The sequence below is a fragment of the Pithys albifrons genome, chromosome 9, assembly GCF_047495875.1.
Source record: "Pithys albifrons albifrons isolate INPA30051 chromosome 9, PitAlb_v1, whole genome shotgun sequence".
NCBI lineage: Eukaryota > Metazoa > Chordata > Aves > Passeriformes > Thamnophilidae > Pithys > Pithys albifrons.
In genome coordinates, this window is record NC_092466.1 from 19,423,488 (window position 1) to 19,711,845 (window position 288,358).

At 39.9% G+C, this 288,358-nt stretch overlaps 3 protein-coding genes across 15 annotated transcripts; 2 read left to right on the forward strand and 1 right to left on the reverse strand.

Moving 5' to 3' along the window:
* Window positions 1-14,167: 14,167 nt before the first annotated feature.
* Window positions 14,168-140,851, forward strand: ARHGAP22 (Rho GTPase activating protein 22). 4 transcript variants are annotated; one of them, XM_071563198.1, is made up of 10 exons: window positions 14,168-14,766; window positions 31,179-31,378; window positions 33,291-33,378; window positions 102,232-102,408; window positions 122,038-122,245; window positions 125,970-126,102; window positions 130,673-130,746; window positions 131,733-131,854; window positions 134,571-135,468; window positions 140,157-140,851. In XM_071563198.1, exons 1-10 carry the CDS (start codon window positions 14,733-14,735, stop codon window positions 140,383-140,385), a joined length of 2,163 nt encoding a protein of 720 aa, XP_071419299.1. In that variant the 5' UTR covers window positions 14,168-14,732; the 3' UTR covers window positions 140,386-140,851. The 4 variants fall into 4 exon arrangements, with proteins under 4 accessions (XP_071419299.1, XP_071419301.1, XP_071419300.1 ...); XM_071563200.1 differs by having other exon boundaries at window positions 102,232-102,360; XM_071563199.1 differs by lacking the exon at window positions 14,168-14,766 and adding an exon at window positions 16,652-16,676.
* Window positions 140,852-144,507: 3,656 nt separating this feature from the next.
* On the reverse strand, window positions 144,508-192,954 carry MAPK8 (mitogen-activated protein kinase 8). 6 transcript variants are annotated; one of them, XM_071563202.1, is made up of 12 exons: window positions 192,870-192,954; window positions 169,396-169,562; window positions 166,627-166,756; window positions 165,449-165,507; window positions 165,187-165,325; window positions 160,341-160,506; window positions 155,708-155,779; window positions 153,859-154,041; window positions 153,365-153,489; window positions 152,442-152,505; window positions 150,773-150,850; window positions 144,508-149,789 (listed from the first exon to the last, which is right to left on the reverse strand). In XM_071563202.1, the coding sequence occupies exons 2-12, from the start codon at window positions 169,515-169,517 to the stop codon at window positions 149,644-149,646; spliced, it is 1,284 nt and encodes a 427-aa protein (XP_071419303.1). In that variant the 5' UTR covers window positions 169,518-169,562; window positions 192,870-192,954; the 3' UTR covers window positions 144,508-149,643. The 6 variants fall into 6 exon arrangements, with proteins under 6 accessions (XP_071419303.1, XP_071419307.1, XP_071419305.1 ...); XM_071563206.1 differs by lacking the exon at window positions 155,708-155,779 and adding an exon at window positions 156,125-156,196; XM_071563204.1 differs by lacking the exon at window positions 192,870-192,954 and adding an exon at window positions 192,613-192,630.
* Window positions 192,955-214,880: 21,926 nt separating this feature from the next.
* Window positions 214,881-272,599, forward strand: FRMPD2 (FERM and PDZ domain containing 2). 5 transcript variants are annotated; one of them, XM_071563274.1, is made up of 42 exons: window positions 214,881-215,006; window positions 215,860-215,986; window positions 217,718-217,849; window positions 219,460-219,544; window positions 223,094-223,244; window positions 224,832-224,903; window positions 225,573-225,747; window positions 226,470-226,620; window positions 226,717-226,855; window positions 227,724-227,876; window positions 229,961-230,146; window positions 231,054-231,210; window positions 233,752-233,962; window positions 234,893-234,990; window positions 235,984-236,082; window positions 237,160-237,267; window positions 237,385-237,501; window positions 237,962-238,197; window positions 238,751-238,855; window positions 240,063-240,156; window positions 240,599-240,684; window positions 240,897-241,038; window positions 242,073-242,287; window positions 243,149-243,247; window positions 244,174-244,538; window positions 247,672-247,966; window positions 248,878-249,036; window positions 249,688-249,862; window positions 250,956-250,994; window positions 254,322-254,408; window positions 254,844-254,908; window positions 256,511-256,672; window positions 257,531-257,699; window positions 258,265-258,341; window positions 260,341-260,426; window positions 262,170-262,285; window positions 264,180-264,328; window positions 266,445-266,535; window positions 267,580-267,914; window positions 269,250-269,465; window positions 269,717-269,779; window positions 270,579-272,599. In XM_071563274.1, the coding sequence occupies exons 1-42, from the start codon at window positions 214,974-214,976 to the stop codon at window positions 270,648-270,650; spliced, it is 5,892 nt and encodes a 1,963-aa protein (XP_071419375.1). In that variant the 5' UTR covers window positions 214,881-214,973; the 3' UTR covers window positions 270,651-272,599. The 5 variants fall into 5 exon arrangements, with proteins under 5 accessions (XP_071419375.1, XP_071419378.1, XP_071419376.1 ...); XM_071563277.1 differs by having other exon boundaries at window positions 247,771-247,966; XM_071563275.1 differs by having other exon boundaries at window positions 233,755-233,962.
* The last annotated feature ends 15,759 nt before the right edge of the window (window positions 272,600-288,358 follow it).

The window sequence follows — 288,358 nt, forward strand, 5'->3', positions numbered from 1 at the left end:
CCCATCCAGATGTATCTACATACTAGATGCTGTCAGGAGTCAAGCAGGTGCACAGTCATTAGATTTCTAATCCACACAACAGAGGAAGGACCATTTCTCTTTTTCATTCTGCTCTAACTGCCGATGGGGCTGAAAGTCCTGTTTCAACACAGCCACCCACTTAATCTCTGCTTCACTGGAGCAAAACAGATGTAACCAAATTATATGTAGTAAAAAGAAACTCAAGGGGTAAAGGCAAACATATAGCTAACATAGCAGGAGACAGTGCCACAACACCCTTTATCAGTTTGGGTTGTTTATAATAAAACTCCTTGCACTGTACTTCCACCTATAAAAATTGAGAGAAAAATCTTTCCTTTGTCCTTTTCCCCATAGTCTTATAGGAAAAGAGAAATTAAAAAAAAATACGTCTCCCACATTTGCATCTACGTACAGGGCACCTAGTTCAAAGGAAACCTCATCTTGGTTTAAGATATCTAGAAAGGGCACTAAACCTCCTGTTTCCAGTAGCTCACTCTACCAACCATGGATGGAAATTGCCATGTGGTAGTGCAGCACTTTGATGTAGATCATGCATGGCCCAGTGGAGAGTGTCCAGCCTGAGCCAGACACACAGTGAAGCACCTGAGGCAAGAATTTGGAGATAACAACAAGGTCCACCTGTTTCACAGCATTCATTAATTTCCCTTATGTTGATTCTTGCTAAACTTCTCTCTTCTTTGCCAGTCCAACCTCCACACACAAGTGGAAAAACCCTGATTCATGCCTTTACATTCAGGATACCACCTACATCAAGGTATCTTGGTTATCTTAGTGGTTCAGACTGACTAGAATCACAGAACTTCAGCTTGAGGCTGCAGGTCAGTGACTGCAGGTTCCTCCAAAACCACAACTTACAGTATGTTTCAGTTGCATTAGATTCACCAAGTGGCTGACTGGTTACAGCAAGACCAGACATGTCCTTTGGCTACTGCTGTGTGGTTGCCATTGCCCAAGGGGCTCATAGTTCAGCCCAACTGCAAAGCCAAATGGGATGGAGCTTTGCTGTATTTCTCTCTCTCTCCTTGTAGACAAAAAATAAAATTCAGCTGAATTTGCTGAGACAATACATTTTTCTGCTGCACATTCGTAACTTCAATCTAGGGGGAAAAAAAGCCAGTTAAACACGTGTCCCTTTCAACATTACAGTGTCCAAAGGTTGAATTAGCTGCATGTTTTTTTTTCACTCTCTGCCTTTCTTGCTAAAATCCATCTTTTTTTCTTGATAAAAAGAAAGTTGATTAAAAAGTGTTCAGAGAATAATTTTTCATTTCTTTAGGGAAGCGGCTGTGTTTCATTTTCTTCCCCTCTTTTCACTGGCAGAACAGAAGCTGACAGAGAGACCACAGAGAAAGTCAATGCAAAAATTTAAACCATCTGCTGAACCATCATTTCCACTCATCATTTTTCTCAGCAAATCTTGAAATCTGCAATAAAGGAGGCATTCAGCTTCTTTGGCACATCCTCCCAAAAAAGCAAAAGCCGTGGGCTATGAAGAAACTACAGGAGTATGAGCTTGAGTAGCTCAGATCCTCTCCCTCTTGCACACACACAGGGTCTGGTGTATGGAGGCCACACCATCTCTTGGGACGGGTTTTCGCTGGAGGACAAGGCCCTGGGGAGGTGGGAAGGAAATGCCAACTTCTGCCAGTGTTGCCAGGCAGCCCTGAACTGAGCCAGGTGCTTCCCACCAGACCTGCTGCCCTTGGACAGCATCACCACCTTGGAGGAAAAGAAGGCAGCACGTGTCTGTGTGTGTCCACACTGTGCAGACTGTCAGGTAACTCACGTGCTCGTGCACCTGCACAGATAAATAAACTCCAGCTTTAAATGGAGCTCATGCTAATGAAGCCCTAAGACTGGCAGCTGGTAAAGACATACAGTGTACCTATGAGGCAATGTTTCCTGCCCTGCTGCCTGCCAGCATCCTTTGCACCTGGGCACTCACTGGACTGGGAGGCCCAGGTACATCCCAGACTACTCTGGCGCCATGACTGGGGGTTGTAAAAGGACAGAGCAGTTTGCAGTCTTGATCCTGGAGTCAAGCTCCTAACTCGTCTAAGGAAAGGGATCCATTTCCTTCCCCAGTGTTCACACCTGAGCAAGGCCAGGTGTTCTGCAGCCTTTCTGCTGTGCCTCCCAGTACCCAGCCTGCACCTGGGCATGGATAAGGTTTCATTACCAGCAGCAATGTTATGGGGTAAGCATATGACATAAAATTCTGCTATTTCAAAATGTTTCATTGGAAATTGTAACAAATTCCCTTTGTCAACACAAATCTGTAAATCAAAATGGATTTTTACCAATGCTTTTGTTGTTTAAACAGGAACAGACTGAAGTGTATCCAACAGCCTGCATCTTACAGGTCAAGCTACAGCAGTGGTTTTCAGCCTTTTGAAATCTGTGCAATCCTGAAGTAGTTTTCTACAAACCCATATACAGCACATGTAAGTCTGCTTCTTGACAGCTTCCCTCTTTGCTCATCATTTTTGGCCCTCTTAAAAATAGTCAGGAGGCAAATCACTGGGTGATATAATCACAGAAGTACCCTAACTAATTTTAAACTACATTTTTAAAAAATTCTATGCATAACTAAATGTCACCAAAATTATTCCAGAGTTAGTAAAACAACACTAAATTTAAAAACACAAGAAAAAAGAAGGTTCATTTAAAAATGGGTTTGTAACAGAAGTGAAAACATTTTTGTTTGAAACTGTCAGACCCAAACGTTTTCACCAAATGAACAGAATATTTTTTGCCCACAAGAAAAAAATGTATCAAATATAAAAGTTTCTCTGCAAAGCTGCTATTTTGATTAAATGTAACCTATTGACTAGAAAAATGTTGTGCGGGAAAATTTTAAGGCATCTTGACTGAACACATGATCTCCAAACTGGAAGGCATATTAGTCTAATTAGATTAAGTTGAAAGGCTAATACAAAATATAATTGGCATACCAATGGCATGCCCCTTCCTTTACCTCGGATTAGCTCTCCATTACAGGATACACAGGAATTCATTGTTTTCATGATCAACTCAAAAGTTGTTAAGTGAAAGGATCATGACACAGGAGTTCTGTAGGAAAATTTTTCTATAAATATTTACAAAACAGAAAATTAGACTTTAACACATGGTGCTTATCATAAAATAGCACTCACAAACAGCCTCAGACAAAAGCAAAAGATATAATAAAACAAACATATATAGACCAAAAGCTATTTTCTTAGAGGACTTACTCTTCTAATTTTCTCTTAGGAAAATTACCAAAACCTCTGCAGACAACATAATTTTCTTAAGTTTCAGAAATTGGTCCTAGTTCCTGTATAACATCCGCTTTGCTTTTTTGCAAGGCTGTTGTGTAGTTTGCACAGTTTACAGCAGTACTCATCTTAGAGGAAATAGGGAGCCTGAAGTTCGGGCTAAACAAATAATTTTGCAACACAAGTGTGAGAACAGGCATTTTTCACCTCTGATGTGTCCCCTGCTAACCAGTATTGTTTTTCCTTTTGCAGTTCCCAAGTCTATCTATAAACTCCAGCTCCTGTGACCTTGCTCTCCAATAAGCTGTGCTCCCAGAGGGCCTCTGCATGTATCCAGGAAGGCTGCTTTCCCACAGTGATAACTGCTCAGGTACCTTCAAATACCTAATAACACAGGCTTAATGAGCTGTCACACCCTAGTTGTGCATGAGCCTGGGTTTTCTATAAATATTATTCTAGGTCTCCATTATCTTCGCTTCTTTTTAATTCCTTTTTACAGAACTAATACTCCAACTGCATTTGATTGCTATGCTTTGCTCTGTCACATAAAGTTAGGGACAGAAGGAATGGGGAGGAAAGCAGTAGTTTTGCTACAAGTATGCTCTGGATTAAAAAACAATCTTGAATCTGAGTAGCTTCTCTGGGGACTATAATTTTCTTCTTTTCATAGGAAAGGACTGCTTTTAGGGTCTGCAAATGACTGTTCTGGGCTGGTAAATAATATGAAAAAAAAAATCTCATTATTCTCATTATTATAGCCAGATTCTACATTAGTGTTTTCTTTTGTGCTAGGAACTAGACCTAGAAGGATACACAAAATTCCTGCTGCTGCTCAGAGAGAAGTAATTTTAGTCTAGAAATTGAAGTATGCCATTACACATGTAGAAATACTTTGTTAAAGAGGCAAATTAAGGCAACAAAGTCTTTGGCTGTGTGATCATTTGTGAACTCAGTGTATTCAGCTGAACTTGAAAGCACAGCTTTCACAATCACAGCAGAGGCTGCTACCACATGGAGTAAAGGAGGAACTGGTATAAGAATGCAGTCCTTGCCTTGCACAGAGCCTCACCACAAGAGGGAAGTGCAACAGCAGCAGCTTGTTGTCAGATTGGAGTCCTTTCTGCTTGTACTGGGTTGACCTTGGCTGGATGCCAGGTGCTCACCAAGCCTCTCTATCACTTTCCTTTCCAGGTGGACAAGGGAGAGAGAATAAGATAGAAAACGACCCATAGGTTTAGTTAAGACACTTTACTAAAGCAGAAACGAAAATTTGCACATGCAAAAGTGAAGCAGACAATAACAAGGTTTATTCTTTACTTCCCATTAGCAAGGAATGTCTGGCCACTTCTCAGGAAGCAGGGCTTCAGCACACATTATGGTTTCTCAGTAGACAACCACTGCAGACAACAAATGCTCCCTTTCCTGCTCCTTTCCTTAGCTTTCATAACTGACCAGACATCACTTGGTATGGAATATCCCTGTGGTTAGTTTGGGTCAGCTGGCCTGGTTGTGACCCCTCTTGGGATCTCGCCCCTCGTTTGGCAGAGGAATGTCATGGTGCTGATGCTGTGCTCAGCAGTAGCCAAAACACTGGTGTGTTACCAACACCTTTCTAGCTACCAATGCAAAGCACAGCACTGTGAGGGCTGCTATGAGGAAATGAACTCCATCTCACCCAGGCCCAATACATTAAGATATCTTAAATGGCAAGTGTATGACTAAACTTTTTGTGTAGACATGCCAGGCTCTAGTGGTATTTTTAATTCTATTTAATGTCTTATCCTTTTTAATTTCCATTAAACTTTTATTTTCTATTTTTATTTCATACTTTTTTCTCAAATGAGATGAGAATAAAGATGAAAAATTCAAGCAGCCTGCCTTTGCCCAATACAGACATTCCTGCCAGAGATATTCAGAGCTCTCCCTTCCCCACAGACCCTCTTTGTCCATACAGATCTTATAGAGAAAACTGCAACTGGCAGCCTTTTAGCCTCTGCACGAGCTCCAGAGAATGTTACTTGGTTTGTGGTTCTCAGCAGTAATGTGGGCAGTCCTAATTCTGAGCATCTTCTCTGTTGGCACCTTCCTCCCCGAGCGTCACGAGGTGGCAGTGCGACAGAAGGGCTTACAAGGGCTGCTGTGACATCAGACAGCCAGAATCTTACATAGCTGGAGGTACGCAGCTCATTTCCATCTCCTAATTGCAGCTTTCATTTCTGTTCCTCAGACCATCTTAAAAATTTAGAGTGTTACAGCACAAAAATATAAGCACTTACTTTCCTGCTTATTTGGTTTCAGCAGTTTGAGCTTTTATAGGATTACATTTTCCTACTCCCACCAGCCTCTGGAATTGGCAGGTATCAGCTGGGCACCCAGCAGAGAATCCACTTAGAAAACAGCAGTCCGCTTTGACCTTCTCACTCTAGGGACACAGATTATAAAGATTTCAGCATGTAGCAGAGCAGATAAAAGATTGTGAATGAAGAATGGAATTCTGGGGAGAAGCAAAGAACTTGCAAATTGTGTCGGCACTGGCAAAGGGAAAAATATAAGGAATATTTAGTAGGAAAGTGTTTTTCAATACTTTCAAAAGTAAACTAGTCGATATTTTGTTGTGGAAAGACATGTTTTCATATAAACCTTAAACAAAAATATTAGTAAGGCTAAAAAAAAGGATGACATAAACGAGTATCAAGACACAAATGTCATTTGCAGAGAGTTAATGATTTTTAGAGGGCTATTTTGTTGTTACTAAGCAAAAACATAATTCTATTCATACAACTTTAATGAGTAGTTCAGTTCTTTCTGTAAATCCAGTAATATAGAGCTTTTCAGTATATGAAAGGAAACTGGTGTCCATATAAACATGATTATGATTATCAAAATGAAGACCACCTTTATTAGGATTAGATCTGCTCTAAAATGAATGCTGCTTTAAAAGACTAAAATCCCTAAATTGTTTTCCCCATCGAAAAGCTGATATTATTAAAAAAAAAAGCTTTTCAGTAACATTTTGATCCAAAAATATTCACGTGAAGAGATTTTCAGATCACAATTTTGCTTCATAAGTAATATTACTTATATTAAACCCATTTTATTAGGAATTTTTCTTCCATACATCTTGAAAAGCTTATCAGAGGTCGGTGTTAAGAGTTTCCATTTCACAGGGTAGAAACAGTGACATTAAGAATTGAACTGACATACTAGTGGCCACAGTGCCAGCCAGTGGCAGAGCCACAAATATAACCTGAGCCTCCAAAACCCGAGTCTGGAAGCCATTAACAACTCTATTTTAATCTCATTTTCTTCCTCTCTGCTTAAAATTATTTGAAAGAGGAGAAAAATGGGCCAGTGTTAAAATAACAGCACATTTGAAATTTTTAGCTCCCTCCATTTTTCACCTAGCCTCCAGTTTTCACCCTAGTTTCATTTTGAATCAGATCTGCCTCAATGACTGTATTTTTCTCTGAGACAGCAGGATATACATTCCTGAAGATGCCAGTTTCAGTCCCCAGTGTCTAAAATATGCATGCACTGCTCTTTCATTCCTACCACTAAAAGAAAAAAAAAAGTAACATTAATTCTTCAGAGATAGCATTCAGGTTTTAAATAATGCATTTCTATATATCCTCTCTGAACCAAGGACCTCATTTCTTCTGAGTCCACAGCTGACAGATAGGATAAGTGATTGCCCAGGTTACTGCATTTTATGCAGCTGATTCATGAGGTCCTGCAGCTCCTGACTAAACATATATTGCTGTCACTGTTCTCAAAGGTGCAGGGAAGGTCTGTGGGTATAGAGGAACAGATGAATAAAGGAGAAATCAGTAGCCTCTCCAGGCTTTCATATCTACCTGTCCCAGGAACATCAGAGAAATTCAAACTGACAAATTTAGTTGGGTGATCAGAGCAGACTGATGTCAAGATACAATTGGAGGCATAACTGTGTAGGTAATAAAATTAGAATCAGAGGCCTGATCACAACAGCACAGTTAAGTGGAACTCGGTCACATAAAAAACTTGACTTTGAAGTTTGAGATGCTCTGCTTACATAATGCAAAACCCAAACAATGTGAACTACTCCAACAAATTCTGATCCAGCAGGTCAGTTAAGCATGCATTTTGATGTGAAGATTGTGTGTAGTCTCTCATGGTTTAAATTAAGCCTTTAAATGCTTTCTATATTGGAATGAGGTAATTAGGTTCAGGAAAAACAAGAACACATTTCACAGAGAATTTCTGTGAGAAGCATCACCCATTCGAAAGGGAAGACCTTCAGCTGCAACTTCCCTGATATGGCAGCAGTAGCAGCTCTGTTAGATGTGTGACGATCTGAAGGTGATAGTGAGGCAAGGGTTAGACAGAAGAGTAGTATTTTGCTAGACTAAGAGATAGAGCAGCAGACAGCAGGCTTTCACACAATGCTCACAAAAATGTTGACAGAAGAGATCTTTGGAGGTTACTTAAGCCAGCCTTCTGTTGCGAGCAAAGAAGCACCAAAACCAGACTAACCTAGTCATCTTTAAAATATTTGAAGGCTGAGATCACCCCTGCTCTGTAGGCATTGGCCCAGTGCTGCATCATCCTCCTAGTGAAGAGTTTTTCCTGGCCTCCAATCTGAGTTTCTAAGCTCCAAACTTGGAGACATGGCTTTTTTGTTTTAGCACCTGTACTACCCCCATAAACTTCTTCGCCAGATTAAACAAGTCTGTCTCCCTTAACCCTTCCTTGTAGAAGATATTTCCTAGTTCTCAACAGTCTGAGTAGCCATTATTCAGATGTGAAAAGATTTCAAGCCAAATACAATTTGGGAACAAGTTATTTCTATTTACCTTAATTGTATTAACTCTGTATTTTACGTAGCTGTAAGACAAGTTGCAATGTCATTGCCATTCTATTTCAGATTGGAAAATATTGACTAGATCTTGTATGGAGCAGAAACAAATAATTCAAAGTCTCTGATCTGCCCTGAGGTGTCTCCAGTAGATAATGCAAAGACTAAAAGACTTCTCTCTACCTCATTAATAAAGCTACCATCTAGGCACGAAATTAAGATAGGCACTGGTTATCCATAGAACTAGTATCCAGCTTATATTTAATTTGGCTCCTTACTCTGTAAAAAGCAAATGAGATGCAATACTTGGAGCCACTCTGTCTCAGTAATCTTATTTGCCTTCATTAGCAAAGGAAACTTTGCTTGCAGACATGTTTAAAAATATGGCAATAGCAAGAGAATTTCTGGCACTGAAGGGAACATATAATCTCTGATCCTGGTGTAACCCCTGTTGTAATAAGGATGATACCACAAAGACTGATACAGAACAGAAAACATACAAAAATAAGAACTAGGAACATACTTTGTCTTCCTGTTGATGAAGTCTAGAATACCTGGATTTATAAGACATTTATTGTTTTTAAGAAAGATTTTACATTTATAATCTGAGTCTTACCTGCCTGTAGAGTATGCAGATGCATCACAAAATGAAGTTGGAAATCTTGTCAGATCATTGACCATTGTCTATCCTTTCTTTTACCACCTCTTCAATTGCACTGCCTAATTGCTTGAAAGTTGAAAATTTCTGTTAGAGGTTTTGCTTCTCACTACTATAGTGCACCTTGACATGGTCAGAGATCACTGTTTATAACAAAATCAGGTAGGGCACATCATCTCTGATGTTTGTCAAGTATAAACAAAATAAGGGAAAGAAATTCCAGTTGAGCTTTCTCTATCTACTCTGAAGAATAGCATACAATTCTCAAAGTGCTTTTGCAGAGTCATTTAGTATCTATTTTTCCTACTCACAGGGCACTCTTCTGAATAAACTCAGGTTATGTTAAGGTATTTCCAACAGTAGTAGGTGAGATCTTATAGGGATATAGATACACTTGCTATGCGTTCATCACTAGAGAGGAGAAAAATACCAAAGCCATTTTTGGCTGCCAGAGGTATCTCTGCTAAGTAATTTTCTTGTTCCCCTGAAGTCTAAAGCAGCTGTGTTACAGGCTTCTCAAACTACAGTTGCTCTCTAGAGATTTACTCTTACATCCTGAAATGAAAGATTAATCACCTGACCTGTTTCAGGAACATGACTAGATGGGAAGAAACAGTGACTGTAAAAGAATGATAAAGACACCCAGAAATTTCCCAATTTTACTTTGAAAAAAAAATTCTTGTTTAATCTCCCCCTTACCTCTCATTCCTGAATGTAATTCTGTGAGATCATAGTTCTGTCCTCCCCTACCAGTTTTGGTGTGTATGGCATATTCACTGCCTCCTCCAGTAAGTGTTACTCCTGGAAAGGCGTATCATTAGAGTTATACATTTTCTTACTTTTCAAACAAACTTAAAGAAATTGCTGCATTCCTTATCTCTTGGTATTAGATAATTACAGAACTAAAATTTTTCCTGAATTACTGTTTTTAACTCAAAAATACCTTTGAACTTCCAGTTGTTTCCAGAGCCGCTCTAGAACATCTGCACAGCTTTCTCCATCCTGCACCATCAGCTTATATAGTACTAGAGAGGCCATCTCAAAAGAAGAACAGAGGAATTCTAATTTCGTGGTCTGAATATTTCTTGCTATATATCCTAAGACTGCCAGTAAAATCACTAGTTACTGGCAGCTGAAAAACCAGTGGCCTTTTTTTACCTGGAAAGCCAGCTGGCATCATCATCAAAAGGTTTCTGCTGGTGATCACTTAGCCTGTAAGCAAGGGTCATATCAAACTGAAATTTTCTGGTCATTAGATACTTGAAAAGTTGTCAATTTATGCCCAACCTTCATCAGCAGAATTCCAATATTTCCTGTATACATAACCATTCTAACTTGCCTTGCAAAAGAAATGCTACAGCAGTTATCGATCTCAAAAAGCACACTATGGTCTTTGTTTCTTTGGACCATTTTCCATCAGCTCCATTTTATACCATATGAGAACAGATTGTAACCAAAATTGCAATTTAAATTATCTGGATCTAGAGTTCAATGGTGCCAAAGTCCAGGGTGATTAGATTTTGGGCTTTGATCCAGATGCATCTTGCTGATGAGTAAAGAAAAATATCAATCAGCTAGTTACAACAAGTCCTTGGCCTGCATATGGAAGCAGAAGATGAGGAGGAGGAAAAAAGGATATACCGTATGATAATTGGTAGGTGACAGTACACTGTGTTTGCAGCCTGGGGAAACAGAGATCCATTCAATCCGCCTCACAACAGGCTCAGTAATTTCACTGGCCCACGCACTCTTCCGTCTCAAGCACCCAACACGTTTCATAGCCTCCAGTCATCAGCCTTGGCGCCAACAGATGAATCACATCTCCTGTGAGTGTCCCTGCTGCAGTAACTTATTACATCCTCTCTAGTTTGACAGCACTTGCCAATCCCAGATCTCAAAACACTGCATTAATGTGGATGGGATTAAATATCTTGCTTGTAGCCATTGGGAAATCAGCTGACTTTAAAACTAGAGACAACACCTCCTCACTGTCCTTAAATTTTCTAATCCCCAGGTCACATCACCTTCCTTCATTACCACAATCAGTGGTAAGCACTTGTGATAGACAGAACAGTTTTTCCACATTCCAAAAAGGCAATAGATAATTAATGGGCACATTTATTTTTAGATTCACATATGAGTCAGATAGTAGCACTTCTCTAGTACTTAGCCAACTGATTTCTGTTTTCTAGCCTAGTAGATGCTTAATGGTCTATGATGGACCATTCTGGATTTGACCAAGCAGAGGAATATAACCATGAGAGCAATTCTTTCCAAAAACTGGTACACACCTTGACATTAGTATCTCAAGCCATCAGAGATGCCTCTTTTTGATTGAGATCAGTCAAGCATAAAAGTCTTATTGCCCTCAGCCCAGAAGCTTCCTAAGTTGCTCTGAGAAGCCTGCTTAATTGGGACATCTTATCTTAGTTCTGGCATAAGATGACCAACAACACCCATTTCTTCCCTAAGGGAAAGGGAGGGACAGCATAGCAGGGCAGGGCATAGTACCCAAAGTACTTAAAGGAAGTAAAGATAAAAAACTTAGAAATTGTCAGATTCAGTCAGGAATCCAGATCATCAAACACAATCATGATAATGAAGAAGCAGGTCTAGGGTCAAGCCAGGAAAACAACCCATAGCTGAAAGTCAGAATTAGGTAGAATAAAGATTACGACTATCAGACCCAATTCTCCAATACTAGGTAAATCCACAACAACAAAGCAAATGTAAGCTCAAACTGAGAAAATGGTCTATAGATCACAATCCAAACTCATACATCACTACAGTTGCACTGAAAAAGAATACTCCGACAGGATAGCTGAGACTAGGTGGGCTTAACTAGAGATTCTGGGCCTATTGGCAGAGGATGTGGGTGGTGGCCATGTGAGGTGCATCAGGCCTTTTAAGGCTATCAATGTACTTCAGGGCCACAGCATAAGTTTCTGTAGTTTTTGTAGAGTGTGCTTAGGTGCAAGAACATTCCTGCCGCTTGTTATGACTCTGCTGTAACTCCTTCTGCACTTCTGCGCAAGAATTTTTCTGGTATCATAACTCTAGGCTTCAACAGCAAGGACACAGATGAGTTGTAGTCTGAACTAGCAGGTAGGCATTATTCAGAATTGCTGGACTAAGGACTTAATATGAGGTTAAGTATACTATCAAGCTGGAGAATGTGCCCAGATGCCTTTTCTGGCATTCATGACTAAATTCTCTAATCAGGGTATTTTCAAACTCTTCTTAAGGATATCTTTGCCAGGTGAGAGCAGAGAACTGGTGTCAGAGATTTGTAACTATTTTTCTCGGTTCTATCCCTCCTGTAGTCACTACAGACTACTCAGAGCTCTGTTACGTTTTACATAGGGGCTTTTTCTATAGAAGAGTATATGCTCAAAACACTTCTTAGCAGGATGGATTTTAATGGTTTGACTTGATGATCTTGGAGGTTGTATCCAACCTTAATAAGGACTCTATGATTTTATGTGTGTTGAAGAAGAAGATGGCAGTGTGGGACAGATGTGGGTGAAGAATTGACTTGGCCATTACCAGCCCTGCTCCACAGGCAGGGCCCCTGTGGGATGTGGTTCTGTGGTGTTGGTACAGCTGAGAAACCCAGCTTCCTAAGAAACTACCTGTGGGATGGAAAGGGGCTGTGAAACTCACGGGAGAATTAAGGTAAATACTAACTACTGAGGTATCTCGTCACAATTATCCTGCTCAGTTGAAGCAGTTCAGTATGTAAAATCTAGGAATTAAACAGTCCCATAGAGTCTGGCTCCTTCTAGACACTTTCTAGGCTACTTTTGTACTGGATCTACTGTCAGTGTTTCTTTAAGGAAGTATTTCTTTAAATTGTCACACCAAAGCATTGCAGCCAGTATGGAACCACTTGCTGGAGGTGATTGGTTTTTTCTCTCTCAGGTGGCTTGTTTGGTTTGGGTTTTTACCCCTGACAGCTTATGTTCCCCAAAAAGCATACCTGAGAAATTCAGACCTGAACTTCAGACCAGTGCTTAAATTGAGGGAAAAAATAAAAATTTTCCAAGTCTTAAAAAATCACTTATGTTTATCCTTTGAAAATTGCTTTAAGATGGCTGAAATTGTTTAAGTCAAAGCAAAACATTTTGAACAGGATCAAGTTGAATATTTCTGTTTACATTTAAAATTATTTAACAAAAACCCCCAGAAGTTAGAATTTAGTGTTGAACTTAGCTGTTAGTTGTTTGAATGTTTTCATTTTACCTATAAAGATGATAATTATTGATATGGATCACATTATATAATGTCTTTCCCCAAGGGGAAATTGAGTTTTCAGGGGAAGTGTCTCAGCAGGATGAAGAGTTTCATGTTTTCCATGAGGTTAAAAGTTCACTTACTGTACACATCTTTTGACTTTCAGCTCAAACTTCAAAATTATGTATATAAACAGCAACAATGAAATGCTAAAATATGGAGAGAGAAAGAGTTCTATTTGATGGTTGGTAGGAATTACTTTTTGATCCGGGCTCTGAGATTGACCAGAAAAGCACAAGTGTAACTTCCGTCTGCTGATGCTCTTAGTGGTTATCCACAGTATCAGGATACTTTGTAAATTTGATGGCCAAGGGACTATCAGTTAGCTATTCTTCACTGTGCTGAAACCCAGCTAATATAGATGATTAGTGGGGAGATAACTACGGGAGCCTGAGTATTCAGAACAGAGGCAGTAGTTCAGATCCCACTTCTGTCCTCACTGACAAGTGTACATCTAAATTCATGCCACCATGAACTCAAAAGATTTACACTTACAAGCAGCTGGTTTCACTGGCAGCTAAAGGTCCAAAACATCTTAGCCATTGCTGCAGTCTGCACATTGAGAAGTACAACCTCTGACAAGAGACAGAGAACCTGTTCCAGTATTGAAGGTGCCAACTTGATGGCCAGTATTCAGTATCCAAGATTTTATAGATCATGGTAGAAGAGAAAGCTGCCAATCTCAGATGCCTTTTGTCAGCATACCTCAGCAATACAAACCTGCAGGGCGGTACTGCAGGGCATGTACATTGCTAGGGAAATATTTACTCCCTTTTTGACATTTGTAGAAGGACCTGCTTGGCAGACGGGGTTGGTGAGGAAGGAGGTTGAGCAAAGAGCAGACCAGGGTCAGGCTGTGTCCATTACTCATATGCAATTATCATCCAATTACCTATCTATATTTATAGATACTATTGAATTGAATCTACCTATTTCAACAAATGTTTGTCCTTTCCTCCCTCCCATTGCTGACTTCAGACTTTGCTTCCTTCCTAGGGAGGGGTGAGGGCGAGCTTGGCAGGCAGTACCAATAAAAATGATGGGTGCTAAAAATGTAATCCTATCCTGCCAGGCTGTCAGTGCAAGCAAGAGGTATTTTCTCTTTCGCAAAGAGCCGTGGGTCTTTTCTCCCTCACCTCACCGGAATGCCTCCCCGGGAGGGATGCAGGGCGCACCAGGCGGCCCAGCACGCAGCTGCCCTCAGGACCAGCACACTTGGTATTACTTATAACGCAGAATTAATCACGATGAGTCAGGTTCAACTCCTGATCTGATCCTTGTCGAGTCAAACATCTGTTGAGCGCGACCGCAGGAAGATGCAGACCGGGAGCGGGGATCCGCGCCGCTCCCTGGAAGCGGCACATTGATCATACGGCCGCGTGTCCAATTAGCGGCAGGAGCCAGGTCCAGCCCTCATGTCTGCGCGCTAGTCATCTATCGGCAATAATTACCAAGACAATTAATGCCTACTTTGAACGGGAATTAATTCGAGGCCGGATAAATAATGCATTAGGGTTTATTCAGCCCCGTGTGAAGTGTCGCCCGCGAGCCAGCGCTGACAGCAGCAAGAAGCGACGTCTGAGTGGCGATGCGCGGGGCGGCGGCCGGGGCCGGGCGCTGAGGCTGCGGGCAGCGCCCAGCCGGGAGCATGCTGAGCCCCAAGATCAGGCAGGCCAGGAGAGGTGAGTGTGCCCACCCGTGCCCCTCGCGTTGTGGGGAGGGCGTCCGCCGGCGCGGGGAAACTTCGCGGCGGTGGTGGAGAGCCTCTAGCGCAGCCCGCGGAGTGCCCCCCACCCGGGCTCCAGCGTCTGCCCCGGCAGAGCAAGGCTGGTGCCCCGCTGGCCGCAGCCAGCCCAGGGGCTTGCTGCAGGAATGAAGTGGAGGAGGAAGAGACCTGTGCCTACGTTCACCAGTGTCGTCTGCAATGTCAGGGCTGAGCATCAGGGACAATTAAAGAAATTGTACTCTGTCCTGTGTCTCGATGGAGCTTTTCCACCCCTGTGCTGGTTGCTAGTGCTATTTCTAACGCCGAATTCACTATAATAGCTGAAGACAGTTGTGACAAGTTCACCTGCAACATCCTGGAGAAGCAGTTTGCTGTAGCACGTTATCCTTCCAGGGCTGGAAGTAGGAGGTGGAGATAGTCGTTCTGTGGGAGCTACGGGCAAGACAAAAGGAAGGAAAACATTCCCAGGGTTTGCAACAGCTGCTTTGAGCAGTTGTTCAGACCTGTGAGGTGTTTCGTGCAGTGTTTGTAAAGCAATTAGCTGGGGCTGAGCACAGCCGTTGTCTCCACGGTCAGGTCACCTGAAAGAGATGCTCTGGCAAGGTATGCATTGTATGATCTTCAGGGACAGCACCAGTTGCTGGTTTGACATGACATTTGTTGATCGTCGTCACCACTCACTAACTATTGACAGTCTCAGAGGGATATCTTCCTTTGCATTGGAAACAGATTAGATTAATGCCATTTAGGAGCTAAAGCAAACACAGCCTGAAGAGTATGTAAAGATAAGGGTATTCTTCAGCCATGTCAACATTTTAAAATATGAAAAGTGTCACTGCTTCTAGCTACTGTGATTCTGAGACATGTACTTTCAGCCAAATGTCCCTTGGCATCATATTTATGAAAGCAGTATTACATGATGAGTAGTCCTTAAAATACCAATAGCCCATTAAATAGCTGTTAGCATCTTGGAAGGAAGAAGCTTCCTGCCATCTGGAGGTGTCAGGATCAGATCTGTACTGCCGCACCCACAGTGAAGTCATAAGTACTTATTTCTTAGTTACACATTTTGTAGAAGTTCAGAAAGTCTTTTGTAGATGCTGCCTCCTTGCCATCCCCTTTCTAAGAGATGTCTAATCTCCTTTTAATATACATGTCATCCAGCATTCTTGTTGGCTATTCCAGCACTGATGAGGCAAACTAGATGTTCCTTCTAGAGTGGTACAGGAATTCTGTGTCAGAGGAAGGAACACAGGCTTTCAGAATGGCATGCCTGCCACTCTCTTCAAATCATCTGGAAGAGTCTAAATTGGGCATTAACATATATTGAAATCTAGTTATGGGATTCTAGATCCCTATGGTCTATTGATGCTTGGGGGACAAACTCTAGTGTAACTTGTGATTCAACTTATAGTGGTATATGTCATTGTCTCTGGGTTTGTTCTGTTTAGTTCATTAACTGTGCAGTAGTAGGTTTATTTCTGAATGAATTTAGAACTCATGAAAAGAGCTGGCATGATGGGGTTTGAAACTTTAGGAGTTTTCCTACTTTTGCAGTGCAGTTGCAAAGGTTACCAAGTAGGGCCTAATGCTGCAAGGTTCTTCTATAGCTCTTGTTCACAGCAACTGTAAACAGCCAGTGCTGAAGTTGCTGACTGCCTCTTGAAGGTAAGTGTCCTACCTTACAAGCCTGAGCTGAATGTGAAATGGTAGTTCATACTTCCTGGTGCCTCAGTTGGGTTTGCTAATGAAGGTTCAGGTGAGAAATGGTGGACAAGCAGACTATTCAGAAGGCTGCAGGAATGTGCTACATACAGTGAACATCAACAAGGACAGGTCTGCTGCAAGCTGCTGCCATGACCTTGGGTGAGTTCTCAGAGAAGTGACTGTTAGCTCTGCCACTGAGGACTTAGTCGGTTAAGGGAGGCAGTGCGACTTTTCTGAGTGTGCAGAATGAAGAGAAGGAGCAAGGAAGGATACTCTGGATATAAGCCCATGGTTTCACTTGAGCGTGACAGGAGGCAACAGTTAAGCTGAAGCTAGGGATGTTCATGTATTTGTAGAGTTCTTGGGGTTCAAACCCCTCTGTGTGTGGCTTGATAACTCTTTGCCTCAGGGTCTCTGCATTTGTGTAAATAGAAATGCTTCATTAAGTTTTATTTCCAAATCTCTGCTAAGAATGTACCTTTTAAACCTTTAATTGTGACATCTGATACTGTCATTTTTGTTTGACTTGTGGAATGTCCTTAAGAAAATGCCCGGGTTTAAAGACATTCAGGCTTTTGAAAATACTGAATCTGGACTTGAGCTTGACATCCAGGGTGCAGTTCTTAATATCTGTAAAAGAAGAATTTGCCTTTCAAGAAATAACTGTCAACTATAGCACAGTCCTTGCTGTTCCATCAGCAACCTCACATCTGCAACCCAGAAATATGCGCTTAGAGGTACATTATGTTTTCACAAGACCTAGGAAGGTGTAAAATCTCAGAGACTGAAAATCTTAATGTGTATAAATTGTCCTCTGGAAAATCATTCATCATGGCTAGGCTTCAATGGATTTTGCATTATTTTTTCATGATAGTGGTTCATGTACAGCAACTGGAGGAGTCCAGGAGCCTGAAATAAGTGACTGCAATGGAAAATACCTATTTTCATATTCTTACTAGATAATGGGGCATAGAAATACTGCCTTGGAAAGTGGAAAAAGAGAACTTTTAGTATAAAGAGGAGGGAAAGCAGTTTTCAGACTACATCATTCAGTCTTGAGGAAGACATTTTTGTTTCATTGTTTTTGAGATATTAAGAAAATCAAACAAAGCATTTGCTCTATGGTTTGAAAAATCTCAGGCAGGGTATACCTGTCCAGTTACATTTCAATATGCTAGGAAATGGAAGCTGGACTGAGTGAAAACTTGTGCATTTGTACTTTAATGAGTGAAGTGATGGAATTGCCCTTCTTGTCTTCAGCACAGTGTGTCTCAGCTGTAGAAGTAGTAAGGATAAACATCTCCATACTGGGACTTTGCATTACTGGGTGGTGGTAACCTACTGTTTGTGTCATGCTCATACATATGTTACAGTATGATGAAAATTTTCTTCACAGTCATAGTAATTAAACTTTGTTTTTCTGTTTTAATTAAAACTTAGAGCCTGGAAAAAGGAATAGGAGACATTTTGCCTAGTTAGCCTCCTGCAAATGAACTGGTGTCCTTCACATGCCTGTAGTGGAACAGAGTTATTTCTCTCTCTCTCTTTTCATTCTCTGAAACTTGCCATAATTCAATTTTAATGAAAAGTGGGCTTTAGCATACTTTATACATTTCTAAGGATGGTGCTGCCAGGAGGGACTTCAGGGGGTAAAGTACTATTATAGCCCCCTGGGAGTGTGCACATTTACAATGTAAGCTTCAAGTCCTTGCAGTGAGCACAGCTATATTTTAATATTCAATGCCTTTGCAATGGTGTCATTGTATTCTTAATGAAAGTGCTGTGTCTTTGATTACAGGAACATAAGTACTGTATATTTAAAGTGCTTTCTTATGGCAGTAAGGATACATGATTGCCTGATTTCTCTGTCCGAAACATTTTTGTGTTGCTTGGCTAAATTTAACCTTATTTAAAAGAAGGCATGTCAAAACAGATTTGACTCCTATAAACTCAAAGAAAATTGGTGGCAGGACAGAGAAAAGATAACCACACATACACCTAGGGAAAACTGTCTCATATCACTTAAGAATTTATGTTCTGGAAGTTAATGCTCAACTGACCACCCTAAAGACACATATTGATTGTCCTGTAAGAACAAACATATATTCAAGCCAGCTAAGGGATGTAGGAGTGTATTGGATTGTTGGGGATGTGGAAGGATCTGGGTATTTGAAGAAGATGGAGAGACAGCATTATGCAAGAGGAAGGACCATGCAGAAGAACTGAGGTTTGTATGTGTCATGGTTTAACCCCAGACAACAAACAAGTCCCATGCAATCCCTCACTCACTCCCTCACCAGCAGGACTGGGGAGAGAGTTGGAAGGGTAAAAGCTGGAAAACTCAGCTAGAACAGGGAGCAAACCTAGGAAAAGCATAGAATAAAAGCTAGAAAAAATTAGGGAAGGCAAAAGCTGTGCATGCAAGCAAAGCAAAACAAAGAATCAATTCCCTGTTTCCCATTGGCAGACAGGTGTTCAGCCATCTCCAGGACAGCAGGAACCCATCACATGTAATGGTTACTTGGAAAGACAAATGCCATCAGTCCAAGACTCCTTTCCTCCCCCTCAGCTTTATATACTGAGCATGATCTCATATGGTCTGGAATATCCCTTTGGTCTTTTTGGGTCACCTGTCCTGGTTTTGTGTCCTCCCAGCCTCCCATGCAGCCCTAAGCCTCTTTGCCAGTGGGGTAGTACAAAAAGCAGAAAAGGTCTTGTCTCTGTGTAAGCCCTGCTCAGCAGTAACAAAAACATCACTATATTATTAACCCCATGTTTAGCACAAATCCAAAACACAGCCATTGTGAAGAAAGTTAACTCTACCCCAGCCAAAACCACCACACAGTGGTAGAATACAAAAAGACAGTAATCAATGAAAATCCAGACTTCCTTAATTCTGCAAATTCTGCATGTTATCTAATACAAAACCAAATGACAGTCATGAGATTCACAGTAGTATATTTTGTGGTCTACATGGGCATAGGGTTAGGAGTGTGCTTTTGAAACCAATCTAATTCTATTCACTTACTGCACTTTGATTATATCATGAAACATCTCAGGCTAAACAAAATAGGATTCCTTTTGGATTAAATTAAGTGGCAAGATATTTTCAGGAGTGCACCTAATGCTCTCCAGCAACTAATGAGTATTTCAGTCAATAGGATCAGAATAGAACTAGTCCAAAACAGAGTCCCCTGAAATGCATATGTGGACATTAGTTCCCTGCCATTAATAAACAGATCCATTCCTAATGATCTGCACTATTTACTAATTCAGTCATCTTCCAAGTTGTCAGTCACAAGACATTTGTGTTCAGAACTGATAATTTTATCATTCTTAGGTGGCCAACAATTTGCTGTCATAATATCTCAGAATTTAATAATTGAAAGCATATTTACCGTTACATGTGCTACATTTCACAGGTAATATTTATATTCCATGGATTAGGGCAAAACCCTAGGCCACATATAAAGTCCAAGGCAGAGTCAGGACTTGAAACTTGTTTCCCAAACTGTACTGTATGTGAAAAAATACGATGTTATCCTTCCATCTTACTAAACAGCTTTTCACTGGCCATTTTCATTCGCATAACACATCTGACTCCAAAACACTCTACAGTTTAGAATAGCCTAGGCATATAAATTCAACCTTCAGCTTTATTTCTTGAGTACATGCAGGCCATCAGCATAATAGGATGAACATACTGGTGTGAAATTGTGGGGGATGCCTCAGGGAGCAATTTTTTTGTTCTGTACCAGAAATATAGGGTGATTTGGGTCATCCCTTTGGAGATTTCTTGTTTAAAGGAAATGACCTTATTAATCACTTCTTCAAGACAGTCTCAATCACAGCAGAAGGCTATCAACTAGTCATGGTTTTCAGGAATTCTCATCTCCTGAGTTTCCAGGCTCAGGAGTAAGCTTTGAAAATGATGATGAATGACATCTAAGGAAACATAAATTAGGCATTTTTAGACCAGTGAAGGTGATCCCTTATTGTATTAGAAGGTTCTGCTTGTTCAAATTTATATTTGGCCTGGCTAGTTAATAATTCTCCATCATCTTCAATGCACTTCAGGTTCCTGGAGTCTGGCCTTGTGTAAGAAGTAACCCCACAACCCCAGTAGCAGCACAGGTAGCAAGACAATTAGTACAACAGGCAGAACTGAGATGAGGCCCAGCCAGCAATAAAAAATAGTGGTTAAAGGTGATTTCAACAAGAGAGAAAGAGAAATAGTGTGCAACTCTGTTAAAAAGGACATATTGGACTGAAGAAACTAGGACCAGTGAAAGAAATACATTTCATAGAGGCCTAGAGTTAACCAAACAGTCCTAATTGCATTCAATCTTCTCTGTTTACCAAGGCTTCAGTCCTCCACCTTCTGGTTGCTCTCCAGGTCCTCCACAGAGAAGAGCCATCCCGCTGCCCCACACCCAACAGGAGCTGCTGTCATGTTTCTATATTCTGGTATTATGGGAAAACTGGTAGCACCTTTCCCCGTGACTCCTGCAGAGGACAGCACCTGGCTGCTAGAGCAAGTCCTGGACCTCAGGGACTGCACAGTGCAGGCAGCTCCTCAGGATGTACTCCCTTCCAAATCACACTCTGTGAAGAGCCTTCCTTTCACTGATGAGTGAAAGGAAGAAAAGGGGAACTCTCATGGGTCTAGTTCCCCTCACAAAATTACAGCTTAGCACCTGCAGCCTCTTAGCTCTTCGCAGAGCACCAGAGCCTCCACAGCCCCATGTTGCAGTGCTGGTTTTAGGGGCTGATGCTACACAGCTATCCCAGAACACGCGGGAGGCCAGCACCTTGGCACTGCCAGCTTACCAGGCAAGTAACACCCAGTTTCTTACTCCTGGACCCCAAGTAAACAGCCCTAAAGCTGTAAACTCCTCCAAACACTTCCTTCAGCCTTCACAGCCCAACATTGCTGGGAACACACCAGGCTCCAGGGCAGGGAGCAGTCAGTGTGACTAGCTGCAGCTGACATGGCAGAGCCACTCTTAAGGAGGATCCCACGTGTGAGGGGGAAGTTCACCACCCCACATCCCTAAGTGAGTGATTCTTCAAGGCAGGAGAGGCAATCTCAGGAGCACTTCTGTGGAAAGGTATGTGGGTAAAAGGCTAGGATGAGGTGCTGGTAAATATGTTTTGGTTTATGAGCTGATGGAGGGAGGAGTCTCTGAGAAATTGTGGAGAGGAGGTGGCAGTGTGGGTCTGGACTTTTACCTTTTTGATTTGGAATAACTTCAGATGAAGCTGCGGAGCTGAGTTTAAAATTCTGTGGGAATGGTACAAGGGCTGTGGAGGGAGGTGTTAGGGCTGGAACCTGGTGCACTTGTGGATTAACTGCCATGAAGGCAGCATGAAGAAATAGGGCCAGACTAAGGGGTAGAGTGTGGGGTACAAGTGAACAAGGAGGATCTCAATGTTCTTTCTCACTGTAGGGAGGTGAATGACACAGGGAGTTAGTTCTGTTCCTTGGTACCAGGTCAGGCTCCTAGCACTGTGCTACTGAGGTGCAGGGGTATATGGCAGTGAGCTGGATTAAGAGCTTTATGCTGTAAGTTCTTTATCTCTGTTGTCTTGATACAGAAGGGGTTAAGAAAATTATGTTTATAGGATTCTTCCAGAAACAGGTTTAGATTCCCTCTCTTACTTTTTGATATGTCCCATGAAGAAGGACATGAGTTGTTCAAAATTGCAATCCTCCCGTCGCTGTAGAGATGCCCCTCTCAAACTGGATTCGTGGTGTGTGCTGGAGTAAATGCCACTCTTGGCAACAGCAGCTTTCTGTCCTTGCCTGAAGGATCAAGCAGGCAATCACTCTCCTTAGAAAAAACCCTGAAAAGTTTGCAGGCGGGCACCAGCTTATTAAGCACAGGCAATCTGAATTTGAAATAATGAGCCATGGCCTTACCTCCTGGGGAGGGAAAAGGGCCTTGAGAAAGAGCAGTAATTCAGCTCTAATGATAGCTGGACTGCTGGGGGGAGCACTTGTGGGGACAGAATTTAATATTAAAAAATAAAAGGCCACAAGCTTTCTAATTACTTGCAGAACACCACTGAGTAAGTACAGGGTAAAACTGCCAGGGTTGTGAAGAGTGCAGTGGAAGCACTACAGATGCTAACACCTCTCTCCTGAGAGGACAGTCACCTGTTACTTTTACTACCTGTATAAATATATTACTCTTCATTGCAGGGTTACTACCAGAATGACTTTTTCTCCTTGCCAACTTTCTTTCTACGTTAATGATGGGTAATAGGCAAGCACAGCAGCATAAACAGCTTAATTTGTTTTCTCCGGCTCCTTGCAGTATGGACGGGAATAGTTTGAGGTAATGATAAGGGCTCCCTATGGTGGGAAGAGGAAACTCCTTGATGAGGCTGCAGTGTGAGCTGTCTGCTCAGCTGGAAAAGGAAAGGATCTGTGCCTAGACTCTGCCCAGGCTTACACATGTTCAAAGTATTTAAAGCTAACATATGGGAGGGAAGGTGCTGCTGAGTCTTACCAAAGTGCGTTCCTTACATTATGCTTTTCCTGTGAGTCCCTTATGCCCAAAAGTCAGTAAATTGGTCTTTATGGAGAGCTAAAGAGAGGAGATACCAGATTTTTGCTGTGGCTGAAAAAGTTTCTTGTAATATCCATCCTCTTAAGTTCAGGTGTTAAGAATTTTTATGCTTCAGGCAAGACAGTCATCTTGTAAACTGATATCAAAGTTATCAAAAAATCCCCAAAACTTGTGGTTTGGAACTAAATGACAAGGGAGCTGGATATGTGGTTTCTAAGGTGAGAACTGATTCTGTTGTAGGAGAAAGCATTAGGTTGATTACGATCTCTTTGGAAGAACTGTAGGGGCATGGTTAATATTTATTCCTTTGGAGACCACTAGTTAACCTTATTAGCCAGTGACATCTTGTCACAAGTACTTATGAGTAAATAATCTGAGTACTTAGATTCAGAATATGAATTAGTGTAAGAGTAAGGATTCCTGATTTTCTTTTGCCTTTGTCCACCAAATCAACCCTGACAGTGTGGCAAGTCACTAAGCCACCTGTTGTACAGAGAGGGAAGCAAAATTTGCTTGCACGTTGAAAACAGGTACAACAATGATGAAAACAGGCACGCTGGGCTGTTGGTTCCGTGCTATGCCCTGAAAAGTAGGGTAGGAATGAATACCTTCCTGATCTCTGGATGAGGGAAAGAAGAGAAACACAATGTTATAGCTGAATTTGGGGAAGTTTATTGCTTGAAGTGTCTGGGTCATGGCATCACTTCTTCTTATTGCACATTGCCGGCAAAAGTCCTTGAGAAAGTTTTCTGTACTCTAGGTTATTTTTTCAGTCCAAAATATTTTTGGGAAGTAATATTCTGTGCAGCATGGTGAAGAAATATTTTTAGTGCTCATAACATCAGTGTTAGGTACCAGTGATGCTGGCAGGAACTGCAGTGTCTGAATAATATGGACCATGTGCTTGGCATGGCCAAGACATCAGTATTTGTTAAAAACATGTGTGATTAGGGTACTTTTGACTAATTTGAGTTGTTACATTGCAGTGGACTTATGTTTGTTCTGCTACTGTAGTGCTGCAGAGTTGTGGTCTTGATCAAGACTCCACAGTATGTGATGCTGTATGTATGTACGTATGGCCAAACTTCGCGAACGAAGATTTGGGAAGGGCGCTCCCCAGGTGGGGGTGTGCCCTTCGAGCCTGTGCAGTGGATTTTTTAGGTGAGGCACAGCGTGCACAGAACTGGCCCCACCGTTTCAGTCCTGAGGATTTCACTGTCACTGTCCAAGCCCTCAGGACTGTCTACAGCACCCGGTACTAACCAGGGCTGACCCTACTGAGCATCTGAGATCTGATGGGATCAGATGGCAGAGAGGCATTGAACTGCCCGGTGTGGTCTCCACTGAGACTTGAACTCATGACCTTGTGATCCAGAGTCCAGAGTGCTCACCATTACACCACGGGACAGCCCTGTTGTTGCTGTACGACTTCAGGTGACAGTCCCAGCTCCAATCCGAATGTTGTGGTGGTCAGCCTATGTTTCGTTTGTTCCTTAAGCCGCTATGGCTGGAAAGGTTATTAAAAATTAATAGCTGGACATGTAGGGAGGATTTCAAGGGGCTGTTGCCAATAACAGAGGGAGTACAAAGTGTTTATTCAGTTTTCCTTCTGTGACCTGATTTGACTCATTAAAATAACAAGAAAAAACCTGAGATACTTACTGGAATGGTAGAAAGTTAACTTTCGTGTAAGAAAAGTCTCACTTTATCAGGTTAGTATAGGAATGTAAGGCTGAGTGTATTGGCAAAAGGGAAGAACAGAGTGCATGTGGCAAGAAAGGAATATTCAAGACTTCTGTCTTTGGCAGCAGTGAGCTCAGTGTGGTTGTCCATGGAACTACAAGAGCTTTACCAGCAGTTTGCCAGTAAAAGGCACTGACTGATCTGGCAATGCAAGAGATAGAGAGAACAACCCTTATAAAATAGCAAACCTCTTGAAATCAGAACTCAGCTTTTGGACTTAGAAGTTCAGAGAGGGGGTGCAATTGTGTTCTGGAAACAGGGTGCTCCTTAATGAACAATTTGGGCTCCTTTTTGGGCACGCATCATCTACTACAGTATACAGTTTATTTCTTGTCAGAGGCCTCAGGTTGGCTCAGATTCTTTTGCCATAGCTGAAACATGATTTTTGGTCAGTTTGTTGTAGTTCACATCTTCCTTCATCCCTGTCTTTGGTATCTTTCTGCTCAAATGCTTGTCTGTGTGTTTGTGTGGTTTTTGTTTGTTTGGTTTTGATTCTTGTTTTTAAACAGAATGTGCATATCCACAGGTAAATAATCTATACCAAAAGGTTGTGCTCTTCAATTATGGGCTGAAAGGTATTTTAGACAGTATATATATAGCCAATCGTACATATATATATATAAAACAACAGTCATCCCTAGTCTAAGAGTGAAATCATACTACTGTATAGTATAACAAATTGTACTAGTTTATGTTGGATTTTAGGCTTACAAATTGATCTTTGGGAATGTAGTTGTTCTTACAGGAGCTTAATATTAAGTAAATTGATGTACAAACAGATGCTTCCTTCAGACTTTGAATCTTTCTTTTAACCTGATTTGGTACTTTCAGTCTGGTTTCCCAACCATTGCAGAAAATACAGGGTTACTAGGCTAACATAGATAAAGCTAATGGTCTCCCTGCTTTTCCTTTGGTTGGACAGTAAGGTTACAAAACTGCTTCCAGTGTAATAAATGAATGGTTTCTTTTGGAAAAAAATATGGGTTTCCAAGTCTATTTATTTTTTCTTTCATGTTCTTATTTTGACTGACAGAAAAAACAAGGGAAGGAAATAGAACATAGTGCATTGCCTTGTTCTATAAAATGTTCTGAGTAGATAGGTACAGCTTTATTGAATAGAAGTGATGGAGCACAACCTGGTTTTAAGGTAGTGTTTCTGAATGTGGTAATTGTCCTCCAGATGACAAAATGTGAGCAGGTGTGTGGCTGGGTAGTACCCTTTTGTTTCAGTTCAAATTGCTGTTCTGTTTACCTTGAGGGAGCTAAAAGCCCTTGCCAGTTCCTTATAGCTGATATCCTTCTAGTTGCCTAAATACATCTTGTCACCAACCAATTAAAACATTCTGCTTTTAATTTCCTTGCTTTTTGTGTTTCAAGATGCTTAACTTTCAGATTGTGCTGAGGACAGGTCCTGGTTTAATTTCTGCTTTACTGACTCTGGTATCTTAGCAATCAAATTCAAACACAAATACAGTTGTGTGATGGACACAGAAAAATCTAAACCAAGTATTTGTTTTCATACAATTGGGTAAAAGAAAATTCAGTTTCTCTTTCTAAAGCATATTACTTGTGTTTCTAGTGAATCCTTTTATGAGGCCAAGTTTAAATTAAATAAAACAATTGAGAATATTATTTATAGTATGTGAAACCACTTCCCTTTGTGGCTACTACTTTAAAAAAAGACTTTATTAGAAATAATAGTGTGTCACCATGTCATTAGACTGAAGAAATACTAGAGTAAAGAGCCTTTACTGTAGGACAGTTTGTTGCCCAGAATCAATTATAATGACTATATTGATTTTTAGCTAACTGCCTATGAAATTTCAAAATATTACAAGTTTAATTGATATTGAATTGCATTGACTTGATTGATTTCCACATCTGGTTTAAGTAGGTACTTACTGAGCGCTCAGATCTCTAGTGGTGTTCAGAGCTGGGAGTGGGAGAAGGAGAGCAGAAGAGATTGTATAATGTTGCCCGGCAGGACTGGACTCGGGAAAGAGGGATGGTATGGACAGGGAAGGGAAGATGATGTCTCCATTATGTGCATGTTTAGGGTAGAAAATAGATGTGATGAGAGAACAGGAATGTGTATATTGCTTGGAGGCAGGTAGCTGCAGAGGAACTCTTAGAGTATGGTGCTCTGATAATGGGGAAAGGAAGAGAATGAAGAAAGAGTAGCTTTAGTCAGGGATGGGGATAGGGATTGCTACCTCTGTAAGGAATGACAGTGTGACTCCATCCGATTTGACCCAAGGACTCCTTAGGATCATCTTTGAGTTTACTATTATACGTATAGCTCAGCTTCGTGATCAAAGATTTGGGAAGGGCTCTCCCCACATGGGTGTGTCCTTCGAGCCTGCACAGTGGATTTTTTTAGGTGAGGCACAGCATGCACAGAACTGGCCCCACCCTTTAACTCCTGAGGTTCATCTGCCATGGCCGAGCGAGCTTGGATGGTGACAGTGAAGTCCTTGGGACTAGAACCTGCAGCACCCAATATTGCCAGAAGGTCTCCCATCCAAGTACTAGCTGGGGCTGGCCCTGCTTGGCTTCAGAGATCTAACGGGATCAGATGTCAGGGAGGCATTTAACTGCCTGAGTATACTATTAAAGACATGACAACTAAGTATGGGGTTTTGGAAAGGAGTTCATTTTTTGTTGGCTCAGGCATTTGCACACTGAGTGATGAGCATCACTTCACTGCCTTTGCTCTTATTCCTCCTCCCATATTCATCTGAATGTGAGAACTTCCGTATGCCAATGTCTAGTCAGAAGAGTGTTTTCAAGGTCTGTAATCCTGTCTCTTGCCTCTTATGACTTACCATTTCAAAATGGCTTGACTTGTCAGTGCCACCTGTGGGGCAGCAAGAATATGGGTCTGATTGGTTTATTAGCTTGCTGTGGTGCAATTGCCTTGTCTCCCAGCTTCTGAGTGGGTATGGAGTGGGTATATAGTTGGCATTTCAGTATTACCATGCTGTGCAAGTGAATGCTAAGCCTTTTCCAACGAGACTTCGTGTCCTTTCTACATTGATTTCTATTTAGAATTTATTTATAACTAAATCAATAATCAACTAATGATAACGTAAAGAGCAAAACCAAACTCTGTAGTGTTATTGAAAAGGCATTACTGTATCAGAACTCTAGGGCATGTAAAGTATTTGCTGAGTTGTTGTGAGTCTGATTTATTGATTTGTGTTCTTCCTCATGTTCTGCTGAGTCCAAAATTCTGTTGAATAGATGAGCATAGAGAATACATTTCTACCATTAAGAAACAGTGCCTGAATGTACTGCATCAGATCAGGTATTTTGATCTTATTAGTATGAGATACCTACTGCTTTAAAGGAAGGCTATGCTCATCTGTGAAAGTTTTCTTACAACCTCTGTGCAATTATTGTATTCTGTGAAGCATGCAGTATAAGCACCAATGCTGTTAATAGCCATAAATAATTCATCTTTCTAAAAATTTCTGTCTGTTCCGTGTAGCTGACTTGCAGATGAAATTGCTAAGTATCTCCCTAATGAAATTAACTATTACAGTCACGGCTGAAAACTAAGGAAATGAAAAGCTAAGACAGCATGAAGAATTAACATCCATAACAGTTGACTAAGACATGGTGCTGCATAAAAGAAAACAAACAAACAAACATAAAAAGATATACATTCTCTGGTGAGCAATTGCAAAAGCTTTAACTCTTGACTAAAAAACATAGTTACTGGGTGAACTGTAAAAATATCACCAGAGGGTGTGTGCAGAAATACAGAGTAACATATTTAGGATTTTCCAGAGCAAGATGTTTGATGTATTTTGTGAGGTCTTTGTCAATATAGATGGTAGTTTTCCAGTTAAATATAACTGCCTCTGCAATACAGATTCAAATGTGACCAGTGAGTTTTCTTACTGTATGCATATGAAACGGACTCCTCCTGGTCCTGGGGGTGATGGAAGTGCAGGGAGTGGTCCAGGTTCCTCTGGTACCTCTGTAACCACCTGAGAGAGCAAGCTGTGCTGCCAGAAGGGCTGGCACTAAACCCTGAGGATCTTGGCTGTGTGGTGGAAAGCTGTTCTTGATATGTTTACTGCAATGATAATGCATGTCTGTGAGAGCTCAGACTACAGTGAGCATACTTAGAGAATAAGCCTGAGTACATCAAAACCTAAGTGAATTAAGTCTATTCTGTATTACAATGTTTTAAAAATTCTTTTGGCTATGTAAAAACAATAAGAATTAAGCAGAGATTGCTGCTGAATTTTACTGATATAGGACTAGTGCTGTATTTGAGCTCAGGTAAATTCAGGAAAGTATTTTAGCCAAAAATAAGGGAAGTGTAATTGTGAAAAAGCTACGATGCTGCAGCAACACTTCTCAGAACCTTTCAACTTTTAAATTGAATTTTAAAGTGAAAGTAAAAACAAAAACTTTATTTCTTATAATAGGAAATAGTTGAAAGTTAATTTCTCTTGATTGAGTCATGAGAAAAAACTTATTATTCACAGTTCTTTTGGGAGTACCAGAACTGAATCTGAAATTTAAGACTAATCAAGTGATGCCATCATCTGCCTGTGAAACTGAGAAGTTGTCAGGGGTCAGACTGGGTGACTGGAATGGTTACAGGAGAAAAGAGTGGATCCTTAAGTCAGACTGAAAGGAGAAATTATATGAAACTATACAGTGAAGATGGTGTCACTGAGACATTTATAATGGGATGTGATACTATTCAGATCTGCCCTCTGCTGACAGAAGTGTTTACTGTGTAGATGTGCTGGTTTATATTTCTTTATAAAGCAGAACTTGATGGCCTGACTGCCAGGTCATGAGGAAGGTCAAAGTAGATTCTATCACAAACAATAATGTGATTTCCCTCACTGGATTACACTGAGGAGGCTCTCCAAAGATCTGACCTAAGTCCCTTGTCTGCCTTGCCTTATTTTGCAGTTTGCTTCATGGAAGAGAAATAGGATCAAGTTTAATGTTGCAATTATTATTTTTTTCTCATTGTTTTTTACAATCACCATGACCTCCACATTGTTTTTCTTTCTTTGGCATATGTTTTCAGTTTCATCACTGTGTAGTGAGGCACCAGGAGCAGAAACCAGAATGAGGTGGTAACATAAAGGCCACATTTTAGTTGTCTGAACCCAAAAGAGGCAAAGCTAGACAGTACTCTGAGAGGCAGAGAATTGCCTTTTGTTGTGGCAGTCTGGATTAGCTGTAGAGTATCTGGGATATCTGAGTTAGAAGCTTGCCTGACTTTAGCTGCAACAGTTTAGTGTTAATATAAGACATCAGTGATGTAGATTTACTGGTACTGGCCTCTAAACTAATACCGTGTTCCAAGTGGGTAATTATGAATTGTGATTTAAGTTAGCTGAATGTAGAAAATGGAAAGGAGTAGGATCATGTTAGCAGTAATGAAGGAGAATGGCATGAAATATTAACTATTATAAGATACTTAACAAATCCAAAGGAAGTAGAGGTGAAAAGACCCATGAAGCCACCTAACCAACCTATTCTGGAGAACTGGCTTGCTGCCTGCAATTATATAATCATTATCTGCTACTCCAGATTAGTTGTAAATGCCCCTAACTTTAGTAGTCTTTACTGCTGGCATATGGGAAGAGAGTAGCAAAAAAAGGGTGATGGACGTCTTTTCTATTTCTGAAACCTTTCCTACGATCTACATTTTTTCTTTTATTTTGATGGTTTTTTTCATTTTTATTTCTTCTTCAAGGTTAAAAAGCCTTGAAGAATGAGACAACTATAATCATTCTGGACAGCTGTGTTATCTGTCTTCTGTCTTTGTCATTGCTTTAATTGACAATTCTCTTTCCGAATCTTTCTCAGTTTTTAATTTTTTTCCCAATGGCAGCAGGTTTCCCTGGCCAATCACCCCACAGTGGTACTGTGTGGAATGAGAATATTTTCATATACTCTCTCCATTTTTTGCTCCTCTGTCCCTCCTCACCACTCTTTTTACACATCCTTAAAGTGTAAATATGCCTTTAGGAGAGAGCAATATCATTATTCCCATGTAGAGTTGGAAGGTGGTAGTGATTTGCCATGAAGAAAGATATTATGAGCAGTGGAGCCTTAGTGGAGATATTGTGTCATTTTAGAAGGTTACTGGAGTGAGCAGTGCCAGAAAGGTGGTTTGTCTTGCGTTTGACTATTGTGAACATTAATGTACACTCTGAAAAACAGGTACCTACTCTAAGAGGGAGCATACGTGTAATGGTCTGCCCATGTCTGAGAAGAAAGTGTGGAACAGTTATTTAGCCTCTCTGAGTGTTCTTATCCTTATTTCTTTGTTTCGTTTACTCTGTATTTGCATTTTCAGCCCGGTCAAGGAGTTTGGTGATGGGTGAACAGATTGGGCCTCCCTCCAGACCGTCTTCTCCAAACCCTCAAGAACGTGTGCTGAAGTGTGGCTGGCTAAAGAAACAAAGGAGCATTATGAAGAACTGGCAGCAGCGGTGGTTTGTGCTGCGTGGGGATCAGCTCTTCTATTATAAGGATGAAGAAGAAACTAAACCTCAGGTATGACTAGAGCTTATAGGACTTACTCGTTGTGGCTGCTGTGTAGATCACAGACATTATTTTGATTGACAGCTCATTTCAGTTCCTTTCTGTCCTTGCCAAAACTATACATGCTTAAGAAGCTTCAAAGGCAAGTGACATTGCAGGGAGACTTCTCTACTACCAAGCAAGTCATAGAGCTTGGGAAAACGTTAGAAAGTGTTTACTTACACACTAGGGCATGCTGGCCTCCAAATCTTAGCATGGTCATCTGTGAGACTGGAGTTTGACAGGAAGAGCTATGGAGTTCCAGATTACTGAGGCAGGAGTGATTAACCTTGCTTAGTCAGATGTGACCCATTATCTCCCCAGTTATCCATTGGTGAGAGGTGAACCAGCTGTGTAGGGCTGGCTTGTGTGTGTAGTGTGAGTAGGTTTTGTTATATGGCATGCTGGGCTTGGGAATGGGCTGTAATATGTGCTTTAGTGGTGGGGGGAAGGAGTGATTATTGTGCTGTGGGATAAATCTTACAGAGCAGATACAGAATTTCAAATTCATCATTTTCAAATGCCTGTAAAATATCTTTCTATCTTTTGAACTAGGGTCTTTCTGGTTGCTGCAGTGGATTATGCATCATAATTCATGTAGTCATTGTTTTGACTGTCATTGCACAGAGGGAACATAATTGAATAAGACAGAAAATGTCCCTTTACTGCTGCCTTCTGATGAGTCAGTACAGACATTACAGAGTGACAGTCAGCCTGTGTAACATCATCACCATCCACACACTTATTATAGATGATTATTAAACTGCTTGATGCAGCTGTGTGTTTGGCTGTCACACATAAATTTCATTGTAGAGTAAGAATGGAAATTAATATTTCCCTGTGGGCCTGACATAAGTATGGTAAATGAATGAGGATGTTGGCTGCATCTTATATCTTGAATTCTCCTGATCAGGGATTTGGTGAGAATGTAATTATGCATATTTACTGGAGAGATTGGGGGGGGGGGGGGAAGTTACCAAAACAAATCTCATCCCTTTCTGTTCAATGATAAAAGATGCTTTGGACTCAGTTTTCATTCCAGGGCAGTTCAGTGCAGGAGTAGGAACTGCTGATTACTCTATTAATGGCTTAACTCTTCAGAGTTCCTGTTCTTACTGCCTTTTGTCTGTCTTATTGTGCATATGTGCTGAAGAATGTTAGCTGCAAACTCTTTGAAATATTAAAAATTAAATGCTTGTTCCTCTCATGTTTCTGGACAAGAACTCCCCGTGTTCTCTTTTGCAGCTTTTACATAGATGAAGAGGACTTTTTCACTTTGAAGTTACATCACCAACTATGCAGAATTCCCAAACTAGAATATATAGTGTTAATTATGTTGGGCTCAAAGTGAAAATGAAGCTTAATACTGGCAGCCTTTGAACTTGGGAAGTAAAGGTGCTCAGATTTCCTTTTAGGGAAACTACTGCCTTTTGGAATAAGAGGTGGTCCACTGCCTTGCAAACCTGAATTAGCTGCTCTCCTATAGTATCTCTTTGGAAACTTCTCTGGAAAATGGTTTCTTTTATTCCAGAAAACTTGTTTGTGGTTGAAGTTTAATGCTTCAACCTGAAATTAAAGGGTGAAGGAAGAGTAAATGTGGGAGTAAGTTTTATCAAGGGATAATTAGTTATGGAAACCAAGGAAAATCACCTTGGCATGCTTAAAGTATTGTTATTCCAGAGGAAAGAACATTGAATCAGAAGTGTCCAGTGTGAAAGGGTAGCTGTAGCAGGTGCATGACCAGCTCAATCTATCCATGCTCGGAACAGTGGAAAGGAATTGGGCTTGGGAGAAGTGGGACTTAAATTTGCTATGTTATTGTGTCATCTTTTCCTTATTCTTTTGGTGGCCTTTCCCTTTTCACTCATGTTTGTGTCTCTCACAGGGGTTGATACTACTGCACGGCAATCAGGTGAATGAGCTGCCACCTAATCCTGATGAACCAGGGAAACATCTCTTTGAAATTACCTCAGGTATGCCAGGCTTTCTCTGTGCTTTCAACATCACATCATTTCCATCAATTGTCATTAATGAACTTGAATTGTACTGATCACTCCTAAGTGTCCTGATGCACTAGCTAGATTATTTAGTGAAGCTGGGAAATGGAACAGATTACATGGTGTTCTTTGTTTTGAACAAAAGCACTGCTTTGGTACCTCATTTTCATTTCATAGCAGTTGAGATGCATAATGCTCCTAGAATTTTCTGTTTGAAGGTGGCTCCTTGCTTGGAGCATTGTGTGGTCTCTCAAGCTGATGTATTTTTCCAGTTGTTATGGGAGAAACTAACACAGAACAGAACATAGAATTCATGGAAAAGGCGCATGCAGTATCTGAATCTCTTTCATATATACTAGCCCCTCGTTTTGGGGAGGGGGTAGAGGGAGAGAAAAAAGTTTCAAAATATTTCTATTTCAGATGGAAGGTTTAAGAGAGTAGATGACCGGTCATGGAAGAGAGGTTGAAATCTTGTTTGATAGAAAATCCAATGATCTGTTCAGTGTGGTCTTAATGTGAAACTTTTGCAATCATTTTAGCTGCCATGTAAATGCTTCCTCTGGACAGGGTTGGTACCTCCAGGGTGTACTTAAGCTCCCTGTTGCAAGATAGGAGCAATTGTATTCACTTCATTGGTTCTGATTGTAAAATGGGAGAGGGCAATCCATGTACATAGATTTCAAAGTACTTTTGAAGATAGTTTCACATGGCAGGATCTGCAGAGGGGAAAAAGCACCTGTCGCACCTCTAGCAGTGTTAGAGCAGACGAATGGGAAAGCTGTGGAAGGACTGAGCCAGTGCATCTATCTCCCAATACCTGAAGACTGAGTTTCTGGAAACAAGAAGGGAGACAAGTTGTGACAGTGTTAAAAATTGTGTGTGTGCACTAACTCAGTAATTCTTTCACCTCATGACCAGCTTCTCTTGTGTGGACTACCTCTCCAAGTTACTTAGCATTGTCTGCTCACCTGCAGTGGTGGTGTTGTTGATCAGGTACATAAAAGTAGCTACATTAAGGCTGCCTTTTTTTTTTAATGGAAGGGACAACGCAGGGAACACTCGTCCCTGTATTTGAATGTTACTGCTCTGGAGGCAGGTATGTTTTTACCCATGTCTTTGGGGTCTTTTTCCTAGTCTCCGGTTAGGTTGACTTAAAATGTGTGCATTGCACACCCTTCTTGACACATTATCAGGCAGAGTAAGGTCTTCAATTACATGAGCAGGCACAGTTTTGCAATGGCATACTTGGAGCATTATGTTTGACACACAGAAAGCTACTTGGGGAGAAGAGCTTTTTTTTTCTCCCCTCCTCCTGATCACTGCACACTCTGTTAATGCCTTTTCCTTCATAGGAAAGGGCTCCACAAACAGCAGGGCATTGGGCTCACAGTATTGCCTGAATGGAGGAACTCCAAGGAAAGCGTATTCATTGTCTGTCTGAATGTGACATATATGCACTGTTTTTCAAAGGCTGTACGGCATGCTTCTATAGAAGGACTGTGTATCTGCAATGTGACAGGACTTGGGTTGTGATTGTGAATGATCCCATGTGTTGTGGCAGTGATCCGGAATAATTAACTGAGCCACACACTGGCTTGGTCAAGTTTCCTGCAGGTTTGAATTTCATCTGTTTCTGGATGGGAAAACAGTCATTCCACATGTTCTACTCAACCTGTGAGGTTATGTTACTGTAAGATGCAAAAGAATTGTCCTAAACAGCAGGTAGCTGTTGCTTCAGTGGACTTGGTAAAGCAGTGGCATGTGGCTACTTGATAGAGGCTGTCCAGAAGGGTAGAAAAAAGTTACCCTCTTCGGCACAGTTGTAAATTCCAGGACATTTGTTTTAGCTTGTGGTTTTGACATTGCACTTTTCTATGTTCCTTGGAAACATGATTCCGTCTTAGTGAACCATTGACTTGTCTGGAAAATGAAGATGTTTTCCCTAACTTGTGGAGCTAAATCCATTCATGTTTGTAGCAAACTTAGTTGCTACATGGATAGCAAGTAGGGAAAAATACTATAAATAGCCAGTCAATACAGAATGTGATTGGCACAGACGTCACTGGAGAATGTGGCCCAAACAGTTCCCCATTTTGTTCACAGTACATTTATTCTGTGCTGGTTTTGGCATAAATGCCCTTTCTTTTTTGCACGTGTTCTGAAATGACCGTGTTCTGTGTGGTTGCCAGCCTGCAGAACACCCACATAGTGAACAGCTCTCAAAGGGATGCCAGATAGGAAGGGGAGCACAAATGATCTTGCAGGACCCAAATCTTTATTTTCCATCACTTCACATATCCCTGTGTTGGATGTATGGCCCTGATCATACCTCTGCCTAATTGTGCTTCAGTTCTCCCACTGTGAGCTAGGACTCTACAGTTGCTGTAGTGATAATGAGAATTTTTAAATTATCTTATCTGAGATGGAGATTTTGTGAATACAGGTACATTTGATATCTGTAAATATATAGATACGGAATTTTACTGTGCTAGCAAGCATCAGAGGTTTAACTAGCAAAATTAAGAAGAAATGCAGCATTCCTGAAATGATATCAGCCTTTCAGCCTATCTGGCAAAGAAGGGAGAGAAATGTCTGAAGAATTCTGAAGCCTGTGGTACTAGTTACCTCCAAAATGCTGTTCTGTGATCAATATGTAAGACTCTCAGCGTCCTTGTTGTGGAACTGTTGCTGGCATATTCCTACCTTTCCTCTGCTGCAGGCTTGACTGTGAAAGTTTGACTGTGGGAGCTATTCCCTTAGAGTGCAGGGAGTAGAATAGCAGCATGTCCTGTGCTGTAACAGAGCACGTATTGATTTTCTGCTGAGTAACAAGAACTAATGATGGGCATTGTGTATTACTCATGTTTCATCAAGTTCATTTTTAAGCTGTGTAGAGCAGCTGGGAGAAGGGTTAACTAGGGACATGGGACTGCAGAACAGTTTTACAGTCAAACCAGTGTTAGATCAAGTGACCTGACTTCCTGAAATATGTTCTCTATCCTTTTTGGGGGGGATACTCTAAATTTCTGGACTTTTTTTAATCCATGCATGCTTTCCTCTGTCATAGCTAGAAGTTCAAAGTGGAATGGCATGGTAAACTGCAGTCTCAAGTTGCTGTCATACTCCAGTGCACATTAGCAGGTAGTGGGATGTTTTAATAAAATTATCAGGGTATTATGAGGTCAGGTGCATAGTTTTAACTGTTTAGCATAATCATCCCACAGCAGTTGGTATTTATGGATAGAAATTGCCAGCTGTATGTTGCTTGGGAGAGGCATTTCAATCTGGCACAGAAACAGCATCTGACTGATTACTAGGGGCAACAAAGCAATCTAGCAATAGCCTGAGGTTACAGTGCACTTCGGAGTGGTGTCATGCAGTGTGTAAAAGCCACAGGGATTAATCTCTGAGAATGTCTTAAGAACTGTTGATGACTTAAAAGCTCCTGAAGTCTCACCTTTTAGGGAAATTATGTGTTTAATGTCCTATGGCAAATGGGTTGCCTAGTTTTATTCCCTAGTCTTTGTAGCACTATGAGATGCTTGAGTTTCTCTGCAGCCAGAGCTAATTCCCTGACATAATGAGGTTTTCAGAGTCAAGAAAGGAAGTGGTAAAAAGGTTCAGAAGTTAGGAGGTGAAAAGCATTGTCTTTTGATAAGTATAGCAAATGTTGCTACCAACTGATTGGAGAACAGTTTTATTTGTAGAAAATTTGGGGACTTTTGAGAAGATACTTCTACTTCAGAATGGATTTGATTATCTTTTTCTGGAGAGTAAGAGATGGGAGATAGCAACATGAACAAGAAATTTTCCATGGATTACCTCCTGGGCTAACATACTGACCTGTGGTGCAAGAAGCTCAAGTTTCTGTTTTACCGGATTTAGACCACAAATTTGAATTTGTCACTGATGTAGTGGCCAAGTGCCCTCAGTGACTACTTTTTTATTGGGGGGGTTGTTTTGTATTGGTTTTAGTTTAGTTTTCTTTTCTGGGGAATGTTTTTGTTTCATTTTTACTGTGAAATTATTTTAGAGTAATGCTCTTCTTCAAAGAAATGTGCCCCTTTCTGTTTCAACAAAATGGTATGTTATAATTGAAAGCAGCCTGAGAAATTCCTGATCAAAACTTGTGGTAGACATCTTGGTGTCTCCTTATCACTGATGATAACTAGTTCCTGTTTCTTACTACAGTGCTTTCTACCAAGGTAAACAATGACAGCTCTTAGCTGAGACTTTCTGTGAAAATAAGAGTGCAGTTTTGTAATAAGTTTATTTTACTGGAAACTGCCATTGAAGGGCTTGATCTTGCTTTTTCGCTTTCTTCTTGCCTTCTTCCAAATATCTAATCATATCTCTCACTTCAACTCTTATGACTGTAAAAAGTTTTCAGACCAACTGGACTTCACATTGATCCAAATAAGCCTGATGAAAACTGCTTGCTTTCTGTGTTCCATTTGAGTTACACCAGAAGCCCTCTCTTTAGTGAGGCAGTTCAGTCCTCTTCAAAATTGTTCTCTTGATCTTTTCGCAGACTCAGACAGAGCAAGGGTGATTGCCTACAATTGATTTACATGTAGAAGGCTATTTTAAAAACTTTACAAGTCAGATCTCTATGGCATGCTCTTCAGTTAGTTATAAAGGCTGAGCTCAGTGTTAGGCAACTTACCCTATAAAAAGGACCTGTATATAAGCTGACTGTTATAGATGGAACAGTGGTTGCATAATGTGAGAAGTTAGGCTGGCACCAAGTAAAATGCCTTATCCAGGAACTTTGTGCAGGGTTTAGTAGAAGCTACTTCACTGGCTTGATTGTGTTATATAACAAGAAGGAAATCAAGAAAGGCAGAATCAGAAGGTGGGAGTCTTAACTCTAACAGGGACAGTAATTGTTGTCTAATTGTTCTGTAGGGGTCTGTTAGTTTGTTGGCAGTGTCTTACAGAGAAGTTGGAGTGGCAGCTTGTTTGTCTTGTGCCAGTAGGTTGAATGATGCCTACAAAGCAGTCTGCGCTGTGGCACACTTCTGCATCTCAGGTGATTGACATCAATTAAGTTATTTTTGTGGCCTTTTAATCTCAGTTCCTGTAGAGATGTGTAATTAAAATACCTGGAGGGGAAATTAGAAATTCATACATTAACAATCATTTCATGTTCTTTATTATTCAATGTAAATTGTAATTCTAACTAACAGCAGGAAACTGAGTTTGCCACTGGTAATCAAGTTTTCTCCTTAAGTCTGCAGCTGAAAACTGAGTGTGTTATCTAAATATGTGATGATGTTGATACTTGAGTGTTTTATTTAGATTTCTGTGATTTGGCACTCAGTATATTGACTAGGGAAATGGCAGCAAAATAAAGTAGTTCTGCATCCTACTGGAAAGACTAAAACAATGTAGTTACAGCATGGCACTGTGCAAACACTTAACAAGTGAGAGCTGTGGACACTACAATGTCCATGACATTACATTGACCTGGACAAGCATTTGGCGGTATTTTTTTGCAGTGGAGGACCCTGTCTGATCTATGTTTAGTACTTGTAGGTATCTGGAGTGCAACTGAAGGCATGAAATTATTTGTATGTTACTAAAATATGTAACTGTCTTTGGGAACATGAGATAGGTGGTTTTTTCCCCATTTATTAAGGAGGGAGAAGCATTGAATGTTTTTTCTAAACTATCTTTCTAAAGCAGTGCCCAGAATGATAAAATTGTATGCCTTCTTTGCAGTCACAGTCTGTAAAATGTTCATTACTGCCTTATAGCTTGGGTTAAAGACCTTTAAGTTAATAACATCTTAGCACTAAGATAGTGACAGGCCCATCTGCTTGTCTTTTGCCAGCTGCAGTCTCCTTTTAGGTTAGAGTCTCCCTGAAAGTCTGTATCCTGCACTTCTCTGCCTGAAAATTGTTGGTGCTTTCCTCATTCTAAATATTCTGCTTGCTTCATTTCTCCTGAGCACTAGATGGTGCTGGTTCTTTCCAACTTCTGCTTGGACACTTGCTGCTGGTTATGCCGTGTCTTCATCATTGGAGTGTGAGCTGATCCTTTCAGAGGAACTATTTTGTTCATTGATGTCTCCTCAGAAGTACTCAGCAAGCAAGAGTTCCCTAACACTGTTTTTTCCCAGCCTGTAAAGCCAATACTGTGCTCTGTAGTCAGAATATACTATTGTATGCATTTCTGCACGTTTGCTCTGCAATGTATCCACAAGATACAGCTGCTTTCACACATGACAAAATCAACAGTCTTTGAAAACATTCAAGTTCAAATTGTTTGCCCAATTAAATCTTGTTATCATCTTAAAATTGTTATGGAAGAGCAAAACATGTTCTATATAGACACATACAGTAGTGACTGTGTGGGGAAGCTCTTTGAACCCAGGTCTCTGTTGTTTCAGGTTAACATACTGACCCAGGGATTACTGGCTATTTAGTGGCATCTATCTGACTGTTCTCCCCTTCCCCCATTCTGAGTTTGATAAACTTATTTTTCAAAAATCTATCTTCAGCTTTTTCCAATTTCAAAGAATTGGCTTTTGCCAAAAGATACTAATTGTTTTCCTCAGGGCTACTTCTTTCCTAATTCTACTAAAATTCTTTTATCCTACTTTAAAAATGCTTTTGTGGCCTGTCCAGACTTTGATAACTTCATCAGCAGAAGTATCAAACAGCTTCCATTATTTCTAGGCTTGTTTTACAAATCGATTCCAACTAAACAACAGTTATTCAAATAAGTTAATGGAGGCCCTAATTTCCCTCATGCAGACACTAGACGCTGACAACTGAAACCTTCTGCAAGGAAGGCATCTCTCCTTACTGATTTGCCTGAATGCTTGACTGTACCATGTCATTGAATTCTCCTGAAAAGAGAATGTGAAAAAAAGGATTGAACTCTGCTCTCAATTCATGTAATGTTACTGATTTCAACAGTGTTGGGTTCAGTCTAGTGGTTTATCCCGACAGCTTGACCAATACACTTCTGCCTACTTATGGTGATGACTCATTGCAGGTGAAGGTCTTCAGACTCCATCCAGACTTCTGTATAGAAAGGTTAGGCTCCTCTTTTCCCCTCAGGGCTGTGAGGCTCTGTGATAGTTAAGGATGTTTTGGCTCACCTTATCTTATCAATTTAAAGCATCTTGAAGGTCATCAAGAGGCACCTGCAGTCTCTAAATTGCTGTTTGCTTTGTTCCCCCTCCCCGGCCCAGCATATGCAATGCCCAAGGCTTATGTTTGGATTTGGCCAGCAATGATCCTGCGTCGTCAAACAAACAAGATCCTGCTTTTGTTTTGTTGTTAAGTGTTTGATTTACACCAAGTTATACTGTGCATGCCTCAGTCCCCTGGGGCCCTGGGCAGTTGAGAGTGAGACTGGAAATAGGCTGTGACAGCATACATGTGTTCTGCTGTCCTGCAATTTCCATTCCAGGAGAAGCTCTGCATCTGCTCCCTAATCGGTAGCATCTAGCTGTCTTTAATGCACATGCTGACTTTGAACAAGAATGATGATTTTTAACAACTTCAATTGCAATAGCATAAGACCACCTGGGAAAGAAGCATGAGGCTTAAGGGGTTTCATGAATAGGGTTTTCTGCTAGTGTAAATCATTAAAACAGAACCTCTGACTGTTCTTGAACAGTTTTCCTTAACCCACTGTATTCCTGAAAGACAAATACAGCATAGTATTTTGTGTAGGCTGTCTTTTGGGTATAAATATGGCTTTGTAGTATGATGGCACATTGCTGCTGGAATGTACAAGGCACCATTTGATCCCCTCAGGTTGGCTTTTTAGTGCAAATTAGGTAAGATTTGGAATACTTCCTGCTGAGACCTTCTAGAGTGAGCTCTGCTATTAAATATTCTGCCTTAAGGATAATATATTAAGTCCTAAGGCATGTGTAGTTAGTAGAAGCTTTTTAAGTATTTTGGTGCAAGAACATAATGTTGCATAAAGATTTGCTTATCAAACTGTCAGCATGATCAGTTATGTAGTACCATCTCTGTATTTCTTGCTAGTCAAATCAAATATTCAGTGCCTTCTTGTGGCCTCTGTGTTCTGCTGCTGCTGTTATGGGTTAAGCTTTGCTCTGCTCCAGAAACAGCTGTGTTCCTGTTTCAATAACAGTGGGTGAATTCTCCACAAGATTTATGCAATGTCTGGGATCCCTGGGGCTAATAAAGTACTCTAGTAGGTTAGTACAATGAAGTAAAATAAAATAACACACATGATATATGGCAACGTACAATTTCACAACACACACCAAATTCTAGCAGTAGTGAAGTAAGTATTAGAAATCGATATTTGCATGAAGAAAACAAAATATTAAGGTAAAAGTAAGTTTCCTTCTTAGGTTCCTGCCCCACAAATATTTTACCAGCTTAATAACCTTACTGAGGCGAGTTGACCTCCTAAATCTTATGAGATTGGGCCCTTTATTTGAAGTTCATATTCTTTATCTTGTGTATTCCTACAATACTCCTACAAACCAAGTGACCTGCCTAGTGGATGAGGGAAAGGCCATGGATACAGTCTACCTGAACTTCAGTAAAGCCTTTTTTGATACTGTCTCCCTCACCATTTTCCTGGAAAAACCTGGCAGTCCATGGATTGGACAGGTGCATTCTTTGCTGGGTTAAAAACTGGCTGGATGGCTGGGCCCAGAGAGCGGTGGGGAACGGTGCTACGGGCAGCTGGTGGCTGGTCACTAGTTGGGTTTCCCAGGGCTCAGTTTTGGAGGCCGGTCCTGTTTAATGTCTCTATCAATGATCTGGACAAGAGGATCCAGTGCACCCTCAGTATGTTTGCAGATGGCAGACACTAAATTGGGTGGCAGTGTTGATCAGCTGGAGCATAGTAAGGGTCTGCAGAAGACCTGGACAGACTGGATTGACAGGGCGAGGCCAACAGGATGAGATTCCACAAGGCCAAGTGCCAAGTCCTGCCCTTAGGTCACAACAACCCTCTGCAGCACTACAGTCTATAGGAAGAGTGGCTAGAAAGCTGATAATGTGCTGATCCAGCAGCTAAAAGAAAAAATAATTGGGAAACTATCTGGGGTGTTTATGCATGGTGTACTAATGCCAGTTGAAAGTGGCAGCTGGCCCACTGTCAAACACCTGTAAGGGAGGATTCACAGATTAAATCCCCTCTATGTTTGTCTAAAATGCTTTAGGGATAAGTATTGTGCTATCAGTGAGAACCAGCTTGCACTGGGCTTTCTGAACTTCTTAGGGAGGAGAAGGTAATATGACAAAGATGTATTGCCTATGACATAACTTAAGGCTTACCCTTTTTAAGTAAGTCATCATGCTGTAAAGTAACAAGAACCTAATGTTATTGTAAAAGCTTTCTTTGCTACTTTAAGTATTTCTGAAGTACTGATAAGGTATGACCAGTGGGATGTTGAAGTGATTTATATGCTGCTTTTTAATGACTTTCAGATTATCCACATGTCTCTACTTAACCTTACCCCTGGTTAGGGTCCTGTCTGCTTGGTTGCTCACAAAATATTTGCCTGACTGTGAAGTTGCCCATAAAGATTCTGCTGTGTTACAGAGGAACTTAGACTAGGTCATCTCACAGGTCCCTCTTGATCTTGATGTTTTTGAATAAAATTTTAAAAATACAAGTTACTGCAGGGGAAACAAATTGGTCTGACACCTAAATTGTTGAAAATTCAGGCTCTGAAGAACTAGTGCATCATGAAAAATGGTGTGACATAAAACAAGCAGAACAGTTTAATTTCCATGGTATAGTCAAGAGAAATATTGATACTAATCACATTAAAAATGAACCATATGTGATTTTATTACTTCAGTTTGTCTTCAAAGTATTACTTAAGATGAATTAATTTTGTGTTTGAAAATAAATAAATTATAACAGTATGGTATTTTTTCATCAATTACTGTTGTTCAAAGAAATTTGTTAATTAAGGGATGGAGGTGGAATCTTTGGCATGTCCAGATATGGTGGGTTTTGGTAATACAAGTATTTCTGAGAGTCAGGATCCTGTAGATGCTTGGATATTGGATTTACATGTATTTCAGGATATTGGGAGCAATTCCTCCTCCCTGATAGCTTTATGCTCTGTAGAGAAGTTATTTCCACTAAATTCTAGTAACTTGACTGCAGCCTGTTGATGTGGTTAAACCTTTTTGGCTCGATGAGACGTATCATGACAGTTTTAGTTAAGACCTAGTTACAAACCAGCATGTCTGTGTTTTACTTTTCTGTTGGGGATGGGGAGTGTTTGCTGTTGTTTTGTTTTTTTAGTTTGTCTGGGTTTGGTCTTGTTTCTTTTTCTGGGAATAGTTTTAACTCCCTGTGCTAGTTGTCCAGGTATAGTATCACTTTAGGGAATGCATAAGTGTTGAGTACACTGATGGCAGTGTGTTAATCTGTGTTGGATTTAATGGCATTGCAACTACTTTATTCTCTAAAGTTCATTGGAAGCTTCATAGTGTCTCTACAGGACCCATCACATGGGTTCTGCTCAGGGTACTGCTGTCTAAAGGCAGTGAGGCAGCTGGGATCAGGACTGTGATTTGTTTAGCATAGCACAATCTGATGAGCTTAATCTTCCTAGCTTTCTTCAAGCACTCTAACTGAAATGAATGTGAATTCTTCCATTAAGAAGCCAGAGTTCAGGTAATTCATAATTACAGAACTTTTTCTTTTAGCAGACTGTAAATGTTTACTTGCTCCAAGTTTGTGTATTCTGTCTCTGTTCGAGTGGGTGCACAGGCCAGTGCACACACATTCTTTCAAAGTCTGTTGTTGAATCTCAGCCAGAGACCATTGCTCTTCTACGTGAAGTCCACTTAAAAAGATGTTGATATTCGTGCTTCTATGTGGTGTCAAAGATGGTATGTGTAATCTGGGGCTCACAAAGCATTGTTATTAGTTTTGGGATTTGCTTTGAATCACTGTCAGACAGTCATGAAAATTTGGGGGAAGGAGAAATTTGAGGTAATAAAGAGATCTGTGAAAGTCAAAAGTATACAGTGTTGAAGGGGAGTGTCTGTAAGGCAATGAAGAAAGACTGTTATAACCAACCATATATTATTTGTATTGAAGAATAATTGTACAAACTGTGGTGCTTCCCTGGATCTGGGGTTGTGGATTTTAGTATGGGGATTTACCAGTACACTGGCAGCTGTGAACTTGAGACATGAAGAGCCTTGACTAGATTAGGAATGCTGTCCCAGTATAATTATGTCAAAAGAAAGCCTATACTGGCATACTAGTATAATGAGGAGAAGGAGTACTTTTATTAACATAAATAAGAGTGTCTATAAAGATCTGTATGGTCAGAGAATTCTTCTGCTCCATAGAGGCCCTCAAGGCTCTGCTTTTATAGTATGCAGTTTGTATACGAAATAGAGTCCAAATGATGCCTTCTGGAGTGGTCAGTGGAAGATAATTTCCAGACTACATTTCCTTTCACCTTGAATAGATAGGCCAGGGTTCAGCAACTTATTTCTGTCCCTGTGTCCTTAAGGTCTTGGTCAAGGATCCCAAGTGTCATATGTTGCAGATACTGCAGAATATGAAAGGAGATACCATATCTTGTTTAACTCTATGACCCAAACACATCACAGCAGAGAACAGAGAAAGTTAGTACAAATGGAGATACTACGCTTATGATTATGCTTGGTAAGAGAAATATTATCGCCTTAGCCCTTGTTCTGAAGCTGGTGGAGATCTGTGGATCTGTAGGGTGACTATCTTACTAAAGGGAATACATAGGGATTGGGAATTCAGAAAGAATTCAGTGTACTCCCTTAGCAGTGTTTTTTGGTCACAGCTATTTCCTCTTGGAAAGCACAGTTTTGCCTTCAGTTGTAATGCTATCATCATCACAGGGATCTGCTTTGGTCTTTGTAAGTAACTTTTATAAAAATATGATTAAGCTACCCTTAAGGAGTTATTTCTTAGCCACCTCCAGCAAGGCATCCCAGGCTGCAGGCTTGCTAATGCCTGCAAAGTGAAAACTTGGGGCTATACTCCCTAGTACAGTGTGGCTGAAGCGGTATTGGAATTTACAACCAAGGTTGCTTTATTTGTTGATGGTTGCACCTAAAATTCTGCTGTTCTGAATTTGTGTGGGAAGCTGTGAGTTTTTTGCATACAACAGATGGTCCACCAGAATTCATGGGATTCCTTTTTCACTTCACTAGTGCTTTAGTCTGCATAGTCATTACTTGAAAGAAAAGAACAAAGAAGGTGGGCACTTGGAAATCTCTTAAAATGTGCCCACTGCTATGGAAAAATGTCAAAACGCCAGTGCAAATTGTCATAGACATGTCAGATCAGACTGAACTTGTGTTGGAATTACAGTGATTGGAGGGAGTAGAGGAGGTAATCACAGGATGATAGAATATTCTTTAAGTGAATGGCATCCACAGGGATCAAACCCTAATGTCACACGATGTCCACATGATAAGGATGTCAGAGGTTCTGCCTTCCTCTTGCAATGAATGCACCTGAAGCTTGTTCTTTTAAATACATGATGATGGTTATTGCAGTAAATAAATCTCAGCTGTTTTCATTTGAGACCATTTAATTCCATCAGGTAATGTCACATAATCAAAGGGAAGACAATTTTTTGTCAGTTTTCCAAATACTTTTTGCAAATAGGAAGAATCTAGGATTGTAATGTTTCAGTAATAAGAACGCAAAAATTCTTCATATGCCTTTTGGAAGCTGTCAGCTTGTCTAAAACATGCATGTGTGTTTAACCCCACGTCAGCCTCTGTGTGTCCACGTGAGGTGGTGTACATGATAGTCCTAAAACTTCTTAAATATTCACATTTCAATAACTTCTAGATAGTCTGGGTATTTCTCTGAGGTCTGGTGTCTACTAATTTTCCCCCTGGAGCAGGGGGGAAAATTACTTCCCAGGTTGGAACAGCTGGGAAGCAGGGTGTTCTCTCCTGATGTTTTATCTACCATTGATCTGATAGTGCCATTAGTAAATGCTTGGTGTTTTGCAGAACTTGGAAAACTTACCCTTTCTGGGGGCTGCCTAGATTTTGCTTTAAAATGAGATGCGGGAGTGTTGCAGGAGTGTCCAGTCCCTCAAGCAGGTGGTTTACATGCCTCTTCTCTGAGATCAGATCGCCCTCCAACCAAGAAGGAGAAATAACTTCTGCTTTTACAAGGGGAAGGTAGTGGTTTGCACAGGAGATGGATTTCCAAACAGCTTTCAGCTATTGGCATTGTTTGACAAGTTTAGAGCCTGAACAAAAGAAGTGAGTTGATTTGTCACTTTCCAAGAGGAACAAGTTGGTACCAGCAAAGCCAGAATACTGGATTTCCTTCAGCTCTCCTGCAAGAATATCTTGAATTTCCTGTAGCATGTTTTGTGATGATGGGACAGTTTTCCTGCTCTGTCCATCTTCCATCCTGTGTGGGATTTGGGGTTGTTTTGGTTTTCTTGAGCTAACTAATGAATGATCATAATCTGGGATTGCTCAAGTGCACAGGTAATAGCTGAATACTTTGCAGGAGGACTTCTCTGTAGAATATTATCATAGGGAGTTTTGTTTGTTGTTTTTGTTTTTTTGTTTTTTTAATGATGGGAGACCTTGTAAACATCTGTCCCTTAGGTTATTCAGTTTTTCTCCTGGAAGTCCAGTTTGAAGAACTGTTCAATCTTGGGGCTGGGATATGTATTGGGACTAGGAGCTGCAGATTGTTATCGTCTCTTTGGTTCAGGCTGTTTCTGGTACTTTAATTGTATTGCAAACTTTTATTTGTACAGGTTTCTCCCTTCCAACCCACACTGTAACTTGTGTGTATTGCACACTGCAGTGTCCACCCTGGAGAAGACTCTTGCTTGTGACATCTAACTCTTAACGTTTGATCCAGGCTTTGCAAAGGCATCTGGTTTGCCTGTGAGTTGGTGGATAAAATAAACTATGCTACAGTGCTTAGGACATTGCTGTGCCTGGGCAGTGGGTCTTCAATATGCAGGGTCCCTGCTGGATTAAGTGCAGTGGGGTCTAGAAACCAAGCACTGAGTGATTAGGGAACAAGCGAACATCTGTTCTAGGGATGTTGTTTGTTCTTTATCCCAAAACAAAACTCTTATCTTGTCTTTGTGGCTGGTGATTTAGTTAGGTTAATGCAATTAAAAGTGTTTAAACAAGCCTTCTGAATATTGCTAGGGCAGTGCTGACCTTTGCAAGAATGCAAGGTCCCTGTAACTCTCAGTATCTCTGTGGAGACTCAGAGATACATGGTGAAGTGTTTACTCTTGCGGGGGAGTGTGGTGGAGGAGTATGATATGACCCTATCCCGTGCTGACATAATTTTGCAAGAGGTGAAATAGTCTTTCTACACGTTTGCTGTCTGCTGCCCTCCGGCCATCTGAGAGCAAGCATCTGCCGCTTGTATAAAACAGGCTCCGGCGGCTCTCACCCCTTCAAAAGGGCTAGTGTAATTAATAAGCCGGTGCAGTTTAACGGGCAGGGAGCCGTGAGGCGCTGAGTTCTGCCTCCAGGCCGGCTGGAAATACGGGCGACGCGGACGGGGAGCTCCAGGGCACCAAACTGCCGGTGCCTCTGCGTAGGCTGTTGGGAGCCCGGGCCCGGCTGACCGCCCCGCTGCCAGGGATGCTGGAGGCGGCCCCGCCTGGCAGGGAGTGGGCTGGCTGGGGCTGCGAGAGACGCTGTCACCTGCCATGGGGCTATGTTCCTGCAAAGGCTGCCGTGACGAGCCCAGAGGTAACTAACTGCCCCCCTCAGAGGTGACAGGGATGCTCTCCTTCCCCGTGTGTCCCGGCGGGGGGTGCGCGCAGTCCCGGGTGCGCGAGCGCGGCTCGGGAACCGCCGGGCGCGGCGGCGGATTCAGCTGCCTTCTGCGGGAACGGGACAGGGAGCAATGGGAAACGAGTCTGTTTGCCCTCTCTGTGCAATATTTAGTGTCTAGTTTTTAGGGAGGTGCCCTCCATTTTTTCGTGTTTCATTAAAAGCCCCCAAACGCAAACCAAACGACCCGCAACAAAGTACATTAAGCTCAAGTGAAATCTGGTGGGAGCGGAACTGGCTGGTTTTTTCTTCTTCGAAAGGCTGTTAATGTGGCAATAGCATTAGCTAGCAGTCTCTTCTCATCTATTCTTATGTTCCGATGGATTTGAATACTTTCTGAAGGGTCGAGCTCCCATTAATCTAGAAGAAGCTGCTTTAGGAGGCAGAGAGACAGTCTCCAATCCACTTAAAGCTACTGTAATTCTCCTGATTTAAGGATTTTTACTTACTTCTAACGTGGCTCCTGCGTGTGTTTGTGTTGGGAACAGCCTCTGACATCCTGTCTGCTTTGGGGAAAGTTCGTAGTTTGGATTCAGGAGCTCTAAAAATAGGTAATTTTGTGAGCCTAAAGAGGACCATAGCTTTACTCAGTAGAAATTGGTCTCCTTATAAGAATAGTGTTCAAAAGCATTAACATGCTTGGAGTTAATTTTAGAAACTTTTAACCGTTTTATCTTTTTGACTGCTGAAAATATTTCGCTTTTAGTAATCAAAATTCTATGGAGTTGTATTCTTGAGAAAATTGGAAAAAAATGACTTCTTGTGCAAAATTTGGAAAAAGCTCCCTTATAGTCACTATGCTGAAAGTACGATTGTAAAAATGGTAGCAATTTAGCACTCTAGTTTTGAGATAAAAGGAAAAATAAAGATGTTAGTGGAGATTTGGTGAATATGAGGAGGATGCTTTCTGCATCACAGCTGTGTCAGGGTAAAGTTTATAAATATACATAAGCTTCAGAAAGTTAAAGAATGCAGTACAAAAATAAAGGTAAAGGAAAAGTGTGCTGATCTGAAGTAATATCAATGTCAGTTATATTAGAAAGAAGGATAAACACTGATGTAAAATTTCCCTGTTAGGAGTAGAGAAGGCCAGGTAAAGGTATATCCAGTATTTCAGTTCTTATTGAGTTGACTATGCCCAGATTGTCTGTGTGAATGGATCTGAATTTCCATCTAAAGACAGGATCAGGAAAAAAAAGTTTAAGTAAAATACTTCTGAACTTTGGATTGGGAGTACTATGGGATTTTTAATTTGCTTGTGGTTTTAATCTCTTGAGGAAGAGGAGGCTTAAAGTGGGCATTATCAAAAAACTTTTGTCCGAGTTCCTGGCATAAATCCAGTCACCTTATTCACTTGAGTGAAGTTGTATTTATCTTCTTCGGGGAGAGCTTCTACAAACAACGGGTATTTCAGCGAGCATATTGCATTCAGGCGTGAAAGAACAAAGTATGTTTGCGTTAGCTTTGCACATTTGGGTAAACCTACAGATGACAGTGAAGCCACACCATTCTCTGAGAATTGGTATAGTTGAGATGGATATTCGTGTTAAGCTGTACTTTGCCTGTGAAGCCCTACTGAGCATGTAGGACTAACAGACTTTTTGAGGACTTCTTTCAAGGCTAGCCCATTAAAGGTCCTGCCATGATATTTTTGCCTTATTTGAAAAATGTATTCTTAAGTCAGCCCTGTGTGACAGAATAATTCTATCTCCTAGTTGACTCTCTTGACCCCATGTAGAAGGCTGAAGCTTGTTGCACAAAGGTTGAGTGCTTCTGTCTGCATGAAACTTAGTAAGTCTTAAGTTTGATAATACTTTGTTGGTACTAATATGATTAGTGAGGTAAAAAGTGTGTCCTGTCTTGCTGGTCAGTCACTTTAGGGGAAGAACTGAACTGTCTAGCTGTCATTTGTATTCTTAATTGGGATTGAATTTGGTTTTGTGTGATGTTGATGAAACTCGTTTGTTCCTTGGTGCTTGGTGTGGGCCCCTTTCAAGTTTATTTTCGAGCCCTTTTCAGATACCTCTTGATTTATAAGATATGCAGAGTAGCCACTAACTTGGATTGCTGCTTTGCTATTTTTGGCTTGAAGGAATGGTTTAGGCTACTGTTGCACTGGCCTTTTGACTATGATCTTCAACTAGTCCTGCTCTGCCATGAGAATACTTTTGGCTAATGTGGGAGGAGAGGTGTGGCTGGGGACCGTGGTGCTGATAACAATATGTTTTGTGTTATTGCATTTGCCCTATCAGCTTTTGCTCTTGATTGCCTTTTAGCACATCAGGCAGAGATAGGGCTGCTAACTGATGAGTAGATTTGGATTTCTTAGAAGTTGCAGGCTGAAGTGTCTCACTGAATGGAGCCATCTCTGCTATCTGCAGATAGCCAAGCTTAATAAGGGGGTGGGGAGTTTAGTCATATTTGCATTTGTTTAAGGCCAGAGTAGAGATAGAATGTTGCCGTCGTTTCCCCCTCACGACCTCCTGTCCCTGTAGTAGAATTACCCTATTGACTAGCAAGTAAAAGATTCCTGGGCAGGAATACCAAATTGTGCCTTTACTCTCTCCTTTAGATTCAGTCAGTTGTTGTGTGCTGAAATCACAGTATGGGAGAATGACATGATTGCTAATAGGAATTGGAAGGTAACCAGAAATAAAGACCTCCTTCTACCTCACCCTCTAGTACTGTTTGCTCCTACTAGACTGGACCAGAATGGAAGCTGAAGCTGATGGGAGAGGGTTTTCCATGTGCTGTGGTTGAATCTTTACTATTTCCTGAGCTTACTTGTTTCAGTGTGACTGCATTTCTTTTTTTTTTTTTGCATTTTTCACACTGATAGTTGTTCCAAATCAGATGATCAAAACAAATCTTGCACTCCAGTGTTATAAAGATTCCTGGTGACTTTTCAGTTATTCAATGTAATCAAGATTTTGAATTCTTCCTTGAACTTCTTTAATCTGATCATCAATTGAGCGTGCTCAATTTAACTCTCCTCAGAAGACCCACATTGTGTTCATTACAGTAACAATTTTGAATTGGTACAAGGAGGAAGGAGAGTACTTCCTTTCTCAGCCAAACAATATTTGCCCTTTTCATTTTGTCTGATGCCAGCTGTCAAGGTGTGCTTTCTATTATTACTTTGTGCTTAAGAAGGTGAGATGTGTATAGGGCTTGTAAGAATACTGGGAAAATGGGGCTTTACCCAAGATACCAAAGCTCATTAGGTTTTCTGACAATGCTTGTACTTCATGTAAAAGGAATAGAAAAGGAAGTCTTGAGAAAGCTGATTGCATCTGTTGGATGACCTTAAAGCCTTCTATTATAGAAGCAAAAAGGGTAAGGATTCACAAGGTCATACTTTAGAAGTCTGTAGTTCTTAATGCAAATAAAATATGTTCAGTATCTTCCAGTCTTGTCATATTGGCACACTTTGGAATTGTGGTCTTAAGTTTTGTGATATTATCTCAGTCAAGGAACTAATTTTGCTTTTTTTTCCCCTCTTTTTCATGTTTTTGGTTTGGTTTTTAAGGTTATATTGTTTCCTCTATCTTCTTATTTTTCTGGATTCTTATGGAACCTCCACAGTAACTAAAGGTACCTTCTAACAGGAGTCCAGAATGAGGTCTCACTAGAACTATTAAGTAGATATTGACCACAATCATCTTATACATTTGGCTCTCCCATGGACGGTTGGATTGTATGTTCAGTGATTTGAAGCACTTAGTGGCAGAGCTGCAGTAGTTTAGAGCTATTCAGTCCCCAGATGAGAAAGCATGTGTATGAGTAAACTTGTGTGCTTATTGTTTCATACAATTTCCTTCCTGTGAGAAACAGTTCTCTATGATGTGACCTAAGCAGTTGTAAGAACAGCCTGTGTTGGGTGGGAATGTATATGAAATTTGTATGTGAACTCATTCCTCATTTCAGCAAGGTGGTCAATTTGCATTATAACCATTGTAGCCAAAAGGACTTCAGGGTCTTCTGAACGTTCTATATCCTTTTCCAAAACCCAAGATATAACAAAGGAAGAATTCAGTCTCTTCCAAAATGTAAGAAAAAGTGAATGGATTCTCTTAGTGAGTACAGCAGAGTATGTCACCTGCATGGTTCTCCATTCTCTTCCTTGGTGTGCAACCAAATGTGCTTCTTCCTTCTTTTTCCATGTGCCTATAGCTATTGTGGGTGGAATTTGGAAAGTATGTCTCAGGGCACATGGGAGGCATTATTTATTTTTGCTGAAATTCAAAAATTAACTAGAAATTTGAAAAGTTGAGATATTTGTTTTAGGAAGACATATTATCCTGAAGTTATCTGGTCAGTTATTACTCATCTAGAAAACTTCTCTATGACTGGTTTTGTCAATGAAAGCAAAGAGTAACCTTTGGCCTAACACGGCAGAGCTGTTCCTGTGTTAGTTGATGGAAAAGTACTGTTCACCTTTATGGTCTCTACTACTTATGCTCTGAAGAGGAAAGGAATTAACTGATAGCATTTAAAAGGCTTGATGATACGTTCTGTCATTTGTCTGATTCACCACCTGTTTTTTATATTTGCTGGTTGCTAAGCAGTACCAGTTGCATTTCTTTTGTTGAGGCACTGCATTAAACAGACTTTTAAATAAAACGTTGTATTTCTACAGTTTTTGATTGATATAACTTGGAAACATCAGTTTCAGTTTTAAAAGAGGAGAGGTTTATTTCTTTCTTTAAAATTAATACTTTAGCAGAAGTGCTAAATATTTTTTGTTGTATTTTTATTCAAGGAAGAATTACTTTGTTTGGTGCTGGACCATATCCATCAAAAATGAGCACATGGCATATTAATTTGAGTGGGATATAACCTTGCAGGATAGGAAATGTGGTTCCAAAACCAGAAATGGAGTTACTGAGATTCAGCAAAGCAGTGGGATTCCCACCTGTATTTATAAACAGGGGAACTATGGAACACAGCTTCATGGAAGTTAGGTGCACAGAGGTTTTTAATGGGAGAAGCTTAAGCAAGTCTTTCCCTAGCAAATAGTGTCTGTGCCCCTTCAGTGAACTGTCTTTTATAGGTTGAACTGCCTGCTGCCTTTAATCTGTATGCAGTTGAACTAACACCTGAAGATACTATCTGCTGTATACACAGCCTCTGACTTGTATTTACTGTCAACAGAGTCGTGTTACTTGTTGATCCTAATTTCAGACTTCATAGTGAGAGAGCTCATAAATGCAGCATGAAACCTGTGCAGGGACATTGCTTCTGCTTTTTGTTACCACATCACTCACTTGTAACAGGAAAGTTTTCTAAACTGTGTGAAATGGGTTATGTGCACTCTTCTCCGACTTGTTATATTTTCCTATATGCACTGTTCATTTATAAAAGAGCTTTCAGCCTGATGTCCTACCACAGGTAGAACTTGCATTCTTTGTTCTTGGGGACATCTTCCAGGTATGGTGACTCCACCACTTCCCTAGGGAGCCTGTACAAAAGCTTAACTACTCTTTCAGTGAAGAATATACCTTGAGGCTTTTTCCTCTTATCCTGTCACTAGTTGCCTGGGAAAAGAGGCCAACCCCAACTTTGCCACAGCCTCCTTTCAGGAAGTTGCAGACAACAATATGGTTTCCAATGAGTCTCCTTTTCTCCAGGCTAAACACCCCCATCTCCTCTTCATAGAACCTAAGCTCCAGACCCTCACCAGCTTCATTGCCCTTCTCTAGACATGCTCCAGCACCTGAATGTCCTTTTTGTGCTGAGGTGCCCAGAACTGAACTCAGGACTTGAATTGCAGCCTCACAAGTGCCAAGTGCATAGGGACAGTCACTGCTCTAGTCCCGCTGGCCACACTATTTTTGACACAGAACAGGATGCCATTGGCCTTCTTGGCCACCTGGGCACACTGCTGGCTCATGTTCAGCTGGCTGTTGTCCAGACCCCCCAGGTTTTTTCCTGTGGGCCCTTTTTCAGCCACTCTTGCCTCAGCCTCTAGTGCTGCATGGGGTTGTGACCCAAGGGCAGAACTTGACACTTGGCCTTTTGGAATCTTTTGACAAAATCTTTTGGAATCTTTTGACAAATCTTTTGACCAAGGGAAAAATGACCCAGAACGCACTCTGAACCAGGTGGAAACAAAGGCAGAAAAGAAGCTTAATTGAGGGACAACATGGGTATTTACAGGGCTCTGAGGGAAGGTTCTGGAACTTGGATGGGATTGGGTAAGGATAGGGGCTGTGTGAGTAACTGGGCAACTGGATAGTCAATGGAGAACAACTTGTCAATGATGGAAAAACTAACAGGAAACGAGGATTTAGGGCAGAGGCAGAAAAGGGTGTGAGGGGAAGAGGACAATATGGTAATTAACTGTGAGGGGAAAAAACATGAGAGGGTAACAATAAACCTTCAAAAACTAAGAACCGTACAATAAAACACATAACTTTTAAACTTCAACTGTGAAAATCTCTAATCTGTTGGCTGGTCTGGTTTGGGTTGGCCCTTAGCAACAGCATCCTCATAAGCCCATTTTCTAAAATGCTCTTTCCAGTCCTCATATGTTGAGTATTCCCCCACAGAATCTCATCCTGTTGGCCTCACCCTCTCAGTCCAGTCTGTCCAGGTGTTCTGCAGACCCTTACTATGCTCCAGCTGATCAACACTGCCACCCAATTTAGTGTCTGCCATCTGCAAACATACTGAGGGTGCACTTGATGCCCTTGTCCAGATCACTGATAGAGACATTAAACAGGACTGGCCTCCAAAACTGAGTCCTGGAGAACCCAACTAGTGTCCGGCCACCAGCTGCCTGTAGCACTGTTCCCCACCACTTTCTGGGCCCAGCCATCCAGCCAGTTTTTAACCCAGCAAAGAATGCACCTGTCCAATCCATGGACTGCCAGGTTTTTCAGGAGAATGGTGTGGGAGACAGTATCAAAACAGGCTTTACTAAAGTCCAGGTAGGCTACATCCATGGCCTCTCCCTGAACCATTAGACCAACTACCTGATCATAAAAGGAGATGAGGTTTGTCAAGTAGAACCTGTATATCCTAAAGCCATGTTAGCTGGCTGCTGATCATAGAATCGATTGGGTTGGAAAAGACCTCCAAGATCATTGATTCCAACCCTTGGTCCAACTCTAGTCCATTTACTAGATCATGGCACTCAGCGCCACGTCCAATCTGTGTTGAAAAATCTCTAGGGATGGTGAATCCACCACCTCTCTGGGCAGCCCATTCCAATGCCTGATTACTCTCTCTGTAAAGAATTTTTTTCTGATATCCAACTTAAATTTCCCCTGGCAGAGCTTAAGCCCGTGCCCCCTTGTCCTATTGCTGAATGCCTGGGAGAAGAGACCAACCCCCACCTGGCTAGAACTTCCCTTCAGGTAGTTATAGACAGTGATGAGGTCACCTCTGAGGCTCCTCTTCTCCAGGCTAAACAACCCCAGCTCCCTCAGCCTCTCCCCATAGGACTTGTGCTCCAGTCCCTTCACCAGCCTTGTTGCTCTTCTCTGGACTCGCTCCAGCACCTCAATATCCTTTCCGAACTGAGGGGCCTAGAACTGAACACAGTACTCAAGGTGTGGCCTCACCAATGCAGAGTACAGGGGAAGGATCACTTCCCTCATCCTGCTGGTCACGCTATTTTTGATACAGGCCAGGATCCCATTGGCCTTCTTGGCCACCTGGGCACACTGTTGGCTCATGTTGAGCTTCCTGTCAATTAGTACTCCAAGGTCCCTTTCTGCCTGGCTGCTCTCCAGCCACTCTGTGCCCAGCCTGTAGCGCTGCAGGGGGTTGTTGTGGCCAAAGTGCAGGACCTGGCACTTGGCCTTGTTGAACTTCATCCCATTGGAATCAGCTCAACAAGATCCTCTAGTTGTCCTACACATGCTGTGTGATTTTTACTCAAATTAATCTGTTCCATAACCTTCCCTGGTATAGAGGTCAGACTGACAGACCTGTAGTTTCCAGGATCCTCCTTCCATCCCTTCTTGTAAATGGATATCACATTTGTCAGCCTTCAGTTATCTGGGATCTCCCCAGTTTACCAGCACTGCTGATAAATGATGGAGAGTGACCTGGAAAGCTACTCCTCCATCTCTGTGAGTACCCTTGGGTGAATCCCATCAGGCCCTGTAAGTTGTGTCAAGGTGGCACAGGAGCTTGCTAAGTATTTCCACCTGCATTACAGTGACTTTTTTCCTAATTGTGACATTTACCTAAGCATCCCCAAAAGTTCAGGCATCAATGGCATGTCATTCCTGTGCCCATCAGGCACCAGACACGTGCCATCAGGTGCCTGGGCATGCACTGAGGATGCACCCAAGACACAGTCGCGCTCAAGGCGTGTGCTTGACACAACAGTCATGCTAATGATGCACCTGATAATCATGTGGCTAGCACAGGACTATCAGAAACTCTCTCCCAAAGCTTATGTGAATCTTTTATTAAGGCTTCTTTCCCATTGGCAGAGACTATCAGAAATCTTTACTTAGTCAAAAGAGACTGAAGTGAACCCACTGTTTTCCATCTTTTCTATGAGATTTATTTTTAAATCTCATATTCTCACTGTTCTGTGATCATCTGTGGTATGTTTGTCCACTGCTCTGTCTGGTTCCTAACCCAGCTTGCTGTTCTAGGTGAGACCTCATCAGGGCAGAGAAGGCAGCAGAAAATATTCTGATATTATATTTCAGAATTACTTGCCTTTCTCCAAGAATTAAATTTTATTTCTTTTTGGTTTATATTTCACCCTACTGAAAAGCTAAACAAGGCAAGCCTTATGGTTTTTTCTCTATTTTCTTCTTTATGTGGTACAGGGAAGGAAAGTGAGTCAACAAAATCTACCTAGCAAATACTCAGGGGAATGAAAAAATGATCTCTTATTTCCTGATAAAAGTATCCAGAATAATTTTTTTGTTTACTGTTACATTCCTAATTTTTTTAAAAGCTGTTTTGAGTCACCATGATATGACAATATGGTAAAATTTTCAGTGACTTTAAATACACATTTCCATTGGCAATATGGAATCAAATATTTAATCTACATGGAAATATTTTACTTCATGCTAGATACAGAGAACTTTTTAAAGAAAAATTCAAAAGCATTACAAAATTCTAAAGCATTACCTAGTCTAATTTTTCTTTAAATTAAAAAAACCCTCATTTATTTAGTTTGGATTTGAAAATCAGTGTTTAAGGATCCTGTCCTACTCTCCTGTAACACAAAGCACTTAATTAAAAAAAAAAGCTAAAATTTGTTGTTTAGTTCTGTCACTTGTAGTTTTGTCCTGAATTTGGTAAAATCTGAAGCAGTAAAGAAAATATTTGTCATGCAGCGTCTCTCTCTCTCTCCCTTTTTTTTTTTTTTAATTGGAAGAGAGATATGCCAGACAGTACTTTTGAGCTCTAAAGTATTATTGGAAACAAAGGGTGGAGGTGTGGTGAGCACAGCAGTACTGTTATCTTTCCTGCTGCTTAAATGCTCAATACTCTGTGCACTCTCTTAAAAATGACTCTGTGATGGGATGTTAAAGCAGGTTAAATTTGATACCTGTTCTGTTTTCTAGCCCACATACCCAGTTTTGTCTGGAACATTTATGTTGCTATGTGGATAAGTAGTAGTGTTCTTGAAAGCAAATACAGGTAAATAATTAGCTATCGCTGATTGGGGTGATGCAGGACTCATTCAGCTCATATAAATGAAGCAAATGAGGCATCTTAATTTTTTAACCAGGGGATGATGTGTAGAAGAGCCTTCTACTTGGGTGAAAACTGAGCAGAGAGGTGGTATTTGGAGAAGCATGATGATATGAAGCTGGTGTGGAAGGCTTTCTTTTTCCTTTTTTTTTTTTTAATTTTTCCTAAATAACAATTGAATAACTGTATCACAAACTATAATCTCTATGCTAGGTACAGTACTCAGACTGAAATGATGGTAACGTAGCCTGTGTCTGGCTACCCCAATCCACTTATGGAGCAGTTGTGGGCTGTGCCTCATCAAGATTTAGCACCACTGTATGCCCTTCTGCCTTCTAGGGGAGCCTGAAAAACTTGTCAAATAAGAAAACCCTGAGCATTTCTGGACAGTGGAGATCTTACCTGTGCAACTCAAAACGTTGCTGAAAGTATGTTGCTGGTGTCTCTTCTGCTGCTTCCCCCAGAACATCCTAGGATAATAATGTCCAGGCTTGCTGTAGTCCATTGACTGTTGCGGGTATCAGTCATCAGAGGGGATTGCACAATGTAGCCTGTGAATGACCGTCTTGTTGAAACTTCTTGGGCATGCCTGCTGACTGGAAGGAGTTAATGCTTCCATTTTGTATGTTGGAAGCAGCTGTGCATGTTGTTATCAACTGGTTTTACTGTAATTCATATTTGATGCTTTGTTCAAATGTCAACACTGGGTGCCTTGCATCTGTTTTATGTGATCATACTGCTGTGAGCAGCTTCTATAAATGAAGGGGGTTTTCAGATGAGTTACTGACTCTGTTTGGGGATGTGACTAGGCATCATAACAAAAAAAACCAGCAGCCTAAAAAAACCCTGTTCAAACGTTTATTGGAATAATAAACAATGTTTTTTGTTGATTTTTATTTATTCTCAGGAAGTATAATGTTTGCATCATTGTGAAGCATAATGTTTGCATTATTAGCATGTATAAGTATAGCTACAAAAGCAGGTAGCAACATCATTAAGGAATGATGTTGTCTAAGGCTTTGAGTATCTTTTTTGACTTTCAGAAAGTTGTCTCATGGTATAGCGGGGCAATTCATTCCATGTAAGAAGACATGTTACCTTACCATGGGGCATTCCCCTCACTGCTCCCCGAACCATTTCCATGAAGCAGGCTTTTACAGAATAGGACATATGTCAGTGTTTTTCCATCATTAATATTTAGATTGTCAAAGAAGTTTGGACTAATTGCAATTAAAAATCATCTGTGAAACAGCCGCTTTTTGGGCCGGTGATATGGGAATTGTAACATTGAAATGAGATGGTAGTTTGTGTTCAAAAAGAAATCTGCATTTTTAAAGCATAAAGCAGACTATTAAAGAGCGCACGAGGGGAGCATGGAATAGCAACGGGTGGCGTTAGAGTATGATAAGTCTAATAATTGTCTTGCTTTTTAAAGTGTCATGGAAAAAAATTTGGAACTATTCTGAACTTTCTTTGGGATACTTTGTAGTGCCAAATAGGCTCAGCATTGTGCAACTGAACAGTTGACTCTTTTGCTGTTTTACTAGTGACTTTAATTATCAGCATTGCCTCAGTCTACACAGTGAAACAGCAGCTTAAAAGGTGAGTTTTGTAGCTGTGATGTAATCAGTGCATTTCTGAAAGGAATGAGTAATTAAATTTGGTTTTAACCAAGAAGAGGGCATGTCATATAAAACACTACAGCAGGTGAATGCTGTGTGGGTGATCCCATGGCTCCGTTTTCTATTCTATAGTTGATGGTTGCTACATGAAAATATGGAATGGAGTTTGCTATAGCTTGACCTCATTGACAGTCCTTTTGCACTTCGAGGAATTCCTGTCTTAAAAAGTTGGTAGTAAGGAAGGAGTTCGCAGTGTGCTCTCTCTGTCAGAATCTTTGACAATAACTGTAGACCAATTCCTGAAAGAGCAAAACTAATGAATTTCAGCACTGCTTTAGCAGCAGTTGACATTGCAGGACAGGCTCTCTCTCCTTCTACAGCCTGTGGATAAAGGCTAGTATGTAGAGGGTAAGAGAATCTAGGGAAATTCAGTAATTAGAGCACTAGTTTGGGAGACCTGAGTGTAGTACTTGGCTCTGCCTCACTCATTGTTGTGACCCCAAACCAGTTGCTTAGTCCTCTAAGGCCCCACTTATTATTTGTGAAAGGCATTTAATGACAGCTGGGATTAAGACTGAACACTAAAGATAGTGATATGCTCAGATATTGTCATAATGGGAGCTGCATTATTGTCACAAGTCTGTGAGATTTTATGTTGTGTGAATAAATGTATTCTGAGAGAGTCGGAAAGAAAAGGTAAAATTCATGGGTTGAGATAAGAACAATTTAAAATTCATTAAAAAATTATTATAGTAATACTAAATATGCCAAAAGTATTAAATGTAGTAGTAAGGGAGAGAGACTAACTGAACTCAAGAGAAACAAGTGATGCACAGTACAGTTTCTCACCACCCACTGATTCATACCTGGCTCAACCCTGAGCAGTAACTCACCTCTTCTGGGTAACTTCCCCAGTTTATATACTAAACAGGTTGTTCTGTGGTGTGGAATATCCCTTTGGCCAGTTTGAGTCACTTATCCTGGTTGTGTTCCCTCTCAGCTTTCTGTGCAGCTCCTCACTAGCAGAGCACAAGACATTGAAAAGCCCTTGACTTAGGGTAAACACTGCTTAGAAGAGCCAAAACATCAGATGTTATCAACACTGTTCTCACACTAAATCCAAAAAACACAGCACTGTAGTAGCTATTTAGAAAAAAAGATGAACCCCATCCTAGATGAAACCAGGACATGGCATGACAGTCAAGAAACACATGAAGAAATATAGTAGCATACCAGTAACTGATAATTTTAGCATTGGTAGGTAATCTAGAATTTATATTTTTTTACTCTTTGCTGCAAAGTGTTGTAGTTTTAAATGAAATGACATAATTTTGCTTCCCATCTTCAACTGTTTATGGTTCTCTGTAAGGTTCACTGGGGAGATGAAAGCTTTCTACATTTTGACTTTTCCAAGGGAAATTTGTACTAAGTATTAAAAGTTTTGAAAAAAAAATCAGGCTAAACACTGGAGAGCAAAAGAATGAAAGCTTTATTTTCCTTGTTACCAATAGTCTTGTGAACTTTTTTGAATAACTGGTAATGACAGGAATTTATTCTTTAATTTAAAGAAATTTCTTTCACTTTTCTGATTAGTAATCTGGAAAGATTTGATAGTAATGACTTGTGAAAATGGTTCATTAAGTTAGTTCTTCACTGCCTCCTGCCCCTCCTCTCCAGACTGCCAACATAATAAATGATTCTGTATAGTGACTTTTAGGAAGGCACCATCTATGTGTGCTTATATATAGCAAGAGCTGCGAACCTAAGTTAAACTCAAGTTCCGAGATCTGCCTGTATAAAATTTCTTGAAATTTTATTCTTAGATATGTTAAACATTTGAAAACACTGTTGGAGACATGATGAGTTGGTTATAGCCATCTCAGCACCAACTTCTTAAGGGGTTTTCAGGTATGTTTGAGACATTGGTTTTAATGTATATAGTTGGAAATGGGGGGAATCACAGACCTGCTTCTGAGTTATAGGCAAAGGATGTGAATGATAAGAAGTAAAATAATGCAAGGATGTTTTTACCAATTTAGGGGATTTACTTTTGTTTTAGAGTAATCTGCCAAAAGCCAAGACTTAATAAGGTGGTTTTGATTATGTAAATTGGATGTGTTAAGTCATCATGTTTGTGAGCTTTTAAAAAAGAAAAAAGAAAACAAAACCAAACCAAAGTCTTGAAGTAATCTCCTTAAGTATAGTGAAAATGGACATCAGCAGGGCTGTTTTCTGCCTTGAAGCATTTTACGCCTCTCACTCTAGGATATTACATGCTCAAGAAGCTGTCTCTGCTTACGCTCATAGTCCCCATTCCTTTAGCATCAAGTGTATGCAGCCTGCAGCCAACATAAAGCACTCCACCTGTATACTTGGTGAAAACCCTTCTGTCATGTGCTAAACTCAGGTCTGCCTATTTAGCTTTACATTATGTCTTTGCATTTTTTAGGGTGAGATTATTTAAATGTAACCATAGGACACTTATTGTTTGTCCCTGATTTTCAGGGAAGTGTTCCTTTTTTTTGAACCTTGAGCCCTTAGACTTGTCACCTGTACTGTCAGCACTAGGTGCACTTGCTTTTGGGATGAAGCTTTCCTTGTCCTACGGCAGCTGCTGACCCACATAGCCCAGACTTCCCCCAGTGTGCTCAGCAAGGTACTCCAGGGCACTGCCAAGAGCTAAGTAGGGAATGGGGTTTGTCCATTTTTTTCACACCACAATCTGCGGCCCAAGGTGCTTTTGCCTAGAGCTGCTCTGGGGATAAAGGGAGGTGCTAGGATGAGAAACACACAAGGTGGCAGTCTTCTAAGGAAAACCCTTGGATGAACATTCCACTTCAGCACTGCCTCCTCATACTCCATGAGGACTGGTTTCCTTTCCATATGAAGGGCAGCATCTTGCTGAAGTTAAACCACTTAAGCACCTCTAAAAAGGTGGAATCAGGGACTTCACTCCCATTGTGCAAAACATGTAGGCCTTTTGTGTCTAGCTCTTGAAGACATGCTTTGAAAAATCAATATTTTGGCTTTCCATGTGGGAAAATCTGTGTGTGCTAATGTGTGTGCCCTGCTGATTCTCCCACTGGGTCAGACACTCCTCCAGAGCAGAGTTGGACTGTGGGAGGGGGGACTTTGACTCCATCAGTCCTTTTCTGTCTGTAGCTCTTAGGAATGCTGAGAAACCATATGCAGTATTGTTCCCTCTGGCGTATTCTCATGTGCTTTGACTAGCTTGGCTGTAAGCAATTCAAGTGACAAGCATCCAGCTCCCCCTTGGGAGGCAAAATATAGTTCAGCCATCACTATAGGGAGGAAAATGAGATTGCAAGGAAATGAGGGGAATCTGCTTGAAAGAGCAGCAGTGTGAAGGTGCTCTTAGACTTCAGTGTCAGGGGTTTAACAATTTGAGCCAGAGACAGACTTGGGCAGTTTTGTATGTGCTGATGGTGGAAATGACTTAGAGCCTTACCGTATGCTTCTATTATATGTTATACTGCAAGAGAAACACACAAGGGAGTGTGGGGCTTGAATTAATCTTTTGAGGAAAAAGGGACTAGACTGGTTTACGGTATTCTTAGGCAACTGTTTAGAGGGCTGGAAAGGGTCCCTAAGCACACTGATCGTGAGATGCTCTGTGAATTACTGCTTTTAAGCATCCTGGTTTCATGCTTATTAATACACAACATGTATTGCTTGATCACCTGGCTGTATAAATGTGATCCTGATCCATGTGATCAATTAAACTGTTTATATTAGATTAGGTAGAACATATTAGTAGGGTTTCATGCTGGCACTTTGTCTGTGGAACTAGACTGTGTCTGATCTGACATAAAGAAGTTTATCCTTTCACACCATTTTAACATATCTGAATATGGCAGACAGGTTTTGCACCCTTGTTTTGTACTGTGCAGCTTGGAGTGTTTTCTGATATAATGGAAACTGCCCTAAAACTTGCTTTACTGCCTCACAGGACAGCACTCTGTTGGGATGACCCACTCCAGTCTTCCACAACTTTATATTTTCTTGACTATTCACTACTAAGCCTCCCACATGAATTCATGGTAGTCTTAACTAATGAAGTTGTTCCTCTCACTCGCAACATCCTGACAATTTATCCATACTGAGTTGTTCAACTTGTTAGAGACCCAAGCTGGTGGTGTTACTGGGAGATCGGGCTAGTTCAGGGAAGGGTGAGGAATCGTTATTTTTTCTTTCTGTTATGCTGTAGGTGAGTGGTTGATAGTGTATAATTGAGGGAGAAACATTTGAGTCAAAGAATACAAGTAGACCTTTGGAAGTTTGTGGTTTCTGTTGAGCAACAATAAAGTGTACTCTGATTTCATGATTTTTGAAGCTGTTTTATGTACCTCTCATCTGCTCTCAACATTCTTTCCTAAATTATATAAAACAGGAGTAATATACTTAAAGAAGTCTTGCTAGCAGCAGCCCTTCTCTTCTAATGGCTAAAACAAAGCATGATCAAGGTCTGTTTTCACTGACAGTTCAGTTTCCCTGAACAGAGCTCTTGCTGTGCTGTTATTATCAAATTATCAAGTCTATTGTTTTTTTCTTCTGAGAATGCAGCAGTTGCTAGACTGGATCTAACCCAAGGTCTGGTATTCTGTCTCTGACAGTGACTAGCACCAGATGTCTCTGAAGTGATTGGACTCTGAAGCAGTAGGTGGGAGTTAATCTTCTCCTACACTAGGTTTTAATATGTCTTAAATATCTAGAGATATATCAAGTTCTGGAAAAGATGTTTCAGTATTTCTGCTAAACGTCTGTTGTTATAGTGACCTGATCATTCAGGATAGTCTTGCTAGCACTAACAATATACAAGATTTTTGAATCTTAAATGATGTGGAGTTTTCCTTAGTATTTTTTCTTTTCTTTTTAGTTTTGGTGCCTCAAAAGATTTGTTGCTTTTGTGGTGGCACTGCTTCTGTTTACAGAACTGACTGTTCTTCTGCTTCCCCTTTCTAGATCCTCAGAGAAATCATTAACTTTTCTCAGATGAAGGAACAGTTTACTTCTGTATTGAAGCCAGCTCAGCTGCAGTAATAGTAAAAATGCTGTTTGCTATGTACTAATACTGGACGCTGCTTGGCTGAACAGAGTTAACCTGTTGCCTAGATGCCACCTGGTCATTTGTGGAAGCATAATCAACTTTACCTGCCCTGGTGTTTTCTTAGCTAGAGTTCAGTTCAGTAAAAGTAGCTGCACTTCTCTAGATATATTGTTTGTATTTTATAGAAAAGAAAACGGAGGCAGACCAAGAATGCAGTTTTATCATCTGGAATTTGAGCCTGGCAGTGTGATATCTCAGGTCCACTAATGGGCACTATTTCTTAAAAGTCTGGTTTTGAGACCTTGGTCTGTTAGTTCAGCTAAATAAAAAGTGTATGATCTGAGAAGTACCAGTTCTAAGAACTAAGTAGCCTCACTAACACTGAGCACCAACAAAATGTCATCACCTACTGTAGTTCAGATTCAGGTCCCAGCAGGACCTATTTCATTGCAAATTTTAACCGGGTGATTACCCTACAGCTGCTTGTGGATATCCTGGCACAGGCAGCTAGAACAATAGCTTGAATTTTCAGAGCTGTGTTGCTTGAAGAGACCTCCTGCAGCAGCTGTAAATCTGCACTTGTTGAGTGGTCCATTGATTCAGAGCACTACGAAGGCAGAAAATAAATGATGATGCACATTACTACAGTGTTCAGGAGTAATTTAGCTGCAATACAGATTTAATCTATTCCTGTTTTACAGCTGAGATTGCTAAAACACTGAGCAGTTAAGGGACCAACCTTCAGAAATGCAGTTGAGAGCACTCACTGAAGGCAGTGAGAGAGAAGAGGATGTGGCAGCTGCGAAAAGCAAGACCCAAGTGACACACTGCACATTGTGTGTCATGCCCTTGGCAGACTGCAGGACAAAACTTGGGATTCCTGTCTCCCAGGATAGATTAACATTCAGTAGTCTGTCCAGACAAATATGTACTTAAATGCAGTATTGATAGATGTCTTAGCCTTATGCTTTGCTGTGTGACAATGCAGTTTTGTTTCTGTCTGTTCAGTTGCAGAAGGAATGCAGAGCCCTCAGAGGAGGGAGGAATCAGTGAAGACTTATGTAGACTAATCTAAACAAGTCCCTTCACTGTCTTCAAGAATCGAAAGATGCACAAACTGTTCTTTCACAGGGTGAACGTGTGGGATAATTTTTGATTAAATGAAGTGTACTGAGACAACTCATCTTAAATAGCAGCAGTGCTTCAGAGGTCTTGGTGTCCTTTTTTTGCTGGACACTGTGAAACTTTTGTGTTGAAGTGAAAACCTTCTGAAATAATTTGCTTTTGTCTGTTTTTATAATTTCCTTCATACTGGGCACAGAACCCCTTTCTGGGTTAATATATAATATGGCTCTGAGGAGTGATGGTTTAATACCATTAGGACAGGTGGCAATCCCTGAAACTAATGCCACTGAGTGAGCTCCATAAGATATTGAAGTATACCTGAAGAACTGATCGAGCGATTTGTAACACTGTGTTTTACTCCACCTCTTTCCTTTTACATTCTTTCAATTTAATTGCATCATTCCAGGTCTGGAACTGAGTAGAACTTGTGTATAGGGCACAAAATGGTCTGTGCATGTAGTTTTTTGGCACTACCTCTGCTGCTGTTAGCAGTCCTAGGTAAGCTGTAGAGTACTAGGATGCCATATTCATCATCCCAGGAGGTAGAATTTGCTGGTCCAAACCTGTCATTTAGTAGATAATAGGTGAGATCTACCTTCTATCAGTCTTAAATGAAAGCCGTCTTTAAGGCAGAAGTAGCCAGCAATTAGTGCTTGAGTCCCAGTGAGACTATGAGGCTTGATGATGGACTGGGAGGGCATGCCAGTCTCAGCAACCAGTGCTGATATTTTAGTTGCAATTTCATGAAAGATATGCCCTTTAGTGTCCAATGCTGGTTCCATAGTGAATACTCTTCATGTAAATAAATGTCACAGTCACCAAAGTCAGGGGCATTGGGGCCTGATAATTTGGGTCAAAAGTAATCATAGAAAGGAGAATCTCCCTTAAGGTGTGATTGTGTGAGGATGAGGAAAGAAATTATTTCCTTGTATAGATTTCTCCTTGGGGTAATCGGTCAGTTCTAACATCCTCATCCAGTGTCAGGATGTCGTCTCTAGTCTGATCTGTAAAAGTAATAGTCCCAGTAGTTTTCTGTTGTGGCAGGTCTGTTGTGTTCTAAAATCTAAATGTCAATTAGAATCAATATGAATGAGCTAATAGCTTTCAGCTGAAGCATCCATCAAGGTCTGTTCCTCAGGGAGTTTCATAATTACTACCGCATGAGTGGACTTGTTTTGTGAGTTGTGTGCAGAACTAGCCCTGGTTTCTGTACAGAATACAAGAGCCATGAGAACTGTCAGAAATGGCTAAATAGAATCATAGAATCATAGAATTGATTGGGTTGGAAAAGACCTCCAAGATCATCGAGTCTAACCCTTGGTCCAACTCTAGTCCATTTACTAGATCATGGCACTCTGCGCCACGTCCAATCTGTGTTGAAAAATCTCTAGGGATGGTGAATCCACCACCTCTCTGGGCAGCCCATTCCAATGCCTGATTACTCTCTCTGTAAAGAATTTTTTTCTGATATCCAACCTAAATTTCCCCTGGCAGAGCTTAAGCCCGTGCCCCCTTGTCCTATTGCTGAGTGCCTGGGAGAAGAGACCAGCCCCCACCTGGCTATAACTTCCCTTCGGGTGGTTCTAGACAGTGATGAGGTCACCTCTGAGGCTCCTCTTCTCCAGGCTAAACAACCCCAGCTCCCTCAGCTTCTCCCCATAGGACTTGTGCTCCAGTCCCTTCACCAGCCTTGTTGCTCTTCTCTGGACTCGCTCCAGCACCTCAACATCCTTTCTGAACTGAGGGGCCCAGAACTGAACACAGCACTCAAGGTGTGGCCTCACCAATGCAGAGTACAGGGGAAGGATCACTTCCCTGGTCCTGCTGGCCACGCTATTTTTGATACAGGCCAGGATCCCATTGGCCTTCTTGGCCACCTGGGCACACTGTTGACTCATGTTGAGCTTCCTGTCAATTAGTACTCCAAGGTCCCTTTCTGCCTGGCTGCTCTCCAGCCACTCTGTGCCCAGCCTGTAGCGTTGCAGGGGGTTGTTGTGGCCAAAGTGCAGGACCTGGCACTTGGCCTTGTTGAACTTCATCCCATTGGAATCAGCCCATCTCTCAAGTCTATCCAGATCCCTCTGCAGAGCCCTCCCCCCTTCCAGCAGATCGACACTCACTCCCAGCTTGGTGTCATCAGCAAATTTGGTGATGATGGACTCAATCCCCTCATCTAAATCATCAATAAAAATGTTAAACACGACTGGACCCAATACAGACCCCTGGGGAACACCACTGGTGACCGGCCGCCAGCTGGATGCAGCTCTGTTCACCAGCACTCTCTGGGCCCGACCCTCCAGCCAGCTCTTAATCCAGGAGAGGGTACACTTGTCCAGGCCATGGGCTACCAGCTTTTCCAGGAGTATATTATGGGAGACAGTGTCAAAGGCCTTGCTGAAGTCCAGATAGACCACATCCACAGCCTTCCCCTCATCCAGCAGGTGGGTCACCTGATCATAAAAAGAGATCAGGTTGGTCAGACAGGACCTGCCCCTCCTAAACCCATGCTGGCTGGGTCTAATCCCTTGTCCACCCTGAAGATGCTGTGTGATTGCACTCAGGATGAACTGCTCCATAACTCTGCCAGGCACGGAGGTCAGGCTGACAGGCCTGTAGTTGCCAGGGTCCTGCTTGCAGCCCTTTTTGTGGATTGGGGTGACATTGGCCAACCTCCAATCATCTGGGACCTCCCCAGAGAGCCAGGACTGTTGGAAGATGATGGAGAGCGGTTTGACAAGCTCTTCTGCCAGCTCCTTCATCACCCTGGGATGGATCCCATCTGGTCCCATAGACTTGTTAGGATCCAGCTGGCTCAGTAAGTCAGTAAGTATTTCCTCCTGGAATAGAGGAGGGTTATTCAGCTCCCTCTCCCTGTCTACCAGCTCCAGAGGCCAGTTGTCTTGAGGGCCGCCTGTCTTACCGGTGAAAACTGAGGCAAAGTAGGTGTTAAGTACCTCAGCCTTCTCCTCATCTTCCTTAACTATATTTCCCTCCAAGTCCAACAGAGAATGGAGGTTTTTCTTGCCCCTCCTTTTGTTATTAATGTATTTATAAAAGGACATTTTGTTATCCCTAACTGAAATAGCCAAATTTACTTCCAATTCCACTTTTCTTTCCCTAATTTTTTTCCTGCATGACCTAGCTCTATCTGTAAATTCTTCGTAAGTAGCCAGCCCTTTTTTCCATAATCTGTAAACTTTCTTTTTATCCCTGATTTCTTGCAGAATCTCCCTATTTAACCAGGCTGGCCGTCTTCCCCTCCGGCTGGCCTTTCGGCACACTGGGACAGCCTGTTGCTGTGCATTCAAAATTTCCTTCTTAAAACATGTCCATCCCTCCTGGACCCCCTTGCCTTTAAGGGTTGTTTCCCAGGGTATGCTCTGAATCAGTTTTTTGAATAGGCCAAAATCTGCTCTCCGGAAGTCCAAAGTAGAGGTTTTAATGGTGGCTCTCCTTACATCCCTGAGGACTGAAAATTCTACTATTTCATGGTCACTATGCCCCAGGCATTAAAATAGTGCATTAAAATATGTTTTTGCCTTGTATGCTTCTCTGTGATTGCTGCATCACTAAAAGAGGATGAGCCTCAGAAAATGCAGAGGAGAACTTCTGCATGTGGGTCTAGAAAAGGTTATGTGGGTTTGAACATGAATTTGAATCCATGCAATACCACAGTATTTGAGGTCCAGCTTAGAGTATGTTACAGGAAGGAGAGGTAATTTTGTATAGTAACTTGGCCTATTGCAATCTTCAAATATATCCATACCTACAAAATTCCCCGGAGACACCCATAGTTATTTAATTCACACTGAATATTACAGACAGACATGGACACCAGATCATCATCAGTGTCAGATTTATATTTAATATTCTGGTTCATTTTGTGCAGCAAACGTTTGGCATAGAACTAGTTGATATCCTAAATAAGCCATGCAAATGTCTTTTCTTCCCACTAATACTGGAATTTCTCTACCTACTGCAATACATGTGTGTCAGCTTCAAAGCAGCCATTCTGTTTCTACAAGCGGATCTGTCTGCTTAATGTTAGAGAGCATCTCTATTTTTATCTATTGGTTTGTCCAAAATAAATGAAAAATCTTCCTCATGTAACCTCTGTGAGCACTAACAAGGGGGTATCAAAGCACATATAAAAATGTGCTCTGATGTTCTCCTCATGTGGAGGAGGTTCTTTTCTACAGGGCAGTGTAGTGAGGAAGATGGTATGCTTGTTGGGAGGATGGAATCCAAAACTTACTCAAGAGTCCTCGCTCTTGGACCCATGGGGGCATGTCTTCTGCAGCTTGATGACTTTCATTCTGCCCTTTGCATTCTTTTTCCAGTGAATCAGATGCAACTTCCTACTTCTTTATTTCTTATGCATAATTCAAGCTCTTTTGACAAAGCTTGCAGCACCTCTGCTTCTTTATTTTGCTATAATGAGCTCTCTGAAAAAGAAGAGGAAAGTGAAGTGGCTGACTCTAATCTCTTCTGTTACAATCATCACAAAATCTGTTATTCTGTTTTCAGGTAAACTTACTGTTCTGCTCTTAGGATGGAACTCTGTGATCACTGGCTAGCAAGTTAATGCATCTTAAACTTCCATTCTCCTCAGAGATGTGATAATTTGTGGGTGTGTCTCTGGTGCAACTGCTAAGTAAAATGCATTCACTGAAGTATATGCAGTGGTGTGTTTATGCATCTCCCTTGAAAATGAAGACTGCTAGTTATAAGGGCTGGTAAATCCTGAAGATATGCTCAGTGGATGGTCTACCCATAACTTTATTATTTTCACTTCTGTGTGCAATGCAAGAGCTGCTTCTGTTCTTGTCTGTTCTTTTGAGGCAGAGACCTTTGCTTTGGTTTTATAGTAATTGTTCAGTGATGTGAAGGAGCAGAGATATTACCCCAGGAGAGATGAAAATAATTATGTACGTTTTTCCAGACAAGTTAAACGCATAGAAGGTATTCCAAAAAAATAGACACTGCTTTTGAATAGGATTGCTATCCTTAGTGCTAATCTCTGTTATTCTCTTTTTCTCTAAAGTAATTTTCAAGTAAGGAGCTGGTTTGGATTGCTTTAACTAGGGTTAGCCTATTTGGTGTGGTGTTTTGGTTTTTTTGTTGTTTTTTTTTATCCTTTTAATGCCTTCTTTCCAGGGAAGCCACAGCCAGTAACTGCTGCTTATTGAAGTAAGGCACGGTTTATGGAGGGTACATAAATGGTGTAATCCAAAGTGTCACCCCAGGATGGGGATAGTTGAAGGGGCAGGACAAGTTATTTTGCATGCAAAGCATGTTCAGCCCTTGGCAATACTGACAATGTTGTAAAGGATATCCAGAGCAAAGTCAGACTGGTGCTGTGAGGTGGTGCTTGGTGTTATGTATCAGCCTGTTCAGTGTGCTAAAGTAGGTAGATTTTACACTGTCCCTTTATGGAAGAGGTGTGTTCCTTTCTACTGCACACTGCTAATCTACTCTGCCTTCATATTTGGCTTTGGGAGGGGCAGAACCAAAACAAGCAAATTCTCAGTTCCTACTATCTGGCCACCTAGAATGTATGGACTGCTCTCACTTTAAATTACTGATTAGAGAAACTATAAAGTGCCATGTGAGTGCCAACTAACAGTCATTTTAGTGATACTATTTTAATGGAGTGGCTGAACTGTGTACTTGCAAATAGCTGTTGTCATGATTAATTGGACAGGACTGGTAGTGCTTCATAATCAGAGGGAGGAGGATGATGATTTCTCACAGTGATTTTTCTATTTTCTTTATTTTAGCATCCATGGTGAGCAGGTGAAACCTTGGTGTTGAAACCCTAGTCCTTGTTATTGCCTAGAAAAAGTTCAAGCAATTGAAGTCTATCATAGTGTTACAAACATTCCATTCTCCGATACTTCACGGATACTAAAACTGTATTCGATTCATGGATCCTCATTTTCAATAGGCTGGCAACAGATTGAGGAGGACTGACTATTGTACTCTAATCTATTCTTTGTATCTGCATGCCGAGAATGGCCTTTGATCCTCTCTTTCCCACATTCCTAACATCTTTACTCATCTGCCTGTTTTTCCATATAAGTAAATCTCACTCCTGCTAAGGATGAAAGCTTGCAAGAGAATGAGCTTCACAGGGTAGTGAGTGCTGTTTACAATACAATCACAGTGGGGCAAATATGAGTATCAAAGGAGGTAGTTTAAAACTGCAGCTATAAAGAAAGGAGGTAGTGTGATAGGATCTCAGATTTCTAGTATCAGCACTTTGACTGATGCACATGCCACTATTAGAAATGAAAAGACGAGGTAGGAGAGTGCCTCTGTTTTGTTTCATAACAGCCTTTGTTTTTATTTCTGTGTTGACTCAGCAATGTATGCTGCCTCATGCATAAAGTTTATTGAATGTATTGAACGTTTTGCTTTTTAGAAGGAAAAAAAAGTGAGTCTCTTTTGCCACAAGAGGGAGAGCATGAGAAACGCCAGAGAGACGAAACTGCACCGTGACAGTTCTGCTCATGTCTTCATTTTAGGCAAAAGAATAGGAGGTTTTGGAGCTGAACTCCTCCATCATTATGCCCATATTTACTGGAAAGCAGAGATGCTAGAGATGGTCAAACTCTAGCAAAGTCTTGCCTAACCAGTACTGCCTAGTGGTTCTGCATGAATGATGATTAAATCTCGGCTTGAGATGTCTATCGGTAAGATTTTATGAATCAGACTTGCAAAATAATTTATTCAGCAAGTCAGCCATGGTGCTGGAGCTGGGGCCTGGAATCCAGGGAAGAAATAACGTCAATGGTTAGAATTCATCTTTGTTTGTGTCTGGTTGGTGCTCAAAACCCATTAGTGAACCCATTTAATTAAATGGATATTGATTTTTAGTTAATTCACTATCCAACCAAGTCATGCTGATATACTTTTAATGGACTCTGACTGTAGTTATGCTGAAGGGCTACATCTATTTAACTGTGTTGGGATTTGTGTCAATTTAGTTAAATATGTATAAAAGTGAGTATTGACAAGCTCTGTGTTTCATAATGGGATTTTGCATTGTAAGCCTGTTTTCTTAACGGGTCAGATTTTACCCTGTCCTCAGTTTTTCATTTGGTCTTTAGTGATAACATTCTCTATGTTTATCTTTTAATTTATAAAATCCAACTCAAAAGTGATTGAATATTAACACTCTACAAATCAACACTTCCAATTCAAGAAAACACCTAAATCTGCCTTTCGTTTTGCTTTCTTCTCCTTTCTGGAGATGTGCTATTATAATAGATATCTCACTCAGTTATTTTGTCTCATAGCATTCTTTTTTTCCTTCTCCTTTGATAAGAAGTTTAACAGAGATATTTTTTGATCCCATAGTATTGTGATTAACTTGCAGAGTCCATGAAAGGCATCTGGAAAAGTTAATTGCACACACTGCTCAGCTCTTCTGAGGTGAGTGGAATAAAAAGCAGAAAACAGATCTCCTGGGAATGTGTATATTTGTATGTGACAAGTTCACATTGTGGACAGTAGATTTGGCATGACACAGAATGGAGCAATAGGAGTTCCTTCTGCTGGCTCTACTGATGCCTGTTGTGAGGCTGTGAACACACACTGCTCCCTTTGTCTGCCTGCAATTCTCTGCCTGCCTGTTCTGTAGTCTGTTATGATGATAAACTCTGCAGGGCATGGATCAACTCTTGTGGTCTAAAAAAGCCACGCACATCCTTGTTAACTACTGCTCCCTCCTTTGACTATTTTTAGTCATTGTTTGTCTCATCGAGTTGTTACTTCTGTCTTGCAGACAGCAGAGACTGCCAGCTGCATGTTTAGACAGCACCTGGCTCTTGGCAGTCCAGACTTGGTGAGCATCTTTGGTCCCTACTGTCACTCTTTCCACCACAGCTCTGTATTTTAGAGTGCTGTGACACAATGGAGTTCTGATACCATTCAGATTTTAATGGTGGTATTGCATCAGCTGTTTCAGTGGTCATGTTACCAGCCGTATTTCAGTGCACCTCAGGCATCAAGTTCATAAACTAAGTTGAGAGAGGCTAAGTTTGAGGCATAAACTGAGGGGGCAAATTGCATAGTAGCAGTAGTATGTAAATGATCACATGGAATTCAATTTCATGAAAGCTGAGGGGAGAGGGAAAATCAACTTTCTTTAGCTAAAGTGAAGTCTGCACGGTTTAAGCATACATATTAATTTAAGACATTTCATCCTGTATTTACAGCTTTTTAAAACTGTCAGGACAGCCTGAGGTTTCAAAAATATTAATCTAAGGATGCCAAGCATACAACACACAGGCTAGAACATTCCCCTCCCCTCCTGTTTGTTGGTGGTTCTTCAGATGTGGGCAGGAAGTGGGTCGAGGACTGGAGGGACTATTCTGTTAGTCCTGTTCCTGCTGTACTCCTACCCAGAGGCTCCACAGATTTTTCCTAGCATGTGAGCAAAGTAAATCTTTTAGGTGAATGAATTTCTAATGGCTCCTGTGCATGTAACAAGGTTATATCTGTTAACATGTTGGAAGGTGCTGGGAGCACCTGCATTTGACTTTATATGTGCACATCTCATTACAAGATGTCACACGTCCCCAGTGTGTGACACTTGCCTGTCATGTGATAGATCTCTAATCACATGATGGGATGGGGTACAATTCTTAAGAGCCTCTGGAAGAGGTGATTTTCTCCATAATCTGGGGACATTATTGAACCTTGGGGGACACCACTGATGACAGGCCTCCAGCTAGACCCTGTACCACTGATGATGACTCTCTGGGATCTGCCATTTAGCCAGTTCTCAATCCACCTGACTTTCCATTCATCCAGTCCATACTTACCGACCTAACCCTAACCCAGGGTCCTCCTTCTGGCCTTTTTTTGAAGACTGGAATGATATTTACTTTCTTTCAGTTCCTCAGGCATCTCTTCTTATTGCCACAACCTTTCAAAGATGATTGTGAGAAGCCTAGCTTTGGTATCTGCCAGCACTCTGAGCATTCGTGGATGCACCTCATTAGGCCCAAGGACTTGGGGATGTCAGGATTGCCCAGGTGTTCTCTAGCCCAATCCTTCTTGACCAAGGGAAAGTCTGCCTTCCATCATTCCTTTACCCTGGCCTCTTGGGTCATAGGTTCCTGAGGGCTAGTCTAATCAGTGGAGACCAATGCAAGAAGGCATTAAGTAACTCTGCATCTTCTGTTTCAAGGTTCCCCCCTGTATTTAGGAATGTCAACCTTTGTTTTCCTTTTGTTGCTGATGTATGTGAAAAAACCCTTCTTGTTGTCTGTGATATCCTTGGACAGATTTAATTTCAGATGGGTCTTGGTCTTCCCAGCCTCATTTCTACTTAGTCTGATAGTGTCTCTATATTCATTCCAAGCAGTCTGACCTTGCTTCCATGTCCTGTGTATTTCCTGTTTACACTTGAGTAATGACAGACAGTAATGGCAGGAGACTCTGAACCTCAAGTAGCTCCCATGCTGAAGAGCTGGGGAAACAGGAGATCCTTATGACTTGTGCCTGTTGCCTTTTATCCAAGAGCTCACTACATACTCAGCAGCTCTAGTGCTGCAAACTGAACTTCACAGTGGAGTTAGTTTCACAAGGTAAGGGGCATGTGAACAAGGAAAAGGGTGTCATGTGCTTGAGGTGCTTAAGATGCAGCCTGTGCTTCATAAGCTGAAGTCTGTAAATATTCATCTGTTTGAATTACTAACCTCTACTCCAAACAGACTTGCTACTCTTACTTTTTTAACATGGTAATGGCTGTCGGTTTTTATATGACCTTATGGGAAAATCTAGTATTTCTCCATTTAGAAGTAATTCTAGATAGCTGCACCCCTTCAAAAGGCAGCCCAGCAGCCAAGGCAGTAGCAAGAGTTTGTGCCAAAGACCATGAAGAATTCCAGCTGTGAGCAAATGTAAGCGAGCAGCCTCTGAGTACCCAAGGACTGTTGCCTCCCAGCTATCATTTCTTTCACAGCTGTGGGAATGCTTAAAAATTATGGACAGAAAGGGGGGAGGGGAGAAAAGATCACAGCGACTTTCAAATCTTTGGCTGAAAGCCAGGAACATTGTGAGCAGAGATTCAGCATTGCAACTATAACCATGAGAGAGATTCAGAAATGATTGGGGTTTATTTTTAAAGTGCACTTATTCCGAATTTCTTTCTCAGAACATTAAGCCCTTGTTGGCATGCTGAAGTCCAGCTTGTCCTGTCTCACACTCCTGGGAGTTTCACTCTCCTAGTCTGTCTCATTGATTCCACTCAGATGTTATTAATAGAGATCACTTAATTTTTCATTTTCTTTCTTTCAGCTATTCTCACTCCATTGTCAGTGCTTGTGGAACTTCAGATAGCTGAGATGGAAGTGAGGAAGCTGAGGTGAACAGAGAAGTTGCTGTCTCCAAAAGGCATTTATCTGCCTGGTTATAATACCAGCTTTTAGAGACTTGCTTGCAACAACTGTGGTTAGTGAATGAGATGAGTGAAGCTGCCCTTCCTTAGGTATCACTTTGAAATGTTCAGCCTATATAACTGGTCTTCTTTTCAGGGCAGCTATCCATTTGAGTTTTGGAGTTGGGAGAAGGGGATATCCAAGGCATGTGAAATCTCATTTCTAGGATTTCCCTCTGTGCACGCAAATACTTTCTAGGTTTAGCTTGTCGAAATAACTTTATTGTCAGAGTTAGATTAAGTGATAAAATTATAACTGCTGCATATTCAAAGACTTATTTCTGTTAAAAAGAATTGAGCAGATCATTTAAACTTTGTTTAAAAGCGTTATTTTTCATCTCTTTGAATGGATGGGAACTGTATGGATGATTTTTCTCAGAATCAGAGTGAGCAAGGTGTTTTGTCAGCTCCTTTGAAAAGTATCTGAGCATAAAAGAGATATCAGGACAAAGGAATGTATTTACTTCCCAACAAATACTAACATCCATCCACCTATATTTTAAATGGTTTCTAAGAAGATCTACAGGTTCCCTGCTACTTGTAACCTCACGACAAATTTGGTTTTAGTGTGATTTGGTCAGAAATGATAACTGCCTTATTAGCTTCTGAGAAGGTATCTGCCTGTGAGCTGTCATCCATCCAGGCAATAGATAGCATGTATTTACCACTTACCTGTAAGTGTATTAATTATCATCTCTTAGAAGGGCCAGTCCTTCCTGGTTCAGTGGAGTACAGTGCTCCACACAGCTCTTAAAACCAAAATATATTTCTATGTAGAATTAAAAAGACGTATCTGTATTTTTATATAAACAAGTAAGTGAGAAGGATGAAAGGAATTGACTGTAACGGTATTTGACTGAAATTAGACATAATAGCAGCCAAGTAAGTTTGGGAGTAAACACTATTAAAGAAAATTTTGAGGGATAGAGAAGTTAAAAACCCCTTATTCATTGATACTATAGACGTCAAGAGTCTATTATTTTGTTTGCATTGTATTCCCTACCATAAAAGGATATTGGGAGAGAAGAATTCACTTACAAACAATGAGATGTAATAGATCAAGTAAGACTACTAGAGTATGAGATCAGAGTAGATTTAATCTTAAACCAGTGATGAGTAGGTGAGTCAGTCTCTTTAACTGTGACTCAAAAGACAGTCTTGCTTTACTAGGAAAACCAGTTTTGTTTGTTGCATCACATTGATTTGTTATATGTTGTAGTAGTTGAGCCTTTGAGGTTCATTTTTGTCATAAACGGACAAGTAGTGCATATAGACTGTAATGAAGAGTTTTGAATAAGTCAATAGAAAGTGTGTATGCCTCACTGCTTGTAACACCAATCCAGCTGGAGGGGATAGACAGATGAACAACCATTGCTGTGGCTTCTAGGAAGGGTTCCCTACAGACAGAGAGCAGGTGAGGGGTGGGGGAAAGCAGGGAATTGAGGGAAGGATGGATTCCACATCGAATCATTAGTGTTCTGTTGTTCTCTCATATAAACCCAAAAGGCAGCCCCAGTTGCTTATGATGGGAGAAATCTTGCAGGAACTGAAGGTGTTAGCGGACTCATGAAAGGTCCAGCTACCCCTCTCTCCCTACAGCTTTGGCCTTTGGTGCTCCAGGTTTTTGGCTTTCCAACCACTTTGTAATTTTTTTTCTGTCTTACTGTTAGTAGCATGGCCCTGTGATTTTTTTTCACATCCCTTTTATTAAGTTCTGCATCATCTTTTTTTTTTCTGCTCACTTTCTTGTCTTGAAGCCATGGAGTACTGTAGGGCAAATGCTTCAGGCAGACATGATTGCCTGTTCAGGATGAGGGTCAACTTGAATTATTCCTTATGCATATTCTTCATGGTTTGAGGTTCACATAATGTTCTCTGGCTTATTTCTGGGTAGTATTGTAGACATTAATGCTGAAGATCCCCTTTCAGAAGATACAGTCTTAAAATATGAATGGAGCTTTACAGAGAATCTCAGAAGTGTGAAACAGAATAAGAAATGTCTGTTGGTGCAGGACAGTAAGGTTTATACCTGCTGGTGACAACGACAGAACTGTCTGCCTGGTTTGCAACTCAGCACACTCAATAGCAGTAGTTTATTAAAGCACCCTGTACGGTATGTGTGCAGGGAGAAGGGGTAGAAGTAGTTCTGAATCATGTAAGTAGTTGTGAAAGCCTTGCCAAACTGTTTACCTTAGCCTGCATATAGGCTGTGTAGAAACAGAACAGCCAGTAACCATGTTACTTAACCTTGCTTTTTCATGAGTAGGTCACCTACTAATTTTTAAAAAAATTAAAACTTTCACATAAGTCTGATTTTTATGCAAATTAGGCTTTTTAAACTTTAGTAAAATCAATTCAGATGACAGTAACAGGGAAAGAATCCTGGCCATGAGGCTAGGAAAAGTGTTCAGCTGGGCAATACAGCAAGTAAGTATATCACATCATCTAAGCACACAGAGCCATGTAATATGTTGGAAGAGGATTGATGATGTGAGAACTCTGATTTTGCAGCCCAAACAATGCTTTCTTTGCTGCTTTTATCACATACAAATTCCTTTGTAATCAACCATTCCCTGTCAACTCTCGTGGTTGCCAGGATTCATTTTTCCATAACATATGCATTGGTTTCACAGAATACATTGTTTTTCATCTCCGGTGGTTATTTTTGTCTTTGTAACCTACCTAGGATTCTTTGTTCTGCTTCTGTCTCTGCACTTTGTAACAGTTGTACCTATCTTCAGATCCTCTCACACTTTTCTACTTACAGCTCTTTATGAAGATATTATCTGAATACTAAATAAAATATTAAAAGATGTGTTCTCTAGGGAGAGAGAAATCTTGGAAGCTTCTAAATGGAGATGCAAACAAAAATATAGATACAGGACCTGAATAACAGCTGGGACTAGAGCCTCATACTCTGTGTATTCGATGAGAGGTTTAACATGTACTGAAAAGTTGACAGTCTAAGGCTGTTTAAACATTTGACAGGTTTTTGGAGCTTTTGGTACCAAAGTTGTAGCCATGTAATGCAAAGTGCTGTTCTGATATAAATTCTTTACTGATAAATATGTTTTTTTATCTAAAAGCTGATCTACAGCAGAAGAAAAACTTAGGCAAAACTAATCAGTGTGAAAATAAGCTAGAAACATTTGAAAGACAACAAACTGTCTTGGGAAGACCCAAAATGGAACACTTTTTGGAGTCATCTCCTTAGATCTTTTCTCATATATTTTTTAGTGCAACAGCAAGCAGTACCTGAGCTGAGAATGCTTCAGACTTTTCCTTAGTTCATGTACATTAGAGAGGATACCTCATTGTACAGCAGCTGACAGCATGATGCCTATCTGCTATGCAAGGACAAGGAGCCTTTTTGAAGCTACTGCTCAGCTACAGCCACCTTTCTTGAAACTGCATCCACAGCATTGCCACAAAAAGAGCAGGCAGCAATACTGCTCTGGGTCAGACCAGCTAGACTAAGCAACCATATCACAATAATCCACTGGGCAAAACAAGTGGGGTTAAAAATTCACATTGCCCAACATTCCTGGCTCTTGCTTAAATGCAGCATTTTGCATTATTGCCCAGTGTTATCAGTAAAGATATTGAAATACTTTAGGCAAAATGTAGGTTTTTGATAGATTTTAATTTAGGCCAAACTCATTTGCACTGAATTAAAAATCTTCTTCTAATCTCCTTGAAATACAGCATTCCTTTTTTTCTGGCTCTGTCTGTTGTGAAGATGCTTCTGTGGATAACAGTGTAGTTAAACTACTCTAGTTGTACCAGTCTGAAGCTGAATGTACATTATTATTCTCTTTACTGCTCAAGGATGAAAGTAGTTGTTTTCTCTGATGAACACAGCTGCCTTAGCAAACACTGCCAATGCAGTTAAGTATCCATTACTTGTATCCACGTGATGGTTTTGTTCAGTGTGGACTACAGGATGCCTTATGGTAGCAGATCTGCAGCTCCCTTAGTCTAAGCTGAAGGTGTACTAAGAATGATGCTTCCGTCTGTGTACTTGATACGCCTCTAGCATTGCTGGAAAAGCTCCTAGTACAAATCTAGCCCTGGAGCTCTGTGAACAGCCCTAAAGGTCTCAACTGTGGCTTTGCTGGAAAGAAGTGTGGTCAGATTGTCACCTGAGGATAAATCAGGCTTTGCTGACATCATTATTGCTGATAGAGAGTTTGCCCCAGTGTCACAGCTGTCTTTATTTCCCCCTGCTGCACCTTGAAACACAAGCAGCTTTTGCTTGATTGAATAGGGCCCGTTTTCTAGCAATTACTGTTGTAATTACCGGTTCTGAAGAGGTGTTTTGCCTGCTGTCAGGTCTGGTAGAGGCAAAGGGAAAACAAAGTTAACTGTCAAGTTGCTTCCCTGAGGAGGCATCATCCAAAAAGAAGAGATCCTGGCCTGAGTGGAGGATAAAGGGTTACAGTTCCAGGCAAGCACTGGTGTAACCCTTAGAAGGCACATGCTTGGTTAGGAGTCTTACAGGAACCTGCACTGTCTGTTTCCTCACATTTGTGCATGAAAGAGAAGTTCTATCTCATTCTCTGCCCAGTGAAGGGATGTGAAAATAGAAATACTGAAGTATAGTACCTTGATTCTTCTGCCTGACTGTGGCCCAGAATTCAGATTCTATTTGTAGCCAGTGACTTGCCAAGGCAGATGTTCTATGCTTGAATGAGTTTAATGAGATGATCAGAATTCTGTTTACCAGTGTGGCTTGCTTGGAGCAGTGCTCCAAACACCCAGGGAAACAGGAAGAAATTGTAATTAAAGGCGGCTTTGAAATTCAGTATGTGACTGATTTGCATTTTACCATTTTATTCCTCTTTCCCCTTGCCCCTGTAAAAGCCTGGGGAGGTTTACATGGTGAGACTGGCATTGCTGCATTGCATTATGTATGCCTGAGGGACTGTGGAGTGGCAATTGTGTAATGAGGATGAAAATCAGAGCTTACTCTGGAGAGAAAAAATAAACTTTTTCCTTAGCTGGTGCCTGGAGGCTGGGACTTTCATCCTCTTGGTTGTGCACATGGGGCAAGGTTATGTCTCTTTTAACTGTGCTGGAGGATCCAGTGAGAGATTGTGTGATGTGGGGAGGGGCTCTTAGCTTGTGGCCCTGCGGCTGCAGGATAAGGACACCCCACAGAAAATATGCTGCTGCCTTATGCTGCACTTGTAGCCCTTCTGTTCAGCTCCCATCTCTCTATCCTTGTCTTCATTTTCATTATGATGTCTAGCATGGAGAGTACATGTATCTGTGCTAAACTCCTTGCTAGTAGGACTAGGAACAAAATTGCACCTATTTCCTCTGCTGAGGCTGTAAGCAAAGACATCTTCCTCATTCTCACAACACTTACAGGTTTAGCCATTTATTTTGTTCTGTTTTACCTACTGTGTCACTAAAAGCCATACTCTGTGCTCAGTTTCAGTAGTAAAAATGTGTTACAGAATCAGTTTGTTGTATCCATATCTCTAAACTAAGCACTACAGACTTATCACTTTGTCCTGTTCTGCTTTATGATTGTTATAGTTATATTTCTGCCTTCATTTGATTTAGGTACCTGCATAATTTATTTTATTTAATTTTCAAAGTGAATGAAGAAAAATGTAGCAAGGCTGTGGGATTTCCTCTTTAGAAATATATAGGCCTGAATTCATATGCTCTATCTCATTAGGTATGTGTTTTCCCTTGAAAACCCTAATTCTGAATACTGTGATTATAGAATTTGCAGCTTTCATTAATAAAGAACTAGTCTCCTACTGCTTGATTTTAAATTAAGATACCAAATATAAAGGCTCAGAAACCAGAAGATGGGTAATAATGAATAATTCTCATGGTTTGGAAGCCAGTCTCCTGATTTTGGTAGCCTGACCTGAAATTTACAAATGCCTGGAGTGGCAACGATTCAGAAGCCAGATTGTGTTCAGGCTGGTTGACCAACAAAAGGTCACAGTACCTTTAAAAACATGTCATTTAAAAACCAGTTGAGATAAAAATGCCTTCTGGAAGCTATCAGTGGACTTCCCACTACATTGTAATCTTCTGAACCAAGTAGGTTTTCATCACACATCCTGCCTTCTGCATCACATCTCCCTATCACATCTATCTACCTGCTATGTACTAGGGAACTAAGCAGCTCTTCCCCTGCCGTTGCCTGCCCTGTTAAACTAGAGGAGGAAAAAAAAAACCCAAAACAAACAAACAAAAAAAACCCTGAAAAGTAGGGCAAACTCTGTAGCCTTTATGCAGGGAAAGTCCCATCAACTTCTGTGGAAGACTTGGCTCAGTATGAAGTACAGGAGCCAGGCCAAAGTTTGCGTTCTGGTTTTCAGGATGTTAGTATCACATGTTTGTAGTCTAACACCACAGAGCTCTGAAAAAGTGGCCAGTGAAATGCCTCTATCTCAGTGGACTTCTGGCATTTAATTCCTTCAACCTCTACTCTTTGTGTTTTGAAAAAAATCTGTTCTTCACTAGAACATGTTTACTTGAATGCCATGTTAGGAACACAGCCAGCGCTGCTCAAATATACTCACAGCATAAGCATAAATTAAACCCCATTCTTGCTAGGGGACAGATAAGCATGAAGGGTCTCAGTGTTCTTGGATGAATCGTACTTAGCTTATCAGTGGGTGCCTTGATTTAATGAAGCTATAGTATGTTAATGTTAACTCTGCAAAAAAAGTCTGTAAAGTTACAGGCAGCCATGCTAACTAGCTACAAGCATTTAAAAGCCTGGGCATGAGCTCCTACTTGGCTATTCTGGCCATAATTAATGATGACAAGTATGTTGGAAAAATAATTATTTTGCTTGCTTTTAAAGACAATTACTTGCTTGAGGCAACTGAGGGGATGGGATTTATGTGGCTGTAATAAGCATATGTAGATGGCATCTTCCCAGGAGAATATTATAGCCACAGGATCTTTTTAATTGACCTGAGATTCCTTTGTTCTTCAGATACAATTTATGTATGTGGTCACAGACTAAAATGACACTACTTGTTCTAGGGCAAGTTGAGTTCTAAACTGCTGAAAGGGAGAAGAGACTGCTTTTATCAGCCCAATCAGTAACAGATAGAAATCTCTCCTGGTCACTTTGTAGGGAGGAGAAATCTTTTTAAATTGGTACCCTGAGTGCATGCTCTTTTCATCTGATAAAACAGAAGTTGGGGATGTGGAACCACTCTGAGGTGAGTTTTACTGCAGTCATCTGGTATCCCTCCTGTGTCCAGGCTTGCATAGCATAGCAGCTTTTGCCCAGCACGTGGCCATGCCATCCTCTGACACCCACCTGCCTGCTCCTTTACCATGCTGGACTGCAGAGCCTTGATCCCTTTCCAGCCCAGATGTGGTCGTGGAGTCAGGGAGGGAGCACCTGCTTTTTCATTGCCTGCTATTCTAGACCATCATGTTACTGCATGATGGAAGGCACCTCCACTCCTCCTCCCCCGCCAGTCACCGACATCCCTGGCATTCAAGGGCTATGAGAGACAAGTAGTCTTCTCACATAGTCTGTGATCAGATGCTTTAACAGTAAGGTAGAGTCTGTTTCTGAATTTCATGCTAACTGTACTCAGGTGGGAAATAACAGCAGAAAAATCCCCCAAGGCTATAATTCAGCGGAAAATCCCAACATGTGTCCACAACTAATGACCTTTAAGAGAAAACAGCTATTTAATTTTTTTTGTTGTTGTCAGTCACTCCATTGATCATCTAAGATAGTGGGCCACAGAAGAGAGAAGAGGAAGCAAAAAACTATGTGCTGCTCACTATGTATCAGAAAAATCTCCCTCTTATTCCCTTTTTTAATCTTGTGGTGATTGTGCAGAAGTCATAATCCCTTTCCCCAGTTCCCATCTGTAAGTTGGGAAAGATGGTGCTGTCTTTCTTAGTAAAGTGTTTTGAAACCTGACACTGAAATTTACTGCAGAAAGTGCAGTATGAAGAGTCATGGGTGCTTTTCTCCACACTCTAGTCAGACTGCTGCTAATAGTCAAGATTGTGCTCTGTGCACACCGCAGTCAATCTCTATGAACTGGGATCTGAAGCTGGGGAAGGAGAATGAATAAAAGGAGAAACCTGTTAACTGTATATTACTGTGGTTTTGGTGTGATGAAACAGAACAGAAAAATATTTAGATTTTTTGCAGTCCCAGTTGTATTAGACCTTTCTAAAAGCATTATTAAAGGAAGCAGACAAAGGTGGATGAATGATAACATTTAAGGGTTTGGATCCAACTCAGTCTCTTGGTGTCTTGCAGATTTTTGTCAGCATAGAAATTTTAACCTGATTTCAGTCTGTTAAAAAAGCTATGCCTGAACAACAGAAGACTTGTAGAGGATAAAGAATAAACAGTTCTCCAGTCATGATGATACAAAGTCTTTGGGTTCCTCAAAGTAGGCTGCGGCAGTAGGAGGTGAGGAATAGAAGAGAAAGAGCGTGGGTTTCATTGCCCTGGATACAAATGGGAGATACAAATGTTTGTTTATATAAAGTTCAAAGTTCTCCCTGGAAATTGCAAGTCTAACAGGAAGGCAACCTCTGTTTTTAGCTCCAAGGGTATAATGAGATGTAAATGAGGCAGAAAATAGGGTTACTGGAGTTAAAAGCAGTAGGGTTTTGTACAAAGTCATTAAAGGGTCAGATTCTTAGGCATCTGGGACAGATTACTGCATTAGTCTATATTTGACCCTCTGTTAAACTGGCAGAGAAGGGGAGTTCCCTTGTGGTTGTGCTGTGGTTTTATTGGGTATTTCTTTTTGTCTGTCTTTTCCTTTTGTCTGTCTTTTCCTTTTGTCTGTCTTTTCCTTTTGTCTGTCTTTTCCTTTTGTCTGTCTTTTCCTTTTGTCTGTCTTTTCCTTTTGTCTGTCTTTTCCTTTTGTCTGTCTTTTCCTTTTGTCTGTCTTTTCCTTTTGTCTGTCTTTTCCTTTTGTCTGTCTTTTCCTTTTGTCTGTCTTTTCCTTTTGTCTGTCTTTTCCTTTTGTCTGTCTTTTCCTTTTGTCTGTCTTTTCCTTTTGTCTGTCTTTTCCTTTTGTCTGTCTTTTCCTTTTGTCTGTCTTTTCCTTTTGTCTGTCTTTTCCTTTTGTCTGTCTTTTCCTTTTGTCTTTTTCTTTCTTTTTAATTTACTGAGTGCAGAAAGGCAGACTTACTTCATCAGAAACTCCAGCCTGGTGTGTCACTCAGTGTGAGGCATATCTGATGGCAAAGAGGAAGCTGGTGTTTTGAGGTCTGTTTGGACATGGCATCCTTTCCCATGTGCCACACAATGATAGCAGGAGGAAGTGTCCTGAGATTCAGGGATGAACTCTGAGTTTATCCTGGCTGCCAAATTTCTCCTTCAAAATAACAAGATTCTAGTGTAAATCTTCATTTAACATCTTCTGGAAGGAATTAGGAGTGGTGGAAAGGCACCATCTAGCCAAACATTTCCAGATATCTATAAATTGTTAAATCAAGGAAAAGGTCTGAGTTTCTTTGACATAAGATGCTGTTCAGGCACTGTTTCCAGATTAAATATGTTGTAGTTTGGTTTTACTAGACCAATTCCTTTCATACTCGCATGCTCTGGTGCCCCCTGGTCTTTGGGGGAGAGATGTGTGCCAGTCAGGTCATGGATGTACATGCACATTAATGTGTGCAAGCCTTCCAGCTTCTGAAGCACATGGTATTGGGCCATCTCCAGGGGAAAGCAGTAGCAAGCTTGGCCCTCCTATTCCAAGGTCATGTGAATTCCGCAATCCAACCCACAGCCTGCAGTCGTTCACAGGTGGTATTTGCCTGTGTCACTAATGTACAGGAAGCCTCTTCTCATCTCTTTCCTTACTACTGTTCCTTTCTGCTCTATACACACTTAAGTACCAAATAGGTTTTTATATAATCAAGTTAACCTATATTAGCTTGAAGTGTGTTTCAGAGGAATTGTTTGTGTCTGAAAGCTTGTTAGCTGATTTCCAAACTATTTAATGAAAGAGCAGACAGTTGGTGTGTTCTTTGTTTTGAAATTTTTTATGGTAGTACAGATACAAGAGCAGTGGCATCCTATTGAGTATCACAGGATTTATGAATATGAAACTGTGGTGAAGTTTTTCACATTGCACATGGAATGGATTTTCCTCAACCATGAAATGTAGCTTTCCTTAAAAAAGCATAGTATTTATTTCTGTGTTGATAACAAATGTTTAAAGAAAAGGCATCGCTATTGGCTTTCTAGGTTGTGGAGTGCATGCCTGGTTTTTACAGTCTTCATTATAGCACTTTTACTTTGAAGAATAGTACTACTTTCATTTGTATCAGTTGCTTTGCTAGTGTAGAAAGCTGGTTTCAAATGTAGTCAGTAGATGGTTACAGATTATAAATTAATAGATGGTTATGAATTGTAAAGTAAATATAAACTGATTAAAAGTTTTCCACTTACTTACAAGTAACTGTTTACTTGTATCTTAGTGCAGTGATGACTTGACAGTATCCCAAAGACTGGAATCAGTAAAAGCCAAGAGCTGAAGCACCTGTGGAAGTATAGATCTTTTGCTCTTATGCATTTTCCATAAATCCATGAACTTTTAAAAGAGTGAGTCCTATCTTCTATTCATTACACATTGAAAGACTTGAGGCATAGAAACTCTAATGTGCCCAAGGCTGTGTAGTCAAACTTCTGGCATTGTCCTCTATATTCCAAGAAATTATGTTGCCTGCCCAAGCAATATGATGTGGTTGAGTGAATTAGAGCTAGGTGATTAGGAGGAGGCAAACGTAGGTAAATGTCATTGTCATTAAATGTACTGTCCCAAGTCAGTACCAAACTACCTTAAATTCTTCAGAGAGGCAGCAGAAGCAACAGGAATAAGACTGAATTTCAAGATCAGGTCAGCTTGGCTGAATAAAAGCAAAAAATATTTAGGAAACCTAAAAGTAGCATGATGGAGTAAGGGGAAATAAATAGCTGCAATCATCTAGGGCAAAGCAGCCCTGATTCTTTTATTATCTACTTCCTAAGAGTGTCAAAGATTTCTTTAAAACCATAAGCATTGTTACTCTGGCCCAATTTGAAAAAGAGGGAAACTGAGGCATAGAGTAGTGGGATGACTGTAAATCAAAACCTCCCTCCTGAAGCAAGGCTCCTTTTTTTGCCAGAAGTGCCTAAAAGTAAATGAGAGATAGCCCAGTGACAGTGATACATTTTCCCCTCTACAGAAGAACTGGTTAATAATATCAGGTTTGGTGGGGTTTTGTGCTGTTATTTTGTTTTGTGTTGTTTTGGTTTTTTATGTTATCCAAACCTGTTGGGTTTTTTCCTTCCTTCTCAACGTATTGCTGGTTGCCGTAACAGCTGAGTAATGCAGAAGTTCTGCCTGAAAAAATGCTTCCTCCTTATATGATACTGTACATATTGTCATGGAAATTGTCCTCATTTCCCCCGAGCACACTTTAAATAACTGGAACAGCAGTGCTAATGAGCAGAAAGATATCTGCAATCCCCACCGTGCAACTTGACATACTTTATCCTACTCTGAATTCCCTTTGCTCATCTCTGAGCATTTTAAAGATCTGGTATAATAATTTCCTTTCTCTTTTTGGTCCGTTCATTTTGCTTTTAGCACTTGGTAATAAAAGGTCAGTTTTGGCTGAAACCTTAGTATTGCAGCCATGCCATTTTTTACTGCTAAATATCTTAAGAAAAGCAAGTGTCTCCGAAAGGGTAAGTCATGATGTTTTTGTGTGTTTAGTGTTTGTTTTACTTTAAATCACAACAAAGGATTTATTTAGAATTAACAAGCAGTGGAAATGGAACTATTCATACTGCCGCTTGTTTAGCACTGGTGATTTTATTATGTGTGTGCATTTTTGGTTCAAGATGCAGTGTATGTTATTATCTTGCATTTTACATTCAGAAAAGCCGAGTAAATGAGAGGATGTTTAACCCGTTAAACCTGGAGCATGTGTTTTGCTCAGAGATGGAATCCCCAATGTAGAACAAAACAGCAACAGAGAATATGCATGTTTGTTTTTACATAAGTGTAGGCAGGCAGCTGAGTATTGCTCTAGTATTTTTTTTTCCAAGAGGAACATATTTTAAAATCTAGACTGAACTAATAACTTAAAATAAGTAATGCTAAGTGAAGGAGAAGCATATTTCCTTTTAGCAGCTTTTGTAGGACTAACTGAGTGCATGAATCCACATAGATTTTCAGCTTGCTGTTGTGAGGTTCATGTTGTGAATTGCCATGTGGGCTTTTCCAGGAAATGTAATTGTTTTTTTCTCCAACTACATAGAAAACTCATCCTGAAAGCAGTCTGCCTCTAGCATTTTGAAAATTGACAATGTAGTAAACTCTTAATAGAAAAACACATTGGTTGTAAATTTTTTTTCTTCCTTTGCCTGTGTCTATTGTGGTGTTTGTTGTCTAACCAGCTGCTCAGATGTGGGGTTTGCATAAAGGCAAATAGCAGTGATTTCTTATAGCTGGAACATGCATTAGTTCCAGAGGATCTGAGGAATCTGATTTTCTTTCCCTGCTAATTGTATATATATTACCTGGAATTTATATGTATGTGTGTGCATGTGTTTATTAAATATGTGCATTTTCCTAATTCCTGGTTTGACTATAATTTGTTTCTAAGGCATACGTACAAGTGGGAATTGTATAAGTTTTCGTTACAGGTGTAAGGTAGAGGAAAATGTTTTGAAGAAATGCAAATTTGCTTTCTTTAACCTACCTTTGTGTTTACTGCTGGGTTCCTAGTGTAAAAGGGGAATGAACAACAAGAACTAGCAGTTGAGATGTGAGAATTGAGTCAAACTGACCTGTAGCTGCTGGTTCCAGCAATTTGGTGTTTCATTGAGTGAAATGTGTGCACTTGTACACAAATTTACACAATTCAGAAATTCTTAGGGATAGAATCATGTCAGCAAAGCTTTTATTAGAAAGAAGGATAAAATAATTGAATTATTAACATGATTATTCTAAGTTCTTTTTTAGAGTTCTGTTGAATGTGTGCACATACAAATGCTGCTTTACAAGGGGGCATAGGACAGTTTTTGCTTCCTCTTTTTTGCTCATCTGCCTGGGGCACTCAGCAGTCAGGTGCTTCTTTCCCATATGCCATGTGCCACAATGGGAATGTCTCTCCAGAGAGGGGCTAAGGAAAGCTGCCTGCCTTACCTGTGTCTGCAGAAGGCGTTGTAGGAAAGGGCTAATGGTGACCGGGAATGGTGAGGCTGGGCCTTTAAGAGATGACTGAGGAAGGTTCAGGGAACAGCAACCAGTTGTATTGTTAGTGAGTCATTGCCAGTGTGAGAATTGTCAGCTAACTGAACTGAGGGTGTTGCCTCTCTAAGTCTGTTTCTGCTCAAAACTATCTGATGTGTGAAATCCATCTAGCTGTCCTGTGCTGACCTTTTTCCTTTTGCTTCCAGGACAGTCTAGGAAGGGAAGGGCCAAAGCATGAAGGGAGAACCTGTATCTGAGTGGGAGGTGCTGAGGCAGCTGAGCTGTCTAGTATCAGTCTGTTGCTGATCTTGCTTTGAAGAAGCTGGGCTCCTGATGGCTTTTGAGCTACTTTCCATCTGGTTACTTAAGTCAATCCCCTTTAGCTCTTTTTCAGAAAACACTTCATTTGCAGAGAGCTTTACTGTCATCTGAGTAAGGACATCCTTCCCAGTAAGGGAATGTGGTCATTCAAAGGCATTAAATGATTAGAATGCCTGAGGCATTGCATCAAAAGTGTGACTCCATGAAAACTATAGTAGCCATGGGCTCCAAAGGATCTGACTGGTGTTCTCTGTGACTCTGAACAGGGAAGGAGCAGTGAGGTTTGTGCATGATCTATGATTTCTTTCTCACAGGATCAGGTGACCTGGGAACAAGAGCTGGGCTGTGGACAAGTTCATGGCCAGAAATATTGATTGCATGGGAAACGAAAATTTCCAGGGAAACACTCCTGGTTCAACTTTGAGAGAGAAAAGACCAGCCAAGATGGGAACTGCAACCTGATTCTCTAAAGTCTTATAGCCAGAAATCCCTGGCAGTTCATGCTTTTGTGTCTTAGCTCTTTTGTACCAGATTGTAGCTGAAGTGTGTTTCTCTCTAAGTGAGTTTTATTTTCATGATGCGCCATTTTATCTCCTCAATAATATTTCAGGCAAGGCCCCAGTGTGTTTTGGATTAATTATCTGTTTTTGTTGGGGTTGAAAGAGTTTCCAGACATGCCTGAAATGAAAAAGTGAAGCCGAAGCACAGCATTCTCTTGCTGTGCATCCCTTGCTTTGCAGACAGTTGTGCCTATGGAGATTTCCTGCAGGTCTTGTTTGGTGATATATCCTTAGCCCGCTCATACCTTCTGGTAAATGTACAGCAGTGACAGATTCTGGAAAGATACAAGTAAGTTATTTTTCCTCTTACCATTTCTAATTACCATCAGTCTCCTATCAGTTACAACTCCATACGCACCTTAAAATAAGGCATTGAAACAACAAAATTATTTATTAACCTCTGCAGCCTGTTGTCAAAACCTACTTATTTTCCCATATGACTTTCTCCAATAAATTTTCTTGTTTTCTTTGACCCTTTCCTGAGCATTGGCTCAATACTGCTCAAAACTGGGCTATAAAATGTCATATTGTCATAATTGTCTCTGATCTGGCAAGTCACCATTCATTTGTCACATACCTCTTCATTTCTAGAGGGTGAAAAAGAAAGTTTCAGCTTCAGCAAAGACTTTTCCACTTTAATTCAAAAGAAATTATTAATGAATATTTTATTGCCAAGCAGTCCTTATATTTCTGCAGCTGTAGATTTACAGGACTTCAAAGCTGGATGATTAAGGTGCAGTTTTAGTTTGTAGCCAGGCAAACCAAGCAATCTCAACTTCAAAGGAGGGGAGTGTTGTGGTCTCACTCTTTGTGTTCAGCAAATGGAGCTGCTGGGGAAAATGCCATGTGCAGCAGACAAGTGATGTGGCTGCCACTCCTTGGTGGGAGACTGTTGCTGCTGCCTACAAAGAGCAGCCCACACCCAGCAGCCTCAGGGTATTTGATGTCTGATGATTAGGTCATATTTGCATGATGTTGACCTATGAGACTTTCAGTGGGTTTTTTAAGTATACTTAGAGCTTCTGTCTTTGTGGACCTCTGGGGCTGGTCATGCTAAAGGCAAGACTTGGGCCTGAGCTCTATTGCCTCTACTGCTTTATTCTATCTCCAACTGATTGTTTTTCTCCTCTGATGCACTCACAGTGTGGATGGTTTTATATACATTAGGTAAGTTGAGAGAGAGGGTATCTTGGTTAAAGGAAGCATTCAATCCTTACTACACTGTAGTTCAAGGGGAGGAAGATCCAGGACAGTAGATGAGGATGCTCTTCATCTGTGGCAGTCATGTTGAGAAGGAGCCATTGTGATTTCGGTGTTATATTAATACTTTCTCAGTCAAACATATGTCTCCAGTTCAGTATAGCAGGGCTACTGGGGAGGAAAGAGGAGCTAGGTAGCTCCGTCATTGGGTGGGCCTGGAAATTCTGGTGGGATGTGATTTTACTTTCAGTGCTGAAACCCAGGCAATATGGCATAACTTTTTATGTTTTATTAAACTCCTTATCCCCTTATCTGGTGGATGCTCCAGTTCAGAAAGCGGGACAAAAGCCTAGTGATGAGGCAGAAAAGGGGCTGAATAGCTGTTACCTCTTGAACTGGTGAGTGTGTTGTTTACTAGGACTGTTTCCTTGACTAGAAATCAGTCTAAAAAATCCCTACAAATAACTTCACTGAGCATGCACCAAGGTCCAAACATGCGATGGGGTATCTGGGATCAAAGCAAGGCGCCTGGGTAGAAGTGTACAGACAGTCTGGATCCTGGCTGTACACTAGACCATTTCAAGTGGTCAGAGACTATGGGGAAACAGTGTGCTGGACTCTGGGGTCCTGGAGATATGAAAGGAGCTGGCAGAGCACCACAGAGACATGTCTGTTGTTCAGTAAATGACTGGCAAAGCCATGTGGCTCTGGTGCAAATCTCCCCTCATCAGTATTAAAATCTGAGTGAAACTATGGCTGTATCCAATCAGTATGTAGGCTTTTGTGGGATCTGGGCCACTCTCTCCTCAGGGCTCTGGGATTCAGCAGCCAGAGGCAAATGCTGCCAAGAACCGTAGTGCTCGAGAGGCAGAGTTGGCCCAACATACTGCTGTGCCTCTCAATGACCCATGTGCACACTGCTGAGAGAGTGGTGACTTCAGCTCACCAGTTAAAGCTCTCCAAACAGAGGAGGTGCCAGGCAACCTCTGGAGCTGCTGAGGAAAGGAGCAGCTTTTAGAAACATATTATGCTCCTAATTTCTGCTGTGATTTCCCATTTTGAGAGCACTTCTTTGAGAGTGGCCTGCTTTCTATCCAGTGCCAGAGGAACAATCTTTGTGCTGTTCACTTTGTTTTCTCTCATTCTTTGCTTTCTAGGCCTGGCACTGTCTTTGTAGTTGCATACAACTAACTTTCTAAACAGTATTTCTTGCTTTATGAGAATTGATGTTTGAATTAATCCAGGGTGCCTGAGTGTGGCAGTTGTTTTTCGTTCCTGACTCTGTTTGTTGTGAGCCAGTATCATATTGGAAATCATTTAGTGTCTCTGTATCTCCATTCTCCACTGGTATGTAAGAATTTCTCATTTTGGAATTCAATGGCTTTTTTTTTCTTTTCTTTTTTTTCTTTTTTTTCCCTTTTTTTTTAAACAGAGAAGACTTTCTCCCACTATTGCACAGTATAACCTTGGAAAGTAATTTCAGCTGCTCTGCCTGTATTCCCAAAACACTACAGTTTAATTCTGTGTGAAAAGCATATTCCTACAATGAGGCATATTTTTTTAATTTCTTTTAATTGATTTGGTACTAGCTAAAGCATACACTGAAATCACTTCCACTTTCATATACTTGTCGTAAGAGTACTTTGCAGTTACTGTTGTGTGACTATTCCTTATCTGAAAAAGGCAGGGCAGTCCAAGTGTTTTAGATGTTTTTAACTGGACAGAGAAGTAACAGAACTGGACTGGATGAAGCTGATCTTAGGAAAAGGTGTATGATACAAGGAATTCTTTTTACAGTCAGCCTCTTGAGCTGACAGTAAATTATGAGAATCAGCCTTACTCATGCTTAGACTCTACCATGGACAGGACCAGACTATCTGCAAACAAGAGCATTTAAGACTTATAGGTGTTTAACTGTGCATTTACATAAATGCTTACTTGTGATCATCTTACACGTGTAATGCTTTCATAATTGTGTACCTAGATCACCTAACTTAAATTAAACGAGGCAAAAGAATTAAAACTTCTCTCTGGAAGGCTGGAGGAGCTGTGTCTATTTGACAAGTGCTTGCAGATTTGCTTCAGAGACCATAGATTGAATTCTCTCTTAACTGGCAGAAACCAGACTTTGAAGGCAATAGTTTACTGCTGTCTGGGGTTTATGCTTTCACACTATGGAGGATTTAAATAAAAACATGATAAAATGTAACCTTCTGTGTCTTTAATGCTAGATCAGTGAAACTGGCTACAGTCATGAGCCATATAAACTTAAAGCCCTGTTATTTCCCCCATCATTTTAGATTTGTATCTCCTTTTAGGGACTTTCAAACTCACCTGATTGCTGTCAATCCAAAAATGGGGAAGGGAAGAGAAGGGGGCACTTGCCATACTCCCCTCTGTTACCTGACTGGGGCTCTGACAAATCATGAAGCCATCAGTAATTTTTTTTTCCCAGCCTTGCAGTCCATTAACCCAAATGGTTCTTCTATTTCTAAACCATGTCCTCCCACCCCCTGCATACCACAGCTTCACTATAGATACATAATTCATTATCTGGAAAGCTGCTGGTTTAATGTAATATTAAACAGGCAGTATCTCAGCAGGTGTCCCCAAGGTAAGGAAGGCAACATGCTGCTGGCAGCAACTGCTGCCTTCAGGCTTATCAAGATTTCTTTGTTTTGAAACAGAAGCTGGAAGGCTTTTTAATATACCCTGTCATTGGTTGAGTAGATCCTGGTTTCTGGCTGTTATTTTGCCTTTGACTACAAAGACAAAAATCCCTATAATACTTGCTGCTTGCAATGGCTGCATACAGTTCTGCATTCCCAAGGAAGAAGCAGGCTGATGAGAGAGAGAAGGCTCACAAGGCAGATACATGTGCCCTGTTTCCTGCTTGCATTTTTCTTAGTAGATCAACTGGTTGAGTATATCTTTGCAGCAAGCCCACTTATGTCAGTGTTGTTAGAATGGGCTTTCTGCTTTTGTAAGCATAAAAAACCCTAAATATATTGCCTATAGAGTGCATTCCAAACAGTGAGGGTGATATTCTGCTGGTCTCACCCAAGTGCTAGTTCTCAGTGGCCTAAATCTGGATATTTGGATTTAATGTATGTAGTTAATAACACTCTGGCAAAAGCAGCTCTACTGGTAATGCTGGCATTTCTGTTTAAGTAGTATATCACAAAATACATTGAGCAAGGTTTTTTTGTTTCTTGGAATAAAAACTTCATCTTCTGTATTTGGACATCATAAAACGTGTTGATGGCTACATTTCCCCAGAATGTGTGAGGATTCAAAGGGTCATGTGTAAATTTCATGGGTAAACCTCTTCTGCTCCTTCACCTGTTACTTGATTCTAAGCTTAGGGAAAGTGGAGATTTTTCATAAGGTAACATTTCTTGCTCTGGAGGTAACTGGAGTGTTATTGCGCAATGGCTGAGCAGTGTGACTATCTGTGCTGCAAACAGGCACTCACACCAGGAGAAACACTATCACGCTTGGTTGTTGTACATACCCGTATTAGTCTTCAGGACTTTTGGGGCATGTTCCTGTGAATGTTAATGTCTCCTGAGCATTTATCTCCTTTCTGTGCTTCGTGGAAATTCTTTCAGCTTCCCTTGTTACTAAAGAGACCCTGTCTTGTTAGGACTGTTAGCTTTGGTCAGCAGCCTTTGCTTGAAGCCTGATAGACCTGTAAACTCTCAAGTAACATAAGATGGGTTGAAGGACATCCTAGTAATGTAGCCCTCAGTAGCTGACAGTGTGCTTTACTAAGGGACTGTGCATGCTCTTATAGTGGAGAAGAGGCTGCTGATCCAGGTTTTCAAATACAGGGATTTCCTTTCTGACAGCTAAGCATTCTGGAGGAAGACTATCAGGACAGAACATGTAGGCCACAGTGAATTGCAGATCTAGGAAGACCAGCATAAGTGCAAGGATTTCTGCAGGAAGGATGTCACTTTACTGGAATTTTTCCCAGTCCACGAGTACTGAGATGTATAGACAGGACTGGGCGGTACCAGCTCAGAATCTGCTGTTTGGAGAAGCTGGACAGCAACAGCTCAGTGGCTGATTGGTTTGGTGTTGGTGAACTTTCTGCTCCAAGTGGAAACTTGCACCATAATGCTTGAGGCAGTTTTGCTGCATTTCATGAAAACTGTGAGTAGTCCCAAACCATAAACAGTCTTCTTCAAGCAGTCATCCTGAAACATGGTCTCTAATGTTATGCCCCTGAGCTTCACTCTCTGCCTCTAAAATGAAAAAGTGACTGTTAGCTTGTCAGATGAGACATTAGCTATGTGCAGGCCTTTGGCCTCTGATGGAGGAGACATACAAGCATCAAGATGGAAGGGTACATTTGTATGCAATAGTGGCAGAGAATGCTGCAAGACATGACTTCCATTGGGAAATCCAGAGGCTCAGAGAAAAGTGTTCTGTGCAACCGTCCCTTAAATTTCAGTGGGAACAAGTCCACCAGCTGAAGACACCTCTTAGGATGAGTTTTTTACCTCTTAAGCCTGATGTAAACCAGCATGTTTCTGAAAAGTGAGTTTTATCAGCTGATGATTAACTACTTCAAAGGAACTTTTATGGATGTTTTGATAATGCTGTTAACTGGGAGGAGTTTTTTCATTGCCAATGAGCATACAGAATTAGAATTGACTTTTCTAAGTGTTGTCCTGCTCAGAGTTCACTGACAGTTGACCTCAAGCACAAATGGAGGCTCCCACTTTTTGCATTAGCACAGCCTTGAGTTCTTTAGCCATCCACACTTGTGTTGTGAGTGGCTGCAGCGCTGAGCCCAAGTGACAAGTGTGTACTTCCCCTTTTTTTTTCCAAAGAGCACGTTTATGACTGTGAAGAATGCTGTGTGTAACATGTCAGGTTTAGAAGATTCATTGGCTACTCAGTTCATAGCCAGATATAGGAGGGGACTGCTCTAAAACTCTTAGTCCGTGTAGATTATAACAAAACTACACACTTGAATCAGAATATCCCCGAGCTCTTAAATTTGGATGTAGATCAGTAGTACTTATATTTACATTGTCTCATCATTAGTATTGGCAAAGGTTTTTTTCAAATTTGCCAACATTTTGCCAAATGCCTACAGTATATATGCCTTCGCATTTCAATTCTTTTTCTGCATTAATGTGACAAATAGCTTTGGTTTTTTGTAAAAACAAAGTCTGCAACTGTTGAGTCTGTAATGATAGTCCATTAATTTGCTTCTGCCAAAACTGCTTGTAAAGCTTCAGTTACTTTACCAAAGAAGATAATAATGTTTGTAATTGGTTGGCTTTAATTTCTACAGTACTCTGTATTTAGTCTACAGAGACTCAGAGTCTTTACAGACTCAGCTAAAAGCTCTGGCATCTGCAACCTAAGCTGTACCAACTGATGACTTCCTTTCCATTCTCCTTAGTTCAAGGTCCAGAGCATTAGCTAAGATGGGAAACACGCAGCCCTTAAAGATACAATGAAGATGTCTTTGGTTTCATAGTGGATTAGGTGCAGGAAAAATAAAAATAGGCTTTTGATGGGCGAGTAGGAGTAGGTGGTTGTAGAGAGACCTGTTTAAAAAGCTTGTGAACCACTTTGTTCCTGTCATTGAGCAGACCTGGCAAATGTGAACACAACAGTTTCAAAAGAATGCAGAATTTGGCTATTATCTCTCTAATATGGAATTATTAAAGAAAAAAGATCAGGCTTCAGCGTTCTAATGTTATAGTAAGTTCTTGTCAGGATTTAAAATTTTCTTCAACTTTTGTCTTCAGTGTTAAAGATTTGAAGAAATTAATGAGAATTAGAAAATTGCTTGTGGTTACATGGTAATGTATAAAAATTATCCAGTCATTTTCACTCAGATTTTTCAAAGCATGAAGTATTATCATCTTTGGTCAGGAAGGAATTTCCTCCCTTACAGTAACACGTTAACATAACCACAATTGGAATACGTAATTTGACACATTCTTCAGAAGCGTTGAGCACTTGCTGCTTTGAGGAACCACATGGAACTATGTGGCCTGTTATGCATACATGTGCTACTTTTTTCACAGTATTTTATACATATATTTGTAACATTTTTTGTACCCTCAAATTCACAGTTGCCTTAATGTAGATGTCTCCTGCAATGTGCCCTGTAGAGACAGACACACAGCTTCTGACAGCTAGCTGGCCTAAATTGCTTTCTTGCGAGTGTGTGGATTCTGCTGGCCTGAGATAAATTAATTTCCTTTCCATCCAAATTGGAGGTCAGTGAAATTATTGTAGCCACATAGTCCAGGCAGTTCCACACTTTATCACCATTAAGGACTGGGCTCATTGCAACTTTCTAGATCTGAAATACATTGAGGAAAAACTGCAAAGGTTGGTTTTCTGGAGCGGAAGAAAGGAGGGTAAGGAAAGCAGCATGCTCTTGATACAAGACACTATATGGAAGATTCTGGGGAAAAAGCTGTGCAACCTTTCCTGCTCCCTGTTGTCATCCCCACCTGCCATTATCAGGTCTTCTTCCATAAGGGGAAGAAAAGGCTTTTTTTTTCTTTGTGGGTTCTGGAGCTCAAGTTGGTGCAAATGGCAGAAGCTGAACTGGACCTATGCCTCGGCTTCCAATGCTTTCAGATTCTTTTCCAGTAGGAATTGTGGCAGGCAAAATAGTGAGAGTGTAAACAGAGGCAACAGTATACCCTACATTTGTCTGCTTTGTCAGTACATACTGATGTAACAGGCAGTGAACGTGCCATTGCACAGTGAGAGCTCCACCTAAGAAGATCCTGTCTCTGTTATGATCCAGGTTTGGAAGTCAACATACTCAGTGTCCACACTAACCTCCTATCAGGAAATATTATTTCACTTCAGTGAGCAGAATGATGTAAGAAATGGGTGAAAGGCAAACCAAAAGGGAGGTGAAAGAAGAATTATCTAAGCAAAAAAGAAGCTGCCAACTTCAGCGGAAACCAACAGCAGCTTTACTTGAGAATACAACAGTTCCTTCTTTTATATGCAGTGGGGCAGGAACATCTCCTGTGCTGAAATCCAGTCCTGCTCCCCCTGAACTTCTCCCTCAGACAAAATGGATTCTAAGGCTTGGGTTTCACAAATGATCTTAAGAAGGTTAAGCTTGAGTGAATGAAGTTCAAGGCAAGTAAAAAATTCCAAGTTTTCCTCATTGGAAACATCTGTATAAAAGGAGAGATGCAGCTGAATGTCTATTTCAGGTTCTTTGAACAGAAACACAGGGCAGGACAGGCAAATACAACATTATTGGCAGCCTTATGCTTTACACTTTCCAGTGAATGCATGCCAGACTAAGGATGGTCAAAAAAAGAAGATTTTTCAGTAAACAGAACTTTGAGGCCTAGATTGTGATTTCTGCTGCTGCATCTGATTTTCAGTGAGACACTTGGTCCCAGTCTTTCAGTATTTAACCTTCCCTGGTGTGGAGCATGAAGGAGAGCTGAAGGGGGGCTGTTTCTAAGGAGGTGGCATGTTACCCTGAGGTGAATGCTGTAGAGCTGATATTAGGAGGAGATGGCTCCCAGGCCATATGAAATGCAGTTGTAGAAACCATGTGAGCAGGCACAAAGGAGAGCAGTTGTGCCTGCTGTAGCTAGGCTGGGCCTGGAAAAGAGAGAATTTCAGCAGTGCAACTGGGGACCTGGAGCTGTACTGCTCCCTCCGGGCAAAGATACCTACCAGGGTACATAAAGTACCAGGTACCTCGAGACAGGGGCGGCAAAGCATTGAAGACAGCTGGGACCTTCAGCCTGTTTGATGGTGAGCAATTTCTAAAATCTAGTGTATTTGTATTGATACAGTGTTGTGTTGCCAACTCAAACCTGAAATTCATAACAAGGTCCCTTCCTGAGCCCAGAAAAGAAAGCATCTGCAAGTTTCAGGTAAAATTCTGGTCTTTTGAAGAAGTTGTGTGTGACATATTATTCATTGTTTCATTGGAGGATTTTGTTGTTTCAGTTTTGTTTGGGTTTCTTTAGGAAGATTTGGTGTTTGAATGTAGATATTTTGCTTTCTTATCACCGCTAAGAGTCAAAACATGTTGAACATTACAACAATGTAGAGAGATACCTCTGAACTCTGCCTTTTGGGGACCTCTAGTTCTGCTTATAGCCTCAAGGGTGTAGTGAAAGGAAAGAGCCATGTATGCAAAGGAATATGAGTAAATGTTATTAAAAAGGAAAAATGTTTACTGATGAGTCTACATGCTCTGCCACTACATAGTCACATCATGCTAACATACGATGCTTTCTTTAAGAAGTGGTTCTGAAGTGCATTCTTGTTTCTAAGCTGGCCTCCCTGTGTGGAGCTGCCTTCATTTGCCTGTAGTTACATGTCTAGTCGCTACTGACTCTCCCACAGGCAGATTGTAGGGTCATAACCTTGCTCCTATTTAAAGTTTCAGTGGGGAAAGCCAAACATGGAGGAGCTATATGTAGTTTTTGGCAGAATCTCAGGTCTAGCATGTACAGGAATCTCTTTTTCCCATCCAGTTTTTACTTTTTGTAGACCCAAATAGAAGTATAAATGGTTTTGGTTGTTTTTTCCCTAAACGCTTGCATGAAAAATGTCTATGCTTTAGAAAGCAGATGGCTTGTCCAAAGTAACATCTTGGGGAAGGGGAGTTGTAGTCAGGATCCTGTGGTACAGTGATTCTTTATGAAGATGCTGACTGACTTCGCTTCTGCAGAAGTACAGTAAGAAGTCATCTTTATCCTTCTCTGCATACTGTACTTCCTATGACAATCTTTGTGTGAATTAGTTGAGCTGTTCCAACTAAATTTGCTCTCTATGATTAATTCTAAACCAAGATCCTGGTCTCTTACTGTCCTTCATGGCTTGAGTGGGCAAGATCTCAGCTGGTCCCTTTAAACATAAGGACAAGATGTATGTTTCACCTTCACCAAGCTTAGTTCTTTGCTGGTGCTGTGACTCATGCAGTAAATGTTTTTTTGAGGCTGTTTCATTCCATTGAAGAGCTAGCTTGAGCTCAGGCCATCTATCTGCCAAATGCCACATCATGAACCCCATTTCTGATTGAGGGCTGTGGAAAGCCTCTTTGTTGCTATTATATCTCCTATTTGATTGTGAAAAAAAAGCATGGCAATAGGTCGATCTGTGGGGTAAGGTAACTCTGCTTTCACCATGAGGCTGAGGATGTTGGTAAAAGATTTAGGTGGTGTCAGGAGTTTCACAGACTGTAATTTCCTGCTCTGACAGTTCTGTATGCAAAGGATGAAGTATGTCACCCTTGCAGCTGAGTAAGGTGGAACATTGATCTGTTCAGATGCCTGCATCCTAGCCTTGAGCTAGAGAGCCATTCTGCTTCATATGTTTTAAGAATATGAATAATTCAGTAAATTCAAAATGGGAGACTGTCCAAGAGGATGCTATGAGGAAAAAACGCAGAATTTGGATACGCAGGGGAAAAAGCATCATGGCTTTTGTTTCTGAAACTGCGTGCTTAGTCCCACATGGCCATTGTTTCTCCTCTTTACTGAGACGCTGCCTTAATTTCCCAGTCAGTGAATTGCTTCTCCGAGAGCCATAAAATACTTCCCAACATATTTCATTTTACAGCTTTTGCTTTGCAAATCAACACGTGCTGCATGAGTGTTTCAAGGACAGAAAACAATTAATAGCAGCAAGTACTTCCTTGGCTTGCAAGCAGCTTCCAGCTTGCTCCTTTTCCCAGATTAGAGAGGATTTAAGAAGCACAAATTCTGTGTATGCTAAACCAGCTCTGTAGAAACCACAGCATACCATCATCCAGCTCTTATCTCTGAATTCCACGGACAGGCAATTTCAGCTGCTCAGTGCAGGCTGGCAGCTTTAGCTTGCCAGTAGGTGCTGAAAGTCATGTAAGTGTGGAAATGACAGTGACACAGGGGCTCAGATGTTATCTTCTTAGCAAAGCCAAATTCAGTTTCCATGGTGATGGAGAAACTCCAGGCCGCTAGTGATGCAGCTGCAGTGTTGGACAGGATCTGTATCCTTTTCATACAGAGGCTGCTCTCACAAAGCTTTTGTACTTTTATGTGGTACTCACTTATAGGTTGGATCTAGCTCTGGAACATAAAATAAGGAATCAGGGGAAGATTTAAACTGATTGAAGTGAGTGCTGACCTAAAAAGGAAACAGGAAAAGAAGGGTGAAAACGTGTCAAGTCTTGGAGTATACACAAGTGACAGATGTATATGACAGTTTGAGCGGATTTGATATTCTGGTCAGTACTTCTCTGAGATGGTGCACATCAATTTTAAACCTCTTATGTCAAATGGAAGAGTCAGATTCATATTTGCAGGTCTTAACTTTCTTCTGAATTGGATCCAAAATGAATAACTTGGGGAAAGTGGATGATCTTGTGACTTTGCATCTGAAGCATTAAAATGTTTTACAATTCACTCAGTCCCCCTTCTGGGTAATAATCTCTTAGTACCTCAGCTCGGGTATGTGGAATTAATTTCATACTTTTCCTGTAGGGTCTTATAGCCTGTGCTTTCACTTTGCTTATTGCTGAGACAGCAGATACAGCAGCTTCAGGTTCCCACACTGGAGATGCCCATTTTGCAGTTCTGCTTTGATTTTCTGTCAGCCTGTACTTTGTGGGTGCTGCAGCACATGTGTAGCAATTGTGTATAAAACTGCTCAATTAAAATAATATTTTGATCATTTTGACCCAGATTTTTGGTAATTTTAAACATTGGTTGCTCTCTTCTGAGCTAAATACTAAAAGAGATTTGTATTCTGTCTTTCAGGTGGTGCGGGGGACCGGGAAAAGATGCCTGTCAATCATGAGGCTTTCCTGCTCATGGCTAATTCCCAGAATGAAATGGAAGATTGGGTAAAAGCCATCCGACGGGTTATATGGGCTCCATTTGGTGGAGGTATTGCAAATAGCTCACATGCACATAAATTAAAACATTTGCCTCAAGGTAAAACATATTCTTGTGATACTAGGATATGGGTAACACTGTAAAATCACTGAGATGTCTAGATAAGCTCTTGATTGTCTGCAGTGTTTTGAAGCAAGGTGATTGGGTCAATTCCCCACCTTGCCAAGGGATGGACAGTAACAGAAGAGAAGGGCAGATCCAGACTATATAACTGACTCAGAAATGAGTGGTGGTAACAAACATATAGCTGTTGTCAATACTTAGCACTTTACAGAAAATTATTCTGTGGGCCTTTTGTGTGCTTATGGACATGGAGTCTATCCAGTTACCTCAAAGGCAGGTGCCCATCTTGAACATCTGTACCAGCCAGAGGAAGCAAATCTTGTAATTTAGTTAATGTAGGGCTCAGTTGAGAAGACAAGGCTTCCACTGGCTTCACTGGGTGAGGCAGGACAGGGTCAGGCTGAGTGAACACCTGTAAGGTAATACAGATGCTGACAATTCTTGTAGTGAAAATGAACAAAAAAATCCAGACTCTTGGTATTAGTAGTATACCACAATCTTCAAATTCTCAAATCAGTAGATTAGATAGGAGTTGGTTTTGAGGTTTGGCATAGAACAAGGTTTCATAGATGTTTTCTTCTGAGTTCACTGTTGGTGACAGCAGTTACTGGGTTGGTTCTGGACACTGCTTTGAAGTTACTTGAGTCCTACTGATGGAGTTCATGCAAACAGTGGTATCATGTGCAGATAGTGGTGTCAACCTCTTTTGAGAGGTACAGATAAAAAAGTGCCAGATAAGGGTTAGGTAATACAGTCACTTTTGCTGTAATGAAGTTACTAGTTTTCCTGGGTGTAAGGGGAGGAGAAAAGTGACCCTGATGCAATTGAGGAAGGTTCAAATATCACAAGGTGACTAAGAAGACCTGGTGTTCATTAGTCATTTTTATCTTGTAGCTTTTTCATTGTTGGTTTTTTTTTTCCTTTTAAGTGACCCCTGAAATTTGGAGCCTCCTTGTAGCAGCATTTGGTGTGTCTGGAAGAGATACAATTTGTACTGATGTAATTTTTTCTTAGATCATCCTTTCACTTAGTAGAAAGGGTGTATGTGCAAAAGTTAGCTTGTATCTCATCTGAGAGGCTGCATGTGATGCTGTTGTGCTGTGGGCAGAACAAGCCCTCTTCATTGGTAGAAATGTGTCTACTATGACTTCTCCTCAAACACAAGTATGTACTTGTTTGCTTTCCCTCTGAATTCCAGGCCACAGCGAAGGGTCTTCTAGACTCTGAGCTCAGTGCAAATCCTCTGTCAGAAGTCTCACAATCTGAGCTGATATTTTTGTGGCCTCTTGTAGTGGACCTTTATAGTGTGTATTTTACAGCTTTGCAATGTGCATCCAAGAAATACTGTGAGGAAAAAGGAGACAGTCATGACAAATGCTTAATGCTCTGACAACAGCCAGCTTTAGGGCATGGTATTGTCAGCCCTGCTGGTGTCAGTGCAAATTTGGTTTCTTGTTCTACTTGTGTTTTGGCAGTCTTGTGAAGTAGTCTCAGAATAAACATATTTAAATATTAAAATAATAATAATTAAAATTCCAATATTTTAAAAACAAAAACATCAGAATGATATAAAGGTAGGGATGGAGTTCTTTTTCTTGTTTGCTTGTGGGGTAATATGACCCTAATTAATATGTTATTTTTCTGTACCTTTAAACTTCTCTGCAAAACTATCAGAAAACATTTTGTTTCTTATTTAAATTAGGCAGATACTCTTACATTGATTCCAGGAACTTGGCCTTATGAGATACCACAGAATCATGAAACGAAATCATGAGGATGTGGAAGCAGGGCAGCATGGGGGAACTACAGCAGTCCAGTGGGGAATACTGCAGCTTCTGTTTATTACTTTTTTCCACATACTACAGATTTGATCTTGTTCCCTCAGCAGCAGCCTAAAGGCTGCTTCAGCTGTTAGTAAGAGCTGGCATAAGCCCTGTGGAAGGGAAGCACTGTTGTTTGCAGACTTGGAAAGAAATGCATTTATGTATTGATTTTTCTGTCTGTCTGTGGATTAAAACTAACCAAGAACATGGGTACATCCTGGGCAATCAGTCTGGCCTAAGGTCTGTGCCTTAATACTCTAGTGCAGCAGCCTAAAGCTAGCTTGGCAATGCCTGCTTTGTAGTCCAAGCTGCATGGGCAGATTCTTATGCTGTGGTCACTTCTCTGAGCTGACTGAAGTGTCAGGGATGATTTTTTTCTCATGTTGCAACCATGTGTTTCCACCAGGTTTCATTCTGCTCATAGTAGTGGTTACACAGCTGTGCAGTTAAGAATGACCTGGCAGGAAAAAAAGGGTAGAGGATTAGTTCGTTGGTAGATTGAGTCCTTGGCCCTGCTAACAATGCAGCTGCAGTACTAGTTGTTCTAACACAGTGAGGACAGGAGGAAGAGATGATGGTGTGGAAGGATGCATGCTTGTTCATTCTGAGTGCAACCCACACATAAATTGGCTTAGAGAACCATGGAGCTGCCTCCTCGGTTTCTTTGCACTTTGTAAAGAATTCATAGGAATGCCAGTAACTAGGAAACAGTGGAGATATTCAAACCATTGTTTCCAAATGGGTTTTAGCCAGTCTGGGAAAATGATCAAACTTACACCTTCTCCATCAGAATCAGAGAAGGGCAATTTCTCTGAGAGGGATTTCAGCTTAACTCAAATGTAGGAGGACAATAAACATAGCTGTTTCTGTTTTAATTGAATAATTTCATCTCTGCTTTGCTACCACCACTAATTTGAGAGCCAGGTCTTATCTATCAACACTATTTAATATATTAAGCTAAAGGGAGGAATTAAAAAGCAGGCTTCATTATTAATATGCAAATATCCAGCCCTGGAGAATGTTATGGTGTAAAAAAGAATTACACAAAGATAAAAGGGGAGGCTTAACCACACTGTAATCTTTGCTGATGTATTGAAGAAACATAAATAAAAAAGGTTGAGGGTACCTTTTTGTGTGTTGATGTGGGCACATGAACTGTGCTTAAAGGTGAACAGCAAAGGCTTCTTAAAATAAAAAACTCCCCAAAGCTGCCGAGGATCCCAAATTATTAATAGGAGACACATTCAGATTTAAAAGCCATATGGAATATGTTCTTTGAAATACACTTTAAATGTCGCCCTAAAATCCTAGAGTTCTTGAGTCTTTTCAAGATGAGATGTCTTGTTTATAGGGAAAATAATTTCTAATGTTTCCTTGAGTTTCAAGCTCCTTAATTCTTGAGTCTAGCCCATCTCAGAGCAGAAGATTTTGTAAACTGAGATTTGAGAGTACTCTGTTTTGTTTGTCCTTAAGAAAAGAGTTTGTGACAGTGACTTGATAAAAGTGAGCATTGGAGTACATTCTGACAGAGGGTGATTAAAACTGTTTTCTATGATCCTTCTTACCTCTGTGTGAAACAAATTTTTCTCTTAAGTTTACATCACTAAAAGCTTATCTGGAGAGTCCCTGTGTGTTCTACAGTCATGCTTGTGAGAAGCTGCCCTTTAAATGTCAAGTGCTGTAGCAGTGCCATAGTGCTACATGCAAAGTGTTTGTGGCCATAGAGTTGGGTGAGAATGATCTTGCCAGTAAACTCCAAAGATGGATGCATTGAAAGTGTTTGGTGTAGTTGAGTGAGAGAGGATGTCACTTCTGACTGTACATGTAGGGTGGGGCTGTACTTCTAGTCTGAAGAGGTACAACTACTATAAGGAAATTCCTTTTCAAGCCCTCGCCTCTCAGTTGGCATGCCTTCCTTGTTTTTGTCTTGCATCAGCTGTAAAACAGAATGTGTCTAGGACTGAATTTTTGGCCATGAGATACAAAACTTGGGCTTTTGGTACCTGAGTTGAAAGCCAAGTGGCATAACTCTCTCACAGATCAGCACTCAACCAACACTGCATGGGGACAGAATCATTCTGTGTTAATCTTGATTTATGTTTTGTTTATTTTCTTCTGTTTACATATTGTGTTTTGCCATGAGCAGTTCCTTGCTCCTCTGCCAGAAATACATGTCTCAGCCCCTTTCTCCATTACTTTATCCTAATTTCTCCTCCTCATCATCCCAGGCTTTCATCAGTTACTTGTAAAGGAGGGGAGGTGAAGTAGTTGGAAGGGGTGTGTTTCCCTTAGGCAAACATGGAGAGCTTTACCCTGTGACAAAGTAAAATTGTGTTGCAAGACCTTCATGAATAATTTTGCTACTCAGGAGGAATATTCATTGTTTAACTGGTAGGGTCTGAGGAAGTGTCCACTGAGGAAGCTGGCCTACTATCATTAATTCTAGATATCTTTCCCATACGCATAACCCATGATGTGCAGATTCTTTCTTCTTCTGCCTGCAAATAGTGCAGAAAATGTTTTGGAGGTTTTTTTGGCAGTCAGGGCCATGTGCAGACCCTGTCTTGTATTAGGGGAGAGCTGCAAACTAGGAGACAAGTCTCTGAGGTATAATTTAATTTCTGGGTCAATGTCCTTATGTGTAATGGAAAACTGGCCCTACATAAGCCTAATTAGTAATCCTGTTTTAGAGGGGTAAATGTCTTTCAGATAACACCTATATAAGAGCAAACATGACTGTTGTGAAGGGTCAGGTATTGGTATTAGGTGCATGTCCAGTGGGATGCCAGACTATTAAGGAGCTAGGATTAAGTTTTGGGCATCTTCAGTTGTAATTTTTCTATCTGCAAGATGGGAATTTTACAGTAAGAGCGTCATAAGCATAGAGCCATATCAGTGAATTTAAGATGCGAAGATACCACACTAATGACGAGCAGGGAGATGGCTTCTGTTACTTGCCCAGTGGGAAGGCAGTGAAGACATTTCTTTTTCCCTTCATAGAATCATAGAATCACTTGGGTTGGAAGAGACCTCCGAGATCATCAAGTCCAACCTCTAATCCAACCCCACTTTGATTACTAGATCATGGCACTCAGTGCCACGCCCAGCCTCACCTTAAAAACCTCCAGGGCCAGAGAATCCACCACCTTGCTGGGCAGGCCATTCCAATGCCTGATCACTCTCTGTGTAAAGAATTTCTTCCTGATATCCAACCTAAACCTCCCCTGGCAGAGCTTAAGCCCATACCCTCTTGTCCTACTGTTGTTTGCCTGAGAGAAGAGACCAATCCCCACCTGGCTACAACATCCTTTCAGGTAGTTGTAGAGAGTGATAAGGTCTCCCCTGAGCCTCCTCTTTTCCAGGCTAAACAACACCAAGTCTCTCAGCATTTCCTCATAGGACTTGTGCTCAAGTCCTTTCACCAGCGTTGTTGCTCTTCTCTGGACCCACTCCAGTACCTCAGTATCTTTCCTGAACTGAGGGGCCCAGAACTGAGCACAGTACTCAAGGTGTGGCCTCACCAACGCAGAGTACAGGGGAAGGATCACTTCCCTCGTCCTGTTGGGCACACTATTTTTGATACAGGCCAGGATCCCATTGGCCTTTTTAGCCACCTGGGCACAGTGCTGGCTCATATTCAGCCTCCTGTCAATCCAAACCCCCAGGTCCCTTTCTGCCTGGCTGCTTTCCAGCAACTCTGTGCCCAGCCTGTAGCGCTGCATGGGGTTATTGTGGCCAAAGTGCAGGACCTGGCATTTGGCCTTTTTACTGGGGTCCCCCAGAGTAACAGTCTCAAGTAAGATTCCTGACTGGGTCAAGAGGAGCCCCTTCACTAGGTGTGAGGGTGGGCTTCCCTTGCGTAGGCTCCCCCCCCCCCCCCCTCGGTGTGTTTGGTGTTTGTTGTGCCTGATATGTGCTGTTATCTCTGCAGAGATAGCTGGCGCCTGATGCAGCTTATCAGTGTTTGCTCTTTGCTGTTGTCTAACGCTGAGAGATGGGCCTAGTCAAGGGAAGAGGAAGAGAAAGGTGATGGGGATATGAGTTCAGATATCTGCCCAGGACTAGGGAATGCTTGAGTCGTCTGCAAGGAGGTGCTGGTTAGCCTTGCCCCAGGCAAAGGTATCACAAGCAGATGGTACACCTGTGGATATAGAAACTGAGATATAGCATGTAACTGAAGTTAGTTGGGAGTGGATCTTACTGCAGAAACTGTTTACTACAGAAAGGGTTTTCAGATTTGTTTCTAATATCTGATGGTGTTATGTTTTTCCTATTTTATCTCTGTCAAATATATCTGGGGCTTCTATTACTGCTTTATGACCAGCATATTTTATCATTATGTTGCAGCCTTGAGGCAGGGAAAGGCAATTGTCCGCATTTTTTGTAAAGGAAGAATCTGAAGTATTGAGCGATCAGATAACTTGCCTAAGGGACAATGACTGTCTGTAAAAGAGTCACTCTGAAGGCAAATAGAAAGATTGCAACCCTGGACCTTGACCTTCACAGGGATGTGTTTGGCAGAATCCCATGGAATATGATCCTGGAGAGAAGAAGGGGCCAAGAGATCTTGCTGATTTTCAAGGATTACTTCCTTCAAGCTGGAGCAGTACTCCTCCTTGTGCAGGAAACCAAGCAAAGCTGGCAGAGGTCTGCATGGACAAATCACAGAATCACAGACTATTCTGAGTTGGAAGGGACCCACAAGGATCATTGAGTCCAACTCTTAAGTCAATGGCCCACATAGGGGATTGAACCCATGACCTTGGCATTATTACAGCCAAGTTTTAACCAACTGAGCAAATCTCAGATGATGAGCAAGAAGCTCCTGACAAAGCTCATTACCTAAAAAGGAAGCATAGAAGAAGTAGAAGCAGGAACAGGTGACCTGAGAGAAGGGATACAGAGAAACTGAGTATGCAGGTATGGATTAAGGAAAGCTAAAGGACACCTGTAAATCTGGTAAGGGAGGTGAAAGGCAGCACTGGGGCCAGTACTGTTTAACAGCTTTGTTAATGAGCTGGATAGCGTGACAGAGTACACCCTCAGCAAGCTTCCAGATGGTATTGGAAGGAATGATTAGTGCATTAGATGACTGTGTCATCGTTTAGAGTGGTCTCAACAGATTGAAGAAAGGAGTGAACAGGAACTCAGTGAACTGCACTTGAAGAAGATGATGAATAAACTTATGCAACAGTACATGTTAGGAACTGACCAACTGGAAAGCGTCTTTGCAGAGAAGCACCTGTGATGCAGTTGGACAAGTTGAACGTGAGCCAGCAATGCACCCTTGTGGCCAACAAATTCCTGGGCTGCATTAGGAAGATCGTTGCCAGCAGGTTCAGGAAGCTGAGCCTTCCTCTCAACACTAGTAAGACCACATCTAGAGTTCTTTATCCAGTCCTGGACTCCCTGGGAAAAGAAGGACATGGGATTACTGGAGTGAGTCAAGTCAAAGGCCACTAAAATGACTAAAGGATTGTGGCAAATAAAATACTAAGAGTAGCTGATGAGGCTGGAATTGTTTTGCCTGTAGAAGAAAGAGAAGGTGTAGAGAGGTTCTTATCAGTGTGTATAAATATTTGGTGAAAGGATCTAAAAGCAAAAATAAAATCTGTCAAGGGCAAAAGGTGTTCGTGACTGACTTTTGAAGATCTTACCTTTAGAAGGCAGACCCTGCTTCTTGCATGTATTTCACCTTTAAAGCTGCTGGGTCAAGGCTTTCAGTGGCATTCAGTATTAGAGCCTAAGCTGGTCTGGGCTCTAAGTGGAGATTGTGATTTAGCCTGGTCATTGCAGAGCAGAAATGGGTATTCTTGGAGTGCTGTGTCAGGGCTTGTCAGGGGGAACGTCCCCTGCTACTGGTTTCAAAAGCCAAAGGCAGCAGCACAAGTTCTGCACTGCAGCACCATCTCCAGCTGTCATTAGCCAGCTTAGTTCCAGTGGCTTCTGAAGAATGATGCAGTTTGCCATCAGGTAAATGAATTTGCAGTGCTTTTATCTGTTACCGTGGGCAGTCTGGGGCACTGAAGAGCAGGCACCCAGAGCGGAGAATGACAGGCAGCTTCTCAGTGCCTCTTCTCAACCAGATAGCAGATAGAGAAAAACTACAAACAGAAATTACTTCTGTTGCATTTGCAACTAAACAAGGTAGAGCTTTCCATGAGATTCACATGATGGAAATTGAGAACTGGTTGGGAAATGCTGATTTGATAAAATGAAGTGTCACATGGGTATGTTTTCATTTGAATGAAACTTGTGCTAGGAAAGGTTTTTTGAGCTCAGGGTAGAATTTTTAATACAAGCTCTGTCCTGAATTTGTCTTGTACTCCAGAGGTTGTACAAGCAGTTAAGTTGTATAAATCTATCCATCTGAATCTTTTTCCTCAAAAAAAATTACTTTGGAAAGGTTTTTGGAAAAGAGAAAATTGCAGGAAGGTCTGATGCATAAAATGACAAATCTAAGGAGAATTTGAATAGTGCAGAGTCATGAGGTTTGAACCCAGAAAAAAATGGGTTTCATGCAGAGCACAATTGAGTTGTGAAACTTATTGTCACAAGATGCAGAAATGAAAATAATATATGGATTGAAAATAAAATTATTTGTGTTCATAAAAGGTAAGTCTGCCTGGGCAATTAAAGAAAGATTTCTAGAGGCAGACATTAGATTCATATGCCTTGTATTGTGAAGAGCAGTTCAGCTTTAGATGAAATACGATGAGGCTTGGTTTTGCTTCGATAAAAGATTGCTTTCCTCTTCTCTTCAGCTACTTAGCTCTGTGGAGAGGTGGACGTGGTTGTGCAATTGTTGCGTTGTTGGTACTACTGTGAGTAGCTCTTAGTCTGCCAATATTATCCCCTACACTGATGGTTTCTCAGTGAGACCATTCCCGTAATCCGTAGATTTGTGCTTGACATCCAAAAGCTGACAGTCTTTAAAACGCTGGTGCTTTCTCACTGAACATCCTGGCTGTGTATTAATGGGACGAACATGTTGTGGTGTGTCTCAGCTTACAGGTAAGTATTTTGATTTCTGTGTATTAGTCCTTTGAATGTAATGAGGATATGTAATTGCTGAACAAAAGGGAATGGTAGCCTGTTCCTTGCAAGTTGCAATTTTAACCACTTAGGAGTCGAGAACACATACACCTGTCTCTCTTTTCATATTTCCTTTTTGACATTACCTTTCTACCCTCTATCTCTTCTACAGTTGTTCCTTTTTTCTTCTCCTTCATCATCATGTAATTGGACTTGCAATTTCCCTTCATGCCTTCTGAGTTGCAGGTCAGAGACGGGAACGTTCAGCTCTTTATCTCTTCTAGAAGTGTTCTGGATAGGCTAGCAAATTTACTGAAATGTTTTATCCATTTTACAAATTGGAACTAAATGCCATCCCTGTCCCAAACACAGCCAGTCAGGTTCAACTGTTGCTGGAACTGAGATGATGACCTCCTTGCTTGGGCGGTGAAGCTGTAAGCTGTGCTTTGTATGGACTGAGGGTTTAAGTTGGTCAATGGAGAATAAAGATAAATCTTTGGGAATTAGGTAACAGATTTTCATCTTTGATTGAGTTTGAGTATTCAACAAAGTGAAACCATATACATTTTGCCTGATAGTGAGTTCTACAATTGCAGATTAGAGACTGACAGAGGTATTTCTGATGAAGTTTAATTTGAATAAACATCTATGTGTGCAGTGTTGATCCTTTCTGTATCTTGGTGACTGTTTTTGCTTATTAGGTTATCAACCTTGAGATATTGAGAAGCTGCAGGACATAAGCTTGTTTGGTTTTCTGAAGGGATAAAATGCCTGGTGTGCCAGATTTTGGTTCTGAGTCTAGATCACAAGCCCTGCCAGGTTCCTAGAAGGCCAGAAATCCAGGTGAATCATTTAATTCTGTACTAGACATGAGGATTAGCAAATAAGTCTTGCATGTGAATCCACAGCTGGAATTCTCATCCATGTGTAGTGATGAGACACTGGTGGCAACAATTATATTACGTCATAACTATTTTTTACTTACTAATACCCAGAATTTTTGTAAAAGTTTTCTGTGAACTAGGAGCGCATCAACATGCAGCACACTTGAAAGAGATGGTCTGCTGGTCAGATGCTTTCTACAGACACAGCTTCAGACAATTGTATGGAAGCTCTCTTTTAAATGTAGAGACTTATGCAAGAGTCAGTAAACAAAAAGGTACTTTAAAATATGATCTCAGGTTGTGGAGAGAAAGAAATTTTTCAGGACACTTTGTCCAGATCACTGCTTGCTAAAAGGCATTTTCTTTGCTGCTTTTGATGCTTTGTTCTCTAAATGCTCTTGCCTTTGTTTAGAGAGAAATAGAGCAATAAACTCAGGGAGTTGACCCTGGAATCAAAATGCCATGTTTAGGTGATGTTTAGGTCTGATTATCATCTTTTTTTCTGTGAACACACAGTTAAAATCTTAATTTACAGCATAAACTGGTCAGAGTCCATGACAGGGTAATTTACAGTGCTGCTTAGTCAGTTCCTTTCCTGGATATTTTAGAGAGATGGGAAGACACCTCACACAGGTTAGGCAGCATCTAGTGTCATAGAAGGGTGAGCATATCCATTTGCTAATCTTTAACTCAGAGTGAACTGTTTTATCAGTCAGTAAGCAGAAGCCTGTTTATTCTCAAAAGATTTAATTTCACCAGTAAAGGTTGAGAACCCAGACCAGAGCAGGTGAGGGGTGTGGGTATAATTTTTTTCTGGGAAGGTTGTGATTGAAGTGTCTGGGGAGGGAGGAAACTGGAAGGAAAACATTATGTACAGAAGACATACTGCTGAGGTCTTTCCTGCTGAGTTCAGCTCTGTGACTGATGACCTGTATCCAATTCACTGCTGTCTTTCAGTGGATTTAAGATGTTCAAGTGCCTATGTTTACCTGCGTTAAAAAATGAGCTTGTAGAGTGAACTGAACCTTCTTGAAAATTAGGGAACTTCAGCTCTGCTTCTAACTCTGGTAAGTAGGCCCTTTTTATACAAGTAGGCAGAGCAATTTCCTAGATCTGAGCTCCCTCAGATCTGCTTGAGTACATTAGCTAATACTCTAAGCCAGTATCTAAAAATACCCACACCCTATGGGCACTTGCTAGGGCTATGCAAGCCAACTAGTTTACTCACAATCAGAGATGAGGATGAATATTTCCTGAGTTCATGTGGGTTCGTCATTCCTGTCTGTTGCAACCAGATTCAAGACTGAATTTCACCTGAGTTAGATGCCAAGTCTAAAACACGCCTGGATTTTCAGAGGTTGTGTGAGCTGTAGTGAACTTCCCAGACAGTCTCAAGGCTTGTAGTGACATACACAGGCAGGATGTTTTATCCATGTTCTGGTACTTGTAACAGGATAACTGCAGTGGTGCTAGCTCATGAGAGCATTGCTGGGAATGTCTCCCTACAATGGCACTGGGAAAGAAAACACCTTCAGCTCCCCAGCAGCAAGTTCGTATGAGATTTATTCTCCAAACAATTTTATAAACCTAACTACTTCTTTAGAAAATAAGATCTGCCAAGTGGTAAACTTCTCTACAGTTAAGCAACTTCATACTAGTGGGGAAAGAGGGAGTTCAGTCTCCATTACTCCTTTTCTCCTTGGCATATGTATATTGGGAGATCTCTGGGTGAAAATTTTGATGGTAGTTTATATGCAATGTGGGCAACTCTTTAGATTTTATTGCTATTCTTGCAGTGTCACGTATACTTCTGGAGTCTGCAGCCCCTGCAATCCAGGGATTATGTGCGAATCTTGGATTTCATTGTTGAAAATGTGATTAGCAGAGAAAGCAGAATCCACATGTGACCTAAAAATTCAAAACACATGAAAAAAAATTACATATATTTATATATAGTGATTTTTCCTCCTGTGTCATCATAGTGTACAGTCTAAGCCATCAATTTTAGCAAGGAGGTAGGTAGTAACTGAAGTGTGTAGCACAGCGTTGCTGTCACAGGACACCTATAGCTGCCCAGTTACCTTGAGCAGGGAACAAACTGAAGCAGCTGCCATTTTCTGCTTTAGTTATGATGCTTATATGAGCAAGAATGTGCTCCAGCTTTTTTCTCTCACCAGAGAGCTGTGTTTGCTCTTTGGAGAAGAGTTTGCATCACTTTCATCGTCTTTCTTACAACTCATAGCATTATAAACTCTAGTGAAGTCTATTCATACTTTGAGTCATGGTGTGTCCTTGGCCACAGAGAGGCTGTGATTTTCACTGGTTAATTATACTTTTGAGTATAACAATACCCGTGTTAAACAGCATGACTTTCTATTTCACTGGATACCGCCTTGTTCCTGGGTTTTGAGAGACATAAACAAAGAAATGAATGGAAGGTTAAAAGTCTGCATTTGCTATCTCCTGGGCTCCCATCCTAAACACTGAGTCCTTTGCTCCATAATGCTAATAACAGATGTGACACATTTTGAGATATTAGTTCAGGGAATAGTGCCAAAAATTCTGGTGGTGTTTCAGCCATTTAGAAGAGAATTGGTTCTACACACCAGTTAGCACTGTAGGCAGGCTGTACCTAACCTGCAGCCAGCTGTGTTCACCACAATGGAAGAGGGTAATAAAAGGATGAAGAATACCCAGGATCCCATTTATACCTTCTATTTATGGATTTCCACTCCTTTGCAGATACCCTGTAGTGTGCTTTAAATACTGTCTTGTGTGTTGTCTGGGCTTCTGGTGTCTTGTTATGCAACACCATACTGCTCAGGGTATACCTTGAATAACTAAGGAATATCTTACTGCCTTGCCAATCATAGCATATTTTGAATTGGAAGGGATCCACTAGTATCATCAAAGTCCAACTCTTGGCCCTGCACAGGACAGCCTCAAGACTAGCACCGTGTTCAAGAATTGGAGCTTTTGATCCTGGCACTGCCTTCACCTGCAGTGAGAGGCACTCTTTTCTTCAGAAGCTTTTGGTCAACACAGAGAATGAAAAGAAGTTTGTTGTGAAACATCACTGTCTTACTGACTGGAATCTGAGAGCTTGACTACTGAGTCAGTGCCTTCTTTGACATGTGTTTTCAAGCTGGGCTACAGTGTAGTTAAGAAAGTCGTGGACCACTGAGTTCAGCTTAGTGTGCTGTATTCAGTAACCACAGACATATTTTAATAGCCAAAGCAGATGTGGACAGGGATAATGTTTAGTTGGTTTGTTGTTTTTTTAACTTCACAGAGGGAGAAGAAGCTAGCTAAACTTGATAAAATTACCCAGAAGCTTTGTGAAAAAGGTTTTGGGTGGTGACTGCTGTAGATCTGTAGTCATGTGAGTGCATTTTGTGAAGGGGATAGAGGGCTGACCTATATAACTGCACAGGACATTGTGTTGATAAGCATTTTTTCACTACAGGATTCTTACTGGGAGAGCAGGAGCTGAGTAGAGTGAATGTTTTCCTGCAAGTAAAGCGACTGGGTATTGGTTCACATGTCAGGATCTTTTAGGTCCTTCCCCTACCAATTATTCACTGAAGCTATTAATTATCAGGTAACTTCACTGTAAAAGGCTAAAACAGAGGCTATAAGCACCAAAAACCCTGCACAGATCAAGGACTGTAGCTTTTTCTAAGCTTTCTAAAACTGTCCAACATGTCCCAGAGCTGTGCAGGTACTCTCAAGGCATACTAGGGCTACTGTGGGGGAATGTTCCCCTCCAAAATGAGGTTTCTGCTTCTGATACTTTGCAAGCAGATCAAGGGCCAGACCAGGGCACCAGGTTGACTGCAGCACAGCTAATATTGCCTGTATCAGGAAGGGATCCAGAGTGTGGCATGCAGATGGCAACTGTTGCTCAGCTTTTCCAGCTATCTAGAATAGATCTGACAAGCAATTAGAGCATGAATATATTACAGAGCCGATGGGGGATGCCTTTGTTAAAACTTGTGACCCATACTTAGCTGCTGTTTACATTGGCGGCCGCTTCGAGGCTGGGCAAGACCCTACCTGCCTGTCTTTCTCCTCTCTCATTCCCTCTGCGGAACGAGCCGGGAAGCTCTGCATCTCATTGGATGTTTCAAATGCTTTCTGCACAAGTCATAATTAATGCCGAGTTGTGGAGCTAAGACCAGATGTGCTGCTGAGATTATCTCCCAGGGCAGATCGGCTGCTCTCCGCTCTAAAGACTCCGGAGTGCTGGGTGAATGGAAAGCTGCCAGTGCTGGGACTCAGAATGTGTCTGATGCCTGAAGTCAGGACTTTCTTTCTCTGCCGCTCCTGCTGTCTGACACTGCCTGGTTTCTGCTTGAAGCTCAGCGCCTGTCATGTAGCGGAGTGCTGCACAAGAACAAGAGGTATGAGATACGTTTCTAGAGTTTAGATTTGTATGGTTTTCCTTTCCTAGAGGAAAAGCAGATATTTGAGTTCAGCCTTAGACAGTAGCTAAGAATCTAAAACAGAAGCTGACTTTACAAAGGGGGAAAGAGTGGACAATGGGGGAAAGAATGGGAAGGACAGAGTCATTGTCCCATGGCCAAAAATGCAACTGAATACCAAGCTAGCATTTGAAGACTGTTTTGCTTTTACATCGATTATTTAAGTGGATGTGTGTGAATGTGAATGAGAGCAATCAGCTCATCAGCCTCATATGGAGGCTACTGTCTGTGAGGAATGGGGTCAGAAGACACACAGTTTTACCACAGACGCATTTGTGTGAACCATGAGCAAGTTATTGCATATTTTTTTCTTGCTTCCTAATTATGTGTTGCTTCCTTTCTTTTCCCCCATTCTTGCATTCTTTGGCTGACTGGAATGCTTAGCTGTTCAGGACTATCTTTTTTTAGGTACATATGGCTTGTACAGTTGAACACCTTTTTCTCTTGCTGCTGCAGTAGTTCACATAGTGCGTGCTTGGGTGGGCTAGGGGAAGGAAAACAAGTTATAGGTTTGTGTGTATTTTGTGCTGTAGAAGCATATGCATTTCTGAATGTCTGCCCGTGATTTTTTCTCTCAGTGCTTTCATGTGTGAGAGGGACAGATAAATGAGAGCCTAAGCATGAAGGTGGGAAGGTAAAAGCAGGCACTTACCTGTGCAGGTGAGCACGTACACAATCCTTATATCCGTAAACTGCCTGTCTGTGAGGCACCACATGCATGTGCGGGTGTATGTACTGTTGTACAGCAGCATCCAGGTGTAAGCCTGATTATCTTCCCACACATCTTTTAATGTGTGTGTAATAAGCTGTGCATACAGCTGGCGTGGGTGTATCTGGACTTTTCCCCCTTTAAGCAGAAACAGAGTCCTCAGTCCTCCCCATGAAGCAAATCGACTCTGAAACTCACTTTATCTCTGTCTTTAGTTTATTTTGGTTGAAATCAGAGCTCTGATGAGGAAAAATGTAGCAGGGAGCATATATTTTCCTGCCCACTGCATGTCTGGACAGCATAGCTGAATGTATAGGCTTTGTATGCCTGGAGCTGGTGGGTGAGCTATTCAGGCCAGGACAGAGAGCCTGTCTGTGTCTTAGTCAGTACATCATTCCTGGCTCGCTTTTTCCACAAAGAGTCACCTAAATCTTTAAAGAACAGAGGCAGCTTGTTGGAGTAGAGGAAAGAAATTCTGTAGCTCTGCTATCTCATTTTTTTTTAGTATCTCTTGAATCTTTCTGAGATTAAAGATGTGGTTCCAGGCATGCTGGAGGTTTTTTTCTACTTTGAAACCAAACAAAAGGGCCAAGCTACAGATAAGGGTATGACAAAGAAAGTTAACTCTTAAGTTACTAGCAAGCTTTTGGCTTTATTTCCAAGTTAATTCTGTCTGGAGTGTGACTGGATGGCATTGGCTCCCCTTCTTCTGAATGAAGAAAAAGACTTTAATGTCTTCCAGCAGGATCATCAAATGGAGTGAAGCACTGCCAAGTTCAGTCTGAGCTGCAGGCCCCAGTGATTAAAAACAGGCCGGTGCCTTGAGGAGCCGGCAGATGAGGCTGTGTGTGACTGGCTTCACATCAGCTTTTCCTTGCAAGGCAGGGCAGTCCCTGTCCAACCCAGAGATGCCATTGTAACCTGGTGGTTTCAGGGACATTTAGTACATAGTTTTACGAGCTCTTCTGAGATGTGACTGAAGCAAGATGAACAACTCAGAGTTAGCAGGACACTGTTTCCTCAGTTTGCCCTGTTTAGCCCTGGGAGACTGAAGTAGGCACATCTGCTACTGTCTGTTGCCAGTGTGGCTGTGACAACCCTGGTGGTAATTCTCCTGAGGGCAAGATTCATCAGGGTTCCTCAGCAGATGCCCACATGAAAGATTTCTGCACGCCTGAAACTGGCAGCATCTCCAACTTGCTTTTGACAGTCCCTTTCCAGCCCCACTCCAAAGATAGTTCTTAGCTTGCTCTTTTTGTGAACCTTAACACTACCTTCCTATTCTAAGCTGTGGACAAGTTCTGCAGCCATTGCCTAGATGAACAATTTCTCCAAGGCCAACTTTCTAGTCCCACTCTTGACAGTAGCTCTCTGCTTTCTCTCTCTAAACACCAACCATAATGCTCTTACTGCCAAAAGCCTTGGCCTGGGAGCAATCTTTCTTCTAAACAGTATCTGTGGTGGCTCTTGTTTATGGCTCAGCAAAAGAAAGTAGGATAGAAAGAAACAAAATACAGAGCTGCAGTGTAACTGGAAAAATGTAGCAGACAGAAAGTTGCAGTTAGCAAACTTGGCTTGGGTGAAATATTTTGTCTATGCAATGCTTGGTGATCTTTTCTAATGCTTCCCAGGAAAATTAGGGTTCTGGTTCAGTTGCAACGCAAAGAGAAAGGCATAGATGTGCAGTTGGAGTGGGGCTGCAGTAGGGCTACCAAAGCAAAGGTGGGAGGCATCTAACAGAGCTGGGCTGGGACAAGGCTTTCACCCTGGCAATGGTTTCAGGGACTTCTTCCCTGCCAAAAATGACCTGTGTGGATTGTATGATCTCACTTGCACAGCCCTCCCCCACACACTGTCACACAAGAAGAAACCCACACTTATGCCAATTCCTTTCATTCATCATGTGATAGATAGGTCAGCATCATCCTCAATCATGTCAGTTTTGTTCTCATGCCTTGTTTTTCTTGTTACCTAGTTGAAATTATCTGGAGGAAGCTGGAGCAGTATTGCAGTATAAGAGTATTTTACAGCCTTTGTTTCCTCCAAAGATCATTGTTTTCACCCAGTAGAAAAAGGTGTTGCTGACTGCAATGTGTGAGAAGGAGGAAAGACAGGATCCCCAACATCTGGCTGTGCAGCAGGCAATAATCCTGATACTGTGCCTGTGAAGGGTCCATCTGCTGCTCCACGTGAGTCTCAAAGCAGGTCACCCTTCTGCCTCTGTTATCTTAGTATCACATTCCTCAATCTCTGTGTCAGGGGTCTCTGTTTGACTGTAGTCTACTTGTTTTGCAGGAGTCACTCACAGGTTGATTGTACCTAGAAAAAGCTGCTACTGTTGTGATCCAAGCTAACTGTCAAGGCAAAGACTGATGTTACCTGAAATGTATGAGCATGCTGCTGACCACAGGCCAGCCAGGACCAGGGAAAAGCAGACAAAGCTTCAGTGGAGATCACGTGTGCAGTTGTTCTGTGTGCCTGCTTATGTGTGTGTCTGACACTGCCTTTGTCGTTGGTCTGAGTTAAGTCTAGAAGACCAGAACATGAACTTTTAGGAAAACATATACATGCTTTATGCCTGGGGAATGCAGAGCATTTGCCTCCTTCCCAGAGTCTTCTCTAGACAGACCATTAGGAAACAGGGCTGTGATTCAACAAGTAGAGATTTGAGAAAACAGGACTGCTATTGCCCTGACACCTACAACAGCCTGACCTCCCTGAACCTATGTGTCTTGCATCTAGAAGAGTGAACATTTATAATTTTTGAGAAATAGATAAGCCACCATCATGACAGCATGGATTACTTGATGAGATTACCAACCAAGATGTGCAAAAGCAGGAAGACATTCCCTGTCCTAGAACATGACTTCAGACACCCCCAACTCAGTGAAAATTCAAACGGATTAGAAATTAGACCTAGTAAAACCTTTACTCTGCAATAAATCCAGTATATACAGTGATAAAGATAAGTCACTCCCATGCTTCAGGGCATGCCCTCCTGCCAGGATGAGGGAATTTCCTTTGAGACTTTTCATGGCCCTCCAACTTTGATATGTAATGCAGTTATGTAGGCTGTGGTGTAAGGAAGGTTTCTGTTTTCTAATGTGTAATGAATAGGCAGGGAAAGAAATCTGGACTTTGGGATCCTTCTTTCAACTTTCATTCAGGGAGTTGAAACTGATAATGAAAGGTTTGTTTTACTGAGGATTCGGCAGGGTTGGAGTGAATATAGAAAGCAGATATGGTTTGACATGGTATCTCCTATGAAGAACGGTGAGCGGTCGTTAGGAAACTTCCTACCAGGAGTTATCAGTCTCCCATGAATATAGCTCTAAAATAAAAATGGAACACATGGTTACAAGCAGGAAGGGAAGTAGAGCCTTAAGAAACAATGAAATCCCCCGGCCTGGTTTAAGCACATAGGTGCAACCATTAAACACAGCTTCTGGCTATTGGTTCTGAAACAGTGTAATTCCAATATTGTGTGGTACTTTTTCTCAGACCTGCAGGTTTAACTGAGTGCTGAATGATCTACAGGTCCATGACATCTGTAGAAAGCTTCCTGTTGCTTTGAGAAGTCTTTGAATAGAATCTTCTATCCGCTACAGTCTGGTGTCGTCTGAAATTCAGTAAATTCTGAGATTCCTTGACTTACTGAATTTTTATTACCAAAGCACAATTAACTTGTATGCTACCCTCCCTGACTCCCACACATGCTGTAGGGTGCTAGAATTAGAGTTTCAGAACACAACTCTGGCTGTCCTTTTACATGGAGCAGTCTCCCAGTGGCAGGAATTGAACTAAGACCTCTGGCTCTTACAGCCTGAGCCTCTTCTGTGTTGGTGGAAGATCTGGTGCCAGTGGTGACATTCAGCAACTGGTATTGGCCAGGAACTTTCATGTTCCCCAAAGTAAGAGATAGTGCTTCATACTTGATGATATATGTCAACTGTAGATCTAACTTAAGAATTAACCTAGGCCAGTCTGATTTTAGAGTATCTGGTGCTTCTGATATTTTCAAGGTGCAAAATGTACAGCACACACTTCTTAGTAGAAAGAGCAGTGGATTTTGCATGCATTTTACTTGGTGGGTTTTTTTTAATATTCATTTAGCAAGTGTAATTCAAGGAAGAGAAAAAAATGGATCTCCAAGGAGGATGGGAGAGTCTCACGATGGCCAGTTCTAACATTGACAGCTGGTACTCTACTGTGTCAGCAATCCCCTCCTAGTGGGATTGCTGCCTCTTGAGAAGCTGTGTCAGCCTAGGAGGTGGGTACATGCAGAAAGGAAACATGTCCCATACACTCAGTGTAGTCTTTGTTTAGTCTTCTTGGGACAGAAGATGCAATGCAAGAATAATTACTTAATCCAAACTCAGCACAGCTGTAGATTACCATAAACATAACCTTAAACCCACCTCCGTTGGGTATGAGATATAAACTAGCTTAGGGAAGAGGATAGTATGAAGCAGTCTTAAGCAGAAGAAAAAAACAATTCATAATATAATTCTTGCTTTTAAAAATAATTGTCTTCTTCAGAGTCTGTTAGAAACTGGACCTTCACAGAGGGTCCCCTCTCCATGTGAAATTTTCCCCTTGTATGCCCGAAGCAATAGCTCAAGAAGAGTTTAAACTTACACCCAGATGTCTTTCTTGCTCTCTGCTATCAGGGATCTTTGGACAGCGGTTGGAGGACACAGTACAGTACGAGCGGAAGTATGGCCAGCGCTTGGCCCCACTGCTGGTGGAACAGTGTGTGGATTTTATTCGGGAACGAGGTCTTACAGAGGAGGGGCTCTTTCGGATGCCTGGACAAGCCAACCTTGTCAAAGATCTGCAGGATTCTTTTGATTGTGGAGAGAAACCCCTTTTTGACAGGTGAGTTGACATCACCAGACTCAGGCTGGTGTATCTCTGACATGTAAAGTCTGCCAGAATTTCCTTGCAGTGGCTATCCTAGCTTACATGTTCTTTCCACACCATCATTCTCTTTATTGAAAGTGCTTATAGAGTTTTCTCTTGGATGGTGTTGGGTGTAGAGGCCTTTACTTAGCTCAGTGCTTGAGCAGAGGGAAAAACAAGCTCATTAATTTATATGGGGCTACTCCAGTGCTTCAGCTTAAGCACACGTTGATTGAAAAGCATTGCTAGATTTGGGTGCAGTGTACAGAGCACTTGGTGGGATTCCTTCATAGGAAGGGGTGTGACAGAGGTGAAATAGGTGTTTCATTGCTTTCAGATGTTGCCTTCTCCCTTGCCACAAACACTGCATGTCTGTCTGGGGCAATATCTTGACTTACTTTTCTTTTGTCACCAGGTTTCAGAATAGTCACCACTATCTTCCCTGCCTGTTATGCCAGAGGCTGTTATGTAGATGCCTAGCTTAGTGTCAGTTCCCATGGAAAGAGTGTCAGCCCTGTCTCTAAGCATTCCATCCAAGGGCAGTGAGCGAAGGGGCAGCTCTTACCTGTCTCTACATTGGCCATGAGCTCAGGCAGTCAAATGATAAGACAGGTGAATGCTCTCAGGACCCTTTCAGTCAAATCCTGTCCATACGCTGTAACTAACATTTCCTGCACTCTGTCACATGTACCATGCTTCCCAGAGTGAAGGTCAGCATTGTGCTAACCTTAATAATGCTTTGTGAAATAGGGCTGAATCCTAACAGAGACCTTGAACTTCAGGGATATTTGGATCCAAGGGCCATTGTGTAGATCTAGCCTGATGCATATCACAGGTCCATAAGTGAGATCAGATCTGGGATGTTGTCTTGGAGACCTGGCATCATTTCTTGCTGAAATTCACTAGCGCTGTTTTTCCAGATGATGCTGGTGGCATCTCATATATTACCAGCACATTAACCTTAAGGGATCTCTTCCCTTGGACCTACAGCCAGTCTCAACATTGCCAAAAACTTCCCTATGTACTACTCCAGGAAGAGCTAGCCCACTCCTGTGTGGGCAGAAACAGTGTTTGGTCTCATCTAGGGAAGAATATCTTTAGAGTTTATTTGTAACATTCTTCTAATTCTTCCCTTCCCTCAGCTTCCCAGACCACCCATCCTCCTTTCTTTGATTCTTAACCACAGAGAATATTTGCTCCCTAAATGGAAGTGTCAAACATTTAGAAATATTTTAATAAAAAAATAAGTTTGAAATCATTAAATTGTCTCAATCTTTTCTTTAAAAAAACCCTTTGTATTTTTAAATGAATGTCTGGGTATTCTAGTTCAGAAGTAGAATTATCTTGATTGAATGCTTATACTATGGAACAGGAGTACCTGTGGAAGGAATTAACTAGGAATGACAGTTTAAATTTTGTGTTTTACTTTCATCTAATCTATACTGACTTCATTATTACAAAGATAAGCTAAGTCTCCACCAAAACAGAATAGAATTATAGAATGGTTTGGGTTGGAAAGAACCCTAAAGATCATCTTGTTTCAACCCCTTTCACTGGACAAGATTGCTCAGAGCCCATTCAACCTGGCCTTGAACACTTCCAGGGATCCACAATTTTTCTGGGCAACCTGTTCCAGTGCCTCACCACCCTCAGGTTCACAAAGCACCTTTATTTCTATAGGCACTTGAACTGGCTAAATAGATCAGTGCTGTCTCCCCTTCAACAGAAGCACTAGAAATCTCCATGAGAGAATGTCTGCCTTTCAGGTAGTCGATGTGTAATGTGCTAACTGAAGGTTCAGTACAGAATTAAAGGAAGCAAGCCTGGGGTACGTGACTGGGGTGACAGCTGAGGATCCCCCAGTTACTGTCTTTTGCTCTTTCTACCATGTCCACTGCAACTTGCAGGTCCAGCCCTCTGATCTTTTATATGTATAGTCACAGATAGCAACAAGGGAGAGGCAGTTCCACTCTGGCTGAGTGCAATGCTCTTCCTCCTACCAAGCATACTTTTCTGTGCATGTAACCAAAACTATCTATGTATGACCTGGGATCCCTAGGCAGCAGAAGTGTGAAATTCTTATGCTTTCCAAATCAGATGTAGTGAAAGGAATATCCTTTCTTATTTCCTAGCTGTAGTCAGTGCTTTTAGATGTCTTTTGTAACTACAGTGATTTTCCAGGCGCTTAGAGCCTGTCTGTCCCATGGTAGATCAGATCTCTGTGATGAATGATAATTAAAATATTTACTTTTAATGCATATGCATGTACTTATGAGAGGCCAGGTGTTGCTGTTTTGGAAGCACCTACAGCAGTCTGCTTCTATTGCACTTTTCATGCCACTGAAAGCTTGGCTGGATTTCACATGGGATAGTGGATGAAACACTGCAGACAGCAGCCCTGAAGCTGTAGTCTGGGCTCTGCTTCTCAGTGGTAGTCATCTCAACCATTCATACCTGAAAGACTACACACACACAAAAAAATAAAAAAATGGTACTGATCTCTTTTATAAAAATAATAAGAGTACTGATCTCATTTATAAAACATTTATAATCTACTGAAGAAAACCACTGTGTGAAACTCTGGTATTCTCAGATACGATTGAGCTGTTTACTAGGAATAGCATTAGCAGGATTAGTATTAAGTGGTATCTGCTGACAGCTTTCTGTGGTAATTTTTCCAGTTTCTTTTAGCTGTGTGATCCAAAAATGCTTAAAAACATACTAAGTAGAAGAGATTCAGATTTTGGATAGAAGAGAGATTTGAAACTCTCTTGCCCAGTGTTTATGATGTGTTTTTCTTTTCTCTAAAGACTACAAGAGTTATGGTGGGTAGGGAGAAACTGGTGACAAAATCTCTTTAGACTTCTAACAGTCAAAACCTTTGAGGAGGTCATCTGCAATGATTAACAAAGTTGTGAAACAGGAAACTGGGAATGAGGGAGAGATATTGCCATACAGCAGAAGCTGGATAGCTGGAAAGGGAAGAATAGATGCATCTTCATTGTGGGATCTAACACCTCAACCCCAATTTAAAGCAAAGGAGAGAGAAGAGATAAAACAAGTTCCTGGATAGGGAGATAAAATAAAAGCTTGATATCCTATCATATTAGATGGGCTAGGAAATGCCAAATACCACAGTCTGGGGGAGGAGATGTGACCCACAAGCTGGGCAGCCCTGCCAAATGGCAGTAGAGGACCTGGAGGAAATACAGCTTCCTCCGCTTTATCTTCATCATTGACCAGGACACTTGAGACCCTAGCACATCAGATGTATGTGTGTGCTGGCTGAGGAGAGGGTCAGGAAGGATCAGTGGGAGCCTCAGAGGTTATGTTTCATGGAATCAGGAGCAGAGCTCTATTGTCAATGCTGTGCAATCACCGTGCACTTGCCTGGACTGTATTGCTCACATTCCTGATCCACATTGGCTGAGGAGCCACAGTGCCAGCCTACCTTAAGCAGTAGCATGGGCATCCTGTGCCTGTGTTGCCTGAGGTGCATTTATTTCTTGGCAAAGTGGGAGTTTTCCCTTGTTTCCAGGTAGACCCTCCTGTCCAGTACAAACATGTGGCAGAAGAGCTTCCTTGCCTATGCCTGCTTTGTCCCTGTCCCTAAGAGGGACCTTGATGCACCTCCAGTGAAAGGCATCAAGCTTTGAAGTAGTGTGGGTTTCTAAATTTCCTTCCCTCTTCTCTGTTGCAGCAACACAGATGTTCACACTGTGGCGTCCCTCCTGAAGCTTTACCTTCGAGAGCTGCCAGAGCCTGTCATTCCCTTTGCCAAATACGAAGACTTTCTTTCTTGTGGACAGCTACTCTCAAAAGATGAGGGGGAGGTCAGTGATCCTTCTAATCTTCCTCCTTCTACCTCAAAGGTCGTTCCCAAGACTCAATGTAGTGCAGGGTTTTTTTCCTCATCATTACTCAATCTTGACTTACATCAGGAAAGTCCCTGGGAACCTTCCTCTGAACTTTCCTGAAGCTGTGAATTGGATGCTATTATCACAGGCTGCTGCTTGAAGCAGGAGCTTTTCTTAAGTCAGTCTTGTAGCCTCTGCTTCTTTCTTCTAAACAAAGCTGTTCTGTAACATGGTCAGAGATGCAAGGTAGGAGATCTGGGTTCCTTTCCCAGCCTTGAGGTAGACTCATTAGCAATCTGTATGAAGTCACTCCCTTTTCCTGCATTTTCCATTTTATCTATCAGAACAGCATATTCTGCTTCCCCAAGTTTTTGGTGGATGAGACAATGATCAGTGCAATGGTCTTCATATTTCTTAGTGAAAAGGCATTACAAAAGAGCAGGTTATTCTATTATGTGAAATGGGGGAAAATAAGGCTATGAATACTTTGCCAGAGCCTTCTTATGATGTTCTTCTCTTTGCTTTCCAGGCAAGGGAAAGGCCTGACAAAAACCACCAAGTCTGTGGCAGTCATGGAAATTTTGATTCATTGCTTAAGAGGAGCAGGATAATTTACAATATGATTGATTGATCTGTCTCATCCATATTATTCTTGTCGTAATACCTTAGTTCTTTGCTGGCTGCAGAGGCACGTTGGATCTGGTCTGATGTGGGTGGGACTGTGCCACCTTCTGAAACAGAAGTTTAAAGAAGCTGTAAGGGCTGTTACTAGTGTCTTGTCTTTGCTAAAGAGGCAAAGGCCTGAGGGCTTGTAAGTTGCAGTCCACAGTTCTGTTTTCTGTGTGTGGTCTCAAGAGCATGCTCATCTTTGTATCTGATGGGATTTGTAAAAACTGTTCCTCACTGTGAGTCTGGAGTTCAGGTCAAGTGGCAGAAGGCTCTGGGGAGATTGTTCTTCATGATGCCTATATGAAGATGCTTGTTTGCATGCTTCAAATGTACCAAATGTGGCAATATAAGGTTTTCATGGTTAAACACTCAAATGATGTAACCTCTAGTCAACTCTAAGAAAGCAAATTTCTGTGCATGACACAGCATTTTACCACACATGAATATGCATTTGCATCCTGAACTAAGCCATATCAGTGTGTAAATGCGCTAGTCTTGCCTTTTAAAAGGTAGGGGTATGTGTCTGCTAGCCCCAAATCTTGCTCCTTTTCTGCTTTACTCTCAGTGAACTTGGGCATCTCTGTAGGGTGCTGTGTTAGACCACACAGAGGTTATTTCACAAGAAACAGCAGTGTTTCTAAGGCAGTGGCATGGGTTTCATTTTGGTCATAAGATGTGCAGACTTGGAAGTTTTGGATCCATTAAGCACTATTGCACAAGAGTAGAGACACTGCCAAATTGGGCAAACATAATTGTATATCACTGCTCAGCTTATTAACTACGTTGTTTGCCTGATTTTGCCTGCACAAGCTGCAGCAGATTGGGAAGCAACATCTGTGTTGCTTCTGTGGGAGCAAGCTCAGATTCAACAACTTGTAGTGCAGAATTCTCTTTGGATTAGAAAGGTGAGAGGAGCACCAGATAGCCAAAAAGAAAGCTTACTAAGTACAGCATTGCTCATAGCACAGAGTTGTTTTGTTATGCTGCTGTTGTAAGCGTAAGCAATTTTTTTTTTCCAAGAAAATCTGGAACCTCAAAAAGGGCTGTTTACTTTTTCAGAAAGGAAGGTGGAGTGCCCACACCAAGGGTGGAGATGCTGTACGTGCACAGTGGCACATGGAGCAGAATGTAGCACAAAGTCATACCTAGCCTGTGGGGCCTGACTCGCTGCCTCCCACATGGCAAATCTCCCTGCTTAGAAATGTGGTTTTGCTGAAACAATAATTTTTAACACATAATGATAAGCAGAGAATTTAAAAATCAAACATTTTATTTTGTAAAAGTATTTTGAAACAAAATGTAATCTTATTAGTTTCATTTGAAGTACTATTTTGGTTTAATTTTTTACTTGGAAGTTTTGATTGAGACTTTTGGACTTGAAATATTTTCTTTAGTTTTGCATACCCACCCTTCCCCCCTCACCAGAATTGCTCAAGGCAAATTACCCATTTGAATAAAACTGTTGGCATCTCATCCTGCTACACTGTGACAATGGATAGAAGTTATTATTTTAGCTTGGCTTAATTCCAGCACTGTGCTAAGCTTTCAGTTTTTCATTCAAATTGCTTTTCATCTTCATTCTGCACCCAACTCATCTTTGCTGTTCGATTGCAAACAGGAACATAACAGAGACCTTAGGTTTTGCTGAGGTCTCTGGGTATCTCAGCAGGTCTGCAGCATTAAAAGGGATTTGATTCCTATCCTGACTGATTTGAAGGAGGGATCAAAAATTGAAAACAATTTTAGAGAATGAGAGATCTTCAAATGTCTAAAACCTCATTTGAGTCTGAGCTGACTTGACATGGTAATGTTTTAGCCTTTGCTGATGCCTGTATTCTAGAGATGCACACAGCAGTTCAGTGGATTGAGGTGGCTTTGAAGTTTTAAAGAGGGGTCTGAATCTGAGTGAACATCTAAAGTGTTGCTAGTTTTCCAGCCAAACTAGACGCTCCAAACTGATGCTTATCTGCTACACACATTTCAAAACCCTTGGGTTTGAGATAATTCATCAGGAAGCAGCATTTTCAAGGAGGGTAAGAGTCGTTACTGAAAAATCCCATGGTGAATAACAGTGCAGTGCTTCTATTGCTTGCTGGGCTGCAGCCCTAGGCATAGTCAGTGCTATTTGTTAATTCAGCAGTTTCAAGCTTGTGTTTCCCTTTACACTTTTGCTGTGGTGTTACCAGGCTCAGCCTTCTGCCTTCTGCAGTTCAGGTGGTTGGTGCATACAAATCCATGGCAGAGCTGATAAATGCTGCAGCAGAAGAAAAAGCTTTTTTTTAACATGGCAGGTGTTTGTGCCTTGATGAATATGAAGATACTTCCTGTAATACCATGTTTGAGATTCCTTATGACAGAGCATGGATGATAAATTTTTAGAATCTTTTTTCTTTCAGGTAGCATCTTGTCCCTTTAAGTCATGTTCCCTGCTGTTCACAGCTGCCTGCAGTTTTCTGTTCTAAAGCCTCCTCTTGAATCCAGTGGATCTATGGTATTTTAATTCAGAGCACTTGAAATATAGTGCCAAATACTATCTTGATTTCCTTATTTGAAATATATTGGGTTACAGAGCAAAATTCAAGAGGGAATTAGGTCTCTTAGCTCCCCTATTTCTAGTTCAAACTTGCCACTTGAAAGCTGGTTGACCTGAACAACTGACCTTAACCTTCACATCAGTAATTGCTGTCCTTGATTGAAAAATTTTGAGAAGTTAGAAAGAGAGGGTTGTGATTTTCAAAAGTGACTATTGGTGTCTCCATTGTTGTCACTGTTAAAACAGCATGGTGTTTAAGCTAAGGAATTACAAAGGGCCTACTCCTTTTAAGAATTCTGGTTTAAGTTTCAGGGTTTTATTAGAGAACTTTTTTCTTTTTTTTTTTCTGGGATGTACAGAATGAAGAAGTACCTATAAATTTAGGACTTTAAGGAGAAAGGCAGAAATAGAGACTGCTCTCTGACTTGTCTGGACCAGAGAAATCAGGAAGATCTTGCAAGAGTCTGGCCAACAGAATTCCCTCCATAACAGTCCTTAATAAATTGAGGAGAGTTTAAAATGAGTGTCCAACTGCCCTTCTTTGGCTTAGACCCAGTTGTTTCTGGGATTTCTCCATCATTTGCTGGTAGCCCTCCATCATTCAATAGCAGCTATCACTCTTCATAAATGTGCGTCAGGATCTATTTTTCCACAGAAAGTTGTCTTCAAAAATAAGCAAATCTCCAGAGCCACTGCAGCATTGACAGTAACAAGCAAGTGATGCTTGGGACTGTAGCAGGACAATAGCCTTCTAAGTCAGAGGTGTTCATTATACGATTTAAATAGCTCTGAGTTTTTAAGTCATTTCTTTGGCTGATGTCTCATCTTACATTTTAAAGTAAAGACAGAAATTTTGTGAGGAAGTATGTCACAGGTCAGCATGACTGCAAATGAAAGTATGTAATTAAAAAGGAGGTAGTTGAATTGAAGTGTCATTTAGGTTTTTTAAGAAAAACTCCCCTCTGTTGAGCATTCTTCCCATGTATTTATATTGCACTTGATTCCTCGAAGTTCCAAATAGGCCAGGTACTGCAAAGGCACACCTGCTGGTACAGTGCTGCTCATGCCAGTGGGCAGACTTTGAAGCCTGGCAGGCGTCACTAATTGAAGACTTGTACATTAAAGCTGACTGGAGGATTTTCACTGAGAACTGAATCAAGCTCCAGATGTCATTTTTTTGGTAGGGCACAAAACATAGGATGACACATCTTTTAAAGCAAAGTGTCCTTGTGTTATCTGTTGTTCAGCATTTGGCTATGGAAGGAGTACTTTGTACTATTGAAGGAAAGTCTGCTTTGCAGCATTTACATTAATAGCTCTCTCCTTGTTTTTCCTGTCCCTCAGGGTACCCAAGAACTGGTTAAACAGGTGAAGAATTTGCCCCAAGCCAACTACAACCTCCTCAAATACATATGCAAGTAAGTGAAATTAATTAACACTTGGAAAAGTCTCTAAGGTTTGGGGGGCTGTCTTACATGCAAATAATATACTCTGAATGTATGAATATTCAGACATCACTTACGTGTAGGTTACTGCTCCTGTAAAACATATGGAGGTGAACAAACAGCCTGCCTGAAGGAAACTCTTGGTTTATCCAAGAGCATCAGCCAACCAAATTGCTGTCACCCACAGCCTTGGCAGCAGGCATGAATGGTACTAATATATTGTTTATTTCAGAATCACAGACCACTAAAGAAAGACAGTTTTTCCAGGTACTGCACACCTGGAAGATTTACGACACAATTGAGTAGCAGGTGTAGTCAGAATAGCCAGGCTGGCATCTGCTCTGGTTTGGAAGTAGGGTTAGGAGTGGCTTCCTCTTGGATTACCAGGGACCCACAGCCTTGTCTCCCCTCATCTCTGTGCTGATTCTGACAGTTTTTGGGCTGCCGCTTTATCTGGAAGCTGGAATAAGACTGTTTTTAAAGGTCCCTTCAAACCCAAACCATTCTATGATTCTGTGATCTGTATTTTGTTAGATTCAAGCCCAGCTACAAAGCTCTTTCCACTGACTGCTAGTTCTAGGACAAGGAAACGATCCTATGTGCTTTTACTTCTATCACTTACGGATATTATAAGTGAAAACTAACTGAAGTCAATCTTTGTAATTGGAGAATTCCTGTAACAGTGCAAAAATCTGTCCTTTCAGACCCAGTAGAAGGCTGGATGCCTGCTAGATGGGCGCTTCTAGCAGAAACCATCCTGTGTTCTCTGGTTCATAGGCTAGAAGGGATCTGGGGTTATTACTGAGTATCTAACTGCATTAGTCCCTAGAACTGTTTCAGGTATCAGGGTTGTATTACAGCAAGACTAAACTAACCCTGCCTCAGAATGCCTACAGTCTGAGAAGTGACTGACTTACTATTCCCCTCCTCCTTTGATTTTTCTGGGGGAACTTTTCAAGGTTCCTTGATGAAGTTCAGGCTCACTCCAGCATTAACAAGATGAGTGTCCAGAACCTGGCTACAGTATTTGGACCAAATATATTACGGCCCAAAATGGAAGATCCGGTGACCATGATGGAAGGTAGGTACTGCTCTTGTGAGACAGCACAGAAGCTGTGTTTTGGAGCTATAAGTGAAAGGTCATACAGTTGTTGGTAGCTGATCAGTAGCTGCAGAGTCAGAACAAGTCAAGCCATCCAACAGTGCCTGTGGCAGGGTATACCAGTTGGCCTCTTATCCCATTCATCACTGGTCTGGGAGTATCTCTCCTCCACCACGTGGAGATGCCTCTGCCACCTGGAAACTCTTTTTGAACCTACTGCTAAAATGAAAGATCAAGTGTTTTTCAGAAGGATAATTTTTTAAGTATGAAACTGCTATAATTTAGTATTGGTGCATTTCAGTGGTCATACAGCTCCCTGTAGAGAACATCCAGGTCACAATGAGAGGACTGTAGTTTTTGTTGTGCCACAGTGGCTATAACTAGGTGTCTTAGAAGTGTTGTTTTCTAAGCAAGACTGTAACTGCATCAGAACTTCACAGAATTCAAGAAATGAGTTGAAAATAATTGTTAATTTTGGATGTAAAAATCTGAAGCTTTAAAATTACCTGCCTCTGATAACAGGCAGGCTGACACTAGGGCTGGGATACAGCTTCTCTCCCAGGTGGCACTGGAACACAACTACTGTGGCACAAGTTTTAGCAGGGTTTTTGCATCGAGTTTTGTGGGATCTTGGCAAGCCTGAAAAAAGAATTGATGGATTAATCCAGCATTAGGTACAGATGGAGATACTGTGCCCAGGATGCTTGAACTCAACTCTGGCACTGCTCCCTAGCTGTAGGGGGCAGCTGATGGTGGTGGTGTTCTGTGTGATGGAAATCCTCCACAGAACACCAGTCTTGTCATGCCCCGACAGCAGCAGTGCCTTTAGCTCTGCACAGGTGATGTGCAGATGTTGCCCACAATGGCAGCTCACTGTAAGGACAGCATCAGAGCATGACCTGACATATTACAGTTGTTCAGGAACTCAAAGCCTACTACAGAGATGTGGGCCATATTATTAAGGGTAGATTTGAGACCCTCTCAAGGTGTGGAAGGTGCAAAAGTCTGGGGAGGAAGAGGAGTGTGGGAGTAGATGCTGGTTGCTCAGTGTTACAGAGGTGGGGACAGATGAAATCAGTCTGTATGCAATGCTGTGACTTCCCCTAGTTGCCAGGGGGGCAGCGCTGTTATGGCTTTCACAACCTTGTCCAACAGCTCTTTGTTCAGCTGGCATAAGTGAAAGGTTTGGGTTCAGTTCTTCTCATGCATTTCATTATGCAGTTCATCTGATGGCAGAGGTGCCTGTACTGTGTAGATGCCACAGATGCTCTAGTCTCATAGTCTTTCCTAATAATCATATAAAACACCACAGTGATCTGACCTGGAATTCTGTATTGCCACAGATCTGAACTGTAGAAAAATTGAGATATGCGGACTAGATTTTTAGACTTATTATTATACTAATAATAACAGCAATAGCAATGTTTTGTTTTATTTTTAATTGAGGATAGAAGGTTGGTTAGATAGAAGTAACAGAAGTGGAAAGACTCAATAAATTTATTTTAGCTTCAGGGTAATTTGAATCTGCTAAATAAACTGATAAAGTACAATACTGCACCCAGATCTTAAAAAAAGGCACCCTAGTTGTGCCCCTTTTCAAATTTGAACTATGAATTAGAAATAGAAAAACCTGAACTTTAACAGCTAAATTGTAAAGAATGCCCTTATCTCCAAATTAAATATTTCTCTTCTTGCTTTCACAAACATAAAATAGATGTGGTAGGTGAGCTCAGTACCTCTTGCTGTCAGGCCAAAACCTCATCATTAAAATCAGGCTCTTGTCTTGAACTCCTGAGTATGTTGGTCTTATTCTCTATTTTAAGTAATACTTAAAGATAGAATTGCATATTCACCCTTTTAAAGTTTTTTCTCTTTTGTAGGAAGTGCTTTGTATTAGGTTTGGTAAGTGGTGTTCTCAATTAGAGTTCATAATGGTTGGCTCTACTGGAAAACAATGACAGCTCGTTTCTGTGGATTTAAATAATTGCAAGTACTTTCTGCACTTGCTCTACACCTTCTGCAAGTGTCTTATGCACACGTCCTGCTTTCTGCAAGTTTCTCTATGCACTGTGTGCAGCAGAAGGCCTAAGCTGCAATTTCTGGTTCTTCAATAAGCAGTAGTTCTGGGCCAGTTCAGGCTATAAAACTGGATGCAATCTAATTGTGGAAACCTGCTGGATTTTGAAGCTGGACAGAGTTCCTTCATCCCAGCAAATGGTGGTTAGTGTGCTCAGGATTTAGCATGCATCCCTGCACAGGGCTGTGCTGTCCTCCATGGATGCAAACATAGATGGGTGCTGGCTCTGAAGCCCCTGCCTTGGTGTGGTACAAACCTGCCCTGTTTTCCAGGTGGCCTCCACATCTGTCATCCTCCAAAGTCAGTTAAGCTTTCAGGCTCCTTAAGCAGGTCAGTTTATTAGTCATTACTAGTGATCATTTGTACTCTGCTAGTCTGCTGCATTCGGGAGCTGAACTGAGACTTGCATCCATCACAGTCCCCCTTTCCAGCAAAGGCAGTGATTCCTGTTCCTTGCAGTCCTTTATAGAAAAGCATGGAGCAGCTGTTTGTGCAGACCCATTGAACTGCACAGCAGCCACAGACCTCTCAAGATGCTCATGGGACATCTCACAGGCTGGGGGTGACTCTCAGACTGCCACATTTCCTCAACTGCTTGCCTTTGTTTTCCACCCACAGGCACCTCGCTAGTCCAACACCTGATGACAGTGCTGATAAGTGAACAGGGGCGAATCTTTGCTGTTCCTCAGGCGGATATGCCAGGGAGCCAGCTGGAAATCAGGCCTGTGCGCCAGCGCAGTACCGTAGAGTGGATCTCCGAGGAGGATGGAGAGGACAGCAGGTCAGAGAACAGCGCTCCCAGTCCTGCTGATTTGCCTTCTGGCAATGCTGTGGCTCTAGAGGTCACCCCAGGACCTGCAGTGAAAAACATTCCTCCAGAGCACAGTGGTAAATTGACTCAGCCTGCCACCAGCCCCAGTAAAAGAGTGCAGACACTGCCTCCATGGAAATATTCCTTCCGCCAGCAGGGAGCACGGTCTGTGAGTCCAAAACTGGGTAGCTCATCCTTAGATATCCCCAACCTCTCCTCCAGTGGGAACTGGTTGATGAATGGACTGTACTCACTCCGAGGCCATCGCCGGACAGCCTCTGGGGAGCGCGTTAAAGACTCATGTTCCTCCCAGAGACTCTCTACTTATGACAATGTCCCTTCGTCCAGCCTGTCCCTCAGCACACACAGCATGGCCAGCACCAAATGGTCAACATCATCATGTGAGATCTCAGTGATGGACTCAGTCAGTAGCTGCCCAGCCTGCCGGGCCAGTGACTCTTCTGCTTTAAGCTCTCTCAAAACCGAGTGGATAACTCAGGGCTCGCTGTCTCAGAGTGAGGTCAAGACTGCAGACCTGGAAAACAGCATGGACAGGTTTGAAGCATGCAGCAGCAGCGAACAGAGCGACCTGATTGCAGCTTCCCGAGACACTGTCCAGTGCTCCAGGGCCTTACAGAGCTTGGTGGTGGAGCTAAAGACAGAACTGAGCAAACAGAGGACTGAGTATGAGACTAGTATCAAAAGGTAATGTCATCTGCAGGGGGGATGAGGAAGTTGTCTGTCAACATCAATCCTGTCTGAACATGGGCTATGAAGGTGTAACAGGGTGGGTACTGCAGTTGCTGGAAAAGTGAGGCTGGAGCACCATAGAGAGTTCAGAAAAACAGTATCTTTATTAACAGGAGTGACCAAATAGCAGGAACCCAGAGAGAAGGAGGGAGACTAAAGCACTAAGCCCAAACATGTAAGCACCCCAGTCACTAGAGTTACTCTTACCAACTCAGAACACTCCCCTGAAGGCAGAGGCTACATCTTCTAAGCATTGGCAGACAGCAGGCATCCCTGCTGTCTTTTTGGGGAAAGAACCACCAACACCAAGAGCACAAGCCCTCTCACCTTTTTTATTGAGCCTGTTGGAGAGATCTACCTAAGGAGGTGAGGCCACCACCCCCCAGGAAGAGGTCGCAGACCCTGCTGCTCTCTCTCTCTTCCTCCTTTCTCTCCCCCGCCATCAGCTCTTCTCCCAAGGCTGTCCAACCAATAGGAGAGACTCAAGTAACTTTAGTTTATGCAAAGTCTGTCTTCAAGGACGAAGCTTTCACTGTATCAGCTTTTGTTCCCTAGAACTTGGCAGGAAAAAGGATAAATCTTTCTACAGGTGACAATGGCAAACACACAGACCAAAATGTCAAGTTTTAATTCCTAACACAGAAGGGTATCAGGATCTCGGACCTGAAGTTCACACAGGGAAATCCAGTACTTCACATTCTGTGGTTTTAGTGAAAATGAGTACTGCACAGGTAATGTCAAAGTCTGCTCTTAGTGTCCTCAGAGATACAGCAAAGCAAACATCTTGGAGGGAGCAATTGGGACCCAGGGTGGTCAGGCCTCAACAGGGGACTCTGTTGGTCTGTGCAGGTAGTGATATTTGTGCTGTATCAGCCTGAAATTGAGGTGGTCTTGTTGATTTTCCCAGCAGAAACATTATTGAGGAAGCTGATCTTGACTATTTCCCAGTGTTGTTTTTTTGTGCTGTTGGTTTTGAGATGGTATCTCAGCTACGACTTTTTCAGCAGACCTTTTGTGTTGAACTTCTAGAAACCTCAATTTTGGTTTCAGGTGTAAAAAGTGGTCCTTGGCTCCTGCTTGTGCAGCAGACACATGAAGTGTTATTTGCCAACTGGTGTTTCCTTGCACAACTGCAACTGCTGGTGCTATACTTAAGGTTTCACAGATATTTCACAGATCTGAGCTCAGAAAAATTCCTTCCAATTTTCAGGAGAGCTGTGTGTGAGGGCAGAAGCTGCAGGAAGTAGAAAGTATTAAGAACTAGGAAGTCAGATTTATTAATTTGTGTTAGTATATTAGGTTGTATGAGAGTATGTGCTTAATAGAGTAACTTTCAGGCAAGCAGTCAGAGAAATTTGCACATAAAATTGAATTCCTTTAAGCAACAATACATGTTTTAATATACAGCCAAATGCAAAATTGCACATCATGTTATAATACAGAAGAATTTTCATTGGCCTGGGCTCTATAGCACCAGTACTTAGCACTGAAGAAGGGCTGCAGTCCCATTTCTTACAACTAGTTCAGTTCTTGGGATGGGGGTTTGTGTCAAGGTGTTAATGTTATACTTCTTCAATTATTAAAATTCTGGTAGCATTTCTATACCTCAATTTCCAACCAGTCTCCCAAACGTGGTACCAAAAGCACATGACTGTTGGGATTGTATAGCACAGCTTTAGGCTGCATTTGTTGTCACTTGTTTCTTGTTGACTAATTTCTCAGAAATATATCTCAACTGTGATGTCTTCCTGTGGGCCATCTGTTAAGGTAGGAATTCCACTTGCTACCTTCCTGCTTATGTTATCGTTTCCTATGGTGGTGGTGTGCCAGCCTCAGCAGCGTTTCTGCCTCTTTCATTGTAGTGCCTTAGTGTGTGGAGCTGGAAGGAGGATCAGGCTGTGTAGCAGTTTCAGTTCCATCACAGAGTAGGAGAAAAGCCTACCCACATATTGTTGTGTTCCAGGTACAGGAGCTGATGAGAACACCACCAGTTGCTTGCACAAGGTGTAGGAAAAGGTCTCTGAATGAGGATGGTAGTTCATGACTTATTTGTTGGGTTTTTTTAGATGCCCTACTGATGCAGAAGGGGAGGCAGATGGGTGTATGTGCCTTGCATTTAATTCTGCAGAGCTGCCCTCACAAGCCTTGATGAAGGGATAGAGAGTAATAAACAGAAACATGAGGCTGTCGGACTGGGAAATGTGTAGCTACACATTCTTACCTGCTGCCAGTGGGATGGCTTTCCACCTCTTATCAGCAGGGCCTTAAGCTGTGGACACCAGGGACATCCATCCAGGAAGACCTGTTCTTCATTCCAGCTGTTGAGCAGTTTCAGCTCTAACACCTGCCTTTCCCCTTCGGCTGGACAGGGCAGAGAGCACTGTGGCTGGAGGGGAGGACTTGGGGAGTAAATTGGCCAGGTCTCACAGGGCAAAGTAGCTGAGAAGAAAATGCATAATGAACTAATAGTTTCATAAAACCAGGCAAGATGCAATCACTGCTTTTATGCATTAAACAGGATGATTCCAGCTGTTCAGGATTACAGCCTGAAGGATTGTGCTGTCAAGTCTAACAATTTCAAGCCAAGTTTTTCAGCTCTCAAAAATTTTGCAATGTTTTTACTACATCTGCAGCAATTTACATGTGCAAAAATGTGTTCTTTTGGGGTCTGCATGAAAGTCCATTCCTGTGGAAAGACAGGACCTAACTAGCAAAGAAGGGAGGCTGCTTAAAAGGAAAAATTTAGGCTGCTTCGCTGTCTTTATTGAAGATAATTTAGTCCCTAAAAATAATAATTAGTTGCTTTACAGTTGTACATGTGCTTGTGTGGTTTGCAGAACTCTGTGTGTAGCAGGACAAGTTTTAATGAAAGAGTATGAGCTTTTTTTTGGCATGTACATAAGTGGAGGGAAAGCAGAGTCAGTATCTGCCTGCGGCAGAGGTAAGGAACACTTGCTGATGGAAAAGCTGTTACTTTTCATCATCAGCTGCCCATTTTCTCTCTCTTAGTCAGAGGGAGGCAAGTTTTATGGCCTTCCCTTAACCAGTCTATTCCAGAGCATTTTGCCCTCAAGGTTAATATAATTATCAGACATTCTTTGTTGAGCTTCACTAATTCATGTTTACCACCTGGGACTCCTTAAGAAAATGGAAGTATCTTGGAGAGGACTGTTGTGTGTGTAGAAATGCAGTATGTACTGTGACCCTGTGTAATTCAGAACATGGACAGCTAATCTAGGCTGCTGCAGATGACCCCTACACTCCATGGCAGAAAAATGTAATCAGCAGCTCAGAGCTGTAGGATGTAGCAAAAATGTTTTAAAGTGTATGTGTGGAGAAGCATCCCAGCTTCAGAAGAGACATATTAGGGAAGACAGAGCTGGTTGGTGATAAAGGTCTGCCTTCATCAAGATGGGCCATGTTTTTGCTAGACTTGGTGCCGGTCACTGCATCTGTGTGTGACTTCCCAATTTGTTATGGAAATTGAGACAAAGATCACATTGCCATCTTTAAGCATACAGAAAGGAGCAGATTCAGCGGATGGACTGCACTGCCTGCATAATTGCCTCTGGGTTGGTCACAAAATGGAATTCAGACCTTTCTTAGACTGCCAAAGGCCCCTCTTTCTTGTTCTTGGGTTTTGTTTTGTTATGGAGTCAATAGCATGCCCTTTTTGAGTATGGTTTTTATCCTGTCTAAAAATAACCTATTCACAGTTTCCCAGGGAAGTCAGCACCCCAGCTTCACAGTAGGGTATAGTACTGATCAGTGAGAGGTGGGAGTGGTTTGATAGGTGGTAGGGGTTTTTTGTTTGTGTGTGTGGTTGTTTGGTTTTAAATTATTTTTTTTTATTTTAAAGGGAGGATACTTCTCCTAGGAAAAGCCTAATTTTTTAAAATCTTATCTTAGTGATCAGAAATTTCTATCTGAAAATACTCCTTCCTCTTTCTTAATGACAAGACAGAGTTATGGTGTTAATAAACATGATGGGGTGGATAGTGAGTGCTATGCTGCCTTCCTTTGAAGTCAAAACCATGAACCTTGTTCTTTGACCCTCTTAGTGAAAAGTTCTGAGTCCTGCACCAGAGCTTTGTGCCCAGATAAATTTAAGGACTGTTCTTCAGATTCTTCCTCACATGAAATGTTGGGTTTTGTAAAATCTTGCACTCCACCCCAATGTTAATGACAAAAAAAGACCATTAAATGGATGGTGAGGAAGGACTGTGACCTGTTCTCCAAGGATGTTCCTCTGCACTGGATATCCCTATAGGGAAACACAGTATCAGAATGAAAACAGAGGTTAAAAGATTATTTAGGAATTATATATTTGAACTCAGCCTAACTGAGGAGTTAATACATCTCCTCAGACATTCAGTCTGGTGCCTGAAGTAAGTGTAATTTTCTAAGATTTGAGCGTATTTTCTCAAGATAAAAATAGAGGAGGCTCCAGCTTTCAAGTAGTCTCTGCCCTTAAATTCAACATCAATGAAATGCCCATTAGTTCTCTTCTTTAAATCTTCTTCTCAGAGCTAAAATTGTCTAAGTGGACCAACTTAAATTTATTATAGTTATCAGCTGTATTTATCCACTCACTTAAAAAGTCTCTTTTTTTTTTTTTTCTCCCTCTCTCTATTGCTTTTAAGAATTGAAGAAACAAGTGCAGACCTGAGGAAACAAGTGGTGAGGTTAGAAGAAGAACTGGACCAAGAACGAAAGAAATACACGATGCTGGAGATCAAGCTGAGGAATTCTGAACGTGCTCGTGAAGATGCTGAGAAGAGAAATTTCCTCCTGCAGAAGGAAATGGAAGAGTTTTTTTCAACACTAGGATGTTTAACTGTTGGGAGTCAAAGTACTAAAGTCCTCAAGTAGAACAAGCATAAAAAATTCTATTGCTGGCAAAATGAGTGAAAATGGACACTTTGATCTAGTATTCTCATGTATCATGAGTAATTCTACAGTGATTGTGCTCTTGGTGACACTTGCTCTGTTGTCTTTACATGTGCTATAGTATCTGGGTCAGCTGGGGAAGACTGCTGACCATAATCTCAGAAAGAGTGGGGCCCCTTTGTATCCACAGATCAAAAGTTACTCTTCTGCGTAGTTGTCCTGTGGGCATCTTTGGACTCAAAGGCACCATCCTTTTGCTGGGTCAAGGATAGTGCAAAGTCCTGCAAGGTGGGTAGATGGACAGACTGAGCCTGGAGCTGAGGGCCTCTTGTAATTGTGCTTGGCAAGATGGCAGTTTCAGGCTGGCACCACAGCCAGTGGGGTTTACCAGATGGATTTAATGCGATGTTTTTTCTCCCCACTCTTTACATAAAGTTTCTTCAAATTTCTCAGTCTTAAAGTGGCATTATTTTATGAAGATACTGTGAAAACAAAATCTGCAAAAAAGCTGAAGATACCAAAATCCTGACAGTTCACTAAAATGGTCCCTTACCTGCCAGTTTCAGTTTCATAAAAATGCAACTTACTAAATGGTATGTGAATAATAATCAGATTGGCTACACAATCTCCACGGAACTTTAAATATGCACATTTTGCCCTAGGTATCTGGGGTTTATTAGTATTAGCTGAAAGAAAAAATAAATCTCATGAGTTGATGTATATACTGCTCAGTCATCAAAGTAGAATATGGAAGATTTTTATCATCAAAAGGCATCCACCTGATCCAACTGTTGAGGGGTTTTAATCCATAAAACCTTAACAGCAAAACTTGTGGTAAGAGAAATTACTGCAATTGGGGTAGGGGGCATTGAGGTGGTAAAGGGGGAAGGGTGGGCATCTATGTTTAATCATCCCTGAACAATTTACACTTAAATGCCTTGTGTCACTTCTCATTACATCAAGGTGATTTTTTTTCTTGTTAGTTCTCTGAGGGAGATGAGACAGGAGGAATATTGCAAACAACCCATCAGCCCAAGTTCATTATTTCTACTAAGGAAAAATCGTAAGAATGAAGCTGTAATTTCTTAGCTGCCAGGGCTGACTTCCCCTCCAAGGGACTTCAAGAAGTTCTGTATAGCATTTGTAGCACCTTGAGCCATGTCGAGCCTGCACACAGAAAATTGTCTCTCCAGATACAGCTTGAACTGTCACCTGCCAGCCCAGCACTCACCCCACTGTTCACTCATCCTTTGTACTTGATCTTTGACAGCTGAGGCAGGTTGGGAGTCTCTAAGAAAGATTTTTTTTTACAGAAAAGTGCCATGGGAACATGAACTGACTAAATGGAAAGTACAGAAGGAAAAATAAAGGAGCTTGCTTTATTCTAAATATTTTCAAAAAATGTCCTGAATCTCCTTTCTTACTAGAGAAGACTGTAATTCACTGGAAATAACCTTAGAATGGCCTTTTTTACATACCCACAGATAGTACACCTTTCAGTACTTCTCACAGATATCCAGGTATTTCAGTATTTAAACCTCTAACTTGTTTCTATAGCACTGTAACACTCCTTCCTATAAAAATGTAAACTATTTAAAGAGAGCCAAACCCAGCATTTTAACCTAATCTTTCCTGGATAAGTCAAGTAAGGTGGTACAGTGGATTCTGTTAATTCAGTTATTCCAAAGCTTTTTTCCTCCTTCTCAGGCAACAGCCCTGGATTCCTTCCTGCCCCTGGCATGAGGCAGCAAGTACCTGCACATTCAGCAGCACCTGCCTGCCACCTGCAGGCACAAGCGTCACCCTCATCTTTTTCTCCGTCTCCGCCTCAGGTTACTAATGGTCACAAGTGATCTTGCAAGGAATAGGATGACCATTTAAAACAGTATAAAGTGAGAGAAGCAGTTGTTGTAACAATGACTCTGACCTGGGAGAGCACAGTGTGTCAGGCAGCTATGGTACCAGGCAAAATAAACGGTAATATTGCAGTGTCCACAATCAGGGTGTAAGTAGAACATCAGGACTGATAAAAAGGAAGTTCCTACTGATGCACTGAATACAAGTAGCAGTAGAAACCAGGGTATTTTAATGCTCTTTTATTCCTACCCTAAATGTGGAAACCTTTCACTGCATCTATCCTGACAGCCCATACATCCCTTAGACTATACTGCCTTATCTCCTGCATGTATCAAGTGCAGACTGCTCCCTTTAGTTCAGGCACACTCCAAACTTAAGAACTGAGACATGTTGACTGGGAGACTAAACACCAAATATACAAGAGAAGCAGTAAACAGGACTGCTGGCTAACTCTCTTAAGTATTTAACATTAGGTAACTGCTACATTCAGCAGAAGTGGGGAACAAAGCCACCTATCCTAAACCTTCAGTTCCAGGACAGATCAGCTTTCAGATCTCTAGCAGTAAGATTAATCTTAAATTGGCATCCAGGATAGAATTAATTCATTATCACAAATGAAACTGTATTCACTCAAAGTGACCAGAGAAACTAACCACTTCCAGGTTGACTGTTGTGCTCCAGCACCATCTATGCCTCTTGTTCCTGTAAATTTCAGCTCCTTTTGAAGATGAGCCACTGCAGTAAATAAAGCCTGCAAGAAGATGCAAACTACCCAGTTCACGCTAAAATGCACAATGGCAGGATGCTGACTCTAAGTGGAGCAGCAGGACCATGATACCCATTTCCTGACATGGGCAGCTATGCAAGAAATGGGAATCCGCCAGTGCTATTGTACACAACCTCTTGGAACGCTATGCCCTTATTGGAGGAAGAAAATACACTCTTTCCTAGCTTTAACTCCTGTTTCTGTACATTTTTTCCACTACTTCACTTCCCCACATCAAGCATCTGAGGGTGTGCTCCTTGTTTTGTAGACCTTTTGCTCATTAAAGCCCTGGATTTAAACAACAGCTTTCTTAGCAAGTGTTTACAAGATACAGGTTGGTTAGTGTTAACATGAGAAAAGGTTCCTCGAATTAGGTAGATACCGTCTTACCCCAGCTTCACCTTTGCAATCTTCCCAGCCTGGAACATCCCTTCCAGTATTATGTAGGCAAAAAGTGTATAAAAACTTTTCAGTGGAAAAAACCCCAACAAAAGCATATGCTTTACAAAAAAAAAAATTCAAAACAGCAATACTTAAGAATAAAAAACAACAACACCCAAACCTTTTGTAGGTCTCTGTGGCATTTCTAACACAAAAAGGAAAATGAATAGAGGCAAGCTCATTGAATCATCTACATTCAGTAGCAGGTTCCACTGATGCCAGCACCATTATGGAGTGTTTCAGTCCTGAGTCACCCAGAGACAAATCCTGAGCAAAGCTAAGACTGTCTCTCCAGCCTTGTTCTGTATTAACACATCATTTGAAACTGGCTGCACTTTATGCTGACATATGCAATAAGAGCATTTATGAGTCCCACCACATTCCTAGAAGAACATCTCACAAAGAGCTGGCCCAGAGAAACAAAGCTGGCTACACTGTAGTGCTGTGGTCACAGCCCCCTTCTCTTGACAGCACATCTCAAGGGCATCTGCAGTCTTTTTCAAGGAAACACCGAGACCCTGCTGAAAGTGAAGGCAATCAAACACATTATGCTGGGATTTGCCCACAGCAGAAGCTCCAGTGCAGGCAGTGAGTGTTCTGGCCATGCAAGTTAGCTCTCCAGGAGTCAGATCCTTCAGGCTTCTCCGAGACTCAGTTTTGGGACATTTTCCCATACACTAGACAACCTGTGGCTTACCTCTTTCTGCAGCACAGGGCCTTGGCAGCTGTATTTCCAGGAAATAAGGTGGCTAGAGCTGGCAGCGAGGAAGCAAGAACACATTCCCGGTGGTCACAAAGACACTGGCTATTAACAGTCTGTGGCACATACAAAGTCCATGGGAATGGAGAAATGAAAAAAGCATGTCACTTTGCCCATGAGGGAGCTCACACACAAGACAAGACTTGAAGTACCTTTAAAAACCAGATGAATTCTCAGGAAGGACTCACAATAATAAGATTTCAAGTGCAGCCTTATTATGCAATCCATATGAAATTCGTTCCAGCCTAGAACACATGAAGAAACACTAAATGCCTAGTGGTCAAACTTTTTTTTTCTTTTTTATTTAAAATATCATTATAACCAATTGACATACTAGGTAACAAGGTATACATTCCAGTGGTGCACATGTAATGACCTATAGCATGAATGAGTAAAAAAACCCACAATGTTCTCAGTAATGCCCCACCAACAGCTTATTTGGAGGGAATAAAGTAAAAGCAGGAAAAGACATCAAATGTGGGGGAGAAAAAAAAATTAGTTTTCCCCAATATTTTTAATGGTGCATCTTCGTATTTATTGGGACATTATAAAATTAAGAATATACTTCAAAAGGAGCAGAAGCAATGATCACAAAAATTGGGGTGGAATTTTTTTCTCAACTTTAGTAATAAAAGTTAAAGAACTCTCAAAAATAGACTACATATTGGGCCTACAAAAGTAATTCATCTGTATGCAAATCTTACCAAGAATTATTCCTTTTGTAAAATGTAAAGGATGAGCTGACATTAATAGTAAGCTATTTTTACCCTACAAAACCAGACTACAATAATAAAATCACCAATTTACAGCTAACACAATATTCTAGATGTACATTACTGTACACAAGCTATTATTACACATGAACGTCTTACGTGAAATATATAAGAAACATACTTACTGATACTGTCTCAACATTGGCCAATAGGTTTGTTTTTCTAAAGGAGGGGTATTTTTCTATTCACATTCAATGTAGTTCCAATAGCAAGGGTTAGCTTTGCTTACTTAAGAAACATAGAAAGTTTGTGTGAGGTAGTTCAAGAAAACCTAGCTTAAATTTTTAACTGCAGAAGTAGAAACACAATATGACCTGATCCCTAATATGTTCTGTAATGCAGACATATCTAAAGAGGAGAAAGGAGTGAAAGAGACCACTTAAAATACCACTTTTATCCAGTGCCCTTAACTAAGAATAAATAAAGTTAATTGAACATTTGGGTAGGCAGTACAGTCTCATTTCTTCATTTAAACCCTCTTTCTAATCCTACTGAAAAATGCAGACAAGTTCTCCTTCAACTCTAGTCCTCAGTCTAAATATGTAAGAACCAAACCCACTGATAGGAAAATAAAACATAACAGCACAGAGAAGCTTCTGCCAACAGCAAATAAAACTGTATCTAGAAACCGCAATTCACTCTCTCTAGCAACTTGAAAGAGTAAGAACAAGTGTAAACTGAACCACCATCTCCCCTTTCTCCCATAATCTTCATGGAGAAACATTGTCACACACTTTGGATTATTGTCTGGGTAGAACCATCCTCCCCTAGGAGCTTTTTCACCGGTCTCCTGATGCACTGTTGAGCTGAATGTCACATCCATCCCTCCCTCCCAGCAGGGCCCCTGCCCAAGGCTCAGTGTTTGCTCCACGATCCACGTGGGAGATCGCACGGACCGGCCCCGCGGGGGGCGCTCCTGCCGCGGGACAGCGTCCCCTGCTGGTGGGGACACCGCGACTGCACACACGGACAGAGACACACAGACACAAACACAGACACAGACAGACACACACACACACACACACGAACACAGATACAGAGCCGGACACGGACACAGAGACACACGAACACAGCCAGAGACACACAGAGAAGACACACAGACCAAGACACACACACCAACACACGGGGACACACAGACATACAGACATACAGACACGGACAGAGACACACACGGACACACTCACCCCCCCTTACCAAACAATTCGTGATACTCTCAGTATCCAGTTGGAATTCCTATCCAAAAACATGTGGCTGCAGCCAGCACCTCAAGGTTCTTCAGAGCTAAAAGCCTGAGCTGTGCAGGGAGAAGTGCCATGTCTGTTCACAGAGCAGAAGGAATGAGGGCTGCCCCAGACAGTCAGGCTGGGCTGAGGGTTTTTTGCTCTGCCAACCCAGCTGCTCACACAGACACATCCATTCTGACGCCACTATCTTGCATCAACAGAAGACCTTTCAGCACAGCACTGCAGCACAACCCTCATGGTGCTAATTCTGCCCCGTTCTTCCCCCTCAACTTCTATTTCAAATTCTTGAAGAAACTACTTCTAATAAAAGGAGAGGCCTGTTTTATCCTTGATGCATACCACAGCTCTGACTAGAGAGGATGGAAATCAATCTTGCTGTTACTGTCCAACTTTCAGCCTCACCTGACTAGGACATCAGACAGCTCATTGTAATTCAATCCCCACCAACTCCCAATGGATTAGAACGGCCCTAGGAAGTTGCACGCAATTTAGTGAAGCCCACTGTGATGAGAAGATTAAATCACAGCCTAAAATAAAGCTTAAAAATACTTTAAGAATAAAATTGTATAGTGTATTGGATAGCATATAATTAACAACAAAAGACAAAGACAGCTGAACTCCAATTACCCATTTGTTTGCTCTCTGTGATGGTGTACAACTATCGCTTAAATAATTTTATATTTCAACACATAAAAAGGTTAAGTTAAGACTAGGATGTTGTGATAATTTGGTGACTGAATTTGATTTTCTTGTCTTTGGAATTTGCTATCACTTTAATTTGCCTAAAATGCAAGCAACTGAAAAAAAAGACATAAAAACAACACTCCTATGAACACAATGCCAGAGGTGAATTCTAGGTCTCCACAGGCAAAGCTCTGACTTTACTGAAACAATCCCTTTGAACATTGCTCATGCAAACTGCAGTGGGCTGCAGTCGACAGTCCCACCCATTCATTAAATCTACCTTGAAAGAATAAAACCTCAATTCTCCTTAGAGCTTATGAACTCAGTTCAGTGACTATTTTATTTAGGACACTGGAAAGTGTTTGCAAAAAATATTTTTACGTTTCAAAATATTTCAATCATCACTGCAATGCAGAGGGTTCTAAAATAAATTTAAATACGAATTACATTTACCAAATTCAGTTTGTAACAGCACTTTGAGGCATCAGAAGTTGCTTTTGTCAGTCTTAACTTCATTACTCTGTGTTGACCACACTATCATTCAACCCTATATAACATGGAGTACTGTCGTACGACCAAAAATTTTGGCTTAATTCACAGCTTAAACTTTGATTTAAAAAATTACAAAATAGACTGTTCTGTTGGTCTCTGTTCAACATGAGCAGATTTTCTACATTCCAGTGCTAGATGAATCCAAACATGTCCTGCCTATTCTGAGGTAATATATAATTTGGCAGGATGCTGCAAATAATTGCCTTCCCAAATGTGGTTTAGGAAGGCAATACTGAAATATTAGATATAAGTGAGGAAAGCAAAATTACATGCACAAAGCACTTACCAGCAGTCTAGCCAGGCCAGCAAAACAATTGTGCAGTTTATCAATTTAGTCATCTTTGAGACATTACCATTCCTTGTAACCCTGCATTGTTTTTTAAGAAGACATGTTAGATAACAAAAGCATTCCTAACACTTCTATTTTTCCAAAACTGACTGTAAAGACAAACATTCCTCTTTCAGTTAGAACTTCAAAAAGATACTTATTTAACCCAACAAGCAGAAGGAACCACACTGAAGACCATCAGTCATTCCTGGATAACCTCTGTAGCCAGTTACATTACTTGATTATGCTCAGCATCTGGCAAGACTTCTGTATGTATACCTATTTTTGTGAGCACTACTAATTTAAGTTGCTCTTCACATTCTAATTCACTACACAAAATATGCATCTACACAAGGCAATCAATTATACAACCTAGCTTCACTAAAAATCTGCATTTTCCAAAGGAATAAATTCTGAATGATTGTTTAACTCATACATAAACTTAAGTCAGTTATACATAAATCATTCTGTAAATATAAAATGTAAACAGTTAAAATACTTCTGTGATGAGCAGCACCATCTTACATGACTACTAAGTAAATGTTCTATATATCTCAATATATCTTTTGTTTAAAAAGTGTACTGAAGCCTGGAGCTTCGGTGATGAAAACTACTGAATATTTATGACTTAAAATGAACCATTGTTAAGATTTCTGCTACACTGATCTCATGGTGAAATGAAAGAGATAAATATTAATTTATACAGCACTATTTCTCCCCCCTATGGATGGCGTATATTGCTCATTAATGCATTAGCTACAGAAATTCTGAGGTTCTCCTACCAGTTAATGGTTTTTAGCAATCAGTACTTTTGGTGGAGAACAGTAGCTGAAGTTTTGCCCCTATCGCATTCATGTCATTCCCTCTTTGACCCAAAAAGCACTCAAAAAGCATTCACCCTAGTAGGCAAAACCAGTAAGAACCAAAACTCCCAAGAATCACATCTTACATGAAAGCATAGCTACAGCATATTCATTCTCCTTTTTACCAGTTTAGACATCCTGGATATTCTTCATTTTGTGTGTACAAAAACAGGCTTACAAGCTAAAAGTAAACAGTTTATTGGCATTGCAATGTATTATTCATGAAGTATCCTTGTGTTTTATGGTGATCACAAGATTTGGCATGCCACAGCTCTGCAGAAAACATCACATTACTTTGCTAGGCTGGGTATTTCTGCTGCTTTGAAGATACGCTTTGCTTTCCTATGTTCATAAACCCATTCAGAAGATGTTACTTTGCAAAGGATTTTTTTGTTTCTCTAAAAAACCTCACAAATTGTTGCTTTTGCTGAAGTATTATAGGCAAGTGGCCAAAATAAAAGAGGATTTTTTTCACTGCCAGCATCACAGCAGTATGCCCAAAGCTACAGCTGGCTTCACTGAATTCTCTCCCCCTCCACCTGGACACAGATGTATGACCAAGCATAAAACTTGGAAGGATATCATGAACAAAACATCTGGAATAAATTCTAATTAAAAAACTGAAAACCTATAAAATCTTAAATAATTCATTATATGGTAATGATCACAACATTAATATGTGCTTTGATAAAACAAATCTTAGATATTCAGTAAAAAAAGGTCAGCAGCATAATAGTAAAGCAAATATGCAGATTTTAAAACCACAATAAAAATTATCAGGTTTAATATTTTACAATTAATTACAGCAAAAAAGTGGCTGCTTTTAACACAACTTACAGTTCGAAATTACAGCACTTTATGATGAATTCCATGATTATTTTTGAAAAAACACTCAAAAATACCACCAAAATTTAAAAGTGCCCTATTAATGACTAAAAGGACCCCCCTCCCACCCCCCAAAAGACCAAGTAGTCATCTACAGCAACCCAGAGGTCCAGCTGAGGTTTCTAGACTGCTGTCTGTATCCGAGGCCAATGTTGGATCTGTTGACATTGAAGACACATCATTGACAGATGAGGATGATGATGGATGTTGAGAGCCATTGATCACTGCTGCACCTGTGCTATGAGAAACAAAAGAGCAAATCAGTTGCAGATACAGTTGCACAGTTCAGTACTTGCATTAGTCTGTCTCTTCCTAATGGCCATTACTTTTCTCTGTTTTGGCAACTTTCAAGAGATGTGTATCTCAATCCATCGTCACAATAAATAAAACCCTTAAGACTTTAAGGGACGGTTTAATGGATGGTATATCAAGAACCACAGAACTCACATGGCACAGACAGCTGCAAAATCACAGTAAATGCTAATGGCTCAAGGTTAAAATATTACAAACAGTAATGCAGAGCTACGATACCCTACAAAATGTTAAGACCCTAAGCTAGAATATATCTACATATTTTGATAAAGAAAAAAAGGGCTTGGGTTTTTTTCCCCTCTCCTCTTGAGGCTGGGAAATAGCTGGTGCCCAGCCACATCACATCCATTCAATCTCACATACCCTGTGAATTTTCAGAGTCTGAACTTCAGTGAACCCTGAGCAGAGTCAGCAAGGGCAGTCCAACTTTTGTCATGGAGCTTTATCAAAAGTCAGTTAATGGGCACATTTTGCTCCAAAACTCAGCAAAAGGAAACCAAAGTACTCCATCAGTTTTCAACCTAGGAATCTGTTTCATTATTTAAAATATATAAGTAGTGGTTACATCTCATTTGAAACTGTCCTGGCTACTCTCATTACTCATCTAACCAAACTACAGCAACTGAGCACCAAGTACCATAATGTTTCTTGAGGACTGAAATGAATGAAGCATAAATCACACAGGGACAATAACAGAGGGATTTAACAGATTAAGAAAGAGAGATATCAGCCTCATATATTTCACTCAACTATACAATATCTAAAAGAGAATTCAAGAGGTTTGGTGATTTAAGAGCCATATTTTTGAGTTACAGTACTTTTCGATGCCTTGAACAGCTTTACTCCCTCCTGACCTACAACTCAATGGAGCTTTCGTTGTACTGTGCTTTTTATTGTAACCAACCTAAAGGGGCTGGTTGGCCGCGTATAACCCCATTCTTGGTTCTCTCCTCCAGGTCCATGACTTCCTTGTATATCAACTCTGAAAATGCAGAGAAGGGAAGGCAAAAAATGAATGTGCAACCCCAAGACTAGAATACATCTCCCATTAAAATGTACATTTAAATTTTACAGGTTTATTACTGTTCAGAATTAGTTTTGAAGAATAGGTTGTAGGCAACACAGCAACTGGAAAGTGATATAAAAATGTATCATTCTTTTCTGGTGGAGATACAATAGACTAGCACTCTTGAGAACACACTGACATTGCTCTAAGGCTCTTTCATCCAGGCTGCTTTGGGACTTGAGGTTAAACTGAGTCTTAAGGCCCACTCAGTTTGCATCAATGGCCTCTTTGGTACAGATAAATTCAATCATCTGTCTTCAAAGGAAGAGCTAAGAACCAGCCCAGATAGCACTGCCATACTCCCAATGCACATTGGCCAATAAATTTCCTCAGCAACAATGTGTAAAGGTCCTGATTACCATGAAATGGAACACAATGTTAGCATATAAGAAGTATGATTTCAAGGGCTCTAGGAATCTCAGAAGTAAACTCCATATTGCTTGATATACCCTCAGCACATCTGCTTCAAAAGGGAAATAACTTTGCTTCAAACAAGGATGGTAAGAGAATTTCCATAATTTTCCTTATCTCTGCCTTTACAATTAAAGCTTCATTTCTAATAAAAAGCAACGTAGAAGTGTGATAGTACTAGATTTTACAGACTTGTGCACATTACTAGCCAACACAATGAAAGTGTCAAAAGCGATTAATCAAATATTTTCCCTTTTTCATTTTCTTCTGGGGATAAAAAGATTATACCAGTCTAATATCCCTTCCTCAACTTTTTCAGTACAAAGTATTAGATTGCTCAATGCACTAAATTCTTGCTTAAATGTAACTTTCATTGCCTGCACAGCAATCTGGACTTTTTCTTGGCACTAGAATCTCTGTAATACCACATCTTTTAGAAGCTATTTCAAAGTGAAGCACAACCTTTACAAGTTACAAAGATGTTCCCCTTATACTTACTATTTTGCACCTCACATGACCAGGAAATGCAGATACTAAACCAGTACTGAATACTAAAGATCATGCTCTTGGAGGTGAGTCTTACATCATATTACAATCCATTCCAAACCTCAATTCCAGCTACTTTCTTAGGATCCCACAACTGATAAAAACCAGCATCTCCCACACCACCTGTAACCTATCTTGCCCATTACTAACACTCCTCATGGCTTCTTCTTACATGTCCTCTACTTCATTTTTAAAAGAGCACAGTTACTGCTACAATGCTCTTCACTTGAAGACTAGTCCTAATTCACACTTATATTGCTCAAATTCCTGCATCTTTTTCAATTGTAGCTGTTGTCCAGAAGAGTTATCCTCCCTAAAAATGCTGTCCTATGGTTTGCAAAAGGTGAGGGAAATAAGCAGGTTTTTAGTTCACTACAAAGGTTCAGCATCTTCAAAGGAAACTTTTTAGTGTCCCAACAATCACGAGGTTTCTATTTCCTTGCCATTCCAAGCAGTTAAAGTAAATACTGTTAGGTAGCCCAGAAGAACTTTAATAACAGTAATCACTGGGGCCCAGCCTACTGCTCAAAAGCCTTGTTACACTTCTTACCTTTCCATTCCTCTATCGTGTGCTCCCTCTCATCTAACTGCTTATCTGGTATCTTTGGTGGAGGCTGAAAAACAAAACTAACTCATCATAGAGCAATCAAAAGCAATACAAAACCAGTATAAATGAGAAATGAAATAAACTATTCAGAACATGAACCTGTTTTTAAAATACCGTATTTACATGGTCATATATCGGCTCACACTTGGACCTGGCCTATTTTCTAGATGCTACTGCTTTAAAGTTCCTCTGATTAACAAATTTGCTTACATTACTGTAATAATTAAAAAAGATATTGAGTCTGGTAGTAGAATAGAAAAATGGTCTGGTAAAAGCTTCTGAGTGCAGCAGTCTCCAGCACAAGGAGCTCTTTTTAGCTATTTACTGTTAATTATTAAATTTTCCATCTAACTGTTACAGATCAGTAGAATTCAAATTGCTCCACTTACATCAAGCACATTTTTCTATTCTTAGTGACAATCACCAACCACTTTTTAAAAAAATTACACTTTTCTCATAAGCTGAAATTGTCCCTAAACTAATATTTTAAGAAAAAAATATCAATTAATTGTTTTGTTCATTAGTGTTAACAACTGAAAGTTCAAGATCTTGTAATCTGATTTTGCTGAAACATTACTTTCTAGTTTAAGAGTACTATCAGTTGCTACAATTAATGAAAATATTTCTCTTCCCCAGGAGTAAATACTTCAGAACCTCATCAAGGGCAATCAAACCACACAAACAACTAAAGCTCAATAAATTAGAACTCTACATAAAAGATTTTAGAGGCATTACTACATGTTCAGGAGATTATATGCAATTGTTCACAAACATACAGAGACAAGTACTTCAGTCTAAGCATTCCTAATGCTGTTTCTAATAAACACATCTATTGCTGTCAGTAGAGACCTAAAACAAGAACTTACAGCTTCTGCTTCTGATGGATCATACCAAACATTGATGTACGGGTGCTGCAGAGCTTCATCCACAGAGATTCTTTTAGAAGCATCTATAACCAGCATTTTTGATAACAAATCTCTTGCTTGACTTGCTGCAAAAATAAAATTTTCTATTTAGACTGGTGCCATATATAGAGGACATAACACAGTATTTCAAACCTTGCAAAGGCTCCCCCCAACTTTTCTCTAAATCATCATGTTGGCATCTGTCATTGAGAAGAATATAGGTATTTACTTGTCTTTATAAAGACAGCTCCAAGAATAGGAGCTGTTTTATGAAGATATGCAAGTGGTGGCAAGCATCTACCAGGACATTCATCCACTCTCACGCTATAAATATTGTAATATTTAAATCCTTTGCGGGATGATTTTATAGTGAACGACACCAAGATACATTTCTGTTCAGTATATCACAGTTTTAAAACTTTTAAAATATACATCACACAGAAGACAGACCTTACCTTTAAGTTTATTGTGTTCAGAATCAGCTGGGAAAAGGACATCTGGAAAGAGTTTTTCAAAACTATATCCAGCATATTTAGGTCTGTTCTCCACGTAAGTTCGGACTGTAGGCTGTAATTTCTTCATAAATTCGGGGCATGGTGTTCCTAGCTGCTCTATAACTTTATTCCATTGATCAATATCTAAGGTTATGCAGCTAAGAAAAACACTGTCTAATTTTCAGCTATAAAGTTACATTAAAATCACATGAAGCAATCAACAGGGAAAACAGAAAATTATAATAAAATACCAAGTTCATCATCATGAATTAGGATTATTCTCTTAGAGAAAACAGTGAAACAAAGCGAGACTATGATAGCGTAGTCAAGGCAATGTGTATTTTACTCAAAATCATAACTAACTAGAAAAGGATATACTTCTGAGAAACAGAAGGTTAGAAGATTCACACAATACATTAAATGAATTGAAATTAAAGCCTTGTTTGGGTTGTGTAGAAGAACTCACTTCCTGGTCTGAACACGCATTCAAGTAGTGGAGGCACTCGTGAGAACCACCCCATGTAGGTGCTTTGTCCTTTGTTCTCATCTCAGTACCTCAGCCCAGTCCTGGGCAACCTATCACGCAGGATGTGCAACACTGAGCACCAGTGGGCACACAGAGGATGAAGTCTTGGCCCAAATTGACAATTGCAATATTGTCAGAGACTAGAATGAAGATGTTAAAGATTTCAAAGGATGCATAAGGAACATCTTAACTGAAAAGTTTACACACTGTAAAGGGAAATAGACCAGTACATGGAAGAAGAATATAATACGCATTATTGAGCAAAAAAAAGTAATGTTTGGCTCAGAAATTCCTAGGGGCAGATGGTTAGATACTGGGAGAGAGCTCAGATAAATTTTATATACCCATATCTCATTCATGTATTCTCCCCAGCTTTTTCTTTTTAGCTGCTACCACAGACTAGATAATGGGCCACCTAGATCTTCAGTGGGCTGTAGTTGGCTCTCTCTTCTGTTCTTAAAACTTAACAACAGATCTTTATAGAAGGATTTTCAAGCTCTACAGAGCTTTAGAGTACAGGCCTTGACAAAAAAACTGTTTACACTGTATGGCTCTGAATCTCAACCGAAAAGCCACACTAAGAAAACAGATGCATAAAGCAAAGCATTGTGCAGCTCATGCAAGGACAAGGCTGTGTGAAAGCAAAGATGCCCTTGATCTCCTTACTGTGCCTCAAAATCTCCACCTCATCTTCACCCCTAAATGGTACTATTCAATTTTTAAATAGGAAATATTGCTGATAGCATCTAAAAAACTTGTCTGTAAGTACTAGTAAAACATATAGGTGTCAAACTCCAATAATTTCCATTAATTTTAGTGATGATCCAGAGGTTTCAAGTTGTCTGTTTGGAGTAGACCCTTTCTTTGTCTGAAATACTGTGTGTTTACAGGACAACCCATATAGACACCACCAAGTCATTCATGGAATAGAAAGACAGAAATGCCAGGTATTTCTGAAAGCTGTTTGCAGGACCATTTTTACATAGAATAAAATAAAAAACTCAAGAGTATAACTAATGAAGATGGTTAGGAATTTTTCATTCAAAACATTCAAAAGCAATGGATAGGCACTGTATTAAACCAGAAAAAGAAAAGAGAGGAAAAAAAGAAAAAAACAAAAGAAAAAATAAGTCTGTTTGCCCAAGTGGTATATAGTGAACTTGCAATTTGAAAAGGCAGTTTAAAACCAGTATTTTAAAAATTAGAACTACCTTAATTTAGAACTATATAGCTGCATTATCTTTTGACCTTTTATAACTATATCCAGGCCAAAGGTAAGGATACGATCTGTACCAGGAAATAAAACACCACCTTTGATCATTTCTCCCATGATGCACCCAACTGACCAAATGTCAACTGAAAACAAAATGCAATGATATTAACATAAAAGAGTTATTAAAATAAAATAAATAAAAATATCTAGACACACACATACACATGAAGTGACTATAAAAAGCATGTGTAATGTAATGAGTGAAGGTGAATGTATGCTAACTACAGGACCAGCAGAGACTATGTCCTACTGCTAGGTGCAGCCTGAATATAAATGAAGTTCTTTTTTTTTTTTAGTGTAGCACAAAAAAAATCCATGTTCATTTAATAAAAAAACAATTGTACAATATGCATCTTCAGGACACAACATCAATAGAAAGGTTAATCACTTCCTAACTAATTCAACCTGCTGCAGCAGCACAAGGATACAGTCCCTTCCTGGAAAGAGGATTTTGTGGCAAACCATTTCGCCCATAATGCACCCCACAGACCATAAATCCACTATGTTTGTAGCACAAAAAGAAGGAAAAGCAAAGCAAACGGTCATTTAAAATTAAAAGAAGCATAACATGACTGCATCCTATAAACTGCAGAGACAGCACAGGAAGAAGAGCAAATCTTTGTATTGATCAATGAAAACATTTTAAAATACACCATGTGTAAGGATTAGCTTTTAACTGTCTCAAACACAAGGCAGAAAAACATCCTTTTGTTTAAAATAGTGCTAGCGCAAGAGCGTGAGCAGAGAGAGAGAGAGACACGAATCAAGCAGAGTAAAGCCCTTCTCCAAGCTCTGAGGCTTGCAAAGCTACCTCTGCCCAGAGATTAAATTCAAGCACCAAATACAGCTTGATTTTTATAAAGTAATTCCACTGCAGTTGTACAAATAATTCTAAAAGTAGCAAAGTAAACTGACCTGTAAAAATATCGCCTATTGAACAGCTCATGCATTTTAGGAGAATTAATTAGGTATTACATAGAGATTAAAATTTTACATCATTTCCTAAAATGAGATTACCATGCATCTCTCTCTTGCTTTAAGTAAAAAGCAAACAGAATCAGTAAAAGATCACTTAGAATTTTAGAGGATCAGTTAATGACAAGTTAGTATGCTCCAAGAAGATTTTCAATTGAAATCATTTGTTTCAAGATATTTCTCCAGTTATGCTGAAATAACATCTTATACAAAAGGAAAACTCAAAAGCAATTTTTTAAAATGAAATATGTGGTTTTTATATTACCTTAAAGTAAATCACTCAAAAGACACACTTAAAGATGCACAAATGTACTTTGTACAGGTAAGCCAATTTCTTTTGCAGTTGCTTTCAGAGGTATTGTTAACTCTGTAGGCAAAAGTTTTCTTGAAGTCATAATAATGATATTATGAATATTTTATATCAAACAGGACACTGGAATTTCAATTAAGCAGATAAGAAGGGGATTTAAATAAGAACAATTGTATATTAAGAATCACAAGTAAATGTTCTGAAGGAGCTCAACAATGTCAAGCAAACACCATTGCTTCTTACTGAAAATATTCCTTCCCTCTTATTTAAAAGTTCCTCTAAAATAGTATCTAATCGTATGATAGGAGATCTTAGTTGTGCATATTAATAGGTCAAAATTAAGAGCCTGGTTCATTTAAAAAATGATTGTCAACACTTTATGATTAGTGCTGTTTTTCCTTTAAAAAAAGCTCTTTTCAAATATTTAAGTACATGTTATTCAGCTTAGAGACCAAAGGACTTGAGGCCAAGTTTTGTATTTGACTTTTAAATAAAATTCTGAATATTGACTTCTTGACCTGCAAAAATAGCTCCTGCCACCCCAACCCAAAATATACCAGACCTGTTGTAATTAGTTTGTGTCCAACATGATAAAGTTACCATCCTTCTGGTTTCCTTACAAAATCAAAGTTGAGATGTTTAGGGGTGTTTTGATTTGCTACTTTCATTAAATCAAACAAAACCTGTCTACTTACAAGTCTCAAATGAAGCTAAACTAATTTGTACACCGAGGTCTGCTCATGTGAATACTTCCATAGAAGACTGAGTAAAATGAGTAAATCTCATTACAGATTTGAGAAATATTTAAAAAAAATATTGCTGTCATAAGGAATCCATTTTACTCTTAACAAACCTGTTTGAAGTGAACTTACTGTTTTCTTAGCTCTAGGAGAAAAAAATGCCATGTGAAAATGAAGTTCAAACCCAAGGTACATACTACGAAACTTACAAGTAGTTATTGCAGAGGGTTTAGGCCTTTCCTTGCTTTTCAGTGCTTCCTTTCTGATAATTGTGAACATAACTGTCCATAAATCTAAATACATTAAGCCACGTGTGCATGAATACTCCTGCTGTCCTTCAGTTCTGAATTAAGTCTTGAGTTTGCAAGGATTGGTTTTCTCAAATGTCCTTCAGTAATAAACTCTAACCTCAACTCTATATGATCAGTTTGGAATCTTTGCTTGTTTTAAACCAAAGATTCCATATGTGTATAAGCACAGTACCAAAAGAACACTACTCTGCAGTAAGTCTGTCATCAAAATGTAAACTGCAACCCTCCCACAAGTTCAGCAGAGCACTAACACTGCATGAAATTGCCAGATGATCCTGCAACCATTTGTTCACCATCAATTTTCAATATTTAAAATAGCTAAATTAACAGTTAATTTAACTATTGGTTTACGGGGCTATAATAGGCATCAATACTAACAAGTGAGGCTCCCGATTCTTACTGTAAGTGCATCCTTGATACCTGTCTCCCTGTCATGAGAGCTCCACAAACTCCTCAGGCAGTAACTGAGACGAGTAATAGCCTATGTTAGTAGCCTTTTAATGAGAACAGTACATGTGGAAATACAGATTGTCTCCAGACTCAGTCCACAGATTTACATTCTCCAAAAGTGCCCATCTCATTTCAATGGCCATGTATTTGGCTTTGGGAAGACGTGATACTTTTCAAATGAAAGTAAATTATTATTTATATTCTGCTGCACAACACAAGCCACATTTCTTTAAGGAACAGTATTGTCACTAGAATGACAGGATACTCTAGAACATCATCTATTTAGTGCCAATAATAACCTAAGGAATCTTTTAGTGAAAAGAGTGTTTCACACATTTGTGATTCAAAATTACTTCCTATTTCAGAGAAAAATTAAAAGTGGGCAAGCTGAGTCAGAAAACTTGTGACTTTCATTGTGTCAATTCCTTCTATAAGGCAGCAGCAGGCCTCAAGACTACAGCTTTAGGCACTTTTATCTAGTGTCCCTAAATGGCCTTAAAAGACATATTTACAAATCTACTGAACTTTAGGAGCTAAAATTTAACTTGCTCTACTCAACCTGTACCTTCTAAATTACAGGAAAAATAGCCAGCCATGGAGGCCATTCGAAGATCTGTACATCCTCTAGCATGCTAACGATCCAAACAGAAATAAAAACCACAGCCTTACAAAAAAAGATCTATTCTCATTCCTCTGAGCTGCCTTCTTTCATTGCCAACACGGTTCACACACAACCTGAAGTCACTTGCCGTAATGGTACGCAGTTGCCAGGCAGGTTTGCAGACTATATTAGGAATCCTGAAAGGCAGACCAAGCCCCAGTTGTGTCAGTAACATGAGGAGCCACACCCCACATCCCCAGGAGACAGCTCACCAAGCCTAAAGCAGCAGTGCATCTCAGCGCCTTACCGAGGATCAACAGAGCGTTTAAAATACCTCCAGTGACCTCTGGGCACTGTGCCTGCCTGAGCTGGGAACAAGGGAGCTCTCTGGCCACAGTGACAGCGGATCAGTGAAACGGCAGCAGAATCAGGGCTGCTACAACAGGAATTCAGGAATGACATGCCCCTCTGCTTTCCTAACGGATCCTGGCTGTTTCACTGAGAAGGTGCAGTTGTGTGTTTCCCTCAGATGACAGAGCCTTTTCTTATTTTCTTGTAGAAGACACAGACACACTGGCCACAGAGTAAATATAAAGAGGAGGAAAACGTACCCAGGCAGAGGGACAAAGTAAAATTTCCTTGGAATTTGTCACAGACCTCAAGGAAACTGATCCTTCATGACAGTACTCTGCATTCTTGTCTCAAGTATACTATTGAATTTTTCTTCAGCAACATTAAGAACTTAGTGCAACAGGTTTAAAGAAGGCCGATTTTAATAAAACCAATGCCACAGTAGGTAATCTTAGCTAGTTTGTTCCTCAGTAGCCTTTATGCTCCCTGTATCCTGAAAAGAATATCCTGAATATAGTTCTTTAACATTTGATTTAGTACACACAGTTACTGATGAATCACAATTTACATCTTCACCAGGAATAGTGTCAGATGAAGGTATATCATGGTACATACCACTTATTAAGAAAATATATTTCCAGTTCCTATGGATGTCCCTTTAACCTATCAAGCAGGTTATTTAAATTTTTAAACAAACAAGGCCCTTAATTTCTTCTCCTATTAAATGCAAACATTTTCTAATGGGTTGAGTTGAATAAACGAATTGGTGTATCCAGAATCTGCATTTTGGTCACAAGACTAATTTGTAAAACTTCTACAGCTTGAAAAAAAACATTAACATGTAAAATGTGGTGTGCCAAACAAAAAAAAATAAAGCTATGCCAAAGAAAGACTATATTTGCTGACCGTTTTCTTTGTATCCCATCCCTAGGATGACCTCTGGTGCTCTGTAGTAACGAGTCACTACATAAGGCGTCATCATAAAACTAGTTCCTGCAGTTCTGGCCAGTCCAAAGTCAAGAATCTTCAAAGTGCAGTCTGACTTTACTACTATATTACTGGGCTTTAAATCCTTTAAAAAGAAACATCAATATGACTGCTAAGACAAGGACAAGTACTTTGTGGTTCACATTTTAAAAAGGTAATACTGCTAACATTGAACCCCCCACACACAACTAGGTTATTGCTATAACTGCAATTTTTTTCCCCTTGCATTAATTCATGTGCATTCAGCAGACTACAGAACTAATTCTTTTATTGTTCTTGTAGATTTATATAGCAATTAAAGAAGGAAAATACAACCAGCATTACAAGATATGTTAGCAATGTCTGAAATAAATTGAGGTTAGTAAGAAGTGTTAGCTCTGAGGACAGGTCTAGAAACTGCTCACTAGAACAATGATTATTAATATGATGCAGAACGTAAGTAACATGACAATTGCTGAAATCATTTGATGCAATAATCTTCTTGATACAAGAATTATTAGAATTATTACATGAATGTATAAAGTAAAAGGTTTATTTGCTAGTTGAGGTTACATTACCTCTTCTGAATCAGTATGTTTCTCTGAACAGGAAGGAAATCCCCATGCCAACAGTTTTAGTTTCACATTTAGGATTTGGGATGACACTAATTTTGGCAACCAAACCCAAAAAGGCACCATTGAAAAACCGACAAAAACTAACATAATCATTATACTGGAGTGGAAAATATAGAGTGGAGCTCTGACATAACTTCGGATCATCTTAGAAACACAGTAACTATTCTTTTCACTTGAACCCTATTGACAATAGTGGCTTTACAAACATCTGTTTATACAGATACTACACAGGCATACTCTGTCATCATCTTAGGAGGATCTTATACAGATCTGAATGTCACAAAATAAATATTACAAACAGGGCAACTTCAGAATACCTTTGCAATCATAAAATGATTCACAGCACACAGGCCAACACAGATAAGAATTAGAACCTTCCTGCCTATACTCTACTAAGATTAATGAGAGAAAGACCTGAGATACAGCAGAGGACTCTGGCATTTGAGCTGCAGGCATTTGATAAGTAGCCCTATCTGCCACTGCTTCATAAAGGCTTAAGAGTGGCTATCTGCAAGATTTATGTAGTTTTCATTTGTACTTGCATGGCTTTCAGCAATCTCCTTGTAAAGCTAAGAGAACTGCATTAAAGACAGAGAGGAAATCACAAAAAAGGAGTCCCAGAACAACAGAATTTTAATGGCTAATTAAAACTCTCGTATACATACATATTCATACATGCACTTTCAAAGCACTTTCGCAAGGACTCAGCAGACAACTTTGGCTTAAAACATTCTCAAACACCACAAATTAATTCAAGTTCTATAAGGCATTCCAGCCACTTAATATGTATGTTTCATATTCTGCTACAATCCTGTTCATTATCAGCTTTATTTTTGTACAATTGTATTATTTTCAGGATGTTCAGTGCAAAATCCCAGGTGCATGCTCATGGGTATTAACTGCATTCATCCTCCCCAAAGCTGCAGGATTAACACTAAAAACGTTAAGAGATTTTCCCTTTGCAAGAGAAAAATCACTAAGAGGACAAAATGCAAAAGCTTACAGAATCCTGTCCATCCTTAATTTCTGAACACCATGGAACTGTCATGAAGGCTAGGATCAAAATGATGAAGGCCAGACTAGACTTACACTGCATCCAAATTCATGCAGAACACGTATCTCTTATGTTTTAAATAAATACAAACTCAAAAATTCCTTTAAGAGTGAACAAGTTAATTAGGACATATAAATATATCCAGAACCTACAGCAGAAGACATGTCACTGAACGTTAAAAATGTAAAATGTCAGTGCTTAGAAACAGATTTTTCACAGCTGTCTCCCCATTAACCAGAGAGGGAGAGAGGGACATCTCTGGAGGGTAATTCATGGCTTCTATGGGCTTTTCCCTTTCTAACAAAAAAATTGTGAAGGGCTTCCATAATTAGGCCCCTCTGTTAAGTACTCAAAATCAGGCAGAATTCAATGTTTCAGAGCTTCCATGCAAGACTAATGAGACTTCTGTGTCACTCAGCAGATCAGTGAGGCACAACTCTGCAATGCTGATCATTCATCTCCCTCAGATTATGAAATAAAAATGAATGTGTACTTCTACCCTGGCTGGAAAGTGCACCTCTACAAAATGTTTGGAACACAGCTATGTTCATTTGCCAGCATCTGTAAAAGTCTTTGTAAGTTTACAGTCAGTCAAATCTTTACAGAGATCAAATTTTACCCATTGATGTGGCAACTAAATAACTCCCTACGACTCTTCCAGGTGAAATTGTCTGAAACTCTTTGTGCTTGATCTCTGCTTTGTTCCATTCCTTTAGTTCAAGCAGTATTCAGTGCTATAAGGCACACACACAGCTTGTTGTAATTTCAGTCATTTGGCAAGGTTTGAAAAAGTTACTGAAATGCTGAGATTTTTCACAGCTGAGTTAGAAGCCTAAGAATCCAGTTAAAAAACATGTGAAACTACCAACACCAAAAAAGTCTAAAGCTTTAGAGAACACTGAAGTAGTACATTAGATTTGTAGCCAGAATGCTCCACAGGCAGTCACAGTAGTGTAGGCTACATTTAAGGAGTTTCCACCAAGTAATTAGCTCTGGACCTTAAGGACAGTGGTGCTGAGAGCCCAGAAGATGGATATAAAGGGTTACTGCTCCAACCACATGATCTATGGGATGTAAGACCCTTTACAAATATGCCTTCTTGACTTTCAAGCTTTTGTTTAACTTTTTCCACCTAGAAACAAAATTTTGATACCTTACACCCAAAGTATAAAGGCTTACAGTACACAGCAGGTAACATTCTGCCTGAACATACTTAATCTTCTAGCAAAGTCCAAGAAGAAGCTGTCAGTTGAAAACCTATTGTGAAGACATGCAAGTGAAACCTATCTGCTCATGTCCTTCAAAAGCATTCATGCATACATGTGGTCCTATTTACATAGCAATTGTATCTACAGTCTCTTTTGCATAGTTTATCCCTGTAAGAATATGAAGCATTTCAAAGATTTAACCCATGTTTACAGAGGCAGGAATTCTATCCTCTAAACAGTCTTTACTCCTACCCAATAACTACCTGCATAGTGACTCCTTTTCTATAAATGTACAAATGTCCATGATTTCCACAGGATCAGTGTCCACTTTACAAGAGAACAAACAAACCATCCTGAAAGCAAGCACCGTTTTACAAGCTCCCTCATGCCTGTGCTAAGATCCACAGAGATGTATTTTTACATTACCTACTCCAGCATGTCCACACAATATGCCATTTTACAAGTTTAAAAAAGTCCTAGGAAAAGCCACAGCAATTAAGTTGCATACCCAAGTATTGAAGAGTCAAGGAAAAATGAAGCTGCACACAAACCCATTATTTCAAACAGGCACATGCATTAAAGACACAAAGGGCTGCATAATCTCAGTCATATGCAATATAATGCCACAACAGTGGTAACTTAAGCAACCTAGTTTTCCCCAGAATAACGCAAGAAGCCCGGTGAGCCATCGCAATGCCCAGATGCAGATCAAGCAGCAGCAGGTTGCAGGCAATGGTTCTCCCTACTTTTCTTTGCCCATCTCTTTCAACACAGCAGTTCAGGGAAATTGCATGCAAGAACAAAGGCTTCACCTGAGCTCCTCACTGGAATGAAGTAGCTGCTGAGTACCAGAACTATCTGAGCAAAAGGAAGCAGTGTTTGGCCACTCAAACTGCATTTTCTATTCAAATGATCACCCCCATTCCCTTGGGGCAGGCCATTCAACACCTCAGTCACAATGCAGTGGACCACTGACCCTGCCAAGCATCCTAACACAGCAATTCCTGTGGTAGCACACAGAACTGCCATTCCATGATTTCCTTTGCTGTGTACATCATCCATGAGGAAGACTATGTAGCACTGACTGAAACTATCCCACACAACTAAGTTTAATGAAATCTCCTGCATCCCTTCAGAAATGAAAACTTCTCAAACTCTCTAAAAAAGGTCCAGTGAAAAATGTACCGCAGAAATACCAGCTTATCATTTCCCAAACTAACATATTAGTATTTGAGAAGTTGTAACTAGACAATCTCAAGCAATCTTTACACTACATAAAATTACCTATGAGATATTTAACTTGAACAGGTAACCTTAAATTCAAAATTTCTTGACTGGATTGCAACACAGATATCATTTAAAAAGTAGTAGTCAGTGTTGCCCGTGGGCAGTCTGAGTGAATGCTTTGTGACAAACAGGTGTAATGCAAACTCCACTTATAAGTCTTTATCATTATCTGTTTATCTGGAGATTTCAGATATATATTCATTACTCTGTCAGCTGAAGAGCAGAAATAAAATGGGCAGTTCCTTCAAAAGATGGGATTTCAGGTTTGGTTACCAAAACAATAAAAACAGAGACACTTTCAGATATTCTTTCCTGCCAAGACTACTAAAATAAAAAATTACATAGAATTAGAGGAGGTAATGTAACTCACTGCAAAAATCTTTTGTTTGCTCTGTGCAGATTATTATCAAATCATTCAAACATTCAAAAGGTTCATTACAGAATCAGCCTTAAGTGTGACGATTTCCTTTCAGCTTTTGCTTTCTGCCTATGGGACAAGCTGTGAATCACCCTTTATGATCCCATTTCTGACTTTTTTTTCTTTTAAATACTCAAAGCAAAACCAGGTACAATGTATATAATACACAGTTTAGTTCACTTACCCTATGAATAATTCCAGCGGAATGAAGATGTTTGATACCACACAGCATTTGATAAAGAAGATAGGACATTCGTTCATGGTCTAGCTCCATTTGAATCACTTGGCAGAGATTTGCATCCATGAGCTCCATCACAATATAGCTTATGAAGAAAAACAAAATAAATCAGATAATACCGCCACTTTGTTGCACTTTTTCTCTTGCTCATCCTTTGGCATGAATATTTTGAAAATAAATTCTCAGCTTTAGTTCAAATCAGACTTACACATCTTGAAATTCTTCCAGGGATTTTTGTGGTGTGAACACATTCAGTAGGCCGATTATCTGTCAGAAGGGGGAGAGGAAGTGTAATTGCACCACAGAAATAGCAAAGTTGCAGAGTCAACAATTCAAAACTGGTAACTATTACTCTGATATGAACCTTCTAGTATGCACTGAAGCTCAAGATGCTCAGTGGCTCAACCACGCCTAACAAGCTGTAATAGATACTAATGATTAGTCTTCCCTTCCTCCTACTTTCAATTTGAGAAGACCTGGCAAGATTTTTACTGCATAAGAGGAATAATAAAACCTGATGATGACTCCCTAAGAGATACCACTTTGCCACTGCCACAGGTGAATTAAAAAACCCAAAAGAACATCTCCCAATTGCTAAGAATGGGTGGGATGTGTAGAAACAGGCCAAGATACTAGTCATCAAGAGTCAGGCAGGCTTACAATAGTTTATCATCACACAACTTACACTATTAGGTGAAACTTCCTTCAAAGAATCTGTATAAGCCACTCCTGTCTGAGAAAAGTTGTAAAATTTTTCCAAGAAGCTAAAAGACAGACTAAGTCTTCCAGGACTCCCTCCCTCCCTCCCTAACAGCCATCTTCCTGATGGGGGATTAAGAGGGAAAGTTACAAAGACTGAACACAGCTGCCTTTGAAGGAAGAAAATGGCCACAGAAAATACTAGCCTTCTGTAGTTCAATTCTGATAAATTTATCACTTATTCTTTTCCCAATTCTGTGATCTGGTCTACTGCTCAGCTTCAAAAGCATCACAGTTACGGCTGTCACAACACAAGATTCCAAACTCATTCATGCACCAGGACAAAAAAAATAAAGTATTACAGCCTTTTTCTTTTTCCTCCTATGCGTCTAGCAGCAGCAACAGAGGCAAGGATGCACTTACCAATCATCATCCTCTTATTTTGACGGCAGCATGTAAAATGTGGCAATGTAACACTGGCTCCCTTACTGAGATTGAAGGGGGTAGTTAAAGAGTGGGCAGGTATTAAAACTAGTAAATAACAGCTCTTCTGAAGGATCCTTCTGTACTTATCATGGAGACAAAACCATGCAATTAAAAGCTCCCCTCAAGTCATTTCCTTTTACAAAGAATAACCTTCTAGTTAATCCTTTAACATTTGGAGCAAGACAAGGACACCGCACTCACATTTTTGTGATTAACGCACTTCATAAGAACGAGCTCCCTGTAGGCTCTTTTAGCGTGGGTTTGGTTCTGAAACGGTCGGCTTAACTTCTTGATTGCAACATTCCTTTCAAGGATGGCATCGTAAGCTGCACTGTAATTAAAAATAACATTATTACATCTCTAGTGCCAAGGTCCTTTAAGCTGTGGCAGTTGCAACCTTTTTCAGATACCTTGTACCATGTCTGCAGAAACCTCAAATTTTCAGTGTTACTCAGCTTTAGGGAGTGTAACATAGCAAAGCGTCTCATATGCTGAGTGATTCAAAATTTTAAACTATTTCCAGCTTCAGAGTATTAACACATAACCACCTCTACAAAATGATAATGCAGGATTTCTGCTTCCTCAAGATACTGATTTCTTGCCACGCATTGGCCCCCAAGAACAGACTGCCTAAAAAAGATCCCAAACACTTCAAACACAAAAAGCACATCCATATTACATAAAATCTTCACACTGAAAGAAGGAAAAAGAGAAGAAAAGTAGGTTATACAAAGGCCCCATGCTTTCACTTACGCAGTTGCTTACTATCCTGATCACAGTGAGAGCACCAATGTCAAGACAAAGAAATGTTAAGAAAGCTTTAACATCCAGATATCACTGGCTATAACTTGGCAAAAAGAAAGAGTAACATTTTGATTGCAGACTAATGACAAGATTGTCATATGATTCAGTGACACAGGATGTTTAACTGCTGTAGACTGTAACTTGAGGACAACTCCCTTACATACCACATTTCCATGACAGGAAGGCTCAGCTTGCTTTTCCTGTCAGAGCTAATACAACAGCTCACTACCCTGCAGAGTCAGGAAATATTTATCCGTTACTAAAAAAGTCTCAGCAGGGAAAATATTGTTTTCTTGTCTCTTACCAAAATGGTACTCAAACTGAAGAACATCTGCCAGCAACCAGCAGCATCTACTAAACCCTAAACTCACCACTTCAAAAAGTAGATTGTTTATACAATGTATAGTATGTAGGCTTTAATGATTTTTATTTTTTACCATCAAACCCCTAGGCATTATTGAAGAGCGTCAATATCGAAAAAAAATGGGAACAACAGGTACTGGGGTAACTTTCTTTGGTTTACATTTTCTAGTGTATCTGGAATTCCTCTACCTACTCTCAAGACAAGGAGTATTTTATGAAAGAGCATCCAAGAAGTGGCTAGGAAAGATCACCAACATGGCATTTCTGTACTTGTATTTAAACCTCTGCATCCCCAGTACACATTAGAACATCTACTTAATATTCTTCCAAATCAAGTTGGATCTGGGGGGTTTTTATGTTTTGGTTTTTTTTAACCCCCAAATACAGACCAACAACAAAAACTAAAAAAATTCCCAACCCAAATCACAAGAATTGCAAAATATCTCCTCCAGCACGGGCAAGCTTTAACCACGTGAGCAATCCAGTCCTTCTCAGGGTAAGCAGAGAGATTTAATTACAAAGGCTTCCATTACCACTAGCAGCTACTACAGAATGGCACTACAGTAATTACACAGTCAGTCTTTGGATCTTAGCTCTAGGAAGGGCAATAAATTTGGAAAACGGGCAGTAACATATGACTGGCAATCAGAAGGACAGTGGTAACATCTAAAGCTTTTGCTGACATTTCTGTAGCAACTAAACAAATCAGTCAAATGACTGCCTACATCCTCAGCATATTAAACACATGTGCAAAAAAAATTCAGATCAGTTTTTCTGATGCTGCTACTTAGAGACCAAATAATCTTAACACCAGAAGTTACTCATTTAAAAATAACTCTTTCTACAGTATTGGCCTTCAAGTTTACATTTGCATTAAGCGCACTGTTTTATTATTAGCCCTGCTAAGACACAAACATGAAAGAAAAACCCACCCATACCACACATTCTCTTAGCACTGATCAAGACAAGATCAAGGTAGTACACAGGTTACAGAGAAAAGTGTTTGAGACTATGCTTTTCCCTACCTTTCTTTTCCTTGATGTTTCTGTTGCATTTTTACATACCTGGTTAGCATCTTAATAGTTACAACAAATCAGAAAATCTGTAAGTTCCTGTGCTATTCACATCCTTCTCTCAAACACTCAAAAAAACTTGCAAAGCTCAAACCAACATTTCTCTTTGGGGCAATGTCACTGCACAAGAAACAGTGCCTAAAAGCAGCTAGCTGTCACCAGCTTAAATCCACTGGACACTTTTCAGTCCACAAATAAGAACTCTTATTCAAAGAATTATACTGTCAAGTCACAATTTTCCTAAACTGCATCAGGCATTTACACATTACAATGACAGACATCATCACAAATACTCACTAACTGGGTATTAGGGACTACATAGAATCTGAAACTAAGTGAAACAGACTCCTAACAAAACATTTCAAGCAGTACAATCATATCCAAGCAGCAAATACTATATAGGGTATTTCTCACTTTTGTTTCACTGTAAGCGGTGTGGATTAGGATTAGTTCCTTTACCCAGTTTTTTTTCCTCCGTTAGTATATGAAACTCAGCACAGCTGGCTGAATTTGCAAAGCAGGGCATTGATTCAGAAGCTGGAAAGGACACAGATCAAAAAGCAACAGCAATAGCCCTTGTTAAGGAAAACCAGCCCACAGTTACCACTGCTGTTTTGCCTGTAGGAGGTAGTTCTCCACACCCCTGCTCAGGAATGTACAACACCTAAAGGACTCAAAAAATTTGGTTAAGGAAACTTGAAGGTACCTTTAAATTTTAAAGAAACCTTACCATACTATCCCTTGTGCTCCTGATCCTATTGGTTTCAAATTTTGATAACGTTTCAATACAGTGAAAGTGGAGTCTCCAATTTCAACACTGTAGAAATTGTTGTCACGCTTGCTCCTACTCATGACGGCGACTTAGTTAGTTCACTTCATCCAAATTTTGCTTCTGGCCTATGAAGACATAAAATTTAAAAAACTAAGATTTTACAACTGTATGTAATCTGGCAAAAAGGCAAAATTCCTTTTAAGACACAAAAGCTACTTCCCAAATAAGTCCCACATGCAAATGTAAGTTATTTTTAATGTCTGCAGGAATGCTTTATTTTTAGGACTGTTCCTAAGATTCTAGAAGGACAAAGATGAATTCACCAAAGGTGAACAGAGGTTAGAAAAGAACTTAGGTGAGAATGACAGAAGATCAAAAGGCAGGAAGCTACACGTCATCCAGAGAGCTCCAAGAGTCCTACCACCCCTTCACACATACACATGCACCAAGGGAGCAGGGTTTGGGCCACTCTACAGAGGTCCCATTCAACCTGAATTGTTGCCTGACTCCATAAGTAAAAGAGTGACATAACATGAACAAGTCTTCCAGATACTGCAATCATTAAAATACTCTTGGTCACAACCTCCAGGAATACCAGACACTGATGTGAAAACATAGTCAGTCTAGGCCACTGAAGGAAAACTGGCCTTGTCAGAGATCTCACATACTAGCTCCTATGAATGAAAGTAATAATCACAGAAAGAGAGAACAAGAGTATGAAAAAAGGATGTATAATCCAGCAGTTCCCTCACATTAAAAAAAGACAGGCTTACTGGAGTGAGCCAAAAGGCCTAACTTCTTAGCAATACATGACACTGTCCCCAGGTCTTTCTTCTCTATATCTTTTATCACTACATCTTTGAACTCTGTTGCTTTCTTGACACTCTGTTCACAGATGTATTTGCATGTAGTTTTGGAATAAAAATTACAACAAATAAATAATGGAAAAAAAATCCTAAATTAGGATAAAAGAAAATTTGTTGTGGACAACATGAAATCAGCCCAACAAATTTGTAAAAATCAGAAAACAAAGAGTGACGGCAATAATTCATGTAATCTTACATTTGTTCATCATCAGATGAGAAGAAAAAGGATCTTGAGTTTATCCACTAAAACCACATTAAGATCTAGTGACATTGAACAATGCAGGATTAGCTGGAATAGCTCAGTAATAGAGCTCTGCTGGTTGGTATCAGCATCAAGATAATGAAAGTTTAATACTTCACTGGATAATTCCCCAGGAACAAAAGCAGGAAGGCATGCTCCTCTCCCTCCAGGGTTTCCAGATGAATTTTGAGACCTTTTCATTTAAAGGTCAATATTTCAAATAGCTAAAGCCAAGTGTTTAATTGAATTTGCTTTCAATTTGGTAAACTTCACAGGATCGAAGAGTGAAACAAAGCAAGTATGGTTTAAGAAAAGGATATTGAGAGACAGTATTCTCTTAGAAACAATTCCTTTATATTAACAGATTTTACCTATACACCATACACAGCATTATAATCAAGCAAGTTTTATTGCCTTAATGTTTTGTCAGTTGCTACACATGCAAAACTGTATTATGTGCTTGCCAATACAGACAGAAATGTGCATTTACTAACCATTTTATAATTCCAAAGAGTATTTTAGTAAATAGCATTTAAAGAAACCCTTTTTTATTTTTACTAAGGCAAAAAAAAAAGCTTAATAAAGCTTTAACTCCCTGTATTGGGTTTCCGTGGCCAGGTTTTGGTAGCAAGGGGGCCACAGTGGTGGCTTCTGTTGGAAGCTGCCAGAAGCTTCTCACCCTGTGTCTGGTGGGGCCAATGCCAGGCAGCTCCAGGATGGGCTTCCCACCGCTGGCCAAGGCCAAGCCAACTAGAAACAACAGTAATGCCTCAGTGGTAACAGATTTAAGAAGGGAAAGAAAGTTATTGCACAGATGAATCTTGCAGCAAGGAAGAGCAGAGTTAGAACACATGAACAATGTAGACACCAAGGTCAGTGCAGAAGGATGGGGAGAAGGTGCTCCAGATGCTGGAGCTGAGGTTCCCCTGCAGCTCCAGGTGTAGCCCATGGTGAGGCAGCTGTGCCCCTGCAGCCCATGGAGGACCATCAGGGTGCAGAGACCCACCTGCAGCCTGGGGAGGAGCCAACACTGGAGCAGGTGGATGTGATGAAGGAGGCTGTGACACCACGGGAGGCCCGTGATGGAGCAGAGCCCTGCCAGGGACAAGCAGCCTGCGGGGAGAGAAGCCCATGGTACAGCAGGTTTTCCCTGGTAGGACTTGTCGCCCTGTGGGGGACCCACGCTGGAGCAGCTTGTTTGTGAAGGACTGCACCCTGTGGAGAAGTGACCCATCGGACAGCAGTTTTGTGAAGAACTGTTGCCCATGGGATGGACTCACAGAGTCTCCGAGGTTTGTAGAGGACTGTCTTCCCCTGGGAGGGGCCCCACAGGAATCAGGGGAAAGACTCCACTCCCTGACAGTGGCAGAAACAACCTGTGCTGGACTGACCCTCATTCTCCATCTCTCTGTGCTGCTGGAGCAGAAAAGGTAGAACTTGGAAGGAAGGAGGGGTAGGAGAAAGGTTATTTTACTTCTCACTCTTTTGCTCTGATCCGGTCAGTAATAAACCCAATATCCCCACTATGAGTCTGTTTTGTCCCTGATGGTGATCAGTAAGTGTCCTCTCCCAGCTCTTAACTCATGAATCCTTCATTGTATTTCCTCTCCTCTGTCCAGTTGCAGAGAGGAAGGAGAGAGAGACGTTAGTGGATAGCTGGCATCCAGACAGGGTCAACACAGTACTCTCCCTTCTGAATATATAAGCTTTGCAGTCACCTAGGTACTGCCTAGAACCGTTTTGTTTTTCTGCTACAAAGATATATGAAAAAAAAACCCAAATCCACTTGTACACCAAGTCTAAGCTTCATAACTGAAAGGCCCACACTCTGGGCTATTAGAGTACCTCTGGTGATACAAAAAAAAAATTAAGTTTGTAACAACATTTGGTATCTAAAATACATCTTTCACTTTAGAGTCAGGCCTCTTAGAACTTACAAAACAAAACCAAAATCAAACAAAAAACCCAGTTAGTAAAGAATAAAGAAAACAATGGAAAAAACGTAACCTACTACAAAAGCACTATCAGATTACGGTTTAAAAGGCTTTCCCTGCTACTGGACTCTTTAAAACACTGTTAAAAACATGCCATACATTGCATCTGCATACTGAAGAGCCAACAATGCACTGTATCTTTCTACTGACAGCTGAAAACCCTGTTTTCTAGTTGCTGATGTAGCTATTAAACTCTTTCCAAAATAAATCACTAGAAAGTTTCAGAGTGCTTCCCCCTTTACTCACAAAATTTGTTAGGTAACTCTTCCTTATAAAAGGTGTTCTTAAAATATCTGTGGGTACTCTGTAAGAGACATCATCTACCTGGACCCTTTCTCAGGCAACTGAGTCCTCCCACTACCATGACCCAACACCACCCGTGCAAGACTGTGAACATTTAAGGTTTCACAGACCTCTGTCTACCAATACTTTCAAGTCCTAGAGAATGAGTGAAGAGCAAGACCAGGGAGATAAGTTTTGCAGTGCAAAGATTGCTTTTGCAGGAACTGTTTAGAGGAGGAAGCAAGTAAAAACACACAGCAAAACCAAACATCCTCTGCACTATTTCAGGGAAGGGACTGCTTTCTGAAACAAAACAGGTGTTTAGAGAACTCCTGAGAAACTTCAAGTCAGGGTGTAATGCACTAGTAATAGCAATCAAAACAAAGAAAACCCGATACTAGATAAAAGTGGAAAGTTTTTGTACTTCGATACACGTTTGTGTGCAGTAGTCCTGGAGCACCCCTCCAAGTATGAAAACTCTACATCAAGTTACAGCAGTGCAACCAGAATTGTAGTAATTGGTTCCTTTACCATTATCCATGAAGATTGTTCCCATAAGCTTCACATGAGATTGAAAAGTACACTTGTAATAATGGCTAAAGCAGAGAAAGAATCCAAAGAACGCCAGACCAACAGACTGAATAGAAAAATGGCATCAGTTAAACAGTGATCACAAGAGAATAGCAAAAAATTAAGGAAGGAGAGGTATCCCAAACTAAGGAAGGAGGAGTATCTCCACTTGCATCTAAATTACCATTCTTCAATGTGGTGTTCATCAAAAATCATCACTCTGTACTGTGACAGCAAGAGATACAGTCCCTCTCTTCATTTTAAATGCATGGTCTCCAAGCATAAAATGGACTTACTCAGCTTCGGAAGAAGTGGAGTAAACTCTCAAAAAAGCCATTTCTTGCACATTTTGTGTGGTGAGAGATTGTGGGATGTAAATAAGCTACTTGGACATAACGCGCTCAGATCAGCATAGACAGAGGTCTTACAAAATATGTCCATTACAGCTTCCTCAGACTGACCCAGCCCTGACACCCATCTCCTCTGCATCCCTCCACTCAATGTCTCATAACTTCACAGTTTTGTCAATCAGCCTTTACAATGTAAGCCTCTCATTTTATAACCAGGTTTACTTCCACTCACTGCTTTGCTCCCAATCAGCTGTTGTGCTCCCTGTCTCTTCATCTCACATGAAAGCATCAAAAATGTCTCCTATTGCCCAGCTCTGCAAACACAGCTCACAGAAAAAAGCCAGAGACTTAATTTTTTCCTGTTAATTTACTGTTGACTAGACTCATGAAGATCCATGACACCAAAAATCTTAGTCTTTAAATATTAAAGCAAGTCTAAATTCAGAAAATGTCAGACTTTTAAGATGCTTAAACAATGCAGGCTTGCAATGTCTTTCATTAAAACGTGATTAAGCTGTATCAGATAAAGTCGTCTGCCTGAAATTTGACATTTTATTCCATTTTCTAGCACTTTTGCAGAAGCACATATGGAAAAAGAGGCAGGATGCAGACTCCAGATTTCTATTATTAACAAGGAAACTAATAATACATTTGTCCCATTAACTGTCAACTTGCTGGAATGCTGTCAACTGTCAGCAGGGGAATAATCCCACTGAAAACTTTCATTTCCTCTCACACACCAACCATTGTGCCTTTCCTTGTACTGTGCCTGAGCAAATTTCGATACATGGCAACCTTTCACTGGCAGCCTACAATTAGTCAAGATGAGGGTATTTCAAAAGTGAACTCTAAGATAGTACTTTGTGTTTTGTCATATTAATTTACTAATTCTTCCGATTGCCATAAGTACTATTTACCCAAGGAAGCATAACAAAAACATAGGAATTGAAAGTAACACTATATCCATACAGTGAAATCCCCTAGGGGATCTGCAAGCTGCACGTAAGTTTTATTCTAAATTTGCTATCAGCAATAGAATTCAATAGTCCTGAAGGAGACTTCAGATGGTCAACAATTTGCACTCATCACTTCTCCACGTTCTGATACTGTTGTAAAAGGATAAACAGGGATACCTTGAACATGTAGCTCCATGAAAATGCAAGCAGCATGTACCTATGACAGTATCATGGCTAACCTTAAGAGGTATGGACATTTATAAAAATATTTCATTGTCACCTCCACCTCCTCCACAAGTGAATAATATTAACAATGAAGACTGACCAAAATTCTTTCCATAGCTTTAAATAAAGCATATTTAAAACAGTAATAAACCATGTACAGCAATGTTCATACTCATATGCAAACATCTGCCATTTACATCTGCTTAAAGAAAGGCATGTCTCAACAAGACTGTTCTAAATAAACTTGCTGACTTCAAAATATCTGGAAAATAACACTGCTGTATTTCAATACTAAATTTTGTCTCTAATAAAAAATGCATTCAACTTATTAATGAAGATACAGGACAATGAATGGACAGTATACATTAAAGTGGTTTTCCAGTTCAGCTTAAATACATTGGAGGGACAGACAGTTTGGGAACGGAAACATGGAGTGGGAAAGAGAGGAACTAATTCTCTGTTCATTCTGCTTTCAGTTTAAAAGCCCTACTGCATATGCATTAAAAACCTTAGAAATGGCTGAGCCTTAGGCATACATAAAAAAGCCCAAAACTCACAATGCAAAACTATATAAGCAATAAGAATATATTTGGTAATCTTGTCTCAGCAGAGTGTATAAATTCATTTCTTCAGAAGGCAGAGATGGCTTGATGGTCATTCCAGACCCTGATTCATTTAATGCTTTCTACACCTAGGATACCACTGGTCAGTGCTCTAAAGGGCCCTCCACAGTACCAGACCTTCAACTCTAAACTGCACATGACCTTAGCAGGTTGGAACCAGAGCTGGCACCAGCGTGGCTCAGTCAAGGTTTACTCTGTGTGGAACTTGTGGTACAGAGCAGTTATCATCCCTGTCCAAAATGTGTCACTATGGCTGGATTTGAGCAATCTCATGTTTAGCAATTAAAATCAATCCAGGCTCATCTGCATCAGGACCCCAAGAAGTTTAACTGAAACAGCAGGCAATTAAAAACTTGCTCAGCTCATGGGCCCAAAGTGTTATGCACCTGAGTTAACCACAGTTAAGTTTATGTATCCACAATTAGAATTTAATTAGAAAAACCATGTGCTTTCCACTAGATACCTGAGTATTCACCTTCTGTGCAGTGCATGCTTTTTTGGCTATCACAGCCACCAGCCTTCACATCAACCAGATTCCAAGGCTATGCTTTTTAAACTAGAGATCACTTTAAAAACAACACACAGTTACATACAAGGTCACTTTGCTTCTGCAGTAACCTGAACGGGTGCACTCCAGGCACACAGAGAACAGCAATGGAACAGGTTTTGTGAAAGAAGGGATCTCTGTTTAAATAAGAGCACAAAATATTTTACTAGCTCTTCTTCATCTTCCCCTCACTAGACAGTAACAATGAACAGGAAAGCTTCAAAGGCGGCACTAAAAGCCAACAAAAAGGACACATTTGAGAGACATCTCTTCTGTTCAGACAAAGCAATGGAACCAAAGAGAAAATTTTCCCACTAGGGACGTGAAAATAGAATAGGCCAGAATATTGTCAATTTAAAAGGGTGGAGAAACATTGGCTCTGTACAACTAAGCCTCTTGACTGTTTTTAATTGTTGGTTTATATCTTCACTAGACAACATGATATGAAAATCCAGGATTCATTTCATGCTGCAGTGCAGAACACCTTGCTCTAAATATCCTTTTATATAACAAATTACACGTATTCAGGTTATTCCTACTGCAATGAAGAAGTACAGCAGAGAAGATATTTTAATAACTCAGTGCTTTGCTATGCAAAATATAAGAAATGAGAAAAACCATAGGTGGAAACAACCACCATTAACTACAAGTAGTGCATGAAATCACCTGGGTTTCAATTCATGGTTTCTAAAGCAATGCTTTTCTAAGAGCAAGCATAAGTGGGCTTAGTCTTAGAAGAAACTTAGGATGCTACGCCAGAAAACAGCCTCTTGGGAAAGACACATCTTGGGTACAACACAAACACCAAAACAGAAATCCGTCTACACATGCTGAAGACTGTGGCCTCCTGGGGAAAACTGTTCTACAATAAAAGGAGATTACTACAGTAGACGCTCAGAAGTAGGACTGACAAAAGATGAAGATCGTAACAGTTAAAAGAGATACAGAAATGGAAAAAGGCAATTTTAAAATAAAACAGTTGCATATATTAACACATTAATTAGTAATATAATCAATATAGCATAATGACATAAGTTACATATCAAAGATAATTCAGTAACACCATTTAGAAAGCATCTAACAGAAAACGAATATACCACAGGAATCTGTGGCTGACCCAGAAAGAGACAACAGTACTTCAAGTACATGCTAGATTGCTACTGAATGCAAACCAAGTGCACAGTGTATATAAAGTTCTTGTATTAATGAATCTTATTTCTTTGTGAAAACACAGTTCACATATAGCTGATTTGTATGTATCATGTGTTTGTGAATGCTTGTCTAATTTTCAACTGTCATGTTTAAAGGCTCCTGGATATCTGCTAAATGGATAGTGCAAACACAGCCTCGTTTTCAGATAGGCATTAAAAACAACGTTTCAAAGGTTCAAATGTAGGAAATGAAAGAATTCCATTTCTTAAAGCTAACTTGGTAACTCATTCAGTTAAACACAGTTTTTATAACATTTTCTTTCTTCATACTGCCCTTGAAACTGAACGTATATTTTGCAGTACTTTCAGCTCTGTTAAAGCTAATGCAGATACAGAATTTGGGAAAAGGAGTTAACATTAGCTGGCTGAAAACTGCAGCAAGATATTATTAAACCACTACAAATGCCAAAGATGTCTGAAAAACCTAAAGCTTATTCTCACTGTTGACTACAAGATTTGCATGGCTTTCAAATTACACTTTCACAGATCAGATGGTTTTAAGCTGAACGATTTCCATACAATTGCCTGAACTTCTACTGACACTGATACGTGTTTAACGAGGCTTCTGGCTCACGTGTAACAGGCATGGAAGTGCCTTGCACCTCATCAAATGTGTGCCTGCATTATAGGAGTCCTCTGCCTGGCTTACACCACTCCCTGGAGATATGGCAGAGCAGAAATTGTAAGTCTGTAGCCTGATCTCAGGAGCTATTTTCTACTTGCAAGTACTAAACAAAACCACAAATACAATGGGATGATTCTTGCATAGCTCAGGTCTCAAGCACAGTGCAGGTACATTTCTTAAAACATCAATACATTTTAACTTCTCTTCTGCTTACCAAAGAAGTCAAACTTCACTAGTTACAGATTCAGTAAAGAAAGTAAAGGTGGACACCAGACCTCAGTGTTCATCCTAGAAAAGAAGTACTGAGACAGGGGAAACCTGCAAACCCACAACAAGGGCACATTTACATTTCTATGTTATGACTGTTTTCAAGTTCAAACAGAAAATGGTAAGTCACCTCAATTTGTTTGAAGACAGAAAATTTAATACCATTTAATTTTTTTAAACTTTAGGACTGTTACATTTTCTTTTTTAATAGCTGTTTTTATATGGAGTATTCAAAGCCAATTACTTGATTTCCTAGAGTCTGCTGAATGTTTATGAATAAACAGATGGCTTTCTCCACCAAGGATAATTTCAGAAAAGACGACAGGTATAGAAAAATAAATTTGGTTTTAAAACAAAAAACTTTTGAGTACGCAATAGCAAATCAAGCTTAAGAAAATGTAATATAGGCTGTTTGAATCACGTAACTACTTCATGGGTTCAAACAACATAATTGCAGACTGATAATCTCTTGGAAAGATGTAGAGCCCTCTCTGTTAAACTAACTGTTCTCAGTATAAAGGAAACAACTATGCAGAGTCCTAAATTAATAAAAAATTAACAAAACCCATTAATACTAATGCAACCTTTCCAGTGATTTAATGTTGTATTTTACAGGTTCATACAGTGACTAACTACATGTCCCAGCTGGATCACATGATGACTTTTTCTAGTCATCTAGGAAACTAGACAGAGTTTTCTTCATACATATATATTTATTTACCTGCCACCTCATCTTATTAAAACAGCTACTGTAATTTGAGAAGTCTCCTAAAAAGGGGAGGATATACAGGGAAATAAACTACCCCATTCTCCACTCTAGCTGTCCTTTCTTGGCCAGTATTCACCTTATTACAGTTTACATAAAAGATCAATTCCAATGAACTGAACTTAATTATGTGTTCCAAAAATCACCTGGAGACCCATCAGTAACAAGGAGGTGCCTACCACTTAAACAGCACAGGTTCACAGAGGAGCACTGGCATTTCACACTGAATTCCAGCCCAAGCCTACCCAGTGATCCCTCCCCCATCTATGAAAAAGTACAATAAATTAAAAAAATTAAAATGAACATTAGCTTCACTATTAAATACAAAATAATCCCTATATAGGATGATTAGGAGCACAAGAGACTCTAAGCAAAGGATGAAGCACATTTTCCCTTTGAGAAGGAAGATCAACAAGTTACATTGCTTGGAAAAGAATATTTACGTAAAAATGGTTTTGTAATCCACTTGTAAAACATCCAAAAATCAGCTTCTTTTTCTAAGTTATTAACTTGGCAAATAAAAAGTCTATACTTCTTTCTTCATCAGTTATCAATACGAGTTCCTTCAGAAAAATCTAAAATTCTGCTGAATTCAAGACTTCATCTTGCCTACAGAAGACCATTCCAATGACCCACCAGCATTTCCTGAAAAGAGGCACTCACAAAACAAGCCTGATAACCTGATTTTAATCTTCACAACTGATGCCCTTCCCCAAATACCAGCTCTGGGTGGAACAAACAAGTAATCCTATTACCTTACATACAGGGAGCTTTCTTGCAACCATCATCTCCAGATATAAGAAGCATAAAGTGCCTCAAGAATCATAAGGTATCTAAGAGTTTTTATCCAGATTAGTAGTGACTGAAGAGATTTTCCAGAACCTAAGTCAAAGCAGAAATAAATATTTAAACTTTACCAAGGATATCATGAAGACAAAAACAACCACAAAGCAGAGCCTGAATCAGTGGAGGAAGATTTGGGTGGTTTTTTTACCCCATCTGTAAAATGCAGAGTGAGAATGATGTAGGAGACCAGTATCCAAGTGCACTGAGCATGAACTCATGCTCTAGGCAGACACCAGGACTGTCTCCAGAGCTGCTGACAAATGCTAGCCAACATCTCAAAAATTATTCAGCCGACATCCAGGCTCAGTCCTCTATTTTTCCCTCTTGCACACAGTAGAATTTGAAGGGTAGGAAAGGGGAAAAATTCTTCATAGAAAAACAACACACGATTTTTTAAATTAAATTACATTTAGCAAACTCCCTGCATTTTAAATCTCTTCCAGCCTAATATTTACTTATTTTATAAACTGGAATGGAAGGGGGCAGAATGTGGCCATGCAGTTTCACACCTACGGAAAGCTTACAGAGACAGATTAGAAGTCACTAAAAGAAAAAAAATTTATAAAAAATAAATAAGGACAGTAAATGCATAATTAATTTTTCATCTTAATTAAACTGACCTGCTCCTTCTTCCAGTTACTTCAACCAGTGAATGACCCCACACAAGGGCCATGACAGCAGCTGCAGCTCCTGAGCCTGATCTACAAGCACCACTGGCACTGGGAGCTTCCTTGTTTGCTTTGAAGGGAGGGGATGGTGAGGAGAATTAATACTGGTAGCCAGGCAAGAATCTCTCCAGGGAAGAGGAACATACCTATTTCCTAAGCTGAGCTTTCAGTAGCAGCTGCCGGCAAATGCAGCCCCTTGAATTTTCCCTTTTTGTATTGCTACTCATCCCCTCTTGAAAAATGCAATTTCATCAAGGCTGAGGACAGACACAATCTGTGGTGTCACTGAACCCAGGACATGGTAGGGATTATATTTGCAGGGTGAGTCATACAGGCAGGAATCTGAAGCTGGCATGCTCTCTGGCACTGCTCCTGTCAGACCTACCTGATCAATACCATAGCACCTGAGCCAAAAGCAGATGTTTCCACTAAACAGTGGAAACCTCCCACTAACTGGTGTTGAAACCACAGTGAAAGGTTAATAACAAAACCAGGTATGAGCCCAAACAGCTCATTTTCAATACTGTTTTATGTACCAGTGCTGGAATTCCCTACATGAAATTATGTTCAAATACTAGGCAGCCTGAAACAGCAGTCACAGGTTGCAGTCACCAGTGCCAAAACATTTACAGCTGAATCTGGAACCAGGGAAACTTGGAGAAAGTAGTTTTGTATTAGACAACCAGAACTTGAGCTTTTCTGCTTCCATGTGTCAAGTAACTTCACCAGTCTGATATAATGCCAGATCAAAGTAACTAATGATTCAGAGGCTGTTTAACAGTGAGGAAAGACCTAGGGCTGGCAGCAGTAAAATTAACACTGTAACTAGCAGAATGCTGATACTGGCATTTGTCTATAAACAGGTAGTGTGAGATTACATGTAAACACAAACACAATTCCTGTTGCTGAGCATTGCTCCAGCCAAACCATTTCCCAGCTCTGCTGGGTCAACTGGCACGGACAAAACCGCCACAGCACCAACAGCAAATTCACACACTGCTCCCCCCATGGAGTACAACACATGCACTTCACATCACACAGAAGCTCAAAACATGAATTTATGCAAACCAAGTACCAAATACCAGTATTTTCTAGTCCTGAGTCCTGAACCGGGGTCAGCAGCACCAACTCCAAATGCTGAAACTTTTGAGTATCCTCTATATTAAAATCAGTATTAATCTGCTATTTACATTTTTAAAGAGAATTCTCATACTGTGAAACAGCTCTTGCAAAAGATCCAAAATAAGACTATCAATGTAATTTCTGGTACTATTAAAACATTTTTTGTTGTTTAATAGAAAATTCAATTCAGCTGGGAACTGAATTGCTTAGTCAGATAAACACATCACACACCTTGCACAGGCAGGAAAAAGCAGTACACGGTAACAAATGCACACACAGTAAATTACTCACAACTGGCCTAAGTTTTGCCCTGATTCTCTTTTCAAAACAGACAATCTTCTGCTTTTTATCAATAAAGCTGTCATTGAGAGGATTACATTTAATCCACCTTCCTCCTCTTGCACCTCAGTTTCTCTACACTCTAAGACATTGTCACATAATGCCATTATCATGCACAGCCCACCACTACAAATAACACTAAAAAATGCATATAGTAGTCATGGATGAAGATTTAAGGTGCTGTTTGTTAACAGCAGAGAGACAATAAAAAGAGATCACCATAAAGCAGGGGGAAAAAAACACATGGGCTGCATATTTCTGTTTATCTTCCACATATTCATATTACCTAAACTGTCAGATAACTGACCTCACCTTGGGCACTTTCAGTGCCACTCAGTTTTATCTCCCCTTTACAACCATGAATAAAGCAGTTGGTCACAGAAGAAAATTATCCAGACTGATGATTTAGGATCTGTCTGCCAGTTAGGCAAAACATACATTACAGATGACAGCAATTCTAACTTTGTAACTTGGGAAGTTGAAGTAAACAGAATTAAGACTCAGAAAACAGAAGAATGAGAAGGTAAGTCAAAATGCCTGAGGGCAAGGAAAGAAAGACCAGTAAGTGAACGCATGCTATCAGTTCCATGAAAAGATGTGAAAATTTGTGCTTGTTTATCTACTATTCTTTTAGCCATCTCCCTCTTCTCTAAGCAAGCAGGGGACATTTCTTCATCATCTGCAAATATTACACACCTGGTGCTACAGAAATTCCCAGGTTTCTGGAATAATTTTTTTTAAAGATACATAATCTAAACACCAAGCACTCTCCAGCAAAAGCCATAAAACATCCTGAAAACTGCACTAAGAGTTATGAAGTTTAAGATTTACCCAAATTTTACCCAAAGCTCATGAGCTGATTTCGGTGACAGACAATCAGTCCCGGATATCCAAATCAGCAGCAAATAAGACAGCAGCACATGCCACTCTCCTGGATTTCTCACAGCCAAGTCAGCTACTCTGGAGTACCAGCGCACCGTCTCTGGAAAACCCTCACCTGTGGCCAACTTACTTAACAGATTACTTCTGATTTAGTTTCTTACAATGACACTCTGCTCTGCTGCTACATGGTACTCTGCACTACATGTTTTCCAGAATTTCTTATTTTGCGGTAAGGGTATATATGACATGAAGATTAACACTGGAGGTTGCACAGTGAAATTATGTATTTGTAGCAGAATACACTGCAGAGTTCCTCTATTCTTCAAATAGCTTTTTTTTTTTTACTAAGTGATTAGACATCAGTAGAGATCCTTTTAGGTAAGTATCTTCCTTCCCCTTTAAAACAGGTTTTCCATTCACATGCCAGGAGGATGTAAATGAGGCAGATAGGCTGCAGCATGCAATATTAAACAGACTGTAAACTGGCTTTTCTAATGATGAAGATTCCCACCCTACTTTTCTTTTCTTTTTTTTTTTTATGGACTGCTGAACTTAAGACTTTAATTAACCACAAAAGCATTTTTCTAGACCAAGCATTACCAGAATGAGTAGTGCTATTTCAAGGAAAATTTACAAAAATAAAATAATAAAAACACACACACACACACACAACTGTGTAAACACTCTGCCATGCTACATTTCAGAGGAGAGAACCTCTAGAGCTTCTTCAGTGTAATATTACACGAAGCCTCACCACAGACAGATCCATGAAGAATCCTATTATCACAATGTAAGAAGGAATATTTTGTGTCTTGCAGGTCAGTTTTGCATTAGAAATCATAAACTAGAATGGCTCCATCAAAAGAAAACTTGTACAATTCCACAGTTTGGTAAAGAAGCTGTTGTGACAGCAGATTAAAAGACTATTCTTAGCAAAACTGTCCTTTTCAGAAATGATAGGCTAAGACAAGGATCTTTCAATTCCTTAATCCTTTTTCAAATAAAAGATTATACAAAAGGATGGTATATGGGGGAAAAAACCCAAGATAAACATTTTTAAAAGGCTTAAAATATTCAGGGTTATCGCAGGGCACTATTTGTCATTTCAATTGGTATATTTTTTTTAAAACAATTCTCTTAAAATCTGAAATCAGAGAAATTTCAGTAAAGCAACAGTTCACCAAGCTGTTCCATTTTTAAGGACACAATCTAATTGTCAGAAGACCAATCTGAATGCATTCTGCTGGACCCAGAAAACAAGTTAGATCATACTCCTGCCTAGATTATGGCTGGGACTACTGCACTCAAGGGAACACCATTCCATATTGCTTTATGTATCTCCCTTTTACCAGAGGCATATACATCATGGCCCATTCACCTTGTTCATATAATTCAAAAAGCTTAACCATAACATAACTTGAAATTCACAAGATAATAATAAATTACTAATCTTGGCACAACGTTGTTTCAGCTGACTATCCCAGGGAGTGCTAATTCCAACCATTCCACCAGACTCTGCCTGCCTATGTCAGCTCTCTGCCCAATCAATGACCACTGGCAAAGGAATATAGAACAAACAGGCAAACCATAAGCAAAGTAAACCAATAACCATGACTCAGAGTGCTTCAATGAGATCTGCACAAGTTTAGAAGCAAAATCCCATTCCAGGATTACTCCGAAGGTACGAGGAAACGCTTGCTCTTTAACCTCTTCTTGCAGATGATGAAGCATGTGAAAGCTAAATGTTTAAACAAAAGACACTGGTCAAATGGTTCTCTAATTCTTTTAAAGGACAACATCAAACAAAAGATATAAAGTGATCTAAAATAGTAATGAAATATCAGTGATCAAGAGGACAATAGCCACAGACCATTAGAGCATGCAAGGATTTGCATAACAGCTGGGGAAAAAGTTTTCAGAATGTTTAAAACTACATTTTAACTTTAAATCCCAACTACAAAAACTTAGAATCCAATTATGAATGTGCTACTTTCATGAATTCATGCATTTATCTGTGAAATACAAGCAGATTAATGTGCTATGAAATCCTGTCTAAAGTATTTGGCATAAAATATCTCTGTAATAAGAGGTTTAGAATGGAATAAAAATCTGCAAAACATATGACAACCTGAACACTAACAATTCCTTCAGAAATACCTCTGATAATACAATACATTACTTTGCACAATAATTTCCTGGGAAACGGCTGGGAAGGAAGGCAGAACATTTCAAAATAAAGATTTTACTTTCTAGGCAGTTTCTAGGAAACTTCACCAACCTTTAATAATAACATTACAGTCTGTTCTGTTGTCCCATTTCTCTTACACCTTAGTAGTGCCTGATGCTCTGCCCTAGCGAAAAAAGACCAAAGTTTCCAAAATAGGAAGAGTTTGAGAATTCCTATTTTTTACAAAAGAAGAAAGCCACCCTTCAGAAGCACTGCTGTGCACCATACACTAGTACTGCTGGCTATGCACAGTGTTGTGATAAGAAATTTTCTGAAGATAACTAAGAAAGACTTCCAAAAAACTAAAATAAGAGGGAAATAGAATAGCTCTAGTCACATCAAGCTTTTCTGATTTCCCTACAATGCCATGCTAATATTAATGAAACCCTTTAATAATAAGGGTTATAAAGCTTGTTACAATATAAGCTTATTACAAACTGCACTGACTTTCCCCCTCCCCCCATCCTGACATAAAACTGGCACAGGAAACTTGTAATGCTTTTCTAAAAAGCAGCAAAAGAAACCCAGTCTATTGTTCAACAACAATGAGTTTTGCATTGCAGCAACTGTGCAAATACAAGGGACCTTCCTGTTACTGTGTGTCTCCTGAATATTCACTTTTTGGCATTAAATGAAACAAGTGAACCTAGCCCACACCTTTCTAATAAAACCTTTTAGGACCTCATGTTACTACTCTTCCTGCTCTGTAGGTGCCAGTGATGTTGGTCACCATGCAAGTCACAATGCACAATCAAGAATTGATCAAGATTTACACTGGCTGGCATGTCAACTATGGCATTAATTTTTACTTTTTACATTCAGTTTTTATGGTAAAACTTAAAATTAGGATTACATGGTCAAAGCTATGTACTTTTACACCCAAGACATTGCCAGTAGGCATCATGACTTGTATTTACTCCAACATCATCTTAATCTTAAAGCTGCTAAAGAACACATCTAGGGTTTTCAAGGATAGCCATCCCCAACATCAAATTTCCTACACAATTCTTTCTTAGAGTCACACGTGAGCTGCTGTATTCACATACTTAGAGATTCATACCAAGACAGCTACTTTGTTAGGATACAAAACGCTCACTCTAGGTTGCAACTTTCTGTTCTGTTCATCTCCCTTTCCCTAAAACTCCTGGTTGACTTTACTAAATAGACAAATACATAAGAACTCACAGAAACAAATGAGGTGCAAGATGATGTCTTGTCAAGGCAGCACAGTATTAAAAGCCAACAACACAGATTTATGGTTCTGACATGGCCCTTTTTCTTTCTCACAGCTGCTATTAGTCCTGCCACCTCTCTGCATGAACTGCTATTGTGATCACCTGGAACTCAAAGCTGGTTTGCTCCTCGAAGGCCCTTGCTGGGGTACCACACTCCTGCTGAGAGTAAGGAACCATCACCCACCCTTGCAGAAGCAGCTGCCAACACGTTACCTCCCTGCAGAAAGCAAGACCTGAGCTAACTTCAGCTGGCTACCAGGCTGCTCACTGCTGACTGTTCCTTTGGCAATGGAGTTTTATGTTCATCACAGTGATCACAGGCACGATAGGTACCACAACCAAGTTTTTTTTGTCCTTTATGCTAGCCTGCAAGCAATTCTCACATAGTCAGCTGGAAAGTTCAATGCAGGGCAGAAAACTCAGTATGACTACCAGCAGACTTGAACTAAGATGTTTATCACATCTCATCATTTTTCCCTTCACAACTTCTAACAGAGTTCTGAGAAGCCTTGTTTATCTACATCACCATGCCTTTGTTTTGCCAAATTCCCCAAGCTACTTGGAAAATAAAAGTTTTAGAATCTCTAAACAGGAATTGTAATATGGTGTCTCGAAAGCAATACCTCTGAAGATCATCTGACTGCCCAAAACAAGTAGAACTTCAAATCTGTATTTCTCTCAGGCTGCTCTGAACCTTGTCCTGTCTCAAGTCTCCATGGATAAAGATTCCATGGGCCCTCTGGGCTCTTGATCCATGATCAGGGGCAACTGCTGAACCAAGACATTCATTTCCTTCATGTCTTATTGAAATTTCCATTTGCAACCATTGAGTCATCTCTTCACTGTACATCGGAGGGGAAAGGGGCTCCACCACCCCTCTAACCCCTTGCTTAAAGCTGGTTAAATACAGCAATTATGTTCTGCCTGAGCCTGCTCTCCCCGATGTTGCACACCCCGGCCCTTGTGCACTCCCAGGGGCTCCAGCTCCCACCAAGTGCTGGACTCCCGTGTTTGTCTCTCACACAGTGCAGGTGTTTGTGATCTACTGAGCAGCTCTGCACTGGAGCTTCACAGCGGCTCCAGAGATGGGAACAGCTTCCTCCCAGCACCTGCTGGTCAGGCACTTTCTAAAGCAGCTCGGTAACCAGCCTTGAGGGCTGCAGGGGCACCGTGCTGACTCCTGGTCAGCTCCTCACCCAGTAGGACCCCAACTCCTCTTCTACCAGCAGCTGAAGAATCATTTTCATTTTATAAACTCGGGCAATTCCATGACTTTGAGAAATATGATACCTACTACTTATCCTTCTTATGTCACAACAATTAAAAGACCAGACTGGAGACATTTCAGCTTTTCCTCAGCATATGGGGGAGGGGGGGGGGGGGGCAAGGTAAATGTTTGAATGGACACAGATTACAATGATGGGAACACACACTCTAGCCACTGTTTGTAGTTAAAAGAATAAACATTGTGCTAAGACACTTTCCTGCAAGCTCTAAGATGTATAATATCAAAAAATGCTCGGTATAATGTCAATAAAACTAAGTAATAGAAGGTTGTCAGAGTTTTATGTTTGTCTTTTTTTTAATACTCAAAATCAATAATTACAGCAAACAAGCTGTCCAGTAGCACTGTAAAATTAAAGTTTGCCCTTTCTGTTTATTTCAAGAGTACACACACAAGAGCACATATACAGTATTTGCTTTGTTTGCAACACAAATTACCATTAAGCTGAAGTATATTTTCTGCCAGTCACCATTTTACCATTAGTCTACAATATTGAACTAAGAAAGATTAATAAACACCCTGTCTTGTTCAGATAAAATGCAGCATTTATCCAACAATAAAAATGACCATATGGGCAATAATGAGGTTTATTTTAGTATCAACCTTACGGGCAACCAGTTTGGACAGAAAAAGAATCAAGAATTAGTTTTCAAATCAGTTAACTTTAAACACTTTTTTTTCTAAGATGAAATGTGTCATTATTAATTATATGCTTGGTACACCAAGATCACTATCTCTTCACCCATAAATCAAAGAAAACCTTACAAAAATATTTTACAAAACAAGTAACAGTCAACAGAACTATATGAACAGCTGGTTGGGAAGTTATCCATGCTAATCTGATTCATCATCAGTAATGGATCTCTCTCTCACAGTTTGATGCAGCCAGCTCCAGTCTGTTGGAGGAGTTCTCACCCACAGGCTTGGTAGAATCTACAGCAGGAGTAAGCTGGCACAATCCTCGTGCTTCACAGAAAGGGTCTTCCAGCTCACAAAAGAAAGTTCACTGCTCTGTGCTTAGTGGGTTCCCCCAGTTAACATAAAGTTTACATCAGAAAACCTTAAGTTGCATTTTAAACGCATCTAACAATTCTGGTTGGTTTTGATCTTGTTTTCTACAACTTATTCTTCAAGTACTAATTCTCATTAAAGGTTTTGTCATGCACAGCTACAGCTATTGCTGTTTACTTCTCATAAATTTCAACTCAACATACTGGCAGAGTATTCTACCCATCGGCAAGTCATCATGAATTTCCCAGCATCATGTTCAAATTCTTTTAAGACAGCAGATTACTTAAAAATATCAGCATTCACTAAGAAGGCTACAGTCCTGCCACAGGACAAGCTTGTACAGATGACTAGTACTAATATAATTCCACTAATTATTCAGTAAATCCAAACAACTTCAGAAACTACTCAGTGACCTACATCTACAATCCTGCATTTTGAATAAGAGTTGGGACAGAGAAAGAGTAGGTTATTTCCAGCTTTCTTCCTGAAGACTTCATGTATTACTGTGATATAATAAGCTGTGAAAAGCCATTAGAAGGGAAGCTTAAAACACTGAATTAAAAGCTGCCCCTTCCAAGCAAAATAACCTAAAAGATAAATGCTACATATTTTTGAAGTGCCACAAATGTTAAATGAGCATTTGCATTCCTGCATATAAAATACAGTCCTAAAATAGTTAATATTTTTTCCTTCACATAGTATTTAAAGTGAAAAGCACAAACAGTTTTCAGCACTGGGAGGATGAATCTTCTACCCCACTGCCCTGTCTCAGTCCAAAAATTTCCAGATCATTTTATTTAAGGGCCCCTATTGATGCTACCCATTTTTTTAAATGGTATGGAAAAATATGTCCCTCCACACTAAGTTACTGGCACATAACTTCTAGATCAACATTCGTTCCCAAATGGATACTTAACCCCAATTAATTATGGGCTTTACAGTGCATTTAAGAAACCAAAATAAACATTTTTTTCAGAATGCCCCTCAGCAACAGAAGACCAAGTATGCAAACAGATCTTTAAACTAGCACTTCTCACCATAAGAGGTTTTCACATTCCCATCACTTCAGTATTCCAGCAATCCCTACCTGATCTGTGAATAGCTTTGGGAATATGCCTTACCAACAGCAATCCTTCCCCCCACTGCAAGCAACCTCCCGGTCTTCCAACTGCACAGTCGTTTGGTTCAGACACATCAGGGAATTAATCACGCTGAAAAACAGTCCAAAAGGACGATTCGTTTCAGCTGGATCAGTTGGCTCCTTGATCTATTTTGCTACACAGCAGCTGGCAAGGAGGAACAGCAGGTAAGAGAAACTGCTCCAGCAAGGCAGCCACTGAACACAGAACTATAGTGTGGCGTTACAGAAATATATACAATTAAAATCCTTGAGTTTTCAGAGCAATTATATCAAGCAAGTATCTTTCACCAAGAGTACAATTACTGTTAAAAAGAAGGTACACAAATAAAAGAGACAATGGCTGTACTTTCATACAAATACACCTTGCCATGGATCACTAAATGCCTCTTTGAATGCAGCTCATCTTTTCATGAGGACAGCCAGAAAGGACCTTCATCAAACTGAAAGATGGATTTCCAGCTCCATATAAACAAGCAGATTCTTGAAAGATTTGAAAACCAGATGTTTAGATCATTAAATCATAGTAAAAACTGCTTTTCAGAATCCATGGCAAACTATTTCATAGCAGGCAAGCAACACAAGTAGCCTCAACTGGATTTTTAAAGAGCTTTCAAATGCAAAGAGATCTTCCTGTAACATAAACAGAAGCCTGTTTCTGCAAGTTTTGAATTAAGGAGTAAGGCTTTTTTTGTTTAAAAAAGGAAACATTTACAGCAATAAAATACATTTAGCCTTTATTAAAAAGACTAGGAGCAAAACAAGATTGGTTTGATTTCCAAAGTGATAAATTAAATGTAACAAATACAGTAAAACTATATACATACAAAGCAGTTTTTTCTCCAAGGGAGGAAGGTGTGGGAAATTTAAGTTTAAGAAATAGCACATCATACTTTTCAGTAAACTATTAAGAAGGACATTTGTATTTGTCCAGAGCACTGGAACAATCTTCAGATATGAGGAGCTGAACATGTACTTTCCACATATCTTTTAAACGATAAGCATCCAAACAAGTTAGGCAGTTGAGGAAGGATAAAAAAGAAATCAAAACACATGTACAGTAAATAAATAGCCAGATAGCATTATGATCTCAAATACTAATGCATTAGCTCATAGTTGAAAAAATAAACAAACAATACATGAAATAAACACATCAATTCTTTTCAGGCAAGTAGCAGGCAGAAAATAAATTCAGTTGTTATCTCCAAACACTTATTCCCAACTGTTTGCATAACAATTCAGTAAGGTAACAATTTTACCTAAAGCACTTGCAAAGGAGCTTACACCTGCACACCTACAAAGCCAGCAAAAGCCTTGGACCCTAAAAAGCAGGGTTAAAACACAAAAAACACACACAAAAGGCAACTCTACTTCTGCTTAGGACAAGCAGTCCAAAAACTGTAGGACTTGGAAGCCCATTAGATCACCTTACTAATACTTCTTACCTAGAAGACTCCATAAAATATATGACAGCCCATAAGATTACTTTGAATCCTTACACAAGCCAATGATCTAAAAACCTTGGGAACTTTTGCAGTGGAAGATGTCATTAAAATTCTTTGTTTCATAATACAACTGTGTACACTCCCTGCAACCCCGAATTAGTTTCAGTTCAGCAGATGCTTCTCTTTCTCTTCTTCTATCACACTTTTGCCCAGCTGGCCCTGAAAACCATCAGGATCTGGCAGGCAGCCTGCAACGTGTCTGTTCCCTGCCCTGTCACCACATGTCCGGCAGAACTCTAGAACAGCATCCTACTGTCAAACTGCCTGTGTTACATGTCAGATCAAATAGGGCAAAAAGGCATGATGGCTGCTCCCAGAGATCAAAGCAGTGGACTATTTGAAATTCAACTTTTTTATTAACTACCATTAGAAGAATAAATAGTTTCCTTCATTATATACAAGGAATGTTCAGGTAAGTCAGTGAACTCACTTTGACAGTATTCTTTAACAGGTTTGGCCCAGCTTCATTTCATGTTGCAGTTTGTACCCTTTCCAAGTTATCTAATACACTGATTTACCTGCAGGCACATATAGAGGCATGCCATGTACTATTCTGGCCTAGAACTGCATTTGTTGGCACCTCTAGAACTGAGACCAGGTCTCGTGTGACCTGCAAGACCATCACCGGTTAAGTCTCCACACCTGTAAGTAAAACCCAGCTGCAGTGAGTAAGCTTAGTCAATTCCGCATGCACATGCCCTAGGGCAAGTAATACTTTCCATCCCTTAACAAGCACAACACCCTTTGTGTTTATATTATCAGATAGGCCAAAGCGCCTAGAATTTTTCTATTGCTTGAAAGCCTTCAGCAAGCCTGTTATGTACAACACCACGATTCAAAACCATCACTGTAGCTGAGGAGCTGGAATAAATAATCGAGTGGGATTTGGTTTTGTAGGTTATTAGAGGTGGTCAGGTCAAACTTCACTGATGGAACTTCTCCAAGAAGAAGGGCATAAAGAAAGGCACTTTGGGAAAAAAACTGAATGTAACGACACGAAGAAAGCAAACAGCAAAAGAAATTCTGTGAAGAGACAGCTCATTGCTTTTGCAAGAAATGTAAGAATGAAAAGGCAAAGCAATCAAAGACACTGCCGGTCACCCAGGCAGCCCCTGTACGTGGAGCACTTGCATTACCCAGAGGAGTATTTTTTGCTTTCAGAGGCATTTTTAGGAGCAAGGTCGTGGAAGTTGACCACGGAGGGCTGCCTTCCCCCGCCTCGCCCGCAGCACCTTCGCTCCCCGCCGCCGGCGCGGCCTGTCCGGGTGTCCCCGCTCCCGGCGGAGGAGGAGGAGCCCCGCGCCGAGCCCACTGCCCCTCCTGCCACACCAACAAAGAGGCCCCCGCCATTATCCACCCGCACATCGCCAGACACCCCTGCCCCGAGCACACACGGAAAGTCACCAGGCCGGAGAGTCCCGCACCGCCGCCCGCCCCGGGCCAAGGGCAGGGGCCTCCCCCGCTCCCCGCCCGCCCGAAACGTAAACAAAACGCCCGGGCCGGCCCCGGCCATCGCGGCACCGCCGTCCGTCCTTTCTTTCTCTCTGCCTGCCTTTCTTTCTTTCTGTCTCCCTTCCCACCCGCGCCGCTCCGCTGCCCCTCCGCCGCGCCCACCCCGCTCCGCTGCCCCTCTGCCCACGGCCCCGCTCACCGCCCGCCGCCGGCTCCTCCGGCCTCGGCCGCTGAGTAATGAATCGAGCCCGGGCCGCGCACACGCCCCGCCCCGCCCCGCCCGCCGCGGCTGCGGCTGCGGCTGCACCGCCCCCCGCGCTCGCCCCGCCCGGCCCCGCCGCGTCCTTGTGGAGCACCGGCGCGGCATCCAGTTCAGGCACCGCTCACCGCCCCGCCCCGCCCCACCCCACCCGCGCTGCTTCCCCGCGCCCGCCCCGCTCGGCCTACCCGGCCCCGCCGCGGCCCTGCGGAGACCCGCACGGCATCCGGCTCCGCACCGCACCGACCGCGCTGCCTCACCGCGCCCGCCCCCGGGAGCAGCCCCTTTCCTGAATTACTCCCGGTGCCCAGGCCTCTCTGCCTGCTGGGGCTTTCGTAAAAGCTTTGCGTGTTTTCGGGCCTTTGCCCCCGCGCTCTCCGCCAGGGCTGGCACCCAGCGGCCGCGCTGCCATCGGCGCTCCAAGGCGTCCCTGACGGCCTGGGCAGCGCAGGCTCCCCGCTGCATGCCTGGCACGGCGCTGGAGCGGTGTAGTGTTTTATTGTTCTGTCTCTTCGGGCGGTGTTTTTCCTCTAAATCCTCAGTACTGCTTCGTGGGATTTTGCATTTTTCATTGCCATTGCCTTTGGCTCCTGGCACCTGACATGAGTACCCTCTCCCTGGATTTTCAGTATTTTCGTTGGTACATCATTGTCTTTGGTCTTTTTTTTCTCCCCAGGAATGTCTGTGCTTAGACACAAAAGGAGGCTGCTCGGCCCCCTGAAGCAAGCCTCTGTATATTTTTAATACATAGTACAAAAGGAGGCCTTAATGAGCAGTATTTAAAAATACATAAAATCTCCCAGTTAGACACAAGGTACTATAAAAATGGACATTTAACATTTAATTCATTGTCAAACATGTGACCTGTCTCACATTTTTGAAGATGCCAAAGACTCTACCAAAATTGCATTTGATAATAAGCAGCAACTTTTACATGGTAAATGCAGTGCTTCAGAATACTCCAGTTTTGCCCACTATCTTAGGGTTAAAACCTTCACCTCCATAAGCTGTCTATATACTACTCATATGCCCATTTTAGTGAGATCTCTGCATGCTGCCCTTAAAATTCTCATTTAATTTAAGCAAGCCCACTTTCATTCCATATGTTAAAGTGGTTCTTTTACAGATCCCTACAGAAAGATATATGATGCCTCCCTTACATCTATACAAAAAGATACTCAAAGACTATTGCTCAGACTCCACCACCAGATGCCTCTGGGCTTTAAGACTGTTGGTAAGACACACTTCCCACTTCACCTCTGATCATTTCCGAGGGACAGCCCCCAAACAGAATTAGCCAGTTTTTAGCTTCAAGGCTTTTTCTTGTTGCAGTATCTTAGATCAGAGACAGGCATTGCATTCCCTTCCATGTTTCCATATGCCATAGGCAAAGCTCAGCTGGCAGAAGGGGCAATATGAATCACCAAAATACACTGCAGGCAAATTTAATCTGGATAGGTCTCGTTCATCTTGGCCAGCAGATTAAACCAGCCTGCTGGTTTGGGCTGATGAAGGTCATGGCATCTTCAGATGTTTATTTCTATTAGCAAATAGATCTCCAGTGTTAACCTCTGGTTTCCCCTGCACAGCAAGAAACAGGCAGGGTGACATCAAGTTTGGCCAGTTCAGTTATTTGCAACAAGTCCCATGGCCTTAGAGAACTGATGTTACTCCTAGAGTTTTTGAGAGTCATTGTTGGTTATCATTCCATCTGAAGTAAGACTGCATGGAGATTTGCAAGTGAAAAAGGACAACAGTTCCTTTAAAGTCTAAAATAGTGTTTTGCTTAGGATCCAGATTTGTTGTATTTCTATTTTTAGGGCATAATAAAAATATCATTAAGATTTTGTAGTTGCCAAAGTTGATGCTTTTAGAAAGAGATGTATTTCTGTGTGAATTTTTTTAAAAAAGCTAGTCCTTACAACCTTGTATACCATCAGACTCTTGAATGTAGAGCAAGAAGCAACAAAAATAATGATGGAGGAATTATACAAATTTGTTGCAAAGCACCTGATGGATTTTTTATTTTAATAGAGGATCCAAAATATATGAAGATTTAATGAAGGAAAAATGTGAAAAGAAATATTTCATAATGTAAATTTGCTACTTACCAGTATAATGGTTTTAAAGATAATATGACAGATTGGCTGTAAAGTTCCTCTAAATTATTCAAAATTTATAAGACCTTGAAATAATACATTTTTAAGTAAGGACAAAAGTTTCTTTGATTGGGTGTATAATCGATTTTTCAAAAACAAGTCCATATGTAAGAAAAGGAAACTTTGAGAATGTCACTGAGCATCACCATAGTATTGCTTTTGAAGCTGCTTTGCAGAAGTATTTTCTTACAAGGATTATGGTTGCATTTCTATATTGCTTATGTCTAGGTTAAAATTGTTTTCTGGATTGCCCTGGCTGATATCCAAGGAAATAGAAAACTAAATTCCTGATACCCATGAAAGTAAACAAGGCATTTTGCAACAGGCTTCAACAAAGCCAGCATTTTTTTCCGGACCTCTCAACAGATTACAAGGATACAGTAAGAGAGCAGGAGTATGGATCCATAATGACAGAACATACAGGCAACCAGACAGAAGATTCATATTTGTTCATAGAGGATCAGTAGCAGAAGGGGAAAAGAGTTTTGCAAAACAATATGAAGAGAGAAGACTGCAGAAGGAAGTCTGGCCACCTGCAGGGACCATGGTCTTCACAGCAAGGACTGTCAGACGTGGTCCTGCTGAGGCCACAGAATGACATAAACTTGACACGATTTTGGGTGAGAGGTTTGACAGTAAAGGTGCACAGTGGCCAGTGAGAAAATCTGAACACTGGTGAGGGTTTCTTTCACAAAATAATGGGAATCAGCAACCTCAGAACTTGAATCTTCCTTTCTAAAATAAATGTGAAATCTTATATATAAGAACAATGTTATGAGCAGGTTTATTTAGTAATAGAAACTCCAAAATTAAGTTAATGAAAAACTTAGAGCATGAAGATCATCCTCTGCCTACATATAATTGTTGACCATTCTCTTATGTCCTCAGTTGCAGTGTTCGTGTAGCAGTAGTCTTGGATTTGGACTCCTGCTTTAAAATAAGCAGTTGTTGAGTGTTTAATAAATATTTGAATTTTAAAAATGCCAGTAATATCTGAATTATGTCAAAATACTGCAAGCTTTCTCACTCCCATGCACTGGTATACAAGTATGTTTATGAAATCACACAAAAATATTTGGATTCAACAGTCATGACATTACACTAAAAATGTAGTTTTGTAATTTTTTAATATTTTCATTAAGTTCTTGTCAATTACCACACTGTCAGTAGTAAACGATGTTTAAGTATATTGATGTTTCTAAGCTGCAAAACAATCAATTCAGGCTGAATTCTCTGGAGTCAAGGTAATGGATCTGAATGGCTGACCCAAATTTTGATGTACAAAAATCAAAATGTCAAGAATTGGATTCTATAGCATAAAATAACAAGTCACAAGATAGAAGGAGTAGTAATTTTTGTCCACCAAACATCCATAGTAAAGAATACTGATTTATTTTTGCACCAAAATGGATTAGCACAATACACATAGTAACTAAGCTGAGCAGGACTATAGTGAACAAACACAAGGGGGTAATTGCTTAAACCACAGTAGTTGTTTTTCAAGTATCTGATTATGCCTACAGTCACTTTTAGACAAGCTGAAAATAGAAACAAGATATTCTAGGCATGTGCCCTTGCAGAACCACTTCACCATTCTGCAGACTGATGAGGAAAGACCTGTCACATCACGAGAGATGCTGGAGCTGAGTAAGGCAGCCCCAGCTGCTCGCTGAACAACACCCTGTGTTCCTAAGAAAAGGTGACAGATTATAGTAGTGGGTGACTCTGCGAGGTACAGAGGCACTCGTTTGCTGAGCTGTGCTCTCCAGAGAGGTGTGCTGCTTCCCAGGGGTGTCATTGAGACGCTACCAGGCCTTGTACAGTCCACTGGCTATTGTTCACTGCTGTTTGTTCATGTGGGCACACATGACACAGCTAGGAACAGTCTGGGGAGTACCAAGAAGTATTACAGAGCCCTGGGACTGGCATTAAGGGACTCTCGAGCACAAGCAGGTTTTTCATCAGCCCTCCTGGTCAAAGGAGAGGTGTTTGAAAGGGCCAGTCAAACCTGGCAAATGAACTAATGGTTACAGGACTGGTGCCCCAGACAGAGGTTCAGCTTCTTTGACCATGGGACTCGCTTTGAGAAACCTGGTCTTCTGGGGCCTGATGGGATCCATCTGTCAGAGAAGGGGAAGAGCAACTTCAGTCATAGGCTTGACAAGGTGGCAAAGAGGGCTGTAAACTAAAGTTGACAGGCGAGTGGAACCTCAATCCATCCCACTCCAACTGGTTTGATGCCAGTGCCAGCAAGATATGCCTTGAGCCTGGGATTGCAGGTCAGCCAGAGAGCACCTGAAGAGCAGCACAAAGGAATTTCAGTCACTGCAGACAGTAAGTCAGCTTCACTGGGAGTCCAACATAAATCCCTCTATGCAAACACTTGTAACACGGGTAATAAACAAGAGGAGTTAGAGACATGGGCATGTCTGCAGGGCTGTGATCCTATTGGAACCATAGAGATCTGTTTCCTATGACTGTGTGCTGGTTTAAAGGTAAACCAGCAGGAGAAATGAACGCAACTCAAAAAATAGAGATTACAAGTCAGAGTTGGAAGTTAATAAAATACAGTGATACATAGAAAACATTGGTTTTAACCCACAAAACTCAGATGTATAGCCCAAATTGTTCTGTGATTCTATGATTCTGTGTTGTAACTCCACAGATACCAACATATACAAAGAACTGTGTACTGACTTTTTAAAAAATCTTTGTAGTTATATATTTTAAAATATTTCTTTGCAAGAATGGACCATCTAGCCTTTCTTTTTTTTAGACAGTCTTCAATAGATTGCACTGCCAAAAATTAAATTTTATGTGACTTCTCAGGCTGAGCCACCTGTGACTTCTCAGGCTGAGCCACCTGTGCAAACACACAGCCGCTGCAATTCTATCACTTATTTATTTTAGTAATTTATACATATCATTGTATAGCCACCTGGGTACCTTGCAGCACTGACAACCACCTTCCAGAAATTAAGCCTATTAACAAACCCTCTCCTCACCTCACTAATTACTTCATTAAGAAGAGATCAATAGGAATTGTGGGTACTCAGGGGGGAGTTTTCCCAAGGTAAGGCTTGAAATCTCAGAGTCAGGATCAATATTCATGTCCTCTTGTGAAAACTAAATATTGTTTGTTAATGGAGATAGATATACATGGAAAGAAAATTCAGATCATGAAACATTTTAGAGTTACAGAGATAGGGTACCAATGTTTATGTGAAAGCAGTTTGGTAATAATATCTTTTCTGAAACATTTTTTTGACCATTGGTTGTGGCAAAGAAGCTGTATTTCACATAAGAAAGTGAAATGGAAATTTGCTAGAAAATAATTACAACCAAACTTCAAAGTAATAGACATAGTACAGCCTACAAAGATGTACAAAGAAAAATCACACATGCTAATTGTTGATAAATATAGCTGATGTAAAAATGTTTCATTTAAATAAAGAAAAAATTTAAGCAACCTAATAAAAGAAACATTGCAACAACTAGATTTTTTTATTGAATTATATGTTGGAAAACAATATGAAATCAACTCCAAGTAGCCAGCCAGAGGGACCTGTATTCCCTCTTTGAATGGAACTAGAAACAGTCAGCAGCTGCAAAATGTTGTTACACACTTGAATTCTTACTATGAGCAAATAATGATGAACTGAGGCAAATATTTTTTTGAGTAATAACCAAAATGAATGGAACACCTCCTGGCTTGAGCAAATGTCACAGAAGGCAACCAGCCACCATGGGGCACCATGCGACAGGTTATGGACGTCACCATGAAGGTGGGTTTGTGTTCATGGCTATCAGATACTGAAGTGCAGACATTTCTGAATGTCTAGTCAAGAAACTGTGTTCTCCCACATAATATTAATACTATTAACCCCTTCTTTGCTGTTCCTGAAATGTTCTTTCTGAGCTGCCATATTCCGTGTGCAGCCAGTTTGTATTAATTGGTACATTGAGTAAATAGGCAGCAAAGTTTGCACAATCATTAGACATTTTCAGCAAACTAAAAGTTGTTTGTAGAGGTAAGTGTAGTTTAACTATTAGAAAGCAGTGTTTATGATATCACATACCTCATATTTCTATACAGTGATATTTACACAGGACAGGTTGTTCTTTATGGATAGAATTATTCAGTGGAGATTTTTCATAGGTAAATTCAAGAGAAGTTTTTGGGATTTGGCATTACCTGAGGGTAACCTTAGGCATTGGGTTCACTGGGTTGCATTGTGGAAATATGTTCTACCTGTGTCACAACCAAGTTGTTGTGGTTCCTTTAGTTGGGAAAGATCGATAGCATTGTGTGCAGCTTTCCAGCTGTGGGTTTTAGTTCAGCAATCTGCCAAACATAATTTGTATCTGTACCCCATGCCTGAGTTTCTAAATTACAAACTGACGTCCCTTCCTGCACCCCTAAGACTTAGTATTTGGCTTTCTATGAATAATTCCAGAGCTAAAGGCATTTCCAGGATTCAGAACAAGGCCCAAAGGACTTCTATATCAGCTCTTAGTCCCTTGTCATTGGAGAGTGATCATAGTTGGAAAAGCTCATTTACCCTCCTCTTTTCATAGTTTCTGCTAAATGAGATCATCCAAAGTTGACCAAAATTTAGTGACCTTATATGGAACAAAATTATTGATGACTCTGGTACTGACCTTGGGGAATACTGAAGGCAAACTTTCAGTTACAATATCTCCAACCAGCATTCTGTGGTTTTCACCCCGAAACTTGCCCTTCTGTTTAAAAAAATTACCTCCCAGGAGTGCATGGATTCCTGTCAAAGTTTTTTACTTTCATCCCCTAAATGCAAACACCTCTCCCTTATTAGATAATACCTGAAAAGAACTAGAAAATGCAATTAGCCAGCACTGTGTAAATGCTAACTTTCCATATAGTGATTCCAACACAAAACCTGCTAACTTCTGAAAGCAGTTTTGAAAAACAATTGAATGTGGAGGCTCTGAGCTAAATGACAGGTAGACGAATACACACAACTTTGTTTTATCTCTTTTGACTTGGCTCATCTTATGATTTTACCAAAGCATTTTGAAGATAAATACTGTGTGTTAAGTCTATACTGCACAATACAATACTTAGCATTCAGTGAACCACATCAGGCAGAATAAGGAGGATAACTTCAATTGCAAATGATTCCCCCTGGGTGAAACTGTATCTCTTTGTGCTGGTTTGGTGTCTGCAAACATCTCTGCCTTATGGAATAGGACCCTGTAACCATGTATGTACATTCATTCTAAGATTTTGAAATAAAGCTATATTTTGATCACTTCAGCTATTGTACAGAAAAATTATTTTCACTCTATAAGTTAAGTGTTAATCTAATATACACAAGTATACATGAATATATACAAGTTTCATTATGGTGACAAAGAGCATAACAAATATAAACTCTCTATTCCAATATAGAAAAGTGATGGGTTTTTTTTTTCCTTATAACCAGCATATTATTGCTGGGTAAACTGGCTATTTTTCTTGAAATTATACATTGAGTGTATACATGGAATTCCATCACCATATTCCAGAAACTTTCAAAGAAGTTTCAGCCTTTCTTTCCTCAGATTAATGTCCTCAACTTACTGTTCTTCTTTAGAGAATTACTCCATTACAGTCTGAGAACATTTGGCATTAAATACCCTCTCTTCTTGTATCTTAGATATATGCACTGGAGAATGTATCATAGAAACACTGACGTCTCATTGAATTATTTCTGAAATCAGCTGAGTTCTAATCAGGTATCACAAACATGAGCTACTTGTCCAATAATATTTTATTGCCTCAGATAACATTTCAAAAGCAGTATAAAAGCAAAAGCAAACTGAAAAGATTGTATTAAAGTGGTATTTTAATTTGGTCTCACCAATTTATAGAGCTTTCCAAAGATTTAGGAACTCCCAGGGGTTTCAACCAGATTGGCCAGCTATTGTTCTTAAGGAAAACTAGTTACTGTCACAACGGATAGTAAATGTTATACTGCCTTCCTGCCCTCTTCAAACACAAACTTAGAAACAAACACCAAAATTCCTCCACTCTCAGTTTAAAGTTGTTTTTAATTATCTTAGGAATTATTTCTTAAAGGGAAACAGGCTGTTCAGATACTGGCCTCTTCTCGTTTTTTGTTTTTGCTTTAAACTGAGCTCAAGGTTACACAAATCAGATCTGATTCCGATGAAGATACTGCTGTGAAACACCCCTGGCAGCAAAGACCAGAAGAAGAGCATAGACTCACATCCCTGTATTTATTTGCTAAGCTAAATATAGATGACTGGACAAATTCCAATCTGCTTAGAAACCATGATGGGAATAAAAGTTTAATTTGTATGTCTGATGGGCATAGGAATGATGTATGGAAGTTCACTATCAGAAGTGGTTAGGTCCTGTTACATGACTTGAGCAGATTTAAAACAAAAAGGGAGATTCCCAGATTTTTCTGAAAGCTCCAGTGATCTTCATTTAGCTCTGTCAACTCAAGCAGTTTATGATCCACTCCGTGGGACTCTGAACTAAAGCCAGTTAAAACTTAACAGACGCACTGTAGGTCTTCTCTGTTTAACAAAAACCCCAGGGCTGAGCTGTGGCGGTAGTTTTGACAGCTTACCTGTACCACCATCAGCTGAGAAGTAAATAGCAATCTTCACCTTTATGTAAACTTTAAGAGCTTCCCACACTTCAGCTTCTGTGGGATAAAAAGGCATTAATGTCAGAGAATAATTGGATTCTAACCATTGCCGGTTCTCAGAAAGCTGGAAGGAACATAAGGGAGATCCTAAGCCTCCATCCAGCAGTTTCTTCCCTGGGATAAACAGTCTTTCATCTTGTTAACCTTCTTTCATAGTGATCTAGTTACATAAACTTTGCTGCAATTCCATACATGTCACCTGTACACAGTAAGGATTTATTATGTGAACAGAATGAATTCAACTGAAGCTCTCATGCTGTCTATTTTGAGTTCATGAGTCTAAAATACTACTTTGGTTTAAACCAGTAGGTTGTGAATAATTTTCTAAAATGGCTGTTTTCAATGACTATTTAGAATAATGAAGGAACCACAGGTGAGAATTTGATCTCACAAATCTGGAACTGTTGGCTTACACCAACACAAGAGGTTTTCATTTGCATGTTTTCATGAGAAGAATGATCAAGTGTTTTCTTAAAGCAATAGAGCATAAAGTATTTAGGAACTTTAGTTATTCAAAACAACATTTCTACCTGATTTAACAGGAGCATGTTCACACAACACACTCTTCATAGGAAAATTATTCAACACACCCCTCCTAGCTCCATAAACAGCATTATACACACATCTACTTAAATTAAATCTGGTTACTACAAATGCAGCACTATAAATAACTTCCTATCCCCTCCCCACTCATCACCTGGAGAAGGAGCAGCCACAAACTTCTGTGTTGCTTTTTTCCTGCTAGTATGAATGTATCAGATAATCAGGCAGAATACTTCCTGAGGTTCATCCATGCTCAGAGTTTCTTTTCATCATTAATAGCCATTTTGCTGATCTGTTGGTATTTGGATCCATGAACTGAAAAAATGAAGAGCAGCACCAGTATCAGTGATCACAGGAAAACAGTCAACAAATAGTTTTTGTTGCACAGTTGATAAGGTTTATCAGTAGATATTGGTTCGCCAGTTCCAAAATGTTCTGTTTGGGACATCTTAGATATGAGACTTTACTATCTAGTTTTAATCCTGCCAGCAGTTCTGTCTGACTGCACATCAGATCAGATTTCTGACCTCTGGACCAAAACCATATTTTAAAAAAATAGTAAAGGGACCAGAGAAGGGATACGAAAGGATGGGTGATATGCCCAGTGTGAGAATTCAGCAAAATAGATGTTTTCTCTGACAACTTGGATAAGGCAATATTGCATTTCTCAGTGTCAAAAGAGAGGAATTTACAGCAACTGAGATGATGAGAAACTGAATAAATTTCCTTGAAAGATATATTTAGAAGACCATAGCTTGTATTTTTTCTTGAAAAGCACATGTCAATACCCAGATACAGTGGGAGGGTTGCCCAAATTGAATGTGAAACCCAGGACGTGGGCTATGGATAACAGTGGCAGTATTCACAATGACTAAGAAAGGAAAAAGTAGTGGGAAATATGGAACAAGGGGCGGGGGTTTTTTCTTTTTCCTTGCCACCTTGAACTTAAATGACTGGTTGCATGAAGGTACACAATGAGAGACAATCCAAAGTCTTAATTTTGACATGAAGAGAGAAATCTACACTAGAGACATCTGTGAGGTATTGCTATAAAGATTGTAGCTGAAAATGCATTTGCAAATCCCATTGCTCAGGGACAAAATATAGGGAATAAGAGTAAATAAATGCACCTCTGTGGACTTTGTATACAAATAACACAAAAATAGAATGCAAGAGGCACAGAGCTGGAAAAATGGAGGAACCATTAAGGTGAAGAGCTTATTGAATAATTCCAATAGAACTTTCTTCTGTTTTGTTACCTTCACTTTCTTATGCCATGCTCACAGTTGCCCTGCAGCAACCCAGGAGCTCCCTTTGCCCTGCTCTGAGCACAGCTGCACCCTGCCATAACTAGCTAAAACTTTTCAGACTAGGCTTTATTAAAAAAACAATCAAATTTCATTCCTTCTTTTTTTTTTTCTGCTAGATAGACCCATTAAAACCTTATCCTCATTGTTTGTTGAGTCTGAAGGATTTTGTTGCTCATAAAAGGCACACTCACCCCCTTAGATGATCAATCTGTGCTTTGGTGTACTGTTATTCCCTGAGTTGGCAGGGGGCTGAAAGTGGCATCAGTCTGAGTGGGGTTAGACCTAATACTCCCGTGTGCGTCAGGTAATCCAATTGAGTTCTTGTAAGTCCACGGACCCAGAGATTTATATTGAGCCATTTCCTAAGAGCTGACTCTTATTACCTGGCGGGTGAAGTGGCAGAGGGGAAAAAAAATTAAAAAAAGAAAGAAAAAAAAAGGGGAAGGAGTATAAACAGCCTTAGCAGACATGACGCCCTCAGCTTCAAACCAGGAGCTGCTAGGATTGGCTTGCAAACAAGAAAAGGAACCTCACTGTTTACTTGCTTAGCCACTTGCTGGACCACACAGTGCTTGGTTACGAGATGCAAACAAAGCAGTAGAAAGAGAAAAGAAGAAGGAGGTAAAGAAACAGGAAAGAGAGAAGGAAAAAAAGAGAGAAAAAATAAGAAAAAAAGTCCTGAATATGTTTAATGTTGTCTTTACAACAATTATGATCTAAACAATCATTATTGGGCAAAAATATAGAAGATTTGAGACTATTCTGGATGCAGCATCTGTCCAACTTGTACAGGTAGGTTCTTACATATTTCTCCTAATCTCATTGTCAATTAAATAATTATTAAATCTCTCATCTTCTTGGCTTTGCATAGCAGTATCTAATATTTACCCTGTTGGGGGTTTTTTTTGCATTAAAGCTCCCTTCATACAACAGAATTGCACTGATTAAAAATCAGAGTATCTCAGCATATTTTTATTTTCTATTGAAGGCAACGGAATAGAAGGCGATAAATGGTTACTGCTCTTACAGCAGGGATAGGTCTTCGTTTGCATAGCACAGTTCATATGATTCTGAAAAACATATTTAAGTACATTATTTATTCATGAATTTGTGCTAAGTACTATTATTTGGGAAACAGCACTGAACTCCACACAGCAGAAAGATTACCAGTGATTATAACCTGTGACCAAAGACTCTCAGTTAAGAAACTGTTTTCCTAATTTCTTCTCTACTGCTTTCTAATGTGGTTTTAGGCAAGTCTACATTACAGTTTGCTGTTTCTAAAATAAAAGCAGCCTTATCTTATGAAAGTTTTGGTATAAGCTCCATAAGCATTACTGATTAGATATTTTTAGATGGAGATTCCAGAGGACTACAAATAATGATAATTTACTTTTTATATCTAATGTGTATCACTAATAATTGGAAACTGCATCATTCTCAATGATGTAGTGAAAGAAGATATTGAGTCTTTCACAGGTAATAGAGCCACTCAGCATCAGAATCAGGATCAGAAGCTTTGAATATCTCTCTTCTGCAAGTGAAGATATAATTGTGGCCCTTTCATAACTCAAGAACTAGTTTCAACATATTAACAATAAGCAAGCCACAGCAGCATTGACTACAATAGGATTAGCTGCTTGAGAAGCTATGGAGAGACTTTGAGAAGACTGAATAGTATAAGCTAAAATCTTAGGTCTTCATCTTTCATTCAGGACTACAGGAAGTGTAAAAACTCTGCTCAGGTTCTTTTACCTGTGTTGTGGTGCTGCCTATTAAACTCAGAAACAGCATATCAATTGACCCTTCATTCCAAGTCCCTATGTCTGGAACGAGGCTGCTTTATTGCAGAGAATTAAATAATGCCTTAAACGGGCATAAATCAACAAACATAAAAGAAATACTACTATGGTGCTTGAGTTCTGGTATTTCTGGCACTGCAGCAGCAGACAGCATGGCTTTGGAGCTTCAGTCTCATAAGTGATTATATTAGTTATATATATAAGTTATTATTTAGATGTATTAGATTCAGTTCTAGGCCACCAGTCTGGTCTACTCTCATGCAGAATGAGCTTTTATGAAAGGTGCATGAGAAAAAGAAAAAAAGAATGGCCATGGCTCTCTGTCATAAATATTCTACAAGGTCCTTGCTATTTGGCATCAGCTAGGGCAGAGGAGAAAGGGCATATAAACTTAGCAAGAACAAGAACAGTAACACTTTCAATTACAGCTAACTACTGTCATGTTTTATGCATTTCTACTGAAAGAATATCTGTCTGCAAACTGGCTGCAGAGAGCAGATAGATGTTCTCCCCTGAAATTCCCAGGTAGATGAAGTGGAGCGGAAATAAGAATTTGGCCCTGTAGGTCTGATTTTGTAGGATTCTGGGGTTTTCTATATTTTTTTTATATCAATAATGTTTTGTGTCTTTAAGGAACAATGTCCATATCTTGTAATATGTAATATCTTGTAATAAAGTCACATCTTTTAGAATCTTTACCACTCCACTCATAAAAGTCACTACAGAGAGGCACATAACCACACTATTCAGGAACCAGATTTCAACTCTCTCCTTCAAAGATTACTTTTTTAAAGACTGGCCCAATCCATGACAAGTTTATGACTTCGTAGCAAAGAAATTTGTCTCTCTGTGATAATGAAATTTTATCCCTCTTGAGTGCTGAATACTTTGCAATAGTCTGGTTAATTCTCCTATTGATTAAAGTACATGTTTCTAGAAAGGAAATAAAATAAAGAAATTTGCATTAGAGAGTGAAAAAATACTGTGTAATGAAAGCTCTGTCATTGCAGCTATAATTTCTGGGACATAATCTTTCCAAGGAAAGTCATTCTTTAGCAACAGGACAACTCCCTTATTGACTTGTCGATGTTTACAGATTTGGCTCCACCTGTCTACTGTATTTGGACAGAAGTTTTTAACAGCATTTTAAGAGTTTATTCCAGTTATAAACCCATATGTTTCTTCCCCATACTTCAGAGAGTTGCATTTCATACTTAATGAGATTCCTCTCTCTGGTATGAGGAATAAGGTGTATTCTCTTCAAAATTGTAACTAGTGTACAGTGAATCAGAGTATAACATTTGTATATGGAATGGAATAAATATTAATAAATCATGGTATGATTTAAATTAATTTTAAACTTGAACTTCCAGAAAATGTGCTCTTTTCAGTCTCTTCCAACTTTCCAGATAGCTAAAATTTATTGGTATTTTACAGGCAAGCAGCATTGAAATATAGGAGGTTGTACTTAAGCAAAGTAACACAGCTTTTTATCTAGTTACTAGACTTGTGCATCCAGATAAAAACCATGTTGTCATGAATGATAGCATATCTCAAGAACCATTTCAATGTATCGAAGGGTTACTATATTGGGCCTAAAATTCATTATATACAGAAGAAGCTCAGAGTTTAATGTATACATTTAAGAATGTCTAAAGTACATGGTGAGGGCACCTATGCTACCCAAATTCTTTCCCTTTCCGTTTCTCTAAAATTTGCATACATTTATGACAAAGATACTATATTACATTTATTTTCAATACAGGTTTTTTTTCTGTATTTCCCCTAAGTCATTAATTCAGTGATAGCAACAACATTCCCTTAATTCAATCTGAACTACACCTTAATATAATTTGAGAATTTAGTTGGGTTTTCAATTTTAAATTGAAATACAGAAATGATTCTTCCTCTGTCATGTCACATCAATGTACTGCTAGGGTGAGGACAGACTGTTCACAGATTCTGTAAATTTACTTTGGAATTATCATCAATGATAATGAGGTCCTCTGGCTAATTCCCTTCTTCCAGAAAGTTTTTTTATCCCACTGCCTCTTGCTGCCACTGATACAAGAAATTTTGCTTTGGCTATATTGAAGGAGGATTGGGTCCCCTTGGATTTGGTAATTTATTTACAGAAGGCACTTTTAGGCTATCAGGTACCACCCAAGTCCTAAAAGGGACTGCTAACATAGCTAAGAAATTGGAGTACAATAGCTGAAAGGGATAAGAGGCTACGAAAGATGCTGTATCTAGGAAAAGTTGGCTAAAGACCATCTTTTTATACACTTGTGTGAGTTTCATCAGTTTGTCCATCAATGCCACGCTTGAAGAAACAATTCCTCATCTCCAAAGTTCTCCTTGAAAGTTACCGATGGATATTCAGGTGTTGCAGTTAAATTAATCAAAATCAGTATTAGCCAACTTCATGTGTCTTCAAGTGCACTGGGTTTACACCAGCTTACACAGACTGTTAGGAGTGGAGAACTTTTTCTGGATATAGTGGTGCAAATGGATGAAATTACACTCTCTGCCTCTTCTCACTTAACTGTCAGTACAAGCCTACACTCAGACTCTCTTAGTGAGGTTAGTGGTTGACACCAGCAACCTCTCAGATCTGTGTGAGGACCTACTTAAGTGGCCTCTCTCTGGCTCACTCATGTCAAAATCAATTAGTCACCTCTAGTAGAGGGGCTGTGATGGGCATTTATGGCCAAACCATAACTAGGCAATACCTCCTTCAGAGACAGAACTGTTTACAAAATCTACTTTGTTTATACCTTCCAGCATATTAAAAGCTGGTTCAGTTTCCAGCTAGATATTTTGTAATATACAGATAGAGTAATGAAGCAGAACAGAAAGTTCAGTTAGATGAAAGACAAGACTTCTGCAAGAACAGCTTCCAGGCAGGAAAAATGGAAAGGCATTTCTGATTTGACAGAAGACTTTTCAGTTCACAGAATGCTTTGTTCCTACCACTGTTAATCCTTTGTTGTTATTGTTGTTGTTGTGTTCACACAGAAACCTTTTTGCCAAAGCTCTAATTGCCAGTTGTTCTTCAGGGTGCCCAAATGGCGCAAATCTGTTCTTGTTTCATACCTTTAAAAGTAGAGCAGAAACAAACTTGACTCCATATTTTCAAAACCTAAATGTGATTTCTCTTTCCTTATCATCTTCTTCATTGGTTTGTCCTGTGATCTCCCTTTTCTTTTCACCATCATCCAGATAATGGATTAAGACTTTGATGCCATAAAACTGATTCTACAGTTGGATCAAGTCCCCAGTAAATTGCCTCTAAGTGTGCATGAAAAGGGCTGTCATTTAGGCAGGAATCCAGATGACCCATTCTTGAGGATATTTAATGCACATGACTGCATTTGATAAGGGAAGGTCAGTTTTCCTACAAAAGGAATAGTTTTTAGCTCTTTTGTTGTCTTCGTACAGTAAACAAAATAGCAAAAGTAGATATGAAGATTGACAAAAGCCAAGTTGCTTCTTTACTTTTTACTAAATAAGACTGCCATATCTAATAAAGCCAAATTGCACATAAAGTGGCCCTGGCATATGAAATTACTAATACACAATTATGATTAGGTGTCAAATTAAGTTGCAAAGCTGTAGTTCATTAACTTTTATGGTAAATTAAATTTCTTTAATTGACTCTAGCTTCCTAGAGATGAAAATTTTCACAAATGAGAAAACAGAATGTACCAAAATGGAATAACATAAATTAGAAAGAAATGTGATAAATAGGTGAATGTTGGTGGCAAAATTATGGGTTAACTGCACCTCAATGTACCTTAAATACCTATGCAAGAAGAGTGGGGGGAAATCTATTGACTTGAGAGAGCCCAAGCAATGAATATATGTGTTGCAAAGATTAGAATGGGGAAGTTAAACATCTCTGGTGTAACTGCTGATCTCACTTTGGTTCTGTAAAGTTGTAACACCTGCACTTTGGATAGTTGCTTATTGAGTAACTTAAGGTAATTAGAAATACCAGCACGGAAATAAAACTGGTATAAGCTCTTTCTATCTGAAATGGCGGATGCAGTGCTCCTTCCCCCAGCACAGTCTCAAATAAAAGAGCACTGAGTACAAGTGGAGAAGCCACACAGATTCTAGCTCTGGGGATATGAATTGATTGCTTAGTCCCCATAGCACAGGGTTAAGTGAAATGTTATCACAGTAATTTATTATTAAGAGAAATGGTGATGGCTTAGATTAAGAAGATTTGTCTGTCTCTTCTAATTAAGGTTAGGTTTGTAAGAAGCTTTACTGCCCTTTGAAGCTGCAGAGACTAAAATTAGTACTCTGGTTCTGTTTAAAATGTCACTAGGTTGGTCTATAATCCTGTAGTGATTGCAACAAGGGATCATTCTTCCCATGTTGTGAGTCCTTGTTTGGAAGCTAGTGAGTCAGGACAAGACCCCATGAAGTAAAATCAGAGTAGTCTATTAATCAGCAACAAGTTGGCCCTGCAGAACACTGTAGTGCTCTTGCAGTGACCCCTTGAAGACACCATAATGAATGGGAAGCTGGCAAAGCAATCATCGGTAAGACACAGTGAACTGCATTGCAGGCAAAGAGCAAATGGTAGTAGTAAGTGGACTGTGTACAGAGAGAGAAGAAGTGGTTAGGAGGGAAGATGAGTTTTCAGGCTGTCAGCAAACTCATTTTACAATGATGTTTATAATCCTATATGAGAAAAGAGCATCCCAGACTACAGTGTCCTCACTGGCTGGTCTATGGACAATGTCAAAACCTCAAAGCTCAATTCTGACTTTTCTCATTATGCCCCTATTTACATAGCACAAAAGGAACCTGTGGAGTTCATTGTTACAGGAGAGGAACAACAAAAGCTCTTCAAAAATTCTAGGAAATTCGAAGCTTGGATTCAGTTTTCCTTACCAATGTGTAGACCTAGAGCAGCTCTGCCTAAATTAATAATTTACAGAAATGTAAAACTAGTTAAATGGAAAGATCAGACCCATTTATGAAGAACAAAACCTTCTTTGACAATATTTAGCAAGACAAAATATTTGAAGTAAAACAGCCTTGATGCTTCAAGTCACAAGTCAATTTCTAGTTGACTAGGATTAAGAAAATACTTTTCCAGTAGGTAAGATATGAAATTACTATTCACCACAGAATGCCTTTGTGTAAATGATCTGATGCTGCACTGCAACTGAGACAAAACAGGACGAGTGTTTGAACCCACATTCTTTTTCCGTACACCACGTCTTATGTACCTGTCAGATAGGACAGTGTGCTGGGAGCCACTAAATTGTTATTCACCAGCTCAAAGGGAGAACCATCTTTTGATTTGGTTTAGTGAAACAAAGCAAGTTTATGTATATATTGGAATGGATGAACTGCAAGCACTGTGTCTCATATATCTCAGTAAGAAAATCTCTCATGAATTAATTCAGTAAGAATCTACAAGCTTTTACTGATAAATCTCCTGAGTGATGAATTAAACTCAATTGCTCGTTGGATTGTTCATAAACCTCTCATGTTACAGTGCATCTTTTACTTTGCCGTTTTTTTTTCCTAGATTAACTCTGTCATGTTTCTATAGAGAAGAGCATCCAATTAAGCAGCAAAATCAATCACCTGCCATTCAAATAACCACTAATAAAGAATGAACAGCACATATTCATGAAGGATCTCCAGAGTAAAAACTATTGCTTCACAGAATCTTGTGACTGGTTTCAAATGAGTAAAAGGGCTCAAAAAGATTACAGGAAGTCACTTAGTTCAGTCTCTTTTACTTGCTGTTACTCAGATTAAGACAGGGATAAACAATGCCTACCTTTTCTAAACAAAAAAGCAGGGTGTTTCACAATACTTCTTCCTGTGAGAGAAAGGTGCAGTTATAATCAGTATGGCTTGTCTTGAGCAATTCAGTCTACTTTAGCGTGTCCAAAACCTGACATCTACTGCAGCAGGCATGAGCAGTTCCTGTGTGACATTGGCTGAGGTCCTGTGGGCAAAAGGAAGCCCTTTGAAGGAAGAAGAAATATGGGCACTCCTCTACCTGTCTACAATGCAGCTTCTGGAGGAGCTTAACAAAGGTGAGGTGAAAAGTGTCTTTTTATAGTTCTTACTGTTGGAAGTTAATTCTTGAGTTATTTTATTTCTTTTGAATTTGTTTGATTGGTTGGTTGGGGGTTTTTTTCTTTCTTTAGACAAAAAGCACTAACAGCAATGACAGCATATTGCTAATAAAAATGAGCAATTTTAAAGTGCTGCTGGGATTAGATGCAGACTGCTCCACTTACATAAGAAGTCTTCACACAGTTTTGGGGGTTTTTTCCAAATTGAACATTAAATAGTAATTAATCTAAGTACAATTATAAGCAGACAGAAGAGTCCTCCTAGAGTCTGTATAATATGCACTCAGAGAAGGTGCAGTGCCAGCTAGGATCATGTCTTTCATGTACTGATAGAGGAGGAGAGGCAAATCCTCATGGCTCTCCATTCAGTTAGTAAGAGACTTTTATCCTTGGTGTGACTTCCCATCAGGATCATTGCTTGCCACACAGTCCAGCTGTACAAGCACTGCTGAGCAACCTGTCACAAGGGCAAGATGTTTCTTAGGAAGGAGCCCAGACCCAGGCACCCACAAGAGTGTTAGAACAGGGCAGTGCCAGCCAGGACTCTATCCCACAGAATGCAGAAAAGATGATCGAGGTAGGTCTGGGGTTGATAACTGAGAATCCAATCACCACACAAGTTTGTGGTAACAAGGCAGGTCAGAGATCAAGCTGGGAAACTGAGTACGGATCCGGTGTGGTGTGGACAACCAGGCCAGACAGTCCAGCAATCACCAGACAAGGCCACAGGGACAAGGCAAGTCTGAGATCAGGCTGGGAAGTCAGTCTGTGGGTCAGGATCCGTGAGGTCCACAGGCAGGCAAGGCATTCTGGGAAATGTCAGTGATGAGTTTGGCTACACAGGTGAGATGCCAGAAACACAATTTTCTGAGAGTAGAGAATTCAACACTAAGATCTCCATTGTCTACTTCAACACTTTTTAGAGCCTGCCATCTGTGTGGTTTGCCCATGGTCAGTACTACTCTCTGCTGAAGGAAATTTGTCCTTCCAGAACAATGCATCTCAGATGGAAGCTCTGCCTTTCAGTCCACCAGAACTGCTCCACAGACAAAGTAAAAACCAGCACTTTGAGCTAACAAAGGTGAGGTATATACAAAGTAAATCCTGACAGCAACTCATGAAGACAAGCTTGTGTGTTTTAATGCAGCATACTAAGTACCTACTGTCACACTCCATTTCTAATAACACTAAACAAATTAGGCTACAGTTAGAAAGAGTTACATGTGTCTTGTGGCTTGCCATTGGATTGGTTTGCATGTCAACATCAAAATCAATTTTGAACATCAGTCCCCAAGGTCTACAGAAATGTATTATTTCTGAAGACCCATAGAAAGGAAGAATATTTTTATGAACACTGTTTGACCAGATATGGTAATTGTAATCCCAGAAGCAGCAGGACTGCAGTGTCTATGGAATCAGAGAGTGGGAGCACTCCCAGGAAGTCAGAAATACATTCAGCTTTGTTAACAAATGAGTTTTCTGGCAAGACAGTAAGATAAAACATTCAAGTACCTAAAAATTTTAAATACCACTCAGACCATATGAATGCATACTTCCCTCAGGCAGAACACAGTATTTTCAGATTCCCATATAACTCATCATTTAGACACCAGAAAAAACATGACCCAATGGAATCAGCAGTCCTTAGTCTAGTAATTTTTTTCCTGGATATGACTGCTACAGGTAGGAGTGAGCTTTAATTGTGAAGGGGAGAGCTTCAAAATTAAGAAAGGAGTTTAAATTTCTTTTCCTACTCATGACATCATTGAATAGAGGGCAGCCTGGCTCAGTTTCTCAAGCTGGACATTACTAATTGCATGCTACCTAGTTCACAAGGCAAGAGTCACTATTGTACTTTAAGTTCTGTTTCATCTAGTTTTAAAAAATTGTTTGCTTCTGCCATTTTGTGACCCAAGACACAAAAATATCTTGTCTCTGAGGCTTTTCTGTATTTAATATTGACTTAACACAGGGTTTCTTTTCTGTTTTGACAGATGTTGGTGTATTCCTTAGGGATGACCCTCTATTGGTCAGCAGATTACCAGGTTCCTCCAAACCAGGCCAGTAAAACAAACTGTTGTTTTCTTTTATTCTGGTAGGTCCAAAGATTGAGAGGCATAATCTGAAGTCTCAGTAAGAGGGGCTTTATGTTTTGGGCCACTAGAAAGAATCTGAAAGCTTGTGTTAAGATTCAAGCTTCACCAAAATACCATATATACCATATCGGGAACATTAGTTAGACATCATCTTTCCTTTTTCTTTTTTTTTCCTTCAAAAATTTTTTTCCCATTAAGATGAATTGTACCTTGATTTTAAGAGTGAAAATTATTGTCCAACACAATGAGGAACAAACTGCCCAGGGAAGTGGTTGAGTCACCATCACTGGACATATTTAAATGATGTGCAGATGTGACTCTTAGGGACATGGTTTAGTGGTGGACTTGCCAGCGCTGAGTTTACGATTGGACATGATATTAAAGATCACTTCCAACCTGAATTATTCTATGATTCTATTCGTCTAAGACAGGAAGGGCTAAAATTAAAACATTATATTGGCATGACTGTGGTGCTGTGCACATTTATGTGCTTTTGCAAAAATAGGATGCAGGAATAAAACTAAATATCTGTCCTTATTTCTGAGTAAATTCTATCAGGATCTCTTCTAGCTGAAATATTATGAGTTTCTTGCATACTGGGAATCCTTTCGAAGACTTGTAGCACACATTTTTCTTCAATTTTATATTGATGCTTTTGGTTGTTTGTTCTTGATTTGGAGAGCACAAGTTTATAGTAGATTTAACCTCCTTTTTATGGGTATATGTTCTCTAAGGGAAAAGGCTTTATAAACTAAATGGCCCTAAACTTTCAGTATCTGATCTCTATGGCAACATTTTTAGCTGGTATAACTCCTCTCCTCTTTTAATCTAATGTTACAACATATCTTACTTGCAAGAATCTGATTCACAGTCTAATTAGCAAAGCTTTAGAGCAAACTGAACTGTTGTGTCACCACGAAGCTCCTAATTGGGCCGATGACCCTACCTGGAGATGCCAGTTCCCTCTAAGGCTATCCTGGATCCCATTAGAGGCTCCATTTTGTGCTGTTTGACTGCTTGTCTGGAATGTTCCCAAAGTCTAAAGGAATTCAGTGCCCATTTCTCACTCAGGGTGAAAGACTTACAGAAATTCCTGGTCCCAGTTTACACAGGATTTCAGTCCCCTGGGAGATGTTATTTAACACTACCTCCATTTTGGCTCAGTCTCTCCAGCTGAGTGACCAACTACATAGACTCTTGCTGACACTTTGTGAAGATCTGCCACATAAAAGACTTTCTCCTGAATCAATCCTGGAAGCATGTGAGGCACATCAGAAGGAATCTGCTTCCTTACCAGCCAGTGTCTACATAAAGAAAATGGTCCTGTTTGCAGTGGGAAGTGTCAGTGAGGTAGGTACTATTCTCACTCTAATAATCTCTTTTTCTTTGGTGAGAGAGGTGAGCAGCAACATGGGATACAGGAAAACAACTGTCTGAAATTAATGTTTGGATGGATTAAGGAAGTAAGATTTGGTTCTAAACTTCTAAGCAGGAAATTAAGTTGACATGTGCACAAGCAAATGAAACAATGAAGCCGTCTCACACATCACTTCTACACTTCTGGGAAGGGATACAAATTTAGGTTTTGCACTTACAGTATCTTAATTTCTTTGGTTAATACTGAAGCAATCATAACTTTTACAGAGACATCATATTGGCCAAAGGGGTGGAGTTTACCCAAGAGAAAAATTTCTCCATTGCCACTCTGCTTTCAGACTTTGTGAAATTCTAAGAAGTCACATTTACATCATGTCGAGAAATTAATTTATTGTCCTTGAGTGGAACTGAACATTTGCCATGCAATCAAGCCTGACCATGTGAGGTCTTTAATAAGTGAGCTCCTGAGACTTTTTCAAAATTTGAAATATCAAAAAACATTTTTGTTGACAACCTGAAAGACAATGGAAAAAACGTACCACAATTTTTTTTCTGTTTTCTGTGAGAATTCATTAATATTCTGAGGTGACTTTTCCCCTTGCACTATTACTCTATTTACCACTGTAACAGAGGTTGTCCTCTCTTAAACTCAGCTAGTATGAGAGCATGAAGCCAACAACATTCAGTCCTGCTTTGTGTTAATCTGAGAAGATGAAGTTGTTTATGCAAAGCAAATCAGCAGCCAGAGGGCAAGGATCACTTCAGTATGAGAGTCTGAAGTCCACATATCAAATGACATTGAGTTTGCAATATTACTGTCTTCTAGATAGAGCAGGTGGTCACCGAAGACAGCACGGCCTCTCAGCTGAACAGAAGTCACGTGATAAGGAAAAGGCTGCATGACAAAATATTGGACACCTCCCCTCTGTCCTCCCAGATGAATTTTCACCAAGGTAAGGAAAGATTTGTAATCTGAACTGTCTAGTGAGGATAAAGCCAGTCTTTTCTGAGTCTTTCCCAAGCTAGTTGAGTTGTTTAATTTCATGCTGTAGTGATTACATGTACTGTTGGATAGGATATGTATTGCTTTACATATAAATTACTTCGTAATGGAAAGACTCCGAGGCAAGTCAGAGAGGTTTCTTTCCTTATTTCCACAAAGAACAGTACTCTCAGGGCTGTGAAGCAATGATAACAAATCAGCTTGCACAGATTGAACTCTTAAAGCACTTTGCATAAAACCTGTGCATATAAAGTACTTCTACTTTCAAAACTGCTTTTGTGCTTTGTATACTCCAGTGTACTTTTGAAGGTGGGATTCTGTGAGGTTATCTTGTTGCCACTAAGGAAGAGAGATTCATTCTTCCTATTTGATTACTCAAACAAAAAGCCTGTCATTTCTTTTTGATTTAATTTTTCTATTCAAAAGATGTTTTATAAATTCAGACATGAATCACTGGAGTGATTTCAAGACATAAGGCCAAATCCTGGTCAGTATATAAATAAAGCAGTATATACCAATTTTGTATTTCACTTGACTAAGATCAAGGTTTTATTATCCCTCAGGGTAATTCTCTAACTGCATCTTTTTTCTAGTCTCTATATTGTACTATTCACTTCAATAGAGATCTCTGATTTTGGGGCAAGGGAAATGTTGGCCCAAGCTATACAGGCTTCTTTTGGATACACTCAACATTAGGTATATGAGTAATGCAATTCCTATTCAGCAAATCACACATATGTTCCATTGAATCAGCTAGAATCAAACACATTTCTACTAGGTATTAATGATTAAAAGAAAAGAAAAGGAGATTCTTTTGAAAACATATAGACAAATCACTCTTTAAATCATATTGGTTCACTTACTTCAGAAACTGAGCTTACGGATTCACACTTGCATAAACTGGTAGAAATTCTGCTGCTCCCAAAAGGAATGGTATCATCTTCAACCTTCTAGCCACAAATTCCTAACATTTTCCTTACACTGGTTCCAGTGATTATCTATCATGTGTGATCTCTGTGCTTTCCAGGGATTCAGGTCACTTGGCTTACACTTGCTGAAGGACTGCAATGAATTAGGATGTTGATTACATTGAGAATGTGTGAGCCACACTTCACAAGGCAGCATTCCACTTCTTTTTTTTTAATAATTAAAATTTATCACCTTCAGAGATTCTGTTAAAGGGCAAGAGACAATGCAAGCAAAGTCAAGTCAGTGTGCAAGAGAAATATGTACTTTCTACTGACTTAAAATGACCCCTTAATGGAATTCCTGCACCTAACTCTGGTAGGAGATTGTATCTAGGCATCGTCCATCCTGCACACAGAAAGAATACTTTATAGCTGAAGGTTTTGAGCCTCAGAGTTTAAGGAATGAGAACTTTGCAGGTTATCTGCACTTTGTAACCTTTCAGTTAAACATGTAACATAGAATTAATGTATTAGATGTGTTTTATTTGGAATGGTTGAGAACTAGGAAAAATATTTTTGGTCGGAATAAGATTATGGAAGTAATAGAACAAAGTAACCAAGCTTTCCTCTGTCCTTAAGGATTCAGGGTTAGAAGACAGACATATGTAGACTATATAAAAATTAGTCAAGCCAAACATTACTTACATTATCATACAAATAAAATTATTTATAATTGAAGTATGTAACTCACTGTATTTCCTTTCTATTTCCAGACAAAGGGTCCAGATTAATGAATTATAGTCAGTCAACAGAAGATTACAGACAGCTGTCTGTGGACTATAGTGACTCTAATAGTATTTCTGAAAGTACATCTTTGATACTGTCTAACCAAGGACAGAGGAGAGGTAAGATTTTTTGGAAAGATTTTGTTTACGAATTATGTATTCGCCTCTTTTGTCCCTTGTTTGTATACATGGGACTACCCCATTATTCTCTGAGTAGAAATACTACCATCAAGTAGCGCACCATTATCAAGGGAGATCAGTATTCTATCAAGACTGTACTTTAGAAAATATATATAATAAAATAATAATCTACACAATCAACTTCTTTGGGGGCCACATATTAATTTAACATCAAAAACATGTTAAATTTTTTATCAAAGCATGGTATTCTGGCCATTTAAACTAGCCAAGTTGTCTCACTGCCTTATCAGCTGATACAGAATTTTATGTGCTTGTCAAACTATTTTTACACAATTATGTGATAACTATAGTGTAAGCAGAGACTTTTGCAAGGTTTTCTCATTAAAAAACATATAGTTTTAGAATACAGGACTGAATCTTAACTTTGGTAACTAGCTTATCTCAAATCTCACATTTTGTCACTACCATCTGCAGCTTGGAAAAAACCAACACATGTTCATGCTTATTTTAGCAACGTGACTGTAGATTTTCTAGTTTGTAAAATTGCAATTGGTTGTTTGATATACTAGAATTCAATGTCACGTTTTCTTGTTGGAATTCAAAGTGAGGTCTCAGGGTATAGTGCATGGATTTTTTATCTAGAGAGAAAGCTGACCTAAATAATTGCTTCCACATAGCTCATCTTATCACTGCCATCATTCTGCCTATGTAATAGTTTGATTTGCAATTCTTCAAATAAGGCCAATGAAATGATCCAAGTGAAGAAAAATTTAACCTTCCCACCCTTCCCTAAATCACAGAATCACAGAATCACAGAATATGCTGAGTTGGAAGGGACCCATAAGGATCATCGAGCCAAACCCTTGGCCCTGCACAGGACCATCCGCAATCGCCACAATCTGTGCCTGAGATTGTGATTTAAAAAATCTTTGCTGCTACAAGAAACATTTATAGAGCTACCACTTGTACAGCCCTTTCTGGTTCTGCCTCTAAATTTCAGTCTTCATGTATTTGGACAAAGCAACAGCTATCCTTTCTGTAGCAGCAGAGATCACTGAAGGTGAAAAACAGTACAAATCTTATTTGCAAAGGACTCACAAAGCATCCTATACTCCCATCAAATTTTTATGATGTAAAAACATTCACAATATGCTTAATGTAGCAAATAATCAGTGGAATATTTACAAACATTTCCACTTCAGTGATTTTATATTCTACTCTGATTAAGCTAGAGAAGTTTCATGACTTTTTCCACCCAATTTAATGCAAAAAGTGGACATAGTTTCTGAAGAGAAAAAGCTGTTTCACAAATTACCTCCATATAGATGGAAATGACAGCCATTGTACCTATGCAGCTATTTTCCAAATTAAATTCATATGAAGGGTCATGAAGAAGAAGTAACAAAAACTGGAAACACTGCTGGTAGTACTCACTTAACCTTATTAAACAGCCATTTATCATGTCCAATAGAGGGCATAAGAGAGGAAGTAGCCAGTCTAAATTTCTTCCCTGTTATAATTGTCTCAACATCTGAGGCTGAGCACTGGTACAACTGCTTCAATTGTGAAACTTCCTTTATTTATTTCAGGGAGAGTTCCAGAGACACAAAGGCCATGTGACCCCACACTTAGTGGGTCAAGGACACAAAGTAGCTACAAGCTCTTCATAAACAGGTAATCTCAATTCATATTTCTACAAGATGGAAGTTGTTTTATAACCAAGTGAAGCAGGCAACTAGTGTGGCAATTTCATTATCAGAAAATGCCTGGATTGTCATCTGGGCCTGTTTTAATAATAGATACTATTTATGTAAAATAGTAAATACCTTAGTAAATACATCATATTCTACTATGTAGAATAAATAAATAATGTGCACCTAGATTTGATTTGGCTTCAAGTGGAATGGTCCAAATGCTCTAGTGAAATGGAACTTGGGCCCTGAACAATCCATACAAAACAAGCACATTCAAGACCTCCACCTTTACTCTTTACCACTGTGTCCTACCAGATGCCATGGGTCTCCCAGAACAGCTGCCCCTGGCTGTGTCTCCATCAGAATCAGGCAAGCAGCAATAGCCCTCTGTGACTGAAACAACTGGGAATCAGCTCCACAGAGGTTGTGGAAGGTTGGACTTGATGATCATGGAGGTCTTTTCTAACCTTAAAGATTACATGATTCTATGAAGGGAAAAACCTGTTGAAAAGGTATGAACAGTCATCACTTTCCCTGTCAGGTCATTCTGGCAGGGTCCTTATTTGTTTGCATTCAGAATTTGGATGTGGTCTTGCCTTGCTGTCACATTAGCAGAGCCCTTATTTGTTCTGGAGTGGTTATGGCAGACCATGGATATGATCCATAATTTTCAGTGCACTATTTGCATTTCCATCTTAATTCTTAGATTGATTTTTCTCATTTGTGTCAGCCATATCCAGCCCTGCACTGCCACTTTACTGAAGAGTTATAGGTAACCCAGGGTCACAAGCAGTAAATATCTCTGCTCTGCTATGAGGATTAGCCTCATTTCAGCCCTGGCATGTGCAGCAGCCCTGTAGGCACCGACAAAGGAATTTGAGAATCGTAAAATTGATACTAACTGCTTTTCAAAAGCCAGGGAAACACCACTTCTGTTGAACAAGAGTTTTCTAGACTGAGTGTTAAAATAGTGCAGCTATAATCATGGCTGTTTCCAAACAAGAAGAAATGTCAGTACTGTTAGCCTCCAGGCACCACAACGACCAGAATCCCACAGTTAAGTACCATGTAATCCCTACAGACATCCCGTTTAAATTGAGTTCTTGACCCAGTTAAACAGGAATTTCTTTTAACCAGGACATGAGTAATTCAAGTGAACAGGGAATGCTCCATTTAGATCAATCCCAAGTAAACAGTTTGAAATTCCTGGTAAATCAGCCATGATAATCTGAGTGATATGAGATACCCCAGTACACCTCTAAAACTGCAACAAGAAAGAACTACAAGCAGGTTGCAGGATAGTGACTGCTTTTGTGAAAAAAGAAGTCTCTGTCTACCCAACTACACACACATCCATATGTATGTGTGCATACAGAGGTCCATATATGCATCATATACCTGGTAGTTATATCAATAACAGAGGATTTATTTACTGAGTATTTTGGAGCAATTGCCTCCAAGTAACAACCTGGGTTTGATCTTGACATCCTTGACCTAAAATCATGCTGCCAAGAATAAGTTCCCCTCCTCTGGTGAAAGATGAACTCTCTTCAAGTTTCCAGCAACCTGTTTCCCATAGAACTTCAAGGACTGTAAACCCCACTTTTGGTTGTAAGCATCTCCAACTGCATTTCTACCAAGGTCACCATCCTATTGCAAACACCCTGACAGCAGTGGAGATGAAAGCACTGCTTTGGAAATCACCAGTTTCCCATGGAGGAGGACAACCAACACAAAACTTAGTGATGGATTTACTATCTATAAACCTTACTGATATCATCATATTCAGTTCTGTAGGCAGTCCAGCTGACATAGTTTACATCTCATAAAGTTAAGCTTGTAAGTGTATGCAGGACTCTGGCCTATATGTAAAGAAGAAACAGACGCCAAATGTGGCATCTCTCACCTCACAGGACTAATAACAGAAAGTGTTTTCCATAGGAAAAGAAAACCTTCTTAATAAAGAATCTTGTTTTTTGAGCTAATAGTATTTTTATGCTCACATAAGTCACTTCAGGTAATTTTAAGGCATATTTCATGGTAAATGTTGATCTTTATGACATCGCACTGATAAAAAAAAAGATATCTAAATATCTTTATAGACAGAGGAATGTAAACTAAGGATAGGATAGGATAGGATAGGATAGGATAGGATAGGATAGGATAGGATAGGATAGGATAGGATAGGATAGGATAGGATAGGATAGGATAGGATAGGATAGGATAGGGTAAGGTAGGATAGCATAGGATGGGATGGGATGGGATGGGATGGGATGGGATGGGATGGGATGGGATGGGATGGGATGGGATGGAATGGGATGGGATGGGATGGGATAGGGTAGGGTACGGTAGGGTAGGGTAGGACAGGGTAGGACAGGGTAGGACAGGGTAGGATAGTTCAGTTGGAAGAGACCGGCAAATAATCATCTAGTCCAACTGCCTGGCCACTTCAGAGCTGACCAAAAGTTAAAGCACATTATTAAGGGCATGTCCAAATGCCTCTTAATTGGGCCAATGACCACCTCTCTGGAAAGCCTGTGCCAGTGCTTGGTCACCATCTAAATAAAGGAATGCTTCCTAATTTCATATGTGAACCCTGCAGAATACAGCTTTGAACCATTCTCACAATCCCTATCGCTGGATACTAGGCACAAGAGATGAGCAACTACTCCAGCAAATTTGTTAAATATTTTTTGAGACTTCTTGAATATTTTTCTGAAGCAACTTTGCAGCATGGAAAAATAAGGATAAAACTTTAGAATAATGAAAATCTTCCATGTGACTGGCATTTGTTAAAAAAATGTAATTAACAAAAATACACCTCAACAAAATCTTTCCTTCTTAGTCTTGTAATCATTCTTTCCTCATTGTAAAGAGCATGTAGTATAATTTAAGTTTATTCTAAGAATACATGTGTCTGTTCAGGTGGATGACACCATTATTTTCTGCATTAAAACAGTACAAAGACAGCTTTCTGATCTGAGGTTTCACACATCTTTCTGTTAATTAAAGTGAAAATTCCCTCAGTTCCCTAAGACATTAATTTATTCTAATGAATTAGTATTCAAATAGTTTAATTCCCATTCCTGGAAAATTCTGAATAATGTAACAACAAACGATAAAAATTTCCTGAAGTTTTTTCTTGAAAAAATAAGAAATGAGGAATTTGCTTCATCCTGTAGAATTCCCAGAAAGATATGGGGCTAAATTCTTTGCCTGTTGGCTTCACCAAACTTAAACCAGCTAGATTTGGCTCACCAAATGGAAAAACAAAACAAAACAAACAAACAAAAAAGGCTGTTATTGAATTAAAGCAGCATTTAAACTTACTTAAAAAGGCCATCAGTAATACTATTCCTGTTACAATATTTGTCTTTTTTCTGTAAAGAAACTTTTAAGAACTTATAACTGACGTTGCCCTGGACTTCATAATATTCCACTAGTTAGTGTACCTTAAGCTCATTGTCCTCAAATCAGTGCTGTTTTATTGCATGCTGTATGTACTGCTCACTACGACATTTCTGTGAAGGTCGGTCAGTGCGGTAGAAGAAATCCCTGGTGGAACTCAGAAGAACAGCCGACAGAACCTGCTAAGCTTAGGCTCCACCTTCTCCGTGTCTACGAAGGACTACGCAGCAGCTGCTTCATCGCAGAAATCTTTATTCCACAGGAAGGAAAAGGTGAATGATAAAAAACACATAGGCTGATTCAAAAATGTACATATCACTGAAGAGCAATCCCTTATGTAATTATTCAACAGTGGCATGCACATTAGCTACCGTGTTGTCTCATTAGATGAGTATTTTAAATCGACAGACTTCAAATTAGGCATGATCTAGTTGTGATATTTCAGAACTGACAACAGTGAAAGCTCTTATCCATAAAGACTATGCAAAAGCTGATAACTGAACCTTCTCTAACTGCATGTGTTATTTCTGCAAGCATCAAACACCATATGGACTGTTTTCACCAACTACTTTAACAGCAGCTTCAGATTAGCAAAAAAAAACTTTATAAAGATGCTGAACCCAAATATTTGCTGTTCAACAGTGCTCCAAGGATTTAAAATTCTTGTTACAGTGCATGCCTGGACAGGAAGCAAAGGTTAGCAGTGAGTGTGCCAAATCAATAGTTTTCCTAAGTGTCTATTTCTAATTGCTAATTTGTTGTAGGACTTTGTTAAATGGGAAGGATGTTTCTTTGGTAACTGAATCACAAAAATCCAGAAATAAGTGAATCATAAAAATCACCACAGTGATCTTTCCTATGGAGCTTTCTGTTGTGGAAGAAGAGACAGGTTTCAGGCTGATGAGCCCTTTTACCTCTTCTGCATTCAGAAGCTCAAGACTGACCAGTGGCAGATATTTGGTCATGAGCATCAGTTAGATAGTTTGGAAAATTATCCTTTTACATACAAATTTAGTTAAAATTTTATTAATATGATTTTTGTTGGGATAATAATTAAGTTTCTCAGGAGTTCAGCAACTGTTGCAACAAAGTGCTATCCCCTCTTTAAAGTGATAAAAACCTGCACTTAAAAAACCTTTTTTAAAAAGGATGTAAACGAGTCAAGTTGCTAAGTCATGGAGAATGGCTGGAAGGATTCACATCTTATCACTTGCAGACATGTAGCTATTTCTGTCTGCTAAAAGGGATCTAAAAACATAGATGAATCTGACAAAAACCCAATAAGCAAAATCACTTGAGGTGGATGCTTAGCAAGAGAAAAACATCTTGCACTGTTAAAGTTTGTAGAATTTACAGCAAAATAATAAAATGTCTACTAATAAGAAGTATCAGACAATCATAATTTCTTCCTTATTATGAGGAAGAAAGCAGCTGTTTTTTTCAGTCTGGTTCCCATGGAAGCCAGGCTTATGAAATCACAGTGGTGTGTATGTATGTGTTTACATGTCTGACTGTCCTCAGAGTAACTTGGGAATCAAATGGGAAAAGGTCTCAGAATAAATTAAGTTTCTCTAAGTGTCATGAAAATAGTTGTCTTGCAAAGGAAATACATCTTGGTTAAGTGTCTTTATAGAAGAAAAGGCTTCAGTATGAGTTTACTTCTAGTTAGACCCCAGAGAGTCCACAAAGGAGACCTCAAACAGAGAGAAGTCTTCAATCAGCATTTGCACCTTATTAGACACTGAAGTCAATTAACTCCAGCATATAGATCAACAGGAATGGGTTTCATTGATCCTTGTGTTTGGGACCTTCATTACATTAAGGAGATACTTACTAAATTTATAAATTGCTCCCTACAGTTTTCAGGTCCAGAATTCATTATTTTGTCTAGTGAACCACCAGTGACCTTGCAGCTGCCTGGATCAATTGTGGTAAGTGTGAACATCAAGAATTTAGAACTTATCTAGTGACCTTTTAGTTGCGGCTCTTTGTAAGTTGCATCTGAGTCCCAAGCCAGTATTCTCATCATGTACTCCTCTCAAAAAAAGTTAGGGTTACTGCAGAGGTATTGAGACTTGAAAGGAGGTGATTTAATTCTCAGTGCTATTTAGTTATTTCCTTTGGTGTACAAATAGCATAATTTATCCCTCTCAGTTAAGAACGCTCACTTTAGCCCAAGACTTTTGAGACAAAGATTATCCAAAAAATATGCGATGTGACAACTAGTGCCAATGTATGGGACTTCTCCAGCTTGCAGGCACATTCTTTACATTTTGTCAAGATAAAGTAAAAAGCTGACAGCACACAGCAATAAAAATGAGGACAAAGAGAATCTGGAATTACCCCTAAGTCTAGAATAACCCTGGTGACTACAGAGTCTGAGTATGGTCAGCCATTTTGTTGAGATTCTCTCTTTTTAAAAAAAATTAGAAGTGTTTGTGATATTAATTTATGAGAAGGCAGGGAACAGCATAATTGTGACCAATTCCATCAGGTTATGTAGAGACGGGAGAGTAGGGGGCCTCAGTAACAAAATGCTGCGGAACCTGAATTTGTTTGTACTTGGCACTCATTCTTCATTCTTTGTTGCATGTTCTTAGACTAAAAAAGGGAAATCCTATTTGTCTCAAAGAGATCTCAATGTGATTCTACTCAATGGACAGTGCCTTGAGGTGCAATGTGACATCAAGACCAAGGCAAGAGATGTTTTCAACACCGTGGTGGCGTATGCAAACTTGGTGGAACATTTCTACTTTGGCTTGGCTTACCTGAAAGGTAATGAGATACAGCTAAGTACAGTAACAGCTCTCTCCTTCAGGGCCTCTGTAGTTCCAGTAAGAGCTTTTGAGATTTTGAGATGAAAGCAGATACAAAGCTTAAGCAAAAGTAAGGTACACTGACTAAAATTGTGCTGCACTGATATAAAGCATGTCTATCCTAGAACTGTGCATGTTACTGGCTGATATTCCCTGTCAGAAAAGGCTGTGTCCCAGCTTTGCCCTGGAATAATACTGAGCCATATAGCTCCAGCAGAAATTCCAGGAAACAGTGTACTGAGGAAGGCTTTATTCCTAGATAACAACATAGGTTCAGCTATGTTATCTACTAGACCCACATCTTCCTACCTAGTCCTTTTCTGGTGGCAATCATGGCTGAGATATCAGGAAGAAGCATACCTTGTGTGTAGGGAATGAGGATTACAATGGGCTACAAAACCTGAATAGTGAGCAGAATGCAAGCTCCAACAAATCTTGAGTGATTCCACAGAGAGCACACTATTTCAGCATCTAACAGTTGTAATCCTATTACATGCCATTAACCTAAGTTCTCCATCAAGGGAGCAGTAAGTTAACCCATGACACAGAGAAGTAAATCTCACTGACATCCACAATCCATTTTATTTTTCATTGCTAGTGATGCACTATATGAAGACAGCAGAACTTTGAGCTGCTGTAGTATATCCAGATTTATCACAGAACCCAACATTGTCATTTCAGGGAAAGAGTTCTTCTTTTTGGATGAGGAGACCAAACTCTACAAAGTGGCCCCAGATGGCTGGAATGATCAGCCCAAGAAGAAAACCTCCATCATTAATTTCACACTCTTTCTAAGGATAAAATTCTTTGCCAACCACTTTAATATTATCCAGTAAGTGCACAGTTCTGCTGGCTGCAGGAAAAACAGTCGTATTTAGGGATACCGTTCAAAGCTCCTCCTGTGTTTCTAAACCCTTTTGTATTCCAGGCATGGCTTGACAAGGCATCAGTTTTACCTGCAGCTTCGTAAAGATATTTTGGAGGAACGATTATATTGCAATGATGAGACTGCCCTGAAACTCGGCGCTTTGGCTTTACAGGCAGAGCTTGGCAATTATGCTTCTGAGGTGTGGATAAATAATACAATATTTCTCTCTCAAAAACTTTTGCATCTTTTGTTTGTCACATAGAGTTTAAAGAAGAAATGTGAATAGCACAGAATTTCAGTTAAGTCCTTCAGTTAAATCCTCCAGATTTAATTAAAAAAATTACATTTTCCCAATTAAGGAGCAGTAATGAGCCCGGTGGATTTGGCAGGAAATATGGCAGAATGATGAGAGAGTCTTTGCCCTTCATAATTGATAACATATTCTAGAAACTTCAGAAAATCTGTAGAAAATTTCCAACATAGGCACAGCTTGGATGTAAGAGAGTAGTAAACATGGAGGAGAAAAATGAATGAACACTCCAGAATTCACAGCTATTCTATGAGTAGGCTCAGTTACAGAAGCCACAAAGACAGGAAGGTCATAGATGGTATATCTGAACTATCTGGCCTAGTTTTGAAGTGTATAGAAAATACTAATTTATGTTCTCTTCCATATCCAAAGTTATAGAAATCTGTGTAGCTCTACTAATTGAACTCTGAGTGGTCTGGTCAATCTGGTCGGATCCATCATGGTAACAGGTCCTCCACTGCAGGTTGAAAGATGCAGCTGTAACCGTCAGCTCTAAGTGCAGGACATACATGTAGGACATACCTTTGTCCCCTCTGCACAAAGAAGTGAATGCTTTGAGCACCTGGCTGAGCACCAGCACAAGAGCTGTCAGGACACTACCTGCTGTTCCCCATCTCCCTCTAGGAAATGGCAACGGGGTGTCTTCTGCATATGGGCCACCCTGCAAATCAAATGCAAAGAATAAGAAGAGTCAAGAACAAAAGGCTCGTCTCTCTGTTTTTTTCATTCCCCGCTCCCCCCCCCCCCCCCCCCCCAGATGCACGGAAAGAACTATTTTCGTGTTGAAGACTATGTTCCAGCAAGTCGAATAGAGAAAATGACCCTGGTATATGTACAGCGAGAGCTTGCTAAATTACATCGTATGAATCGTTCCCTATTTGAGGATGAAGCTGAACTAGAATTTTTAAAGGTAACTTGCCACACCCCAAACATTATTTATTTTGAGGTAGAAAACCCCTCTCTATTTACAATTCTCTATTATTTCCTTCTTGCCTGATAGAGTGGATTTTAGATTGGTGAACAAATTTGAATAGGTACTGTCATTTTCACTGAGAGTTTATATAAAGCGTTAAAACACATTTGGGTGTATTTTCAGCATCCTAACGCTTCATACAAAATTTTGGCATGTTACCAATGTGTCTGGTTTCCAGATGATTATAAAACATGGGAATAAGCATCTTTTTTACTTCTTAAATTACAGCAGCTGTTCAGTCCCTTTCTAAACATGTAGTGATTGTTTGTTTAAAAATATTTGTGAACCCTGGAAGTGAGGGACTTATCTGAAGTATTTTCTCATGACTGTTTCTCTACGGCTCTAAAGTGTCATGATAATATGGGATTTAATTTTTTTCCTGCTAATTTATCCTTCTCCCCAAAATCCTTTGCTTTCCATCAAATGAAAAATATCTGAGGTTAAGTAATGGATAAATATCAGGAGTCCTTTTGCTGCAGTGCAACATGCTTTTATTTATAGCATCATTTTAGTTTAGTTGCTGTTTAATTATGTTAGTTCCTCATCGAACACTGTCAATGGAATTGAAGAAATAGATTGAAGCTTAGTCTTAATGACAGTCCCATCATGTGTGTCAAATGCAATGAAGAAAAGCAGCTTTGTTAGTATCTGTTTCAATAAATAAGTCTATAGAAGAAGCCAACACATCATACAAAGTGAGAAAGATAGCCCCCATGGCAAGAACATGTAAATTCTAAATATGAAAGGGATTAAACTTAAAACCCAGATTCAGCTAGTGATTATAGATGCCCCAGTTTTCAGGACCTGAACATTTGCACTATGGATACTTTCTGAAAACAGATCTTCTTAAACTGTTTTATTTTGGTCACTGAAAATCTCTATTCATGGTTGAAAAGTCATTTGGGGATTCTACAGTAGCTTCCCAGAAATAAAAAATAGTTTTAGAATAAACTCATGTGGATCTGCAGATCACAAAAGAGGACAGTACACCCTCCTCATATTCTATAATTCTGTAAAGAGTCACATTTTAACATTTATGTGGCCAAATACAGGAGGTAGAAAGACAAGCATCAACACCCAGAACCTCTTTGTGAGTTCCTCAGAGTATTCTCAGGGCTGAGGCAGAAGCTGACTCCTCAGACCCTTCAAGTATAACCCTATTTAGCTTTTTGCCCAGCAATGTGCAAGAAGAAGTGATGCTGAAGATCTGTTACTATAAAGTCTATCACTGAAGGGAATTCTGGACCAGTGAAATTCCCTCCAAAGTCACCATTATATTTAGATGCGATACTTTGAGGTACAATTTAGCCAAACTTATAACTAATATGTTGGCAATGGAAATTTATAATGTCTAATTGTCAAAGATGATAGCCATGAAGGAATGAGCATATATACCTGAGTGAGTTTGTTGCAAGCTGGGAGCTGTGGTATCATTGCAGTTAAGATTTCTAGTTGATCATCTATCTCTGTTGTAGAAAGAAAGCCCCTCATGCCCATAATAATGTCAAAGTTGCCCTGGCACCAAATTATGAGCAGTTTTACTAGGATCATCATACTTTCTGTACCTCATGGTTTCTGGGTTTGCTCAGGGAAAGAGAAAAAAAACAAGGTTTCACAGTAGGCAGCGTCAGTAATCCTTGGTGGATTTCTACTCAGAAATACACACAAGTGCCAAGTAGCAGTAATGCTCAGTACCTCAGTGCCACTGTAATGTTTAGATGATTGTGCAGGAAGCTACATAATGCCCCTACATCTTCAAAGGAAGTATGTAGGAAAGTGTTATTTCAATTTTACACATGGAAAAGTAATGTATGTAATGACTCTATGACACCCCACAGTAAGGTGGTCATTCTGTGAGGTGGTGGGTATGAAAATTTAGTAAGGGTTTTCAAAGGGTTCTTGACAGAGTAAAAAAATGCTCAGGAAAGATACTCAAAATCATTTCCTCTCCCATATACCTGCCTTTTTTTCCCATGAATCTTTTTCAGTAATGCATGATAAAAGGCCTTTTTCTCTACAAGGTGACTCAGCAACTTCCTGAATATGGAGTGTTATTTTATCGTGTGTCCCAAGAGAAGAAAGGAACAGAAGGGGACATAATCCTGGGAATCTGTGCCAAAGGCATAATTGTCTATGAGATAAAAAATCACACAAGAATTGCCAGTTTAAGATTCCAGTGGCGGGAAACAGAAAGAATTTCAGCTCATGTGAGTTGGAACTTACTGAATCTTTTCTCCACTCCACTACTTTACTCCCCTTCTTCCTGTCACTTTGGTAAATTTATTCCATTCAGAGCCAGAATTAGACTCATTCCATACAGGCAAGTCCTCTTTGAAAACAGGTTAAAATCAAAGCTGGATCTGGATGTGGATATGAAGAAACACAATTCTTTGTGAGGTATAGTTCTGGAGGTTTTTTTGCCAAACATGGAGTCAAATTACTATGAAACTGAACAATCTGGTGTTGACTATTACAGAGATTATATCGAACCTCTATATGACATATTCTATTTTAATTCCTCTCTTGTCTTTGCTCTCTCTTTTTTCTTCTATTTTCCTGCCTACACCAGCTTATGGGATCACGTCTCCCACTTCTAGATCTCATTATTCCTATCCACATCTTTTAGTATGTTCATGTCTGATAACAAACTAGTACTGGTGACAAGATCGTGACCCTTTCTAAGTTGGATTTTGATATGAGAGGCCTATCAATCTACTACCATACAATCTTAAGTGTCAAACTGCACCACACATTTTCCAGCTTCTGTGCTCTCCCAAAATGGTTCTGCTGCCCCTTGAAGATATGTTCATTTCCACATTAAATTTGTTTAATAATTTTAATGTCTGTAGGGCCAAATTTTGCAGTTTTAGCAACCTGCTCTCAATGCATTCTATGTCCAAAGGCTCGAATTTTTACATAGAAGGGTTTTGATCCCAGTGATAGACATCTTGCTAATAGCTATTGAATTTACAACAGGCATTTGCTCCACCCAAAAGGCATGCAGTCAGGCAAAAATACAACTGGACCAAGCAACAAGATTATATTAATGAACTTTCAATGCATCAGTGTAGTGACTGATATATGAGGCAAGCTGTGCTTTTTCTTTTCCTTCAGAGAAAAAAATTCATGATTGAAAGCAGCTTCAGTGGCAAGAAACACACCTTCATTACTGATACTACAAAGACATGTAAATATCTACTGGACCTCTGCTCTGCCCAGCACAAATTCAATGCGCAGATGAATTCTCGGCAACTTCGGCAAACTTCATCAGGTGAAGTATAAATGCACTTTCATTACTGGGGCCATAGGACAGGGTTAGGTTTTAGGAAAGGTGCATTCACCAAAGCTGAGAACTAGAACCTGCCACATCAGTTTCAGTCTGTTGCAGATAGAAAGGAATATCTCCTACTACACTGGAAGTTGGAGAAGTGTAAGTCTAACTTGGCATGTGCATGTGAATGGGCATGTGTAGTGGGTGAAGAGGGTTTCTCTGACGATAAAAATTTAAAATTAAAAAACCCGAAATTTAAAAAAAAACAAAACAAAAGAAAACAAAACAAACAAAGAAAAAAAAAAGCAAAAAGAAAAATAAAAGAAGACCTGCTGAGAATTCTACCACAAATGTAACCTGAAAAATGTTCCAAAAAATGAGCACTATAATAGTGCCCAGATATGCTGGAGCTGAATACAATTGTCTTTGCATAAGACAGAGATTCTACCCTGCTGTTGACTCCCAGGACAAAACCACTACACCAAAGGCACATGAGTCATACCCACTCAACTGGGAGCTGCTAGCGGCAACTACCTTAGATTCTGCCATGTCTGTGGAAGATATGACTAATACCTCCTTAGACTTCAGGTTTGCCATAGCTCTAAGGTAAGGTTCTACTCAACCCAGGGCAGTTACATAGAACTTCTCACCTGCAGTTCTCAGCATGATCTGTAAAGATGGGTGAGGATCATTATGGGGAAACTGAGGCACGTAAGAAATAACCTAAGCTGACAACTGTCATCACTCTTGACTTCAGTGAAGCAACAGGAGTTTCCACCAGCTCATCCACTGCCCTGAACAGAACCATAATCATTTACAACTCCCGAGTATTTGACCCAGTGAGTTGTAGCAGGAGAATCAAGTGTCATGCTTTATCTGCTGGCATACTCCTTTCTGCTGTAGAACTGTAAAAGTGTGGGCAACAAATTATACTGTGGGATATAACAGGATGATTGAAATATTGCCTCCTTCCCACTAAAATCATTTAATGAAAGGTGAAATTCCATTAGCACAAATCTGTTACCATGAAAAAATGCTAGGATGGCATTTAGGTTCAAGGCACCTTTTGTTGCTTGACACCTGTAGCTTCAAACATAATTTAGTGGGACTGTGTTTTTTAGCATACAAATGAGTGCTAACAGTGAATCCTAGTTTCCTGTGTCACATTTGCTTGTGGTAATGTAGCCTAATAAAAATTACTACATCCCATATATAACAGAATAAAATTATTGAGAAATAAGAAAATTATAACCCAAGTCCTGATTACAGGTACACCACATCCTAAAACAAGCCGGGCTTACACAAACTATGTGACTTCAGGTTCAGAGGTTCAGTGTGTGCTTGCTGTCCCAGAAAAAAAGCTTTGTAAAGGCAATGACAGACAGTAGTTCCAAATGCTGTCTTTGCCAGCACAGAGAGGCTGTAAGAGATTATGAGGCTCTTTCTGCATGCTTCTGCTTCTGCTGCACCATTCAGATGTCTAAGTCACCATCACTTCAAAACTTGATAGCAACCTCTACTTTGGAATCACCATAGCAACTCCCAGACTGCGCTAATACTGTGGACAGTTAAACCTTCTGATGCCTTAAGAAATTCCTTTGATCAAAGTCACTGAGAAAAGAGGGAGCCTAGATTTAATGCTGCAGAGTAGTGTTCTAGAAAGTTGTATTCAGGCTAATATTTATTAGAAAAATACACAGGAGGTTAGCTGTCATGTACAAGCAGAATTAAAGCCCATATTGATGTTGGCCTGTATCAAGCAGAGTTTTGGTTCTACTTTCTAATGTGCCTCTAATTATCTGCTGTTCCTCTCACCTCCAGATCCCCTCTCCAGACCACCAGCTGAAAACCTAAATAAATAAATGCCTCCTTGAGCACTATGTTGTTTCAGAAAAATAAATTCTTTTGAGAGGACAGATTTGTATATAGCACAGCCCAGATGTCACTAAGGAAATAGTAGATTTCACACAAAGGTGGAAAACTGAGTAGCAAGTATTGCCACCAAGATGGTCCCCTACTTAACTTCACTTGTGCAAATCACTCAGCTCCTTGGCACCTCTCTGAACTTTGGAGAGCATGTGTTAGTAGAACTCCTGTCTTCTCAGATATACATATAATGGAGCAGAGGGCCTGTGAAGGATGAGAAATTACTACCAACCTGGCTAATTCACACTCGGTCAGACAGATATTTCTCCTATACCAAACAATTAGAAAATACACTTTACAGAGATACTTAGGCTTGATTTATACAGGGGTTTACGTTTCATCTGTCTTTGTGGAAAGTGAATTTGCAGTATACTTCATATAAATGAAATCTAAATACAGCGTATACTTTCTAAGAAAGAAATGGATTGAAAACTCCTTCTACTAACTCCAAGGTCTAGATAGTCTCAAGAATACAAGAACAATATAACTGTGATGTCAGTCTTTTTTTTCTGGTGTGTTCAAAAGGTTAGATGGAAAGTTCCTTTGAGTTTAAAAAGATGGGCTCATATCAGTGGATTTGTCTTTCCTTCCTCCCCTCTCTCCCTTCTTATTCAGAAGACAGTAAATTTGTGGAAATAGACAAATCAAATTCTGCATATGCAGCTCAGCATGAACACCTTGCCCTTATCCAGAGACTGTCTCGTTCAGAGAATGTGCTTTATGGAGCAAACCTGGAAAACCTTTCTGCTGGGATGATGAGCAAATCTTGTGATAATCTCAGTGTGGAAACCAACAACAGGATGAGAGACAAGTGCAATCTTGGCAGGTAGATTTACTTCTTCCCCTAAAGGTGTGTAAGAATACTCAGTCATAGACTATATAATTGCAAACCTCTGTGGTAAACTATGAGGCAAACTTTCTGTTTGTTTATTTGTTTTTCATTTTGTTTTGAAGTTTTTATTGTTACACCAAAAGTCCTGGGGCTCCATGGGCTAGCAGTAATGTAAACACAGGCAGGAAACTAACAGACTAACAGATAAAAACTTGAGAGTGACATTTAAATTTGTACCGGGCTCAGGAATGAACCACTTACTGGGTTATGGGGAAGTATAAAGATAAGGGAGAATAAATGTAAAATCTGCCTGTGTATCTTCTCTGGAAATGGCAGTATACGAACTAAATGCACAGTAGAAGCTTTTTTGATCAGAAATGGAGGAATCAATACCTAAGTGATTTCTGCATGTCCAAAGGTGCAAATCATAGGGAACAGCGCAAGAAGTCCCTCTTCATTTGTGTTGGTACATTCACCTGTGTAGGTGGTTACTATAGCTGCACAAAATCTCAAGGCCTTTGATGAATTCTAGTGCCTTTTAGAATATTTAGAATAGAGCCAAGGAGAACATGAATTACCAGGAAAACTTTCAGACATGGTTTTGTCTAAAGGAACAGCAGGGCTAAATGAATCATGATGAGGCTATGCTGTGTTTTCCTGATGCCTGCACTCAGCTCTGAGAAAAACGCAGTGCATAATCAGTCATATAAGTGGTTTAATGGCAGATGCTACTTGGAAGCAAATGCTGGCAAGGATAAATTACCTCTCCCCTTCAACGAAATGTGTCTCAGAAAATCAAAGTACTCGTTGAAAAGCTATAAACATGTGCATTCCCAACTTGGCTCTGGCAGACTGACACTGGAAAGTGCTAAATACCATTGATGATTTGTTATTGTAACACAGTCTTCATTTCCTGCCGCGCAGATCCTTATCAGGTCTATTCCAGTCAGAAATGCATTTGAGTGGAAAGCAAAGGAGTTACGACTACCTGTCGATCCATTCAACTCAGAACACAATCAGTGGTGAGTATAATAATCAAAAAGAGAGGAAATACCCTTCCATATTTATTGTTTCAATAGGAAAAGACCAAGACATATTCTATTACAAATTAAAAAATATCCTTTTGCGTGTGTGGTCCTGGGAATTAACCCAGAGTTTAGCAAGACAAGCTGTTTTCTTTCCTCTAACTTCTGCCAGGATCAGTCGTGAGGGACTTATGATAAAATTATTCTATAATGGTGCCTAATGCTCTACAGAGATGTAGTTCAGTACACACAGAGACTTGCACAGGGCAATGCCCCTGCGCTCAGGGGTCATTGTTTGGCTTGAAGTTGAGATCTACAGCTCAATAAATACTGCATAAGACAGCAAAGGCTCCAGGTCCCCCTCTCTTGCATTTGCATGACACTAACTGGACTGAGGACTGGATACCGAATTTTCTAACAGAAGCCACATTGCATGCACACAGTGAGCACATCTATGGAATATGAAGCTATGTATATTTGGTTAGTCCGTTTTAAAATTGAAACTGTACTTCCAACACACTGTGGTAATTGCACAATGTTAAGTCTTGTTAACACCACAGAAGTCACCACTAAAATCAGCGTTCGTTGGATCGCACCTTCAGAGCCAAAAGTGCCCACAGGGCTTAAGGCTACAGTTTCCAAAGGAACCCAGAGGAGATGTATCCAAATCATGTTCATGTTCAATGAGCATTACATGCCTGACTCTTTAAATATCCTAATCTTTAATTGCAGAAAAACACATAATCTCAAAGAAAGAAATATTACAGGAAGGGCTCACACAGCTCTGTACATAGACTTTTCTAAAGAATGAAAACTTCTGATCACTTGTCTGAGCTTCCTTCCTGAATTATATTGATTTGGAAGTAACGGTAATGTTGAAATCAAGGACAAAATGTATTTTAATTTCTGAAGATCCAATTTTGCATAATATATGAATCTACTGTCTCCCAGCATTAATATACATTTATTCTAGCTGTTTTGTTTCTGCAGCACCTGGATCACCAGCCATCCAAAAGGAAGGTTTGCTAAGTGCTCTAGAAAGAGAAATCATTTGTGTCAGCCTAAAACGTGACTCTAAGAATGGATTTGGTAAGTAAGGAATGTGTTACTGGGACTTTCAGATCCTGGCGCTAACACTAATATTTGCTGAGTCAAGTTGGCCAAGACTATAAACTTGTTCACCCCATTTATTCTTCTTAGAGAGTAAAACTAACAATCGTTGTAAAGGACTTAGAATTTCCAAGACTGAAAAGGATTAAGCACATAAATCAAGACCACTCTGTTTTCAGAGGAATAACTAAGGCTACAGACATCAAGGGGATCAAGTACTAATGGTAGAATGAAAGGAACATGGTTTTAGTTTTGTATCTGAAATACATGTGTGCTGATTTTATTCATCTTAAACCTTACAAGTATTGTCTATGGGGATGCAAAATGGGTACACAAGCTTAACATGAATGTTTCTCAACTTCCAGACTGTTATTTGGATATTAACAATCTAATTATCTAACATTGTAATCACACCGTATCCTGTTCTTGTGGATGAATTCAGAGACCATCAGGTTTCACAGCTGACCATTAATACAATTAAAAATCAAATTTCTAAATGGTGCAGGTCTGTATGTCATATCCTAATCCCAAACCTAACTATTATACTAGTGAAAAGTATAAGAAGAATATATTCTGCAATAGACAGAATAGTGAAATTGAACTACTTGACAATATATTTAATTTTCTTAGATCTCTTAGATTAGAAGTTTACTTGGCCCACTTCAGGTTTCCTGGTTGCATGATGTAGAATAATGTCCAAATTTATCTAATGAGCTTTCATACCATTTTCCTCCTGCAGCTGTTAAACACTGCAGGTCGACCTCGTTTATGACTCTTAAAAGAAAGTAATTGGAGTCTTTAAAAGCAGCAAGTCAGGAAAGCATTCTTATTGAGAAATTATGTTTTGAATAGTGACCAAAGTCACCAGCACAGTTTATTTATAAGTTTAAAGCCCTCCCAAATCCAGACCTTGATGCCATGTAAATCAGAGCTCCCCATTCTTCAGACCATGTATAAAACTTACACCATTGGAGTAAGAGCCTTTTGTGCTCCTAAGGTTCATCTTTTCTAATACTGCCAGTGCTTCCACATTCTCATGCTATCTCATTTTTGCAGGTTTTGTAATTATTGGAGGAGAAAATGTAGGAAAATTGGACCTTGGTATCTTTATTGCTTCAATTATCCCTGGGGGACCTGCAGACAGAGCTGGAAATATCAAACCAGGTCATTATCCTTAATTTTTAATTAGAATTAAAATACTTGCATAGTTTAAAGTTAGCTACTTGAATTTATTTCCATATTTAGATGTGCTTTGTCTTGTTTTAATCCTATTTTTTTAAGGTGGACGACTCATTTCTGTGAATAATATTAGCCTTGAGGGTGTCTCATTTAATACTGCAGTTAAAATCATACAGAACTCTCCCGATGAAGTGGAGCTCATCATCTCTCAACCCAAAGGTATAAAGACAAATGCCTTTGCTGTCTATGGAATGCTAATAGTTAATTCAAGACATTCACATTTATTAAGCACTGGGATGTATGATCTTGCTTTGCAGTGCAAGTTATGAGAACCATATACTAGCAGTGAAAATAGTCAACTTTATATAGGTATCACATGATCTCTGTTCTACAATGGTGTGGAAAACTCTATTATGGGCTGCACTGCTGAACACTAAGGGAATTTGGTATTCCTTTCTCTGATGGAGAGTCATAGTCCTCTTCAGCGACGAAGCAAACACATTTCTCCACACTTTAAAGAGCAGTGCTCCATTTTACAGTGACTTACTCATTTTATAGATCTGATTTCACAATTAGTTGAAATAGAAAGTTACTTTGTCTGCCTGGTCTGGGCTGTGAGAGTATTTTCCTTCAAGTTTACTTACATTCAGCAATGTTTTCTTTTGGTATGGCTTTACAGACATGTATGAAGAAGGATTAAATGAAGAAAAGAATCTATCAAGAGGAAACAGCACTAGTGGATCTGAGATCTCTTGTATAGAGAGTGGGAGAAAAAAGATTCAGGATTGTCATACAGCTCTCCCCAGAGAACAGGATATAAATGTAGATGAACTTCAGAAGACCCTTTCCTGGAGTTCAGCACCAAAATTGGGCTCTAGGATTCCAATTCCTTCAGCTGATAGCCTGGGTGTAGAGGTAACTGAGATTTTGATGCTGCTCAGTAATGTTATGCCCAGACTATACCAACATAGAAGCTATATTAATGGAAAGTAACTGAGAAGTTTTAAAAAATATGGAAAGGAAAAAGAAAACCTTGGAATAAATTACACTGGAAATGTCAAAATGATAGACATGTTTGAAAGATATGAATAAATGGGGAAACTGATCAACAAAATATTATTTAAAATTCTTCTTTTTCCAGTGGAGGTATAAAATTTTGATTATTTTCTTGCAATCTCTTAAGTGTTTAACCAGTCACAGAACAATTTCATACTATTAGAAGTCCTCCCTATATATACTCAGCTTATGCACATTTAGACAGAAGGTATTTTGAGTTACATTAGCATAAGCTTCAAATAATATCAGGGATATAAATTGTATCATGATAGACTTACAGTGATGGCAGGACCAAATCCTTTATATCTTCTGGAAATGCTCTCTTCCTTTTTTTCATTCCTTTCCTTTTTTTTTTTTTTTTTTTTTTAACTGAGATGCTGAAATCTCATTAGTGTTTATATTTTTGAGACAGGGAGCTGATTCTTCCCACTTACCATCTCCATCAGAAAACAACTCAAAGGAAATCTATACAGTGGAGCTTGTTAAAGAAGATGGGACTTTTGGAATCAGTGTGACTGCAAGTGTTACTCTTAATCTTTCATTGTGTCTGTCAAAATGTAACATGACCGAAATCAAAGGCTCTGCTCATTCCCCGGTTCTTACCTGCACAGTCTGTGAAAGAAGTGGCCTGGCATAAAGCACGTGGCAGTACAATCCCTTTTTGTCTTTACTCAATTTGAGAACAAGATCTACCATTGAAAGTGGAGTTCGGTCACAGAGGGATATAGTCAGAGACTCGAGAAAACACAACACAAAAATTCTTCAAGTCATAACTGGTTTTGTTGCCCCTCTACAACTGCTGTAACTTAAAGCCTGTATCTGTACAAGCAGACTGCACAGGACCATGGCATGGCAGGGCTAAGCAGTGGCCACGGGCACCATTTAGTTTTTGAGAGCCCCTAATATGGATTTGGCCTGTGCCTCAACAAGCAGTATAACACAAGTCATCCCACACTAAGGAGTTGAAAGTTTAGCTGTGCAGACTCAAGATGATCTGTGGATCTCACTGTGAAGGCCAGAGAAAGGGCTCTAGACAGTTTTATTTTGTAATATAAGGAAAAACAGTTCTCTGTGTATTTAGAGGACCAGGGGAAGCAGCAGTGAAAGCTGTCTGCCACATTTGAAAAATAATTCCTTGTCCTGCCTATCAAAGTTGAATTTACCCCTCCAGGCTGAGATGTCTTAGCAGTCTTTGCTGAAATTGAGTGGGAAGCAACAGCCATTTCATTGCCTGCAGAAGAAATTAAGGGCTGTTTTTTCATCTGAATTTGGCCAGAGTATGTAAATGGATGGAACATGATTTTTAGGTTAATCTGGAAGTTCTCTGAATTACACAAGTTCAGGTCCATGCTTTATATATTGTCTGAAAGGTTAATAATTGCAGAATACATACGAGAAGCTGAGCTAGAGACTAACTGGAAGATGCAGCCCCATCTCTATGTGAGCATAGGGGAAAAAACACGAACATTTAGTAAATGGTTTTATATAGCCACTCAGAAATGCATTGCATTTTCCTGAGAAAATAAAACAAGATTACTACCTATGGAAGTATATTACAAGTAGACGGGTTTGGAGTTACATTCTCTTTCCATTTTTCCTGTATTAAAAACCCCAAAATAATTGCTGAAACATTTGCTTTGCAATGCATGTATGAGTTACTTTGATTTTTATCACAGGAAGAAATATGAAGACTCCACTCTAATCTGTGTGTATATGTTTTGCAGGGTGGAATTAACACTAGTGTGCGTCATGGTGGGATATATGTGAAGTCGATTATTCCCAGGGGACCAGCAGATAAGGACGGACAAATAAAGATAGGTAATGTATCTGGCAATAAAACTCTGGGCTGCAGAACTCAGTGTTACTGTGGACAAAGAAATAGATTTGGGATTAGAGGTTTTACAGCTGTGAAATATAATATGCCATCCTTCATTCCTCAGCCTGTTCCTGTACTTCATGTAGATACTCCCCTGAAAAACCAGAATCCTCACACCAACATTCTAGAGTTACTCTCTGTAGGTGCCATCAGGCTACTTAATGACATTTGCTTTCAATGTTACTGGTATAACCAGATGCTATCACTGTGTTTACTTAGAGAATACCCTGGTATGTTTTAAGTACTAATAATAGAATGATGTACAACAAGTAGTATTGCTTTCCTATAAATTAATTTGACACATGTAAGCATGAAGACTGGCTATAACATGAGTAGCCTCAACATCAAAGCAACTTGACCCTTTTTTGTTTTCTTTTGCTTCAGGTGATCGTCTGCTGGAAGTAGATGGCATCAGCCTCTGTGGCATCACCCACAAACAGGCTGTGGAACACCTTAAGAAATCTGGCCAGGTTTGTAAAACAGCAGAGTTCAATAAGATACCCAGTAGACTAAACTGGATGTAGTATGAAGCACAGTAGCAAAGATCAGCCAAAAGAAATTTACTCCCATGCCCACCCCCACCTTCACTCTACCTCCAACTCCATTCCCATGAAAAGAAAAGTGAAAAGACTTAGGGCTCACTGTGTACTGTGTAACTGGAACCCGTTCATCATTGTTTTAGATTGCCAACCTGGTTCTAGAAAGGGGAAACTACCACCTGGCAGAGCCAGGTGTGATGGCTAATGACAGAAAGGAGGACCAATGTGCAGTTGTTTCTGTGGCAACATCCTTCACAGATGGTTCCAAGGACTACTTGACAGATGGTAAGTGATAAAAAAGGAATTCAGGTTGACTTCCTATAATGTGCAAGAAAGGAGTGAATGAAAATAATTCTGCAAAATGTCTGTGAGTTGGAAGGAAAACTGTTTACTGAATAAAATGATAATACATAATACATGGTAATAGATCATATAAATTATGTCAAATATTAATGACATAATCAAAAATCAACTCTGAACCAAGTATTTCTGATGTACTTAGAGTTACAGTTGCTAGATATTGCTGAATTTATCCTAGGCATAAATACTGTAGGTCTCAGACTTGGTGAGATGGGGCTGTCAAGGGGACAGCTCTGTCTGTACTCTCTAGCACTCTCAGGCAGGAGGCAGCTGTGTCGATGTGCCCAGGCCATTACTCAGAGAGAGCATCGCCAGCACAACTGCTGTGACAGTGATGAAGGCCCAGGGCCAGGATTGGAGACTGCCATCACTTAATTTCTTGGAAACAGAAGATTCATAGATCGCTTTCACAGAATTTAGCCAACAAATAAATGCTGTATCTTTTCCTGAAGGTTGTCCCATAAACACTAAGTCTAAACCATACTTTTCCACAAGGAAGTTACTCCTCCACATTGCCCTCAGGAGAATGGAATTCAGCTACAAGCACAAAATTTGGAAAGGCCTGATCTCTCATTCTTAACTGGAAAGAGCAGTAGCTCCAACTCCAGCTCATACTGGTCAGTGCTGGACCTAAATTAACATTGGGCAGCTACAGGATAGTAAAATCTACACAACACTTACAGAAGAATGTCAGAAAAGGATAGCATATGACACTCTTTATGTTTGTACAAAATGCTATGGACTTGTAGCAGACTGTGAACACAAGGTGGAATAAATTCCAGTTTTCCCTATTCCGCCTGTAAGATTTCAAGAACCTTCATAAGATAAAGGAAAACCAAACCCTTCTTTTGCCATTACTACCTCTGCAGCACACAGGGAAAATGTCTATTGAGAGTATAGTGCATTAGCTCCTCATATGCCATGGTTCCCACTTCTTTTCCAATCTCTGCTTTGAACAGATAATACATTTGAAGTGAAATTAACAAAGAATTCCGGAGGTCTCGGATTTAGTGTTCTACAAATGGAAGGAGATGACTGTGAACACCTTGGAGGAGCTATTGTCAGAATCAAAAGACTGTTTCCAGGGCAGCCAGCTGAAGAGAATGGAGAAATTGAAGTTGGAGACATCATTTTAGCTGTGAATGGGAAACCTCTTCGAGGGCTCTTGTATCAGGTACTGGGCAGTACTGTTACTGTGGCTCCGGATGGATAACAGGTTAATAAAGACAATGGAATGAAACTGTATTTAAACTTAATTATCACCAGAGAGAGACAGAATTTACATATATTGAATCTGCTCCCTTTGTAGGAATTTTCTCTAGAACTCTTATGGAGAATTTACTTTCTAACAGAATTCTTACTGAGAATTTTTCTGCTATTTAATTTATAACTTTCTACTACTAATGCATGAATTCTATTGTTAGATGCACACCAGTTGTTAATTAGTTGACATCTTTGTTGCTGTGATGCATGATTGGAACATTTTTTCATGTGTTGATTTGTGCTTGTAATGTCATGCTAAATATAATGCCCACAATTCAAATTTCCACCCGGTGAAGCAAATGCTGTGTAATTTTTTTACCTGGAACAAGAAATTCCATACTCACATGAAGAAATTAAATGGTAAAAATAGGCTACATGTGGATTTACTTTTTTCATTGTAATATCACAGTTTGGGGAGCTATGCTGATGTAATTGACTAAAGATGTGTCGCTGGCACATGTAGTTTGAATGACTTTTTCTGAAAATTCTATTGTCTTCAAGAGAAGAAAATTAATTAATTTAAACCTATGTGTGGGTTGGTGAAACAGAAGACTGTAAACAGAACTGACTTTAGATACACATTCACACATAAACTATAGTCCACTTATATGACAATCCTTCAGTAGCAAATTTTGGCCCTCAGACACTGCTCAGAGGCACAAATACCAGGAATTTAGCATTCACAATAAAAATTGTCTCCATCTCAGGTGGTGAAATGATATGTACTATAGACTATGTTCCATCAGAAATATTATTCCTTCTTTCTGCTTAGGATGTCCTGCACTTGTTGAGAGGAGCGCCTCGCGAAGTTACACTGCTACTTTGCAGACCACCAAAAGGTGTTCTTCCAGAAATAGAGCAGATTGCCCTGGTAAGGCAAAGCTTCTCACAGAAACTTATTTCTGTAAACCTGGAAAGACACTACTACATTTTTCATCCAGTCTTGAATAAGGCAACCTTCCCTTTTCTCCAAGGCCCTCGATTCCATTCTTTCCCTTCCTGGCTTCAAGTCAACCTCTAGACTTCAACTGGTATTTCCTTAACAAACAAAATAATAAAAATCTGGCAGATGTGAAACAAGTTTACACCAATCCAACAACTTTTGAATTGCAGTACTGTCATTGGAGTGAAACAGCACATGCCTAAGCAGGTCTTCTAGTGGTGTTTCTAAAAATGCTCTACTAGATCCTCAGCCAGAAACTGTAGATATTCTCAACTGCAGCTATTGTAACTCATGAACTTGGGGTAGCTGTATTACTCCCAAAAGTGAGAGGAAACTAAAGAGCTTTCCCTATCCAGACTGTCTCTTAAATTAAATAAATGAAATAATGGTTTTAACTGGTTATCAGGCTTCTTATTGATAGCAGAACCTGCAGGGAATAAAACAAAACACAAAGAAAAACCCCTAAACAGTAGAGACTGCAGACACTAAAACAATGTCATTAGATGTGCTAGCATTATTATCCCTGCTTCATGAACACAGCTCATAGACACACACACAAGTACTCTTAAAATGAACGTGCATTTGAATTACTTTTGCTCCATGCAGAATGGCCCACTCATGGTTCCCAACCCACTAGCATTTATAGCTGAAATTTCAGCATAAAGACAAAAGAATTATTTGGTGAGAGAGTACATCCCTCTACTTTTTTTCCCCTCCCTTCCAGCTACCATTTGGTATTTTTTCAATTCACATCTTATTGATACTGCCTATTCAAAATATTTTGCTCTTAAAGGAAAAAAACTATGGGAAATGAAAAAGGATTAAAAACCACTAACCTTTCTTTATTTTGGCAGACTCCAGCACCATCTCCAGTTAAGGAGTTTGTGGCAGAAATGCCAGGCAGCACAGAGGTAGGAAACAGTATGGATCAGTCTACCAGTGATGGAGACAGCACGTCTCCAGACCTGGAAGACTGCCCGGATTCTCCAGAGGCAGAAGATTTCAGTGAGCCTCCAGAAGATGACAGCTCAGCTTATGAAGAGCAGGAACCTGACTTTCAAGGAAAGCCCACAGAGAAACTCATGACTTCCAGGGAGAGTTTCTATAAGCATTTTTGGAAGTTTCATCAAGAAGCTGCCAGTTCTGAAGTATTACACTCACTAGAGGAAGAGATGAAGCAGAACTGTTACTCGCCATGTGAATTTGGACAGGCCAAAAGGTAGGAAATACAAAAATCTGCTCTGCAGCCTTTCCTTTGACTTAGAATTTTGAAAGTTAATTTCTTAGGTTTAAGTATAGGACTCTGCTTCTAATCACTGATGATGACTGAAGATTTTGTTTTACCATCTCATTCTGACTCCCTTAATCTGCTTTTCCTATTTACAGTCATCGTATTAGAATTTTGCATAAGTCCGCACTGCAAGACAGTTTCATGAGTGCTGTGCTACTGTAACCATTTACACTGCGCAGCTGAAGCTGGCTGCCATTTGAAAGCAGTGGACACTCCTGTTGACTTATAAGAGAAACCAAATACTTTCTAATTTAATAATAATTATTTTCAGAATTGACTTAAATAGGTACTAAAAATTTTTCTTATTTTGCAATCTTCTAATTTCAGATTTTTTCATAGGAAATAAAAAAAAAACAAATCAGAAGATAAACTGTGATCAAAGAGGAAAAAAAAGGTTATTTTCTGTTTTCTGATCTTCAGAAGCCAATGGAAGCCCTGAAAGAGAGAAATTATACAATAAAATACAGTGCAAATGGACTCAGTCTCCTTTTACACTCTTTTGGATCTATCAGAAACTGGGAAACAGAAGACAATCTATTTCATTTTCATCATCTTTGCTAGTGCAAAAGAATATAGATGATCAGAACAGAAAGATTGGTGCAAAACCAAAAGTCTCCTAGAGGTTTTTAACTTGCAGCTTTAGTAATTTTATTGAGAAAGTAATTTCTATTTTTCCATACAGTCACTTGGAATTTGTTGCTTTTGACACTCATCAAGCACAGACCCAGACCAGTCTCTAGAGAGTTAGAGCATTAGGTGACTGCAAGTCAAGTGGGACCGTAATGGCAATTCATAATTGTAGCTTCTCTCTGTTGAGAGGAGAAACTTCACTGGATTCATGAATGAAACTCACATATCTGCTTCTCTGCTACTGAGAATAAAACCAGTAGAAATAAGTCTGTAGCAAATGTATTTGCTAAGAGATACAGATTCAACAAAACAATAAGTTTTGGATTATTCCCAGAAGGAAGCTCTGAAGTAAATATTTTTGTTTGATACATTTTGAGTATTATTTAGTTTCAGCTTTTGCATATTCAAAAGGCAGCCAGAGCAGTTTTAGATGGCATACATTTTAAACAATATTTTAAACATAATCTCAGTCTAAATGATCCTTCCAACTAAAACCAAACAAAATCCCCTTAAGGAAATACATCTTAAATAAATTCCTTTTGATCAATGAAGAAATTTCTTCAGATTGCTCAAAACATTTCCTGCCAATGTATAAGTCTTCTGATATGTATTTCAGAAGTTCCCTGCTTAGGGTTTCACATGGAAAATTTCTTTCACTCCTAATCACCATCAATAAGAACATTTGAAAAAGCTGCTTTGAAAAATTTCAAACCATAGCTCCCCCTGTGAAGACCAGGTTTGGGGATCACAGGACTCTAAAAGAAATTCAAACACCTCAGTGGAGCTCATCTGTGGACCTGCAGAACCAAGACTCGTGTTACTTCCTGTGGTGATGTAGAAATGGGGTAGAAGCTGTGCTATGATTAAGCCGCTCACTGCTGGCTCGTTGCCTTGAGCTTGTGTAGCTCTGCCAAACACTTTTCATACCCTTTGAAAGTCAGTCAGCACTCCACTAGCATGTGACAGTTCTATGACACCCACTTGGCCCAATGTCCATTGAACATACTCTTTTCTGTCCTCTCCCCAAAAGAATGGAGCAGGCTGTTTTTCTGCTATCCATAAACATTTCTTTTAACTCTTCTTCCACAGTATTGTAGGTATCTTGTCCAGCTATTAAAGTAGAAACTGTTAACCTCATTCTCAGCCTTGCTAGGCTGCTGGAGGTGGGCACCTCCTCATTTCCTCCCTACACAGACACGTGTCACCAGGCTAGATCACTTCCCTCACTGAGGGCATACAGCACCAGTCTATACATCTTCTTTTCATCAGGATTTCAAAAATACCATGGAAGGCTGCTAACTGTATTCAACCTAAGTACCCGTTCTGCTACTCTGCTTTATAATTTCCTGATGACTATAGACAACTTTTGAAACAAGAGCTTAACAATGGGGATCTTCAGTGATTTCATACAAGACATGCAATTTGCTTTCCTTTGAGTTGTCTATGTTTGCTTGGCAGTTGGTAGACAGTTCATTTGCATGAAAGAGCAAAAGATCCTGGGTGACTTAGACATGAAATGACATGGCATCTTTGCTATGTGAAGGATTTATAAGAGCTATACCATTTTAAGTGGTTTTAGATGAATGAGGTTTAGCAATATTTCAATAAGGATTGATATGAAGAAAACATACTTTTAAAGAAATGGTGTTTCAAGCATTTTAATGAGCTTTAACAGTAAATTTAATGGGAGACAATGTTATGGTAGTTTATTTGGGTTCATTAATGACAACAGCCAAGACAATATTAAACACAGCATATATGATTACAGTGTGGGCTGGAACATCAAAAATGCTGACTTCAATATAATGGAATAAAATCAATAATAATTTTAATTCTAGTAATTGAATAAATCCATTGATTTATGTAGGACAACGTGTATGCTTCAGTGCTTACAGAAAGAAGTCAGGACTTACATTGTTCATGGAGAGAGAGAGGAATCATTTCATATTTCAAGTTTCTGGTCTGTGCTCAGATACCAAAGAAAGACCTGTAGAAGCCAGAAATGTGGCTGTTAATCCTTTTTGAAGACAAATGCCAATATAAGAAATGTAGTGGTATTGTAATTTGCATACTACTTACAAGAAAAGTTAGTGAATATCTTTTATGTAAGATGAAATAATTAATGGTCTAGGCATTGTCCAATTATTAAAAAATAATCAAGAAACAACCTAATGCCTTTAAAAAAGAGTGCAAGATTTTGCAAAGGCAATTTTCAAATCATGAAAGCTTTTTAATCTTTCAAGTAACTTGGAAAATGTTGATTATTTTTTGTTTTATACTAACATTGTAAGATTCAGACAGCAATTCAAATTCAATACCATGACTAGTACTTCAGTTAAAATTAAAATAAGGTCATGCATAAGCAGTAGACTTTTCAATGGCCGTTTAATAAAGCATATGGAGGAAAATAAGCAATCTTTTTATTTTTCAGCCACATATTTAATAAGAGTCATGCTGACTTATCGAACACAAAATGTATGCCTGAAACTCTCTCTCTAACCCCTACTGATGAAGAGTATCTCACTATCAGCTCATTGCCTGTGACCCCAATTTCACGAGGAGGAAGCTCCAAGACTCTCTCTGCAACCACTGAGACCACACAGCCACCTGTTTATGGTCCCCTAACATCATCCCTGCCTGCCAGAGAGACACATGACAGTGACAATGAGTGGGAAGACTTGGAGGAACCAGAGGAAGAGAAGGAAGACAATGAAGATTACATTCAGGTATGTGATAGGCACCATATTACTAATGGGTAGAACACAAGGGGAAAGAAGCAATTTTAAGAGTGTTACATTCTTTAACTCATTTTCTAAGCTATTTCTACATGACTTCTCTTTTTCTATTTTACTTTCCTGAATATCCACAATATTCGAGTAAAGCAGACCTTCCACTATGCACAGCCCTCTAGAATTGTTTACCATTTTCCTCAAGGCCATTTCCTTGTTCTTGACATCTCACTATTTCTCCAACTTCCCAGCACTCTGCAATACCATTCTCAGTGTACCAAGGACTAAAAGCCCTCTAGCAGCCTCTAAAATTAATTGGAGTCAACTACTTGTTTTCTTGTCTGTCATGTTTAAAACCTGTGTGGAAAATCACTTTGTTACAGTGAAATTACTTTAATGGTCCTGATAAGAAAGTATGATCATGTGTTAATTACTATTCAAAATATAAGGCTCAGTCGTCCCAAATACAGAACAGTTTGCATTCCTACTGACACTAATGAGCTTTGAATTCCTATTAATTTGAGAACACTGCAGACAAGATTTAGCTCCAGCCATTTCCTTCAGTGGGACAGTAATAGCAATAACAACAATAATCTTTGCACCCTGCTATTGCAGCACTTGTCAGCTCAGAGGACTCCAAGCCATTCTTTACACAATTCAAATGCCAAAATTCTAGGCCCAGGTGGCATTCTCTGCCTTATTAGACCCTATCAATCAATCGAAATGAAGCTTCACTAGGTAAAAAGAAGGGAAATTAATTATGTAATATGGTCAGGGAAACCCTTATGTATACTCTTGTTTATACCATCTGAGGCTATGATTCCTATCTGCATATAAAACATAAGGGAAGATGTTAATGAAGCAACAGAAAAGCCTACACCAAACATATCTTGTGCTTATTTTAATAGGAAATGGAGGTATTTGTGACTTTGACAAAGTCAGAGAACAATGGTTATGGATTCTCTGTAGTTCTTAACAAAGTGGACACCTGCCTGTATGTGGATGAAATCTTGAATGACCCTGCCCTTTCTGATGGAAGACTGAGAAGGGGAGACAGAATCATTATGGTACAGTAATTGTTTGAGTTTATACAGAGGGGAAAATATTTTCAGATCAATGTAATTTAGCTTTGGCATTCTTCCTTTGGTAGCATCCAGTTTATCACACATTAAGGTACGCATATGCAAATGAATCATATAATGTCTAATTTTGCTGACTTCCGTGGGATAATTTTCAGACTAAATAGATTGTATGACCAGGCAAGTTACATGAATCATCTAGCAGCAATGCAAGACAACTGAGACATTAAACATCTTCCCAATTAAATGACATAAACTGAATTACTGTATTAAGATAGGTGATCTAAAAAGGATGCAGTAGTTATGTCCTGTGGAATGTATGAACAAAACCTATTTTTCCAGCCTGGTTCATGGTCAATTTGTTGTATTAGAGTCTCTTCCTTGTTTTTTTGCAAGAAGACGAGTTTCATGAGAAAAAAAGCTATTTTTATAATAGCTCTGCATTCAGAAAAACAAAAATTCAAGAAAGACATCTTAACTGCAGTTTTAACTGTTGCATTCACTGACATGAATACCACAGCAAAGCAGCAACAAGAAAGTGAAACCTAATTTAAGTTCATATTCAAAACTCAGAGTGGAGAGCGAAGTACATGATGGTCAATGAGATCTATAACATGATTTTTCCTGTGTGTCATTTAGGTGAATGGAATTGATGTCACATCTTTACCATGCAATGAAGTTCTGACTTTACTGCAAAGCTCTCCTCCTGATCTGCACCTTGTGGTTGGCCGTGCTGACACTGATCCACGTCCCTCTATTAGGCCAGATGAGATTCCTGAAATTACCCTCACAAAAGGTGCCGATGGACAGCTAGGTGTGTAATAAACACTGTGCTTGCTATTTTGGACAAGGATTACAGTAATCATAAGATAATCATAAGCAACTGTGGTCTTGTATCAATATGATTCAGAGTGTCCTTGACACCTTTATGCTCTACACCATCACCCACGACCAAGGAATGAGAGCTTTATTTTGAGTAAGGCCTATGAGCGAAGACTAATATGTCTTATTAGACCAATGAAGATAGTTGGAAAAATTATCTTTGCATTATCACCCTATCAGCTGAAGTTTCTGGCAGATTTCCAGTCTCATATTTTTGTATTACTGATATACATGTTGTGGATAATTAAATAATAATGTCTACTACCTGTGGAGATACATAAAGATCTACTTGGAGGGAAAGAAAATAAAACAAAGAAGAAAAGATAAATTTTGAGAAGGATGAGCCACAGGTTAGGGCTACAGATTGCTATTCTAAAGATCTCTGCTCAAATCCTTGATTCACCAGACACAAGGCTTTATCTACATTGTGCAATACAAATGCTAAATGAAATCCCCAGAATTGTATCTTGATATTTCTTTAGAATGTGGTGAGTACTGCACACAGATAAAACTGTAGACTCAGGAAACAGTATGGCTGTATTTGCTTATGTACAACATCCTGTTTTCAGGTGAGAAAATAGCTTCTTCCGAGATACCTTAAATGTCATTGCACCATTCAGTTTTCCACTGTATAGGTTGTCATGGGCCTTCATTCCCTATGACACTGAACTCTGCAAGGCACTTCAGTGCTCTCGGAATGAGGGAGTTGCTGCTATGCAGCTCAGTGTCCCATTGAATTGACTATTGAACACCAGGTGAAATAAAGCACTATGGAATCACTGAAGCATAGAGAGGGACGACACCACTTAAGGTTTTCCATACTTTTTCTAACATCTAATGGCATTTCGCTCTCTCAGTCCAGCTTGTATACCCTGTCGTACTGGGGCAAGACTGTTACTTATAATATCAGTGAATGGTTCAGCCTATATTTCAATGACTCACATAAATTCTGCTAGACTTTATGTCACTGACAGTGAAATTCAAAGCACAGTGCCACAAAAGATGCTTTCTCTGCATTATTCTAGGCTTGAAGCTGACAGGAGGAGCTGGAAGCAAGTTACAAGGTATTTATGTGCTAGACATAGTGCCTGGCTCTCCTGCCAGTGTGGAAGGCAGTTTGCAGCCACAAGATCAGATTGTTTACATCTGTGGACTGTGGACTGAGGGCATTAGCCTGGATGATGCAGTGAGAGTGTGTGAAGCTGCCACCCAGAATGTTCAAATCAAAGCTACAAGGTAAATCTGTGTGTACTCGATCTCAATCCTAATGGTGAAGCAGGTTTCTAAATTTTACATCAGCAAGTCAAACAATCCACACAAGACAAACTACAAGAAAAATACTTTATCTCAGAGGTCTGAATTTTGGAACCTGATAAATAACACTCACAAGATATCTTAACTCCTTGTAATTACAACTAACACAGGCAGTACAAGTAGGCTCATAACACAAAGGAGAACTCTTCAAATTTCATCATCCAAATACAAATGTGAACCTGTGAGGCTGACCACCATTTTCATATATCTTGTTCCCTAAGGAAAATCTTTATATTTACACCACTAGTGTCAATCTTCTCCATACAATCTCAAATTCACAACTACAGGCAAGAAACTACGTTTAATGGGAAATTCTCAGTTACTTCTAACAGACAAATGTTTTACAAAGGAACTAAAAATGCAGCATTAAATCTGCAGCACGTAACAAAAAGTCGTCCCAGGCTTGAACAGTAACCTGCAGTAAAGTATTTCCCTCATTAGTTCATGGCTGCACTTTAGATTTACTGTGTTCCATAGTCTGGTATAGCACCAGCACATGTCTTTGACCAATACAGAAGTAGTTTCCAAAAATGTCAGAGAAACAGTTAAATATTAGCCCAAAAGCTTGGGAATAGCTAAGTTACATAATCAGAGTGAGTGATAGTGTGGCTGTCAAACCTGTTTTATCATAGTTCAAACCTTTATCAATGTTTTATTAACTTGCACTTGTCTAGCAGAAGAAGAAACTGCTGCCTCATTATATTTAATCAGTTAGAAGGCAGCACTCTCTGATCACCAGAATTTACAGTCTAAGGAGGCAAACAGAAATAGGATAAAGGAACTTACAAAAGAGCATTTCCACTTTATAGAGGGGTAACCAAAGCTGAGTTGAAAATGTACCAGAAAGCAGTCCATTTCTGGGACAGGTGATTTAACATTCTCATTCTTTCCCCAACCCCTTTAAATAAAATGTTTCACTACTGTAAAATAAAATAAAATAAAATAAAATAAAATATTTTATGTACTGATATAAATGCTCTTTAGAAAAGCACCATTTACAAAATCATAGAAGCACAACTACAATTTAGACAACTAATTTTCTACAAATAATTTTAATCTGTGCTTTACAAAGCATGCAGCTCTTAATGGCTCACATATTTCACTTTTTCTGCCCCCAGAAATGGCAATCCAGTGGTTCCTATAGAGCAGGAAAATAGTAAGTAAGGCTAATATTTTTGGGGTTTAGTTCAAAACTTGCTTCTGATTTTGAAAATAACTATAAAATATTGATTCATTGCATTTAAAAAGCTATTAACATATAGTAACTTGGCATTCAGTATTTCTATTATGACCATTCTATGGGTCTGAAGAAAATTTGGTAGCTATTTAAAGACAGAAATAAAATGTATAGCTCTCTGTAAAATAATAATATATTGCATTTTTCATATGGAGTTTCTATTTTTAGTTTGTTTTTATTAAATGGGAATTTTATGTGGACATATTTCAATATCTGTTTTGACTGATATTATTCTTTAAGGAGTTTTCCAGTATTTTTTGAGTTGCTATTTAATATGAGCCACTACTTCATCATCTAGACCACCTTTTAAAACTGTTATCAATAAACTATAAAAAATCAGGAACAAGCAGCACCAATATCTCTCAGATAATATAAGAGCATTCTTGTCAGGGGATGATATGTAATGCTGTAACTGATACAAAACTTCAGGAAACATCTTCCCTACTCAGACTTGACTAGTATTGCTTTAGCAGTAGAAGGAGTAGAGTAGAAGGAGCAAGCAGAGGTTGCATCTGCACCATCAGGTGGAAGGATAGGTATCACAGCTAGGTCACTGCATACTAAGTGTGTTAGTTAGGAAAGTAGAATTTCCATGTACGTTTGGCTGCAGCATTAAATCAGGCCTAGCCCCAGTTTCATTTACCTGACTGGATATATGATTTTTTTTTCTTTTAAATCATGCAAAGATGACCTCAGAAAGTAACCCTGGACCAAAACTGTTCACATGCCTACACTCATCTGAATACTGGCATATGGTTATCTGAAGAAATTATTCCAAGTCAATCTAGTTACAGATTTCCTAACCTACCACATGTAGTCGTGTTTGTTTTTATAATCTGAAGCAGTTTACTACTACACATGAATCCCACAAGACTCTGAGTTAGTGTAGTATAACTAAAGCATGGAAAATGTGTATCTGGTAGGACCTTGCTTAGGCAGCCTTGCTCCATGAGCTTTGCAGATTCGAAGATTTCTCAAGACACCTTTAAAATAAGTAACCAAAACTGATCCACCTCTGATGCAGAGTTATGAACTCTACACTGGAACAGTTACCTGCAGCTCCTATAAAACAAGATGTGTAATGTCCTGCACCTGGATTGGAGCAAACCCAAGCACAAACACAAGCTAGGTGAAGAATGGAGAGAGATCAGCTCTGAGAATGACTTGAGGTGTTGGTTGATGAAAAGGTCATGACCCAGCAATGTGCGCTTACAGCCCAGAGAGCCAACCGTGTCCTGGACTGCATCAAAACAGCATGGCCAGCAGGTCTCTACTCTGTGAGACCCCACCTGGAGTGCTGCATCCAGCTCTGGGCCCCCCAGTACAAGGACATGGACCTGTCCAAGCAAGTCCAGAGGAGAACCACAAAGATGATCCAAGGGCTGAAGAACCTCTCCTATGAAGAGAGGCTGAGAGAGTTGGGGCTGTTCAGCCAGGAGAAGAAAAGGTTCTGTGAAGGCCTTGCAGCATCTTCCAGTACCTAAAATGGCTACAGGAGAGCTGAGGGACTTTTGACAAGGCCATGTAGTGACAGAACAAGGGATAATGGACTCAAATTGAAAGAGGGCAGATTTAGATTAGATATTAGTGGAAATTCTTTACTGTGAAGGTGGTGAGACACTGGAACAGGTTGCCCAGAATAGTTGCAGATGCCCCATCTCTGGAAGTCAGTTCCAGGCTGGATGGGGCTTTGAGCAGCCTGGTCCAGTGAAAGGTGACCATGCCCATGGTAGAGAGTGGGAACCTAGGTGATCTCTAAAGTCCCTTCCAACCCAAACATTTCTATGATTCTAAGGTTAGCAGGAGGCCTTTCAAAACAAACATACATGTATGCTTTTAGGGCCACCAGCTGAGACAGAGAAGGACGGTATTTCTTTATCAAATGAAAACCTGAATTCCCAAGAACAGCATCTGTTACATCAACATGGTAAGTAACTTCACATTTTTCAATTAGAATTTGTAAAATTTTATGCCCTCTCTGAAAGAAAATAAGTCTATAGGTGGTACTGGCAGCACCTGGGAAAGATTAATTCTTCATAAAAATATCTGCCTCCCTTGGAGTTTCAGAGAACATTTAAACATTACCTGTTGTCCCTATAGTGTCTCTGATGCTGTAACATGCAGCTTTTATAGTTTGTTTTAGAACCTGCTCACTGGGAGGAAAAAAGACTCCAGGGATAATATGCAGAAGTCTCAGTTCACAGTTCAGAAATTTGAGCCCACATAAATCCACTGGATTTTTTGTATTTTACGTATCAAATATAAAATATTTTATTATGTCTCTGAGTAAGATTTTGAGTGTTAAACCATAAAACATTTTACCAGTACAATGATGTAAAAATCATTGCTGCTTTTTTCACAGAGAGACATTTGGAGGAAACAAATTGTGATGCTCAGCAAAAAACTCCTGATTCTCCAGAATGTAAAGTAAGTGACAACTTTAAGTGTGAGATGGTCCATCAAATGAAGTGAGCTCCCTGGTGTGAGGTTTTCTCAGTAGTGGTATTTAATGTATTTTCTTTCTCTCCCACTTCTTTGAAAATATGAATATAATGCACTTTGAGAGTGTCCTGTGAAATGTGGAATTGCTTCAGCATTCATGGACTAGAATGCACTGAGCACTTCCTTGGGAAAGACTCTTCTGTTGCTGTTTTTCAATGCTTAGAAAGAAAAAGTAGCACAGGAAAAATACATGGAATGTCATAGCATGGGATTTGGGGAAAATGAGTGTAATTGTGAAACATTTTCCACAACAATCTTTGAAACCTGAGATTAAGGCCAGAGTGTGGCTGGGCACTGTAAGAGTCTCTCCAGGGAAGTGGTAACAGCACCAAGCCTGACAGAGTTCAAGAAGTATTTGAATGATACTCTGGGGCACACAGTGTGACTCTTGGGGATGGTCCTGTGCAGGGCCAGGAGTTGGACTCGATGGTCCTTGTTGGTCCCTTCCAACTCAGTGTATTCTGTGTTTCTGTAAGATATTAGATTCTGAAATTCTCAGATGGACATTTGAAAAGAGGTTAAAATTACCTCAAACATTTTGAGTATTAAGCAGCACTGACATAGACCATAATGGTTTGAATTTGGCAAGAGTAATGCCATTTTTGAAATTATGAATTCCTAAAATATACAGGAGTTATTCTTTGGGGGGAAAAGTGCTCAACATGCAATGCTTCAAAACTCTTACAAGTGTAAACATAACTTCTGGTCATGAAAACACATGCAAAGCAATGTTAATTGAAATGATCCACTTTGGGACTGATATTTCATGTGAATAGATTTACTAGTTTTCTGTTGATTGTGGTTTGCAAAAAAGGCTGTCTCTTGCTAAAATTAGACCTCCAACCTGGCAGAAAAATTTGAACAATTTTCTCACTTTTGATTAAGCCATCACTATTACTGCTTCTTCTGCACCATTTAATCCATGATGGTTTATCTGTTCAACTTGCAAAAGTAATTTCTAAGGCTGATATTTGTGACATTGGAATTAGTCATGCTGCAAGCCTTAACCATTTCTAGTTTGCTGCTATTTCTGACACAGTACTTGACCCTAAAAAGACAGCTGATTTTTAATACCAAACAAAGTGCTAGAGCCAAAGAGATGGGTATGTTGGGGTTGCAAGATTAAGATTTTCATTATAGAACTATAAAAGAATGAACTATGTACTGCATTACTGTCATGCTGGAGATAAGAGTGCCTTGTTTGTCAATGAAGGTGATTTATTTGATATAGTATAAAAGGATTACAGAAGTACACATTTCTTTGCTCTTAAGAGGTTATTTTCCCCAGAGCAATTATTAAAAAGAGTACAAAAACTAGTCTGTAGTATTTTCCTTCTGATACATACATGCAGCTGCTACGTTGATCTCTGGAAGCTCTATATATCTATTCAAGAGTAGGATATATGCCATAATCTACATCAGCCAATGAGGACTGTGAAGCACAGTGGGATTCCTTGGTAATAAAAATGCAAACAAAATACAGCCCTGAATAAACTCCAATTTAGACTGCGTTCTTCTCTATTGCAGGACTTCATTATTAAGATTGAGCTGGAAAAAGCAGAAAATGGAAGTCTAGGATTTGCACTGGTAGGTGGAAGAAATGGCAGGGCTATCCTAATAAAAGCCATCAGCCCAGACAGCATTGCAGATCTAGATGGGAGGCTTCAAGTTGGTGACATCCTACTTAAGGTAATGCTTGTTCTTCATTGCTTTGGCCTACATTTTCTCTAGGTACTCTGTAATGAGCATCTGTTCAATATAAAGGTTGTGCAGATTGGAAATCTGATGTTGCTTGGCCCAGTAACATGTAGAAGGTGATGTTCAGCTCGTGATGGTCAGAGGACTGTTCTGGGGCCCCCACTCTCTCTCCCAGAGTTCAGCCTCCTGTGGGAATGGGCCTCTCCACACCTGGCAGCTGAGGCAGACCCAGAATAGCAAAGCAAGCAGCAAACTGTAACTACTCTGTACTGTAATTGTGCCCAGTGAGGATTACAGATGAAAAGATGAGGGAGACAAGTGTTAGCTGACCAAGCATGCATATAACAGCCAACCAGGAGGGTACTGGGAAGATCCTGTCATGGTGCCAGTTAGGTATGATTAAGACAAACAAGGAACACTGTAATTAGAGCTTTTGAATATTTATTTAACATATTACTATCCTAACCACCTTACCACCTTTTAATATAAATCAACCATTTTTTTAACCCCAAATTAGATTTGCTTCCCACTCCAGGAGTTTCAGTAGTTTTTGTTTGCCTTTCTGTTTTTCATTTACTTCCTTTTCTTCTCCATCTTCTATCTGAAGAATGGGGGAAACAATGCCCTCTTAGTGCCTCAGACTATACTTCTGTCCTGTTGGCAATTATCATATAAAGATATAGGGAGAAGACAATCAAGCAAGTCAGGAAAGAATGAGAATTGTCTCCCAAAAATGGGAGAAAGTGAGAACACAATGAAGTGCAAAGACATTTTGTAAAGATTGCTCAGGGCTAGGATAGGTGATTAAAAAAAACAAACCCTTCTATTATAGGAATCTGTATTTTTCAGGTGAATGAGACTTTTGTCTCTGGGCTGCCACGCCAAACAGTTACAGACTTGCTGCGCAAGGCTCAAGGCACTGTTCAACTCACAGTCTGTCGAAGTGTGGCTTTGCACTGGGCTTATTCGGGCAATCAGGGCAACAGAGCTTCCCCCCCAAACACCAAAGCAGAACCTGGTAAGCAGCTATGTCCGCTCGCTATGTGCTAAAAGTGGGATCATATGTTGCATGAATTCAAATTTCCTATTAGCAAAACAATTCAATTTTACAGTTAGTCCTGATTCATAGCTGTAGATACAAACATATTCTTCACCTTGATCTGTAGCATTGACTAAGATATGTAAGACAAAGAACCACAGAGAAGGAATGCCCAAGTGTGATTTTTAAGTCTAGGAACAGTGTAAGCAAAGCTGCAAGACTTTAGCAGCAAGATGCTTTATCTCAGCTTATGTTTTTAAGTCATGAATCTTGGTCTGACTTTACCTCATTTTACACAATTCACTGATGGAATCACAGCCCATTACTGAACCCAGCTGCTAAAATACATTCTTCAGTGGTGATAGCTGGCACTTCTGCTGTAGTAACCCTCTCAGGGCATCCATGAAAGGGATATTCTGTGACAGTTTCTAGCACTGTATCTCAGTGCCTCTTCCATGGTCCAAGTCCTTTGTTGTAGGTTTCAGAGAAGAAATGGATCTTTATTTTCATGCATTTTGTTTTGATTTTGTTTTCTGGTATTCAGCTATTGCTAAGGAAAGTCTGCGAGCTCAACCTGTTTTCAGTTACAAGGAAGAAGGCTCCAACCAGATGTGTAACAAGGTAAAATCAGAGAAGTTATCAGAAGTTATCAGGCAATGTACTCATATGTTCATTTACAAAATGGGTTTCCTGCAATGTGAGCAAGAACCACACCTTCTTAATGAAAAAATATTAATGAGAGGGAAGTGTACTGGAATGTCTGGAGCTGCTGACATTGGAGTAAGTCAGGGTACTCAACTGAACTAAGAGCATATGACTCATATAATACATATGCTAAATGGGTGGGGGGAAGGAAGGTTGCAAGTCTTGTTCTGATTCTTTATAATACTAGAATGAATAATTTATTAATTTTGCCATTCTTTCAGCATTTCTTAACTATAGATATGAAAAGATTTCTATTCAATTGTCTTCCACTAATATTCATACCTCTAAGGCATCCAGACTTCTTCAAACATAGTTATGTTTTGAAACTTAGTAAATCCTGCAAGACATTCCAAATCAAATTGCACAGCATCTATTATTTCTAAGTTTAAAACCGTAAACCCCTTCAGAGAATGTGAGAAATTTTGGTCTTCTCACATAAAAATAACAAACCCTGATTCAACCAATATAATCAAACTAGAAAAAGAAAAATGGTAGAAATTTTTGCCATAAATACGCTGAATTTGCTTGAGGAGGTTTTAAATGTACTGTTGGGATGGGTGTTGGAACCAAACTTTTAGAGATAGGTGAAATGTAATATCAAAACAAGGTAATGTCTAAGATCTGAAAAACAAGTACACCCAAGAAATAATACCAGAAGAAGGAGATAGTAGTGAGGTTACAAGTTCCTTATGAGATCCCTAAGTTAGTAAGGTGTTAAGTCATAAATTTAGTTTTAAAATGGTTTTAAAGTAAATATGGTTAAGGCTATCTAGTTCAGCACAGCATATGCCTAACTTTAGACATGTGCTAAATGTTTTTGTTGAATTGGTTCCATTAGCTCTTTCTTCATTATCCCCAGCTTGCCTTTAGCTGCCTCCTATGAAAAGAAACTATTTATGCCTTTATAGAGCACAGCAGCCATCTACTCCAAAGATCTAGACTTTGAAAATTACAAACTACTGAAAAAATGCAAAAAAAAAAGAAGCAGTAAAGTACCTTTTCTTTGCAAATTAAAACCAAAAATCAATATAACAGTCTCCAGTCTATGTAGTCAGTAGGTGCAGAAGCTGTGTAGATGGTTAAATAGCTATGAATGTCCCTATTCTCATGGGGAAATACATGCACAAAGGTAAGGAAATAGGTAAAAGTGGCAGCTACCATTAAGATTCTGTGGGACATTCAGTAGTTCACACTGTGTAGTATGCCAGGGAAGTTTCTGAGTGCATCTAGAATATTAAGCAGGGAAAGAAGAAGAACAAAAATTTAAATAATTATCTATCACTGTTACATCTGAAAAGGAATTATTTCTATACACTAACAGCAGATGTCCTGCATCATTATTTAAAAGCAGAACCTAGTTATTACTCTCTAGGATGGAAAACCAGCTTCTGCTGCATATGGGGAGGGTGATCAAGGGTTTGCCTTCCCTGTTAGTTGAGTGTTTCTTCCGTAGAGCAGTTGCACGCTGCTTCTACCACTGCCATCGTTGTGTCTGCGATAAAAAAAGTAAATTATTAGCAACAGTCCCATCTCAGACAGTGGTGCTTTCTGCTGCCAAGAACTGGTGATGAGTGTGACTCATGACTCCTGGGATTGCATTTGCTTTATGAGATCAGAGAGGATATAACAAACACGAACCTTTCCAAAGTTCAGTTGTGCACTCTAACCTGTAGAGATGTCTGAAGACTGTGTTGTTTTGAAACTCACAAATGCAGCTGATACCACTTTTTACTCTTAGTAGAGACTGCAATATATACTTTCTTCTGAAAGAGGAAAATATTCTATTTTCCCTTTCATTCTTGAGTGAAGGACATGTTTCTGTCAGAAATAAGAAGGAATGTTGATGAAAGTAATTATATTCTTGATGTTTCTATGTACTGATTTTTCACAGCTTTTTCTTATTTGAAACCTGCAGAATCCAGAAAGTACACACAATTCTCCTCTTCAAGGTCAGCTGCCTGAACAAGACTATAAGGATATCATCAGTAACATTTCAGACAGGTAAGTCTTTCAAATGAAGTAAAACTATTAAAATAAATAGTATGGATAATTTATTCTTATATTTCCGGGGCTGTCCTAGTAATGGTATGCAAATGCACTCATGTCCCAATGACAGAGATACAGTTCTATTGGAATGCAGCTCCATTTGCAGTAAGAGCTGCTAAACAGCTTCCACACAACTACTAAGACAAATGGAAGGAAAGCTTCCAGGTGTAACGGCTCATGTGGAATTGCCTAAGCCAGCTTTAGCCTTTTCAGCTGAAGAGAGGAGAGAACAGTTGTAGCACCATCATTTTGGTGTGGGCAGAGTGTCTGTGGGTTTCCCCAAGTGTTCCAAACAGATCTTGCAGCCGGGGCTGGACCCTGTGTTACTATGGCTATAGTGAAACAGATGTTGAACTCCAGACATCTGGGATTCAAGAGAATTTGAGGTTGTTACTCCAAAGCAAGTACATTTTATAAGAACAGAAGGATCTTCAAATTTCAAATATTTAGTATAATGGGAAATCAAATAATAATGGAGTATTGATAACATGGGGGCAGATTTGTGTATTACAATGAAGCAGAATATATGAAATATTTTTTAACACTTATAACCCACATAAATGAAAAAAAGGACAAATATTCACATTTAAAACAAAATTTTGTAAAACATGTATTTGGCGTATCAGAGATGAAAATCTTCCATAATTTATCTGCTTTCAGAGGTAAATTTTGAAAGAAGCTCTGAGGGTATCATAATTGAGAACACCCATGTGAACAGAGACTCAGTGCCCCTTGCTATTATCTTATTGCTAATGTAATATTATCTTGTGGTATACCAGGTAATCAGCTGTGATTATTTCTAAATTATCTTGCTCTGCGTGCAAGGGGTATAAATGCTTCTAATAGCTAATACAAAGTTACTTTATCATACATAGGGATAACAAGTATCTTTCCTGGTTGTTTTGTAAATAGGATGATTTTCTGGCTCCTGTTCAGTAATCTGAATCTTTTTACAATCAGTATTTTCCAGAATTTCTATCTTCTATGTGCAAAAGTTTTGTGTAACTTGAACATGCACAGCCTGCAATGGTTGGTGATATTGCAAAGCTGCTACCATTTATCTTATTCTCCCTGTTAAGTGTACCTTTTTCAATTTCTAACAATATGTGTTATGATCACACATAGGACAGGATAGTGTAAGACTGTGATATGGTTAAGCCTACTAACATAGTTAAATGCTAGGTATGAGGGTATAAGAGTTAGCCAGTGGAGGAATGTTTAACCCATTCTGCACGTTATAGCTGTATTCTGCATTGCATACTTATCTTCTACCTAAAAGATAGTTCAGTGCCTTAAAATTTTCTGAATACTTTAGGAAAAAGTAACACTCAAAGCCACTTAAGCTATGAATGCCTGACAACTGAAAAATGTCATACATAAAAAATTGTCTATAACTGTCAGAAACATTATCTCCAGTCATTTTTGAGCAGCTTTTTCTTCAGAGGATGTTCTTATCTCTGGAAAAAAAAAATCCAACAGCCACATACAGATAATAGTGTTTTTACTATCTATATTTACAAACAATACTCCAGACAAAATGCTACTACTCCTTGAACTTCTGTTCTTTAGAGTTCAGACTAATTCTTGCAATCAGTTGCTCAAAAAAGTTAAAAGTGATCAAAAATAAACTAAATACAAAATCTTTATACAGTTTAAAGTATCAAAACTTCTCCCACTTCAACTAATGCTGTTTTACAGGTCACAGAAATATGCAGAATGTGAAGGCTGCAGAAGAGAAAATCAACAGTCTAAGTCAGACAGCTGGAACACTGAAGATGATGTTATGCCCCACAGGATTCCTGTTCTACCTAGAAGTAACAATGCCTAAACTTCTTTTGTTTCTTTAATGTTATAGCCCAGCTCCTCCATACACATACACTGAGAACACTAGTCCCTTGTATATAAGCTAAGGATTTGCTCTTTGAATCTCAAAGGGCACTTAAGACACAATTTTTTACCACAGGCACATATGAAGGCCATCCAAACTCATGCACCTCCAAAAGAAGACATACATCATGAGCTCTTTTCTATCACTCTTACAGTTCCCATACAACTACTCAACAAAGGAAATTAAACACTTAAACAAAAACACAGAATGAAGGGTCAAATTCTGTCTTAAGACTTTTCTCCCAGAATCACTGAATTTCACTTCACATAACAACTTCACTAAAACCTCTAGAACTGTTCTGCTTAAGCACATACTGAAGCACTTTCACAGCTCGGGTGCAAAAGTCTCTCTGTCACCAGAAGAATTTACAAAAAGAATCTGCCTAATTGTTCCTTTATGAAAATTAAGTTCCTTCTGCTCCAAGTGAGAATAAATTGTGAAGGGAATCACACTGAGGATGCACTATCCCATAGATTCTCTGAAATACAGGTTTCTCTCTCCCTGCTTCTTTTTGCCCTGTGGAAGCAATGAATTGCTAATGACTCTCATCAGAAGCAAACCACAGTTATCTTCCTCACACTACCAAGCCATGCTGGTGAGCATACAGAAAATTTTAACTGATATATCAACTACTACCTGCACAGAGTTCAGGGATTTAAAATTCCATTTGATCTGGAAGAAAAGAGCGGTGTATGGGAACTAGTGTGCTCTGTCTGGAGTGGGGATCTCTCTTCACTGGCACTCTCAACTAGCTAATAGAAACAGCCTCACATCTGTGAGGGTTAGAGAATAGAAAGTGAGCAGAAAGTTTCTTAGAAGCTCAGACAAGGCAGGGGCAAGTTGTAGCCCAGACAAAAGCACAGCAAGCACAACACTTTTCTAGCAGAGAATAGATAAGAGTAACGACAATATCTTAGAAGAGGAGAATAGAGCATTGTTCCTTGTCTTCAGCCTATAACAAATGTGTGAAAAATATAATCAGGTTTACTTTGAGACAGCTGGTATGTTATTTTATTCTTTGCCAACAGTAGCCTATGAGTAAAAAAGGCAAATTCATAATTCTCCTGCCACAAACCATTAATTTCTACCAAACAAGTTACTATTTTTACTCAAAATGGTAACAAAAGTTTTTCCAGTAGAGTAGTGATATTTCTGAAGAGATAGTGTTTACACATTTTATTCGTCTGTCAAGTATTGGATCAGAACATGTCCTTCAGGATCAGCTAATTAGTAAAACTGAATCCTGACTTTGGTGCATGAAAGGTAGTTCACATCTTTTTCTTGAAGTGGAGTGTGAGGTAAGATGAGGAGAGAAAATATTTTCTTACTTCAGAAAGGAAGAATTTGCAATGATTATTCCTAGCAGTGGGGTGTGGCAATACTAATTTTCAGGAAAGTGTTGGAAAGATGAAGGCAATTCTCTGTGAAGATGTGGCCAGTCTCCTATATCAGTATAAACTACCATTAAAGTTTACAGTTCAGCAAGAACAGTTTATTTAGAACAGACTGTATGAGGAAATAAGTTGCAATAGTTGGATCTGCTTCCAAATAACATGAAATGTAGTGCTGGTTGTATCCATGGTGCTGACTTATTCTTCTTTCTCCTGTGAACATAAGTGGGGTCAAAAATATTTTCTCCTATTTTCTCACATTTCACTTCCACAATGTAAACATCAAAATGTACATACATACTGCAGCTCCATAGTTTTTAAAGCCAAGACTTTGCACTATGACCAATAATAATTTAAAACTTTTGTTTGGTTTTTTTTCATTGCTGTGTTTTTGGTTTTGTGGTTTTTGTTGTTGTTGTTGATATATAGACAGAACCTTTGCTTCTGGAGATGAGCTGACTCAGTTAATTAACTTGAAGCCATCACGGTCTGGAGTAGATCCAAGGACTGGCATCACAGGTCTCATTCAAGGCCTTCAGTTGCAGATTCAGAATCAAGAGGTGTTAAAGGAGTTTATGGTAAAGTCTGATTCCTTTTTAAGATCTAACTGTTTAGCACAGATAAGAAAGTGACTTTTAATAGCCTTCTGCATACTGTATCAGAGATCAGCTTGTGTATTTTTACTCAATCCACCTTCTCTGAGAACTATTCCAGCCAGAACGGGGTTTCTACTATGATGCTTGGATGCCACTACAGTATTTGGATCTTTCTGTACAAGTCAGGTTTCCACTGTTCTCTATCCAAAGATACTGTCCACGTGGAATGAAAATATATAACACACAACAGTAGAGTATGAATCACTTTTTCCTAGACTGACTTCTTCCCATTACCCCCTCAGCTCTGCTGAACATCTACCTAAGAACTATCACAAGGGCTGCACTACTCAAGAAATCTGTGCTTCTAAGGATTAACTAATGTAGAAACACCTAGTCTAAAGGAAAATATTTTACACAGTGCAACAGTTATCCACAGAACTCATTGCCACAAGATGCTACTAAAGTCAGGAATTTTGTGAAATTAAAAAGTAATGTAACTCCATAGATAATGAAAACACATAATTACATCTGATAGCATTTAAATCATGAAAAAATGTAAAATTGGGAAGGCATATAAAATCTCTTGTTTCAGGGCATAAATAGAGAACTCAGTTATCATCAAATCCCCAAAGAACAGATTCATAACTCTTCAACACAATACTGAATTTTCCTTTAAAGGATGTACCAGTGAAATAGATTGCTACCACTTTTCCATAGTAATTGCAACATTATCAGTTTCTTTCACTTGCCCATATATCTCTGACTTTCTGGATACAAAATCCCACAGGCTCAAGTGTATAGTATTGGCTGACTTTCCCTGGAAGGCTCAAGGGCATATATTGATTTCCATTCTTCCATTCTATTCCATTTCTGGTGTACGTATAGCATACTATGAGCTGAGTCACACGTTTGAACAGAAAACATGAAGATCTAATAGGGAAAGAACTGTTTACCAAAGCCAATGGGTATTTTATCTGAGTAAAACCTGTAGTAACTGAGGAAGGTGTTCAAGAACTGTCACAGGTATTTCAGTTCATATAGACTGTATAGTGGTATAATGTGATTGCTGAGCATTGTGTAATGCATATCAAATAGGTACAAAAATAAAACTAAGTAACTGAAAACTGTAAAGAAAATGAACTTCCACATTCCTGCTTCCAAAAACACTATGTTCTGTTCCTCTAGATCCAAAATGAAGTACTTAATGACCATATGATTTCAACTTAGTATCATTGATGCTGTTCCCTATACTAATCACTTTCTCCATCACTGAAAAATATTCACTGTCATTATTGCACTGATAATAGTGCAGTAGTTAGTGCTTTAGTCAGTAGGTTACCAACTATAAGTGCTGACGTATGACCAAGACACTATTACAAACATCTCTCACTGAGCAATATACAACAGGGGCTTGTAATGAGAGAGGCTGGGGATGAGGGTTGGAAATTGTAGGGGTGAGTGTAAGTGCATCCCTTAAGGAAAGCTGTTTGGAGTTCTACCTTAAAGAGAACAGAGCTACCTAGAGTATGTGTGGTGGCTTGTGACCAATGAGAGCCTGTGGTGTGGGCAAGGTGAATTTGTTAACCAATTATGTAGCAGCATGCTGGATGTGAGAATGCATAAAAACTGTGGTTATTACTGCGTGAGAGTGAGTCAGATCTAGATCTACTAGGATGTGAGGTGATGTAATAGGAACTAATAGGAACTAACTTCTTCTGCTATGAGCTATGAGAACTGTCTGTTAACCTATCTTGAATAAACTCCTTAAGATGTGAGCCTTCTGATCAAGCCTTCTGATGACTGCTGTGCCTGAGCTCTTCTGACCGTCAGTCCACAGCCCGGCTCGGTATAAGGGGCTCCCCCTATAGGAAATCTCACTTGAAAACTCTGGAAAGGTTGTTCAGGCTGAAGGAAATAAAACGCAACTTGAATTCCTTGCCTAGAAGTCTTGAGAATGGTGTACTGATTGTCTTCTGTAAGAAGTCTCTTTGCCAGTCTTGGGCCACATACCGCAGTAAAATTTGCTTACATTGACACTGTAAAAGTTGTCTGTAGAGGATGTGAACAACGTGGATTGACTATTTTCTATCTGATCTAGGCTTTAGAACATGTGAAACCAATAGATGACTGCAAAACTGGCAAAGCACCAGAAAACCAGAATAAAAACAGATATCAAGACATTCTTCCTTGTAAGTATGCACAGTAATGAAAACATTCACTGGGTGAACAAAGACATCAGAAAACAGAAAAATAGTTGTAACACTGAGATGTAAGAGGTGCAAATCTCACCACATCCTCAGTCACAAAAAGCTTCACTAATAATGAAATATTTAATTACAACTAATGAGGTTTTTCCGAAAGAGAGAGTTCACATAAGCGTGTATGTACTGTACAAAATGTAATTTTCCAAAATATCATCTTCCACAAGCAGGACTTGGTCTAGAAGAGGATCAGTTGTCCTGGTGTTTTCTTCCCTCATTCTCAGAGTTACTGATCTACATTTCTGTGGGCACTGAATTCTACCATTTCTTTAAATCTATTTAAATGTACGGCTACGTCTACTGCTTGTGACACAGTGGAATTCTGAAAAGTATAGTGGAAATCATGGAGTTACATAACTCTTTAAAAGATAAAGATGCTTTCAAAAGTATTTTAAAGCGTAATATCTAACCAGACCCTTCAGCTGCTCAGCTCTGATCTGAGCTAGAAACAAGTTTCATCACTGATGAGAAGTCATTTTAGAAAGATTTGAGTCCAAGTGCTGAATGACTGCTATTAACAATGATTCACCAAAAATATAGCCCAATGTTTCCCTGAGAGGTGTCATGACAGGAAGAGAACACTTTCTGGACCCTTGATGTCTTTCTAAACTCCAGTAGTTTTTCCAGTTTATAACACCAACATCCAGTGACAATATTCCTATGCAATACATTAAAAGCAGCCTGGATACACTATTTTGAATCACTGCCAAACAATTCTGTGGTAATTAGAAGGCTTGTCAGAATGTTACACAAGTATCTTAAGAGAAATATAGCTGCAGTGAACCATACAATTGATCTGTGGGAATTCCTATTAGCAGTAATTAATATTAGTGCTATTAGTCTAATTCTATTCTAGAATCCAGAGCCATACTTTGCTGCAGAGACCGAGGTTCCCTATCTCATGAGTGCTGGAGATGGTAAAACTCTATTTCAGATCCACACCTGAAATAGCATCTTTCTGTTTCCATGCAGATGATAAGACACGAGTTCCCCTGGGAGAAAAGAATGGCTACATTAATGCAAGTTACATTAAAATGAAAGTTGGAGAAGAGGAACATTTTTATATTGTAACCCAAGGGCCTCTGCCATCCACTATGATGGATTTCTGGCAAATGGTCTGGGAGAGTGAATCAGATGTGATTGCCATGATGACAGAAGAAGTCGAATTAGGGCAAGTCAAATGTCATCGATACTGGCCTGAACCTCCCAATGACTCTAAAGACCTGGCTAATTTCCATCTCAGGTTGGACAATTACCAGATTCTGGAATACTTCATCATTAGAAAAATAGAAATGATCAACAAGCAGGTAAGTTGAGTAGACTTAATGGTTTCATATATGATGAAATTGATTATATATTGAACATGAGTAGACACTAGTAGTATCATTTGATTCTTCCATAACATGTGCTCAGATTTTTTAGGAATGTAAAAATCTGAATAATAGGCATGAAATTAGGGTTAATCAGATAATACTTCTTTGCACATTGCACAAGCAATGGATCTGATATTACAGCCTTTTGGACAAGAACTTCCAAAAATGAGTCCTCTAATAGTCACAGAGCTGGTGCGTTTAGTGTTTTGCAGAATTGCACATGGTTCTTATCAAATCACATCTGTGCCAGAGTGGATTCATATTCTGTAATGGTGGCTGGATGAAAATAGGAGAAGAATTTAAAACACATTATACTTTTTTCATTCATGAAAAGACATGAATACACATGAAACTACAAATCTAGCAGCACATTTTGAGAAACTTGACAAATACAAAATCCACGTGTAAGAATGTGGAAATCAGGGCAACTATAAGTCCATCAGTCTTGCCTCAATAGTAAGTAAAGCTTTGCAAAACTTTCTGCAGGACATATTACTTAATGGAATAATTAAAAGATTTGTACCTGTGCCAGACTAACTTGGTCCCTTTTCCATCAAGATAACAATTTCTCTGTTTGAGGAACAGACACTGAGTGTGAAGCACAGTAAAGCATTTGGTGAGAGCCTTCCCAAAAGACTATTTATTAAGATGATAAGGTGTGTTTTATGTGATTGTTTAAGTGACAGTGTTAAGTGTGCTGTGTTTGTACTGGACCAATATCAAACTACTACAGAAAGCCACAGGTTCACTCTATCAGAAATTTATACTTGCATTCAAATTCTGAGAGTAAAACATGGGTAGTTCTTTAGTATTCAGCTCTATGTGGTTTTGTGAGCTGGCAATGAGAAGTATTGACCCAGGGCTATTAAGTAACATTACTCTTCATTTAATCTACATTTTATTTAGTCTCGTAAGCATTTTTTAGTTAGTTTTTCTGTTGAGTATCTAATCGTGAGTTATTCTTTCATATCTGTTATCCAGGATAGCATTTATTATCATGGCTGTCTTATTACTACTCTTCTATGAGTAAGGCTAAATTCAGCTAAAAAAAACCAGACAGTACCGGAATGTAAATGTCCTGGCCCTGTGTCTTCTGAGTGCATTTTTGGTAACATAAAGAAACATTAGCAGAGTCAAGTATAAAAAGCTGAAGAATTGTAGGGTAAACAAATAATTGATGAAGATTAAAGCTAAATGAAAATTTTGAGTGGAATTCCTTGAAAATTGGTATTGGGACTGATAGTTTTTAAACTTTTTGGTCTCTTCCAGACAGAAGAGAAGCGCATTATAAGTCATTTGCAATTCACCACTTGGCCAAACCACAATACTCCCAAACTGGCTGAGCACCTTGTAAAATTTATCTGTTACATGAGAAAAGCTCACAGTACAGGACCTATTGTTGCTCATTGCAGCACTGGCATTGGAAGAAGTGGAGTTTTGCTGTGTCTTGAAATTCTGCTCAGCTATATAGAAAAAGATTTATGTGTAAGTATCAAACAGATCATTGTTAAGTATTACTAACTGGTATGGATGTCAACAACATGATGGGGGCATCTTAGAACAGAGTAATTTCTGTTAGAATTCACCCTAACAAAACAGGTGATTAAAGCCAGCTTTTTTAAAAAACAACAAAGATAATAACTACAAATACACTATCTCTAAAAGAACTGAGCCACAGCTTCCCCATCAGAATATGCTTAAATTTTTCTTATATAAAAACTATTCTCCTCTTACAGTTCAGCATCAAGCAGATAGTGAGAGATTTGCGAGATCAGCGTTTTGGCATGATCCAAACTAAGGTAAGTTCTCACTATTCAGTTAGATTATTATTTTTAAAAGCTTCAATCAGTTGTACATATCCACATGCCTTGATAAATCTGGGGCTTAAAGTGTCATTTTAGTGCTCTCATTTGTGGAAAATAATAGCCTTCTATGCAAGTGGCATCTAGTTTAAAATATGAAAGCCTATCTTTTACTAAATAATTGAAATAAAAGCCAAGCATCAATATAGTATAGATACAGCCCCCCCCCCCCTTTTCTGTTTTTAAAGCAAGAAGAAAAGCAAGGGTCTCAAAATCACTGAGAAACTCTACCCTGCAGAAATTGCAGCCTTCAGCTGAATTCTTGCTATTGCTGAGTTATCATTACCAAGTAACCCCTTCTACTGCTGAGTTAAACCCACTCCTGAAAAGGTTTTTCACACAGGAAAAGACAAGATGCAGCTAACTCAATTTAGAGAAAACAGATGGTGGGAATAAAAGCAAGAGAAGATTAGGATAAGTTCTTCCTATAGGCAAATATTTTAGCACAGGACTTGATATATTTTTCTTCAGGGTAATGATTGAACATGTGACTAAAATTAAGCAGATAAATAACCTTCACTGAACTAAATGAGAGTCGAGCACATGCTTAAGATACAGTGTTCCTGAACTTTTACAAGTGACGGAACAAAAAGAACAAGGATTCTCTGTCATATATATGTTTTTTATCCATGTTACAAAGATGATGATGTTATAAACAGTGTTTCAGCTACTCCCTCTTTGTCTAGAATTTATTTGAATGTAACCAGGTGTTTCACATTGTTTTCTCTGTATACAGGATGAGTATTTATTCTGTTATGAAGTTGTGCTGGAAGTCCTTCAGATCCTCCAAACAATGGATTCCTACTGAGTACAATACGACTCTTCCCTGTTGCTATTTCCCTTGGAGTCCAGGGACCACTCAGCAATTACTTTAGAGATGTTAAGCCAGCACAGACAAGTGTTATATTACATGCTTTTTTAGATTACTCTGATTTTTTAAGGCATGTCAAAACCTTTCTTAAACCTCCTGGGTAAGTCATTTAAATCTTGGCTCAAAGTTTGCCAGCCAGCATTGCAACACTGCTGTGTTAAATTGCCATGGACAATTTTTGTGTCCTGTGTAATAACCTATTAATTGTTAGGAAAATATTTTGGGACTGTGATGAGGATATAGCAGCCTTTGGAATTAGCTTTACTTTCCAGAGGGCAACTATAAAGATCTAAGATTTTGCTGGTGCTCATCGAAGATTTGTTGTTCCTCATCTGTTGCTGTGCACTATTGGCTTCTGTACTGCAAATCAGTATTTACTCAAGTAGTTATGCTTTTGTGTGGAAAGACTCAATTTGGTTACCTTTCCTTGCTTGAACAACATAGAACCATTTCCAGTCATCACTTCAGCCGAGGAGGTTTATACCACCTTCACTATGCATTTTAAATCATAAAACTGACAGAAAAGATAGGATGCCTTTCAACCCTCATTGGTTCTCCTCAAAGGAAGAGCCCAGCAATATGAACAGATGTAGACAGCACCAGTATTCTTTCACTCTACATCCATGTGAAAAAGAATGCAATACTAAGCCAGGTGAAATGACTGTGTGTGCATTGTGGCACACACATACATTTCATCTTCCCCTGATGCTTTCTATTGATTAACTATCTTGCAATTCTTACATAAGATTTGAACTAATCTATGGGAAGTCCTGCTGGTTTCGGTAGGGGCTGAATCAGATCTTTAAATTAACTAAAGAACTCTCTGTACAGTTTATTTCTCTTGTAAAAAGTGTTTCTGTTCATGTCAATGGATTTGAGCACAAATGTGCTGTAAAAGTTATAAGATTGCACTTGGTTCTATAGTACTATTTTTACATCCTTTATCTAGAAGGTGACATGTATGGAAGCAATTGGATGCCAATCAGAAGAGAAAACATAGGAAACTGTAAGAATTGAAGTGAATTGTACGTATTTTTAAAACTTCTTTGATTACAGGAAAATAAAAAATATTAAGAGGCATTGGATATAAAACAGCTGTAGAAGCAAGACAATCAAATACCTGTTTATTTTCATTATCAATAAGAGGTTTATGGTTCAGAAAGAACAGGGGTTTAAACACAAATTAAAAGTATGACTTCTAGAAAAATCTGCTGTAATACAATTATAATTAAAGGCCAAGGCCCATTTTTTTTTTCTGCCCTCCAATAGTCTGCTTGAAAGCAGCAAAAGGTAGAAATGCAATATAGTATGTGAGCCAGATGCTAATTTCAGCATATTGATAAAGTTTCAGAGTAATGCTAAATAAATCCAGGGGTAATCCTGGATTTATATCGGTATAAACATAGAGAACCCAATGGTTCATCTTAAATTCATTTGATCCATCTTCACAGCATTATTCTCCATACATTCTGCATTTACTATCTTTATGTTGCATGCCAGGGATTGTACAATTTTATCAAATGTCATCAGCTAAATTTTTTTCATAACTTTGTTACCTTCATTTGGTATTTGGCCTTTCACTTTGATTTAATTACTTCACATGTGCTAGGCAATGAATGCACTACACTGCACATGAATGTACAATTCACTTGTTGTACCACAACAACTTTAATAAGCTTCTCAGTGAAAATATTCCTATAATTTATGCAAAGGCTTTTTTTTCTGTGCTTTGGAACAAGCATTCTGGATTTAGAAGACAATCATCATAGCATTATTTGTTTCTCCATATTTGTGCATCATCTTTGCAGCTGTTTGACAGACGTGTTTGCTGCTTGACATGAGTTTTTCTGGTTTTACAGGGATATTAAAAAGATTTCTGAAAACAATCTGTTTAATTTCAATTTCTTTTTATGAAAACGCAGCTACAATACTTAAGTACTAGCCAATAAGAGCTCTAGGCAAAAAATAGTTTATTAATTGGGTCCTATATTTAAACTTCCTCTAAAGGCAGATTTTTGTGATCATGGTACCTTTCGTACATTCCCCTAACGCAGGTATTACTGACCTCTAAGACATTTTGCCATGTTTCATGTTCTTATTCTTTGGAAACATGACAATTAAATACCTTTAAATACATACTATGCTTATGATCTCCATAATGACATCCTCACTCTGACTGAGCTTTGGTTTGGATGAGACATATGCTTTTATACAGATCTAGCCTTCTAAGGATGCTAGCAGAGCAAGATAAAACAGAATTGTCCTTCCAGATATTCTGTAATGCTGTAATCTGTTTTATGACAAAGAAATTCTCAATTACAGAAGATCTCCGAGATTCTGAAACCAATTTTAGGCAGAGCCAGATAAATGTAATTTACCACATGCTGGGTGACAGCCTTCCATCTGTCACAGTTCCAGGGAGATCCTATAGAGCAAGTCTCTTAATCCACGGCCTGAAAACATTTTAAGAAAACTGCAGATTTGAAAGGGTTCTGCACATATTTGAAGCTAAAGGCTGTCACCTCAGTCTGGGTCTGCTCCTGATCTCTATGCTGACAGTCAGCCTGGACAGCAGATAATTTGGGGGATGGAAGGACTCAAATGATAGACACAGCTTCATTCTACAATAGACACCATGTTTGGAGAAATAAACAATGAATCATCACCAGAGAGTGCTTGGCAGATGTGACTGCTATATATGCTTTCTTGGAGATGGTGAGGAACCATCTGCTGTCAGCTCCTTCTTTCAAGGTAGGATTGAGGGATTCAGCTTTCAGCTTTGCTGCGGACTTCCTGAAGGGGCTAAACCACTTAAATAGGATTATCTGCACCTCACAGTTCTCTTCTTTTATGCTGCTCTACCTGGCTACGCTCACATGCTTTGCATAGGACCACTGAGCTCAAAGTGTAGATAAACTAAGAACAGTCAGAAGACTGCTGAGCATTTAAGTATAGGGGAATCTGGTACATCCAGCAGCTGATAAGTATTTTCCCCTATACACAGCACAAATGAAAGTCCCAGTTCTGTTCCCTTTATTCATGCAAAACTCAAGGCTCACAGATATGCATTCATTTGGAACAAGAGGTAAATCCACTCTTTAAAGAGCGTACACAACTTGACAAGTCAGGCTAAACTGCATAGAAAATAGAATGTACTGTCCCATTTCAATTACAGGGAAATGAGTCAATGGTTAGTGATTTGATGAAGGTCTACAGAGTTTTTGAAAAACTTGGGAACTAAACGCAGATGATGAAAGCTCTGATTCTTTGTCTACACATAAAAACTATCTTTCCTCAGTCAGAATATAGGACCATATAGCTCTGACCAATTTCTGATGACATATTACTTAGCATATAAGGTGCTCTGACTGGAATTTGCACACATCCTAATATGTGGAGATGTATTATGGTAGAGAACCTCAGTCTGGGCCTATGGTCACACTGCTTACTTAAGAAGTGGCACTGAGGTCACTATTTGTGCTTCTAAATTCTGTTACTCTACTACTTAATTGTCAATCATGACAAACTGCAGTACAAATGCAAACAAAAAGGGCACCTTTACTGAAGGCAGTGCCTGCCATAACAAGCACACAAAACAAATAAGCATATGCTAGTCCTCAGGTTTATACTGTAGCACAAAAAAATCATGTCGCTGATATTCAGATAGTAGCTCTGTCCATGGAACAGCACATCTTGTAATTGTACTTTTAGAAAGCAATTGTTTTGTTGTCAGTGAGACTGCAGGTAAGTTTTTTTATGTCTGCCATTTTATCTCAATTTAAAAGCAAGTATAGCAAGGACAACCATCATGTAGCTGTTAAGTTCTGAAATCACTTGAGCAGAGGGAAACAGGTGTCCCCATTTTTTTTACTAACACCTTGTGTTCCAAGGACTCAAACTACTTTGTAGAGATGGCTTCATGTACTCTAGTACCCCATCTGCAATGGACAAGATAACTGAAAATACCCACACATGCCAAAACAGGTGTTATTGTCCACAAGAACATTGTCCAGTTTACATAATTGACTTTAAAAAGTAGAGATTTGTCCTAATATAATCATGTGTCCTTTAAATTTTTTAGGAAGCCTGAGAGATAAGTCAGTAATTTTTTTCTGTCTTTCCAGTGGAAGTTTATGGCCTTACTGGACAATAGGCCTTTATGAGATGGAACAAATACCTGCAAACACGGCCCGTACTGCCAAAGAGCAGCAATCACTGCCATCTAGGGGCAAATCGTGACTGTGACAGCATTAATCGCAATTAGTCGCTCGTGCCCCTGGCACAGAACCACTCCATGAACTTTCACTGAGGTTCTCTCAAAAGTGTTACCAAGCTGGGCTTGGCAGGACGCAGTGCTCTCGCTCCAGCCCAGGCAAGCTCCTGCCTGGGCAGCTGTACAGCCACACTGCTGCTGCTCCGACAGAGCCTAAAATGATGATAGTGCAGTGCTCAGGCAGCCTCATGAAAAGATATTTAGAAATCTGTCAGGATCTGCCTAAATCTGATGAGAGCCTAACTTATGAGTAACCTTGCCCTTGACCTTAAAGCAAGATTGCTTTTGGAAAGAAGCCCTTTCTTTCTTAATGAAAATTATGAGTAATGGGAAATCCTCCTGGAGTTTTATAAGAACTGCTTTTAGGGAATACTGTTAGCAGCTGAATCTAACTCAGTTGGGGTCTAGTTTCTTTTATCCAGTATATTTCAAAATTCATCTGTAGAATGAGGACTAGTGTGATGACCCTGATCAGTGTGATCCTTATAAGGGTTAACCTGAACAGGCCCAAGCCTGTGCTGTGCTGTGAATATCTCTTATCTTCAGAATAAACATAGCCAGCTAAGTGTAACAGAGGGCTTGCAGGCAGCTCCCCTGTGCTACTTGAAATTATACCACTGTAAGTTCTTGTCTTTACCTAAAAGTGCAGCAATTAAGTTATCACATGAATATTATTTCTACTGGACATTAGAAATACTGAATGGAATTGTTTTCTTGTGAGAAAACAATACAATAATTCAAATTACCAAAACGAGATGACCCTTCCAGAGACAGGGTCTGCATGGTGTGCTGCATCCAGATCAGATGCCTGTTTGATGCTCCACAACTCAAAGAGTGCTCAACATTTGAAGGATTTAAGTTTATCTATACTATCCTCTCTATTGTGCTAGGGCTAATAAATAGCACTTAAATGTTACTTTGCATAATCTGAGTGCCTTATTTACTGAAATTACATCAGAACAGCCACTCGAAATGCAAAACACTCAGTTACCAGTGAAGGACAGTGCTATTTCTCAGAGCTGTTAAATCTCAAATCTCCCTCAACATGAAGGATGCCTATCTACTGCTTGCAAGGATGACCAAATATTATCGTAATACTACAAAAAACAGATGTCAGTTGAGATCTTTACACTAAAAAGAGAGCTTGCCCTTGCAGGCTAAACAGACTGAGGATTACAGTCCACTATTAGGTGGAACTTTCAAATGTCCAGAAATGTGTGTGATGGAAGGGTAGAGCACTTAAAGATATGTGTAACAGTAAAGTTTTATGATTTTCATATAATCTTCCACTGATGTAGCTCTGTAGGTTTAGAAATAAGCTTATGAAGCCAGAAGTGTTCTGTAGTGCCATACAGATAATTTTTTTTTTGTCTTGGTCACTTACTTTGTGCACACCAGGAACTACAGAACCTCATAACTTCATGTATGCATCTCTGGGCCCAGTAGCATGGAACAACTATCAACTAACAAGAATCACAACACAGAATAGTTGAGATTAAAAGGAAGCTTCTAGTCTAAACCCTTCCACTCACAGCAGTGTCAACTGGAGCTCAGGACTGTGTTCAGGTGGGATTTGGATATCTCCAAGATGGAGACTCCATGACCTGTCTAAGCAACCTAATATTTGACCATCCTCAGAGTAAAAAAGTTTTTTGTGATGTTTAAATTAAATTTCCTGGATTTCAATTTGTGTCCATTGCATCTTTTCCTGTTTCTGGATACCACTAAGAGAAATCTGTTTTCACCTTCTTTACTTCTTTACTGCCTCCCATTTAGGAATTTGTATCTATTGACAAGTTCCCCCTGAGCATTCTCTTTTCTCCATGCTAAACAATGACAGCTCTCAGCTTTTCATGCAACAGACATTTGAATTTCTTAAACATCACAGTGGCCTTAATATGCCAGTACTGGCATATCTTCAGACAGAGGATAAGATTCCATCCAACAGCTGCAAGTCTACTGAAATTAGGAAATACAGTTTTTGGTGCCTACTAACATGTGAGATTTTTTTTCTGATTTAATACCAGTTAAGGACTGACCAAGGCCTGAGAAACCAATATGGGAGTTCAAGCAAAGATGCAGAGTACTAAGCATCTCTTGGATGTCAGTCTGCAAGATCTCCCAGTGACTATCTACTTTTTCAGTTAATCTTAACTCTTTGGTGTCCTCCCATAAGAAGTAGGTGGCTGTTCAGAATTCATTGCCTTTTCTGCACAGCACCAGTTACACATGCATGCCTCCGGGACAGTGAACTTTTTGCAATCCTGCTCTGAATGACACTGCTATTTAGCTTGCTCGTTAAATCATTCAAAACCAAAAAACCAAAAAGCAGCTAAAATGCCTGAGAGCAGTACACCCCCAACCAGGCGACAGACACAATAGGGACTATACAGTAGCTGTCCAGCACCCCAGCTCATTACACAACTGAGCAATTAACTGGAGTTGCCTGTGCTCCTTCCCCTCCCTGCATTTGTTCTCTTGAGAGATGACAATTCCTTCTCCTCCTTCCTGTTCAACCCTCTTTGAAAGGCGTGCCAGTGATTGTAGGCTTTCCTTTCCCATCACAGTGCTGTAAAAAAGCTCTTTACTTCCATTACCACTTCCTTCAAGGCTGGAGTGGATTTATCCCAGGCAAAGCACCAGCTGTAGTACCTCTTGGCTCATTCAGTACACCTACCAATAGCTCCCAAGGCAGAAGCGACACGCTGTGAGCTTGCTTTAATGCCGGCATATTTGGATGAGTGACAAGGACACGATGAGAAATAATGAACGTTAGGGAAATGTAGCTATAGCAACACCAGTATTCACAAAGCAAATCCCCAAGAAGAGTGCAAGGAAAGTGCTGTTATTGTACATGTAAAAGTGCTGATAAAGCAGGGGCTTGGGCTACAGCATCAGGAGAAAGCATGCCGGGCCTGCAGTCCTGCCACAAATCGTAACATAGGCAAAAGCACACCGATAGCAGACAGAAACACAGCTCACACACTTTCAGAAAGGTTGGGTAAAACAACAAATCCAAAACTGAGTCTTTGTAACAAAATCCCAAACCTCACCTTGCTCTTTATTTTACTGCTCAAGATTTTACTGCAGGTTTAGCACCATGTCATTAAAGGAACCATCCTGGTGCTCAAGAAGCTGCCATCTTTCCAGAAGCAGGAAATTAATCTTGGTCTCTCATTAAACTACATTGTCTCCACCTTTTTTATCCACTGAAACCAGGCAAAACTTTTCATTGAGTATTCAACAGGAACTTGGACAATGCTTTCTGACTTTTTTCTGTTTTTTAATCTTAAGCTGAAACAGTTGAATGACTCCTGAGAATTTTGACTTTCACTAAATATAAGAAATAAAATGTTAGTTTATTTAACTTGTAATAGAAGAACACACATTCCTCCAGAACTCCTAGGTTCCTCTCTTCATTATGTCAATAATTCACTGTAAGACAATTTCCTTCACAGTATCATGCCTCATTTTTCTTGTCTACTTCTTTTCAGTTTGAAAGAAGATGCATGAGTCACAGGTAATGCTTGGGAAGTGTCAAGTAAGTTCTTAAGGAAAAGACAATATGAAGCATAAAATATACTTCATGCTTGCACTTTTCAGTTACCACACATTCCCCTTCACCTCTGTGTGTGAGTTAGGACACATGTAGCATATATCTATCTATCTATATTATTAGGAAATTAGTGCTGCATCATTAAGGGAAACATTTCACCAAGGAAAAGAGCAGGATTCTGCTAATTTAGCCTTTGAAAAATAAGTAGGAACAAAGTGGTTATTTGACAGCTAGAAATTCTACTAGCATCACCTAAATGGAGTCATTTAGAATGGACTGAGCATTATTCTTTTTGCTTGACAGCAATTTTAGATCAAAAGATCTAAAATTGTTTCCATAGTCAGAAACCAGACAAAGCCTGGAATGCCAACAGCACTGGGATGACTGCTCAGCTTGATACAAATGCACAGCTCCTTCAGAGCAACATTGCTCTAGGCAAGAGCACCTCCTTCCAGAGCACTTCATGCCAGCTCCTGCTGAGATTTTCAGTCTCATAGAACCTTCTCCACCTACTCCCCTTCTCATTAACGGTTCCTTAGATCCCTAGTTAAGAGCTGGGTGGGTATTGGGTTATGTTCTTCTGTCAGACATTTGTCTGTAGCTCAAAAGGCCAGGTTCAATTATCCAAGGAGTCCTCTTGGGGCCTTACAATACACTGTATGGGATCTATCAAAGCATTTGGTGAAATTCAGTTACTTCCTTGGAGTTCTACGAAGGACACAGATTAAACTGGGAGCACAAAAAACAAATAAATATGTTAAAAATATCCATTCAGTAAAACTTTTTTCCCTCCCCTTTGCCAACAGTTCTTCCCTCTTAGTTGTTCAGTTAATGGGACACCCGGTTTGCACACCTCACTTCTGATTGTGCACCTGGACTCCCAGTTTTTTGTAAAGTCCTTGTGGAATCCTAAGTGCAGCTAAGCTACTTCCAGGCAGTTAGGACTGCACTGGTCAATGGCCTGTAGCCAGCTGAAGAGATTGCAGCCTTGGGCTGGGAAGAAAAATGCTATCAAAGCTGATGCTATGTGTAACTTCAGTCCAACTTGCCTCAAAATCATTACATGCATTAGATCCTCAAGAAGCCTTCAAAAAGTCATCCATTTACAGGACTCAGAACAGGCAATAAAGTTTCTTGCCATAGGCTAGGTTTCCATTTAGCTTTCCTAGGACCTGTACCACACTGCTCTGATAGACTAGCTGGTCCATAATCAAAGCATATTTGCTATCATTCTCTTGTCTATTTCTTACCAATTCAAGGTTGGAAAACATTAATCATGGCCTCATCTCTTCTTTTCCACCATTTACACCAAAATGATGTGTAACTAATGTGTTTGTGAGATGTGTTTTGGCTGCTCATCTCCCTCCCTACCAAAGGGAGGACACCCTGTCCTCTCCACAGCATTCAGCCACAGGGTTTACACATGTTCAATTCCCTTTGCGGTTACCCTCCAAAACGTAAGCATTTCTTTTCATGTTAAGCTGCCCTTTGAACACTGACTGGGATGTGACTGATCTGCTTTTAATTCTCAATTACTTCTTCAATAGCTGAGGGCAACAAGCCTGTATATTGCAATTGATTTGGCTTCTTGAAAAGACAGAATATACTCATTCCCCATCAATCTCATATCACAAACATACATGGTCTCTACTGGTCTGTGAGAAAACTGGCAAGATTGGAAAGGGCATCTGTATTCGTGTGGATGCATTCACCAGTCATAGGAGCAGGCTGATGATGGATGCAGGCTGTCAACAAATTATGCAGGTAATGGGGCAAGCAGGGAGAATTCCCACCCTTCTTTAACTCCTTGTAGTAGGGATTTTTTTTTATTTTGTTCTCACCTTCTGACAAATAACAGAATAATTTACATGAAAATAAGACATCCATTCTTTAAGACACAGAGTAAAGTGTGTGAGTGTACATAACAGTGCTCTCTACAGAATAGAATCAAAAACATTCAAAGTGTCCTTTTACAGCTACTAGAGACTTTGTAGGTGGGGATTTTACCTTCATTTCTGTCTGGGTAGAAGAATATTTCTGCCTCAAAAGAGTCCATGTGTATAGTGTGGTGTTGAACAGAGCTTTTCTCTGTGTATGGACATAACGGCTTATTACTGTGTCATGATAGTTCCATGAATTCTTGAGTATCAGCAGAACTGTATCCTCCTCCAGTGCTAGTAAGGAAAGCTGAAATAATGGACTTATCCAACACTAAAGTACAAAGACTCCATATAGTCTGCTATGTTACAGGCCTAAGATCTGTCCAAGCAGCTTTAGGCTCATGCCTTGTGCTCACTGTACCCATGTAAATGCCCACCGACTGTACAAGCTTTCAGTAAGGCCCCCATCTGTGTGCAGCTTTGTGCTCACATGAGCATGAGGTGAGGGCTCGCAGAGCACTAACAGGATGGATGGTGACAATGGCCTGTCAGAGGGGGAAATCACCCTGTGAGGATATGTGTGATGGACCCACTGGAGTGAATTAGGTCACCTAGTGCTGTCATAAACAATAGGGCCAGAGCTCATACAATGGCAAGCAGCCTCATATATGAAGGTCTTTGGACAATTGGCTCTGCTAATAAGGTTACCAACAGTGATACTATACATCATGTCAGTGATACTGTACATCACCTAATGTGAAGGAAGGCAGAGGTCTGAGGAGCTCAAGGAAGACAACCTGAATCCTTAAAGTGAAAAATTCTCTCCTAAGTAACAAAGAGGGCATCTGCTTTGGACTTGATAGGCTGAAAAACCACCCTGCTTTGTCCTCTAACCTAATTCTTTCTTATCAGAGGATGAGAAGATAAATAATCTGCAGCAACAGGCTATGATTGTTTAAAGTTACCAGTGGCTTTAAGGTCCCAGTTCAGCATTCTTCAATGTGTATCCACATTCTGGATTCTCAATACCAGCTGGAGCTGTGCTGTAGCCTTCACAATCACTTCTGAAAACTTTGATCATGATTTTACTGATATTCTCCTTCTAAATTAATTATCTCCCATTACCAATTCTAAAAAGGGAGGAAGGAGAAAAGCAGACTGATTAGTAACATTTCAGATCTGCCCCCCCCCGCCCCCCTCCCCATCCCCCCACAACTCCTTTATTAAAGGCCTCACAAAACCTTTGGCAAATGCAGGAAATCCTGTCTTCCAGGGGAGGAACTGTTTCAACATCTAAAAGGTACTGGGAGAAAATCTTATTGATTAATGTTTGCTCCACTTTGTGAAGTTGCAGAAATGCTGTATGCAGCCAGATTCAAAAACTGCACTTGCAAAAATGAAAGGAAAAGCATTAGTGCTTATGTTTATAGGATTTAAAAGACCTAGGAAAAAAATGGAAAAACCCATTCACATGCATATACATGCAGATCAAATGAGATAATTCATATGAACTTCATGCTGCACCTTTCCTCTTTCCTTACCAGAATTAGTCTTCTCCTTTTCCTTTCACTCAAGTGTTGTGCCCATTGCCAGACCCACACCTCATCCTAACTCTGGGCACACATATCTAACTGCTCACAAGTGCATTGCTGAACAAAACCACAATGGTACATTCCAAGTGAAGGCATATATGTGCTTTGTGCAAAGCTTAAACATGATGGAGACTAGTTATATCACAGGGGCCTGGTCCTGCATGATGAGCAAATATGATCTGCATAATTTATTTTTATACTAATATTCTGGCCAAGCTTATAATTTACATGCCTGCAAACATACAATGCCAAATTCCTCATATTTCAGCTCTGTTCTGTCCCATCAGCATCTCGAGCCCTTTGATCTCCAAACTCTACAGTGTTTGGTATGTAGAATTGCAACATCATGCTTTGATTTTGTGCTCCTGTGATTCTAAAATCAATAAATTTTTGTTGCTTGTTTCTGGGGAACTATTTTGAATATTTGTTTTTATAGATTACTTCGCAGTGATCACAAAAGGCTTGTGATTATTCCTGTTTCCACCAGATGTCACCAAGCTCTCAATGATCTCTCGAGTCTGGGCAGTAGAAACCTCCTGTTTGAGCGTCAGTCACATACAGTGTTTTTCCCTTTAGAAGAGAAACCAGAAAACGTAGGGAGCTGAGGACAGTCTTCCCTTGCCAGTGGCTGAAACACTGCTGAATTGCTAGCAAGCCAAAGCTGCTATGGACAGTTTAATCTGAAAGTAGTCAATCTCCCTTCACTTACTACTAGGGAAAAACACCTCAGCAGTTATGCTCTCTACCTGAAACACACCTCATAGCAGGAAGCAGACACAATAACATGCACAAAAGGAAGTTTGTGTTACTGCTTTCCAGGCTACAGACTCAGATGAAGTGTCCTGTCTGAAACTGCACAGGGAGTAATGAACTAAACTGGGCACTCAAGCCAGCTTTCCAATGCCCATTTTGAAACACATTCGCTTTTCAAGGCAGTGGTTCTCTTCTAAGTTTTACTGAGTGCTGAGCATTGTGGTGTCCTGCACAGCATAAATGCCTGAGGTCTCACTACCCAAATATGTCTGTTCCCCAAGAATAAGCCAGCTTGCCAAGAGGCTCTTCTCATGCATCCCAATTGGCAGCATAACATTCTTAAGGGTCTGCCATCATAAGGAATGTTTAGTCTCAAAGAGATTAGATGCACAGACTAAGTAAGATGAATAGAAGTTGACAAATATCCAAGATGAATTTTTGAGAATGAAGAGGCTGAACTGAAAATGAATGGATTTTAATGAGAGTAGGGAGGGAAATTCACCATGAATTGCAGACATCTATTGTCCTGAAAGCACATTGTTCTCCATAGCCTCAGAACAAACATGAAAGGGAAACATTCCATGAGGTATTGTTGGGACTGGCTTGACTATAGAAGCTTGGGCTTGTATAGCACCTTTCACCAAGGGCCTTGAAACATTTTACTTCTGAGAACATTATTTACGGGCTTTTTAGACACTAAAGCACACATTGAGGCAAAACGACTTGGCCTTCTAGTGAAGAACGCCTAGATCTGGGAAAGTGAATCCTGGTCAATATCAATGAACCTCTGGCCTAAAGCATTATTTCTGCAACCCTTCCCCTAGGGAAGCATGGCAGCTGGTTTCTATTGCACCAGCTCTCAAAAATGACATTGTACTGAAGAGATCTTTGTCACAAAAATAGCAAAGCCTGTTTGTCCTGTGTGGCTGGGAACAGACTATACATTGCTCCCTACAGTATACACAGCAGTCAAGGGCATGCAGAAGAACAAGCACAGTTTGGCCTTACTCATTGGTGCCCTGACAAGCTGACAGCAGTCACAAGGTGATTCAGCCCAGGAATTATACTCGTGACTCAGCAAGTAACCCTAGTTAGTCTTGTGCCCTGCCCACTGCAGGTATCAGTGTTATGTTCTCCTGGCCTACCAAAATAGCTTCCAATCTAGAACTAGAATATCCTCACTTTAAGGTGTGAGGTGCCTCTAAGAGCTGTATATATCTTTTGAGAAGTTCATGGCTGCAGACAGAACACACACAAACCACTCACCGCATCATGATTGCGTGGTCCCAATACTGCTTCCTAAGAAGGAAAGAGGGACTCTAATTCCAACGTGGAGTTTCTCTCCACATTTTTTCCCTGCATCAACAAAAGTGATCTATACAGTTATCACAAACACCTTCTCTTCTTCTAGAAACTTCTCTTTTTCCTCAGCTGGGGCAATGACTAAAAACAGTATCATTCTATTTCCAATGCTTCATTTTCTGACGGAATAATAGTTTCTCTTCCTGCCATAAACACCTTTCTTTGACAGGTCAACAGAAATAATCAACTTTTAAAAGCAAGGAGACATTGTAACACCTTATCATCTGGTACAGAATCAAATTACCCTTCTTTCCTCCCTGCATCAGCATTCATTGTCATGCATACTCATGGCAAACCCTGATCACAGCACACATGAATAGGAAGTGACTGTGGGACTGGAAGCACAAACCTCTGCCACTTACACAACATTCCTTCTCTCCTTCACTACAGGCAGACATGATGCCAACTGACATGATGGCAACTGACATGATGCATTTGCTCACATACCAGCCAGCCTTGTTTGGTTTGTGGTGCAGCCCTTGATATTTATTGAATGTCCACTGCTTCCGGCACCCAACTCAGCTAGAGTAGAAATTCTAATAGCTGGCAGCTCTTTTGCACTACCTGAGTTGCAATCACATCCATGACCACAATTTTGCTATGAATTTGAAAAGCCATCTGAAAATTCTGCTCATTTGTTTTGCAACTAGTGGGAAATTTTTCACTTTTGAGGCTATTGTAATGAATTCAAGCCATAATGCAGAAGGGTAACAGGATTATGATCAGCTGAACATTAACTTCCAATCTAAAAGGCCCATACTTTACTTTTGACTCTTTTCTTGATCCATCTGCCTTAATATTGTTCTATTTCTTGTCTGTTAATTATAGCTCATAATTTTTTCCAAGTAACAAAAAACCCCCAAAACAGATAAAGGTAAAGAATGAAAACAAAACAAAACAAAACAAAACAAAACAAAACAAAAAATGTACTTCAAAATGTATCTGGAAAGCCTAACTTTCTTAGGTTTCCTGAAATCTAGACAAAACTGCAGAGGCTCCCAGGAACAATTCTTGTTTCCAAGCAGTGCAATAAGCAATTTGAGCCAGGATTACTTTAATTCTTCTAAAAAAAATTCCTTAGAGGAAAACTAATCTTGAATTGTCCTGCTGTAATGAAGTACTAATGGAGAGAAATCAATTTCCAACATCACTGCCATGTCATGTTCTCAGGAATAGATGTGCCTACCTACCATGGCTCAGGTTAATAACATTAGTCCTGCTGTATAGAGGCAGCCTTATCAGTTGCCTGGCCCTGTTGTAAAGCAGAACAGCATGTCATCCTGAGAAAGCACGCAGAAATATCTGACTCTTTAATTACATCAATGGTCCTTGTTTCCTGTATTTCCTTGGCTAAGACATGAATCTCACAACAGCTGATTATAGAAATCTCTCTGTAGTGAAGACTTGTGGTTTCTCCCAGTCATGCAGTCCCTACAGGCATAGTTGCATTCCAGTCTGAGTTAAAAAATTGCTAATGCAAAATACTTCCACACCCAGTGGCTAATTACTTTCTCCCTCAGAAGTAAAATCTTGTTTTTATTATAAATTCACCACCTTTTCACCGCTATTTTCAAGGGATGACAGAAAAGTCTAAAAGGGACAAAGGAGATCCTGTAGTGCCTATAGTACTGCTCTTACATTTCTGCCTGTTAGACCCTACTTTTAAGTAACTGATAGTAAGTGTTTAAAACCCAGTTTGGTTACCTGTTGATTCATGTCTGAAAATCTAGAATATGACAAATGGATTAGTGATAATTCACTGAACTTCCTGTAACTCCCTATATACTCTATGAGGTTCAGTGTTGCCTGGATCAGATGCCTCAAAAAAAAAAGAGAGGCCTATCTTCAAAACCGTAAGATTCATTATAAAAATAAGTATTTATTTTTCAGTGAGGTGTAGGAGTGGTGTTGCAGTTGCTTGAAATAATATGTTTAGATTTTCTTCCCCTGCCACAAGCACTTTTACTTCATAAGCAGATGACTGCACAACCTGGATCTTCAAGGAGGAAAAAAACCTCCACAAATGTCATAAGACTTCTCTTTAAAGCATAAAACTTAGTGATGCTGACAATTCCTACATGGTTCCAAATGAAACTGCATATAAGTCACAGGTGGCATGAAGTTTCTTGCTGGCACCCGCAAGTTCAGAGGATCTAATTGCCTTCATGTCTCATCATCACCAAAAAGATAAAAGTTATGGATATAAATATGAACTGTGATGATATTCTCTGAAGGAAATGTAACGGGTTAGCAGGTAGGAGGAAAGAGGCCCTGGTGTTCTTCAGAAGCTTTTTCAGTTTCCATTATGAGAGTCACTGGGGGTCATACATACTCCAATTTTGACATAGCAGTTGTGACCATCTAAGATGACCTGCACAAAACCAAATTCCCTCATTCACATCCACAGTTAGGAGTAATACACATTTTAGGGAAATTAAACTGTTCTTTCTCTTTCCTTCATCAGACTTTGTGATGTTTAAAAGCCAGGAACTTATGGACCTCACCTCTGTCCAGATTTTGGTTCAGTTGCCACTTCCAGCACAAAACAAAGCATACTGAGATCTGACAGTCCCTCAGTTGCCCATCTTGTTACTCCAACTGGGACATCTGGCAAGCTAAAAGTAGCAGCATAATGTTGGGAGTGAGAAAGGCAATGCTGAGAAATTAAGTCATTTGGTTCCCGAGCACAGCTGGCTGCCTTCATGTCCCTGAGAGGACTAGGGCTTGGGGGAGGTGTATAAATTGCATATTTCAAACTGTCCTTATTAACTAGACATTTCATTTAAATTGTACTTAGCACCTGCCTCCAATTACCTGACTTCAAGACCCATGCGTGACAGAAGCTGGAGCTCTGATTAAATCCATGATTCATACTACTGAGCCATTAAGCCAAATCAAGGCTAACGGCTCCTTTGAAGGAGATCGTTTGTCTTCATTAAAAGTAGCCATCCTTGATTGCCCTGACAGGAGCTTCTCCCTGAAAGATAATAAGGTCTGTTATTGTTGAGAGGTAAAATAATGTATTGCAGCACCCTAGAGACTTATTTGTATTTATTAAAGTTCTCACAAATTACGGTACCCTGATTAACCTGTGACTGTGACAGGCAGTGGGGTGTGCTGCTTATCATGGCCATTCACACCGGTCACTGTCTCTCCACAGATCACTAAATAGTAACAGCACATAAGGAAGTGTCCTCCTGCCTTTTAATGATGCCTTGGGTCTGCCACAGAGTGATGGACAAAGCCCCAGCCAGGCTGTGAAAACCCAGATAATTACATCTCTGATCAGGTCCTGATCTTCAGTCCAGATACCGAAGACTAAACAAAAGCCTCCTTCTTTGCCAGTAATATGACTTTAACACTACTACTCTCACCGGTGTGAACTAGTATTTTACACTTCTCACCCACAGATTTTCAAGTGTTTTACAAAGGAGGATGGAACTTCAGTGGTGGGGAAAGGGAAAAGAAGGAAATTCATAAAATGATTTTCTCATGATCACCTGAGAAGCCAGGAAAAAAAAGAGCAGGTGCAGAATTAAGGTCTTTTGAACCACTAGCCATGCCATTTGGCACATTAAAAACCGTACAAATCCTAGTGCACTTTTATTTTGTGACATCAAAATCCAACTAGAATCAGTGCAACATGGTTAAGATATTCTTCCACAATGACATCATAAGTAAACCATCTCCAGAGGTTCTGTGCAGGGATGACAGGAAACAAAGATTTAGTTGCTAAATAGCTGTGATACCTACTGCAGTGAGACTGTTAGCTAGTCCCTCTCTGCGTTCAGCCCTGAGCCTCTTTTGTCCACCCCTCTGAAATTCAGAGGTTATAGTTTGCTACAATAGCCAATTCTGGCTAAAATAAGTTCAATCCATTCCCTGGCCTTAAGGTAGCTTTCACAGGATCACAGAATATTCTGAGTTGGAAGAGACTCACAATGATCATCAAGTCCAACTCCTCGGCCTTCACAGGACTACCCCCAAGATTCACACCATGCGCCCCAGAGTATCATCCAAATACTTCTTGAACTCTGTCAGGCTTGGTGCTGTGACCACTGCCCTGGGGAGCCTGTTCCAGTGCCCAAACACCCCCTCACTGAAGAATCTTTTTCTAGTATCCAACCTAAACCTCCTCTGACACAACTTCAGGTCATTCCTTTGGGTCCTGTCACTGATCACCACAGAGAAGAGATCAATGTCTGCCCCTCCCCTTTCCTTCATAGGGA

What these genes read in the sequence shown, in the direction of transcription:
- FRMPD2 (XM_071563274.1), top strand. Translation starts at nt 214,974, where the DNA reads ATGGTCCTGTTTGCAGTGGGAAGTGTCAGTGAG. An exon ending in TATTCCACAGGAAGGAAAAG is followed by an intron (nt 223,245 to 224,831) that starts GTGAATGATAAA and finishes TGCTCCCTACAG; the next exon opens with TTTTCAGGTCCAGAATTCAT. An exon ending in CATCATCTCTCAACCCAAAG is followed by an intron (nt 237,502 to 237,961) that starts GTATAAAGACAA and finishes ATGGCTTTACAG; the next exon opens with ACATGTATGAAGAAGGATTA.
- MAPK8 (XM_071563202.1), bottom strand. Translation starts at nt 169,517, where the DNA reads ATGAGTAGGAGCAAGCGTGACAACAATTTCTACAGTGTTGAAATTGGA. An exon ending in GATGGGATACAAAGAAAACG is followed by an intron (nt 155,780 to 160,340) that starts GTCAGCAAATAT and finishes TTTTGTTTTCAG; the next exon opens with TTGACATTTGGTCAGTTGGG. An exon ending in ATCCATCAGAAGCAGAAGCT is followed by an intron (nt 152,506 to 153,364) that starts GTAAGTTCTTGT and finishes TTTGTTTTTCAG; the next exon opens with CCTCCACCAAAGATACCAGA.
- ARHGAP22 (XM_071563198.1), top strand. Translation starts at nt 14,733, where the DNA reads ATGCTGAGCCCCAAGATCAGGCAGGCCAGGAGAG. An exon ending in TCTCAAAAGATGAGGGGGAG is followed by an intron (nt 126,103 to 130,672) that starts GTCAGTGATCCT and finishes CCTGTCCCTCAG; the next exon opens with GGTACCCAAGAACTGGTTAA. An exon ending in CTCCTCAAATACATATGCAA is followed by an intron (nt 130,747 to 131,732) that starts GTAAGTGAAATT and finishes GAACTTTTCAAG; the next exon opens with GTTCCTTGATGAAGTTCAGG.